The sequence below is a fragment of the Toxorhynchites rutilus genome, chromosome 1 (assembly GCF_029784135.1).
Source record: "Toxorhynchites rutilus septentrionalis strain SRP chromosome 1, ASM2978413v1, whole genome shotgun sequence".
NCBI lineage: Eukaryota > Metazoa > Arthropoda > Insecta > Diptera > Culicidae > Toxorhynchites > Toxorhynchites rutilus.
Genome location: NC_073744.1, coordinates 48635480 through 48899545, shown reverse-complemented (window position 1 = coordinate 48899545; position 264066 = coordinate 48635480). Strand labels below are relative to the sequence as shown.

At 38.6% G+C, this 264066-nt stretch overlaps 5 protein-coding genes across 11 annotated transcripts; 4 read left to right on the top strand and 1 right to left on the bottom strand.

The window, feature by feature from the left end:
* Positions 1 to 10005: 10005 nt before the first annotated feature.
* Positions 10006 to 12467, bottom strand: LOC129778641 (isochorismatase domain-containing protein 1). Its single transcript, XM_055785683.1, has 2 exons — positions 12234 to 12467; positions 10006 to 10574 (listed from the first exon to the last, which is right to left on the bottom strand). Exons 1-2 carry the CDS (start codon positions 12363 to 12365, stop codon positions 10104 to 10106), a joined length of 603 nt encoding a protein of 200 aa, XP_055641658.1. The 5' UTR covers positions 12366 to 12467; the 3' UTR covers positions 10006 to 10103.
* A 20789-nt stretch (positions 12468 to 33256) lies between these two features.
* LOC129763507 (mucin-2) lies at positions 33257 to 168516 on the top strand. 4 transcript variants are annotated; one of them, XM_055762645.1, is made up of 10 exons: positions 33257 to 33987; positions 38614 to 39222; positions 150738 to 150904; positions 150979 to 151194; positions 151249 to 151689; positions 155131 to 156030; positions 156103 to 161822; positions 161951 to 162188; positions 165655 to 167062; positions 167480 to 168516. In XM_055762645.1, the coding sequence occupies exons 2-10, from the start codon at positions 39183 to 39185 to the stop codon at positions 168019 to 168021; spliced, it is 9672 nt and encodes a 3223-aa protein (XP_055618620.1). In that variant the 5' UTR covers positions 33257 to 33987; positions 38614 to 39182; the 3' UTR covers positions 168022 to 168516. The 4 variants fall into 4 exon arrangements, with proteins under 4 accessions (XP_055618620.1, XP_055618618.1, XP_055618617.1 ...); XM_055762643.1 differs by having other exon boundaries at positions 33258 to 33987; positions 38614 to 39213; positions 155131 to 161822; XM_055762642.1 differs by having other exon boundaries at positions 33258 to 33987; positions 155131 to 161822.
* A 21013-nt stretch (positions 168517 to 189529) lies between these two features.
* LOC129762014 (uncharacterized) lies at positions 189530 to 221224 on the top strand. The gene is made up of 7 exons (XM_055759951.1): positions 189530 to 189945; positions 208532 to 208600; positions 208688 to 209331; positions 209396 to 209640; positions 220425 to 220593; positions 220763 to 220928; positions 220999 to 221224. Exons 1-7 carry the CDS (start codon positions 189745 to 189747, stop codon positions 221113 to 221115), a joined length of 1611 nt encoding a protein of 536 aa, XP_055615926.1. The 5' UTR covers positions 189530 to 189744; the 3' UTR covers positions 221116 to 221224.
* A 4993-nt stretch (positions 221225 to 226217) lies between these two features.
* LOC129763008 (uncharacterized) lies at positions 226218 to 263076 on the top strand. 4 transcript variants are annotated; one of them, XM_055761709.1, is made up of 6 exons: positions 237701 to 237842; positions 256699 to 257147; positions 257208 to 257336; positions 261929 to 262181; positions 262303 to 262746; positions 262788 to 263076. In XM_055761709.1, the coding sequence occupies exons 2-6, from the start codon at positions 256887 to 256889 to the stop codon at positions 263054 to 263056; spliced, it is 1356 nt and encodes a 451-aa protein (XP_055617684.1). In that variant the 5' UTR covers positions 237701 to 237842; positions 256699 to 256886; the 3' UTR covers positions 263057 to 263076. The 4 variants fall into 4 exon arrangements, with proteins under 4 accessions (XP_055617682.1, XP_055617684.1, XP_055617681.1 ...); XM_055761707.1 differs by lacking the exon at positions 237701 to 237842 and adding an exon at positions 226218 to 226279 and having other exon boundaries at positions 262303 to 263076; XM_055761706.1 differs by lacking the exon at positions 237701 to 237842 and adding an exon at positions 237848 to 237962 and having other exon boundaries at positions 262303 to 263076.
* LOC129780620 (uncharacterized) lies at positions 234783 to 235266 on the top strand (the record flags this gene model as incomplete). The annotated part of the gene is made up of 3 exons (XM_055789089.1): positions 234783 to 234917; positions 234984 to 235084; positions 235164 to 235266. Coding segments are annotated over 3 exons (339 nt in total), but the record flags the coding sequence as incomplete, so codon positions are not given.
* Positions 263077 to 264066: the final 990 nt, after the last annotated feature.

The window sequence follows — 264066 nt, the reverse complement described above, 5'->3', positions numbered from 1 at the left end:
AAATGTGACGTTAATTTTGTAAAGGAGTGACAGTTTTTCCATCTGGTTCTATAGTTATGAAACACTGGAATTTTGGTTTTTTGAAAGTTTCGCGCCTTAACACAACAATAAAATTCAAATGGCCAGTCTTTTAAATGAAGATTGTTATAATATCCTACACTACATAATTCAATTCTTCCGACTTCTTACATATCTCTGGAAACTCAGAAAAAATTAGTGGTTCTATAGTTGTGAAACGCAGTGTAGTACACGGTATGCCGTTATTTAGAAAAAGTCGCGGATGTCCTCAACCGACCCACAGTTTATGAATCTTGATTATTTAACACGTTCACTCTGGCGCTTGCCATCAGTGGCTCGCACAAGCCTGGCTCATCGAGCTGCGCTCACTACCGGGGGATCGCATATGATTTTTCTATCAGAAACTTTTGTTTACCTCTATGTATGCATCCGTGTACATGTGTGCGTACCTGTGCAGGGGCATTTATGTTTGCGTGTTGAAGATGAGTTTCAGGCCGCGGTGACATTGCTTGCAGCTTCCTACGAAAATGTGGCTGCACGAATCGCATGCAATCGTGAAACGGAAACAACCGAGGTATCACTCAGTGTCGCATTAGAGGCGATTGTGACCTGTAATTGAAAATTCGCGATGACAGTGGTATAGTGTCGACGTCTGGTGGCGACTTTCAATATGGGGTCATAATTTGGGTCCCAATCTGGATGTTTACAAAAATGTCCAATTAGAGGCGGAAATATCCAATTATTTGTGTCGCATTACAGGCTCATTAAGGCTCATTAGCATTTTAGTTGTTACAGAGCCGGATTTTAATCGTGTACATGTTACATGTTTCATCGAATCTATAAATGTTACATTACACAGTAGCCATATAGACGTAATGGTATATCTTCTGTTCTTCCATGATTCAATTAGACCACCGGACAGCGGAGACAGTCGATATGATCTATATGATCGATATGAAAGATCATATCGACACAGTTCGATGTTTCTTGCAGAGCAGAGCAGTTGTATAGATGAATCGATCTCCATCGCTGATGATTGTTGCGTAGACCGAGTGGTTCACCAGAAACATGTTTGCGGGCAAACCTTTTTCCATTCTCTTGGAGTTGACAAAGGACCAGAAAAGTTTCGGGTTTTTACGGAGATTTTTCTGCATACGCCTCGTATACTGTTTATACAGGAAGCGATTGTACAAACGGTACCCGTTGCTCGTCCGGTTCAGCTCTTGTTTAGCAAACGGACAGAGCAGCCTACAGAAAAGCCGTAGGGCAGAGCTTCGCAATCTTTTAAGTTCTCCCAGTCGTCTATTGCAGTCCTCCGCGCAGGTACGCAATCAGCGATGATACGGGTCATGACATCAGTAAACTTGGCAACGGCAGCATCCACATCCCCGATGATCTAGAGAAATTCCCAGTCGACTTGAGCTATTGCTTGATGTAATGCTGCGAAATCAGCTTTCTGGAAATTGAAGGAAGTCAGATCTGGTACATCTTCAAATGCAGTTGGCGTCGGCAGATTGATGTCAACTTCTAGTGCTGGATGATCGGTATCGATCGGAATAACTGGATCGACGGCCTCGGTGATCGAGCACCTTGAGAAAGCAGCATCATTTGCTAGCACTAGATCGAGCAAGCGGCCATTCCTGTTCAGCACTGGATTGATCTGCGTTAGTCCATGGAAACAGAATCCATGAAGTAAGGCCGAGGAAGCAGTCGAAAAACGTGATCGTGAGCAATCAATAGATGGTGGAGCATTCGACTGGGTGTTCCACACTAAACCAGACTGATTGTAGTCGCCGAACGCAAATGCAACATCCTGTGCTTCAGGCTGAGAAATGATGGCTCCGGTGGAATCAATATGCTTCTCAATGCAGCTGAGATCACCCCTCTTATCGGGTGGTAAATAAATAACACCGATACTAACGACCAAACCTTCCATCCGGATTTTGACCCAAAGCTGTTCGAGAGTGTCACACACTGGAGTGGGATCAATGAAACCGCCTAACATGGATGAGACGGCTATCAAAACACCACCGCAACGTGATTTGGATCTATTACGTGAATTACGATCGTTACGATAAACGGTGAACGTGTTTCCAAACAGTTACGGAGAAAAAATACGGTCGTCTAGCCAGGTCTCCGTAAGAAACGATAATGTTGTAATATGATTCTGAAACAGCTGCCCCCGAACGTTCTGATAGTAAATCAGTAGCCGGTTTGAGTAACATGTTACATGTCGGGGGACGTTGCGTTGCTGATACCCTTCGATGACGTGAGGTCTTACAGCATGATCGTAATTATCCTCCGGTGGTAGCGTGTCGTAACTGGGATAATGGGACATTTCAGGGAGCGAATAGTTGCTACTACAATGGTACTTGCCTGGAGAGGCACGGTGGAAGACCCCTTCTCCGATCCCAAACACAGGACCGGGACGACTGCTGGTTGCTGGATGGAGGGGCTCGACTGTGATGGGCAGATTAGGGGCTTCCACTGTGCGTGTGGCAAGTTTGCATCCCGGTATCTGGCCTGAAGATGTGGTGCATAGTATTCCTGAAGAATGAAGTGGTGGAAGTAGCGGTGATTTGCCGGGTAATAGGCTTCCAGCTGTACAACTGGATCTCCTTCTGATGGTTGTGGTTCCACTGGTAGAATTCGATTGATCCTGGTAATTCTGAGCTGGTTTTTTAAACGATCTTCGAATTCTCGAAATATGACGTTTTCCGGCCATGAATCTCGTGGCAACAGAACCTTAATTTTGAATTGATCCCAATCTTGAAGGACACGAAGTTCATTGCGCTGAGCTCCTTGCCCTTAGGAACCAGTTTTATAACTTTAAGCTCAGTGCAAGAGCCCAGATCCAAACATTCACGAACCAGAGATGCTATTTCAGTCGTTTATGGGTCGAAAACTAGGAGGTAAATCCAGAGAATATCGTCTTCAAGCTGCACTGTTTTGATTTTACCGCTCATTGGCTTCGTTCCACAGGTTCTGGTTGGCATCGTAGGGCTGGAAATAAGACTGCCGGTGTCACCGCGCCTGCGTTTGGGGGTGTTTGATTCCATATCAGACCGTTTCGCATTTACCCTCGCTGTCGACTTGTTAGGGGCGTGTTAGCGGCCAAACCCTCAACAACTTGGCTAAGCTGGGCAATACGTCCTTCAGCGAGGCAATTTCTTTCGGTTCAGAACAACCGCTTGTTCCATTGTCAATCATGTTCCTGAAGCTGCTGTTTTTGAATAGTTCGGCGCAACAATCGCGCACCCAAAACACATTGTTTGCATAGAGCCCCAGCTGATCCAAAAACAGGATGTCGACTTTAGCACAAATCATGTGGAATGGTTTATCGCAGTGTCCTCGACAAAAAATCCGGTCAGAGTTAGAAACAACTTTCTAGCACTGTACACAAGCCATTGTGATTGTGTTATGTTCTCTTTGCTACCATTATCGGTATGGTTTTTAGAATAACTCTTTTCTTTGAAGACCACTTGTAACAGTAATTCATTAATTTACAAACTAAAAGCAACTAAAGCCTAGACTCCGTATTAGATTGTGTAGTATCTCCAATCTGTATATTCTATGGATGACGTAGTCGGCGACAGTCTGTTTGTAAAAAATTCCCGCAGCAATTCCAATTCCAGAAGCTATTTGTTTGAGAAAATAAGAGACGAATTAACTGCAAAGTTTAAAGAACTGTATTGAGAAAGTTCCCCGACCAGAACGAAAATTGAATCCGAGCCTCAGGCATGATAGGTATGCCTAGAGATGGCGAGCGCTCACGAGCCGCTCATTTGAGCCGGTTCGTCAGAAAGAGCGTACGATCCACGGTTCTTTAAAAATGAGCAGCGGCTCTCAAATGAACGGCTCTCGAATGAACGGCTCTTGAATGAACCACGTTTCAAAAAAGACTAATGGTTCCTTTATGAGCCGTGACTCATTTTTGAATCGCGGTTCATTTAAAAGTCGTTCATTTGAGAACCACGGTTCAAAAAAAGAACTGCGCTTCATAAAAGAACCGTCTTTATTTTAAGAGCCGGCTTATTGGTAAAGAACCGTGGATCGTACGCTCTTTCTGACAACCGTGGCCTGCGGCAGTGCGGAAGAAATATATGTTCTCCATACTGCTTTTTAAGCGGTTTTATTTAGCTGTTTGTATGTTTGTGAATTTTGGCGGATTACATATTTTCTCGAACCCCCATAAATATGGGTATCTAATAAAAGGACTTGACTAGTAGAACACAGTTGTTTATGAAAAATGTAAATCCGAAATGGCGACCGTTACAAAATGGCAGACTACATTTCTTCTGGAAACCCCATTATATGGGTATCAGATGAAAGGGCTTGACTAGTAAAGCCCAGTTGTTTTATGATAAATCTAACAACAAGATAGCCAAGTACTTTTGCAACTCCCGCATATGGGTATCGAATGAAATGAATTGACTAATATAACACAGTCAATCATGAAAAAATTCCATTCGAAACATTTCAAAAATGTTTGGGATATAAAACGGGGAGAAAACTGCGTAGTTATCTGAAACTGCTATACTCTCTCGACTGATAATTCGACATGATCAACATTATATAGATTAAGAGAAATCAGCTTTGTAATGAATTGATTTCGGAGCTGGTAAAGTGATTTATAAATCTTGAGTCAGACGAATTAGTAGCCCAACCAATACTCCTATATCCTCGTTTCAAGCAGGAAAGTTTTGGGGATAACAGAAAGTACAACTATGCACACCAGTCGTTGATAAGCACGCTAAAAATGACATCCATAGAATGCACGCCTACGAAACTACCACAAATAGTTGGTGATGAAGCGCGGTCATCTGTATGGGAGGAGTTTGATGCATTGGTTGGCAATTTTCGATTCTCACATGATGCAAAAGCTGCTGCAATATCTATTGTAGATAAATATTTAGCGGAACCACATTTGCTGAAAATAAGCAACCCTTTGCTTTGGTGAAATTAAAAGAAATCTATCTCTCCGCGACTCTACCATTTTTGACGTAGAACTACGTCTTTCATTGAGGGTGACAAATCAGAAAACAGGTCACGTTTTTATGAAATAAAGTTAACGTTAATAACTATTTTTGCCGTGAACGGATTCTGGCGATGCACATACCAAACGAAGGGGAAATCGTAAGATTTAGAGTGAACGAAGGGAAAGAAGAAGAACAAAGGGAAATATTTACCTAGAGTATAAACAATGGATCTCCCTGAGGCAAACTCTAGAGGCGAATGAACTACAAAGTTTAAAGCCTCTTAAAAACAAAGAAAGAAGAAGAAGAAGAAGGCAAACTTTCATTCTTCGTGAGGAAATCGACTGAACAACATCGTTGCTGGGCGAGCTGGACAGCGAGGGATCGAATGGTTTTCTCAAGACAATGGGGGTGGAAAGGTAATATGAGGAAAGAGTAGAGTTTTCCAAGGGTCTTTTTGAAGGCTAGAGACGAATGAACTGAAGAAGTTGAAAGTCTCTTCAATTCAACAAGGAAAGGAATGAAATGCAAACTTTCAGTATAGTTCTAGATACGTTACAATGAACATCGCTTGTTTTGCGCCATGACATGTCCACGTTTCGGACTGAGCTGTGGACCCGGCCAAATTACTCACTCGCTGATCTGGCATTGCAATCATTGCATCAAACTGACGCAACTGCATTGATGTTTTGAGCTACACAATTGTGTGGGGAATCATTAAGCTAGGCTATCGTCAGCTCATCAAGAAAATAAATGCTCTGAAATGTTGTCAGTGATTTGGTTTCACATGACGGTAGGAAAACTCTCTCCACAAAAGATGACAGCTAAGCTAATCTAGACTGGCAATATTAACAGAAAGGCCTTCTGTTGAGAAGAGCGCAAAACAGAGATAAGTGTGTGTATATTTAGTTGCTTCAAGCCATCGATATATGGATATTTCTGTGCGTACGTGCGTGCTTCATAACCCGTACGTAAAAATAGTGAATCTTCGCTACGCTGAAACCCCATTTGTAATGATAAATATAAACAAGGTGGAGAGATAGCGGGAGGAAATTTGGAGAATACCAAGTTATTCAATAAGTTATAATAAGTCACTAATTTATTTTGGTTAGCGTGCAGATTGAGTTTATTTCGCTTATTTAGTCACCAAGAAAGTAAATGTCGTTCTGGAATTTTGTATGTGATTTGGTTTCGCTTGCCAGTAGCAAAACTCTCTCCACTGTGGATGACAGCTGCGATTATCTCGAGCATGTATTGTTCTGCGATCACAAGAATGAATCTTCAAACAATTATCGTCAAATGATTCTACAATAAAAGACATTTCAGGGCGACCAAACTGGTAGAATGGTTATTTCAAAATGCTCGCAGAATTATAAAATAATATCCGCAGTTATAAACAAGCGATTCGAATTAAACTACAGAATGGTTCTACGTCAACAATGCGGTCGTGTCTTGAACACAACCTCCCATAATTTTTTTCAAAATATTATTCCGGTGACTTCAGTACCATGTGAACGATTTTTTCCGAAAGCAGGACAAGCTAACAGTGAAAGATGTAGTAGATTTTCATCAGATAACATTAAAAAGATAATATTTATAAATAAAAAAAGACGGGTGGGTAATGTCGGGGACATAACCGGAGTGACGTAGGACTATACGAAGGGGACAGCTTTTGTTAAATATATATTTTAAATATATTGTTTTATTTTCTTCACCTACGTGAATACCTACCTATCTACCTGAAAAATGGATTAGTTTACTGTTTACTCTTTATGAATATGTTGATGGTTCTGAAAAGAACCTTTGGTGTTGTGTTTTTGTTATCACTCGATATTCCCATCTTGTTCGGCTAAACCTTCCTGTTTGGCGATTTGTTGTCACTCGCCACAGCTTTCACAGTTGGAAAATTTCTTCCCATCCAGCTTGTGACATATTTTACAGTAAATTACATTCAATGGCACGTCGCATTACCACCACTCAGTGCCGGATTGGAGGTAATTTTAACCTGTAATTGAACATTTGCGATGACAGTGGTACAGTGTCGACTTTCAATGTGGGGTCATAATTTGGATCTCTATGTTTACAAAAATGTCCAACTAAATAAGTCGCATTACATGTCCGTCTAATTAGCTAAATGTCGAACTAATTGTAGATTACTGTACTTTAAATCTGGAAACAATTTAAGAATTGGTGAAAATTGAATAATCAGGAAAGTCCCCAACTATCAATAAGCTCAGAACAACTGCCAAATTCACATACTCATCAAATCCTGGCAAACAAATTATGAAAACATCAATTTGTGTTTTATTATTATTTTGGATAATGTTTTAGAAAGCATTGAACTTTATTTCCTAAACTCTTTTTTGGAAGGTTTAATGGCTCTGAAAAGCGCCTTGTTTTATGGAATGGTTCCAATTTAGAAAACTTAGTACTCGTGGTTTTGAAAAAAACCATTTCGAACGCCCTCGATGCCGCCTTGTTCTGGATTTGCCACCAAAGCAGTTTGTATAAACAAACTTTTTTCTTCTGCTACCTGATGCCGTTTTGCGATTGCGTTTGCCACTCGCCATTCGCTGCAACTGCCTGTTGTCTTGATGTCCACCGAACCGAATGTGTTATGTTCCGAATGCAGGTTTTCTTATCGTCGCGAGCAGCTTTGCCAGCTAACTCGATCACTCCGGCGGCCGAAACTATATAACGCCGGCTAGATGGACTGGTACACAGGTACTAACGCGCTCGACCTAGCTACCTTTTCCGGTGCAATTGGCGGATACACCTACGGGAAATTGCAGACCACCACGGTTCGAGCGGGATTTTGCCTTTCCCTTCTCTTTTCCTCCTTTGTTGAGTACACGATGCCGATGCCGTACAACCACACGGGTTTACGGTTTAAAGGAAAATAAGATATTTTTTTGGGGTCCGCGTGTTTTATACTCTAGCGGTACACACTCACAGGATAGAGACAAATCGGCAGACTCAGCCAAAGGGGCGGGTCCAACGAGACGAACGAATGAGCGTTAAAAGGGAGCGATGGCAAAAAAATACATTCATTACGATTTGTTCGCTCGTTGGATTCACATACAGACTAAAAAGGGTCCTTTTCAGGATCACAAAAAGTCTAAAGAGTTTATTGTTTTGTTATCACTCGATATCCCCATCTTGTTCGGCTAAACCTTCCTGTTTAGCGATTTGTTGTCACTCGCCACAGCTTTCACAGTTGGAAAATTTCTTCCCATCCAGCTTGTGACATATTTTACAGTAAATTACATTCAATGACACGTCGCATTACCACTACTCAGTGTCGGATTGGAGGTAATTTTAACCTGTAATTGAACATTTGCGATGACAGTGGTACAGTGTCGACTTTCAATGTGGGATCATAATTTGGATCTCTATGTTTACAAAAATGTCCAACTAAATAAGTCACATTACATGTCCGTCCAATTAGCTAAATGTCGAACTAATTGTAGATTACTGTACTTTAAATCTGGAAACAATTTAAGAATTGGTGAAAATTGAATAATCAGGAAAGTCCCCAACTATCAATAAGCTCAGAACAACTGCCAAATTCACATACTCATCAAATCCTGGCAAACAAATTATGAAAACATCAATTTGTGTTTTATTATTATTTTGGATAATGTTTTAGAAAGCATTGAACTTTATTTCCTAAACTCTTTTTTGGAAGGTTTAATGGCCCTGAAAAGCGCCTTGTTTTATGGAATGGTTCCAATTTAGAAAACTTAGTACTCGTGGTTTTGAAAAAAACCATTTCGAACGCCCTCGATGCCGCCTTGTTCTGGATTTGCCGCCAAAGCAGTTTGTATAAAGAACAAACTTTTTTCTTCTGTTACCTGATGCCGTTTTGCGATTGCGTTTGCCACTCGCCACTCGCTGCAACTGCCTGTTGTCTTGATGTCCACCGAACCGAATGTGTTCTGTTCCGAATGCAGGTTTTCTTATCGTCGCGAGCAGCTTTGCCAGCTAACTCGATCACTTCGGCGGCCGAAGCTATATAACGCCGGCTAGGTGGACTGGTACACTGGTACTAACGCGCTCGGCCTAGCTACCCTTGCGGGGAACTCCAGATCAACACGAGCGGGAACTCCAGATCAAGGTTCGAGCGGGATTTTGCCTTTCCCTTCACTTTTCCTCCTTTGCCATATCCAACCATGGCTGCTTGTGTTGGTTTGTTGATGTGAGGTGATGCGAAACGATGTGGTGTACGGTTCGGATGAGAATGATCGTTACGGCAGCGGAGAGGGGATTTTGAAGCTGACTGGCTGGCTCGAGAATTACGCATGTGTGAGACTGCGACCAATGTTTCCCTCATTTTTTTCTTTTTCCTTTCCAATCGTGCTTTCTATTTCGCTGCTGCTCTGGTTGCCCGTTTTGGTCGGTACGATTTGAGGAGCACAAAATGGACCAATCAAAAATGGGCACATAGTGTATTTGGACAATGGTTGATATTTCACAATTATTCAATTATTTATCTCAAGAAAAATGAAATGTTATTCGTTATGATAGATGCGTAGATATATTTCCTATCAATTGATGCAAAAACCTTTGCGATCTATTGAGAAATGCTCGAGTTATAAGCGTTCCAAATCTTGCATTTTTTCCTACTTGTTCAGTGCCTAGATTTCCATTTCACCCCCTATATCTTCCGGTTAGACGTAGTCCTACGTCAAAAAGTGAAGAAGATTACTGTGATGGAGATATATCTGAGAAAACCTTCAATAAAGTAATATTTTTTTCTATTCACTGCACTGATTACTGATTTAAACCTTATTTTATACGTCCATTCTTTACATATTCTAATAAGCCAGTTATCGAAAAAAGCCGTCGAGCCGCTCAAACGAGCCGGCTCTTTTTATTGAGCACATGGCTCTGAGCCGCTCACTGAAATGAACCGTTTTGCCCATATCTAGGTATGCCGCTAACCACTCGGCAACCGAAGCGCAGGTCATTTTGAAGATAAATTGATGATGAAATTTTCAAAATAATTGACTAAAATGCAAAAATAACATATATATTTTCACTGTGATCATAATCGCATCATAACAACGTGAATTTCCGGATGTAAGCTCGTAAAAATATTTCTATGGTTCACAATTTGGACAGCTCTGTATCAACCGATGGTTCCCGGACCAAATGTCTAACCGTATCGAAGGCAGGATGTTGTTTATCCTTCATCAGTTTGAATATAATATTCTCGCTAGTCGTTACAAAGCACCCATATTGCTGCAATCTTTCCAGTGCCAATTTCCGATCGTCTTGGGTGCGAGAAACAGAACAGTCGGCCGCCACGTGAACGGTGTACCCATTCTTCAGCAAGTCCATCGCCGTCTGCTCCAAACAGATGTGTGACTCTAGTCCGAAGAGAACCACCGTCTCCAGGTTCGAACCGAACAGCTCATCGATTTTAGCCTGCACGTCTGGGATCATCATGCTGAAGAGAGTCTTCGGAAAAATGCCTTTCGCATGAGAAACATCCAAGTCCTTCACGATGTGTCCCAATTTCTCTGGATAATGCTCCGTCACGACCAGTGGAACGTTCAGAAGTTTTCCTGCCTGAAGCTGAAAATATTAAATCCATCAGTTGTTATGATGTGATTTTATTCAGTTACGTACAACAATGAACAAAGTGGAAATAAGATTATGTTATCGAATCTGAAATCTACTGAAATGTGATTTTATTTCAAATTTGAAATCTTTTGTTGTGGTCATGACTTTTACATTATTTGATGAATAATTACGACCTTAATGATGAATAATTTAATGATTTCTGTATTGATGACACATAATTTTCATGCTAAAGTATCTTTTTTCGTGTTTGCACCTAATTTCAATCCCTTACTGCGTTATCCGCGATTCTCGCGATTTTCCGCGGATAATTAGGGTTCTACTGTATATCGTATACTCAAATGTGGTTTGTGTATTAGATAAGATGGCTTTTCCATGAAGATATCGTCCTTGCTAGTGATTCCCGATTTTTGAAATTAATCGTTCATCCACTATTTGAATACTTTTCAGCAGTTTGTTATGCCGGATTTACAATCATTCACATTGAGCGCGATTTTTTTACTTCAATAACGATTTTTATTCGACAACCTATCAGAGCAAAGCGCAAAATCACCCATGACAGTGCGAAAAATCATAGAACTCTCCAAGCTTCTTCTTCTTTCTTTCGCTACGAAAATCGCGTTGCTTTGACAGAAGACGCTACATACATCACACAGGTGTATCGAAAGGATGTATCGAAATGAATGTTTAGCTTTATACATATGAACCGCTTCAATAAGTGAGAGCTAAGTCTATCACCTATTGCAAGCATATTGCTGCATAATCATAATTATGTTTACACATTTTTGTTAATATCCTATTGAATTAGTTAATTTTTCAATTATTAATTATCTGGAATACTTGCATTCACACATATAATTTTGATCCACCAATCTAGTACGACCTTGTCCAAACAAATAATGGCACTATGATTAGAGGGATGCAGGTTTGACAGACAGATTATGACAGATTATCGCGCAATATCGCGCACCATTGTAAAGAGCTGCTCTGTAAAATATCGCGCGTGAGTATATCGCATGCGATTAAAAGCCTGCATTGTAAAGGAAGCATTATTCGATACGATTAATCGCCCCAAATAATCGATTAATCGATTAATCGTCATACTGAGAGAAATAATTAGTCCAATATTTCTGATTTGTTCGAAAGCCATCTAGAATCAAAAAAGTATTCATTCCGCCTGAAAAACAATTATTATCTTTACGCTCCCCTAAACTCGTAAAGGAACCTCAATTCGCGTTGACGGCATTGAGCTTCGTTTACGAGTTTAGGGGAGCGACAATGACAATGATTGATTTTCAGGATAAAACTGCAGTGGCCGTACTTTTCTTTTTGCTCTGGGCATGGATCGATTAGTCGACGTAAATTATTCGTTCTCTTCGATTATTGGTTGTTCAGTATTCGTTCGATTAATAATCGATTTCTGTAGGAAGTATTCGATTAATCGATTAATCGCACGATTAACGGGGATCACTAGTCCTTGCAATTGGCTTATGGGAATGTTGGCCGGCTATCACTTCGAATCCGTTTAATCAACAGACTAGTATATTTTTCAATATCCAGATACCAATTAACAGATTTCACACACCAATCAACCAATCAATTTGTTACCTGAATCAAGTGTAACGATCCAACTAAATATTATTGCATATTTACCAACTTGCTAGTATTTTTGATGACCGGATCAAACATCTTCATTCCTGGTCTGAACTTCTCCTGCAGATCGCAAAGCATGAAGAGGGTCTTTTTGGCATCTAGAAAGCCCAATTTGGTCAGCTGACGAGCCATATCGTGTCTGGAAATGAGACAAAAACAACAAAACTTGAAAAACCGTCGGACTGAATCACGAATAATAAAACGTAATCAAACCGGCCAATGTTATTCGAATACGATAGAACAGTGATGCCAAATGAAACGAGACGAAATTTATACGCAGAATCCATCTCTAGATTTTAAGCAACGGTTTTTCTCGTAAAAACGCCCATTCTTTATTTCCAGTCAGAAATGCCAGGTTTGAAGACATGTCCTCATTTTAAAGACTTTTGAGTTACTGTGAAGACATTCGATTTTGTGAAGACATGATGAAATATGTGAAGATATTTCAGTATGGTAGCGTTCGTGGGTTTTTGAGAACTAGTATTCCCATGAAATTCTTACTATTGGACGGAAATAGTTGTCAAAAGAAGTAGGGCTTTTGTCTCACTTTTGACGTAGGACTACGTCTAACCAGAAGATATAGGGGGTGAAATGAAAATCTAGGCACTGAACAAGTAGGAAAAAATGCAAGATTTGGAACGCTTATAACTCGAGCATTTCTCAATAGATCGCAAAGGTTTTTGCATCAACTGATAGGAAATATATCTACGCATCTATCATAACGAATAACATTTCATTTTTCTTGAGATAAATAATTGAATAATTGTGAAATATCAAGCATTGTCCAAATGCACTATGTGCCCATTTTTGATTGGTCCATTTTGTACTCCTCAAATCGTACCGATCAAAACGGGCAACCAGAACAGCAGCGAAATACAATAAAGCGCGATTGGAAAGGAAAAAGAAAAAATATGAACGAAACATTGGTCGCAGTCTCACACATGCGTAATTCTCGAGTCAGCCAGTCAGCTTAAAAATCCCCGCTCCGCTGCCGTAACGATCGTTCTCACCCAAACTGTACACCACATCGTTTCGCATCACAACACATCAATAAACCAACACAAACAGCCATGTCTGGACATGGCAAAGGAGGAAAAGTGAAGGGAAAGGCAAAATCCCGCTCGAAACGTGTTGGTTTGCCGTTCCCCGTAGGTGTATCCGCCAATTGCTCCGCAACGGTAGCTAGGCCGAGCGCGTTAGTACCAGTGCACCAGTCCACCTAGTCGGCGTTATATAGTTTCGGCCACCGAAGTGATCGAGTTAGCTGGCAAAGCTGCTCGCGACGATAAGAAAATCCGCATTCAGAACAGACCACATTCGGTTCGGTGGACATCAAGACAACAATAGGCAGTTGCAGCGAGTGACGAGTGGCAAACGCAATCGCAAAACAGGAGCAGGTAGCAGAAGAAAACAGTTTGTTCTTTATACAAACTGCTTTGGTGGCAAATCCAGAACTATGCGATATCGATGGCGTTCGAAATGGTTTTTTTTCAAAACCACGAGTACTAAGTTTTCTAAATTGGAACCATTCCATAAAACACGGCGCTTATCAGGGCCATTAAACCTTTCAAAAAAGAGTTTACGAAATACAGTTCAATGCATTCTAAAATATTATCCAAAATAATAATAAAACACAAATTGATTTTTTCATAATTTGTTTGCCAGGATATGATGAGTATGAGAATTTGGCAGTTGTGCTGAGTTTATTGATTGTTGGGGACTTTCTCGATTATTTAATTTTCACCAATTCTTAAATTCCAGATTGAAAGTACAGTAATTTACATTTAGTTCGATAATTAGCTAATTGGACGGACCTGCAATGCGACATATTTAGTTGGACATTTTTGTAAACTCTATGGTCCAAATTATGACCCAACATGCCCCAAGCTGGATGGGAAGAAATTTTCCAACTGTGAAAGTTGTGACGAGTGGCAAACGCACTCGCTAAACAGGATGGTTTAGCCGATCAAGATGGGGATATCGAGTGATAACAAAACAATAAACTCTTTAGATTAAAGATGATTTTGTGGCCCTGAAAGGACCCTTTATAACGTTTGCTTCCTTCTCCTTCTTCTTGTTGGTTTCCGAGATATTCTTCTGCGCCGTGCCGAACTTTTTGACGGCTTTTCCACTATTCCACTAGTCTTCGGTGCCTTCGTGTTTGTTAGAAACATCTGCATGTGAATCCAACGAGCGAACAAATCGTAATAAATATATTTTTTGCCATCGCTGCCTTTTAACGCTCATTCGTTCGTCTCGTTGGACTCGCCCCTTTGGCTGAGTCTGCTGATTTGTCTCTATCCTGTGATCGTGTACCGCTAAAGTACAAAACGTGCGGACCCGATGAAAAATATATCATTCTCTTTCAAACCGTAAATCAGTGTGGTTGTATGGCATCGTTTCACATCGCATCGCATCACATCAACAAAACAACACAAGCAGCAACGTGGACGTGTGGACGTGACAAAGGAGGACAAGTTAAGTGAAAGGCAAAGTCCCACTCGAACCGTGCAGGTTTGCAGTTCCCTGTTGGTCGCATTCACTGATTGCTCCGCAAGGGTAACTAGGCCGAACGGATTAGTGCCGGAGCACCAGTATACCTAACAGCGGTTATAGAGTTTCGGTCGCCGGAGTGCTCGAGTTGGCTTGCAAAGCTGCTCACGACAATAAGAAAACCCGCCTACAGAATATACCACATTCGGTTCGGTGGCAACAACTAGTTTCAGCGAGTGGCAAACGCAATCGCGAAACGGCAGCAGGTAGAAGAAGGAAAAAGTTTGTTTATACAGACTGCTTTGGTGGCAAAACCAGCCACGGTAAAACACGGCGCTTTTCAGGGCCATTAAACCATTCAAAGAAGAGTTATTAAAAGTTATTCACAATACCAATGCATTCTAAAGTGACATAATATGACATATAATATGAACTGAATTATTTTGTTTATGCTTGTTTTTGAACTTATTGGTGGTTGAGGTCTTTTAAATTGATCATTCAGTTTTCACAAATCCATACATGGTCTCCGAATTAAAAACGGCTTCAAATTACAACACATTGTATGCAGGATGGCATTAACGAATTTTCTCGGTAGCAAGAACTGCTTTCTTTGGTTGATAACTGATGTTGAAAATTGACTGACGTTACATCTGCATTGTATAGAAACATAACTAAGGAGCAATATGATGAGCTATGCATTTCCTGCTGCTCTGTTCTTATTTTAAAGGACTTCAATCTGAAGGACATCCGTCCCTGTATTTACTGTTGGTTTTTCAGAACGCTTATAGCTTATTTCTCGACAGATCGTAGAGTTCGTCTCCAAAACCTCAGTTCTTTTTCATTTTTGACGTAAGACTACGTCTTTCATTTCTATACTGGGGTGTAAAATCAAAGTTTCGAAAACGAAAGCGTTACGCCGAAGACCGAGATTTTGAGTGTTAATAGCTCCTAAACAACTGAACGAAATGGTATGATAAACACTTCATTCGAAAGATAAAATGTCTACGCATTCTATACTTGTTACTTTCTGATCCAAAAACTTGTTTCAATAGTCTTAAATTTGCTTTCAAAATAGGCTATTGAAATCACCAATCGGTATATAAGCGAGCGCCGCTCGGAAATCCACTCAGTTCTAATTGAACAGCGATTGGAGCATGTTGTCGCTGTTGTGGTGAAGCTCTTCATTTATCATGAAAGCGCGGATGAACGGTGTCACCAAGAGCCTGTTTGTGCACCTTAGGCCAGAAGGGAATTCATCAGGAGGAGAGTGACGCTACAAACGGTTCCCCGGGAAGATCTCGAAGCAGCCGCTACACACACACACACACACATACACGCACGGAATTCTTCCCGTTTGGATCGGGAAAGATCCGGAAAATAATCTGCCAGTTCCTCTAGGAATTTAGAAATACATTCATGTGAAAGAGTTTATTTGAATGTTTTCTATCCATGTAACACTGTGACCAAATACATTAGGTTTTGTGATTTTTCAATCAATCGCAATCAACAGGATAGCTTCTGAAGATTATTCTTCCCCATCAGTAGGATATTTCCGTATCCAATATTGGATGCATAAAACCTTGTGCCTCCAACGTAACACTCTCGTTTTCGAAGTTCTCCAAATATTCATTCATTCAGAATGAATTCAGATTCAACTTCATACAAATGATCTCTAAATCAACGATAGTCCTACGTCACCCTTGTGGTTATACCATAGATATAACCCACTTCCTGTTTTATTTACTTTGTTTGCGGAGACTACAAATCTTATAATTCATTCGTCTCCGAAACCACAGCATAAGGTACGGTAATGTGCTCAATAGTAAAATATATGATAGTGAATGAGCTGATGACCACCTATGCATTCCCTATCACAGCCATCATTTTGATTGTACGATATGTGCATACGCCAAAAGATGCCCGGCGTTGAACATTTAATAAGTACAAAGCCTTCGGAAAAAAATCAAGAATCAACTATAAGACAGTGAGAAAAAAATGAGAAAGTTTGTAAAAAAAAACGCAAAAACACAACACCAAAGGTTCATTTCAGAACTCCCAACATGTTCATAAATAGTAAACAGTAAACTAATCCATATTTCAGGTAGATAGGTAGGTATTCACGTAGGAGAAGAAAATAAAACAATATATTTAAATTATATATTTAGAAAAAGCTGTCCCCTTTGTATAGTCCTACGTCACTCCGGTTATGTCCCCGACATTACCCACCCGTCTTTTTTTATTAGTGTAACTTGTCTACTTTTGTTCTTACGGTGGGTTTAGACTAGTGATATATTCGTGTGAAGAAATATGATGAGATTTATAGAAACCACCGAAGTGTGTTAGGGGCTGACCACATATCACGTGGACAGAAAAAGCATGATATTAGACACCCTCCTCCCCCTCCGTGGACAAGCGTGGACATTTCTTATACCCATCCCCCTGTTGTTCACGTGGACATTTTTCCAGTTTTAGGAAGAAAATCAAGAGAATCCCATATTTTTTGCTTAAATTTAATTTCAAGTTTGTTTCAATTTTCTATTACATGTTTTGTTAATAGAAATAATAGCCTTATTAAAAGTAACAATTTGATTTAAATTCACCGATTTTGTGATATATTCGCCGATTTTGTTATCAAATCGTCTAAATGTTGTAATGTACAGGGGAACTTCGATATAACGTACCCTCCTTATAACGTACCTTCGATATAACGTACACATTTGTTAAGTGCAAAGGATTTTTTTTTGAATATTCTTTTTCGGAAAGAACAATAAGTTATCTGTATTGTGATGCTAAAACATGTTTTGTACCTTTAATCAATCCCGAAATACAGCTGGTTTGGTGATTCCGGATTCTAAATGAATCAAGTTTTAATCAACAGTACGAAGGGAAACATCATGAGAAAGGCTGGCTACATCTTCTAATTGAATTTATTCATTAACTTTACTAAAACAGCTATACAATAATGTAGTATAGCCTGCGTTTGTGAGTTGTTTGTTATGCTTCGATATAACGTACAATTTGATACAACGTACAAATTTGAAAGTGAAATGTACGTTAGCTCGAAGTTGGATTGAACACACTTTGGAAATAAAAATTATTAATTTAATTTTTCTTCTCTGTATCAAATACCTATTCTATGTAGTTTATTATTTTAAGGAAGGTTATGTCCAATAATTATTTTATATTATAATGATCAATTTTAGCGGTAATATCATAGTACTTAAGTCGGGGTCAGGAGTACGTGTAATCAATCAAGTAATCAAATTACAAAAAGTCAAAATTTCCATTCAATTTTTTTAAACTCTTAAATGAACGTAATATGTATCAGAATCCATTCATGTACATTCATGATAGCGGATTGCGAAATATTTTCTCTTCTTACAGAAATCTTAACAGTTGATAATCTGAAGATACAATATCTGTTGAGTAATGTGCGATTCACATAGAACGTTACGGAGAAGAACGTCTACGTTCCGTCAACGTCTCCACCAATTCACACATGCAGTCAATGCTTCCATCAGCACCGTCGCGTCAAATGTCAAACGAATGATTTATGTAATGTTATTCATGGTGTCGCCACCTACAACAATTTTAAATTGCAATGCCCTCTTTCAAATCAGCATGCCTAGAATCAGTTCTAAATTTTGAAAAATTCAATGAAAATCATTGAATTCAATTATTTAACTGCTTAAACCCCGTAGTCCGACCCTTATCCAACAATAATAATAAATAGAATATTTCTCTCAGCTAGTCGCGAATGATTTTCACTCCGAAATTTGGAGCTAAGAGATATGTTGGCATAAAAAGTACAGTAAGTTACTTATCAAGCGATATGCTGAGGCACTATTCAGTGTCGCATTGGAGTCGAGTTTGACCAATAATTGGACATTCGCGACTGGTGACGACTTTCAATGTGGGGCCATAATTTGGGCTCCGAACTCAATGTTTACAAAAATGTCCAATAAGAGGTAAAAATTTCCAATTAAACGTATTGCATCACAGATCTGTTCAATTAGCTTAATTTCGAATTAGATATAAATTACTGTACAACCAAATCAAAACAAAAGCCGAGACACAAAGCCCAGACAAAAACCAAACGAGCCGTCCGTCTCCGTCAATTATTCTTTTCTACAAATCCTGCCGGTCGTTTTCGTTGAACGTATGCTGACGGGTCGTTACGTTGCCGGTGCATGTGAATGTTTCCATAACAAATGCATAATAGAATAACTGAGGTAACGTGACGTGACGGAACGTGGACGTGACGTGGATGTTGTATGTGAATCGCACTTTAGGCGGGTGGAGTCTTAGAAGCGCCCTTGAAGGTGTTCTAGATCGTTGATTTTAATACGTTCAGCTGCGAGCAGTACTTATTGAAATTCAACGAGACTAGTTGCTTGGTAGAAGCTCATAATACAGATTTCCTTCCAGTCCTACCAGACCCAGAGAACCTGCTTCGGGGTTTTGTTAATTTGTCCAATATTTTTTTAATTCAACGTTATTGTGAACGATTTGCTCTTCACAATTTGCTACAAATATGTATTTTTGTGTTCCCGTGGTCTTGTGGTCAGCGTCACACATTATCATGCTGGGGGATCGAGTTCGACTTGCACTGAGGTCACGCTAGCTTTACACTCCTGAATACATTCAAGGCGTGTTCTTCAGCATAGAAATCTCAACTAAGTACTATGTACTGATAAAAATGACGCAAGTTATTCCTACGTTGAGAAGACTGAAGTTCCAGTGGGAGCCATCCAAGTCAAGTCATGCATTTTCGTTGCGTTTATGAAACGAATCGTAGATTGAGATGCGTTCTTTCAAATGTTTTTCGATAAAATAAACCCTTTTCCGGAATCCGGTCGGATTTGTAATTAGCACAATATTGCGTTCATTCATCTGATCGAGTCAAATACAAACGGGTTGTGCAAATGTTGCAACCTTGAAACCCACTAGAAGCGTATTACGAAAATTACCAAGTATCAATAATGAAAAACATCATTGCAAGAAACAGATCTCCACAGATACGGCCCGTGCACTTATGGAAGAATTTGTTGTTTGTTTCAATTTTTGGAAAACTTTGGGAGCTCTCGGAAAATAAATACGAAGCCGCTTTGTCGTCAAGAGCAGAAGCTAAATTGAAACCTGCACATAAGTCGTGATTTTTCATACTACAAAAATTCCAACATTTTTTGTGTCTTCATTCTGACGGAATACATGGTCTTCTATTACAGATTGGAATAAATTGATCGATGCCAGTTCATGCGCGTTTCCTTCAAAATATACATCTCCGTAGAGAAGTCCAGCCATATGAAAAATATGGATGTCTGACCGGGCAGCACTCTCAGGCAACTCAGTCTTTTTATTGTTGAATACAGAGTATCCAGGGTGGGCGTATATTTAAAAATATCTTGTAAATATAGAACAGATCTCATTAAATTCTGACTATAAATGAGGGGCTCAGAATGAAAGGGGTGTAAGTGATTTGATCGATTTCTCTTCAACAACTTTCTCTTTAGTTAATAATTCAACTGCAAAAACGTTCCAATTTCAGTTTGCTATAGAATTCGATAGATGAGGGCCTGACACATTGTCAGATACAGCTGGCAATGTGTTTGCAGCTAAGTTATGACCAAAAAAGAGAGTCGATGTAGAGAAATCGATGATGTCACTTACACCCCTTTCAATATACTTTACGTGTCCACGTGGACATTATCTAAACGCCCTCCCTCTTCACCGTAGACAAGCGTGGACATTTTCGTAACCCCTACCCACCCTCTAAAGTTGTCCACGTGGTATGTGGACAGCCTCTTGCATACCGTTTCAAAAATTAGTGTTATGGATATGGTTTGATTTACAACCAAAACTTCAAAGCTGGAATAAACCAATTGAGTCATCACAGTTCCGTTTTTGTGGAAGAACTGGGACTATATTCACTCAATCCACGATTATCAAGCCAATTTATAAATTCATAAAATTTAGTTCGCAGTTGCGCAATATATTCTTTGTTCACATTTATTGAAATGAACTTCAAAACATCAAGGTAAGTTTAATGAAATATAACAATACCAATAAGTAAGAATAAACATTGAATAAGCTATTAAACTGTTTTCAAAAGCAAGTTATGAATTTCAGTTTCCTTCGATATGATTGTGAAGACACTTGAAGACATTTTTCCGAACCATGACATTAAGACATTAAAAACATCACCTGGCATCCCTGTTCCCAGTAGGTGGTCGTTCCTAACTGGGTGTTCTTTAACTGGACGTGCGTTAGCTGGATTGCAGCCCAATTGAAGTCAGTCATGTGCCAATAATACACATCGTATTCAATCTGAATTTTGTAACTGGATTTATTCGACAGTGTTTTGACAGATATTTCTAATAAATTTGAAAAATTAATTGATCAATTGATGTGCGGATTTTTTTTTTGTTCGTTCTATCTCTCTTATCCGAAACGCGTTGTCGGTGGTGCTATGAGGGCAGGGCAGGTCTGCAACGAAAAAAGAGACGGTGACACAACGTTCGCCCGTCAAACACAGAAATTTTTTGCACCTAATCGCTCCTCGCACGCTTGATGAGCTTAATGTATAGATGAACCGGCAACGATTTTGTGAACGGCCGTTTCAAAAATTTCCTTAGGGGCTGTCCACATACCACGTGGACTTTAGGGGGGGTAGGGGGTATCAGAATGTCCACGGAGAGGGGGGAGGGGGTATAGACTATGTCCACGTGGACACGAAGAATAAATATTTTTTCAAATATAATCACCGATACACTCGAAATTAAATAAAAATCGTTCCGTATTCAAGAATTTCAAAACTCCGCCCAACCTGAGTATTCCATAATTATCAATAAACTGATTGAGATGAGAGTCAGATATTTACTGAGAGTGCTCCATATATATTTACTAGATCATTGGACTTCTTTACTAAAATCCATATTCTGAAAATAACTCACGTAAACTGTGAACAACCGGGCTATGTCCTATGATCCTATGGCTTTTATAGTTACGGGCTATACATAGACGTTCATAATCAAAAATCATAAAAATTAAACAGTTCCATAATGGTTGAGTTTTCATGATATTACGCATATGGTTTATTCATCAAATATAATTTTCTATAGATTTTTTTTCTAACTCGAGAACAGTTAGTTTTAGAACGAAAATGTCTGTATAGTTTTTCATGCAAAATTACGTGTAAATCCATTTTTTTGAATTACTTTTCTTGATAAGTAACAATTTTTCAAAGTATTCCTCAGGGAACGTTAACGCCATTCAAGAAGAAGAAGATGATTCCTCGCTATGGTTGCTGAAAACAGACATACGACCGCAAAAGGTTAATGAATTGCAGAATGGTCGATAAGGATTTGAAAAATAATAAAATATTTTGATACGCTTTCAATACCCTAATTTTCCGAACTATTGCGGAAAAGGTTTCGTATTGCGCTACAGACTAAAGGTGAATCGGAAATTCAGAGTGATGATGAATCGGCATTTGCTGTGATCGATCATATACCGGAGTGGGCAAGGATCTGCACTCAATATAAAATAAAGGACCAGAATGCAACATCGAAAATGTTGAGTGGGTTTTGGAACGCTGTGACTGTCATAAAACGATGCATTTGTCAAAGCAATAACTGGGTCTTGTATAGAACATTTCAAAACTGTCCATCTATTTGCTGTGCGATCGTTATGTCATTAAATGTTTATAATCCAAAATGGAAAAATAATTTTTCCTTAGATCGAGAATATCTCTGTGAAAAAAATTCTACTTGAATTCCATTTGAATCGAATGAAAGCGAATCAACCAGGTTGTAAACTCTGTGTTCACCGTACACTACCGTACTCAATAACCGCACTCTCGCACTCGCGTCCGAACGTATCGCTCGCTCGACTGTAACTAACTTGCTTCGACCGGGTTGACATGCATGAACTCCGAGATGGAAAATGAAAGGTGGGAAGATTTTTAAATCTGTGACGTCACAGATTTTGTTTATGCATGTTACTTTTCTTATAATAGTCCACTACATAGGAAAAGTGTTGTTATTACAAGTAAAAATAAGCAGATGAAATGAACGAACAATTTTTTTTCTTAAAAACAATGTTAGCGTTCAAAATCATAAAAGCCCAACTGACAATTTAGCAGAAACTGAAATTTCAGTATTATTGAGGTATTCTAAACATAATTTCAATTCAATTTTTCTTCTCGTTCGTCGACCAAAAACGTAAATGAACAAAGTCAGAGTCACATTATCTTTTGTTCCTTTAACGGAGAAACATTCAACAGTGGATGGGAAAAAAGGTTGCAAGTTTTTTCATGTAAAATTCACTTGAAAAATAAATTCAATTGACTCCGTATGAACTAGATTGAGACGAAAAGTTTTCCGCTTGTGTCTTAGTTTTAGACGAATGAAGTGTTCAACACCCTAATTGTGAAAAAAGTAATTACAATTGCTGGCAAGAGAAAAACTTCCATGAAGTTGCTCTAAAATCCAAACGTAGTAGACATTAGAATACTATTTCTGATATAAGAAGAAATCAAAGAAAAAAATAAACATTTTAGTTTGTGACATGTTCTGTTTTTTTTATAATGCGAAAAATATATTTTGGAAATATGTAATTAGTTTCTATGTATCCTCTTTCAAATTTATTCGCTGACACACTCAATGTTGTGACTGGTATGCCTGATATGTGAAGTTCCAATCTTCCAGGCTACTAATACAATCAAAGTTTAACACAACCAAAACTCGTAAATCTTCCCACCTTCTATTCTTCATCTCGCATGAACTCCGCATCGTACACCAATACATACACCAAGCGTATCTTTACTTGTCATCTATCAATACCATCGTTCTGTCTCTCGCACACACTGTTTACCGTTCAATGAAGTAATATCGTTACACAGGTTAATTGGATTATTACTGAATTTTCAGATGGAATAAGTACACTTCTGAAATAAAGCTGTGAACTTAAATTAACATTATTGTATTTATGTATTCTATGTGATATCAACACATTTTTTAGAGAAAACCTGAACTAAAATTGTATTTGAAAATAATTTTAAATCCATTTTATTTTATTCGATTGGCGTTTGAAATCACAATTAGTAAAGCTCCAGATCAATCTTCGAAGTTGTGTAGTTTATATTCAGATGCGGATTGTTCCTTGTCAACTGTACATTACTAGTTTCCGTGTTGGCAAAATAGATAGCCTGCACATCTTCGCTGATAATGGAAAAAAAAAAGTTTACTCACAAGTATTTTAAAATTAAATGGAACATGTGCTTTGTTATGCTACCCATTTCTCTACCGTAAAACAACAATGAGCCACAGCAAAGCTGGTACAGCAGGGTACAGCTAGTAAAACCTGAAATAAAATAAACTTAAATGGAATTTAAGCGCGATTCAGACATTTCCTTAGTTATTTTAATTAAAAAGAGAAAAATGTCCACGTGGACAAAGGGGGGTAGGGGTATGAAAATGTCCACGCTTGTCCACGGAGGGGGAGGGGGGAGTCTAAAATCATGCTTTTTCTGTCCACGTGGTATGTGGACAGCCCCTTAGTCCACATACCACGTGGACAGAAAAAGCCTTGTTTATTTTTCTTGATCCTCAGACAGTGGTACCGGAGCTCGAGGCAGAAATAATATCTCTCAGTGTCGGTAGCGGTATATAGAGAAGGACAATCAGAAGGGAAGAAGATACTAATTTTAAAAAAAATGTAGTTAAAGAAGAAAATTGGTTAATGCAAGTTTCATCGGGAAACGTTGAAATATGTGATCACACAACGACAGTCAGAAATTATAGTGATACGATTGCATGGGCAGAACAAAATAGTTATATGTTATAGGTTATATTATGATGTGTCATGATTTGTTGTATTACGTGTTTCTTCTTGAATGGCACAAACATTCCCAAAGGAACTTTTGCCGTCTCAGCGTAAGCATTAACTTGCACCATTTATTAATACTTAGTTGAGATTTTTCATGCCAAATAACACACCTTAAATATATTCTGCATGACAAGCTCTAAAATACGCGTAGCACAGTGCAAGCCGGATGATTTTTCTGTAACGAAAAAACCCCCTGCCAGAACGGGAATGGAACCCGAACCCCAAGTATGATAATGTGTGACGCTAACCACTCGGACACGGGAGCACATTATGTGCTCATGTGATGAATAATTTAACCCTTTAACGGACCATGGAAACTAGGCAACGAATCGACTCCAACTTCAGAGAACATAATTCTTTCATGAGGAATAACACGTATGCAAAAATTTTAAATAGTTGAAAAAATTGGTGGCAATATAGTTGCCACGGCACGTTGACCCCAAAAACACTTCACTTTATTGGGCCTTTGGTTATGCAAAAATCAAAACAATATTTCTAGTGCAGTGATACCGATTATTTCAGCGATTTACAATATTCATAGTGCAGCGAAAAAAACAGTTTTTTCACATAGAGTTTCAAAGTAAAAAATAAAAATTAGATTTTTCCTTCAAATATAAATGGTGTTATTAAAAACCTACATGGTCTTACACAGTGGATCCTAAATAGCACGTTGAAAGTCAAAAACTTTTCAATATGTTGCATAAGATACCTTTAGAAGATTTTGGCTAAGTAAAATATTGAAATGATATTCCAAGCGCAGCGAAAAGAATATTTTTTATTGATGGTATTATAGTTGCCAGTACCCGTAAAAGGGTTAATAAATGTTTTACAATACATTTTGCTTATCGCATGGAAAATAGTGTTGAGAGCACACACATTGGAAAAGAGAAATTTATTTTTCATCTGAAGAAAAGATCTGTTTCGAATATATCACGCTTCAATTATATCACGCGAAATTTGTTTTTGAGCCTAATATAATCGAGACGTTACTGTGTTTCAGGCTTGAATTGCGTCTGTTAAGCTTTTTCACGAGTTTTTGTACAAAAGCTTCAATTTAGTCTGAATAAGCTTTTATACAACAGATAGTCCATATCGCATATCGTCGTATTAAGCACTCAGTACTATTGTTTGATCATTATTCATCTGATCATTTTAATAACAGCTGATCGTTTTTGGGAAGTGGAAAATATTCGGAAAACTTTGAAGGAAGTTCGGAAAATTCGGAAAATTGAATGCCCAAATGTTCGAAAATTACATCATGATAAGCCGATGTTTGCACTTATGAAATTGATCTTCGTTCGAAATAGAAAATGGATTTTCAGACGAAGTAACACAATCGTATATCTATCCGAGGATGCAATCGTACGTCTTTATTTTGTTGTATTCATCTTTGCCCGTATACCAATGTTATGGTGAGAAAACAGGGAGTGGGTTATATCTATGGTATAACCGCAACGGTGACGTAGGACTATCGTTGATTTAGTGTTGTTGAATCTGAATCCATTCTGAATGAATGAATAAATGAATATTTGGGGGACTTCGAAAACGAGAGCGTTACGTTGGAGGTACAAGGTTTTATGCATCCAATGTTGGATACGAAAATATCCTACTGATGGGGAAGAATAATCTTCAGAAGCTTCCCTGCTAACTACACTTGATTGAAAAATCACAGAACAAAATATATTTGGTCGCAGTGTTATATGGTTAGAAAACATTAAAATAAACTCTTTCTTTTTTTTTTTAAATGTTATTTTCAATGCCAAGGGGAACTGGCAAATTATTTTGCAGCAGCGGTATCTTACCGGATTCTTCCCGAAGTCCACCACCAGTGGGTAATGCTAACTCGATAACCACCTGTTAATTGCACTCGATTGAAAAATCACAAAACCAAATGTATTTGGTCGCAGTATTATATGGATAGAAAACGTTAAAATAAACTCTTTCGCTTGAATGTAATTTTCAATTCCAAGAGGAACTGGCAGATTATTTTGCAGCAACGATCACTTCTTTCCGGATTCTTCTTGATAACCAGCAAACGTAAAGAGTGGCGCGCGTGTATGTGTGTGGCGGTTGCTCCGATGTCTCATGCGGAACCAATTTTCGATGCTGGTATTCTCTCGGTCGTCTTCTCTTCTTCTGATGGATCGGCTTTTCTGCGCTCCGTCACAGTCCCAAACAAACTGAATGCGTTTCAGGTTAGGTCAGGCCAGGTAATGAATCCCTTGATCCCTCACCATCCAGCTCGTCCAGCTCGTTCAACTCGTTCAGTAACGATGTTGTCTTGTCGATGTCCTCACGAAAAATGAATGCGTTTCATGGATAGAATGGTTTTGTATTATAGAGACTTTAAACTTTTCAGTTCATTCGTCTCTAGCCTTGAGAAAGGCCCTTGGAACTCTACTCTAACTCCTGCATTACACCTCCACCCTCATTGCCTTGAGAAAGGCACTCGATCCCTCGCCGTCCAGCTCGTCCAGCAACGATGTTGTCCAGTCGGTGTCCACACAAAGAATGGTGCGTTTCACCACCAGAATATCGCTTAAGTATGCTTTTTGTCCGTGACTGAATCGAAAGAAGGTGTGGTTTACGATGGCAATTTGGAAGGCAAACTAGAGGGGAATGAACTCTCTGAGTTTGAAACTTTCGGCGACTGAGCAATAATCGATTGAGAATTATGTTTTTCGCGATGTGAAACATTTTCCGTTGCGCGCGAATCCAATATTGGAAACGAACATATCCTACTGATGGGGAAGAATAATGTTCAGAAGCTTTCCTGCTGATTGCATTTGATTGAAAAATCACAAAACCAAAAGTATTTGGTCGCTGCGTTATATGTTTTTTTTTTTTTTTTTATCTTCGCTTATTTTTCGTCGGCCTATTTCCGCCACTTCAGTGCCAATCACCGACATCAGGAAGGCGACTCCACCTGTTCCTACCTATCAGACTCAACAACTCATGAGCCGGGCCAACTTCTTTTACTTCCCCTCCGAAGGAAGACGTAACCAGAGATTTTTCGCCTCAGAAAATTCCAACGACGCCAGCTGGGATTGAACCCAGGCCGATCGGATTGTGAGGCTGTTACGCTAACCACACAACCACTGGCGCCGTCACGCGTTATATGTTAGAAAACATCAAAAAAAAAAAGACGGGTGGGTAATGTCGGGGACATAACCGGAGTGACGTAGGACTATACAAAGGGGACAGCTTTTGTTAAATATATATTTTAAATATATTGTTTTATTTTCTTCTCCTACGTGAATACCTACCTATCTACCTGAAAAATGGATTAGTTTACTGTTTACTTTTTATGCATATGTTGATGGTTCTGAAAAGAACCTTTGGTGTTGTGTTTTTGTTATCACTCGATATTCCCATCTTGTTCGGTTAAACCTTCCTATTTAGCTATTGCGTTTGCCACTCGCCACAGCTTTCAAAGTTGGAAAATTTCTTCCCATCCAGCATGTGACATATTGTGCAGTAAATTACATTTAATGCGACGTGCCGGAGAAACACTTTGCCACTCACTGAAACTAATTGTTGCCTTGATAAGCGCCGAACCGAAGCTGCTCTGTTCTTGATGCGGGTTTTCTGATTGTCGTGAGCAGCTTTGCAAGCCAACTCGAGCACTCCGACGACCGAAACTCTATAATCCCTGTTAGGTATACTGGTGCTCCGGCACCAATCCGTTCGGCCTAGTTACCCTTGCGGAGCAATCAGTGAATGCGACCAACAGGGAACTGGAGACCTGCACGGTTCGAGTGGGACTTTGCCTTTCCCTTAACTTGTCCTCCTTTGTTACGTCCACGATGCCGATGCCGTATAACCACACGGGTTTACGGTTTGAAAGAAAATAAGAATTTTTTTTTGGGGTCCGCGTGTTTTATACTCTAGCGGTACACACTCACAGGATAGAGACAAATCGGCAGACTCAGCCAGAGGGGCGAGTCCAACGAGACGAACGAATGAGCGTTAAAAGGGAGCGATGGCAGAAAAATACATTCATTACGATTTGTTCGCTCGTTGGATTCACATGCAGGCTAAAAAGGGTCCTTTTCAGGATCACAAAATTATCTTCAATCTAAAGAGTTTATTGTTTTGTTATCACTCGATATCCCCATCTTGTTCGGCTAAACCTTCCTGTTTAGCGATTTGTTGCCACTCGCCACAGCTTTCACAGTTGGAAAATTTCTTTCTATCCAGCTTTGTGACATGTTGTACAGTAAATTACATTCAATGCGACGTGCCGAAGCGCCACTCAGTGTCGCATTGGAGGCGATTTTAACCTGTAATTGAACATTTGCGATGACAGTGGTACAGTGTCGACTTTCAATGTGGGGTCATAATTTGGATCTCTATGTTTACAAAAATGTCCAACTAAATAAGTCGCATTACATGTCCGTCCAACTAGCTAAATGTCGAACTAATTGTAAATTACTGTACTTTCAATCTGGAAACAATTTAAGAATTAATTAATGAAAATTAAATAATCAGGAAAGTCCCCAACTATCAATAAGCTCAGAACAAATGCCAAATTCACATACTCATCAGATCCTGGCAAACAAATTATGAAAAAATCAATTTGTGTTTTATTATTATTTTGGATAATGTTTTAGAAAGCATTGAACTGTATTTCCTAAACTCTTTTTTGGAATAATGGCCCTGAAAAGCGCCTTGTTTTATGGAATGGTTCCAATTTAGAAAACTTTGTACTCGTGATTTTGAAAAAAACCATTTCGAACGCCCTCGATGCCGCCTTGTTCTGAATTTGCCACCAAAGCAGAACAAACACAAACACAAAGAACAAACTTTGTTCTTCTGCTACCTGCTGCCGTTTTGCGATTGCGTTTGCCATTCGCCACTCGCTGCAACTGCCTGTTGTTGTCTTGATGTCCACCGAACTGAATGTGTTCTGTTCTGAATGCGATTTTTCTAGGTGGACTGGTGCACTGGTACTAACGCGCTCGGTCTAGCTACCCTTGCGGGGAAATCCAGATCAACACGAGCGGGAACTCCAGATCAAGGTTCGAGCGGGATTTTGCCTTTCCCTTCACTTTTCCTCCTTTACCATGTCCAGACATGGCTGCTAGGGTTGGTTTGTTGATGTGTTGTGATGCGAACCGATGTGGTGTACGGTTTGAGTGAGAATGATCGTTAAGGCAGCGGAGCGGGGATTTTTAAGCTGACTGGCTGGCTCGAGAATTACGCATGTGTGAGACTGCGACCAATGTTTCGTTCATTTTTTTTCTTTTTCCTTTCCAATCGTGCTTCATTCTATTTCGCTGCTGCTCTGGTTGCCCGTTTTGGTCGGTACGATTTGAGGAGCACAAAATGGACCAATCAAAAATGGGCACATAGTGCATTTTGACAATGCTTGATATTTCACAATTATTCAATTATTTATCTCAAGAAAAATGAAATGTTATTCATTATGATAGATGCGTAGATATATTTCCTATCAATTGATGCAAAAACCTTTGCGATCTATTGAGAAATGCTCGAGTTATAAGCGTTCCAAATCTTGCATTTTTTCCTACTTGTTCAGTGCCTAGATTTCCATTTCACCCCCTATATCTTCCGGTTAGACGTAGTCCTACGTCAAAACTCTTTCGCATGAATGTATTTTTCAATTCCCAGGGGAACTGGCAATTATTTTTCAGCAACGATAATATCTTTGCTGATACTCTCTTGGTCACCTTCTCTTCTCCTTCTGATGGCTCGGCTTTTCTTCCCTCCCTCACAGTTCCAAACAAACTGCATGTCTTTCAGGTCAGATCAGGCTAGGTAACGAATCCCTCGATGCCTCGCCGTCCAGCTCGTCCAGCACGTTCACCTCGTTCAATTACGATGTTGTCTTGTCGATATCTTCACGAAAAATGAATGCGTTTCACCACCAGAATATCGCTTAAGTATGCTTTTTGTGCGTGATTGAATCAAGAGAAGGTGTGCTTTACGATGGCAATTTGAAAGGCAAACTAGAGGGGAATGAACTCTCTGAGTTTGAAACTTTCGGCAACTGAGCAATAATCGATTGAAAATGATATAATTTTCACGATGCGAAACATTTTCCGTTGCGCGCATACAATATTGGATACGACAATTTTCTACTGATGAGGAAGAATAATTTTCAGAAGCTTTCCTGTTAATTGCACTTGATTGAAAAATCACAAAACCAAATGTATTTGCTCGCTGTGTTATATGATTAGAAAACATTAAAATACTCTCTTTCGCATGAATGTATTTTTCAGTTCCCAGGGGAACTGGCAGATTATTTTTCAGCAACGATTGAATCTTTCCGGAATTTTCTCGATGCTGAATGGCACCCAAACGAAGAGTTCCGCGCGTGTATGTGTGTGTGTGGCGGCTGCTCCGATCTCTTCCCGGGGCACCGTTTGTGGCATCACTCTCCTCCTGATGGATTCCCTTCTGGCCTAAGGTGTACAAATAGGCTCTTGGTGACACCGTTCATCCGCGCTTTCATGATAAACGAAGAGCTTCACCACAACAGCCACAACAATTATAACTGAGTGGGTTTACGAGCGGCGCTCGCTTATATACCGATTGGTGATTTCAATAGCCTGTTTTGAAAGCAATTTTAAGGCTATTGAAACAAGTTTTTGGATGAAAAAGTAACAAGTATATAACGCGTAGACATTTTATCTTTCGAATGAAGTGTGTATCATACCATTTCGTTCAGTTGTTTAAGAGCTATTAACGCCCAAAATCTCGGTGTCCGGTGTAACGCTTTCGTTTTCGAAACTTTGATTTTACACCCCGGTATAGAAATGAAAGACGTAGTCCTACGTCAAAAAGTTATGAGATTTCTTAAATGCTTTGAGAGAAAGTTCGAAAAAATTATAATTCCACAATTACATTGTTATCATCCAGCAAACATTAAATCGCATAACAAGCGTATATATAACATCATATGCCCTAAAATTTGGTTGGCATATAATGCGCCTAACTGACATATGCATGCAAAAGTGGAGGCAATATACATACATGGCAAATGCTTCCCGAATTTGTTTGGAAGAATATGCAACTTTGACCGGCTATAATAGCGATTATGTTGGAATTGAATTGCGATCTAATATGAATATATTCATGAATTGTCAAAGCACCAAATACGACTTTTGCCATACTCATATACGATTTATTACAGACATACAAAAAAAACAAATGGCGCAGAATATTTTCGTGAAATGTTTATTATAGCCTCACGAACCGCCATTTTTATATATGAGAATTTATGTTTGTAGAAATAATAATTGTTTGATTGACTTGTGTTGGGAGTGGAATATGTATGTTTAAAATGGCACAGATTGATGTTTGGTGAAAACTGCTCCGATGTGGGTTCGAACTCCGGTCGTATTATCATCCACCAACTATCTCGCGCGGCTATCTGAAATTTAATTCAACAGCGGTTAAAACTTTCGAGTGCATCAGCATTTCATTGGCATTTCAATAAGATGTAATATGTTCTTTATTAGGATCTAATATGATTTACTGTTTCATGATTTTCTTCAGCATGCAACACGATTCACTGCAGTACTGAATCGATTTGAATTATACGCTTATATGACACACAAACTGCATCAGCGTAATATACGCATATGATGCGGATTAAATATATTTTATGACAATGTACATCATAAAACTGATGTTTATTATACCGAATTCCGATTTAATTTGATAATGATATATAAAATCGAGTTTTTACATTTTATGCGATTTCAAATATACACGATACATACTTTGATTGATATTATATGCGATTATGATTTATTCTGATTTCTTGTAAGACGTGCAAAATTATACGATTTAATGTTTGCTGGGCAGTCCGATTGGGTTTCACGTTTCTGCAATTAATCTGTATGTTCCGTTAGTGTGAAGCGAAAATGACTCTCAGATGGAAAATAAAAATTATAAATGAAAATGTACTTTTCGGTATCAAAGATGTGCTCCATGTAACGGAAAAACATGTTATTCGCAAGTGAATCAATAATCTTGAGCAAAAGTTATGTCTGATAAAAAAATGTATGCTAAAGTGGTGAGTTTTGGTAGAAGAAATAGGAACTATAAATTTCCTATATGTAAATTGTAAAGATCAATCAATGGAAAGTTCTGTGATTGAACTCACGAACGTTCGCTCGGTAAGAAAACGTGAAAGTTCCAAATAATTTATATAATAAAAATAATTTTGGGTGAAACGATGTTTGTCGGGTCAGCTAGTACCACAAAAAAAACATACAGAATCTAGGTTATTGTAGTATTTTCTATGTTTGGTTTTGATTTTAATAACATTCGGTACAGAGGCGAATGCCACATTAGGCAAAGTCTCTATAAAAAAATAACATTGGGTTGCTATGATTTTATGTTCTACAGAAATTAATGTTTCTGCAATTTTACTGGCATCACGTCCGACGTTCAATTCCTCCGAATGAAAACCCCTGAAACTAGTCCACAAGCACGTTACACAAACCGTACTGCCAACTTTCGACATAAATAGACCTCCGATTCAAAATGGCGACTGCTGCTCGTTCGCACACATACTCCCAAAGAACGCATTGCCAACCGTTGCTAATCGGCGACAGCAGTGTAGCGGTCGGAGAGAAAGCAAAAAGTGGTACTGAGCGCTTTTGACAGACTGTATGCCACATACTACCACACAGCCCCGTGTGCGATCGCTCCAGGTTGGATAGGTTCCGAGCAGCAGTCGTAGTTAAATCAGTGAATTATCCTTGTAATCTAGTGTTTCGTGTTCCGAATGTCCGTGCGGCGTGTAGTTAAGTGGCCGAAGTGTGCGATGTGCATCAAGTTGACCCGTTCAGCGTACCGGAAGCGGTCAGAAACTGCGATGCAAAAGTGAACCCGAGGCAGCTCTTTCGTCACTGTGGTAGGCATAGGCACCTCTTTTTTTTTCTCGTATATGGGAAGGGAAAAGCTGCTCCGACCGAGAAGAGGTGTGTAGAAGTGTGTACAACATCGATACGAGAAGAGGGTGAGGAAAGTGAGCCGCGAGCATAGGCTTCTTCGGAGTGATGAGTGAAAATTGCAGTGATCAGTGAGACGTGTATATCCCGTTCGTTACCCATACTGCTACCGTTGTTCGGATGGTCGATGGCGAAAAAGTGCGTCGGTGTGCGAGTGCAGCGAAAGAAGCAAATCCACAAGTTCGTGACAATAGCATTGAGAAGGTTGTTTATTGTTTTTAAATAGTTGTGTACATCATTCCGCGTAGGACATTGTAAACAGTCGGTCTCAGCTGGTGTGTTTGGACTGGAATTGGATTTCCCGTCATGTATAACACATTGTAATCCCATTTGTGTGTGGATTGAATGGAATTGTCACAAACGGAACAGCAGTGCAGCCAAAAGTAAATATTTTGTTTTGATTTTTTTGTTTGTGAAAATAAAAGATTTATATTGTCTCTAGTTCTCTGTCAACTTTCAATTCTGGAACATTAATCAATTTGAATTGCGTAACACCTTTACTAGATTCTGGTAATATTGAATGGTCAGCCGTAGAGTGCACGGAAACAAACAAAACATCAATAAATTTTATGTAGAAAACATCTACATACCAATCCTTTTTTTTGTCTTTATTATAGAGATTTTCAGCCTTAGGCTGGTTCATTTTTTATTCAATATTTTTCTTAACTTCAAGTATTTTGATGGTTATCATTACGGTGAGTAGGACCGTTAGTCCAAATTTTCTGTCGACTTATAGTTTTTTTTTTTTCGTTTATTTTTACAGGCTCAGTTACTTAAGTTTAAAGGAGCCGAATTCTTAAATATATTTTTAAAACTATATATATATATATATATATATATAAACAATTTTCTTACATCTATGGTTAGTAAGGTGGAAAACCGATTACTCGCGGTGTACTCGAGTTTAGAAGGGTGACATATTTTTAGGAGAAGGATGGGATATAAGGAAATTGTAACAATGTTGATGAACACTCAATTCTTCAATCTATTCGTATATCTATAGTTTATTTACATTTCAACTTATTCTACTATTTATAGCAAGGGGACGAATTACCCGCAAAGGAAGGAAAGGAGGGTATAAGGATGTAGGGACAATCACACACGAAGATCTATAGCTTTAAGGAAAACATATATATGGGAGACTTATAGTTGACCCTGAAGACTTATTCTCGAACTTATTTCATACTAATGCAGTAAACTGTAGATGGCACAATTTCGTCTATATAGACGTGGTAAACATGACAAACAATTATACAGTTTTGTGATCCTACAATAATTCTAGTGGTTTTCTGGTCCGATAAATATAGATTTCAGAACCAGGTTTGTTACAATTCCGTAACAGTACCAGTACAAAGAAATAAATAAAAGTCAAAGTATTAAAAATATCATCAAACAAGAAATTAAAGAATAGCTCTATGACTACTTTTGAAAACTGCCCCCTTTCATCTTCAGGAGGGTTATAGATTAGATAATCCTGTTGTCCAAATGCGGATAAAAACCATTCCTTGTGCGAAGTTTCCATCAGTGTTTTTTTTTCAAAACGCGAGGCTCTAGGAAATCTTACCTTTATTTTATTCACGGTTGTTCCGGATCTCTAATGTTTCAAAAGTTATCCAATCCGATGGTTAAAATCCATAAAAATACACTCTGCGTAGCGTAATTCTTTTACGAACAAATGGCTGCGAATCGGTTTCAACAAGTTAAATCATTTCCTTTATACAGTTTAAAAAAATGTTTTAAATAAATATATTAGATATAAAACGGATATCCCTAACAATATTTGCTATCCGGCTGGATACCGAGTTTTAGAAAAAAAAATCAATAATTACTCATTAACACAAGATTAATATATTTTTTTTTTCAAAATTAAATTAATATGCACTCATAACATTAATTCATATAACATATAACAATTGTAAGATATTAGGCCATATGAATAAAAACAAAATTCAGCTTTACTTTACTTCAATCGAGCAGTCGAGCAGTGAGATTGAGTTTTTACTACGTTTGGTATGAATAAAAGTAACAACTCAGTATTTACCTTTCGAAAATGGATGTTTAGCTGATTTCGTATGAATAAAACAGCATTTATCAAGTACTTACTTCGTAATTATCATTTGTGCTCGTGAGCATACTTGGGATCTGAAAACACTTTCATTCGTTTTGATGTCATATCCGATTTATGTTTACAGGAACACTTCGATATAACGTACCCTCGTTATAACGTACCCTCGATATAACGTACACATTTCCAAAGTGTGAAGGAAATTATTTTCCAATATTTTTTTTCTGATAGAACAATGAATTATCCGTATTGTGATGCTAAAACAAGTTTTGTGCCTTCAATCAATTCCGAAATACATCTGGTTTTGTGATTCCGGATTCTAAATGAATCAAGCTTTAATCAACAGTGCGAAGGGAAACATCATGAGAAAGGCTGGCTTCGTCGTCTGATTGATGTTGTTCATTAACTTTACTAAAACAGCAACACAATAATGTATTATAGACTACGTTTGTGAGTACTTTAGTATGCTTCGATATAACGTACAATTCGATACAACGCACAATTTTGAAAGTGAAATGTACGTTATATCGAAGTTTACCTGTAATGTTGCTATCTTGCGCTTAAAGTTAAATAAGTTAACAATCCGCATTGATGGCATTGAGCTTCGTTTACTAGTTTAGGGGAGCGTCAAAAGATTGATTGTTTTTCAGGCGGAATGAATGAAAATGAACCTTTCCGTACCAAATTAGCATTCTAGTTAATTGAAAAACAATTTTTTTGCAGGTGGTGAAAAAATCGTTTTGAAACCAAACCTGAACAATCAGTACACATATGTTTGACAAAGTAAAAACTATGTTCGAATTCGAACATGCGTTAAAATGAAATTAGTAATGTGAAATTTTAATCATACGGATCCAGGAAAGTTTACTTTATTTGGAAACGGACCGAACAAGTAATTTTTTTTTATTCATATGACCTATAGTTTCGGGAAAGAATGAACATGGTTTTGTTTTTATAGAAGGATTAGCTGACCCGGCAAACGTTGTCCCGCCATATAATTTTTTTCTAGAGAATATATTGGTTGATGAAAATAACGAATATATTTCAAAAAAGTTTGTATGTTCAGATCGTTCAGATCTGTAAAATTGATCTAAATGATTATTTTCACTGCGAAACATGCATTTGTATGGAATCGGAGAAACATTTTATTTGCAAGTGGTTGAAATATCTTGAACGAGAATTATGTCTGAAAATAAGCTGATATTATAATGATGAGTTTTGTTAGAAATACTTGGAATTTACAATAAAAGTTAAATTCAACGGGGTCGATTAGAAGATCAATCAATGAACAGTTCTGCGATTGGAACCATGAACTTGCTCATAGTAAGAAAACGTGGATGTTTGAGGTATTGATAACAAATCAAAAATTTTGGGCGGGACGAAGTTTGCCGGGTCAGCTAGTTATATATATATATAAATGGATTTCTGTCTGTCTGTCTGTCTGATTCTTATGGACTCGGAAACTACTGAACCGATCGACATGAAAATTGGTACGTAGGAGTTTTTGCGGTCGGGGAAGGTTCTTACGATAGTTAGAGACTCTCCCCCTTCTCCAAGAGGGGGGGGGGGGGGTCACAATTTCATAGTGACAAGCGTTGTTAGTCCATTTGATGTTTGCGCTAACGAAATTGATTTTTGTTCGAAAGTGGAAATGGATTTTAGTGTGATAAAACTCACTCCTATAGCATCTTTTTTCTATATAAATAAAAATGGATCGCCAAATGTGTCGATAAGAGCGAAACTTTGGAAAGGAATTGTCCGATTTAGGGCTGTCTTTATTCTATTTTCTGTATCAAACATTTATTCCATGCAACGGAGAAACATGTTATTTGCAAGTGGTTGAAAAATCTTGAACGAGAATTGTGTCTGAAAATAATCTGATATTACAATGACGAGTTTTGGTAGAAGTACTAGGAATTTTATAGTGAAAGTTAATTTTATAGCGTAGATTAGAAGATCAATCAATAAACTGTTCTGCGATTGGACCCATGAACATGCGCTTAGTAAGGAAACGTGAATGTAATAATGAAAAATAAATTTTGGGCGAGACGAAGTTTGCCGGGTCAGCTAGTATAATATAAGGACGAACAAATTCAAGTGAGCTAAACTTTCTTTACTGCTGACAACCAGGTGGAGTTGTTGGCGTTGGTTTTAGGCGTCGTCGTTGCCAATTAACAGAGCGCTCTGCGATGTCGGGTCGTTTATATGGTGTGCGTAGTAGGTGTGCGACGAAAAGTCCACAGATGACTCGAGATGGTGATGGTCGATGATGAATGGTCACTTCCTGTTGGTTAGGCGTTTGCAGCAGGATGATATTATCGATACGCAATGGTGCTGACGATGAACGCAAGTTGGTGGATCACAATGTTGGTTACGTGATGATTGTGAACTTTCCAGGTGAAGGATTTCTGGTCCTCTGAATAGACGACGAATTTCTGCAACCTTGAATACGCGACGACCCGATGAACAACCTTCGGAAGAGTCGTCCACTGACTCAGGTCAACCCTTCCGGCTGGGGCCCTTACATACGAACAAGATGAATCAGCCGGCAGCTGATTACCAAACGGTTGTGTCCACTGACTCAAGGATGATGGCTTCGAGCGTTGGTTCTTTGGAAATCGCACAGCGAAATATGTAAGCGTTTCGCACGCAAATCTATCTGGTTACACCAGAGAAAAGTAGAACAAAAAAACCTTCGTTTGAAGGTTATTGCCTCCAAACCCACCCCTAGTGGGTTAAAAAATGGAACGAATTAAGTTGCACACCCACTATTGTTTCAGAAAATGCAAAAACAACTGCGTGTACGAAAATAATCGTCATTCATTGTCGTTACGTTTTTCATGGAAATATGGTGAACTTATTCCCAATACACATGATCATGACGAAAGAAATGCAAACAACACATTTAAAAGCCATCTAATCTATTTTATTCCTTTATTTTCAGATTCGAAATGTGAGCGCGAAAAAAGTCGGATCAAAGTGAACATCTATGTGCAGTTGCAGTTTTCGATTCGCGTTGCCATTACTGGCAGCCCTGCCATGTAACTAATCTCGCAAAGCATAGTTATCGATAACAACAGAAGGCCAAACAGTGAAAAATGTGCGATTCCCATGCGTTCCTGCGATCGGCAACGTCATAATCATCATCACATTTGCTCCTTTCTTCTGGCAATGTGTACTTGTTGTGTCTGTGTTTGTGAATATAATCGAAGCAACAAAAAAAATATAGTCTATAACATCCTGTGGGGGAATACCCAAACTAATGAAAAACAACTCGGATTCTGTGCACTGACCGACTGGTTCCGGATGAAGAATCAACACACAAGTCTGGCGACGGGCAACAATTTCTGCTGAGCGCAAACAAACTGTCACCGTTACCGCGTTAGTGGTGCCAAACCAGCCCCGTAGCAGCGCGACCACTCGTGGAAGGAAACCCCGAAATTTTCCCCGGAGTCTGCCGGAGGCCGTCGCACTTTTGCGTCCGCCTTGGCCGACATCCGTCCTAGACCGCCAATGAATCGTCGGCAATCGTTGGACAAGCCAGGTGAGCAAGGTGAACATTTTCTTTTTGATTTTCTTTTGTTATGATATTTTTTTTTTTGCGTCCACACATCATCATTTCGTTTCTGAGTATAACTTATAATTCCGCTGAAAAGGGACAAAATGTTGGTTCTCTGATGTGATACAGGTATGCTGGGTCCTTTTGTGAGATGAAATGTGTATCAATGGTCGTCTCACAGAAGTGAGCAAACGAATGTCTGTGTTTTTTGACATTTCAGTTTGCGGAAAAAAAAATTGGCGAAAACCAAACTCGTGGAATTATTTTAAAGAGAGCCAAAATCAGATAATCAGTTCTGTGAAATAGTCAAAATAAATGAGAACCATGATTCTAGGGTAAACATTAGTCATATTCGTTCAGCCACATTCAAGTGAGAACCCGTTTGGAAGAAATTACACACTTCATGGAGAGGTGGTGAATGGAGTGTAGCCGAAGCAAGTGAGCATAACGGAAAAGCAAAAACATAACACATTGGAGCGTGCAGTGCTTCCAATTTAATGCGATTGGTAGTGTATGTGGAACGGTCTTTCTTTTTGTTATTGTCATCTAGAAGCCGTCCCTTTCCGAGAGTTTCTTGATTTTTAAGTAATGTTATGAGATAAATAGAAAATACAAGTCGGTTATGATACCTAAAAATGCATACTGCTTTGGAACTATGTGGTGCATCAAAATAGCAGGGACACATTACGAAATATTTGTTTGTTAGAAGCTCAGAAATGTGAAGTTCAACTTTCTTCAGTTTTACATTTAACATCACATCAATGAAAATTTATTCTCAGTGTAATATTCAACGAGAGCATTTCATTCATTCAACCAGAATAGATCGGAGAGATTTGTTTGAACTCTGGAATGTTTCATCGCTGAATCAAATTTTCAGTAAGGCACTACAGACCCAAGGATTAGGGGAAATGCAGGAAATTTGGACCCCTAAGCAAATAGCCTAATATTTCCAAACCGACACGGTCTAAATACAAAATGTCACATTGTATACTGAGCTGCACTTGTTTTTTCTCAATCAATAGTGTTTAATCATAATATCAATCTTCAAATTACCAACTATATCATAAAACAAAAGAGATGATTTTTGGACATTAAAATTTGATGCGGGGTTATTTGGTCCAGTGTGTGTTTCATCGAAAAAATACTTATGTTTATGTAAAGTATTTCGGGATGAAGTTAAAATCAGTAACAGTGTTCTGCGATCGATACCAGGTGTCTTGGTCAAATTTCAGACCAGAATAATTGGATTGAAACCATCTCGAATTCTGTATGGATCTTTCACTGTTGTTCGAGCATTTTCAAATGCTTTCGATGCTTGGTCAAAGAAAATCCGTCCTTGATGGCCTCTGTTGCCTTTTCAAGCTCCTCCTTCTTCCAATGGTGTCTGCCCATCCTCGTTTTGTAATTCAGCGGCATCTGGAATCAATTAGACCAAAGAAAAGTTTCAAACCTGTAGGACCAATTCACTCCACAGAAACGTGTCCATGTCACATACAAAAATTAAAATGCAATTTATTTCATTTATAGTTATCAAACTTACAGTTTCGCTGCATCAAATTGTTCCTCTTCTGTAAGCGAACAGAACTTCACTGCACAATACATGGAAAGTTTGTTTCATCAACGGGAAAAACCTTAAAACCACGATCGGAAAACTCACATTTTTTGACAATCAAAGTGCTTGTTGGGTTCATGTTACCGTTTCCTTCCACCTGTCGAATTTTACCAAAGTTTTTTTACGTTAGTTACATACGGTTCAACAATAAAAGGAGATGATAAAGAATAAAAAATCCAAGTTGAGCCGTACTTTTTGAGATAAAGGGGTGGTCCAAATCACACCGTATGTCCAACTCACCCCGTGTTACCCTATTGGTCTGTGTATATATCTATCAATGTTGGTATCGTCCTCTTCAAAGACTTTTCAATGGAGTATAGCATTATGGGCTATATTCTAGTACACAGACGAAAGGATCACCGCTCGTCTCTTTTGTTTTCATATTCCAGAAGCCGAGCTCGACCTAAAACAGGCAAGTAAGCCGTTTGACTCGACCGTATGGCCGCGATCGCTGATGAATCAGTCGAGTCGTTGTCTAGTTTGTTTGGATGTGTTTGTTACCTCGTTAATTTCAACTCATCGGTGTCTCTTTGTCCCGCTTTTATCTTCAGAAATTGTTTTATGACTAAACTAGGATTGCATGATGATTGTTTTCAACTACAACCAGAGATGCCCACCTTCCTGATTTTTCGGGATTTCCCAGACTTTTTAGCACATTCCCTGATATCCTGACAAACACTCAATTTTGCCTGATTTTTCAAAAATGATCCTGTTTTCGCCTGATTTTTTGTAGTTTTTACTTTATCGGAATGTAAAAATATACCAGGATCACTGTTAAAGTTTTCCTAATTGGAAATGAAAACTGTCATAATAGCACTCCGGTCTGCACATGCATTAAACTTACATTAAATTAATTTCTCCTGATCAAAGGCTGTACCTAACTTTTTCAACAATATGTATGATTGTTGCAAATCGACTGGATACATTTTTCCAGGGTGAAAAACCCGAATTATTTTCACTACGCAAGGAGTGAAATGGTGCATTCGTATTCAAAGCAGTGCTAGATAATTTCATGAAACCAGACTATCTGGCGATTTTAAGAACTAACAACGATATTAATTTTGAGGAACAAAATTACCCTATATGATGTCTATGTATGTACGAGTAGCAGCTAATTCATTGATGGAGTAATATTTCAAAGTTTCACATGGTAATATTACTCAAGAGAAAAAATTTTGATTCACAATCAATATAATAAGATTTAATATCAAATTTCAAGTAGATCCAATTTTTATGTTGATACTATGGTAAATATATCTATAATCAAATCAAATGGCAACAAAATTAGAAGCATTCAACTATTTCCTAATTTGATGAGTAAAGATTCATTTCGAAGTATGGACGATGAATTCAAAGGAATTCTGAATATCCGAATATTTTTCTGCAATTCACTTTATTGATGTTGATGGTGTTCAGGAAAAAAAAAACATAAAGGATCAAAAGATCCTCGCAAAAAGCTATCAATGGCAAAAGCTTCAACTCAATGGTCAACAAAAAATTGGAGAAAACAAACATGTTCTGGGAGGATAGAATTTTGAAGCTGCGTGGAAGATGGCGAAAGGTTGTAAAACAAAATAATAAGAAAGTAGAATGTAGAATTAAATTGAAAATATGTAACTCTGTCTATTAATATGATGCTTTTGTTTTCCCAAAAATCGGTACGAACTTTCCGGAAAACCCAATATAAGCTATCCTTATTTTCCCTGATTTTTATTTTCATTCTTCCTGATTTTTGGAAATTATAGGTGGCAACTCTGACTACATCTATAAAATTCAACCCTGAAATCAGAAAATTTCTTTTTGTGCATGTGCATTTATGCATGAAGCAAATAAAGGTTTACATTTTATGGGAAGAATTACAATTTTATGGAAAGATAAACAAAAATAATGGAGTATATAAAATATCTTGCGATGAGTATTCCCTTTGGTACTGTTTCAACAAAATGGCAAATGAAAATAATAGTCAGCGTCGCGTTCAGGTAGGCCGTATACCGGATAGATACCAGATATCCGTTACATCTGAATAATGAAATATATAATTCATTATCTTTAGGAAACCTGAAAAGGATTTACGATATATTTCGTTATTCATTGCATGCAATCTTTATCGAACTCCAACTTTCCGCCGTCGAACGTGACATTTATTTTTTACCTTTTGAATAGCGGTTTTCAATTATTTTACATATCTACTATACATAATCTACATTTATCACGAAATTAAAGAGATTTTTGTAGAGCATCAAACCTACCAAGGATTCTCTAAGTAACAGTTTCTATGTACAAACTAGCGTTAGCGTTTTTCGTGTACTGAAGGGTGAAATGAACAAATAAAAGCACATTCCTCAAATGTTTTAAAATGTTTGTATTTATGGGAGTAGACATCTCTTTCTTCCAGACTGAAGCTTGGGATTGTACCCGAAAAAACGTCCAAACGATGTCAAGCGGGGATCGAACCAAGGCCAGCTGGAATTAACACGTTCGTCGCCCAATGCGCTGTTTTTGAGTTTCTCGCGAGGCCCAAATTGCGGATGCATTATTAAATAAAGACCAAACGTAGTTTGTAGGCAACTTTCACATGATCTAGTGAGATTTATTTCTATTTGGAAACGAATTGACAACAGTAGCACATGCCAAAGTCATATTATACGGGTTTCGCAAAAAACTCCAGTACAAACCTTCTGTATTATAAATTGATAAAAAGTATAGTATGAACATTATATTAATATGATTATGATTTTATTATTTTTCTTAATATCCTATAGTTACATTTAGGTGCCTATGTTGTCAAATTCCTTTTATAAATCCTATTAAATTTGAACGAGGAAAAAGTCACCTATATCTGGGTGACGGGGCGACGAAAGGGTTAAAGGTTGTTTTACACGACTACGCTATCCACATAGCCACTGGTACTGTTGCATAAATGCGTGATAATATTTCACCACATTATAAAATGAAGTTGGAAAGTGTTTTCTAAGAGTAAAAAGGAGACCATAAACGTGATACAATACCCTCTTCGGTTTGGGCCGTGTATGTGGCAAAGTATGCGAAAAGGTTTAGTGCGTGCTTTTTTGCAATGTGTCTCTTGTTTCACTGGATCATACTGCTATGGCATATCTGTATATTTAAAAATGGATTTCTGTCTTTCTGATCCTTACGGACTTGGAAATTACTGATCTGATCGGCGTGAATATTTGTAGGAAGGGAATTTTGGGTCGGCGGAGGTTCTTATGATTTTTTTTTTTTATTTAAATCGTTTATTTTTACAGGCTCAGTTACATAGGTTTAAAGGAGCCGAACTCCTTACTGTATTGTTACTAGTATATAAACATTTTTCCTTAATTCTAATGTTAATAATATAGGAAACCGATTACTCGCGGTCGACTCGAGTTTAGAAGGGTGACATATTTTCTTCAGGAAAAGGAGGGGATATGAGGATATATTGACAATAATCACACTCACACTCTCAATCACACTCATCACACTCAATTCTTAAACCTATCTTATATTTAATATGTATTTACATTTCATCTTATTCTTAAGAAGGGATCCGATCTCTCACAAAGGAAAAGGAAAAACTAAGGGTGTAAGGATAATCACACACGAAGATCGATAGCTTTAAGGAATACATATATTTGGGACATGTAATCAAGGTCTAACCGAGCCAACACGTCTCTCACCGGCATCATGGGCTGACTTCCTCGGGCCCGAAGGGTGACTACTAAATTCGATCTGGCGACAAGATACAGCTCGCACGACCAAACAACGTGCTCGATGTCGTGGTAACCTTGGCCACAAACACAAAGATTGTTGTCGGCAAGATTAATACGAAAGAGTAGCGCATCTAACGAACAGTGATTGGACATGAGTCGGGAGAAGGTGCGAATAAAGTCCCGACTCAAGTCCAGACTTTTGAACCATGGTTTGAGGCTAACCTTAGGGATAATCGAGTGGAGCCACCGGCCCAATTCATCTTCGTTCCATTTGCGTTGCCAGTTAACTATGGTATTTTTGCGGACTAAAGAATAAAATTCATTGAAGGCGATTTGACGCTGATAAATATCGCCTTCAATTGCACCTACCTTTGCTAATGAGTCAGCCCTCTCATTACCCGGAATTGAGCAATGTGAAGGGACCCAGACAAAGGTATTGACATAACAGCGTCTGGATAAAGCACTCAAAATTTCTCGTATTCTCTCAAGGAAGTACGGCGAGTGCTTTTCCGGCCTCACTGAACGGATAGCTTCGACAGAGCTAAGACTATCCGTTACAATGTAATAGTGTTCAACAGGTCGTGAGGCGACGCTGTCCAGCGCCCAGTGTATCGCTGCCAATTCAGCAATATACACTGAGCAAGGATTCTGAAGACTGTGTGAGGTGCTAAAAAATTCGTTGAACACTCCAAATCCTGTGGACTCATTCATAGAGGACCCATCAGTAAAGTACATATTATCACAATTGATATCCCCATACTTTGCATCGAAGATCGTTGGAACGATCCTCGATCGAAGATAGTCTGATGTTCCATGGATATCCTGCTTCATGGACAGATCAAAATGCACAGAGGAATTGATGTAGTCAGGAAAACAAACACGGTTGGGAATATACGAAGAAGGATTAACCTGCATGGAGATGAATTCATGATATGAACTCATGAATCCGGAGTGAAAATTTAGCTCGATCAGCTGCTCAAAATTTCCGATCACCAATGGGTTCATAACCTTACACCGGATGAGGAACCGAAGAGATAATAAATTGAAGCGATCTTTTAGTGGGAGTAGGCCTGCCAAAACCTCGAGACTCATGGTATGCGTTGAGGGCATACATCCCAACGCGATACGGAGACAAAGATACTGAATTCGCTCGAGTTTAATGAGGTGTGTTTTGGCAGCTGATTGAAAACAGAAACTGCCATACTCCATCACTGAGAGAATAGTTGTTCGATACAACATTATAAGATCTTCGGGATGGGCTCCCCACCAGGTGCCGGTAATTGTACGGAGAAAGTTTATTCTTTGTTGACATTTTTTACTCAGATACCTAATATGGGCCCCCCAAGTACATTTAGAGTCGAACCAAACCCCAAGATACTTGAATGACATAGCATGAGTGATCGGTTTACCCAAAAGTTGAAGCTTTGGTTTTGCTGGTTTATGCTTCCTAGAAAAAACCACCATCTCTGTTTTCTCCGTGGAGAATTCGATCCCTAGCCCAATGGCCCAGGTTGAAAAATTGTTCAAAGTATCTTGTAAGGGTCCTTGCAGGTCGGATTCGTTTGATCCTACGACAGACACCACTCCATCATCTGCAAGTTGTCTTAGGCTGCAATTTTGGGTAAGGCAATTGTCAATGTCGCTTACGTAGAAGTTGTACAAAAGGGGGCTTAAACATGAGCCCTGGGGGAGTCCCATGTAAGAGACCCGACTTACTGCCGAATCTCCGTGAGAAAGGTTCAAATGTTTCTCACAAAGCAAGTTATATAACATATTATTCAATAGAGGCGGCAGACCCCGAGATTGTAATTTGTCTGACAAAACCTCTATTGAAACAGAATCAAAGGCCCCCTTTATGTCCAAGAATACTGAAGCCATTTGTTTTTTTTCGGCGTAAGCCATTTGAATTTCTGAAGAAAGCAACGCAAGACAATCATTCGTCCCCTTGCCCCTGCGGAACCCATATTGTGTATCTGAGAGTAGGCCATTCGTTTCAACCCATCGATCAAGGCGAAACAAGATCATTTTCTCCTACAATTTCCGTATACAAGACAGCATTGCTATTGGGCGGTACGAATTGAAGTCGGACGCGGGTTTTCCGGGTTTTTGAATAGCTATAACTCGTACTTGTCTCCAATCATCTGGAACAATATTATGCTCCAGAAACCGATTGAATAAGTTCAACAAGCGATGTTTCGCCACATCAGGGAGATTTTTCAGCAAGTTGAACTTAATTCTATCCGATCCCGGAGCAGAATTGTTACATGAAAGGAGAGCAAGAGAGAATTCTACCATCGAAAACTCGGAATCAAGATCACACCTATCTTGTGGTATATCTCGAATAATTCTTTGCACTGGAGCGGAATCGGGACAAACCTTTCGTGCAAAATTAAAAATCCATCGATGTGAATATTCCTAGCTTTCATTGGGTGAAGAGCGATTTCTCATGTTTCGAGCCACTTTCCATAATTTTTTCATTGACGTTTCTCGTGACAAACCTCCCACGAAATTTCGCCAATAAGCACGTTTTTTCCCTTTGATCAAGTTTTTAAATTGATTTTCAAGGTCCAAATACGTTTGAAAATTCTCAATGGTTCCACGTTTCCGAAAAGCTTTAAATGCATTCGATTTATCTCCATAAAGCTTGGAACACTGGCCATCCCACCATGGAAGGGGGGGGGTCCTTCGACGAATAGTGGAACCTGGGATGGGTTTCGTTTGAGCGCGAACCGCGCTGTCATAGATCAAACGAGAAATGAAGTTATACTCCTCCAATGGAGGCAAACCATCTCTGGAATTGATGGCTAGAGCAATCGCGTCCGCATATTTTTTCCAGTCAATGTGTCTTGTGAGGTCGTATGCCATGTTTATTTATTCAGAAGAATTCAACCCATTGGTGATAGAAATTTTGATTGGCAAGTGATCACTACCGTTGGGATCCTGGATTACATTCCACTTGCAATCTAACGATAGTGAATTCGAGCAAAGCGAGAGGTTAAGAGCACTTGGTTTAGCAGGAGGTTTAGGTACACGTGTTGTTTCCCCAGTGTTCAAACCGGTCATATTGAAGCTGTTACAAAGGTCATATATCAACGATGAACGATTATCGTCGTACGGTTCCCCCCAGGCAGTTCCGTGAGAGTTGAAGTCTCCCAAGATCATTGGGCTCAGGAAGGAGTGAGCACATGTCAACAAGTTGCTTGCGGCTAACCGCAGCTCTCGGAGGCCAATACAAGCTGACTATACAGAGGTCTTTGCCTCTGATGTTTGCATGACAAGCAACAGCTTCGATCCCTCCAATAGGTGGAAGGTCAATTCTAAAAAATGAGTGACACTTATTGATCCCCAATAGTACCCCTCCGTATCTGTCATCGCGGTCCAAGCGTATTATATTAAAATCGTGGAAAGAGAGATCATTTTGAGAAGAGAGCCAGGTTTCGGACAGAGCAAAAACATCACAATTGAGTTTATGAATTAGAAATTTGAATGTATCCAATTTAGGGATAAGACTACGACAATTCCACAGTAAAACAGTGATATCTCCGACCTCTCTATTTAAATTAGACATCAAGAGAGATAATCATTGCAAGGAGGGGCCATGTTTGCATCAATTGCTGCAAAATTGTCTTTAGTACTGGAAGCATTGCGGTGACAATGGTTCTGATGGAGTCGGAAACATTAAAACACGTGAAGATTTGATCCACAAGGTCAGACAACTTTATAAATCCCGATTGGGAAGTTGAACTTGACGGAAAAACAGGGACAGTTGGGGTTTTTGATGTCCCCTCGAGTGCTGGGTCGTTCGAAGGTGAACTATTACCACGGAGGCCAGGAGGGACCTGATTTTGCTTATCCGCTGCACTCGATTTTTTGGGCAAGCTAACAGGGGGTATCACCGGAGGGACTTGTCCTTGAACTTTGGGAGTGGTCACATTTTTGCGCCGGGGATTCCCTTGAGAAATAAACGGCGTGCCCCCGTTAGCTGTATCCGCTTCCATTTCGTCAACTGGCAACGTAGCGAAGACATTGTGTGTATTGATTGGTTGTTGTTCTTGAGCCAGTGGAGAAGCGCCCTTCAAAATTTCTGCGAAAGTGCGTTTAGAGCGTTCCCTCAAAGAGCGCTTCTGTTTCTCCCAGCGAGCCTTGTATGTTTCACAAGCTGAGAGCACGTGTGGGGATCCCTCGCAATATGGACACTTATGCTCAGTCGCACTGCAGGATTTCCCCTCATGTTGTTCTCCGCAAGTGGCACATCGTTCTTTATTGGCACAATAAGCAGCCGTGTGACCAACTGACTTGCACTTTAGACAAGTCATTGGCTTTGGAATAAAAAGTCGCACGGCTAACCTCAATTTATCTACCATCACGTAGTCAGGGAGAGCTGAACCAGCGAAGGTGACTCGAAACGAGTTGGACGGCGTAAATTTCTTTTCTTCTCCTTCATGGGAGACTGTTCCGAGCTGGCGGCAACCCAAGATCTTAACAGTCGTCGAGGGCAGTTTTTTAAAACGACCGGTACCTTCACTCGTAATGTATTCGCACGTCAAGCCCGTTTCGGTTATCACACCCTCAATTTCGACTATGTGAGAGGGAATGTAGACCCGATACTCAATTGTAAAATGCTGATCGACAACAATCTTGTTTGCGTCTTTTCGATCATTCACGACAACTCGCAATTTGTTTGGTCTAACCTTCGAAATTTCCGAAACGGAGGTATACCTTGCCAGATCTTTCCCAAAGGTTCTTATGATGATTCGTATACAAATTAAACACATTTCAACCTAACATAATTGTTGGAAATTTTCGGAAAATTTTGAAGGAAATTGGGAAAATTCTGAAATATCTTCTCATATGTTCTACAATTAGTGGAAATGGTTTTTCAGGTGAAAAAACGCACTCCAATATCTCTTATCCATATAAATAAAAATGGACCGCCAAATATCTTAGTAAGTGCAACAGTAGAGGAAGGAATTGTCTGATTTGAGTAGGCTAACCAAAGGTACCGTTTTGAACGGGAAATTTGTTTTATTGTCCCTGCTTTTTATCTGTTTGTACCGTATTTTGAGTATACAGAAAAACATATTTAATCATTTGTCATTATTCTCAACAAATTGTTTTTGAATGAACATCTACAACATCCAATCGAGTATTTGGCAATCAATATTTGAAGTCTCGTTGTGTGTATGTTTGTTTATAAATACAGTAAAACCTGTTTTTGTGCGAATTTTTTTTGTGCGATTTTCTGTTCTTGTGCGTTTTTTGTGCGACTTGTGCGGTGTATGAAAAGAAGCATATTTAACGAAGTTATCGTCCATTTGGTTTTTTTCGATGGTTTATATGCATTTCAGTACGAAACAAGCATATTTGTGTCTCCATTACACACTTCTGAAATCATTCCCCTCCTCTCATCAAATGCTCTAAGTTTTTCTAAGTTTTTGCATGACATGCTTCCTAACAGCAACACGTTTCGACATGCAACTAAAAGCACAAAACAGCCACGCGCAACCGAAAAGACAAAGTGTCCCATCGCAAAGCAAGGAAACAAAAGTAAATTGAACGGTGAATGGCGTGGCTTTGAGTTATTTTCTTAGGGGGAACTTTTTTTATGCGGTCCCTATATACCGCACAAAAAAAAGTTTGTGCACCGAACACTATTTTTTAAAGCTGCTGGTGAAGTTTTGCACGATTTTTATGCGACTTTTTTGTACGGTCCCTCTCCCCCGCACAAAGAAAGGTTTGCCTGTATTTGCATATCTACACAGTTCGTGTAGAATGTTTATTTGTATTTTCTTTGGCGAACATCATGCTAAATTGCTTGAGCATTATTTTAGTTTTGATTTTTATTGGCCCTGTTGACGATATATCTGCTACTGAAGATGCTAGTAGTGATTTGTTTTTATTATAATTCTTCAACATAAACTAGTGAGGTGCAAACTATTCTTAACCTTCCTATACTCGCGTATAAGCCTGACAGACCGAGAATCAATGAGGTGGCTGTATTAAATGATTATTAAAACTGTATGAAATTAAAAACAAAATATTTTTTACTGGAGTTTCCAAATCTTGCCAAATCTGGCCAAAACATTACCGGATCATTGTGAGTCCTAATAAACGGAAGAAGTCGTTTCTGCAGGCACTCTCCCCAATACATTTTTGAGTCCATTGTCTGCTTCGTGATGAAAACCCTTGCATACGGAATCTCCGGATGGTACATTGGTTAGAGTTGTTTTTTTTTGTAATGTCGTAGTCTGAGAGTCTCGGGTTTGCCTTCTTTATTCTCAATATCTTCAACCTAAGTCTTCCAACTGCTCGTAAGTTCCACTATGACGCATCTTCCGATCTCTTCGAACAACAGTTTTACGTTAACGGAAACGTTCCAGCATATCATAAACAATTAAGCCACTATCAGTAATTTCGCGGTTTTAGTTCCTGAACCCACTGGATATTTAATGTGGAAGCCCAAATATCTTCTCTCGGATTCCATATATCTTCCTTCGGATTCCACCGTGCACAACATTTCTGAAATAAAGCTGATCAACGTGAAATAAAGGGTGTGTCACATCAAATTGCATCACGGAAAAAACGCTGTAGAAATTTAATTTTTAGGAATTATATCTTCAGCTTTCGCTTATAATCAGATAAGAGTGTATAGATCACGTTGGGCATGCTTCACTGTCAATTTTTCGTAAATTTGGAAAAATGTCGTCGAACGAAAAAGAGCGTCGTGAATTAATCCTGTGCACTCATTTCGAGAATCCGGAGTTGTCACATCGGGACATCGGTAAGATGCTGGGAATCGTCCAATCCACGGTCAGCAGAGTACCAAAACGATACTTCGAGAACCTAACCATCGACCGGAAGGTGAAGAACGGCAAAAATGGATGCTCCGTCAGTGAAAAAGATCACAAGCGCGTAGTTAAGCAGTTTAGACGTGATCCGAGAAGTTCGGTCCGGGATGTCGCCAATAAGCTGAATTTGTCAAGTTCATTCGTCCAGCGGACCAAGCAGCGGGAGGGCCTGCGTACATACAAGGTTCAGAAGGCTCCTAACCGCGACGAAAGGCAAAACATGGTGGGGAAGACGCGAGCCCGGAAGCTGTACACCGAAATGCTGACGAAGCCGCACTGCCTGGTAATGGACGACGAAACCTACGTCAAAGCGGACTTTCGTCAGCTGCCGGGCCTGTTGTTCTTCTCCGCAGACGACAAATTCAGCGTTCCGGAGGAGATTCGCAAGCAGAAACTATCCAAGTTTGCCAAAAAGTACATGGTGTGGCAAGCGATCGGCTCTTGCGGAAAGCGGAGCGCCCCCTTCGTGATGACCGGCACGGTAAACGGGCAGGTTTACCTTAAGGAGTGCCTACAGAAGCGCTTACTACCACTATTGAAGCAGCACGAGGGCCCGTCCATCTTCTGGCCGGATCTCGCTTCGTGCCACTATTAAAAGGACGTGTTGGAGTGGTACGAAGCCAACGGGGTCACCTTCGTGCCAAAGGAAATGAACCCGCCCAACGCGCCGGAGCTTCGCCCAATAGAGAAATATTGGGCGATTATGAAGCAGGCCCTCCGGAAGAACTCAAAAGTTGTCAAATCGGAGGCGGACTTCAAGAGAAAATGGATTTCTGTTAGAAAAAAAACTACAACCTGACGTTGTACAGAACCTTATGGACGGGGTAAAGAGGAAGGTGCGAGCATACGGGCTTGGGCTCGAAGTATGAATAAAAAGAAAATGCTAAAAGTTGTTTAATAGTTTTTATTATACTGTCTAAAATTTTCAAAAGGATCGGTCTACTGGGCGAATTTCTACAGCGTTTTTTCCGTGATGCAATTTGATGTGACACACCCTTTAACGTCGAAAGATGCAGATTTTCAAAAAACAATGCCTTTCTTTGTTTTGAGTGGACAATGTTTAAAGGAATTATAATTAATGAGATATAAAGGTGGAGCGAAGAATTCGTACCAGTGTCGTTGGGTGCAAATGTTTCCAGAAATATAAAACAAATACATTGGATTATTTTTTACGCGATTCTCCTGAAATTACACGATTTACTCGAAGTCACGCGATTTGGCACTACCTACCGTCGCTTCGTTGTGAAGATAAAGATGCGTGTTCCGTTGTAATCCTGAATTATTTGGTCAGCCTTGATTTGAGCTGTCTTTATTTTATTATATTTCTTGTATCAAACATGTTTCCCATGTAACGGAGAAACAAGTTATAAGAGGTAAGAGAAGATTATAAATGGTCGAAGAGTAATCAATCAATGAAGAGTTCTGTAATTGGACCCACGAACGTTCGCTTAGTAAGAAAACGTGAATGTTTGAAGGTATTCACACAAAAAAACCATTTTGGACGGGACGAAGTTCGCCGGGTCAGCTAGGTTATTATACAAATTCTGTACCAGTATGAGAGAGTAGCACATTTTCTGTTATTTTGAAGCTCATTAATGTGGATGCCAAAACATGTGTTAACCCTCTGCGGTCGTTTGTCTGCTCTCAGCCACCACAGCAATGAATCATACTAAATACTCTATTCAACGTTGTAACAGTTTACATTTTTTTCTAAACGAATTTAAATGTCAAGTGGACTTTGTCACAAATGTATGTGGAGTTTCTAGGATTAATTGGTAATAATACTCGGTATAAACAAAATATTATTAGCGTGGAAAGATAAGAGGATCTCTTCCAAGGGAAATTAATTCCGACCGAAAAGGGTTAAAAATTTATTTTGGGTGTAGGATGTCATTGAGTAATTGCTCAAAGTTATATGGTTGCGAGAAATCTTTGTTGCGAAGAAATCTCACAAAAATCACAAAAATTCTGGACTAGACGAAGGATAGTCTAAACGTCTGGATAATCCATTAAAGTCTGGAAGATCCAGATGAATCCGAAGGGTTGGCAATGTTGACATGAATTCTGTTATCTTCTGGCCAGATTCAGAGTTTTGCCATCACGCGAAATCAACGGCAGAGTGGTATACCTCCAAGGGTTTAATATGCGTTGCAAAGGAAAATAATCCCCCTAATTGCTCGCAAATTCGATCAATTGAAGAATGTTTGCTATTGATGAAGGTACATCATAGGAAACATTTCTCTCAACCGAAACCCATCAACAATTTGAAGAGGACTGGAAAATAAGAGTCAAAATTCGTCGCTAAGAAGTGGGTGCTCGAACCTCATGAACAACGTTCGCAAGAAGGTGCTCCAGTGTGGATAAAATAGATAGATAGAAAAAAATAAAAACACTGATCTGTTGTACTCATCTTAATTTAACAGCATTTTTAATATAAGTTAAATTTCTAACAGTTTATTCTGTTTTTGATCTATGATCTGGAGCGTCCATACTTTCTGGGACAGTCTTTATATGTAGAAGCCCACCAATAATATATAATTTCAAAATTGTTACGAATAGAAAACATAACATCTGTTTTCTCTTTTTACTGTTGTGGTTTATTTAGATATATATTTTTTTCGGAACCCTCAACAATACGAATATCAAATGAAAGGGATTGACCTGTAGAACAGCATTAAAAAATGCAAATCCAAAATGGATGCCACAACAAAATGGCGGATCACATATTTTCTCAAAATCCTATCAATATGTGTATCAAATGAATGGACTTGACTAGTAGAACACAGTTATACATGAGGAATTGAATTTCTATTTTCTGGAAAATTGAAATCCAAGATGGCTGCTATAACATAATAGCCAATTTCTTTTTTAAACGGTTTCATTGAACTTGACCTGTTTGTATGCCTTTAGGGTTGTCCCACAGAATTTTGACCCCGTTCCTTTTGACTATTGATCTGAAATTTGGAACACCTTTTTCTCTGCTGTCGTTATGATACGGCGTATTCCATTATCTTGAAAATCCAATTTGGCCGCCGCTATAAAATGGCTGATTTTTTATTAGTTTAAAAAAAAGTTAATTGGGGATATGTGTATCAGAAATGTCGCCGGCACAAAATGGTCGACTATGTATTTTTTGCAATCTCATCATCATCGGTATCAAATGAAATGATTTGATGATTAGAATACAGTACATCATGAAAACATTCCGAAAAAAATTAGGCAAAAATGAAATATTCTAAAATATTGTAGAATGTAGATAAATATACTAATGATACAGATAATGTACTAAACACTAGAACATATAAAAAAGTAAAAAAAAAAATTAAGTTCAACGGTTTTATTGAAATAAAACATAATAATAATACAGATAATGTACTAATAGCTAATAAATAATTAAGCAAATAGTAGTTAGTAGTTATCACACCCCATCCTTTAATCTAGGGTATTGATGATACTGAAAAAATTATAGGAGGTTGTGTCCAAGATACGACCGCATTGTTGACGTAGAACTATACTGTTATTTTATATAAGTCGCTTGTTCATACCTTCGGATATTATTCTATAATGTTGTGAAATTTTAGAAACAACTGCTTAGTAGAATAATCTCTGAAATGAATTTTTCATTGTAGAATCAGTTGACGATAATTGATCGATGATTCATTCGTGCCCTCGCAAAACAATATACTAGCTGATCGTATGTCGCATTTTATTTCATACCTCGAACGCTGTTCCGGTGGCCTTTTTTGCAATTGAAATAGACTCGATTATGTACATGTTGCACCAGCGCCATTATTCCACATCTCATAATTACCTCAATATATCTTTGGCACCGCATGGAAACAACAACAATGACAACACTTGCAAGTATCAAATATCATGCTACATGTTATTTAGTATTGCCTCAAAGGAATCGCACCTCTAGGCATCGTTCGTACAACGTAAACCAAGCGCCAAACAAACGTTCGCCATAGCATGCATACAGAGCCATACATTGGTGGCTTGAAACTACTAGGAATATAAATACTTCTCATCATTTTACGCTATTCTCAAAAGAAACGCTTCTGTTAATATTACTGGCATCGAAAAAAGTTGCATTACTTTCTCATGCTCGAGGGTCACCCGTAGTGGAGGAAGTTTTGCTACTGGCAAGCGAAACTTAATCACATGCAAAATTCCAGAACGTCATTCACTTTCTTGGTGACTAAGCAAGTGAAATGAACTCTTTTTGTTAAAAACAACCTTTTCGAGTAGTAGCAGTGGCAATGCTTCATTATGGTCAATATTAGCGCAAATGCAATCCTAGTTGAAGGCTGTTTTGCGACTGGCACGCGAACCCAAATAACTTATAACATTCCAGTAAGACACTCAAGATGTTTGGTATTCACCAAATAATTGTTTGGCGCACAACCTTAACGCTTGCTTCGTCATAACGTCAGTTTTATGCATTGATGCATTCTCAAAGGCACCAACGAAGCCCTTATGATGACGGAAAACAAACTATGTTAACTGCTTGGAAAAAGACTGAATTATGCCACACAGTTTGTACTCTGCTGTAACACCCATCGATGCAAATTCGCTGATGAGTTTGTCAACCGCCTTCACCCCCAGCGGGGGGAGCTTGATTTTGGTTGCTGCCTGGGTAACGGCGTTTACATTTTCGACCGATGCGCCGAAATCGCCTACTCCGCTGTTATTCGATGCGGTGTCCCACTCGCGAGGGCTCGGTTCAGTGCGAGCGCTTTTCACTGCACCAACATTGCGTGCATCATTAGATGACGCTTGCCTCGTAATTTTATTGCCCTTGGCAATGGGTTCATTTTTTGCAGGGCTCGAGCCTGCATTCCTCTTCTTCTTACTCATCACACACTACGCGAAGCGTCCAATTTATTACGCAGAAAAAAAACACACGATACGAATAACGCGAAAAACAGAAAAACCAAACGACGATATCCAAGTTGGATTACCACTGGTGGGGTCCAATCTTAGATCGAAGCGCAGCGAAAGCAAAGTGAACTGGATTGCTCAACAGTCCGATGCCGAATGAAAGTTTGTCTCAGCGAGATCCACTGTTTATACTCTAGGCAAGTATTCCCCTTCATTATTCTACTTTTCCTTTGCTCACGGAGACTTTGGATCCTACGATTTCCCCTCCGTTGGTCGTCGATAGGTTGCTCGTTATTGACACCTCTGTTCGGGAAATGACACAAATGGATAGAACAAATGTATGGGAAAATGGAAACGCTTAAAGTTTTCATGAATTTTAACCATTTACAAACCAAAGGATTCTAATGTTTGGCACATTAAGCAAATCTTACGGAATTTCCGATTCCTTTAGTATGTAAATCGCCAAAATCCGTTCGTGGCAAAAATAGTTATTAACGTTAACTTTATTTCATAAAAACGTGACCTGTTTTCTGATTTGGCACCCTTAATGAAAGACGTAGTTCTACGTCAAAAAATCGTGGGGCACGTTGGATTTCCGTTATTCATAGTTGATAGTTTCATCATATGCCCCACGATTTTATTTCAGTCTCATCAATACCCTAGATTAAAGGATGGGGTGTGATAACTACTAAAAGCTATTCGCCTTATTATTTCTTAGCTTTTAGTACATTATCTGTATTATTATTATGTTTTATCACAATAAAACCGTTTAACTTAAAAAAAATAAAAGTAGTGTACAAAAGTTTGAGCGTCGCACGCGTTGTACAGATATAAAGGATAAGAATTCAATAGTTTTGTAAGAGCCGGTCTAGAAATTGTTCGTAAAAAAATTTTCTCGATTTCTCTGGATATTTAAAGTCAATCCAAAACAAGGTTTGCGGTTGGACTTGTGTCTTGGTGGACCATTTGGCTGCCAGTGCCTTGTAGGGACCGTATCGGCTCTGTGGCAGACAAGACTGAGTATTGGCTTGTCGTTTGACATTGTACTTTTTTAAACTTAGATCTGTAAATAAAATCAGTTCGTTTTTTTTTGCTAAACTGGATTCAAAGCTGAGAAAACAAAAAAAATCTCTTTTAGATAACTCGCCTTGCTCAAACATCTCTAGGGGAAGGAGGCGGAACCATGATCATCAGCATCATCTTTAAAAAAAAGTTTTTTTTTATTTTTTTTTATTTTCTTACTGATTTTGATTTACGTTCTTTGTCACTTCTCAGGAAAATAAATATTTTTTTACATTACCTCCACTTCGCCATCGGCAGCAAACATTACACGAGTTTCACAATGGGCGTTAAGGTGGCAGCACTGATTAAGATAACACGAAAAGGGAGTACAGTTATTATTCGATTCTGAAGTAATCACAACGCCAAATGAGTGTGCGCTCATGTGTGTGCGCGCGGGCCCTTTCCAAGTGTTTATGAGAGGGGTAGGCACGCACGCGGGTGAGGTCACGAGGAAGGAAGTGAATGGCAGTAATCGATGATCGCGCGATAATGTCTGTCAAATCACCCCATTCGGATGAAAACGTCAACAAACCGCAACAATGCTGCGGGATGCTGCGACAGAGAAACAAACAATCAAATCGGGGGGGAATATCTTCTTTGCCCAACGAAATCGAATTGGCAAATCTGTAAAAACCTGATTGTCTGTCTGCCTCTACTATGTAAATGCGCGAACGGAAGACAGCGTCGTGTGCGTCTATCTTTTTCCACCTCGTGTCGTGGTGTTGGTGTTTTTCTATTTCGCTTTCAGCATGCATGGTTAAATCAGATTCTGTGATGGTGCGGCTGCTGCTGCTACGTGATTGAATGAATGATGATATTTGTTTCCCTTTACCCCTAATGTTGTGTTTCGAGTGAATCAGTTAGAGCTTCACGGTGAAGGAACTAAACTAGGTCCCGATGCGCCCTTGTCACGGCGTACAATTACCATTGGGTTGCTGCTGCAATTATCATTTTACGTTCATTTTTTGTTGTTGTTGCTGTTTGTTTCAGCTGGTGGACATTTCCGATCGATTATTTTTAGAAGCACCGAGTATTTGACCATCTCGCATTGTCATGTGTCAGACAGTCGAGAATATGTATATTTTTGATTGTTTCTACTCGTGATTGTAGTGAATTTGTTTCATTCGTGTGTTTAGCCGACCTCACATCTGGCGACAGCCCTAAACTGGTTGCACCTTCATTTACTAGCAATGTTGCCAGATTGATTAATTTCTAGATGGATAAAAAACATCAATTTATATTTTAGTAGGTAAGATGAGTAATTTTTTGTTTCTTTGAAATTGAAGTTAATTTTTAGTTAAGTTCAATTTAACCCAATTCATTCCGAGGGTTGATGATGATCATAATGATCCCACCTTCTTCCGCTACAGAGGATTGAGCAAGACGAATTATCAGACGATTTATGTTTTCTCAGCATTGAAATCAGTTCGGCAAAGCTGGTTCTATTTACAGATATAATGTCTTGTGGCCAGTAATTATGCGTAGCCTGAACGGGTTTTTTTTTAAATTCTCAAAAAAAAAATTATGTGAATAGCCACAGATAGGCACTTCTACAAGGAAAAAGTTTTTCCAACAACAATTTTTTCATGTTTTCTTTGAAAAAAAAATACAACTAATTCTAATTTTGTTTAAAGTCCAGATATCGACATAGCGCATTCGAAAAAGTTTTAGATCTTATTGAAATATGAACTTTTGTCGAAGACATTAACTTTCTATCTTTCATAGTTTCTTGAATTCATGGCATTTTTAAAGCTTGTTCAGACTTACAAAAACGTATTTTCGAGAAAAAAGATTTTTAATTTTCAAAATATGTTTTTCCAATGAATTTTTGTTTTTTGTTTCGAATGTTTGATATTTTCCAAAGTAAATTTTAATAATTTTCTACATTTCATTCTCTAACCAACATGTTGTATATCTTATAGTTTTTGAGTTTAGATTTTTGAAAAAGAACTCAAAATTTAAAAAAAAACATTTTTTTTTATTTTTAGTAGAAAATGTTAAACATTAAAAAAATTAATTAAAAAAAATATTTTGAAAATCAAAATTTTATTTTTCTCATTTTTTTTTAATTCTGAACAAAATAGATATGAATTATTGGAATAGCCCTTACATTTTCCAATAATTCACCCATACATCGGGCCCTACTACAGTGGAATAGTATTATATAGTTTATTAGAAAAACTTTTTCCCTGTTAAAGTTTTTTTGAGGCAACGAAAATATCAACGCAAAAAACAGGAAGTGGGTTATATCTATGGTATAACCGCAAGGGTGACGTACGACTATCGTTGATTTAGAGATCATTTGTTTGAAGTTGAATCTGAATTCATTCTGAATGAATGAATATTTGGAGAACTTCGAAAACGAGAGCGTTACGTTGGAGGCACAAGTTTTTATGCATCCAATATTGGATACGGAAATATCCTACTGATGGGGAAGAATTATCTTCAGAAGCTATCTTGGCCATTGCGATTGATTGAAACATCACAAAACCAAATGTATTTGGTCACAGTGTTACATGGATAGAAAACATTCAAATGAACTCTTTCACATGAATGTAATTTTAAATTCCCAGAGGAACTGGCAGATTATTTTCCGGATCTTTCTCGATGCTGAACGGCATCCAAACGGAAAGAATTCCGTGCGTGTATGTGTATGTGTAGCGGCTGCTTCGATGGTCACCTTCTCTTCTCCTGAAGGATCGGCTTCTCTGTGCTCCCTCAAAGTTTCAAACAAACTGCTTGCGTTTCAGGGCAGATCTCGATCCTTCGCCGTCCAGTACCCTCAGCAACGATGTTGTCTTGTCGATGTCCTCACGAAAAATGAATGCGTCTCAGGTAAGGTAAGGTATTGTATTATAGAGACTTTAAACTTTTGCAATTCATTCGTCTCTAGCCTTGTGAAAGGCCCTTTGAAAACTCTAATCTACTCCAGCGCTACCACCTCCACCCTCTTGCCTTGAGAAAGGCACTCGATCCCCCGCCGTCCAGATCGTCCAGCAACGATGTTGTCCAGTCGGTGTCCACACAAAGAAATGAATGCGTCTCACCACCAGAATATCGCTTAAGTATGCTTTTTGTGCGTGATCGAATCGAGAGAAGGCGTGGTTTACGATGGCAATTTGGAAGGCAAACTAGAGGGGAATGAACTCTCTGAGCTCGGAACTTTCGGCGACAGAGCAATAATCGATTGCGGGCGCATACAATATTGGATACGGAAATATCCTACTGATGGAGAAGAATAATCTTCAGAAGCTATCCTGTTAATTGCGATTGATTGAAAAATCACAAAACCAAATGTATTTGGTCACAGTGTTACATGGATAGAAAACATTAAAATAAACTAAAAAGATATTTCCACATTTTCCTCGATACTAGAAGCCCACCAGTGGTTAATGCTAACTCGATAACCATCTGTTAATGGCACTTGTTTGAAAAATATTTGGTCACAGTGTTACATGGATAGAAAACATCGAAATAAACTCTTTTACATGAATGTATTTTTAAATTCCCAGAGGAACTGGCAGATTATTTTCCGGATCTTTCTCGATGCTGAACGGCATCCAAACGGAAAGAATTCCGCGCGTGTATGTGTGTGTGTGTGTGTGTGTGTGTGTGTGTGTAGCGGCTACTTCGAGATCTTCCCGGGGAACCGTTTGTGGCATCACTCTCCTCCTGATGGATTCCCTTCTGGCCAGGTGCAGAAACAATCTCTTGGTGACACTGTTCATCCGCGCTTTCATGATAAATGAAGAGCTTCACCACAACAGCGACAACATGCTCCAATCGCTGTTCAATTAGAACTGAGTGGATTTCCGAGCGGCGCTCGCTTATATACCGATTGGTGATTTCAATAGCCTGTTTTGAAAGCAAATTTAAGACTATTGAAACAAGTTTTTGGATCAAAAAGTAACAAGTATAGAACGCGTAGACATTTTATCTTTCGAATGAAGTGTTTATCATACCATTTCGTTCAGTTGTTTAGGAGCTATTAACACTCAAAATCTCGGTCTCCGGCGTAACGCTTTCGTTTTCGAAACTTTGATTTTACACCCCGGTATAGAAATGAAAGACGTAGTCCTACGTCAAAATCAGACATCTACCCACGACGGAATCAAATGTTCATACGGGAGTTCCCTCAATGCAAGTAGTGATTCCGGAATAACTTTTGACAAGTTCATAAAATTTCGAACAGAGACGGAAAACTAACCATCTGGCGTTTAGCCGAGAGGTTCTGCTTTCTGCTTTAACGGGATATCCATCGATCGCTAGGTTATTCTACACATTAGCTAACGGTTCTCCTGCATACTCAAAATGTTTCGTTTCCAGTTCCGGGTCCCTTGTTTTGAATTTTTCATCCAAGTGAAATCCCTCATGCTCATAAGGAAGTATTAAACCTCCTAACTCCCGGGAAGGAGCAACCATCCGAAATTCAACGAAATTCAACTCGGTTGAAAGCACTGCATCCTGGAGCTTACTGGAGCTGGAATAGATTTTTAGCAACGAAATATAGATTCGATTGATTATAAAAAAAATTTAAAATATCTATGACATTTTAAAAACGAGGGTTCTCGTCTGGCCCTCCATCCATATTTATTATGATGACTGGCTTGATTATTCCTTGATACCGAATAATCTAGAATTCAGGCTGCTCGCACACCCTTTCAAAATCGTACCAATGAGAAAATGCGCTGGTGTTAAGCCCGTTGCAACACGTGCTTAATTATCGTGGCTCAGGAAATACGCCTCATTCGGTCTAATAATCGAAGCTACACCCAAACTAGCGTTGGCAGAAAACATTTCATCGTTGGCAGAAATGATGCCATTTAGTGCGCTGTTGAGTCAAATGCGCAAATAATGAGCTATTTTAAAAGCTTAAAAATGGTTTGTATGTATGCGTGCAGATATCTCTTTCTGTTTTCTTTTCTCATTTCATTTGGGATTGTGCCAAAATGTGGATTGTGTATGTGGCAAAGTATGCGGAAAGCTTATTTGTCGTTTGTTTTGCTCTCTCGTATTAATCTTATATTGCTGTACCATGTATATTATTCAAATTCTTACCAGTATTTGTGAGTCATGACATTTTCTATTATGTTATATCTCATTTAATGTCATAAATCGGGATGACAAAACATGAGCTAAAAATCAATTTTGGGTGTAGCTACTCAAGCATATAGGGTCGCCTGATTTTTTTCAGGAAGAAAATGGAATTAAGTAATTTTGTCATTGTTCTCAGGAAAATCAGAATCATCGATTCAATCCCATTTTGTTGACACTTTGTTTCATATTTTCCATATTCAAGGAAACATTCTGGTCCATTACACCATCGATGGAAACCAAATTGCCCATACATGCAGCCTCATACCATCTCTCCACCACCGTGTTTAAACATTGCTTTCACATTTTTACGTTTAATTCATCGTTTGGCTCCGTCCATACAAAACGATTACCAACGGAGCCTTCTTGAACGGCGTTAACGTTTCCTGTGAAACTTTTTGCCGTCTCAACATCATTCATTAATACTAAGTTGAGATTTAATAAGTCAAATAACACGCCTTTACAAGTCGAAGGTTATTTCGGAGCCAAAGTTGTTAAATTTGGACTCGTCTACGGAACTGAATATCTTTCCAACAAGACATTTATGTGCAGGGTTGCCACATTTATATCTGTAAAATTTTCTGAAAACATCGGTGTATCTGTATTTTAAGCAAAAAAAAGTCTGTATAAAAAATCTGTATCAAAAACGTAAAGGAAAAAAAAAAGGGAAAAGAAATGTTTGTTTTCATTTTTTTTTCTTATCTACGGTTTGTTAAAGTCGTGTTAATACAACACAATACATCATAAAAAGCTTTTCTTACAACAAATTGTATGATGTTTAAACATGGTTTTGTTGAACTTTGCCTTCAAATGTTCCGTCAATTTCATCCTTGACGCTCCTCCTTGAGCCGATACATAGTTCTTCGCTTTCAAAATAGAGTCCAATCATTGTGGGAGCCAACAATTCACTCAACACACGCTGATGAATGTAAAATTATCAAATAGTGTCCCACAATCGACCTTAGCCGGAGTGGAGAGGTGAGGTGACACTTCATATGGTTCGACATTTTTATAAATCAAGGTGTCTTCATGACTCAACGAAAAAAAACAAAGTCTATTAGTAAGAAGCTATACAGAAAAAATGCACTGTAAAAGATTTAATATTTAAATTTGAATTTAAAAAAAAATGAGGGGTTGTATCCGAGACACGACCGCTTAGGACGTAGGACTACGCAATTTTTTGAAATTTGTTGGTTTATCATTTCGGATATAATTTGCGAGACGAAAGTTCATAAATAACTCTTTAGTAAAAAGTTCCAGGGACCCTGAAAAGGTTTAATGGTTTGCGTGGTTTTGTAGAATCATGTAGAATGTAGAATCAGAAGCAACGATTCTTTCTTGCCTTTGCGAGAACAATACACTAATTGGTCATATGTCGAAATTTGTTTCTTTATATCAATGCACGCATTGCATTGAGTATTTAACAAGTATTCATTATTGACAGCTCTGTTCGGGAAAGCACACAAATGGACAGAACAAATATGTGGGGAAATGGGAATGCTTCCAATTTTCATCAATTTAAACCATATACAGACTAGGGGATTGTAATGTATAGCATATCAAAAAAATCTTAGAATATTTCCGATTCGATTTGTATGCAAATCGTTAAAACCCGTTCGCAGCAAAGATAGTTCTTAACATTAACTTTATTTCATAAAAACGTGACCTGTTTTCCGATTTGGCACCCTTCATGTAAGACGTAGTCCTACGTCAAAAAAAGCTTTGAATTATGTATCTTTGCTGGAAATCTGTAATTCTGTATCTGAAATTTGGCGAAAAATGTGTAAAATGCAGAATATTCTGTACATTTGGCAACCCTGTTGATGTGTGCTGTTTGGAAAAATAAAATTGAAGTTATCGATTCTTTTTTTGCTGATAAACGGTTTTCGCTTCGCTGAATGCTCGGACATTCAAGCTATTCTTCCTTGGCCTTCCTTCCACCCTGAAGCAGAATATGAAGCAAAGTGTCAACAAAACGGGATTGAATCGAGGATTCAAGTTTTACGAAGACAATGGCCGAAAGCACAAGGCCTGTAAAGTTCGCACATGGTTACATTATAATTGCTCAAAAGTTGTTGATACTCCACTATCTCTCGACATCAATAGCAGTAAAAAACAATTGGAGTAATCTGATTCAAAAGGTTAGAAACCATCGGATTTCTAATACAGGTCGAACTCGATTATCCGGGATTCGATTATCCGGAGTATTTTATTTTTGATTTTCGGAAATTTTGAATAATTTGTATAATAATTCTATATTGAATAGCTAATATTGGTATCAAAAGAAAGGGCTTGATTAGTAGAATGCAGTTATTCATGAAAAATGCAAATCCAAGATGGCGGCCACTACAAAATGGAGGATTGTATATTTTCTCAGAACTCTATCAATATGGGTATCAAATGAAAGGGCTTGAATAGTAGAACACAGTTATTTATGAAAATTGTAAATCCAAAATGGCGGATTTCATATTTTCTCATAACCCCATCAATATGGGTATCAAATGAAAGGGCTTGACTAGTAGAACACAGTTATTTATGAAAAATGCAAATCCAAAATGGCCGCCACCGCAAGATGGCGCCATATATATTTTTTCACAACCCCATCAATATGGATATCAAATGAAAGGGCTTGACTAGTAGAATACAGTTATTTATAGGAAAAGCAAATCAAAGATGGCGGCCACTACAAAATGGCGGGTTACATATTTTATCAGAACCCCATCAATATGGGTATCAAATGAAAGGGCTTGACTAGTAGAACACAGTTACTTATGAAAAATGCCCAAAAATGCAGCAAAAGAAAGTTCTCCACTAGTAGAACATAGCAGATAGTGAAAAATCCAATTTCAAGATGGCCGCAGTTCCAAAACAACTAATTACTTTTTGAATGGTTTCATTCAGCTTGACCTGTTTCTTTGTATGTTTGAATGTTTGTTTGGTTGTCCCCCATTAATAGAAAATTTACCCCGTTCCTGTTGAATGATTGATCTCAAATTTGGAACATTCATTTAATTCTACTGTCATTATAAAACTGCGTATTCCATGATCTTGAAAAATTCAAAAAAAATGGCTGAAGTGCTTGATTTGCAGAATACACTACACTATGAACAACATAAATTGGGAAAGGTCGCCGCCACAAAATGGTCGACTATGTATTTTTTGCAATCCCTTCAATATTGGTATCAAATGAAATGATTTGACTAATAGAATACAGTACAGGTCGGACTCGATTATATACAATTTTGGACTCGATTATATTCAGTTTGTAAAAAATTTTTTTTTTATATTTCAAATATGGCTTATTTCATGAAGTAATGTAACCTTTCAACGTTAAGGTGAAGTTTAGGTGGTGTACAGTGTACAGTGGGGTAAATATCGTGATTTTTGAAGATTTTGCTTGAATTTTCGCCAGGAATTGTTTATATCGATATTGCAGCCAAATTAAGAAAGATAGAAGTTGTGCGTCAAAGAACAAATTGTGGAGCGATTGAAGAACTTCATTTGAATTGATAGTAACAATCTAGTTTACTATAAATTTTTATGATAAAATTAATAATAACACATTAAAAATTATTAACTTTTAAGTGTTTTACTTCCAAAATGTTATTAAAATTCACTAATTTAGTTGTTCCACTACTATATCCGGTACTAAATTTTCTCATCTTTCAAATGAAAGCATCAGAATCGTCTTCCGTAGCGTACTTTTTAATGGAGCGCCAGTTTGAAGCAACAGAGTCCGAAACGAAAAAAAAGATCTGTAACTTGTTGAAATTCGAACATATGCGTAGGAGGATTTTTTTCATTAAATATGATCGTCTGAAAGGTGTTTTCTGACTTTAAGGGGATGAATCAAAAATTAAATTCCTCTTTTATTCTCAAAAAACGATAAATACATGCAAAAAAACAAATAAAGAAAAAAATTTTTTTGACTCGATTATCCGGAGTGAAAAAAAAATCAATACTCCGGATAATCGAGTCCAACCTGTAATATCGATTTTAAAAACCACTTTATGAATGACTGCATGAATATTTCTTTCGGATACACATTAAAAACTCGTAGATAACGGCTAAAGAATGAAAAATAATAAATAATGAAAAATGTAAATATGAATGCATCGAATAATTATTACGGTAATCGCGATTAATGAAAAAAGGATAAAAATATAAAAAGCATTAGCATACAAATATTGTGCGTCATTTTCATCGTGTGCTCTTCTTTCAACCATCCGCAAAAAAATATGAAATGTCTCTTCATTATTAAATAAATAAATATTCGCTCGAATACCGGAAGACAATTATTCGAATTAATCGAATATTAAAAAATGGCCCAACGATCAATCGATAATCGAATAAATGAAAAATTAAGACATCCATATTTGTATCACTGTAGCTGTTTTCGGTGAAAAATGTGTCAGAACACAGTTCGATTTGACATTTGGTGTGATAATCATTTCTCAACATTCACAAATGTAAACAAATCAGTCCGCAGCTATTATTAACTCGCTGTGTCGCAAAATTTCAATGCAACCATGCACACATTCGCTACTGAAGCAAAGCTAGGTCAAGAATAGCGTTATAACAAGTCTCTTTCTCTTTATCCATCCACAAATCCGTCTGCCAAATGCTCGTAAACCCCAAGCGAACGAATGAATCGTTGGTCAATATCCGTCCACGGAAGTCGCACGGTGTTGTATTTTCCTTCTGATCGTGATATAGAAACGAAAAACACACACACATACACACACACACACGATCTGCTGCCTGTCGCTCTGCGACACACATCGATTCACACACACGCATGCATCCGATGGTATCATAACGCAGGGCAGGCAGGTTTTCTCAGGTGGAACTCACAACATAAAGCGCGATTTTTGCCTCCTTCCGTCCCGACCTCCGCTTGTCCTGCTGGTGCGTAATCTTTGCTGTTTCCACTGTACTCTACTCAACCACGGTCCTGAGCGCAAAGCTACACGCACACAGACAGCGAGGAGGCAGCGCAACATCGGGAGCAGAACTATCCACAATACACACACCAACACACACACATCCAGATGCTTTCGGGTTGAGTTTTGCTACTCCGCCGTCTGTTGTCAGCCATCACGGTACATCTTGTGCACCACAGCGACACCAACAACAATGAGAGAGTACCGTATGAAACGGTGAGACGTGAGTTGGTGGCAGCAGCTCACCATGGTCTATGTTTTGATGTTGTGTTTTCGCTTTGCCGTTTCTTGTGCACGCTTCGAGGGTTCGGCTTCCGAGGGCAACATAGTTCGATTCTGGTGATAGCCATTCGTATGACTCGTTACGGCATTCCCATACGTGAGGCAGGCAGACCTGTGATCGATCATGACAGGTCTGATTAGGTCGAGTTCGAACTTTTGTTGTATGATAAACATACATTTCATTGTTCAAATCAATAAATTACCATCACAGTTATTCGTTTGGGCATACGCATCGCCATTTTATGGATTTATTTTTGAGTGCAAATACCGAGAACCGAGCGTAAATACCGACATTGTGTTCAATCTGCAGAACACGTGCTGCAAAAGTGTCGTTTATGCCTTTCTTCGAACGCTGAACAGCAGTTGTTCGTGCGTTGTTGTCATAAAAACGAAGCACATAACAATTTGTCACTTCCCGGTGTGATTTACGGTTTTCGAAGCGAATGAGAGTATTTCTGACCAGGAATCACGATGGCCTAGTTTGTTTTTTCGTTTGTGTGTATTTTATTTTGGAATTCTTTTTCGCATTGCGTTTAGTAAACTGTTTCTGATGATCGCGAATCTCCCAGAGCCTCTTGAATATGCAACTCGTATCTGCATAATGACGCACCGCCGCTGCTGTTGTGAGTGTGTGGGGTGGATGCCGATCGTCGTTACTTTCCTCCTGGTCGACACGAGATCGACGAAAGTGATTATGTCGAAATGTCAATTCACTTTCACAAAAAACATGAAATGAGTATGCAACAGCAACGGGATTGAGTGCGGTCACTAAATATAGCGCCGGACGACGGTCATCGGAAGTTGGCATAACACTCGTTGTCAGATACTGTTATATAGTTTATACTATTCGCGACCGACATAAATATATAGGGTGATAATCTGGTTATTTAAATTTTAAGTTATTGCTCGATACATTTATTTTATAACGGCGCAAATTATGAGCTTGGAATAGCGTTAACCTTCCTATACTCGCGTATAGGTTTGACAGACCGAGCATCAATGAGGTGGCTGAATGACTATTAAAACTGAATTAAGTCAAAAAAAAATTTCTGGTGTTTTTTCGCTCAATTATATATTTTTATTTGAATAAATACACAATAGCAATAACACAGATACGCACACAGTCCAGAGTACACAAATTACGATTTCTCGCGCGAGTATAGGAGAGTTGACTAAGATGGCTAAGAAATTATCTTCACGCATCATCCTACTGATGTTCTGAATCCATCTATGATAGGATTTACGAGAGTGAACGAGGTGAACGAGAGCAACTCAAAATTTGGTAAATTTTCACTTAAAATTAACGGGTGTTAAATAAAAAATGGGAATTTTTTCAATCACATATAAAAAAAATATATTTTTTTCATCGATTTCAGTATTTTTTATTAATAACATAATGTATTTTCTTCAAAAAAATGTCAGTGAATGTTTGAGTAAGGGCCGTGGTCTGCTGTTCGACGCAACTTTATCGCGATGCTCTCACAAGAACGTTGTACGGCACTTACGTCCATTTTCCGGATACAATTCCGGATTCTTGTAGTCAGTTGCTTCGTGTCCTGGGCCCTCCAATTATTTTTATACACTAGGGCACTGAGTGAGCCATAGAAATCCTCTATTGGGCGGCACTGGGGCAAATTTGTTGGGTTACGATCTTTCGGCATGAACGGTATCTTTTTCTCCTCAAGATACGCCAGCGTCTTCTTGGCGTAATGGGAAGACGCCTTGTCCGGCCAGAAGACGTACTTCCCATCCGCGGGATGCTTGTTTAGGAACGGCAGCAGGATTTTATCGAGGCACTCTTCTCGATAGATTTGTTGGTTGATTGTCAGACCGCTCGGCTTAAACCAAGGCTTTGAAATGCCCCGGTCGGAAATGGTGATGTACAACATAACCTTTTTTTCAAACTTGTGTTTGAACTTGTATTTCACTTCAGGCGGTGTGGATGACTTGTCGTTGGAGTAGTAATTATCATTTCCTGGAATATGCGTTTTGGACAGCGGAAAATAGCTTTCGTCGTCCAGAACGAAAGACGTCCCGCGGTATTTTTTGGTCATCCACCGACACTGTGATTTAACCGTCTCAATCTGCTTCTCCGTGTACTCCGGCGACCTCGTCTTCTTCCTGCAGACGATTCCTTCCATCTTGAAGGTCCGATGGATCAATACGTGGGAGCAGCCATATTTCCGACCGGCGTCACGCAGGCTGGTTGCGTCCTTGTTGTCAAACAGCTCTTTAACGATGTCTTCCTCTGCTTCGTCATTATCGTCACCGGACGACCACTTCCGACCTTCCGCTCTACGTTCAGGGAATCGAGGACACGATTTACCGTACTGACAGGTACATTTTCTTCCTTAAAATGTGCCACCGTGAACTTTTTTCCTTGCTGGAAATGCGTTTCGTAGAACCGTACAATGCGTTCGCGGAGCACGTGCTGTTTCGACGCCATCTTTGCTTTGACTAAATTCAAACTAGCAAAACCAAACACGCCTACTGTTTCTAGGGAGCCCAAAGAGCAATTTTCTTGGAGAAAGAAAATTTTACGCTCTTTATTTGAGTTACTGAAAGGTATTGAAAAAAATCTAATTTTTTATTCAACACCCGTTACAAAAGGGGGGTTACTTAGCGCTCAAAAATTGTTTTCTTTATCTAAGAATTTTTAATGGATTGACTGAACTATCTCGTGTTTCATCGTATTTGAAACATTTATTAGTCTTACTTTAGTTTTGAACGCATTCACACTGAAGACCAGCATTTTTCACTGATCCGTTCAGTCGGAGTGGACTAATTTTATTTTTTGATATACTCCAAATGTACACATTTTACACCAACGGGTTCAAGCACATTTCGACAAGGTACCTATTAGCTTCAAGAACATGTTTTGTTGGTTTGAATTCGGCGCTTGGATATTGTTTAAATTCAATATACAAATGGTTGTCACATGGTCCACTCTGTCTGCACATGATATAGAGCCATTTCGCCATTTTTTTTAAATTTAAATCTGTTATTCCTGCTGTGTGCGTGGTTTTCCAAATCTAATAACTGTGGTATGTAGCTTACATAATGCTTGACCAAATGTAATCAATAACTCGAAGTTTTCAATTTTGCATCTTGGTCCCCTCTGACTTAACACCGACCATATCGGAATTAAATTTTCGCAAATTTTCCCATTTTCTTCAGAGTTTTCCGAAAATTTTCAATTGTCATGTTTGGTTGGAATATGTTTGATTGAAATATGTGTTTTAATTTTTTTGTAGCAAAGTATGAACAAAATGAGATTGAATTGAAGATTCAAGTTTCACCAAGACAATGAACCTAAGCATAGTTCGCACACGGTTACATTACAATAGCTCAAAAGTTATTGATACTTCCCCCAATCTCCCAGCAGCGATCCCAGTTATAAAATATGAAAGTTATCTGTGTAGGAAATTTAGAAACCAACCAATTTCTAAAAATAACGATGTTTTAAACCACTTGATCAAAAAATGGATGGATATTCTTTCTGAATACTCCAAAAGCTCGTAGATAACGGCTAAAGACGGCTAAAGATAGTTGCAGGATTGCAGGTCCGGGTCCTGTCACGGTCGCCATCTGATATTTCGATAAATACGAAACGCGTTTACTTTGGTTTTACTCAAACTTTGGTTTTATTGACAACTTTAATCTACATGCGACCGATCGCATGGAGTGTATCTCTAGAACTGACTTATAACTAATTACAAAAGTCTTAAGCTAAATTATCAAACAATTGTGTAGAGTTCTTTTTCTATTTTTCACTGGGAGGAGGAAGGTCGATAAAAAAGGTGAAAGGCCAACCAATCGAATGCAGTGTTCGATGTGACTGGGGTCAAGAAATAAAAATGCTTACTGCGCTCGTAAGCGCGCATATCGAGTTCATGGTAAATCGTAAAGTGTCACGACGACATTGTATATGGTCGCGTATATCATTAGAATAGAATTGGGTTTGTTTTGGTTTCGGGTTTATTGCCTTCAGCTGCGCGCGACATGTTGGAGGAATGCATGCTGCTAGTTTTTATAAGTGAATGTGGGGGAAATTGCGCTTGAGGAATGGTTTATAAGAATGGTAAATATTGAAGTGCTTGCGTATGAGTCAGTTTCTCATTTGTTGAGAAACAATTAACTGCTTATGGAGAGAAGGATAATTAATGGAATTTGGAATGGGATTTAAAAGTGGGATTTGGAATCATGCTACAAAATGAACAAGAGATACCATACTAACAATGGAATCCTGAAATTGATCAACGCCTTATGAATCGAATTGATTCGAGTTTCATTCAGAGTACGATTATGAGTTTGAGTCAATTTTCATACATTCGCACATAGATTCGCAATTCTTGGAGAAACCATTTTCTTTAATTATTCATTATTCTGAAAACAGATAGCAAACCTTTTAAGTAACCTCAAATGACCCTATGACTTCATCTAAATAGAATGTTCCGAAACCTTGTTTTCGACTTCCAAAAAAAGGGAAACGAAGTGGCAATTTCAACTTGGTGTTTGGCTATTTGATGTTTGGTCAAACAATTCAGTATAATCATAGTGTACATCTTCCATTCACAACACACCATGGAATCTCGGAGTGCTTCGCTGCTGCATTTGAAAATATTCGATTCCTCTTTGAAAATATCCAGCGCATTCGTATGCTTCGAATGAAGTGATTGTCACAACCCTACGGGATGCGACGCACCTTACGTCAACTTATTTGAGCAACTCCCAAATGCCACCCTGGGCTATTTATTGTCTACATGTTTGTTTATGTGTAGAGAAAACAAAAAGCATATAGAGACAAAAGTTCATTGATTAAGTGAGTTGGTGAAAAAGAATTGTTAAGAATTAGAAAAGCCATTTGCGTTGAATTTATTATTCTACTTAGATCTAACTTAAAAGTATGTAGATTTAAAATAATTTTTTATTCTATAAATTGGATTATTTATTCTACTTAAATCTAGCTTAAAAGCGTCAGGAACCGTGTCGATTTTCACTTAAAATAACAAACATAAAATTACATTATCTACAGTTGAAAACACACAGAAGGTACAATGATCTGCAAATATTGAATTATTATTATACAACCACATTTTCAGTACGAAAATAGTACGGACCGTTATTTTGCAACTAGCACGGACAAAAAATAGTACGGAGAAGAAACTAAACGTGAGTGCCAACATTTTGTATTTAAAAATCATTTTCTCCTTTTTATAAATATACGAGTTACGAAACTGGAAAACGTCTTTTCTGTTTGTCCGATTGCTAACGCAACAGTGATTATTATATCACTCTGTTCAGCCGGCAAAGAGTTATTGACGCTCAAAACTTTGTTTCTTCAATGTTACGATCTCGTTTCCGTAACTTTTAATTTAGCCCTGGTGTAGAAATTAAAGGCGTAGTCCTTCGTCCAAATCCTCCGATCAGAACGGGAACCGAACCCGGACCATCGGCATGATAATGTGTGGCGATAACCACTCGGCTACGGGAGCCCCCTGTAAATCACACATCTGTGAATAAGCTTGATATGTTTGTATTAACTATCATTCCATCGCCAAGATTAGCTATAGAGCCAATTTTCGATAAATTAATCGAAAAAATTTTCTTGTATAGAAGCTACTCAAAATTACAATTTTTATTGTCATATGACCAATTTTAATTACGACTGATTTTTATGAGAGCGTGTCCAAATCCACGGAACCTTTACTAAATAAAACGTGATTCGAAATGCAGCAGTTTGTTTAAATTTTGATGTTCTACAATTTTTTTGAGAAGTGAGAGAACATTCTAGGAAAAATAATATATCAAATGTACTGGTAAACAATTTGCCCAATAATGAATTTCATGTCAAAAACATTTTTGGTCAGCAGTTAATGCATGTCCAGCAGGGCCAGTAGGCCCAGCAAAAATTCCGTTCTCTCTTAATATAATATCCGAAGTGATAAATAGACTAATTGAACGCAATGTTTCCGTAGTCCTACGTTCATAATGCGGTCTTGTCTTAAACACCACCGCCTACGCTCTGTGTTGATCGAATTGATTGATTGTTAACAAGTAGTGATTATGGCTCGTGACTCGTGTTTTCATAGATATTCTCTCATTATATCAATAACCAAATGAAATATCTTCTTGAAGACTTTTTTTACATAACATTTAAAAATATTAATATTTTACACATTATGTAAAAAAAGCATGTGCTCAAGAACCAAAAAACCAATATATTTTCAAAAAAGACTTGCGGCGCAGTTTACAATTTGCTCTAGAAATTTCATTCAAATAAATGAGGTTGGATAGTGACCGGATAGTGACTTACTATCCGGCCGGATACCGAATATTAGGAAAAAATCAATAATTTCTCATTAACACTAGTAATCGCCCGTATACGCTTTGCTTCGTACACTAGGCCAGCTTCAGAGAACAGTCTTTCTTCGTAAACTCTACTGTAAGGAGATGAAAGATAACCTCTAACAAACTTTACCAATTGGGGTACTGCTTAGAGTTTAATGACTACCAAACGTGATTGCGATCCATTCGAAAAGTTTCCGCATAACAGTCGATTTCGTCAGCAATGGAATTTTTAACTCCTTTTCGCGAAGATGACTATCATCTTCATTTGGCACTTCGATGAAACTCAAAAGGTTTCGTGAGCCTCGTGTATCAGGTTTAGGTCAGTTTCGTCTCTTTTTCTTCGTTTAATTTTATTTGTGTCGAAGTAAGTGTACCATCTCTCAGATTATCAGCCCTGAAGACAGTTTCAAGGTTTTTTTTAAATCTTGAACAAAAATAATTGATTGTTGTTCTTTGCTTATTTGAATTTGTAGTTCTTACTCTAACTGACTATTTAGTATTAAAATTACTTCAATATATCCTCAAACATCTCATCATTATAGTAGAAAATCCATGACAGAAAAAAATGTGTTCAATATTCCTTGTAGGAAGCTTGATACTCTGTTAATGGATGTTCATTTTATACGGAACATGTAATAATAGTTCCTTATTTTTATGTAGTTATGAAGCTGATAAAAGATTACATTTTAGAGAGAAATAAACACCTCATTTCTCTCTAAAATGTAATCTTTTATCAGCTTCATACAAACATGCAGTTTCTCCCAGTTTCACCTTCGCGCATGAAGAGTCGAATATCCGGCCGCCGGATATCCGGCTATCCGGCCTCGAAGCTTGCCGGATATCCGGTATCTGGTATCCGGCCAAACTGCTATTCGTTTCATCACTAGTCGAGACATTTCGAAAACAATAAAAAAAAAACTACAAAAAAGTCGTGTTCAAAATTTCTACGAAAAAAGCGAGATTCAGTAGATTCCCTTTTCAAGGAATTGATGAATATCAATGGCGTCAAAGTATCCTGTATTTGATGAGATCTGAAGGGTGTCATTAATTATCAGCTACTGAAACTGGGTCAAAAAACTATCACGGGGGAGTTTAAAAGTCAACTATAATTGGGTCAAGAAGGAGTTTGATAAACGTTTTATGCGAGCATTGTCTGAAAAATGACCAGCAACGAAGCCGTAATTTTCTATCATGACAATGTTCGGTCTCATTTTACCACATCGGTTGAGAACCTTGAGTATTTGGATGAGAAAATTGGCTTGTTTCATCCGCGTTATACCCAGAGGCGACATGTGTCCAAGTGAGTTGTTGAACTGTGAACTGTTCAATCAAGAATGGTGTGTATGTTCTCTGTAGTTTCGGCATCGGCTTCGTTCAACAGAAATTTTTTATTCTCAAATGTCATTTTTACGGAAGATGGCGCATTAGTAGTAGTGATCGCTTCATGCATAGCTGACTGCGTTTACCCTGTCGCACTTGAAGATGCAGAAAAGTGTTTTTATTATGGCGGGTTCAAATGAAAAGTTTGAACCCGGTAGTCATTACTGCTTATTTCATAGTGTTGTGTTGTGTTGCGTGCGGATTGTGTGGTGTAGTCAAGTGTAGCCATCGGGTTACATTCTTTGTGGTAGGGAAGTTACATCCAAACAAAAAATAAAGATATTTGGGATAATATGGAAATTACAAATAAATTACCTTCAATAAATTTTCATCCGTGCTACAGATGTGAGATTATAAGAAATTTTATTTTTTTGTTTTTCTGAGATTGTCTATATGAACAGTTTGAATGAGCGAACGAGACGTCACTGGTTATACCTTGTTCCATAGGATTCACACTTGTTTCCGTCGATCACAAGCGCTCACCCAAGGTTAAAAAATGAACTTCTCAAACGCAAAAATTAACTTCTTTCTGTAGCTTGAAAAAATGGATACTCGTAGAGAATTCCTTGAGTGAGAGAAATTAGTCGAAAGCGATGGTCACTACTTTCAGTGATATTTTTTTTAAAATTATTTGTATAAATAAAGCATTTATTTTCACTGGAAATCAATTGGACAAAAAAGCCCATTTGCTCATTACTTCTTTGTTTGTCCCGAACTCGTCGGACAATTGCTATCCTCGGACACTTCCATGTGTGCCGCTAGCCGTCCACAGCTTCTGCAGCTCATTTTGCCACCAAAAGAAGTCAAAGAGTCAAAGAAGCAGTAATTTGATCGGGTTGTGTTAGCGTGTGTGCCTAAAGAAAGTGTAAGTCGTCATAACGTCACACAAATCGTTCGTTTTTCTGCTTCATGGCCACAAGTCCTCGTTTTCAGTGGCCAACCACTGCTAGTCATAGTTGACCATGCACGAACAGCGCCGCGGTCACTCCCAGGTGAAAGTGGTCTATTTTCTCGCGCGCTGGCCCATAATGCAACACACTCCGTTCGTTATGGGTTCGCATAAAAATAAACCGGTTCGTTGTACGTAACTGTGGTTGGTTGTGTGCGTTTTTTGTTGGGGAGTATACCGCTGGGAGGTCTCGGAAGCTCAAGGCCAACCTAAAGGTAGATTTTAACATCGAGATTAAGTTTTGCACAAGTCAGGCACACTCGGCGGCACGCTCGCAATAAACAAGGTGCAACCTATCGTGCCAATTTATCTGGTTTAAGTACGTACTTGGTGTAGCAACAAACCTAGAATCAACTAGTGGCAGCAGTTGTAGTTCTTTCGCCGCTCGTTTTTCCTTGTTCTACAATCCAGATATGGGTCGAACCTTTTATCGCTCTCCTCAATCGGTATGATACCGCTGGACTCAGGAAGGGCAGTCCCATTTGCCACAAGGAAGCGTCCCCGGAAAGAAAATTTCATTATCACTCTTTAATGATCTTCTCACACCCCCACTTTACTACTTACTGTGGCTGCGGCTGGCGTCTCGTAGGAGTGGAACCCAGTTTGCGTGAGTCTCGTCCAATTGAAGGAACTTTATCGTGCGGTTGTAGCCATTGTGTGTTGTCTGTGCGGCTCGTCGACCCTCGACCCTCGCCGAGCTAATTTCATGAATGAAACAAGTGAGTCAAATTCTCCGTCATTCATGGAATTACGATTTTCGGCAAATAAATTCTCACTCCGCACTCGGTTCACTGGAATAGTCACGTTTTACAACCAACTATTAAATTATAGCTTCATTCGGAAGCAGCCATTGGTGCGCGAGAGAGAGAGAGAGAGAGATAGGGCAGGAACGGTCAAAACTGATACCAAACCTTCCTAGTATCAATTGATGATTCTCGCTCCCAAAGTTTAGGAAAGTTGGCGGGGAGAAAGTTCAATTCGATGATATGTTTGTTTACAAACAGAGTGTAAACGCTTTCGCTCGGCAGGGGCAACATTTCCTGTTCAGACTATAAGGGCACAAAAACCGGCAACACGATGATGCACTTAGCAAGTGTACAGGGGAAAAAAACCCACAGCCATAACTATAAAACGTTCACTGTATGCTCGTGTTGTGCCATTGCTACGAGCGCCGTAAATTGTTGCAATCATTTCGTGGGGACGCCGGTTGGTCTATTTCAGTTATCTCGCTTGGAGTTATTGTTTTTTTTGTTGCTTTGTTTGTTTTTGTTATTGATAAACTTTGCTGCTGATTTTGAGCAAGGTTTGTAGCAGTAATTTTTGTGTGGAGCGCAGTCATCGGTTTTTGCCCTCTCACCCACGAGTTGTGTATTCGTTTGGTTCAATCGGAGGACTTCGATCAATTTGTTCTATCATGTCGATAAACCGTTTCCTGATTAAATCGTGATGCACGGTTGGCCTTTTTGTACATTTATTGTTTTTTATACACTTCTTCTTTAATGATAAAACGTTTTATATTAGGCTGTCAAAAAAGTCCTGCGGTATTTCCGCGAGGTGTCGTTGTAAGCGCGTAGTTCTAGTTGTATTCATTGTATCGAGTCATACTATAGCTTGTTGGAAAGGTATTTTATAGTCCTTGACAGTGTTTTGTATGGTTAAGTCGTTCGTGAGTTATAGTGTCGCAAATATGGAGCAAAATAAAGAGAAAATCCGACATATTTTACAGTACTACTATGACAAAGGCAAAAATGCATCTCAAGCTGCCAATAAAATTTGTGCAGTTTATGGACCCGATACAGTTTCCATTTCCACCGCACAACGATGGTTTCAAAGTTTTCGTTCTGGTGTAGAGGTCGTCGAAGATGCGCCACGCTCCGGAAGGCCTGTCGTCGAAAATTGCGACAAAATTGCTGAATTAGCCGAGAAAGACCGGCATAGTAGCAGCCGTAGCATCGGCCAAGAGCTGGGGATAAGTCATCAAACCGTTATTAACCATTTGAAGAAGCTTGGATTCACAAAGAAACTCGATGTATGGGTGCCACACACGTTGACGTAAAAAAACATCTTCGACCGTATCGACGCATGTGAATCGCTGCTGAATCGCAACAAAATCGACCCGTTTCTGAAGCGGATGGTGACTGGCGATGAAAAGTGGGTCACTTACGACAACGTGAAGCGCAAACGGTCGTGGTCGAAGCCTGCTGAAGCGGCTCAGACGGTGGCCAAGCCCTCATTAACGGCCAGGAAGGTTCTGCTGTGTGTTTGGTGGGATTGTCAAGGAATAATCTATTATGAGCTGCTTCCCTATGGCCAAACGCTCAATTCGGACCTGTACTGCCAACAACTGGACCGCTTGAAGGTAGCACTTATGAAGAAGAGGCCATCTTTGATAAACAGAGGCCGCATTGTCTTCCATCAGGACAACGCCAGGCCACACACTTCTTTGGTGACGCGCCAGAAGCTCCGGGAGCTCGGATGGTAGGTTCTTTTGCATCCGCCGTATAGTCCGGACCTTGCACCAAGTGACTACCACCTGTTTTTGTCCATGGCGAACGAGCTAGGTAGTCAGAAGTTAGCTACAAAAGAGGCCTGTGAAAATTGACTATCCGAGTTTTTTGCCAATAAGGAAGCGAGCTTCTATAACAGGGGTATTATGAAGTTGGCATCTCGTTGGGAACATGTCATCGAACAAAACGGCGCATATTTGACTTAAAACAGATGATTGTAACTAATTTTATGAACAAATGAAAATTCAAAAAAAAATACCGCAGGACTTTTTTGACAGCCTAATAATATTTAGTTGAAAATTCGATGTCAAATAATAAGCCTAATTTGCATCTTGAAATGGCGAGTTCAAAGAGACACTTTTTTTCTTCTTAGATGGCTCTAACGTTCCAACATGAACATCGCTGTCTTATCATTGTATTTGCTTTCGATATTTTTATTAACACTTGGTAGAGACATCCATGCCAAATAATACGCCTCGATCGTATTACAGGTGACAAATTCGGGAATACAAATGTTCCAGTCGGTGGAGCTTTATTTGAAAAAAAAAACCCGGCTAGAACGGGAATCAAAACCAAAACCCTCGGCATGAATGTGTGACGCTAACCACTCGATCACGGTAGTCACCGATACACTTATTCAGTGTAAATCTATGTTCTCCGAGTTATGCTATTGCACCCACCACGATGAGGAGTCATATTCATTTCATTTAGAAAAATTTCGGAAAAATATTTCGTACCATCCTAAATATGTTCTGAATATCTGAATATTCAGCTTTTTGTCGAATATATCCATTTTCAGTTTTTTTTCTTTCAATCGGCAGAACCGATTTCCAGTAATCGTCGTATTAACTTTCTACATCCAAAATTGATTTTTAGCTGATGTTTTGTCATCCCGATTTAAAAATGACAGAAAATGCCATGACTCACAAATACTGGTAAGTATTTGTATGATATATATATATATGGTACGGCAATATAAGATTAATACGAGCGAGCGAAACAAAACACACGTTTCAAATAAGCACGCATTACTTCGCCACATATGTACACGGCCCAGACCGAGATGGATATAGTTCTCCTTCATGCTGAAAACACTTTCCAACTTCAATTTGTAATGAGATGTAATATTATCACGCTCCTCTCCAACATCATCATTAGCATCATTAGCTATGTGGATAGCGTGGTCGTGTAAAACAGTATATCATTCCAGCCGGCCTTGGTTCGATCCCCGTTGACGCCGTTTGACCTTTTTTTTTTGTTGTGCAATCCCAAAAAAGATGAAAAAAGACAAAAATAAAGAGATGTCTTGCTTCCATACATACAAAGATTTTAAAGCGTTGGGGAACATATGACATTATTTGCCTATTTGACGCTTCAAGGCAGGAAATGGCATGTTTTCTGTCGAAAATGAAAGGCTTTCTGAGATCGCTAGTTTAGGTGTAATAACACGCTATTTCTGGAAAGTTGAGATGTTTGAAACCTTCAAAGTTTCTTTATACCTTTATACCATACCAGATTTCCTTGAAAAGTGGTAGGTTTGTTCTTTATCGCAAAATATTAGACCCGTATTTTTTTTTGTTAGGGTGACCATTTCCATTTTAAGGTGATCCGAAAAATATTTTTTTTCCACTTTTTTCCAAAAATGATTTTTTTTTCAGAAATTCAGAATTTTTAAACCACTGAATCGAGTTTGATGATCGACTAATCAGATTGAAGCATACGGGCATTGCTTTCATTGAGTTTGCAAAAAAATGCGTTTTATTTTCGTAATTATTGATTGTAAGGCTGTTGATTTTATACATAACATATCTCGATACCAGATATGCCATTTTTTTTTGTTTTTGAGATATAATTATTCAAAGCTAATCGGTGATCGGGAAAATCATTTTTCCCCTTCATCCAAAAATGGCTTTTTGTAAAAATTCATACCATTTGAACAGCTGAGCCGATTTAGATGATCGGCATATATAATTGGAGCCAATTAGCTAACCTTCTTTCAAAAATATCACACTTGCGTGAAGATCGGATTCCAGTCGTATATGTTTAGTCACATAGGAATATTGGACGAAGACTTAAAACATGTTAAATTTGCAAAGCAATAAATCAAAAACGAAAAATAACACTTCTCTGATTTTCGGATATATTATGTAAAAAAATCTCAGCTTTCCAGCGGAAAATCATTTTCCCCTTCATTCAAAAATGGCTTTTTGTAAAAATTCATACCATTTGAACAGCTGAGCCGATTTAGATGATCGGCATATATAATTGGAGCCAATTAGCTAACCTTCTTTCAAAAATATCACACTTGCGTGAAGATCGGATTCCAGTCGTATATGTTTAGTCACATAGGAATATTGGACGAAGACTTAAAACATGTTAAATTTGCAAAGCAATAAATCAAAAACGAAAAACAACACTTCTCTGATTTTCGGATATATTATGTAAAAAAATCTCAGCTTTCCAGCGGAAATTCATTTTCCCCTTCATTCAAAAATGGCTTTTTGTAAAAATTCATACCATTTGAACAGCTGAGCCGATTTAGATGATCGGCATATATAATTGGAGCCAATTAGCTAACCTTCTTTCAAAAATATCACACTTGCGTGAAGATCGGATTCCAGTCGTATATGTTTAGTCACATAGGAATATTGGACGAAGACTTAAAACATGTTAAATTTGCAAAGCAATAAATCAAAAACGAAAAATAACACTTCTCTGATTTTCGGATATATTATGTAAAAAAATCTCAGCTTTCCAGCGGAAAATCATTTTCCCCTTCATTCAAAAATGGCTTTTTGTAAAAATTCATACCATTTGAACAGCTGAGCCGATTTAGATGATCGGCATATATAATTGGAGCCAATTAGCTAACCTTCTTTCAAAAATATCACACTTGCGTGAAGATCGGATTCCAGTCGTATATGTTTAGTCACATAGGAATATTGGACGAAGACTTAAAACATGTTAAATTTGCAAAGCAATAAATCAAAAATGAAAAACAACACTTCTCTGATTTTAGGATATATTAAAGGGTGTGTCACATCAAATTGCATCACGGAAAAAACGCTGTAGAAATTCGCCCAGTAGACCGATCCTTTTAAAAATTTTAGACAGTAAAATAAAAACTATTAAACAACTTTTGGCATTTTCTTTTTATTCATACTTCGAGCCCAAGCCCGTATGCTCGCACCTTCCTCTTTACCCCGTCCATCAGGTTCTGTACAACGTCAGGTTGTAGTTTTTTTTTGAACAGAAATCCATTTTCTCTTGAAGTCCGCCTCCGATTTGACAACTTTTGGGTTCTTCCGGAGGGCCTGCTTCATAATCGTCCAATATTTCTCTATTCTCTATCTATTATTTTTTACACTCTTATCTGATTATAAGCGAAAGCTGAAGATATAATTCCTAAAAATTAAATTTCTACAGCGTTTTTTCCGTGATGCAATTTGATGTGACACACCCTTTATGTGAAAAAAATCTCAGCTTTCCCGAAAAAATATAAAAAATACAGCCATTCCATGCCAAACCGATATAGTGGTTCTCAGAATTTCGTGAAAAGTTGAAGTTTTGTTCTTTATCGCAAAACATTAGACCCGTATTTTTTATTTTTTAAGTAGGGTGACCATTTCCATTTTATGGTTGTCCGAAAAATCAACTTTTTCCTCTTTTTTCCAGAAATTACTTTTATCAAAAATTCATTTCAGATTAAAGCCAATCACCTGGTCTTTTTTGCAAAAATACTACACCTGCAGAAAATTCGAATTTTATTCTCGTTATTATTGATTGTATTCGTTTTTTGTTGTCTCGGAACCAGGGCGCTGTGTTTTTTTATATTTTTTCTGAAAAGCTAAAGATTTTTCATATAACATATGCCGAAACCAGAGAAGCGTTTTTTTTTAGTTTTTTAGTTATGATTTTTCAAAGTTAACCGATGGTCCAAAAAATCATTTTTCACTTTCTTTCCAAAAGTGATTTTTTTTTTCAAAAATTTATTACTTTTGAACTACTGGACCAATTCAGATGATCGATATATCAAATGAAAGCCAATTGGTTAGCCTTTTTTAGAAAAATGAACCATCCGCCAATTAATTGAATTCTAGTCGCATTGAAATATTGAACGAAGACTGAAAACATATTACCTTTGAAAAATCAAACCGTTTTTTTTTTCGCAAGTCTAAAATTTTTCCAAAAAGACTATCTGATTGGCTTTAATTCTATGTGTCGATCATCTGAATCGGCCCAGTAGGTCAAAAGTTATGATTTTTTGTGTTGAAAAAATGAGGAAAAAAATTATTTTTCGAACCGGTTAACTTTGAAAAATTATAATTCAAAAACGAAAAAAATGCCTCTCTAGTCGCGACATATGTTATGTGAAAAATCCTCAGCTTTCCAGAAAAAATATAAAAAATATAGCGCCTTTGGTTCCGAGACTATGAAAACAATAAAAAACCAATACTATCAGTAATAACGAGAGCAGAATTCGAATTTTCTGCAGGTATAGAATTTTTTTTTAAGAAAAGACCAGGTGATTGGCTTTAATTTGATATGTCGATCATCTGAATCGGTCTAGTAGTTCAATAGTGATGAATTTAAGAAAAAGTTATTTTTGGAAGAAAAACGAGGGAAAAGTTGATTTTTTGGACAACCCTAAAATGGAATACCTAGCTACCTAGCTAGCGAATAAATTAGATTCTAGTTGCATAGAGATATTGAACGAAGACTAAAAACATGTTAACTTTGAAAAATCATTGTAATGAAAAAGGACATATCTCTGATTTTCAGATATTTTTTGTAAAAAAATCCTCAGCTTTCTAGAAAAAAATATAAAAAATATAGCGCTCTTGGTCCCGAGACCATGAAAACTATGAAAAGCAAATACTATTAATAATAACGGTAACAAAGTTTAATTTTTCTGCTACTGAAGTATTTTTCCTAAAAAGATTGGCTTAAATTTGATATGTCGATCATTAGAATCGGTCCAGTAGTTAAAAAGTTATGAATTTTTGAAAAAATTCATTTTAGGAAAGTAGGGAAAAAAAGGGATTTTTTGAACCACCCTAAAACGGAAATGGTTACCCTAACGAAAAATAAAAATATACGGGTCTAATTGTTTGCGATGAAGAACAAATATACCAGTTTTTACGGAAATCTGAGAACCACTATATCGGTTTGGCATGGAATGTCTTTATTTAGATGTTTATCAGATGTTAAATTTTTATAACTATTTTTTTGTTGATTCCGAAAAATATAGTCATTTTTGAGAATTTCTATCTTTCTTAACGCTTGATCGATTTTGGTTTTTTTTATACAACATAGCGGTGGTGAACGCGTTATTAACGTAGGACTACAAAATTATAACTTCCAATTAGGCTATTTATTTCTTCTGATTAATTTCTAATATATAAATTAATAAAATTTAGTAAATAACTCTTCAGTAGAATTTGTTGGTGGCTCTGACCTTTGAAAAGCAAATTTGATAATCTTCATGTCAAGTCGTATCATCAACATATGGTGTTTTAGGCTGATCTAGACTGAAACTAGAGGAACTGGAGCAGACAAAATAAAAGGACAGATTCTGAATCAGTGAAATGCCGCTATCGCATTAACCTCGGACGAGTAAAAAACATGTTTTTTGATAAAATTTCGCCATTTGAAGAGAAAGATGCTATTTTCAACGTTTCTGTTTACGTTTCACGATAGTCAAATTTTAAAAAATATATTTTTTTTTATTGATTCATGCGACATAAATCATTTCAGTAGAACTTGAGATATCGTGTGTGAAAAAACTAATTCCGAGAAAAACGCGTTTTAAGTAAATTCTTATGGCCGTACCAGATTACATATCGCACCACTAAAATGGCTATAACTAAAAAAAAAGGCATACAACACAACATATGTCGCAATTACGCTTTGAGCGTTTGATGCGTTTGAAATAGAGGCGTGCAAACCAGCTCATCATGATGAAAAGCTCAGATCAGCTCAGCTCATTCAAAAGAGCTGTTCTTTATGAACAGCTCTTCAGCTCAGTTGTCAGTGTCGACGTCTGGTGGCGACTTTCAATTAGGGTCCCAAACTCGATAGTGTAATCTCTATCAGATTAGAAGACACGAAGGCAGTTTTAAAATGTTGAAATTTGAATGAAATTTTACACACAATGTTATTAAATTACTTGAAACACGTATTACTGACTCTTATTTAAACTTTTGTTTATGCATTTCCGACATTTTTACGGTAACTTTTCATTATAATATAAAGTTGTTTTATAAAAAACAATTTTAGTTTAAATAAACTACTTATTTGATGCACAGCAGTTAATTTTCATTCATAATTTTATTTTAAAAACGTGTTCATTCTGCCTGAAAATAATTATTATGTTTAGCGCCTCCTAAACTAGTAAACAAAGCTCAATGCCGTCAACGCGAATATAACAGTTGAAAAGACGGGGAACAAAAGTAACTGAACTGATGTCATAACACGAAGAGCGAGAGGCGCTCAGTTCATTTAAATGTTACAGCTCACACACTCTCTTCAATTCTACAGCTCTTTTCCCTCCTGCATCATTATCAAAGTAAGCTGAAGAGCTGTTCGTTTTTTTCGCGAGCTATTCCGTGTCAACTCACTTCAAAGAGTCGATTCTTCGGAACAGCTCATGGGCGGATGGCACATCTCTAGTTTGAAAGCTCTTAATGAATCGTTACATTTTTCGTAGAGTTGCCCCCCTATATAGCAATCAAAGCCATGACCCTATGTCAATTTTTTTCCAAATTGTGTACCGAACACGATTTTTTAAAGCTACTGGTGAAATTTTGTACGATTATGCGGTTTTTTTGTGCGGTCCCTATCCCATCAACATTTCGCAGCAAGTCCCGTATGAAAAATTGAGATAATTACAGACAAACCTTTTTTTATGCGGGGATAGGGATTACACAAAAAACGTATACAAAATCGTCAGAACCTCACCAGTAGCTTTAAAAAATTATGTTCGGTACACAATTTGAAAAAAAAACTTTTTTTTGCGATAGATAGGGACCGCATAAAAAAAACTTCCCCTAAAAAAAATAACTCAAATCCACGCCATTTACCGTTCGATTTCCTTTTGTTTCCCTGCTTTGCGATGGGACAGTTTGCCTTTTCGGTTGAGCGTGGCTGTGTTGTGCTTTTAGTTGCATGTCGAAACTTGTTGCTATTAGAAATCATATAGAACATCGAAAAAAAGTAAAAAGATGAAACTTCGTCAATATTCGAGAAAAACATTAGGTATTTCATCAAAACTGCATCGGAGCTCTTTTGGATGAGAGGCAAATTGAAAGTGCTGTAAATAATCAAAATTTTTGCCTATTTCAGGATACGCATCCTTTCAAAGGATACAATATTTCTAGTATTTTACCTGAAGATCATTCTATTTTTTTTAATATAACCTTCCTGTATTTTAAACGAAATACCCGAAATCTTCGAAGGTGAAAAATGAAGACCGACTCTACTCTCAGTAGCTTTGCTTCGACTAGAACTTCTTCGGCAGTCGCCGCCAACAAAAAGTGACTTGACTAGAAAATAAATTAACTAGCGTTGATTAGCGAGGATGACTGGTGAACTAGTCTAGTCAGTGGTTATTTCAACTGACGCGACTAATGAATACAAATCTGCCTCTTCATTCAACTGATTCAAATCCACACTTCTATTAGTTAGTTTTTGCTTTTTGAGGGACTTTAACCCGATGGTCATTCGTCCCTTTCCACACATCCATTTGCCCCTGACACTAATTTTATACCCGCGTACGCAATCTTATTTTACGTCCATTTAAAGAGGAACGAAAACTTGATTTCTGATGCAAAAAAGTAGTTACCCCATCAATAAACGGTTTATTGTCTACCCGTCGTGAACTCACACCAACGAACTTTGACATTCATCAAGTATGCTGTAAAGGTCCTCGCGTTAGTTTTAGTAAATAGCGTGCAAAATAGCGCACGTACACTACACGCTATTTTGTATGTGTGAATAATTTTCGTGTACGATACAAAAAAATCTAGCTCACCTGTAGCGTATGTCAAACCACGATGAACTCATACATCGATGCATGCATAAAGATACATGGGAGAGAGAGGAACGAATTCATTTCGAGGGAAGTCACTTCAAAATGCAATGAAGACAATTTCATTGGGAAGAATGAAATGATATAGTCGAGTCGGTAGAGGGAGATAGCGACTAAACACTCGACTGACTGTTTAGTCGTTTTGGCGGAAAAACTGCGAGAAGAAGCCAAAAGTCATTTCCGACTGAATACGGATATAGTCAGTCAGATAGTCAACTGACTATCCTCAGTTGACTATAACTATGCCGAGCCCTGTCAGATACTGATAATCGTTTCCAATGGTAAGAATGCCAATGCTTCAATAAATCAGCATTACTCAAATTAGCAACTACCACCTGCAGCTGTTGTTCCACTACACATCTTTTGCTCGGATTAGCATAATTGACTAGCAGAGCAAATTCTTCGAACATTTATTCGCCTGTGTCAATTTACGCACATTCTGCATGCCGCGTTCTTCTGCCTCTCATCGCTTCCATTCACAACACAACACTCAACAGGTTATACTTAAAGAGGAGTACTTTTCGCGTTCACCTTTTCGTCGCATCTCTTGTTCTCCAACTTCCCATTCATTTATCGCTTCGTATCCACTCTTCTTCAAGCCGCCGCCACCGTCTACAATTTCCATTCTCGCTCTCCTACCCTCCGTCACAATAAGGTTAATATAATAACCGACAGCCAGCAGACGCTGGAGAAATATTGGCTCCTCCGTGCGCCACTTGGGATCGCTGAGTTCTGCATCAGCCTTTTTTTCCTTCTTCATCTCCTCGATCTTCTCCCTTGCGGGGGGAGGAAGCAAACGGCATTGCTCGGCTATAATTATTGCGCGATTATGGTGTACGACTGCGTTCGTGCAAACCCCTTCAGCTGTGGTCTCTTTGCGAACTGATGTTTGGCTTGTTCGATGAGTGTTGAGGGGCTACTTGATGGAGCGGTTAACTCAGCGGTTCCCATGATAAAAGTTCTCCTGGAAGTAGTGCGTCCTCTTCTCGTGTGTACATAAAAGTTCGGGCTTCCGAGACACAAAGAGGAAAGAGGAACACAGAGGAAAGCACAAGAAAACAAACTTTTGCGGAGGTTTAACCATCATAATGAATCGCCGTCGTCGATGCTTACTACTTCATCAGCTGGCGTGGAAGAGATGCCAGGTTTTTTTTCCAATTTACGTATTTTCCATGTGTTGAGGGACAACTTGATGGAGTGGTTAACTCATTTCATCATTTCCTTTAGAAAGATTCTACGTCATTTCGTCTCGGAGTGAAGGAGAATTAATTCAAAGTATGTGAAAGGGCTAATTGGGCATCTTTGCGTAATTTTTTTCTTCTCCGTAATTAGTTTAGATCAGGGGCAGGTATGGGCAAAATCGTATCGAAATTTGATCAACAACACTCATTCACAGATAAAACTCACTTTTCTACTCTCCGTTTATGCCTCACTTTATTTGAGACAAAAAACATTCACCTATCATCTTCGCAAAGTTCATTCTCGCGTTAAACGGAAAAATACTGTCTCGATTCCGCTCATCTATTCTCAGAGAATTTTACATTCTCTCATTTGCCTCTCGGAATGACGTTAGATGGTGAAAGAATCAAATTGGAAACAGCCAGCGAGTGTCTCTGTAAAAACGTTCGTTTTCACTCAAATGACAATCATTGAAGCCTCGCTCTCGGCAGTAAAATGAAGGTAGATAGTTTAAATCGAGTTGTTTCCTGTGCACTATTGCAGTGACATATTTTTTTGTTTCTAGTATGAAACGATCTAAGCCAACGCTAAAGTACATATTAACGCAAGTTATTGGTGAGCAGGAAGGTAGATTCCTGTACATTGCCGATAACAAATGTATTTCAATGCTGGCAAGGAAGAGAGTAGAAGGGAAAATAAAATCATACATACACGCAGATTGAGTCTAATTTGACTCACTTGTTATTTTGTTTCGTGCGATCCTCCCAAAGGAGTATTCATGCAACGAATGTTCTTTTCTACTCTTTGTTTTGTTATGTTCACTCTCAGTTCCGAATGAAGATGGTGGGAGAGTGAAAAATAATTCATCGTGCAATCTCATGATTGTTTGATGCATTCTCTTCGCCATGATTATTCCATGCAGATACAAGAGCGATTTATAATTAGGTGTGGATAAATGAGCGAATGAACTTTCCATCAGAGATGGCGGTTTGGTCATAGCGGGCGATGAATTGTTGAAATGTGAGCTTGTAGTCTACCAACACTGACTGTAGTATTGAATCATTAGAAAATGAATGTAGTATTAAACGATGAAAAGAATGTTTAAACTAAAGAAAAAAAAACATACCGTTTTGTCTTAATTCCGAACACTTCAGTATTTGAAATGCAATAAAATGCTTGCATTACCAAATTCCGTAAAAACAAGAATCGTTATTTTTCAGTTTTTGTAGTTGTTTAAGGGGGTATTGTAGTATAGAGAAACGAATTTCGGGCGTTTTCTCGAGTTTCGTAAAAATAAAACAGAATATTTCTACTATCCATTATATCATAGTTTGTTCATCTATCTTTTAACAATAAAACAAAATATGAACGGAGAAAAAATATTCATAACAAGAACAGTGAGGAGCTGATGAAGTGAGAGGGTTCAAAAAAAAGTTGTGCCATGGCGTACACGATTCCAGCCCTTCTGGTTATCTGAAACAAAAAAAAATCGAACAGATTTAGGTAACGATGCCGCTATCGCATGGACTTCGGACAAGTCAAAAACATCCTTTTTTTTACAAAATGGCAGTCGATTGAAAAATGAAATGGAGGTTAAAATGTTTTTTCTTATGTTTTCCGATTTTTTAAAAATAGTAAAAGTTCAAAAATATCATTTTTCATGCGATAGAGAGATGCCTGCAGATTGTATCCATATAAATTCGACATGAATCGATTCAGTAGAACTTGAGCTATCGTGTACGCCAGTTTGAAAAAACTAGTTTCGAGAAAAACGCGTTTGAAATTCATTATTATTGCCGTACCAGGTTAGATACCGCATCACTAAAATGGCTTTCATTCGGTTTATAATAGAATTATCGATAAGTACTTTCTAGAGTATTGCCTTGAATGCCTAAACTACAGAAATATGAAAGAACTTTGAAAGGTTATATGTCACTATCAGCTTCACATGTGAAAGGACGATCACTGCTTTCAATTGAAAGTTTCATTCGATTTTATTTCCCCAAACTGTATTTTCCCGGACCGTCCTTCGAAAAAAGTGGAATTGAAAGAGACATATGAGGGCATATTAGTCTTACAACCAGCGTCGACAACCGATTACGCCTGCTGGCATACTGCACATTCGTTCACATCGTCATTTTCATCAGTTTTAGTGAATACGGCGTGAGCTCCAACGAAATTTTCATTCGGAATAAGACACTGTCATTCGATGTAAGAACGTTTCATTTTCATTTGACGGTTTGATAACTTCGCTTCAGTGTGAAGAATGAAGGAAATGAACGTGAAATGAAACGAGAGTGTGCGATGGTGAAGTGATATTCTCTTTATTAAGCGTGAAAAGAGAGTAGCGCTACATATTTTCATCCTGCAGGAGTTTGCATGAAATTGAAAGGCGATAGGCTCAAAATTGAGTGACGATGTGTAAATGGAAGCGAAATTGTAAGGTCCTGGTTGACACTGTTTAAGGATGAATAAAAAACTAAATGAAGGAGAAAAACTGCTCTTTCATCGAGATGATGTAGATCGCTACCAATGAATCACAAAAATATATCAATATTATAATTGATGTTCGAAATACTTCCCCTTGTACCGTGTTGTCCGGTTTTGACTCCAAGCGACTATTATTTATTTGAAAAACTGAAATGAATATACAATTCGAAAAACAATTTGACTTGTTATTGGAATATATAAAAAATGGGAATAAATATGCCAATTGTGAACCATAGATGATGCATGAAATCGATTATTACCTTTAGGTTGTTGTTTCATTAATCCAAATTGTTAAGTTATCTCGAATTTGTGATCGTTCCGTCATGGATAAAATTTTATATAAATATCTCCAGAGCATGTTTTAGAAATACATTGAAATTAGTATGCACTATCACTGACATACATTTGAAATATAAATTGTAAATCCAAATTCTCATTATCACTGCTGTGCTATTCATAACTATAATTCTCTTGATTGCAATACTATACAGTAATTCCACACTACTTATAAAATTTTCAAAATAAAAATAACAATGCTCCATTAAAACTTGCACATTCGCAGTTTTGAAGAAGAAATTTTCGCGGAACACATACGTTTTTGGTTGCTTACACATACGTTCCCAGAAATTTGTTATTTAAATCATATAAGTACGTAAAATCGGTACGTTATACATAATCAGATGAGCGTAAATCGGACGCTCGAAATGCAAATGCAGCATTCGTTGAACGAACAATCTGGATGGAGAAAATATAGCAATCCAAGCTTCGCCGTATTCTATTCATTGAGTATAAACAAGCCATTTGCGATTCGCGACCAGACGACAACGAGGTTTTCGAAATGACGCTTCTCAAGGCCTAGTGTTTAGTTTAGTTTTCCAAATTGGCTTTTTTCGAGGCTAGAGACGAACGCACTGATGAATTTCAAAGCCTCTATAATTTAAAGCACCATCATCATCATTCAAGTCTCTTCAACTATCAGACAGCAGTTTTTCTTGATGTTGATGTCACACACAGCGGTTTTCTAAGTCTAAGGAAGAATGAAAAATAGATATCGCACAGTATGGTTCAACAACCGAGCCGATTTGCGTGCCGTCTGGTGAAGAGTGCCTCTGTATTGTAGCATCACATAATATTTGAATCTGTACTGGGGTTTAAGTTCAATATTTCTAAAACGAGAGCGTAACGTTTGGGGTACTTCATTCAAAAGATAAAAAGTGTATGAAGAATGTTGGTTACTTGTTGATCCAAAAACTTGTTTGACTAGTTCAAAACTACTTCGAAAGCAAACTATTGGAATCACAAAAAATGTATAAATATCAGTACCAGCTTGAAAATCCATCTTAGTCAATATTTATCGATATCATTGGTTCTCAGTGAAAGTTCTTCAAATCTAGTGTTCGCCCTAGACAACCAACCATTTTCCAATATGAGCAATTCAATTATTTTAGTTCCTAAAATAGTATTTTTTTAGATATTTATTCACAAAATCAGTAACGAATTCACCTTTTCGCTAATTCCAATTTAACCAATTTTTTTTTTTCAATCTTCTATAGTTAAATCATATTCCCTATCACATTAATCCTTTAGTCCACCTTCATCCAACTGTATTCTTCAACTTCCTTCAACTTTTAGATTTCACCCTTCAATAGTTTCCTACTCAATGCTCTGTAAAGACTCTCTTCTTCTATAATTCAAATACTTTTTATCTCCCACTTCATTCGATTATTCTTCAGTTTTTCATCTGTCTCGTTCTATGTGCCATAAACAACGTTCTGTTGCTTCACGCGCAGCATCCCGGTCCATGATAAGTCCGACAACTCCGACAAGGGGATTCGGTGCATGGCGTGCTAACAATGCAAGAAGCAAGAAACACTAAAATTTTTCTAGGTGATTTTAGGAATTTCGATGCATTCTAAAAGTCTATTTTATATTTAGTTTTGGCTGAAGGGAACTGCTGTAAATTCAGAAAAATGTTTGGATTTATTGATGTAATATTATGAATTAAAGAGGCTTTAAGCTTTCGTAGTTCATTCACTTCTAGCCTTGAAAAGACCAATTCGAAAATTTTAAACAACTTGACCTTGAGTAATATCATTCGAAAAGTCTTGCTGCCGTTCGATTGCAAGCTGGATGACTGCTAATTCCTGAATAACTAATTTTGTAGTTCTATGTTATTAATGCGTCCGTGTCTTGAACACCACCCTTCTTCATTTATTTATTTTTTTGCGACCTGTGACATCATGATCTAACATGTGTTTGTGGCTCCTATGCAAAAAGGGTTAAGTACCGCTGTTTTATAATTTTTCATGTAAATCGATATAGCTCAAAAAACGGTAACTTTAGGAAATTGTCTGAAATACCATAAAAAAATGTGGAAAGTTCATTGTTCATAAGTCGTACACTGAAAAGTGTATTGTCTTTTTTTGGTTTTGAAAAGACATTTGTTGACCGTTGAATCGATTTCGAATTTTAGATTTAGATTTAAATGTATACTAAAACTTGAACAATTTCTTGTAAGTCATTCATAAGGCACATTTTTATAAATATCTGTTTTCGAGCTATATAAATTAATAAAAATAAATCTCGCTATCTCGCGTACTACTTTAGAATGCATCGATTTTTTGAAATAACTCTTTGGTAAGTGACCCCGAAGGAGGCCGATGGTTTTTACGGGGTTTTGTAGAAGCAGCTGAAGATAGGTGAAGCCTGATTCGTTTCTGTTCGCGCGAGAACAATACACAAGCTTACTATCGTCAAGCCTTGTGTCCTTATTGTCAATGTACGTGATGCGCTCAGTATGGATCTTTTTTTTTATATGAGGGGTGAAATGAAAACCTAAGCACAGAAAATGCAGGAAAAAATTAAAGATTTCGAATGCTTATAACTCGACCATTTCTTAATAGTTCGGAAATATGTTTGCATCAATTGATTGAACATATTTCTACGCATCTATCACAATGAATAAAATGTTATTTTTCATGAGATTAACAATTGAATAACTGTGAAAAGATAACACTTGAGTGTTATCTAAACGTCCAACTGTCACGTTTTGATTGCCCCGATTTATGGTTTCCCAAACACAGACTTCAAAATCAATGTGCCTGGGGGAGTCCGCTTTGCAAATACATGTAAGTTGAAGGTATTTTCGCTCCCACCGAAATGTGTTTCCCTAACACGGACTTCAAAACCGAGGTGTCTGGGGGAATTCGTTTTGAAAAAACATGCAAGTCGGGGGTTTTTTTTTGTTCACACTGCATGTCAAAATCGAAATTGAGTGCCTTAAGCTCATCAAATCAAAAATTCGCGGTTCGAGAACTACGTATTGATTCATTCAATCAATAATTTAATCAATACAAAAAAACCTTACTAAGCCAACGGTAGTCCCACGTCAACCTTGCGGTTATATCATATATATATAATCCACCCATTTTTTTACACAAACTGCACCCACAGGCGATTATGTATTCGCTCCACTTAACAACCGTTGACAATGCATAAAATCAACAATGCGTACATGTCATTCAATCATACACAAACACCTTCCTCCTCGAAAGTATGAGAACCAACGCAATTTTCATCTCGGATTTGGAAACAAAAACTAAAATAATTAGATTTTATTTTGATTCTGAAGCGAACAGAATAGAATGCACCGTAAACGAGAATCCTGATAGATCTGTATAGATTGAACTAAATTCCGCAGATTTCACCTATCGATACGTATTTCCGTATAGAATCAAACCAATCCGTGGGATTGGCATCCCTGGCTGGAGGTGAAACCAGTGTGTATGCGTGACTCTGGGAAAACAAGACGAATACGGAAAGCACGACGAAACCTGAAGAAGAGAGAAGATAACAGATTCAGGTGAAATCGCTCGCGGCACAAATGGGTTTGCGTTGTGTTTTCACTGTCCGTATTGTGTTGTTTGTGGACAATGGGAAATCGACGAAGTTATCTGGCGCTTAGGAATAATTTACCAGTTCTGTCATTCATTATTGAACCCGGGCAGTAGGATATTTATTGTTGCGTTTTTTTCTTGCATCGATGCGTAGTCGACGATGTACCGGATTTATATAATTAGTGGACCACTGGTGAGTTCAATTCCTACCACTGTGATCCACCTCGGACTACCTGTTTTTTCGTCAGACACTCACGACTTCATCGCGCGAGCCTTTTCGACGACTGTCCGAGTCTGAAACCTGTTTTGGTTTCGTAATATTACCGCTTATGAAGTTTAATTCCTCATTTCTCATGACATCAATTAATCGTGTGTTTTTGTTTTAGTATAGCCCGCGGGTGTTTTTTTCTGCCAATGTTTTGCTGCTGTCAATTACACATCCCGAAAAGTAGTGTTGAGTATTCTCTCAAAAAGCGAATCTCATTCGTTGGTTCGTATCGTGTCAGATTGGCCTCTTTCACTGTGGCGCTCAACATCTGCAATTCTACTGAACGATACACCAGATTGGTCATTAATTGCAGCGATTCACAACAAGTGGCCTCCGCAATCGGAACGGTTGCCAGGGAGAGCGTCCCACAGATCATGGTTTGGAAATAAGTAATCTATAGGCATTTTATTCCGAAGATTCAAATACCCACCTTCGGCATTATACCGAATTCACTTTTCATGCGACGATTCACTTCGTCACCAATGTGTGAGCATAGAGCGCAAGGGATGCTGAAATTTTGTTATATAAATTAAGTTAACCATTTAATCGCTTTGTCGGATCGACAGAGAGCAAGGGAATGTATGACGCCAATGGGGAGGAAATGAGCGATTGGACTGAGGGCTCGGAGAGTCGATATTTCATGTTGTGGAAAATGATTGGGTGCCGGATCGTCGCTGAATCATAGTTGAACAGAAGGATTATGACATAAATTGCTGGTCTAGTTCCTAGGGCCAGTTACGCATCTGATTGCCGATTAAATCAATTGAAAGGGCCCAATTATCATTGGCCGAAAGGCAGATTGGGTGAATGTGGATCGGGATTTAAGGATTGCAGTGCGTGTTGGTTGGATTTTCATGACATACGATTACTTTCGATTTCGAGATATACCTAAGTACAAACAAACTTGTTTTTGTGCGATTCTTTATTTGTGTGACTTTTTTTGTGCGTAAGATCTAGAATAACAAACCAATCACACAAATAATAAAATCGCACAGAAAGGGTCTCACAAATGAGGAATCTTATAAAAAAGTATCACACAAAAACAGGTTTATCTGTATATATTAATTTTTTTTTTCCCAAAATATATATTTTATTAAGGCACATGTGGCGTTAGCCTGACGGGGCCGGGAGTCCAATATTTTAACAATTTTTGTCTTACAACTATGTTAGTAATATGTAACCGATTACTCGCGGTTGGCTCGAGGTTAGTATTACAAGTGTTCTCATAATTGGTATGTTGCAGTCTTCGATGCTCTGTACGTGTGCCCGACACGTGATACTTCCTATTGGGATGCAGCTGACCATTAATCAGCAACGCCCCCCTAGTCTGTACCCCATATCTAGCGTGGTGCGTCTTTCTCGACTCGAGGAATCCAGGATAGAATGGTCACTAGCCGGCGCAATCATCAGCTCGTGTAGAGTTGTCATAAGCGGTACAACCTTTGGCTCTTGTTGAATGATCAGTGGACTGCACAACCCGTGTATCTGTAAAGAGTGTGTGTATGTATTGCCGCGACTAAGTAAAAGTTTATCGTTTGGATAGGAGGGATATGAAACGGGGGCACAACGAAGGAAACATCATTAAACGTTGATATCGGCGTTTCTGAGGACAGGTATAGATGAAGCAGAAGATCAGGATCCCGGCTACCTAAGATATCCCGGACGGGGATATCCGATTGTCTGCCTTGTGCTCTCAGTGCTCTAGAGAGCTGAGAGCGAGCAGCATGGAACCGGATACACGACCAGACAACATGCTCGATGTCGTGGTAGCCATCGCCACAATCACAAAGATTGTTTGCTGCGAGCCCAATGCGATAGAGATGCGCGTTTAGGTTGTAGTGATTGGACATAAGCCGAGATATCACGCGAATGAAATCACGACCTACATTCAATCCCTTGAACCATGCACTCGTCGAGACCTTAGGGATAATCGTGTGTAACCAACGACCGAACTCATCACCACTCCACATGCGCTGCCAACTTACGAGCGTATACTGACGAGGAATGTGGAAAAATTCATTATAAGCAATTTGCCTTTCAAAATGTGTGCCTTCTAAAGCGCCCACCTTAGCTAGCGAGTCCGCTTTCTCATTCCCCGGAATCGAGCAATGAGAGGGAACCCATGCTAAGGTAATCTTGAATAATTTTTCGACCAAAACACTCAATAGTTGTCTTATTCTTGTTAGGAAATAAGATGAGCGTTTATCAACTTTCATTGAGCGGATTGCCTCTATTGAGCTGAGACTGTCTGAAAAAATAAAATAGTGGTCGATGGGCAATGTTTCAATGATCCCTAATGCGTAATATATCGCACCCAGTTCAGCGACATACACGGAACAAGGATCTTTGAGTTTGAAAGAGGCACTGGAATTTTCATTGAAGATGCCGAAGCCAGTGGACCCGTTTATGAATGAACCGTCAGTAAAGAACATTTTATCAGATCCAACTCCCTTATTCTGCCGAAAATATCGGCGGAATAGAATCGGAGCGTAAGTGATCTGGGATTCCATGGATTTTTTGTCGCATGGACAGATCAAAAATGACAGAGGAATTGCAGAAGTATGGGAAGCAAACTTGGTTGGAGATGCCTGGTGAAGGGTGCACGTCGTGGGTAAGGTACTCATGGTATAAAGACATAAAACTTGACTGAGGAGTCAGTTGGAGTAGATTTTCGAAGTTATCAATCACCAATGGATTCATGATCTTGCAACGGATGAGAAATCTGTAGGATAACTCTGTGAACCGAAGAGTAAGCGGGGGTACTCCTGCCAAAACTTCGAGACTCATCGTATGTGTCGAATGCAAACACCCCATGGCTATACGCAAGCAACGATATTGTATTCTCTCCAGCTTGAGAATATGAATCCTGGCAGCTGATCGGAAGCAAAAACTGCCATATTCTAACACTGATAATATCGTTGTTTTGTACAACTGAATGAGGTCTCCTGGATGGGCACCCCACCATGTTCCGGTTATTGTTTGGAGAAAATTGATTCTTTGCTGGCATTTCTGTTTCAAATACGCAATGTGTCTCCTCCAGGTACACTTAGAATCAAAATATACACCCAGGTATTTGAAAAACATAGAGTGTTGGATCGTTTTGCCGGATAGGTGAAGCTGGAATTGGGCGGGTTCGTGCTTCCTAGAAAAAACGACCATTTCAGTTTTCTCCGTAGAGAATTCGATACCCAGCTTGAGGGCCCACGTGAACAGATTGTTCAGGGTATCTTGCAACGACTTTTGCAGAACGACGGGATTAGTACCCGTGATGGAAATAACTCCATCGTCTGCAAGTTGTCTCAGCGTGCAGTCTCTAGTTAGACAATCATCCATATCATTGACGTAAAAACTGTACAAGAGGGGGCTTAGGCAGGAGCCTTGTGGTAGGCCCATAAAACTGTAACGAGAAGATTTCGAGCTGCCATGAGAGAAAATCATGTGCTTTTCTGACAGTAAATTGCACAGGAAATTGTTGAGAATTGGTGAAAGTCCACGATTATGAAGCTTCTCTGAGAGAATTTCCATGGAAACTGAATCAAATGCCCCTTTGATATCGAGAAAAACGGAAGCCATTTGTTCTTTGCGAGCAAATGCGATTTGGATTTCAGAAGATAGCAGCGCGAGACAATCATTTGTCCCTTTACCTCGGCGGAAGCCAAACTGCGTATTTGACAGCAAATTGTTCGTTTCGACCCACTTGTCCAAACGAAGTAGAATCATTTTCTCTAACAATTTACGAATACAGGATAACATTGAAATCGGCCTATACGAGTTGTGATCGCTAGCCGGCTTGTTGGGTTTCCGTATGGCTATCACTCTCACTTGTCTCCAGTCATGCGGGACAATATTCAGCTCCAGAAACTTGTTGAACAAGTTCAGCAAACGCTGTTTTGCCAAGTCGGGAAGATTCTTCAACAAGTTGAATTTAATCTTGTCCGACCCTGGAGCTGAATTGTTACATGAGAGAAGGGCAATTGAGAATTCCACCATCGAAAAATTCTCATAATTGCTTTGAAGTGGAATGTCGCGTACGACGTTTTGTGCAGGAACGGTGTCGGGGCAAACCTTCCTTGCAAAGTTAAAAATCCAACGGTCAGAGTATTCCTCACTTTCGTTTGTATGGTTCCAGCCACGCATTTTCCTAGCCGTATTCCAAAGAGTGCTCATAGCGGTCTCCCTTGACAAACCATTGACGAACTTCCGCCAATATCCACGCTTTTTTGCTTTAATCAAACCTTTTAGTTTGGCTTCTAGAGCTTGGAACTTTAGAAACCATTCCACTAATCCAGTTTTCCTAAATTTTTTGAAAGCGGATGATTTTTCAAGGTAGACCTTTGAACATTCTTTGTCCCACCAAAGTGATGGAGGACGACGTCGGAAAGTGGTAGCCGGTACACGTTTCTTTTGAGCTTGAAGTGCGCTTTCGTAAATCAAACTCGATATAAAGTTATACTCTTCGAGTGGAGGAAGTTCATGCATTGAAACAATTGCTTCAGATATTATTTCCGCAAATGTTCTCCAGTCAATATTCTTCGTGAGGTCATATTAATGATCATCATGAATTTCCATTGGTGAAAATACATTAGTCTCTCTCTCACCTCTAGATAAATATTCCGACGCTTGAATTCTTGTATTCATTTTTGGATAAAGAAACAAACAAGGAAAATGAAAAAAATGGAAAGCGACATTTTATTTCCAATCATTCGCATGGGTTTTCGAAAGCGAATGTTAACCTGTATGAAAGAAAAAAAATATAGATTCGTCTAAACTTCTGGAAATAATTTCTCGATGCATTAGTTAAGAACCGTTAGGACTCTGAGATGAACAAAAAGGTAGAATTGTAAGCATTGTTGGAATAATTGGGCTCATCACCAAACTTTTCCCAATCAACTGCCTAAATGAAGAAGATTCAGAAAATCACCAAATAGAAACCATATGCGTTGAACAAGGGTTTGTGGATTTAATTTGAGAATCCTAGACGTAAAAACAATGACAATGATGTGCGAGCGAATATCTACGTAAAAGACGCGTTTCTCCTAACATATATCTTTTTTTTTATTAAATCGTTTATTTTTACAGGCCCAGTTACATAAGTTTAAAGGAGCCAAACTCTTAACTATATTTCTACTAGCATATATTAACATGTTTCCTTAATTCTATGGTTAATAAAATAGGAAACCGATTACTCGCGGTCGACTCGAGTTTAGAAGGGTGACATATTTTCATTAGGAAAAGGATGGGATGTAAGGAGATTGTAACAATGTTCACACTCATACTCACATTCTCATTCACACTCCACACTCAATTCTTAAAAACTATTATTACATCTAATATGTATTACAATTCAACTTATCCTAATGGAAGGGAACCGATAGCTCGCAAAAGACGAAAAGGAAGGGTAAAGGGTGTAAGAACAATCACACTCGAAGATCGATAGTTTTAAGGAAAACATATATTTGGACCATGTAATCAAGATCTAGCTGAGCCAACACATCTCTCACCGGCACATTGGGCTGCCTTCCTCTGGCCCGAAGAGATTTTTCTAAATTCGATCTGGCAACAACATATCCCTCGCACGACCAAACAACGTGTTCGATGTCGTGGTAATCTTGGCCACAAACACAGATATTGCTGTCGGCAAGATTAATACGAAAGAGTAGCGCATCTAACAAACAGTGATTGGACATGAGTCTAGAGAAGGTGCGAATAAAGTCCCGACTCAAGTCCAAACTTTTGAACCATGGTTTAAGGCTAACCTTAGGGATAATCGAGTGAACCACCTACCCAAATCATCTTCGTTCCACTTGCGTTGCCAGTTAGCGATTGTATTTTTACGGACTAAAGAATAAAATTCATTGAAGGCGATTTGACGCTGATAAATGTCGCCTTCGTTGCACCCGTGGCCGAGTGGTTAGCGTCTCACATTATCATGCCGGGTGTTCGGGTTTGATTCCCGTTCTGGCCGGAGAATTTTTCGTCAAAGAAATTTCCTTCGACTTGCACTGTGGTCACGCGTATTCTAGAGCTTACCCCTCGGAATACATTCATGGCGTGTTATTTGGCTTAAGAAATCTCAACTAAGTATTAATGAATGACGCTAGTTAATGCATACGTTGAGACGGCTAAAGTTCCACAGGGAACGTTAACGCCATTCAAGAAAAAGACGAATGTCGCCTTCAATCGAACCCACCTTTGCTAATGAGTCAGCCCTCTCATTACCCAGAATTGAAACATATATCTTTAACATTTTCTTTTTTTTCTTTTTTTTACAGGTAATAAATTTCGTTTCACAAGCAGTTCAATAAATGGGGATATATTGAATCAAACTACCCTTCTTATCGGAGTGATGCCACGAATTTGGCGACGTGTAGCGATAGTGTGGTGTGTCATTTAAAAAAAAATGTTGTTGGTAATTTTTAAATCATATATCTTTATATTGGATAACATTTTTCCTTTATGATAAGCGAAAATTTCATCTCCAATTCAGCGTTGCTCGATATTTACGATCGCATTTTTGATTACATTGTATGACTACGTAATTATTTAATTCAATTCCCTCAGTTATCACTTTGGACATTATTCTAGAATGCATCGAAGTTTTAATATTAACTCCGCAGTAAAACTGTTGCAGTGGTTCTGAAAAGATATATTAGGTATATGCAGTTTTATAGAAGCAACTGAAGAAGGTTGATTGATGATTCATTCTTGCCCTCGCGATCACAATACACAAGTTTACTATTTGTCGCAATTTGTTTCCAGGTTCGAATGTGAATGCTGTGGTTCTTCTCGTCCTTCATCGGCATCTTTGTATTTTAGAGTCTTCCGACTTTAATGTGTATCCCCTCTAGCCTTGAAAAAGTTTCATTAGAAGAGCAAAACTAACGTTATTGTATATTTACTCGCAATGCTAACGTGGTGGCATTCTACACAGCTGATACACTGCCATCACAGACAATTATATATTTGTTTCATCACCACCACCTTTATACCACATTTCTAATGAATACAACACAACGCATAAATACAACAACAATGTGTGCATGTGATACTAGAGGGGACCCACATCAAATTGCATCACGGAAAAAAAACGCTCTAGAAAATAACCCCGTTAACCGATCCTTTTCAAGTTTTCTGAAAATATAAAATAAGCCATTAATAAGCTTTTGGAGTCATTATTTCATTCAACTTCAATACCATAACCGTATGCTCGCACCTTACGACTTATTGCACTCATATGGTTCTGTGCAACATCTGGTTGCAGCTTCTTCTGTACGGAAACCCACCTTTTCTGCATGTCTTCCTCAGATTTGACCTCCTTAGGATGCTTCCGTAGTGCCTACTTCATTGTAGCCCAGTATTTTTCGATGGGCCTTACTGTGCGTTGAGAGGAGGAAGAGAGGATAATTTCATGTCCTTGAGTAGGAAAGTGACCCCGTCGTACCACTCCAGGACATCATTTGAATAGTGGCACGGAGCTAGATCCAGATCGCTTGACAAATCATGTATTTCTTCGCAAACTTCGAAAGTTTCTGCTTCCTTACGTTCTCCGGAACATCAAATTTGTGCTGGGCAGTGAAGAACAGTAGCCCCGGAAGCTACCGGAAGTCCGCCTTGACGTAATCGTCAATGATTACACGAGGCTTCGCCAGCATTTGGTTTCACAGTTTCCTGGTCCATGACTTCCCACCGTATTTTGCCGTTCGTCACGATTTGGAGCCTTCTGCACTTTGTATGCAGTCTCTCCCGGTTCTTTGCTCTCTGAAAGAAAGATCTGGACAGATTCAACTTTTTCGTTACATCCCTGACCGAAGCATTGCGATTCCACTTGAACGCTTTCACGACAAGCTTGTGATCCTGATCACTAATAGAACACCCATTCTGACCGCATTTCTTCTTCCGTTCCATGCTCAGACTTTTGTAGTACCGTTGAATCACACGACTCACCGTTGACTGCACAATTCCAAGTTGTTTTTCGATATCCTGATGAGAGAGTTGAGAATTTTCCAGGCGCTTGCGTAAAATCAGTTGGCGACGTTGCTTCCCGGTTGACACCATTTTTTCCAATTTTCGGAAAACTGACAGCGATAAAAATACAGTGTGAACAATACACTCTAAACTACTTCTATCTAAATTTTAAGAGAAATTATCCAATGGGTAAGTGTCTACAGCGTTTTTTTTTCGTGATGCAACTTGATTTAGGACACCCCTTAATATACACAAGCTCTCTCCACCCGACGGTGAGTATCATGCATCATTTCTTCTTGGATTCGAAGTTGCGAGCACAATCGCACATCGGTGTGCGACATCTTTTATTTCATGTTTGAAAGGTCTCAAACTTTCGTTATAAGAGCTTAATTTTTAATTTCGATGTATGAGTAGACGTGTAACCATTCGGCTACGAAGACCTACTCTCTTGGACTCAAAAAAGACTGTTGATTAAGGGGGGACCCTGGTCTGGAAATTCGAAAAAAAAAAACAATTTTTGTTTGTTGCATTTTTGGGAAGCTAATGCCCTCACAAATGTTGTCCTAAAAAGATTTTTCGATATTTGATTTCGTTGGAAAGTTACAGACGAAAGTATGAAGTCACCTCTAGGGATATAGTATTGATGTACGAATTTTGAAACGCGTTTTTGCTCGATACAATGTTTTTTTCAACTGGTGGTATCGATATCTCAGGATCTACTCGACCATTTTGGCTAAAATGTTTTATCAGCATGTAAAAATGGATTATCTAAAGCGTTACATAGTCGTTTTTTGATATCTCATTTTTTCGATTTTTTATGATCTTCTGAACATAACTCATTTTTAACAAAAATGGTCGCCACATTGGCAATTTTTCGAATTTTCAAAAACCCCTATGTAATGTTCTAGGTATTGTCCTAAAGTTTCAAAATATTCATTGAAATTTGTTCTACGCCACCCCGTTGTTTCAGAACCGATACCGCCAACAAGGTACCGATTTTCAGACAGCATCTACACATCCAGCTGTCAACAGCGCAATAATCATCATTCGTGCACTCAAAAAATGGAAAAAACATCTTCAAATATACCTTAAACAGTAACCAAAATACCTGAACATTTCACTTTATTTGTAACCTCCGAAAAAAAATCCAAGAAAATTCATTATTTTCCGACAGACAGACAGAGGTCCTTCCTTAATCACTGACTGAAGCGAGACAGCGTTAAAGGAATCGCAAACGACATCATCTATGCTTTCGCTAACCTTCTTATTCTCCTCTTATTCTCTCCTCCTCGAGCGAGCGATGTATGCGCCACTTGCAATGATACATAAATATTAGGTTGGGGAAAAAGTAATCCATTATTTTCTCGGTAGCTGTAATATCTTAATATCGATCATACAATTTCAAGTTTAGGCACGTTGTGAAGTTGACTTTTCACACTAAAAAAAATATTTTGCTGTTTCTTTTTGTTTGTTTAATTCTTTGTGAGTTACAGGGTGTTAACAATGGGAATCAATCGAGTTTATAAAGGCGAAAATCGAAAATGCAAGCCAGAGCGCTGTAATTGTGAAATGCTGTTTATAGTGCCGATACTGTAACAGTAAAATACGTACAATTTTTTTAAATTTATTTTTTAATTTTTTTTCTAATTTTCCAATTTAAAAAAATATATTTTTATTAGTGCGATACACTAAATTCAGACCTCTACTGCCAACAAATGGACCGTTTGAAGCTAGCGATTGATCAGAAACGTCCAGAAGAGGTGTTGTGTTCCATCAGGATTATGCAAGGCCACACAACTCCGGGAGATTGATTGGGATGTTTTAAAGAATCCACCATATGGTCCGGAACTGGAACCAAGCGTTCACCACCTTTTTCTCGCATTGGAGAACTTCCTGAGTGATAAGAAATTGGGATCAAGAGGAAATTGTAAAAATCTATTGCTAGAGTTGTTAGCCGATAAGGACCAAGACTTCTATGGCAGAGGCACTATGGAGCTACCTTTAGAATGGCAACAAATTTTACAACAAAACGGTGTATATCTGACCCAAATCGGACAATCCGAAGCACATTCAAAATTGCGTCACTGTGTGTTATCTATCGTCTATTCTTCTTTTGTATGGAGCAAAATAGTTGTTTCTGGCATCAGCATTGAGAAAGATTGCTGTTTGCTAGCTGGATGACTGACGAATCATGAATTTTGTGGAATCGCGAATAGCTTGTTTATACTCGATAAATTGAAAACGGGAGGAGCTTCAGTTGCAATATTTTTTTCTATCCACATGACCCGTTATTTCTATTTTATAAAAACGTTCCTTGTTTTCGGATATGGCACCATTACTGTGAGTCGTTATTCATAATAGGTCTTAAGTTTTCGTTATTGTTACAAATATAAAATAGTTTAAAATAAAGTAGCACCAGATGGTCCAACTTAAAGAATTTGTCGGACCATATGTGACCACTGGCTCGCAGGTTGATTGCGCCTGGTTCAGAGAGAATACTGCGCGTCCAAGATTTTCCAGGGACAATCTTCGCCGCCGTGTGTTGAAGTAAAAGATAGTTTAGAAGAGATATGACGTGTGGAAGCTATGGAATATATCAACATTTCGAAGGAGTTTTCTCGGAGTTATAAAGTTATAAAGAAGTTTTATCGTGTTTTGACATGCATTCTATTTTTTCAGGATTTTGTTTCGTCGAGTGATATAGACAGAATCCGAGTTATACCACATTACCACAATGAATCCCTTTTGTACTAACATATCTTTGTGATTATTATACTAACATTCTTTTCTTTTCTTTGGCAACTGAAAGGACATGTTATTGACTATTTTAAGATAAAATCGCCGGAACTGTTCAATTAGAACGGATTCTTTTTCCAGTGTGTTCTTTTTGTGAATTGATTAGGTAAATCACTGAGAGCAACTATGAAGTGTACAGTTTACCTAAGCTCAAGTCCTAATTGAATCATGTTTATGAATAGGTTTTTTTTGCCGACGTTCTCTGAACCGCAGTGCGTGGAAAGAGATAAAAATCGATGGTCTAGGACAGACATACTCAACCTACGGCCCGCGAGTTGATTTTCATTATTCAAGTCAAAGTCTCGCTCCAGCTAGCAGACAACAGTCTTTCTCAATGCTGATGTCAGACACAGCTGCTCGAAATAATGGAAGAATGGAAAAGGAATTTTGCTCAAAGTGGTAAAATTTTGTTCGGTAAATGCACCGCATCAATTTTCATGCCGTCTGGTGGAGAGCGCTTCTGCATTTTTGCATCACATAATTTATGAACTAAGTGGTATGACAAACATATTCGAAAGATAGAAGCTATATGTGTGATGTTTGTTACATACTGACCCAGAAAGTTTCTTCCATAGCTCAAAAATTGCTTCGAAAGCAATAATTTGAAATCACAAAAATCTATGAATTCTCAAAAAAAAAAATATAAATTAGCTTGAAGTCCATCAAAGTCTCTTGACTTGGTCGAGAGTTGATGAATGCATGGCCGTGAAAGCACTATACATATTGTGCTTGCCCTGGCCAACCTCAGTTTCTATTTTGCAGAGCTTGCACTGCCAGGTAGAAACAAAGCAGAAGAGAAATATTAAAAAGGACGTGTCGCGTCGTTCTTCCTACCGTTATGTGGAGATTGGTGGTGGATGATTGAATCATACGTACGAATTGCTGATTTTATGCGTTATTAAATAGATAACGGTGGTGGGGGAACAAATATGTAATCGCTCGGGTCACACGGTATCTAGCACGAGAACGATGCATGCTGAGTGCGCTACGTGCATGGGCGATAAATACACAAATCTCGTGTATTATTCTCGTGAGTACAAGAACGAATCATGAATCATCCATCTTCAATTGCTTCTACAAAACTACGCAAACCCATCGGTCCTTTTGAGGGCTACAAAACTATCGACTAAATTGTTATTTTAAAAATTTCAAAAGTTTTTTGCGGCCCGCGACACTATGACTAACACGTGTTTGTGGCCCCTATGAAAAAAAGGTTGAGTATCGCTGATCTAGAATAACCTTACCAGTTTTTGTAAACTTGATTTTGAGCTCGCTACAATGGTTAATGGCTATTCTCACCCACGGCTGTGCTGTGAGAGATCTCTTTTTAATCTATAGTTTTTTTTTGACGTGAGACTACGTCTAACCGATATATATCGGGAGTAAAATGAAAACCTAAACACAGAACATGCAGGAAAAAATGAAAGATTTCGAATGCTTTTAACTCGAATATTTCGTAATGGATCGGAAAGATGTTGGCATCAGTTGATAGGAGATATTTCTACGCATCTATCACCATTAATAAAATGTTATTTTCCCTGAGATAAGCAATTGAATAACCGTAAAACGTCAAGGTCTATCTAAGCGACCTAACTGCCAGGTTTGCCAGGTCTACCAGGCCCGATTAACGGTTTCCCCAACACAGACTTCAAAACCAAAGTGCCCGGGAAATTGGCATTGCAAATACATACAATTGGGAGATCTTTTGTTCCCACCGAAATATGTTCCCTAACCCACCCATCTAAACCAAGGTGGCTTACATTACATGGCGTTTGTTCAAATACTTACACAGCAAATATGTTGAATTCAATTGAATTCCAATGTTGTTTCATTCAATCAATAATTTATTCAATACAAACAAATGATAGATATAATCCACCATATCATATTCTTGCTGTGTTATAGTAAAATTCAGCCTTTTGACTGGTTCGTCACTCGGATACGGCATTTTTGTCATCCCGTAGGAAGAATGTCGATAGTTAGGATTGAACTCGTAACCATCAGCGTGAGAGGTACGGATGTACGATCGTTCGATGACCCTACAACGCTTCCTAATTACAAAATGAAACTAATATACAACGCTCAGCTGTTCAGAAACTGAAAACAGAAAACAGGATTCACAGCCACCAACAGGTGACACGCTTTTAGTGGGCTTATCTCTGAAATATCGATTATTTCTCATTAGGAAAGCGGACGTCAGAAAGGAGACGGACGGCGGCTACGTTTCGTAGAGAGAGCGTTTCTACCCCAAGACATTAATTGCGCATGTATGCATTTTTCGGACGCTTTCTTCCGGTCGAAATTCGCTACAGATCTAATTAGGGTACATACATCCAACATGTAAAATCAAGTCAGTTTTGGATAGAATTCCGTTTGCAGAGTGAAAATTCCTCGAATATTCACTGTTCCCTTTTCTGTGTGGAAATGTTCGAACACAATGCCTCCCACCCACAAATAATGAGCTCATTTTCACCCTTTCGTGCGTCGTCTATTCCGGTCGCATCCGAGACACGTCGTCCGCGCCGAGAGCGGAAAAAAAAACCATTCATCACGCCGTCAGCGTGACGCGCGCGTAGCTCGATGAGGAAAAACGGAACCCTGGGAAAAGTTTTCACTCACTGGTTTTCGCGGACGACCCTTCCTCACATCGACGATTCCTCGCTCGCGCAGTGCCGCATGTAGATGATTATAAAAGCAACACAACCACCCAGCACAACACACACATACAAACACAGAACACACAGAACCGCAATGGCTGGATTCCTTCGAATCGATTGATAATCTGACACGACGCGCGCGGGGTTAGGTTCAACTACTTCGTCGCTCGCAGTGTTTGCAATCCTTTGAGGGGGATGAAACACGTTTTCATGTTGCTGCTACTGCTTTGTAAAGGGCACCTGATTGACAAATCGGCGGTAAACACGCAAGGCCGAATATGGAAAAAACAAATGCGTTTTACTAGGGGTTGAAAATTCTACGAATCGATTGATGATGATTTCATGAATAATACACGCTTATTATGTAATAGTTTTATTTTCCATACACCGGGTGACGTGTTGCATTCCCTTCTGTGGCAATCGGTTCTTCCGACAAACGACAATTTATGGAAATACTTGAAATAGAAATACTTGAAATAATTCCTAAGAATTTAAAGAACGGATTGTTATGATGTGTCGAATAGGGTAATGGATCGAATGATATACGACATACGATAAATCAAGAGGGACTTGCTTCAGGTTGAACGCCTTCTAACGATCCTTACCCCTTTTTTACAGAGCTTCAACAGGGTGAGGGTCATGGAATAGACTTTATGAAAGGATTGACTCGACTTAATTTTTTGACACACACCATTTATGAATGCGTATTATCGAAACGTTTTTAATGTTAATCCCCATTGAATTATTTTAAGGGTTGAGAAGAGAATTTCAAACGAATCGACACAAAACAAATAGAATATGATTTGCCTTATGGTTTGATTTCTTTGTCAGAAAATAATGGTCATGGTACAAGGGGTCACTTGTTACAATTAGATGTTTTTTTTTATAGAGGCTTTGCATTATTTGCGATTCGCCTCTGTAGATTAAAAAGCTATGTTACGTTAAATTAGACGCCACTTTATCACTTGGAATTCGAAATCATAAAAATTATTTTCATCGAAATCAACCCCGTTGTAACGGTACCACTAAAGTACCACTTCAAAGGTCTTTGGTGCGAATTAATGTTTGGTAGAAACGCTTTCCAGGCACTCTTGTTTGAACATCCTCAAACTATGTTTGTAATGAAAAGTTCGAATTTTCGTACGAAATCGCAAATTTCTTGTTTGATCAAGGAAATTCATGCGAATTTGTCAGCGAAAATAAACTCAAGTTTGGAATATCTCCTCGAGCCGTTGCCTTATAGAGAACTACTGACTCGGTAGTTATCCACCTTCGCATCCTTTGTACTTCGGTTGAACCTTAGGAATATCCGAACGTTTGCTTTAACCACTAGATTCTGCTTCAACTTCCGATTTAGTTACTTACTGGCAGGAACAGAGTGATGAAGCTGGAAACATTTAGAACCCGGAGTCACTGTTCAGTTAATAGCATCGGTCGTAGTAGGCATATCTGAAATTTTTTGACAGCAAATAGTTTGGAGAAGCTGTATCTATCGACGGTGAAAATTTCAGGTTTTTTTTTATCCCATTTATTTATTTTAGGCTCATTAGAATTTTATCTGTAACAGAGCCGAATTTTTAATCGTGTACATGTCACATAGTTATCATATCTATAATTAGCACACTACACAGTTGTCATTTGCCAGTATTCCTTCTATACCATTGCATATGGTACATCTACACAGTAGCCATTTAGGCGTAAGAGTATTCTATCTGTTCTTCCATTATCCAGTTAGACCACCGGACAGCGGAGACAGTTGATTGATCATATTTGAGTTATTTATAGAACAGCAGCCCGATGTGTCCTGCAGAGCAGAGCAGCGTGGCCTGGTACTAAAATCGCGAAATCGATGACTTTTGGACAAAATAGCGGCTATTTAAAAAAAAGTTTTTTAAAATAATTTAATTTTTTTTTCTATAGAAAATTTTAAAAAAAACTCTAAGGTTAACGATTTTGGTTTGTCCAGTCGGAAATATGATCATGGTTTGTCCACCTTTCTGAATGCTCAAGTTCAGCGCACATGTGTCAAACCAGATGTTCAAATATGTCAAAAAATATAAATAAAATTGAAATTCATGATTTACAGTAGTTTTATAGTATACTAGCTGACCCGGCAAACTTCGTCCTGCCCAACATTGGTTTTTGTTATCAATACCTTCAAACATTCACGTTTACTTACTATGAGCAAGTTCATAAGTCCAATCGCAGAACTGTTCATTGATTGATCTTCTAATCGACCACGTTTAATTTGCCTTTTACTATAAAATTCCTAGTATTTCTAACAAAACTCCTCATTATAATATCAGATTATTATCAGACACAATTCTCGTTCACGTTTTTGCACCCACTTGCAAATAACATGTTTCTCCGTTACATGGAATAAATTTTCTATATAGGAAATATGATAGAATAAAGACAGCCCTAAATCGGACAATTCCTTCCTCGAGTTCTGCTCTTATCAACACATCCGGCGATCCTTTTTTTTTGGTATAGATAGAAGAAGATATAGGAGTGCGTTTCATCACATTAAAATCCATTTCCATTTTCGAAAAAAGATCAATTTCGCTAGCGCAAATATCAAATGGACAAACAGCACTTGTAATTGTAACTATGTAACTATGTAATTGTAGAACATATGGGAGTTAAATTTTCCGAATTTACCCTTTTTCCTTCAGAGTTTTCCAAAAATTTTCAATTGTCATGTTTTCTTTGGAATATTTTTGGTTGAAATATGTGTAATATTTTAATGGGACCCCCTATCCATTCCAGAGGAGGGAGGGGTGTCATACCATTATAGAAACATTCCTCATACCCAAAAACCCTCACAGCCCAAACTGTGCTTAAATAGTTCTCGAGTTATGCAGAAGCTTGTGTTTCGTTTGTATGGCAGCCCCCCTTAGAGAAATGGGGAGGAGTTTATTCACCATAGAAACGTTGATCGGTTCAGTAGTTTCCGAGTCCATAAGAATCAGACAGACAGACAGACAGAAATCCATTTATATATATATATATATATATATATATAGATTTGTATGGCAGCCCCCCCTTAGAGAGGGGGGTGGAGAGTCTAACTACCATAGAAATATTTATTGCGCCCTAAAACCTCAATATGCCTAATTTGGTTTCAATTGCTTCAATAATTCTCGAGTAATGCATAAATTGTGTTTCATTTGTATGGCAGCCCCTCCTTAGAGAGGGGGGTGGAGAGTCTAAACACCATAGAAACATTTATTGCATCCTAAATCATAGATATGCTTAATTTGGTTTCATTTGCTTGATTATTTCCCGAGTAATGTAGAAATTTGTGTTTAGATGCATCTACTTGAAAATTCGAATTTTTTCATTTAAAAATGGCGATTTCTAAAACCAGACAAACCATAATAATTTTTTGGACAAACCATGATCATAATTTCTTTTTGAGGAAAATCGTTGAAAAACATAAAAATTTGAATAATTTCAACACCTTATGGTAGTATTAGCAACTAGAGACTTGGGGCTTTTCAACAAACCCAAACTCGTCTTGATTATGTCCGGTTTTTCAAGAAGAGCGCTACAAAAGTTTTTTTTTTAAATGAAACAAAAACGGTTTTGGATATCAATGAAATTCTTTATTGATGTGAAAGTACATTTGATGCCATTATGTATGGAACTCGATTTCTTTTGCACAGCCCCCACGGGCACGCAAAAGAAATTCGGGTCTGATTTACACTACACATTCAGAATCACTACAGATTCCGTATCCAGATCCAGATTCAATTTCTAGATTCTGATCCCAGATTCCAGTCAGATTTCTGATTCAGATTCCGGATTAAAATTCCGAATTCAATTTCTAGAATAATTTCCAGATTCATACTGCAGAGTCACATCCCAGATACAGATTCAGATTCTGGATTCCAGATTCAGATTTCAAATTCAGATATCAGAAAAAAAGTTCCAAAATTCGATATCTAGAGCAATTTCTAGGTTCATATTCTATTGTCAGATCCCAGATACAAATTCAGATTCAGATTTCAAATCCAAATTCAGATTCCGAATTGAGATGCAAAACTCAGATTCAGGTTTAGATTCCAAGCTCAGATATAGATTAAGGTTTTTGATTCAGATCCTAGATTCAAGTTACAGATATCAGAATCAGATCTCAGAACTAGATTCAGATTCTGATCCCAGATTCAGATTCCAGATTGCTGATTCAGATGCCAAATTCAGATTCAAGATTCAGATCCAGATTCTGGATACCAGATTCAAATATCAGATTCTGGGTATCGGATTCCAAGTTCACATACCGTTTTGTGTTTAGATCTGGACTCGCATTCCAAATCCAGATTTCGAATTCAACTTCCTGATTTACACTACACATTCAGAATCACTACAGATTCCGTATCCAGATTCAGATTCAGATTTCAGATTCAGATTCAGATTCCAGATTCTAGATTCAGATTCCATATTCAGATCTCAGACTCAAATTCACACTTCATATTCAGATTCTAAAATTATCTTAGAGTGTGATAATTTGATTTTAGAATCTGATTTGAAGTGTGAACCCGGATTCTAGAATCAAAATACTGATTCAAAATTCAGATTTACATCCCATATCTCATATTCGAAATACAGATTCTAGATTCAGATCCCAGGTTCACATTTTCGATTCTCTATTACACATTCCTGTCCAAACCTTGATTTCAGATTCATATCAACATTTTTTTTTATCCAAATTCAGGAGAAGATCAGAATTTAGGATACAGAAATTTAAATTTCAGTTTATTAAGATTCCAATTTTAGTTTTTTACTGTAGATACAAATTACAAATTATATTCTCAAATTAAATATCCTGACTAAGAACTAATACACAGTTCCATGTTGCGGATTCTGGATTTATCTAATTCCAAATTTTAGATATAAGATTAGATTTCAATTTTTATATTATATTTAAATTTTAATTATTATATTTAAATTATTCGAAAAATTAGTGTTCCATTCAGTTTTCTTATTCAGATTCAGAATGAAATCTATCTGTCAAGGCTTCTAATTTTAAAATTTCCTTATCAGTTATCGTGAATACAAATTTGATCCGAATGCCATGGGTCAGTGCATATTTGTTAATGATATACAATTCAACAATTCAAGCAACCCAATAAAATAATCCTAATCCAGGCTACGTTTTCAGAATCGGGATTTCAAATTCCAGTCACAACAGAAACACTCACACTTTGGATTCTTTTTGAGAATTGCAAACAACGATAGTACTAGAACAGATGGCACTACTGTTGACATACGAGTCATAGATCACGTACAACACGATGATAATCGGTTGTTGGAGTAACACTACTTTTGTAATCTTCAAAACAATGGGGAAAATTTACAATCTACCTGCCAAAACTGGTCAGACAGAATTTTGTCTTGTCACAAATTGCAAATTTTTCCTGTCCACTCTTTTATGATTTTTCAGAAGATTTTGTATAAAGAAACACATATTTTTAATGACATAATATTGGATTCCATTACATCGTCGTCTACCCTAAACTCCAGAGCCTGCCTAACGAGCATTACGATAGATGACAGCGACGAAAGAGACAGTGACGGCTTCGAAATGTCAAATCTTACGCTCTTGCTGCTTTTGCTGCTCTCGTCGAACAAGCAGACTCTAAGAAGTCGTTTCCTTCCGGCTCTCCCTGTGAGTGCCTGTCTCAATCATTCTCTCGCGTGCTCCGCAAACCGACCACGTGCAATCCTTACAACAGGCACATTGAAATATCAGACTTGCACAACGTTTCTAACGACATATACACATCAACAACAGGCGAGCACTCTCGCTGGGCAGCGCATATCTAGATATTCTGCTGAAATGGGAAAACAAAACCAAGCGAAAAGGTTCGCAAGGGGTAGACTTGTGTCGCATGGTTGATTTTTACGCGAGAGTGCGATTTGTTGCGGGTGAGAGTTGTTGAATGACATATATTGGGTTCACATGGAGGACCTCTTTTTTCCTGCGCACGGAAGATGTTATTTTTTAAACATCGGTTCTTGGTTCAGGGAAAACAATGTAGGAATGTGATAAGCTCACTCTTTTACGAATTGAGACGACTCAACTCGTTAGTTTGAATTCGATATTATCTTCGAATATGGATGTTTTGCATCGTAGCAAAAAGGAAACGAATATGCTTTCTGTGGCGGGGCAAACATATCCATTTCCATAACGAGAGAACGTGAGAAAGCTATTGATCCTTAACGACACAAGTGTCTACTTCGCCACTTGTATCGTTAATCTGATGAAATTCAGTCAATTTTTAAGTTTTGCACCAGAAGAAAAACTCGAATCTCTACCAAGGGATGGTCATGGGAATGTCTTCTTGAGGAATGTAATATTGGTTCCAATAAATAATGACAAGATAAATGTATCATTCATTGTTCACAATTTTTAATGTATCATTACGCAATACTTTCTATTTCTTTCAAAAATTGAATACTCCGCTGCCAACAACAAAAAACTGTACCTATTTAGAGTTTTTGAAAAAAAATATGTAATCTGTACCAAAATGTAGAAGGGTCTGAGCCTAGAGGCACAGACGGAAAGTTGACGTAGAACTTTGAGAACAATTGTTTTTGAATTAAGTTTTGTAGCTGTTCAGAAATTCGTAAATTCAACTTAACCTATGCTCTAAACTGAAAGGGTTTTGGACCTAGAAAAACTTAGAACTGAACTGAACTTTAAACGAGTTAAAAGACTTGTGATATTCCAACATTAACACGAAAAACTCGACATTCTCTAATTTTCATGTATCCGATGTTCGTTAATGTACATAAAATCCTTATTATAACCGTCCCTTCAGAAATATTAATCGATCGGTCGCCTTTTTTCTTTCGTTTATATAACATAATGGAGACGTGCATTGAGTACGATATGACTAGACAACAACCTTTTTAATAAAATTTCTATCAACGTTTAATCCTTTAAACCAGGCTCTTGTCAACACTTTGAGGATATAAAGTGTCGCTAGCTTCCGAGACATCTCCTCTCCTCCGACTCAGATAAGTGCAAATGTAGATAAATTCTTTATATACATCGACTCACCTTGTCCGTCGTGAAAAACTTGTAAGAACGAATAAGGAAATCAGACCATGGATTTCAGATGGATAAAGGACTTCACCTTGATGAAAGGGTCAATCGCTAACCGATCACCTATGTGAACCAGTTCTTTTGAACTGTTCTTTCTATCTTTCGTTCAGCGGTATCAATACCTGTATCAAGAACAACATTGATTGTTAACTGGAATACAAAAAACAAAGGTAGGGGTGCCTCAAAGTGCTCAAAGTTTTGATCCTCGAAAATCTTCCAAGGAAATTTGGAAAATCGACAATTTTGTTTTCGATGCCAAATCACTTAAAAATGTATGAAACATCGAGATTTGGTGTCATCTCGAAAAAAAATTTCGTCCGAAAATCGAACTTTCGGGATTTAGCCTGAGAGGCAATGAAGGTCCCTAAAAAATTACCTGTGAAAATTTCAGCTGAATCGGACATGATTTAGGGGTGCCTCAAAACACTCAAAGTTTTGATTTTTTGGCCACTTAGTCCCAAAAATTCGATTTTCGCCAAAAAAATTTTTTACAAGATAACACCAGATCTCGGCGTTTCATGCATTTTTTGGAAGATTTTCGAGGATCAAAAAATCAAAACTTTAAGCTCTTTGAGGCACCCCTAAATCATGTCCGATTGAACTAAAACTTTGCAAAGCTAATTTTTTGGGTCAATAAACAAAATGTACATGGTCGGTTTTTGAAATTTGACATGACCATTTCCGCTGCCACCCTAACGTACACGCAATAGGTGAAACAATGAATTGAAAGCAACGAAACATGTTTTTTTTCAACTTACTTTCCCACTAGAAGATTATTTTTTTACCCAAATAATGAATCGTTTCAGCTTCTTCCGTTTTTTTCTGATAAACAGAAAGTATATAAATATCACAAATGGATTGAAAAAAAAAATGCATTGAATTGAACATTTACAGCATTGCCGAAAATACAATTTTATTGCAAAATAATATTTTTAGCATTTTGCTTATGAATGATAATATCGACGAAGAAAACTAAAAATTATCCAAGCGTTCTAGTTATATTCATCCGTTCCGTCCAGCCCCATCTGCTTTCCATTTAACTCAGCTGCACTTCATTGATCCCCAAACCGTTCGCTCGCAATCGGTTTGTTCCAAATCATGTCGTATGGCGAATTACCGTGTTCAAAAAAGAAAGATAATTCGTTCAATCTTTTTGGCGAACTAGTTCTTTCGTACCATTTGTGTTTTTAATCAAAAAACATGCTGAATAAATTTCCTACATAAATGGTATATAATATAACATATAAAATAATAACGATTTTGTGTAATATGCATTTGAAATTGCTTAGTTTTTCAAAGACGTAGTCCTACTTAAAAAAAACCGTATTTTCCAGCTATACAGCTATCTAAATCGGTTTAGTGATCCAAAAGTTATGAGTTTAAAAAAGTCATTTTTGGGAAAAAGTGGAAAATTGTTTTTTTCGGACAACCCTAAAATGGAAATAGGCACACTAATAAAAAAGTCACAGGTAGGTTGTGTCCGAGACACGACCGCATAGTTGACGTAGGATTCCGTTAGGTTATCTGTTGATTTTGGATATGTTGGAAAATTTACATCGGTAAACTCTTGATTATGATTTGGTGGCCCTGAAAAGGGCCGTTTTTTGGTTGTTCGGTATTGAAGTATGGTAAACAATTGTTGGATGGTGCGTATCAGATAAAAGATGCTGAAGTGGAACGAGATATGACGAAAACCGCCCTCTGTGATCCTAGACGAGATGCCTCCTGTGTTATGTATGGATGAAATAAAGAAAAATAAAACTCATCAATTTAATATAAGATAATTATCAATACCGAACGCAATTAGTAATTTTTCTCATCAGTATAAACTTGTTACTTTAATATAGAGAAAACATATGTGAAATGGAAAAGGTAATTTAATTTCATAATTTTTTACTTTGTGTGTGTTTATTCAACCCAATGCGATTTTTTATTGGCCCAACAACACCTATACTGCCGTTCTACGCATAGATGTCCCATGTTACTTTTTGACCATTTTCACTTTTCTCCATAAAACGATGTTTTCATGCCTTATCTTCTGGAAAAACACAAGAAAAGTTAGAGTTTGTTCCCAGCTTTTAGAAAAACAACATCAAGCTCAATTGTCCAATGCTGATATTATAACTGCCCCACCATGTATTTTTTGTAGATCCATATCAAATAAATCGATTCGAGTACAAGAATTTTATGTCACGCTTTCAGCAGGGTTGATACACTTATTTCTGGTTTGAAAGAACGAACTAATTCTCGAACAAATTAAAAAAAAGTTCAACAGAACACGTGAATACCTTGTTAGCGAATGTCTAATAACAATAAGATTTATATTCTGCAAAGTATTGTAGATCACTCCCTTCTTCATAAAACGATGTTTTTTTCTCGCCGTATAAACTTTCCTTGGGTGAAAATGAACACAACAAAACAGACAGCGTGCTTGATTTTTATTTATGAAAATTGAAATAAACCGTTTCATATATCAATTCATTTTTAACACAACTGCTACCATATACAATTTTACACTTACACTTGTGCTAAATTTTTCACAATACACGATCGGCCAAAAAAAAATTCACGCAGCAACCAACATAAAAGTTCCAAATTTGAGTTGTATTTGCTGGAATTAACCGTGTCACTCACCTTACTTGCAATATAAAAATGCCCCCGACTATATTTGCAATGCCGAGTTCACCCGGGCACCTTGGTTTTGATGCCTCTGATAGGGAACACTTTTCGGTAGGTGCAAAGCTCCTCCTACTGTCATGTATTTGCAATGTCGATTTCCTCCAGGCTGCTTGGTTTTGATGTCTCTGTTAGGAAACACATTTCGGTTGGAACAAAAGTTTCCCCTAAATCATGTATTTGCAATGCCGATTTCCCCCAGGCTGCTTGGTTTTGATGTCTCTGTTAGAGAACCGCTGCATGTGTCGTCAATTTTGACCAACCAAAAGAGGGTATTTCCGTTAGGATAGGGGTTGAGATTTTTTAATTGTTCGATAGTTAGTTTCATGACATATATTATTTTCTTCAAAAATAAAAATTGTTATGGAGTGCCGAAATCGATTGACGCAAAAATTTCATCAATCCATCATGAAATGACTGAGCAATAAGCGTTTGAAAGTGGACAATTTTCACGATGTGCTCGATTTTCGATTTTCAATTTGTATTCCAATATGTTCCCAAAGACGTAATCCTACGTCAGAAATTGAAAAGAAAACGGGACACTCTGGGACTGCCAATAAAAATAGTTATCTCGATTTTTCATTCGGAACTTGCTACCAAATGTTGATTTGCACGATAATATACCCTATGCAGACTATAAGTTCATTCGGATTTCATTTACTGGTGTCACAAACGTTAAAATTTGAGTTTTAACGTATGTGACACCAGAAAATTCATATCAATGAAAGATCGTATATTGTGGAAAATTTAGCACAAGTGTAAGTGTAAAATTGTATATGGTAGCAGTTGTGTTAAAAATGACTTCATATATAAAACGATTTATTTCAATTTTCATAAATAAGCACACCAAGTTGTGTTCCCGCTCGAGAACGGGTCGCTTAGTTTGAGCTCTCTGTTTTGTTGTGTTCATTTTCACCCAAGGAGAGTTTATACGGCGAGAAAAATTGGAAAAGTTAAGAAATATTAGAAAAAGTGATTGTTCTACATGTAGTATTAGGTGTTGTTAGTCCAATTAAAATTTGCATTTGGGTTGGATAAACACTCAGAAAGTAAAAATTATAAAATAAAATTACCTGTTCCATTTCAAATATGTTTTCTCTATGTTAAAGTAACATGTTTTTAATAATGAGAAAAGTTGATAATTGTGTTCGGTATTGGTTATTATCTTATATTACATTGGTGAGATTTTTTTTCTTTAATTCATCCATTCATAACACAGGAGGCATCTCGTCTAGGATCACAGAGGACGGTTTTCATCATATTACGTTCCACTTCGGTATCTTTTATCTGATACGCACCCTACAACGACTGTTTACCATCCTTCTGTCATCATCACTTGGTAAACACTGGTGAAGTGAACAAACAATACCCAACAACCAAACAAAACGGCCCTTTTCAGGAGGCCACCAATCATTATCAAAGAGTTTAACGATGGAAATCTTTAAATATCCAAAATCAATAGATAGCCTAACGGAATCCTACGTCAACTATGCGGTCGTGTCTCGGGCACAACCCTTCTGTGACTTTTTTTGAAAAACGACAAATCGCCGAAAATCGAATTTAAAAAAAAATTGATGCCAAATGTCTTAAAATTGCATTATTCGTCGAGATTTAAGTTATCAAGAAATTTTTTTTTGTCAAAAAATTTTTTTTCGCATAGTCGTTTTTTCGCCTGAAAATTTTTTGAGATGATTGTAAATCTCGACGTGTCTTGCAACTTTAAGACATTTGGCATCAACAACATTTTTTTAAAAATCCCGATTTCAGGTGATTTTTCTGTTTTCAAAAAAACTTAAATTTTAACGTCTGCGACAGTAAATGTAAATGAAAATGAGCTTATATTTTGTAAATGAGCTAATATTTTGCATAGGATATATTATCGTGCAAATCAACATTTCGCAATGTGGAGGCGATCTGGCGCAGTGGTAAAATCCATACCTCTCACGCAGAGATCACGAGTTCAATTCTCACTCCCGACATTCTTCCAAAAATGGAAGTAAAAGTGACGAACAACCAGCCGGAGTGTGTTGAAAGTCACTATAATAGAGAAAAAAAAAAACATTTCGCAACATGTGCCGAAAAAAAAAATCGAGATAACTATTTTTTATTGGCACCCTAAACCATACCTTTTCATTTCGTATTCCGAAAAAAAGTCCCAAAGTGCCGATTTTTAACCAAAAAAAATCCAAGGTGACACTAGATATCGATGTTTCATGCCATTTTAAGACATTTGGCATAATTTTTTTTTCGAAAACCTCGATTTCCTTTCTCCCCCCTTGGGTGGTTTTTCGACTTTCAAAAAACTCAAACTTTAACACGCTTTGCGCCACTCTCCCCTAAGTCCGATTGAGCTGAAATTTGGCATAGGGTGTTTTTTCAAGGTGGTAAACATTTCGATAGAGTGATTTTTAGAAATTTTAGAGTGGATTTTTTCTCATACATTCATTGGCACCCTACTGTATATCTGTACATGTGGCAATACTGATCGCTGGTTGGAACGAGACTGTGTAGTAGCATCTTTAATACTATGTTACAATGTTTCTCTTCTCACAATGGCTATTCAAAAATTGTACCCCGTTAAAATAATAGTTGCTCGTTATTAACGACACGGTAAGATATGCACAGAAAAAAAGTATGAGAACATGTATTCAATTTTAGTTGTAATTCACGCATTCTAAAAAAACTAGCAATTGTCCATGAGATTTTGTTCAAGTTAGTAGCACTCACGAAAAATAAATATTCGGCCTTTTGTGTTAAATGTGCAATTGGTGAAATTAAAATATCGCTGAATAACATAATAACAAATAACAAATAAATATAAAAACAATGATCAATATTCATTTAAATTTTGAGATTCGTAAAGTTTAGGTAACACAGACGATGTCAATTGTCAAATTGACAGGGCTAAGCAATCTGAAAAAGCACTCTAGCTCATGGATCCTGTGCCCACATTGCCTGGTTTGTCCCAGAAACTCCCGCTGCCACGCACCGCGCGTCCACTTTGAGTTTGACCGACGAGAAAAAGACGACCTGTTCCCGACCACCACTTCAGTGTCATCGGTGGATCGGTTGATTTTGGCTGCTTACTCTTCTCTCCCGTGCACACACATACACACAAACACTGGTGTTCCAGCCTTCCGAGAAAAAGGAAAACAAAGTGTACTGCAGGCGGGGTAGTAGAAAAAGTCCTAACCCACTTTCCCCCCATGTCCCCTCCTCAAACGCGCGCGATGTGTCAGGAGTGATTGCGAAGTTGAGAAGATGTGCCGCGCGGCGCCCCAAAGGGATGGGCAGAAGGGGAAACCCAGGTCGCACGCGGCGGTGGGGTATCGATCAATATAACTGCGCGATGCCACGAAAAACTAGATATGGAAAAAGGATATTCAGAATTACTACACACGGTCTGTCGTCTCATTCTGCCACGGAGTTTGTTGTGTTGTGTTGTTTTTTTTTCCTGTCTTTGGTGGAATCCGAGATATGCTCACTTCCGCTCGTTTGGCAGTTTAGTGGTTGGGTTGGATAGATGACGTGGGGGGGGGAGACGCAAGAAGAAGAAAATGAGCGTTGAGCACGTTCGTTCGTTCGTCGGTTCGTTTGGTCGTTTGTCTCCTCTGATGGTGGAGGTCGAACTCAGATGAAATGCTTGGTGCCGCTTTTAATCCCACGGTGGGTGATGACGAAGGAGTAGAAGTGGAAAAATTACATCGGTGAGACGCTATGCATTGTTGAAGGGTATGGAAATCGGGGTATATCTCGTTCGGTGCTGGGTACACTGGGTACCGCCGACTGGCAACATTTCTTCGCCAATGAGAGGCGTGAGAGCAAGTTTGGGGAACCAGAACGGATATGATGATGACTCGCAGGCGAGATACGCGACATTGTTGTGTAGAGTCCCAAACTCGCGCAAGTGTTTTCGATTGTTCCACGGTGGAAAATACAGTTTTATGTGAGTCGATTCTCGTGACAACAAGATGTGTCCACAGGACGATACGGTGCGACGACTCCGAGGGGTTGGTGGATTGTTTTACCAGGGGAATGAAGTTGACTATTGGGATTTTCATTATCGACCGCTGAATAAATTATTCGACGGAATCTGCATAGGACAACTTTACACGTATCGTTGGTGTTCTACGCATTGACATTCGATGTTGACATTATTCACCACTTATTTTAGACAGCTTATTTCAATTAATATGTTCATTGTTGCTGTCGGAAAACTCAGTACAACAGTGTCCATCCATTTGTCAATTTGTGTATATCTATCCATGGATAAGTGAGTCATATTTGGATCCATGTTGTTCCAACTCCATCCAAGTCTGGTCAGGGCAAACGCCAGTCAGACGATAATGGATGCCACAAATTCCGAATAAATAGAACTCGAAGTTTGCGGTTTAATTGCCGCTTAATTGGATTAATTATTTCGATACTGACTTGCGTGGTGGAACGTTTAACACCTGCTGCAAATTGTTTTCCCTTTCACCTAGAATCGAAATTGTCGCCGGGAAAATTAAAGGTCGATCATTTGTGGGATAAAAATGCCCTGCTACAGATTCAAAATTCCACGATACACTACACGTCATATCGTTGTGAAAACGAGGTCTGTAAGAGGATGTAGAGAATCGTTAATATTCTCAACCGCACTCCAAACAAGGCGCCATCGTTGTTGACGCAAGCCAGGGAAAGAGCCACCTGAACAGAATCGAGCAAATCAGCAAGTGTTGTAAAATGTTTTTTGTTGCTCCTTTGAGATGAATATTAATTTATTTGTTTGCTTGGTATGGGAAGAAAGTAACGCCTGCGGTGCGCTCGTCAGGTGGCAAATGTGCGAGAGAAGTGCAATAAAGCTCAACATGTAAGGAGTAGTTGTCTGTGTGATAAATGGGTGCATTAAAGCTTTCCTAACTGTATTCAAGATTGCAATGAATTGTGGTGGTCTAATTTATCGCCTATCTATCACGATATAAAGTGGATATAATCATTTCCAAATCCAAAGTCCACTTTGGAGTGTCCATAGTGTTGTGAGTGAACGATATCGTACAGAGCGGTGTAATTTAGTTCGGTGGAGGCACCGTGTCGATGCCGTCTGGTTGAGAGTGCTTCTATATACTTACATCACACACATTCATGCTTCTTATGGACAGTCACTCAGTCACTGCCAAAGGTAGATAGAAGAGTTTTTTGAAAAATGGAAAATAATGGATATGCTGGAACAAATATTAGGTTGGGGAGGTTCGGATCGCCCGATTTGGGTTATATATGCACCATTGTTGTATAATGTGTTACCATTTGACGAATTTCATGCCAACTGGACTGGCCGTTGGCAGTATCTTCCGATGTATGAATGACTTGTTGTAATTGTAAACATGTTTTCGAGAAAAATGAATTCTAATTTTCTAAAAAAACATTTTTTCAATCATTTTTTTCTTCAAAAATTTGTTTGATATTTTTAATGAAAATCTACATTTTTTTCAACTTTTTTTTCGAAACTAAAAAATCTACAAACAGCCATTCCATACCAAACCGATATAGTGGTTCTCATATTTTCGTAAAAATTTGTAGTTTTGTTTTTTATCGCAAAACATTTTTTTTTATTATTTTTTTTTCATTAGGATGACCATTTGCTTTTTAGGGTTGTCCGAAAAATCAACTTTTTTCTCTTTTTTTCCAAAAATGACTTTTTTCAAAAATTCATAACTTTTGAACTACTAGACCGATTCAGATGATCAGCATATCAAACCACCTTTTTTTTAAATACTATAGTAGAAAATTCTAATTCTGCTGACGTTATTATTGATTGTATTCGTTTTTTATTGTTTTCACAGTCTCGGGACCAAAGACGCTATTTTTTTTTATTTTTAATTTGATATGCCGATTATCTGAATCGGTCTAGTAGTTCAAAAGTTATGAATTTTTGAAAAAAGTCATTTTTGGAAAAAGAGGAATAAAATCATTTTTCGGACAACCCTAAAATGGAAATGAAAAAATAAAAAAAATACGGGTCAAATGTTTTACGATAAAGAGCAAAACTACCAAGTTTCACGAAAATCTGAGAACCACTATATCGGTTTGGCATGGAATGGCGGCAAAATGGTAACTAAAAAATGAAATATAGGAAATTATTTAGGTTTTCATCAAAAAATATCAAACAAATTTTTGGAAAAAAAATTTAAGGAACAAAGAAAAGTTTTGAAAATTCAAATCATTTTTCACGAAAACATTTGTTTATTAAAATTCTAAAAAAAAAGATATAAATAGACTTTACAATTTCCAACAAGTCATCCATGCATCGGAAGATTGGCACCTTTACAAGGAAAAAGTTTTTCTGTCAACAACTTTTTCATGTTGTTTTTGAAAAATTACTATTTATCTTTAACTCGTAACATTGTTATGTATAAATGATTGCGATCTACATGTTACGAAAGAAATTCAATTTAGAAACATGTCAAACGCTAGAATTTACACACAAAAATGTTGTGAGTAACACATTGTTATTTCAGGAGTCTTCATACGAAAATGCCTTATATCTTACAAACTATAAAAGATAGAAAGTTGACGTCTTCGACGAATGTTCATGTTTTAAGATCTAAAACTTTTTCGAATAAAGTATATCTTGATTTAAGCAAAATAAGGGTTAGTTGTAATTTTTCCAAAGAAAACATATAAAGAGTTGGTGACAGAAAAACTTTTCATTAGAAAACTGTAAAAGTGCTCATCTTCCGATGTATGGACGACTTGTTGGAAATTGTAAGAGCTATTCAAAACAAATTTTTGAGAATTTAAAAAAAAAAGTTTTTAGAAAAATGAGTTTTAATTTTTGAAATAATTTTTTTCCAGAAATTTTTTTTCAAAAAAATTCTTTGATATTTTTTTATAAAAATTTAAACAATTTCCTACATTTTATCCCTTAATCAAAATTTTGCAGGTATCATAGTATCGAGTTATAAATGTTCGTAAAAGATAGAAAAAAAAAATGATCATTTACAAAAAGTAGTCCAACTTTTATTTGACGATTTCAAGTATGGAAGATAGCTTAAATGACCCATGTCTTTACACCCACAACATTTCTGTACTATCTGAAATGATGCTACCAAATCCTATGTTCTTATTGGCGAAAACATTCTAGTAATTTATTTTCACAAACTTCTCTTGATCCCAATTTCCTATCACTCAGGATGTTATGCAATGCGAGAAAAAGGTGTTAATCATTTGGTACCAGGTTCGAACTATGTTGTGGATGCATTAGAACTTTCCAAAATACGGACGGCCTGATTTGCGATTTCGCCTTTGTCAATCAATAACTTATTATTCCTACGTTAACAATGCGGTTATGTCTTGTACATAGCCCCTATTTTTTCCCTCCTAATAAGATTCAACCAGGACGAGGCTTTAATGTAATACATGGATAGCATAGCAGTGACATTAGTAAAACGAAATAAATTAGACAACAGCTAGCTAGCTTATGCGTGTGTTGGCTTCGTTGTTTTATTTTTTATATATCCTTTGGATAGAATGATATGCACGGTGGATAGTTTATTTTCGCAATAGTATTGATGTATACAAAACGTACGATAAAATTCATTTTTTCATAATTCCGTTCGTAATGCAAACCTGGGCTTTCGCAACCGAATATTCCTTTTTTTTTCCAAAATATATATTTTTATCAAGGCTCATATGGCGTTAGCCTGACGGGGCCGGAGTTCAATATTTTGACAATTTTTCTTATTATCAATGTTAGTAATATTTAACCGATTACTCGCGGTCGGCTCGAGGTTAGTATTACAAGTGTTCTCGTAATTGGGATATTGCTGTCCGTGTGCCCGACACGGGATACTTCCTATTGGGATGCAGCTGACCATTAATCAGCAACGCCCCCCTAGTCTGTACCCCATATCTAGCGTGGTGCGTCTTTCTCGACTCGAGGAATCCAGGATAGAATGGTCACTAGCCGGCGCAATCATCAGCTCGTGTAGAGTTGTCATGAGCGGTACAACCTTTGGCTCTTGTTGAATCATCAGTGGACTGCACAACCTTTGGCCCGTGTATCTGTAAAGAGTGTGTGTATGTATTGCCGCGACTAAGTAAAAGTTTATAGATCGGATAGGAGGGATATGAAACTATTCCTTGCCAAATCAAGATTTTCTTAATAAATTTGTCAGTTTGCATCTAAAATAGCTTTGGTCATCTTCTCGAGCCGTTGCTTTGCAATACTTTTGGTCAGAAAGCGGTCCTTAGTCAACCTTTTTCGGCGTTCAACAGGTACGACTTTTCATAATCAAAACAGTACACAGCAGTACACTTTCAATACAAATTGATGAATTACTACTCTCAGTGTATTCTCCGAGCAAATTTGTTAGTTGAGGCCACTCATCAAATAACAAATCTCAATCATTCGAGTACGAGTAGTATGAAAGAATCCATTTTACAGTCATTCAGTGTCTTATTCTACCCTCTGAAAACCGGGTAGTGTTTTTGATAGTTTTGGAACAAAGAATTGCTATTCTTTTTCTTGGGTCAATTCTTTACATTCCTAAATTAGTATGCATCAATACTCACGCACAGTTATTGAATACTTGAATTTGATGTTGAGTTGCGAAGGTTCGTTACACCATGTTAAATGATAAAATTAAGATTCCATTGATGCTTTGCCCATTTCCTATCGTTTGGGCCATTTGTGGATCCAGTGCTCCAATCGAACCAAATCTGTTAAGTAAGCCCTAGCAGAACTTCTTGGCTGATCACTTCTAACTCGTCTTGAGTTGCCTCTTTTGATACTCTGCTCGTTTCCAAACAAATAATGGTTCAAATCGTCCAATTGTGAGTCTAGACCGTTAGGTGATTTTCTGCGCTTGGGATTCTCGAAATAAACAACTTTTCATCTATATATAAAAAAAAGGATTTCTGTCTGTCTGTCCGTCTGTTTGTCTGTCTGTCTGTCTGATTCTTATGGACTCGAAAAATACTGAACCGATTGACATGAAAATTGGTATGTAGGGGTTTTGGGTCCAGGGAAGATTTTCATGATAGTTTGAGACCCTTTCCCCCTCTCTGAGGGGGGGCTGCGATACAAATGAAACACAAATTTATACATTAATCGAGAATTAATCAAGCAAATGAAACGAAATTTGGCATGTGGAAGTTTTAGGGTGCGATTCTATGGTGGTTAAATACTCCTCCCCCTCTCTCTGGAGGAACTGCCATGCAAATGAAACACAAAAATTCCTGTATTACTCGAGAATTAATCAAACGAATGAAACCAAATTTGACATGTGGAGGTTTTAGGGTGCAATAAATGTTTCTATGGTGGTTAGACACTCCACCCCCATCTCTAAGGGGAAGCTGACATACAAACGAATCACAAATTTTTGCATTACTCGAGAATTAATCAAGCAAGTGAAACCAAATTTGGCATGTAGAGGTTTTAGGGTGCAATAAATGTTTCTATGGTGGTTAGACACTCCACTCGCCTCGCTAGGGAGGGAAACACAAATTTATGCATTACTCGAGAATCAATCAAGCAAATGAAACCAAATTAGGCATGTGGAGCTTTTAGGGTGCAATAAATGTTTTTACGGTGGTTAGACACTCCACCCCTCTCTCTAAGGGGGAACTGCCATACAAATGAAAGTCTAATTTCTGTATAATTTGAAAACTAATCAAGCAAATGGAACCAAATTTGGCATGTTTTAGGGAACACGAAACGTTTCTATGGTGAATAGACACTCATCCCCTCTCTCTCAGGGGGCCTTCCATACAAATGAAATACAAACTTTTGCATAACTCGAGAACTAATCAAGCACAATTTGGGATGTGAGGGTTTTTGGGTATGAGACATTTTTCTATGATGGTATGACACCCCTCCCTCCCCTGGAATGGAGAGGGGGTCCCATGAAAATAACACACATCCACAAATATTCCAATCAAACATGATGTTCAGTCTGGGAACAAAGACTAGGTTGCGGTGGACTGTATTTTCGGGAACTTCTGAGCTCGGGACCAATTGGCTGAACGGGTGGAGCTCTCGTCGGGGATCGTGGTCGGATGCGGGTTGATTCGCTGGATCGGAAGCCTTGAGAAAGGCTAAATACTCTTCCGGAATGATTGCAGAGAAGAAAGATGGTAGAAAACTTTTACTCTGATACGTATATTTCTTTCTATCTCTACAACTCTTGTTTCTTCGGTGTTCGGCTGCTTCTACGTTTGGTGTTGCTGCTTTTCTGTGATGTTGTCGTCGCGGTGGTCGGTGTAAAAGTGATGATTTTCGGGCAGTGCACCTCGCTTTTATAGCGAGCGCGAATTGCGTTGTTCTTAATTTTCTCTGCTGCGGTGCGTGATTTCTTCGTTGGTGGTGTGGCATACGACGGGGGTTTTTCGCTTCCGTTAGAACGGAACACATGACTATTGAAAATTTTCGGAAAACTCTGAAGAAAAAAAGGAAAATTCGGAAAATGAAATTCCCATATGTTCTACAATTACATAGTGACAAGCGTTGTTAATCCATTTGATGTTTGCGCTAACAAAACATCTTTGTCTTCTTCTATCTATAACAAAAAAATGGATTGCCGAATATGTTGATAAGAGCAAAATTCGAGGAAGAAATTGTCCGATTTAGGGCTGTCTTTATTTTATCATATTTTCTGTATCAAACATTTCTTCCATGTAACGGAGAAACATGTTATTTGCAAGTGGTTGAAAAATCTTGAACGAGAATTGTGTCTGAAAATAATCTGATATTATAATGATGAGTTTTGGTAGAAGTACTAGGATTTTTTTAGTAAAAGGTAAATTCAACGGGGTCGATTAGAAGATCAATCAATGAACAGATCTGCGATTGGACTCATGAACTTGCGCTTAGTAAGACAACGTGAATGTTTGAAGGTATTGATAACAAAAAACAAATTTTGGGCGGGACGAAGTCTTCAATAAAAATACAATACAAACCATTTTTTCCCATAACGAGCAAAACTTTTCTATGTGTGTTGGCGTCACTCAATATGTCTCTTAAGGCTGATTTAGACGATGCCAGTCAGCGCTCTAGTTGAAGTATCCAGTGAATAGAGAACAGACACTCTGTTCAAGTTAGAGGCCAATTATCTGTTCGATACTGGTAAAAGTAACTTGAACAGAGTGTCTGTTCTCTGTTCACTGGATACTTCAACTAGAGCGCTGACTGGCATCGTCTAAATCAGCCTTTATTCAACTCATGACTGGCAACAGCTTTGAATCAACTTGTTAATTTGTGTAGGTACGTGTGAATAATTTTCGTCAAATGATGCTTGCAAGTTGCAACCCAACATTTTCGTACTTTTTCAACGTTTCTTGTATACGAAACCTTCTAGACTCCTAAACTATCGCTATCCGCGAATATCAAGCGTAGAAAGAGTATAAATTTGAATCCAGGACTGTGTAAATCTTTTTTTTTAATAATAAAAAAATATATGATGAATATTTATACCCTATATCATAGACATGTACTGTGCACCACCGATACATATTCTGTTTTCTCAGATAGCATTTCATACTTATACATCTTAATCAGAGAATAGCAATAGCGAATTGTTAAGTCGGCTCGGGCCGAAATTCGAGAGTTACTTATTGTGTTTGCTTGAACTCCCACACATTTTTCTATTTTCTTTCTTTACAGGTAAATCTAAACCGACCCAGTCCCGGAAGCGAATCCAAAGCGTGAGCTGCTCTTATGTTAAGAGGTCTAAACGTTTCTACTCAAAACATTGTCACGTTTTTACCATGACAACTAAACTTATCCCAATCAATGTCCCCATTGATTTGTCTAGTGTCAACCATTCAATTAGAGTCCGCGTCTCCAAACAGCTGCAAATCACAAGCCCCTCCTAATTCCTTCCGACAGGCTATTTCCGGTTGATGATCCCCGTGTGTGAAGAGGAGAGAGAGCGAAGGTATTATACCGCTTTTTATTGCTTTTATCCGGCGGCACAAATCTCCACGCAATCCAATTGCAGCCGGCGGGCGTCGTAAACCGCGCTCGTATGTATGCCAGAACCAAAAAAAAAGGTTCTTGCGTTGAGAGTAAACAAACAAAATCATGATTGATGAAGTACACGACGGGTAATAACCGCAAAACTCCAGTGCTGAAGTTTGCCTCTTCGCACATGTTCGTGTGGGGTTCACGTGTGTATGTTTTGTTTGTTGAGAATTTCTTTTCAACACATATGCTCGCATGTGTTTTAAAGTGACGTTTTTCATGAAACAAAAATGTAAAGTTCAGCTTCGAGGTTACGTAGATTACCAACAGGTTGCAAATGAAAAAAAACTACAAAATACTGTGGAATCAAAATCTCATGCAGACATACATGCGTAGCAAGATTTGCATCCAACCAAATAAGTACTTTTATGTTCTCGTTTTCCTACGTTTCTTCGATAGCTGCAAAGGTTAACCCCATCGGTGTTGCTCGCGGCTGATTGATTGTGGTTTAAATGCACGACATTGGAACGCATGGAACGCATGGAATCCAAAGCGTTATTATGTCTCGACAACGGGGTGTTTCCCACATGAGGAGATTCAATGTATCAATGTAATACAAAGTTCTACGGATAGTCGTTTAAGCAACTAAACTTCTAAACCGAGTTACAGAGAGAACGAATGGACTTATCTGCGGATAATTGCAGGTTTTTCCCAGATTGTGACTCATGACATTATTGCTTTACGTCGGATGTTTCACAGATTTTGCTGAATTTTTATATCATCATTTCTTCAATGTGTTCTAAGATGAACATTACATAGTCACCGCGTATTGAAAAAAATCAAAACCAGAGAAAGAGGTTAGTTTTCTAATAGGTTATCTGACTCAGACAACAGTTTATCGATTCCGAATTCTTGATTCTCAAATTTGTTTAACCCATTCGCTGCCAAGCCTAAATTATATGAAGTCATTCCCATTGCCATTTATATTTTGAGAGTGAAAAACATTCGAAAGGAGACTCGATATTACTGTCCGAGCTGTCCTGATAGGCCTCCATTATGTATTGTACATTTTTTTTACATATTTATATTTATATTTGCGGCCACAAGAATTTTGCTAATTCAAAAGCCTGCATGTTACAATATATCTAAAGTAGGACGAGTACACTCTGTCCAACTTCTATAAGACCAGGTGATGATCTTGCTGCTTTGTGTCATTGTAAACAAACAATGCTTCAATTTATATTCTAGTGTGTAAGTATTGGTGACTACCATACACTGCATGATTTTCATATGTGTGTGTCCAAGCGCTGAGCGTAAACGAATGTTTGTGTATTTTTCAAGTGTCAAGTTGACCAGTCAAGACCAATTACATTTTCCGTTGTTTTTATCAATAAATCTGGAAAATGCCAAAGAAAAAGGGGCTCACGAAGAGAGAAGAAAGACAACTTGCTGCATCTTCCAAGTAAATATTGGTATCAGAGAAATTACTCGTCAGATTAGATGGTCCCATCAAGTAGTTCTCAATTATTTGGCGAATTCTCAAGGATAGAAGGTAAGAAGGAGAGAGCTCCACGTAACTCGAAGCTCTCTGACCGGGATATGCGGTAAATAACTAGAAAAGCTTCGGATACTTCAAAATCGCTTATGCAATATGTCAATTCAAATGTTACTCGGGAGACAATTATAATATATTATAATACATTTTGCTATGTAACATAACGAAAAGTTCTTCGATGTATATGTTATCTTCACTGACGAAAAAAGTTCAATTTGGTTGGTCATGATGGTTTCAACGGGTACTGTGGTGATTTACGGAAGAAGGAACAGTATTTTTCAACCAAGAATCTTGGTGGAGGCTCGTGCATAGTTTGGGCGAGATTCTGCGCAACCGGAAAGCTCAAGATAGCTTTCAAATCATTCAAGGATTATATACATGTTCTGGAATCCTCTCTCCTACCGTTTTGCGTGCATATAGTCGCGAAAAAATCACATTCCAGCAAAACAAATTCATATCAGCAAAGAAACTAAGCAATGGATTAAGGACCGAAAACCTAATTTTTTGGACTGGTCGGCTAGCTCTCCAGACCTGAATTCTGTTGAAAATCTTAGGGGGATCCTTGTACGCAGAATCTACACTGAGGGAAAACGGTACACCACGATTGAAGAGCTTAAGGTCGCAATTTTGGAAACATGGAAAAATATCGAAAAATTCGTTCAGCAGAGTTTGATAAAAAGTATTCCAACACGAATTTTTCAGGTTATTAGTCGAAATGGCAAGGTTGCCAATTATTGACATGTAAATCAGTCAATCGTTTTGAATTTTTCATTGATAATACTTATGAATTTTGAAGTGATCGTATAGAAACTGGACAACTGAAGTTATCATATTTAAGCACAATAAATAAACAAACAACTCTTTTGAACGAAATTGACGTTAAATATAATTTATTCTAAGCTTTCAACAATGTGTGATTGTTTCTTGTTGAAATTCTAACTGTTTGTTTTGCAACGAAATATAATCAGGGTGGTCTTATAGAAGTTGTACAGAGTCTATACTCGTCTTGGCAATGCGAATGGGTTAATCGAAAGTTGAAAAGAAAACAAAAAATTAGCTCTATCTCTGTATTGTTTTATTGGAATAAAAAAATCGAGGAATCAAAAGTAAGATATTTAAAAAATACAGAAAAAAATCGTTTTTTTTTTTGGGTTTTGAACAAATTGCGAATTTTTATCCGCTAAACCGCTGAACCGCTAGACTGATTTCCGATCTCTTATCTGGCAAAAAATAGTATCTAATGAATTTTCTAAGAAAAATATTGGAATGTACTTCGGATGTGTACTTTTTTTTCAAATCGATCATTTTTTCAAACTCAGTTACATAAATTTCAAGGAGCCAAACTCCTAGAATGTCTACTTTGATTTGGGCAAAATATTTGAAAAAGAATAAATTTTCTCAAATACTTTAGGTGGTTTAGGTACAATGCTTTAGTCTTCTATGCATACACGTAAGCTATAATTCATACAATAATAGGCTGCGAGTAAAAGAAGCCGATTTCCTTAGTTTGATAGTGTACCATGACGAAGTGGCAGCGTATCCGTGATTTGTCACACACGCAAATGCCACAAAAAAGACATTTCAATCGCCGTGGGAGTGTCCCGGTGGACCGTGAAAAGGGTCTTAGATCGAGAAAAGAAAAGACAACTATCCATGAAGGTGGCCACAGGTCGTAAGAGGTCAGCTCGGATTCCGAAGGTTATCATGAGGAAGATTCGGACGAATCCAGTGTGTTCAATGAGGAAAATGATGATTTTTTTCGAGATGACAGTAGATCTCGATGTTTTATGTAATTTGAAGACATTTGGCATCTATTTTTTTCGTGGGTCAAAACATTGAGCGCTTTGACGCACCCCCAAAATCATGTTCGATTTAGCTGAAATTTTGCACAGCTAGCTTTTTGGACCAATGAACAAAATGTACATGGTCGGTTCTTGGAATTTGACATGACAATTTTCACGGCCACCCTAATCTGCAATTACAGACACTACTATTAGCAATTATTTATTTTCGACGTAGAACTACGTGCCAAATCAGAAAACATGTCACGTTTTTATGAAATAAAATCAACGTTAATAAATATTTTTGCCGCGAATGAATTTTGACGATTTACATTCTAAGCGAATCGAAAAGTTCCTAAGATTTTTTTTACATTACAATGCCCTGGTGTTAAAATTCATGAAAACTATAACGAGCAACGAAGAGGAAATCGTAAGATATGAAGTCTCCATGAACCAAAGAAAAGAAGAAGAACAAAGGGAAATATTTGCCTAGAGTATAAACAGTGGATCTCGCTTCATTCTTCGTGAGGACACCGACTGGATGACATCGTTGCAGGGAGAGCTGGACGGCGAGGGATTGAATGCCTTTCTCAGGCAATGGGGATGGATACGAGGAAAAAGTAATGTTTTCCAGGGCTATTTTGAAGGCTAGAAACGGATGAACTGCAAAAGTTTGAAGTCTCTATATTTTGAAATCATCATTATCAGGCAAATTTTGTCTGTGATTTGGTTTCGCGTGCCAGTAGCAAAACATTCTCCAACAATTATGACAGCTACGCTATTCGAGACCAGCAATAATAACAGAAAGAGGTTCTGTTGAGAAGAGCGCAAAACGGAGATAAGTGTTGCTTCAAGCCATCGATATATAGATATTTGCGTGCGTATGTGCGTGCTTCATAACTCGTACGTAAAAATAGTGCATCTTCGCTACGCTGAAGCCACATCTGTATCTGCTCTCGTGTGCATTGGCCCTGTCATGATGCAACAATCGCCTAATTTGCTGATGCTATGATTGACGATTGTCTGGTAGTGCAAATTATGCAGCCGTTTGATGAATATAAACAAGGAGGGGAGATAGCGGGAGAGAAATATTTGCGCTAGGGTATTAGAAATAAATCTCTGCTGAGGTAAATATTCAGTCTTCTTCCATGCAGTTAACATTGTTTATTTTGGTCATCATAAAGGCTTCGTTGGTGCCTTTGACATTGCATAAATGCATTAAACTGACACTATGGCGAAGCAGGCGTTAAGATTGTGCGTCAAAAAAATATTTGGAGAATACCAAGCATCTTGAATGTCGTGCTGGAATGTTATAAGTTATGTGGGTTCGCGTGTCAATCGCAAAACTGCCATCAACTAGGATTGCATTTACTTTAATCTTGATCATAATGAAGCAATGCAACTCTTTTCGAGGTTATTGAGATTAACAGACAGAATTTATTTCGTTTATTTAGTTACCAAGAAATTAAATGTCGTTCTAGAATTTTGTATGTGATGGGGTTTCACTTGCCAGTAGCAAAACTTTCTCCACTAAGGATAACAGCTGCGCTTATCTCGAGCATGAGAAAGTAATGCAACTTTTTTCGAGGCCATAAATATTAACAGAAGCGTTTCTTTTGATAATAGCTTAAAATGATGGGAAGTACTCGTATTCCTAGTATTTTAAAGTCACCAATGTATGGCCTTATATGCATACTATGGCGAATGCTTGTTTGTCGCTTGGTTTACGTTGTGCGAATGATGCCTAGAGATGCGATTCCACTGAGGCAATACTAAATCGCATTATGTAAGTATTGTCATTGTTGTTGTTTCCATTTGGTGCCAAAAGTATATTAATGCAGTTATGAGATGTGGAATAATGGTGCTGGTGCAACAATAATATAAAGGGAGTGTCACATCAAATTGCATCACGGAAAAAACGCTGTAGAAATTTAATTTTTAGGAATTATATCTTCAGCTTTCGCTTATAATCAGATAAGAGTGTATAGATCACGTTGGCCATGCTTCACTGTCAATTTTTCGTAAATTTGGAAAAATGTCGTCGAACGAAAAAGAGCTTCGTGAATTAATTCTGTGCACTCATTTCGAGAATCCGGAGTTGTCACATCGGGACATCGGTAAGATGCTGGGAACCGTCCAATCCACGGTCAGCAGAGTACTAAAACGATACTTCGAGAACCTAACCATCGACCGGAAGGTGAAGAACGGCAAAAATGGATGCTCCGTCAGTGAAAAAGATCACAAGCGCGTAGTTAGGCAGTTTAGACGTGATCCGAGAAGTTCGGTCCGGGATGTCGCCAATAAGCTGAATTTGTCAAGTTCATTCGTCCAGCGGACCAAGCAGCGGGAGGGCCTGCGAACATACAAGGTTCAGAAGGCTCCTAACCGCGACGAAAGGCAAAACATGGTGGGGAAGACGCGAGCCCGGAAGCTGTACACCGAAATGCTGACGAAGCCGCATTGCCTGGTAATGGACGACGAAACCTACGTCAAAGCGGACTTTCGTCAGCTGCCGGGCCTGTTGTTCTTCTCCGCAGAGGACAAATTCAGCGTTCCGGAGGAGATTCACAAGCAGAAACCATCCAAGTTTGCCAAAAAGTACATGGTGTGGCAAGCGATCTGCTCTTGCGGAAAGCGGAGCGCCCCCTTCGTGATGACCGGCACGGTAAACGGGCAGGTTTACCTTAAGAAGTGCCTACAGAAGCGCTTACTACCACTATTGAAGCAGCACGAGGGCCCGACCATCTTCTGGCCGGATCTCGCTTCGTGCCACTATTCAAAGGACGTGTTGGAGTGGTACGAAGCCAACGGGGTCACCTTCGTGCCAAAGGAAATGAACCCGCCCAACGCGCCGGAGCTTCGCCCAATAGAGAAATATTGGGCGATTATGAAGCAGGCCCCCCGGAAGAACCCAAAAGTTGTCAAATCGGAGGCGGACTTCAAGAGAAAATGGATTTCTGTTCAAAAAAAACTACAACCTGACGTTGTACAGAACCTTATGGACGGGGTAAAGAGGAAGGTGCGAGCATACGGGCTTGGGTTCGAAGTATGAATAAAAAAGAAAATGCCAAAAGTTGTTTAATAGTTTTTATTTTACTGTCTAAAATTTTCAAAAGGATCGGTCTACTGGGCAAATTTCTACAGCGTTTTTTCCATGATGCAATTTGATGTGACACACCCTTTAATCGAATACAGCAGAGTCTATGTCAATTGCGAAAAAAGCCACCGGAATAGCGTTCGAGGTAAATTTTCAATGCATTCACATGAAACAAATTTCGACATACGACCAGCTAGTGTATTGTTCTGCGAGGGCAAGAATAAATCATCAATCAATTATCGTTTACTAATTCTACAACAACAAAAAATTCAAATTACTCTACGAAACCGTTATTTCTAAAATTTCACATTAATTATTCTATAATTAATATCCGAAGTTATAAACAAGTGACTTATTTGAAATAACAGCGTTGTTATACGTCAACAATACGGTCGTATCTTGGACACAACCTTCTATATTTTTTACATTTTAATGTATATAAATAAAATGTGGGTCTAATTCGGTAATTAGTCGTCAGAAGGGCATAATTATACTCGTTGATATAAATAATAAATCGAATATTCTAGAGAATAAATATTCTACGTTAGCTATGCAGTTGGGTCCTGGACACTGCCCTCTTTTTTTTTTATTTTGCCTAAAATCATGCGAAAAATAAATTGCTCAACGAACGTTTATTTCTATAGCTTGCAATGAGTACGGTCCATTCAGTTGTAAATTACAGTGTGTTCAAATGGAGGCAAATAAATAAATGCCGGCGAAAACCAACATTATATAAATTTAAGAGTTACTCTTTAGTATAACTATTTGGTTTGGCGTCCATGTTAACGAAACACATTTCGGTGTGTAAATGCATACTAGTACTAGTATCACTGGCTTACGTACATCGTCAATGAGCGAGATAGTCCTACGTCAAAAGAACTGAAGCGCTGCTCAGAGCAGGTGCGTGTTTCATCGATGCAAATAGTTGAAGGAGCCAAGTCTAGTGAGTAAGCTGCATGTGAAAGAACTTCCCAACCAAATGACTCAATCATTTCCTCGATCGGTGGACCGTTATCATGCAACAAAATCACTTTTTGTTGTTGTACTCTGGTCGTTTATCACCCAAAGCTCGATTCAAATTGTTCATTTGTTGTCAGTAGCGTCCAGTGTTAACGACTTCGTCAGGTTCGAGCTGCTGTTACTACCAAACACGGAGCATTGTCTTCCGTCCGTAGCGATCTGGCCGTGCAACCGATGTTGATTGCTCTCTTGGATTTACGTAAGATCCTTGACGCTTAGTATTAGAACCATTCATTTCATCGTTACACCCAAACTTAATTTTTTTTTCTTTATTATAGTGACTTTCAACACATTTCGGTTGGTTCGTCACTTTTACTTCCATTTTTTGGAAGAATGTTGGGAGTGAGAATTGAACTCGTGATCTCTGCGTGAGAGGTATGGATGTTACCACTACGCCAGATCGCCTTCCACCCAAACTTAATGTTTAGCACATGTTTTGGCATCCCAATTTATTACAGCTCATTTACTTAAAAATAACAGAAAATGTGATATTCTCCCATATAGGTGTAGCATTTGTATAATATATGTGCTATAGCAATATAAGAGAAATATGAGCGTGCGAAACAAGAGACACATTGCGAATAAGCACACATTAAATCTTTTCGCATACTTTGCCACATACACCGCCCAGATCGAAAAGGATATAGATTCACGTTTATGCTCTTCTTTTCACTCTTAGAAAACAGTTACCATCTTCATTTAATAATGAAGTGTAATATTATCACGCATTTGTGTAACAGCACCAGTGGCCATGTGGATAGCGTGGCCGTGTGAAACAGCCTTGCATTCCCGCCGGCTTTGGTTCGATCCCCGTTGACATCGTTTAGACTTTTTTTTTGGTACAATCCCAATGTGTGATGTTTTTGAAGAATTTTAACAGCGATATGCAAAAAAAATGCACCCGTGGCCGAGTGGTTAGCGTCTCACATTATCATGCCGGGTGTTCGGGTTCAATTCCCGTTCTGGCCGGGGGGATTTTTCGTCAAAGAAATTTCCTTCGACTTGCACTGTGGTCACGCATATTCAAGAGCTTGCCCCTCGGAATACATTCAAGGCGTGTTATTTGGCTCACGAAATCTCAACTAAGTATTAATAAATGACGCTAGTTAAGGCATACGTTGAGACGGCAAAAGTTCCACAGGGAACGTTAACGCCATTCAAGAAGAAGAAGAAGATGCAAAAAATATTTTTTTTGGCATTTCGAATTTTTTTTTAGACCCAGTACAGCTTTAATTTTTATTTCAACGTGTTTTTACGTGTTTTTTTTATGTTGACAGTTAGAACCATTCGTTCGCAAGTATCGGTTTTATATTTTATATGGCTTCACCCGCTTTCGATTCCGTGTTTAAAGTCGATTTGATAAAGGGTGTGTCACATCAAATTGCATCACAGAAAAAACGCTGTAGAAATTCGCTCAGTAGACCGATCCTTTTGAAAATTTTAGACAGTAAAATAAAAACTATTAAACAACTTTTGGCATTTTCTTTTTATTCATACTTCGAGCCCAAGCACGTATGCTCGCACCTTCCTCTTTACCCCGTCCATAAGGTTCTGTACAACGTCAGGTTGTAGTTTTTTTTTGAACAGAAATCCATAATCTCTTGAAGTCCGCCTCCGATTTGACAACTTTTGGGTTCTTCCGGAGGGCCTGCTTCATAATCGCCCAATATTTCTCTATTGGGCGAAGCTCCGGCGCGTTGGGCGGGTTCATTTCCTTTGGCACGAAGGTGACCCCGTTGGCTTCGTACCACTCCAACTTAACTACGCGCTTGTGATCTTTTTCACTGACGGAGCATCCATTTTTGCCGTTCTTCACCTTCCGGTCGATGGTTAGGTTCTCGAAGTATCGTTTTAGTACTCTGCTGACCGTGGATTGGACGATTCCCAGCATCTTACCGATGTCCCGATGTGACAACTCCGGATTCTCGAAATGAGTGCGCAGGATTAATTCACGACGCTCTTTTTCGTTCGACGACATTTTTCCAAATTTACGAAAAATTGACAGTGAAGCATGGCCAACGTGATCTATACACTCTTATCTGATTATAAGCGAAAGCTGAAGATATAATTCCTAAAAATTAAATTTCTACAGCGTTTTTTCCGTGATGCAATTTGATGTGACACACCCTTTATTCTCATATCAAATATGAGCTTCGTTTTTATTAATAGTCTTTTCGAAACCGTTTTTATCTGGTATTTTTTCAAACATTGATTGAGTGAAACGATGTTCTGACAGAGTGCAACCATAATTGGGTAAAACAACAGCATGAGAAGGCCACAAACATGAGTCCTCACATCAGCTGTGTTGAATGATGGAACCAAATCAAGTGTGGCCTTCACTATCTTGCAATCGTATCGCACAGTGCATCGCGAGCACAAAGGGTTCGATGGGTGGCAAATGAAGCAGACTTCCTGCGCGGGTGTACCTGCGTGATGTTCGCGGACTGTTATTATTCAATTGCAATCAAAATATATTTTCCGGCTTACCAAAGCGAACAGTTTTATGTTTCGTTCGCTTCAATTCAGAGCATCGTTTTCTTTTAACTCTTTGAAATTCGTCACTGTGAAGAAGATAAAGTAAGCGACATGAAGAATTAATGAAATTACACGGGAACCACACAAGAAGGAAACTCGTTGACCCGGTAGGTCAATACAGGAAATTGGCGTGTGCAGGTGTGTAGGAAATCTTATCGATCTTAACCGTTGTCCGCCCGCCGCCACCAGTCAGTGCCCAGAGCATGCCACTCATTATCACAAACACATGGATATTCTCCCAAATTCGTTTGCTGGTTGGTGCTCTCGTAAAACATAGAATCCTGTTGAACCCAACCAAGCGATGCAAGAGAGAATACTATAGATGATAATGGAGGGGCCCCTGAGCGCGTCACCTTTGCCTTTACACAGGAAGAGCAAATCGAATGGAAAGGGTTACTTTGCATGAAGTGTATTAATGTCATGTTTACCACCGTTGTTGTTGTTGTGAAAAGGCGAATCGGTGACAGAAAAAAGCGAATTCTAACGGATTTACACGCATTTAACATTTATATGCGTCATTCAGCCTGTGAGAAAAAAAATTAAATGAACTGCAAGTATCAGGTATCGCCAGTAGAACTGGCGCCTTTGATTCCTCGAAAATCATTACATCATAATGTTTTTCTTCACCCATGTTTGTGAACAGGTTGCGGTTTCAACAATGATCGATTCAATTCCTGCTGTTTGTCTTTCCCGACAGAAATTGATGGAAGTTTTATCGCGCGTCTATGTAAGATTCCACGGATCGGAAGCAGCTTTGCGAATTTCCAGGAAGCACAAACACGTGCAGAGAACGAACGTTTGTAGATACAAATTTCGAAAGAGTTGCCAGGTTCGAGCTGGGATTACTACGATTACTATTTTTGTGACATGCAATCATTCTTTACACGGGGAGTGAACGAGGAAATTTACTCAAATTTTACCGACCAAAAGGAGCAATCAGGGTAACAACGGAATACGAAACCACGTTTTTTTCAGCTGGGAGTATCGATGTCTGAAACTTTTTATCAGCATGCAAAAATGAATTATCTGAAGCGTTACATAGCCGTTTTTTGATATCTATTTTTTTCGATTTTTTATGAGCTTCTAAACATCGATTTTTCATAAAAAATAACCCTTTTTTAGCGAAAATGACCGCCATTTTGGCAATTTTCCTAATTTCCAAAAACCCCTTTGTAACGCTTTAGGTATTGTCCTCAAGTTTCAAAATATTAATTAGAATTCGTGTTGCGAGACCCCGTTGCTTCAGAATCGATACCACCAGCAAGGTCCCGTTTTTCAGACAGAATCTACGCATCCAGCTGTCAACAGCGTAATAATCATTATTCGTACCAGTGCTGAAAATATTCACGTTCACGACATTCAAATTCGGCGAATTTCTGCTTTCCTTGTATTGACAAACTACTGCTCAAGCGAGAGTCGATAAATATGAAACAACATTATCAATGAACCCCAGTGGAATGAACATCAACATCAGCTTGCCATGGAGTTCATTTTTCATTTGCATCTTTCTTTTCGTCATGGTATTCGTAAGGTCGAAAATGAAGATCATTGCGTGTTAGTGAAAATCAGAGCATAAAATTCAACGTCACCAATTGAGAGTGAAATCGATTAATGGTAAAGGATGGCAATTCATCACACAAAATTCTTGTTTTTGGCGACTTCGGCAATGGAATGTATAGAATAACTCTTGCTACGATTTATGAATCTACTCACGATTGCCCGGAAATGACATACACCACCATTTATATGTGCAATGGGTGACACGTTTTCAATAAAAATTCACTGTAAACGATGAAGATCAACTTAACGTTCATGATAATCACCTGAAATTATTGACAATAATGAAAGTGCCTGAATGTAGGCTTTTCGAAATTCGCTCATGCTGTTTTCGATCAATATACCAGACAAAGTTCACGCGTCCTGACTCTTGTGTTATACTCATTATGGCAGATATGGTGTTGAGTTTCAACAGAAGAGAATTCATCCGATACTGGGAAAAATCTAATTCCTCCATGCGTGAATGAATTTTGATAATTTGTGGCACTGATTCGTACACTCAAAAAATACATCTTCAAATATATTTTCAATAATAACCAAAATACCCAAATACTTCACTTTATTCTTAACATCCGGAAAAAAATGACGAAAATTTATTATTTTTCGACCTTCCAGCAGACAGGGGTTCCCCTCAAAACTTTTCGCATACTTTGCCACGTACACGGCCTAGACCGAAAAGCATATAGATTCACGTTTATGCTCTCCTTTTTACTCTTAGAAAACATTTTCCAACTTCATTTCATCATGAGGTGTAATATTATCACGCATTCATGCAAGAGCACCAGTGGCCATGTGGATAACATGGTCGTGTAAAACAATTTTGCATTCCAGTCAGCCTTGATTCGATCCCCGTTTGGGTACAATCCCAAGCTGACGTTAAGTCTGAGAGAAAGAGATGTCTGCTCTCATACATACAAACATTTTGAAGCTTTCGAAAAAGGTGCTTTTATTTGTTGATTTTACACTTCAGCACACGAAGAAGCACTGTTTTGCCGAAGATGGAATGTTTTCTGCCAACGCTAGTTTGGGCATACTATTGTACTCGTTTGCGTTTGTGCAGACCGGAATGTGTTTCCGGTGTTTGGCGATAATGAAGTTGCCTTCTAAATGGCAACAAGTTAGCGAACAAAACGGCGCATATTTGACTTAAATTGGATAATTTTAAATATGTTAAATAAAGCGTCAAATTTCGATCTGAAATACGACATTTCCTTTTCCCCAACCCTATATTTGACGAATTTTGGACGTATTAGTGTAGCTCCAGCAGACTTGGCACTGAAACTATTTTGATAGCCACAAAAGTAACAGGTTTGCTCACTATGATTCGAAGAATGAACGACTGGAGCATTTTTAGAAATGATAGGTTTACTTTTTACCAAAAATGGATTTCTGCCTCTCGTGTGGAAACTCCAACGTTGAGAGAACTTTTCCATTAAAACCGAATGTTTTTAGAAAACATTTGTGAGGAAACTGTTGTGCTATGGACAAGTTTATGATGGTATGCTAACTAAATGTTCTAGGAACTACAGCTAAAGTACTAGTAGAGAATTTGATTGCTAGTCTAATCCAGGATTTTTTCTGAAAAACTACTGGAAAATCAGGGAATATCAGAGATTTTTTTTTTTGGGTTTTGAGACGACACCCTGAAAAATGACATCCTTTTGAATCTTGCTAGCAAAATTTCAAATCAATCTATCTGGAGATTTTCTGAATCTTCTCCATCTCTTTTATTAAATTGGGAATGAAACATGGTAATGTACATGGGAATGGCGATTTCAAAATTTTTTTCATATGCCAAACACTAAATCTCGATGTTTCATGCAATTTCAGGATATTTGGCATCAATTTTTTTTTCGAAAACCCCGATTTAACCCCAAGTCCCTAGCTGATTCCAAAAAACTCAAATTTCTGTCCTTTACGACACTAGAGTTAATATTTTGCATTGGGTATTTCGTCATGAAAATCGAGATTATCATTTTCATTGGCACCCCAACCCATACGTTTTGCCGTTTTTGTATTCCCAGAGTCCCAGAGTGTGGATTTTTGACAAAAAATAATTTCCGGGATGAAAGTAGATCTCGACGTTCTATGCAATTTGGGGACATTTGGCATCGAAATTATTTTTTTGGAAAACACCATTTTCATGTACTCCCGCCTTGGGTGATTTTTCGATTTTCAAAAAACAGAAACTAAAATTTTGCATAGGGTTTCGAGGTGATGAACATTTTGTATGGGGTAACTGCTTGAAAGGGCCTGGCCGGGTAAGGGTGTAAAAAGTGCCCCAAACCAAATCACCAGCTGTATGCCAAATATTGTATAGGGTACTAAATTAAACATTTTGGCAGTACAGGTCGGACTCGATTATCCAGAGTTTTGATTAATCGAATATCGATATTCGAATCCTCCGGATAACCGAGTCATAAAAAACACAATTATCTCTAGGTAAACGTATTATAATTATGATTTGCACTTATTACTAAACGGTTTTATCTAGGTTGACCCGTTTGTATGTTTGTGACTTTTTAACTTTGTAACTTTGTATGAAGCGCTATCCCACAATCATAGAAATTTAACCCCCTTCCTGTTGATTGATCTAAAATTTGGAACTCATCTTTATATCTGGTGTCATTATAAAACTGCGCATTCGATGGTCTTGAAAATCCAAGATGGCGGCCGCTACAAAATGGCGGATTAAATATGTTCTCTAAACCCCATCAATATGGGTATTGAATAGAAGGGAGCTTGAACAGTAGAACACAGTTATTTATGAAAAATTTAAATCCAAGATGGCAGCCGCTACAAAATGGCGGATAACACATTTTCTCAGAACCGCTTCAATATGGGTATCAAATGAAAGGGCTTGACTAGTAGAATACAGTAATTTATGAAAAATGCAAATGCAAAATGGCCGCCACCACAAATATTTTTTTCAAAACCTCTTCAATATGGGTATCAAAATGAAGTTATCGACTAGTAGAACTAGCAGATCATGAAAAATCCAATTCCAAGATGGCCGCAGTCCCCAAACAACTAATTACTATTTAAATGGCTTCATTCAACTTGACCTGTTTGTATGTATGATTGAATGTTTGTAGAGTTGTGCCACATTAATAAAAAATTGAACGCGTTATTGTTGACTGATTGATTTGAAATTTGGAAGACACCTTCAATTCTACTGTCATTATCATACTACGCATTCCATGATTATGAAAAATTCAATTTGGCCATCGCTATGACTTGACATAGAGAACAGGATCCATAATAAACAACATAAATTCAAAAAGGTCGCCGCTACTAAATGGTCGACTATGTATTTCTTGCAAATCTCTCAATATCGGTATCAAATGAAATGATTCGACTAATAGAATACAGTACATCATGAAAATATTCCGAAGAAAATTAGGTAAGAAATAAACGTTGGATTTCCATTGTCCACAGTTAGTTGTTTCATCATATACCCCACGATTTTATTTAGGCTCATCATTGCCCTAGACCAATGAAGGAACGGATGTGATAACTTCTAACTGCTATTTGCCAAATTATTTTCTAGCTCTTGGTACATTAAACCGTTTATCTTAAAATGATTATTTTACTTATTTTATTTTCTAGTTTTTTAGTAAATTAACTGTATCATTAGTATACTTCTCTACATTAAAACCATTCAAAAAATTTATGTTTTTTAAATTTTTGTTTCTTACCTAACTTTCTTCGGAATATTTCGATGATTTACTGTATTCTGTTAGTCAAATCATTTCATTCGATACCAATATTGAAGGGATGGTAAAAAATACATAGCCGACCATTTTATGGCGGCGACCCTATTTATGTTGTTCATAGTGTAGTGTATTCTCCAATTCTCCAAAGTTTTCAAGAACATGGAATACGCAGTTATATAATGACAGTAGAATTAAAAGTATCAGTCAACAGAAACGGGGTCAATTTTTTTATTAAAGTGGGACAACTTTACAAACACTGGAACATACATACAAACAGGGCAAGCTGAATGAAACCATTAAAAAATAATTGTTTATTTGGGAACTGCGGTCATCTTGGATTTGGATTTTTTATGATCTACTGTGTTCTACCATTCGAGCACTTTCATTTGATACTCATATTGATGGGCTTTGAAAAAAAATGGCGCCATTTTATGATGGTGGCCATTTTTGATTTGCATTTTTCTCAATTTTTCATAAATTACTGAAAATATGTAATCCGCCATTTTGTAGTGGCCGCCATATTAGAATTTTATTTTTCATAAATAACTGTATCCTACTAGTCAAGCCCTTCATTTTATACCAATATTGATGGGATTGTGGAAAAATATATATGGTGTCATCTTGTGGTGGTGGCCATTCTGAATTTGCATTTTCCATAAATAACTGTGTTGTACTAGTCAAGTCCTTTTATTTGATACACATATTGATGGGGTTCTGAGAAAATATGTAATCCGCCATTTTGTAGTGGCCACCATATTAGAATTGCATCTGTATATATAAAAGAAGGATTTTCCCACGTACGTGTAAAATATCATCACGGGAGAACGGCTGATCAGATCTGCTACATTCATATATTTTACGAGTTTATCTTCACACAAATTACAATGAAGGATTACTTTGGAAAATATTTGAGATGATTAGAAAGATTCGAAAAAATTGACTATGCATATCTTTATATATAAAAAAAGGATTTTACGTGTAAAATATCATCACGGGAGAACGGCTGATCAGATCTGCGCCACCCATATATTTTGCGAGTTTATCTTCACACAAATTACAATGATAGATTAGTTTGGAAAATATTTGAGATGATTAGAAAAAAATCGAAAAAATTGACTATGCATATCTTTATATATAAAAAAGGATTTTCCCACGTACGTGTAAAATATCATTACGGGAGAACGGCTGATCAGATCTGCGTCATCCATATATTTTGTGAGTTTGTCTTCACCCAAATTAGAACAATAGACTTCTTTGAAAAATATTTAAGATGATTAGAAAAAAATGACTATGCGTTTCTTTATGTATAAAAGGAAGGATATTTAAAATAAAAAGGGAAAATTCGGAAATAAGAGGTACGCATATGTATGTTTCGCAATGAAAATCATCATTTGGATTAATTTTACAGATCTGAACGATTGAAATATATTCGTTATTATTTGCTAACCATAAATATTCTCCAGAAATAAATTATATGGCAGAAAAACGTTTGTCGAGTCAGCTAGTTTTTCATAAATAACTGTATTCTACTAGTCAAGCCGTTTCATTTGATATCAATATTGATGGGGTTGTGAAAAAATATATATGGTGCCATCTTGTGGTGGTGGCCATTCTGAATTTGCTTTTTTCATAAATAACTGTGTTCTACTAGTTAAGCCCTTTCATTTGATACCCATATTGATGAGGTTCTGAGAAAATATGTAATCCGCCATTTTGAATTCGCATTTTTCATAATTAACTGTATTCTACTAGTCAAGTCCTTTCATTTGATACCCATATCAGTTATTCAATATGGAATTGTAATACAAATTATTCAAAATTTCCGAAAATCAAAAATGAGAGGCTTAGAATGAAAGGGGTGTAAGTGATTTGATCGATTTTTCTACATCGACTCTCTCTTTCGGTCATAACTTAGCTGCAAACTCATTCCCAGCTGTATTTGACAATGTGGAAGATAGGTCAGAACCTCATCTATCAGATTCTATAGCAAACTCAAATTGGAACGTTTTTGCAGTTGAGTTATTAATCAAAGAAAAAGTTGACGAAGAGAAATCGATCAAGTCACTTACACCCCTTGCATTCTGAGCCCCTTAAATAAAATACTCCGGATAATCGATTGTAAAATTCCGGATAATCGAGTCCCGGATAATCGAGTCTCCGGATAATCGAGTCCGACCTGTAGTACCATATATTTGAGTCATATGTTACACCATAGGACCTGTGGTGAAAAATGCACCTTTTCTTTTTTTTTCACGCCATTCTCAATAGCTTTGAGACAAAAATAAAAAATAAAATACTTAAAGTACATCTTACTAAGGTGGGTTGATAAATATCTTCAAATTATTTTTTCATCAAAAAATGTAAAAATAAAAAAATTTAAATATGCGGTACAAAAAATTTCTGCCATTCCGAAATTTTGAAAAAAAAATATGACTTTGAGACCCAAAAATTAGAACAGTTTTATTTAAATGCGTTCGTATGTGTCTTTTTTCTACATGCGGTGCCATTTTTTCTTGAATTTTTAAGAGCATTGCGAAACACAAACATAATTTCCTGCATAGTCTGCATTATTATTTATATTTTCTTGCAATCGATTATATTTGTGGTTTTTAATTGTAAGATTAAAATTTAAAAAATAATAAAAATTTGGATTTTTTTAGGTGTTCTTCTCATTAATCCAAGTGATCTTTCCACAAGGACTTTATTTTTTCTCACAGAGCTCTATCGTACTGCTGACTCCTATGAATTTGGTAAACCATCTAAATCCAATGTAAAGATAATCTCATATATTTTAAGAAAAGAGAAAAAAATCTTTGTACAGCGCTTGACGACAGACAAAATTTAGCCATATCAAAAATAAAATTAAAATAAATATCAGAGCAGTACTGGGTCTATAAATTCAAAATAAATAAAAAATGCCCAAAGGCAAAAAAAAAAAATTCTTGCACAATCCTCTTAAAACTTCAAGAAAAAAATTACGCTACATGTGGAGAAAACAACACATACGAATGTATTTAAATAAAAATAAGAACAAAGTAATTTTTTTTCAAAATTTCGAAATGCCTGAAAAAATATATATTTTTTTGTACCGCGAAAAACACTCTAAAAATTCTGAAAAAAATCACATATACCTAAAATAGACGTTGGAAGAAATTTGAATACAAACTAGAGTTGTACTGAATCACAGAATAAAAAAAAATTAAAATTAAAATAATTAATTTAATTATTTTTTCAATATTTAATTTTTTGTTCGAAAATATTGGTTGATATATCTTAGTAAGATGTACTTTCAGTATTTTTTTCTTATTTTTGTCTCAAAGCTATTGAGAATGTCGTGAAAAAAACGAAAAGGTGCATTTTTGACCATAGATCCTATGGTGTACCATATAAGGACTCAAATATATGGTACTACTGCCAAAATGTTTTATTTAGTACCCTATACAATATTTTCCATACAGCTGGTGATTTGGTTTGGGAGCACTTTTTACTCTCTTACCCAGCCAGACCCTTTGGAAATATAAAAAAAAAATTTTTGTACCGCGCCACACTGTAAAAAATCTGAAAAAAATCACACATGTCTAGAAAAGTCGTAGGAACACATTTAAATATGAATTACAGTAGTACTGAATCTCTAAATCCCAAAAAGAAAATTTTCAAAATTTCAATTTTTTTTCAGTACTTTAATTTTTGATAAATTTTTTTTTTGATAATTTTTCTTGATACACCGTAGTAAGATCTCGAAGTTTTTGAGGATGGCGTGAAATGAACGAAAAAGTACGTTTTTCATTACAGATCCTATGTTAAACCACATAGGGGTTATAAAAAACCGCCAAAATTTCTTATTTAATATCCTATACAATATTTGCCATACAGCTGGTGATTTGGTTTGGGGGCGCTTTTTACTCCCTTCACCGTTGACGGGAAGTAATTTAAATTGCTCTGGCAATCCTGCCGTTTGTCGTTCCACGTTCCACCGCTCGTTCACTCATTCGCGCTGATGTGTACATTTCGGGATCCTGGCAAAAACCGATAACGTGAGACGGCGGACCGCACGTCATCTTCGCACCACCACCTTTGTGGGTGATGATCTTGTTTTTTATTTTTTGCTATATTTTACTTGTTTCCCTTCAGAACAGCAGCGACAGGCGAGTGAGTGCGTGCGTGCAGATTTCCGCACTCTGCGCTTCATTTTCTCGTGCCCCATCCTTACGAGGAATAAAACGAGTGACGGCGACGACGATGGCGATGAGTGTTGTCACGTAGTTGAGATAGAATTACAAAAGTGTAGTGTACTTAGCCGCGCTGTGTGGGTGTAGAATGCCGAGAATATTGCCGAATTAATTTTAAAAATAAACCTGCAAGACAAACAGTGTGTTTCGCCGTGGAAATTAGAGCACGTCTCCCACACACAATAGCAGCAGCAGCAGTGAGCCCAAAATATGAATGAGAGTGCGAGTAGGGAGAGGGAGAGCGAGAAAAACGCAGGAAACTTGCCGTAATAAATTAGCCTAGCGCGGGCGACAAACAAAGAAAAATCTGTACCATCGATAACGAGCATCGAGCATTTTCCGACTTTATGCACATTTGAAGCGGAACAAGAGAAGAAAAAAAACGATAATGTAACGAAAACATTTTCTGTACATTCAAGTGAGAGTCCTTTCCCAACAAGACGACGTTGGGTTGACCGAAATCATCACGCATTATCCCTCGTGAAAAGTCACACATTCTGTCCAGTGCAGGGTGAAAATGTGAACAAAAACAAAAACAACAAACTCGCGAACCTCGCACACTATCCTGCCGAGATGCGTGTGTATACATACACACAACACACAGCCGTCAGCCTCATCTAATCTAATCGATAAACAAAGAAAAGTCAGACAAAATGTCGTGGAATGTTGCTCGTTCCCATTGGTTCGACGCGATGGTTGTTGTATGTTGTATCGGATGGCGAATGCTGTGTGGTGGGGAACTAATATGGTGTTTTACCTGTTTCCGCTTAGCAAAAAATGAAGATGACTGAATGAGATGAAGTGCCAAAGAAAGTTCAAAATCTTGTCTTGGTCCGCCACACGAGATTACGCCGCGAGAGAGAGACTTTTCATGAATGACGCCCATGCTGTTGTGTGCTGTTTTTCTTCGCTGAAAGCTAGTGTTGATAGTGAAGTATATTTTCAGTAAAAAACGGACATTAAGAGAAGTTCGAAAAAAAAATCCTTACAAGTGACGTTTCTTATAAAACATTTTGAAACTTTGAACAGTATATGTATCCGATTTCAAGTTCAACTGCGGGCTTTGTTGTGAAACATTTGTGAGACCAATAAATGGGATGTGATTCTATCGCATTCAAGCCCTATTGTTGGTGTTCCTAATTGTTCGGTTGGGGTTTTTGATTTGTTTTGCGAAAAGGTCAGATGAAAACTAGTTCAAACAAATGTGAAGGCGGAAAGTCATGACCAAAGCATGATATTTGGTAAATTTAACTTTGATTCCACCTTTTGTTTGGTTTAAACGCGGGTAGTTAAATAATCCTAATTTGTCCGTTCTCTCTGTTCAAGGTATTCTGTCTCCTCCGGGTCCATTTTTGACGCCAAGTCCATCGCCATCGATACCAGCGAGTCCGCGTCTGCAGCCATCTCCATCGCAATCGCCATTCCAGCAGCAACAGGATGTACTGCTAGTGACGAATAGCAACGCAATAGGCAGCTTGGGCGGCCAGGATCAAGTAAGTGTGAACGATTTGATCGATGCATCCAAGATGCCCTCAGTATAACGCATTGTCTTTCCTCTTCGGACCAGGATCGCAAAGCTGGAATTAACAATCGGCGCCAATCGTTCAATCAACAGCTTCCTCAGCAACAAATTAGCAATAGTAGTCCAAATGCTGCCACGGTGGTGTACCGGCCGAGTCCTACACAATCGCCGGCCGGAGGTGCGGCCTTCAGCATAACTACCATACCTGGGAATGAGTTCAACACCACCTTGGTTGGCTCTAATAACATCTCGTTGAATAAGGTAGGGCTCTGCTTGAGAAAATAGAATATACTTTTGACCTTGCACCACTTTCAGAAGGGTCGCAAATCATCGGCGGCGACTGTGATTCACCAGCCACAGTTCATACAGGCCCATCAGTCGCATCAGCACGTGCTCAATCATTCACACGCCGGCCATGGACATGGGACAACGATTGGAGCGCCCGCATGTAGCCCGAAAGCGGCGAAAAAAGCACTGCAACAGCATATCCAACATCATCAGCAGCAGCAGCAGCAACAACAAGCCCAACAAGTTTCTTTCGTCGGGAGTCCCATTGCCAGCCCCAGTCCGATTGCGAGTCCTAACGGATCGATTCTGGTCACTACAAGCAGTCACGGTGGGCTTGGTGGCAGTATTATCGTTGGTAGCTCTGCACCCGGGACGAATAGTAGCTCTGGAGGACCTCCTGGCTCCGGTCCCTCAGCAACTGGATCGGCGCACCTAAGGCCTCCCACACCACAACCAATTATTCAGCAAGTAAGTTCGATGAAATGTGAAGTAGACGAATTTCATGCCAACTCGACTGGCCGTTGGCAGCACCATCTCAGATATGACGTGAAACGTTGTGGGTGTAAACACATGGGTCTTTTAGGCAACTTTGCATACAGTAGAACCCCGATTATCCGCGAAATAGTCTGGCTAGCTCACCGCGAATAACGAGAATCGCGGATACCAAATAAAGGACTAAAAATGAGCTTCAAACACCAAAAAACCATATTTCGTCATGAAAACTTTGTTTTATCAATACAGAAATCGATACACTATCGATCTAAAAGATCCTGTATATCAGTGATCCCAAAATGTGGAAGCCATGACCAAAGCTAAAGTACATGAGCCTATCACTCACCGACAAATTCCGATTTGCTATGAAACTCGCTGTCGCGAATAATCCGCACCACTAAACATCCGCTCGCGGATAGTTGGGGTTCCACTGTACTTGAAACATTCCATAAACAATTTTATGATTTTTTCTCAAAAATTTCTATCTCAAAAATAAAATTTTAGTTAAAGAAAGAAATGTAGGAAATCGTTTGAATTTTCATAAAAAAATACTTAAAGAATTATTATTTTTAATTTACATAAAAAAAAATTTCATTCGCATTCGACAAAGTTTTAGATCTTATTAAAATATGAACTTTCGTCGAAGACGACAACCTTCTATCTTTTTAGTGTCTGGAATGTAAGACATTTTTGTATAAAGACTCCTGAAAAAATATGTTTTACTCGTAACATTTTTGTGTGTAAATTCTCATGTTTGACATGTTCTTGATTTGTTTCTTATTAGGAAAAAAAATAGCAGAGCATTTAAATCGTGGTAATTTACACATAACAATGTAACGGATTAAACATTAATAGTCATTTTTCAAAGAAAAACCTGAGAAATTTGTTGTCAGAAAAACTTTTTCCCTGTAAAGATACCCATCTTCCGATGTATGGGTGACTTGTTGGAATTGTATTCTATATTCTATTCAGATCTATTTTTGAGAATTGAAAAAAACATAATTTCAAAAAAAAAAAATTTAAATATTTTTTTCAATTATTTTTTCTTAATTTGTTTAATTTTTTGATTGAAACATGAATAATTTCCTATATTTAATTCTTTGACTAAAATTTTGTAGGTCTGATAAATTTTGTGTGGATTATTTGTTTGAAATTTTGATTTTTTCCAACCAGAAAAAAATATGTTTTACTCGTAACATTTTTGTGTGTAAATTCTTACGTTTGACATGTTCTTGATTTGTTTCTTATTAGGAAAAAAATTGAGCATGTAAATCGTGGTAATTTACACATAACAATGTAACGGATTGAACATTAATAGTAATTTTTCAAAGAAAAACATGAGAAAGTTGTTGTCAGAAAAACTTTTTCTCTTTAAAAGTGCCCATCTTCCGATGTATGGGTGACTTGTTGGAATTGTATAGGCTATTCATATCTATTTTTCAGAATTTTTAAAAAACATAATTAAAAAAAATTGAAACATTTTTTTTCAATTATTTTTTTTAAATTTGTTTATTTTTTTATGAAAACATGAATAATTTCATTCTTTGACTAAAATTTCGTAGGTCTGATAAATTTTGACTAAAATTTCGTAGGTCTGATAAATTTTGTGTGTATTTTTTTTTCAGCTTTTTTCGAAAAATCTTAATTTAAAAACAATAAGATCTACAAAATGTTGATAAGGGGGTATTCTAGTGTAGAGACACGAATTTCGGAGGTTTTTTTCGAACTCCGTAAGAATAAAACAAAGAGTATTTTCCTGATCCATTATATCATTATTTGTTCATCTATCTTTTAACAATAAAACAAAAATTGAACGGAGAAAAAATATTCATAACAAGAATAGTTACAAGCTGATGAAGTGAGGGTGTTCAAAAAACAAGTTGTGCCATGGCGTACACGATTCCAGCTCTTTTGGTTATCTAAAACAAAAAAAATGAACAGATTCTAAATCAGTAAAGATGCCGCTATCGCAGGAACCTCGGACACGGAATAATCTTTTTTGACAAAATGGCGGCCGTTTGAAATACAATACGGTTTAAAACGTTTTTTCTTACGTTTCCCGATTTTTTAAAAATAGTAAAATTTAGAAAATATAATTTTTTAGAGGTTCATGCGATAGAGAGATGCATACAGATTGTATTCATGTATTTTCGACATGAATCGGTTCAGTAGAACTTGAGATATCATGTACGCCAGTTTGAAAAAACTTGTTTCGAGAAAAACGCGTTTGAAATTCATTGTTATGGCCGCATCAGGATATATACCGCATCACTAAAATGGCTCTAACTCGGTAAATAATGGGATTTTCGATTCCTCTCTAGGGTGTATCCTTTAATGCCTAAACGACATAAATATGAGTAAAAAAATGATTTTTTTTTTCAAATTTCGAGACTAGAATACTCCCTTAAAAAATGAATTTAGGAAATTATTTAGGCTTTCATTAAAAATATTAAACAAATTATTGGAAAAAAAAAATCATTGAAAAAAACTTGTTTAAAATTAAAATTCATTTTTCTCGGAAGCATGCGTTTTTAAAATTTTGAAAAAATAGATATAAATAGCCCTTACAATTTCCAACAAGTCACCTATGCATCGGAAGATGGGCACTTTTACAGTGAAAAAGTTTTTCTGACAACAACTTTAAAACAACAACAATTAATGTTTAACTCGCAACATTTGTATGTATAAATTATCGCGATTTACATGCTCATCTTGAACAGATATTCTTATGATAAGGATTTTCTATCACAATGATGAGATTTTTGTAGGGTGTGTCTTCAGGGATGATAATCTGAGAGACTTCACTGCAAAACAGGCTTTATGGCTTTATGGAGCAATGCATTTGGCTTCTGATTTCATTTGATGAAATAACAAGAATTATGAGTTCTAACCTCTCCTGTATATTCGAGGTAATTTATCATAAAAAGCATTTGGACTAATACGAGATTGCACATATAGTCAGCGACCGGTTCAGGAAAAATATTCAAATGCTAACGAAATCGACTGTTATGTGAAAACACTTCGAATCGATTGCAATCAGGATCCTTGCATTTGGTGGTTATTATAAGGAGTTTCGTCAATTAACAAGATTTGCTAGAGTTAATATTAATTTAATTTTGAAGAAAAATCTAAATCTAAATCAAACATTATTTTCAATTAAGTATGAATGATGTTAATGGGATATTCTGATATGGTTAATCTTGTGTTAATGAGAAATCATTTATATTTTTTAATATCCGACCGGATATCCGTTTCATCTCCAATTTCAAGTATGCAAAGTTGCTTAAATGACCAATATCTTCACACCCAAAATGTTTGGCTACAATCTGAAATAGTGATGCTAACTACTAAGACGAGTTGGCGTGAAATTTGTCAGAATCTTTGTGCAAAACTCTATAAGAATTTTTTTCTTTTTAGTACCCCATGATGGGCGCCGGCAATCAAATAGTGCAAATATTACAAGGTTCTCAATTTATCACTCAGCAACCGTCTGTTCAGCAGCAGCAGCATCACCAGCCTCACCATCAACATCATCCTATGCAAGGGCATACCCAGAGCATTCAAAATCGTCAAACGATCATATCACATTCGCCGCAACCACATCTCGGCACGCAGCAGCTGCAAACCGCACACCAACAGCAGCAGCCGCAACAATTTATCCAACAAATCATCACATCTTCTCCGTCCTCCAGTTCTTCGTCATCTTCGCCTGCCTCTGCGGTATCCGTTGCGGGAGGAACCGTAATAATAGGAGGGCACACCCAGAAACAGCAGAAAGCTCCCCAGCAAATCTTGCCGAAACCGGTCACTCCCTCGGTATCGCCATCACCAGGTTCCGCCCACCAGAGTCCTCAACAACAGTTTCAGGGATCCTTCTCGCTCGCTCTGACGGGCGCCGGTGGGAACAAGACAATTATGACACAGCCAAAAACATCCGTCGCGACAGTGATGAACCATATGCCAACACAACTCCAGGTAACGTCGACGGCAACCGGTGCCCAGTTTGTGACCCAACATCAAGCCCAACACCAGCAGTCTACTACCCCACAGTCCCAAGCGGTGGCAACACCGCAGACAACACCTACGGCCACACAGTCACCCGCGCCGGGAACGCCCCAAAACGGTGGATCGATTATCCTGCCCACGGGCAACCTGAACGCACAACCACTATTGCTCAACCAGATGCCGGTCATTGTACAACAAAATACACCCCAAGGGGTCCAGCTGATACTGAGGCCACCTGCGCCCCAAATAGCGACCCCCAGCTTGGTGATCCACAACACGAGGCCTCCACTGCAACAGCAGCAACCCCAACAAGTACTCCGAATACTTAACACCAATGGGGCGATGCAATTAGCGGCTGCGCCAACTTTTATTGTTTCTTCCCAGGGTAATTTGGTGCAGCAGAATATTCCCGGCCTGAAAACCAATCAAGGCGTTCCGTTGACCCAAATTCAGGGATTGCAGGGCCAACGGCAACCGCAGCAGATAGCGGCCGCGATCAATCAACACTTACTCAGCCAGGGAGTAGCCCAACTTCAGAATCTACAACTAAATGGGAATCTGACACAAATCCAGGTGCCAAACGGGTTAAACGGTCAGCTGCTGACATCGCTCCCGGCTCAATTTCAACAGGGTGTAGGCAGCTTTAGTCTACAGAATCAGAACATTAATCTCAACCAAATCAGCAATGCCAATTTCTCTCAGCTAGCGGCCGCGGCTGCTGCGAGTGGAGCTACATTCACATCACCGCCCCCTCCCACGGGGCAGCCTTCCTCTCAGCCGGGAGAGATCGTAGTAAGTGCTCCCAATATTCATTTCGCTCCCGCCCAACCCGGAGGAACAATAACGGTGAACGCACCCGGACAGCAACAGCAACATCACCCACAAGGGCATATTTTCACGAATTCCTCTATCGATGGTCAGTTGCAAACCACCCAAATCATAACTTCAGTGTCTTCCGAATCGATCAGGCAGCCGACGCCGATTCTTACTACCGCGGGAGGCCAACAGGTCATTGTGACCGATACCAAAGGACAGCACCAGATTCATCAGAATCAAGTTCACAACCAGCAGCAACAGCATTTTTTCGGTAATACCACTTCCTCTATTCAACAGTCACCAGTGCAAATACAGCACCAGTATTCGCAACCAAAATTTGAACCGGAGAAGCCTAAAAAGGAACGTAAAAGTAAGAAGAAAAAGACGACCCAGCCTCCGGTTGCAACAGCTGCTCCCATTATGGTGACCCCAAGTGTACCGGTAGTGAGTCAAGCGCCAATTGTTAGCACAGCCCCAGTGTTTCCCACACCGACGACAACCGAGCATTTGGCTTCTCCCCCGACGTCTCCAATCTTCGCCAATACACACACTTCGACTGGCAAGCTGGATCTGGCGAATCTGATGAAAATTTCCGGAATCGGCATCGAGGATGATGATTTCATGGACTCAGATGAGCCACAATCGGCACCGGCGCAACCACCACCTCCGCCTCCTCCTCCGTTGGTGCAGACGAGTCAAACGGTTCCAGAGTTTACGAATGCAGTGGCTCAGAACGAACCCCCAGCAGCAGCTCCGAAGGAGCAGCTGATGTCTCCACCACCGGCGCCGCCGCCTCCAGTGCCCGCAACCACCGATATTATGATAACCATCCCTGGAAGTGCAGCTGGGACGAATGTTGACTTCCCGTACACGATATCTATCCCAACGTCCGGTTTGGACGGTAATCACGAGGTGCATGTCAAAACTTCCACCGCAAATGAGGCTCCATCCAGACCACCGTCACTTCAGCAGCTCCCTCCACCTCAGCCACCCCAAATTCAGCAGCAGCCGCAGCATCAACAACAACAGCAGCAAACCCCTCCTTCTGCTCCGCCACAATCATCTATACAGGAGCCACCCCCATTCATGATCACAATCGATCCATCCACTGATCCTAACTCTGCCCAACCATACACGATCTCAATACCTCGACTCTCCAGTGGTGGTGGTGGTGGTGGTGGCACTGCAGATGACACCAAAGTAATCAGTGTAGCAACCGTGGCTCCCACACCGACGGTTTCGACTATTTCCACCACCCACCAGGCACCGGTTACCACATCCACCCAGAACACGATCTGGGTCAACAGCCTGATGAACAACGTGCTGAACACGCAGGTGACACCAACGCTACAAAGTCAAATTAACGAAATCCAGAATCAGCTCATCCAAGCGGCAGCTTCTTCGACACCCGGCAGCGCACCATCTTCGCTGGCCACAGTCTCCTCGGTGATGAATCAACATTTCCCTGCCAGCAGCCAGCCAAATTCCATCTCATCGGCGGCGGGTGTCGGTTCTTCTATTGTGACCTCCACGTTGGCTTCTCCGGTGACGACATCGATGGTCATATCGCCCAGTAAAACGACGGTCACCCTGACGAAGAAGAAATCGGGCGTTGGAAAGAAGAACGGGAAGAAAATTGTTGACAAGACGCTTGAAACGATTAATGCAACGGTTCCAACCCAGATCGGGAACATCCAAATATCGCAGATCGACGGAACGACGGCGAATAATAACAAAACCACCAAGGGAATGATTAACAATCATATCCAGATAACTCCTATTTTGGACAATAAGACGACGGGGCAGCAGTTTCAAGCGGTTGTTCCACCATCGACGCCGCTTCAGCCGCTGAATGCTTTGTCGGCTTCGGTACCACCTCAGCAAAACCAAACAACCATTCAGACACAAATCACAGCACAGCCCCAACCCCAGCAACAGCTTCAACATGTTGCCCAACCTCCGGCGCTACAAACTCAGCTTCAGCAATCCCAGCAAAGCCAACCTCCTTCGGCTCAAAATTTACTCTCTCAGCTGACCGGTGCGTTAAGCTTATCGCTGGCGGAAAACGGACATCTCATTCTCAAGCATGACGTCAACAGCCTACAGGATGGCCAATCGCGAATGATTCTGCAAGCAATTTTATCGGGTGTGTTGGGAAACGTCAGTCTGGTGAACGAACCTTCGAAGCCCGTCCCGCCACCTGTTCAGGCGGCCCCAATTGTGAGTCAACAACCGGCGCCAGTTCCACAAGCAATACAGCAACAACCCTCGAAAAGCGTAGCCACCGTCAGCGGGCAGATACAGCATCGAAACGTTATCGTTACCAGTTCTCAGTCTCAGTCGGCGCCGTCAGCCCAATACAATATGTCTCAGTCATTCAGCTCTCCATCGAACCATATCATGACATCTACCAGTTCGGGACAGATTATTCACCAGCATCAGCATCAGGCTCCACAGTTGATTCACCAACAACAGGCGGCCCATTCCCAGCCCGCTGGAGTTACCCAGAGTCTGAAGGAGGTGCGAAGACACGAATCAACGCATCTGGAAGCACCTCCGCCGGTTCCGCAGCAGCCACAACAACATCAACAACAGCAACCTATCCAGCAAACGGTAGTCATCAATTCAAATGCTCCCAAATTTGTAGAATTACCAAAGGTAGGGCCCAATCAACAGCTTTTCTCGCTGAACACATTAACGAATCAGATTACGCAAATGAATCCCGGACAAACAACGGCGGCATTGGGCCCAATGGAAAGACTGCTGATTGTTCCGACGGGAATAAATGCGCAACAGTTGGGTCAGTGCCTGCTACAGGGACAAATACACTTCAACAACATCGGGCAAGTTACCCAATCCAGTGACCCCAAAACACCTTCCCAGTCAATGCAGCCTCAGCCCCAGTCCCAGGGGGTTATGCCAACGCAACATCATCATAATCAGCAGCAGCAACAGCAGCAACAGCTAGTGACACAGAACAATAATCAAAGTTTTAAACCCGTGAACAGTGCACCCATTCCGGTGGTTCCAAACAAAACACTCAACAGTGTGAAACCGGAAAAACCGAAGCGAAGCCGGTCGAAGAAGGCGGACAAGCAACCAACTAAAACTAGCCTGGTGAAAGTGAACCCCGTCAGCAGTGGACTTCCTCCGAATGTGATACTCCAGCCGGGTCAGCACGCCCAGCCCATCCTGGCCGAGGATGGAACCAAGATTGGAACTAAAATTGTGGGAACGGTAAATCCCAACAATTTTGTGTCGAATCAGCCTCCGCCGCCGCAGCCTCCGATCGCACAGGTTCAGCCCCAACAACAGATGCACCATCAGCAACAGCAGCAGCAGATGCAAATTGGCAATACCGAGACGATGATTAACAAAACAATTCCAACCGCGATCGTTGCTGCCGGTACCGGACCAATTCAGTGCAATAATTTGATTGTGAATAACGTCGGCAACAACGCGTCTAACGGGACATCCGCTAATAGCAGCAATAGCATTAGTGTCAACAGCAGCAGCAGTAGTAATAGTAGTAGTGTAAATGTGTGTGTTCAACCGAATAACGTTCTAGGTGGTAGTAGTTTAAGTAATAGTGGTATTAAGAAAGGAAAAGTTCAACCGCAGCAGCAGATACATAATCAAATGCCTCCCTTAGTTAGCGTGAATTCGAGCAGTGCACCATCGACGGGAGCCACCCATGGGACACCGAGTGTCGTACCTCGGGTGCAAACGATTCAGCTAACACCCCAGAAACAGCAACTGCTCAAAAACGTCCAACAGCAAATTCAGCAACTTTCATCGAAACTGCAAAACAAGAATCTACTTGCTACACTGACCATTCCGGCGGACTTCGATCCGACCAATCCTATATACAATAAATCACTGCCGGTGCTGACAAACATTCAGAGCATGACGGATCCGGACATAACTCAGGCCCTGCAGCGTCTGTTCATTGAACAGCAAAAAATACTAGCAACGGGAAAAATAATCCCAACAATTCCCGCCGGACATGCCCTCGCGGTTGCTGCCGCAAACGTGCCACCTCCTCCGGCTCCAATTTCGGGAACAACAACCCCCGGAGGAGCCATCATTAGTAGCGAGCCCAAGCCTCCACAGCAAGCAATCGTGTCCCCAATTTCGGTGACACCCACATCGGCAAATGCTGCCATCTATCAAGGGGGCGCAAACATGCAAACTATCCCCTCGCCAATCCAAATCAGCTCTCCGCAAGTGGTCAAACAAGATGCGATGATGCCTGCCTCATCAACGCCAAACTATCCGACATCAATCGCAACCAGTATCAATTCTTCAATGTCGATAACGATTACCAACAGTATGCAAATCCAGCCACCGAAGGGAGCGCCATCTAAACCGAGCGGAGCGCCGGCCACTTCCATCATTCCGATCTGTTCGACGCTTCCCCCACAAACAAACGTGACAATTTCGCAGCCGGCCGTAGTGTCCGGCGGCCAATCGACGATGAAGCCTAATGTGAAACAGATGCCCCAACCGCCGCCACCGCAACATCAAATAATTCAACTCAACAACAAAAACATCACCCTAGCAAGTTCCCAACCCTGCATCCCGATGCCGTCACTGGTACCCACCCAACCCCAACCGCTGCAGTCCATGAGTGTAACGAAGGTTGAGCTCCCTCCGACACCTCCACCGCCGGTTCTGGTGTCTACCCAGCACCGATCCAATACTCCCGTTCCACCTCCGCTGGTGCCAACCTCCATGCCAATCGTTCATCAGAACAAAAACTTTCCCGGTCAATCTATTGTGATAGTGAGTGGATCACAGGCGATCCTAACCAACGCAATCGGGCAAAACGTTACCAGTACAGGAATTGGCGCGAAACCATCAGCAGTGATACCGACGTCATCCGGTGGAATAGTCGTTCAGGCGAATCCTTCCCTCCATATCCAGCTGCAACAACCCCCACAACCGATGAACATCGTCCCACCGCCACTGGTTACGATGTCATCGTTGGTTATGGCAAATCACGCTGCAGTGACCTCAACAGCACCAAGCAGTTTGATCCCATCGGTGACAAGCACGCCAACAACCACAACAGGGGCGCCGGCAATCGGCAACAGCTCCAGCAGTTCCAGTGAAACACATATTACACCCGTTACTACTAGTAGCATTCCCGTGCCGGTGTCTTCGGCCACAACAGCAGTCACGGACAGCACCACCAGCTGTCACATCGCAACGCCGCCAACAACAACCGTTGTGACCACTACCATTCCCGGCAGTACCAAGCTGGTTGTAGTACCGCGATCAAGTTTGTGAGTGTGATATTAAGTTTTTTTTATACTAATGCCTATCGCAAATCGATATGCGATTGCGTATAACTATGAGTGAATTATGAGATATAATGCGTATTACCCTTCCCCCTTCCCCCGCCGAATTGCAGGTTCGAACGACAAATCTCAGTGGATCAGGATGCATGCACCAGACCGGATACCGATACGCCCTTTGCCAACAAACAGGATGCGGTAAAACGACTTATTCGCTACCATTGTATGTACGAGGAGCGCAGCGAGGAAAACGAAGCCGAGGAGGAGTCGTTCGAAGGGATGGCACAACAGTATCCCACCATCTACCGAAATATGCTGAACAAGTATCAGAGCCTGCTGATGCAGGAGTCGATGGTGAGTTATTCTGTGCATTTTATCTGTACATTTTCATCTCATTTTGGCGATCATTAGTCCAGGGCTTGTTATTTTCGAAACTGGAAAATGAAAATGATTTTTTGCTTGTTCGTTTCACTTTAACCAGAGTCATTCTCGATTGATTCATTTTAGCATATCGCAGTGACGTAAAATCGGTATATTACGTCTTCCTAATTTGTGGTGGGATCAAGATTGTACAAATCTTTATAAAGAGAAATTGAATGCGTTCAAGGATTGGCGTAAATTTGGGTACCTGCGAACATTACGACAATTACATTTATCTGGAGCGTAAATTCAAGAACTTCGTTAAAGCCAGAAAGAGAGGCATCATTTTTTAATTGACTTTCATGAGAGATTTCTTTGAGCACTCTTTGAAGAGATGACAGACAAAAGAGCAACTCATTTAAATGAACGAGTTGAATATTCTGAAATGTAGACCTTTGACTTTGCCAAGAAGATATGTCTAGACTCAGACCCCGCTCCTCCTCCCTTCTTGGAGACAACACTTCTTCTCTTGCACTTCTGTCATGTAACAACTCGGCTCCGTGGGGGGTCTTCGTAGCCTAATTGGTTGCGCGTCCGCTACTAAGCGAACGACCATGAGCGCATAGCTCAGGGCCCCTCAACTGACCATCTTTGTGTGTTATTCATCGATAGAATAGGAATACTCTTACACCTGAAAATGGTAACAGTGTAATAAATAACAAAAGGTATCTTAAGATAAAAATGTACACGAATGAATTCTGCTCAGTTACAGCTGAATTGCTAAATGAGCCTAATAAAATAAACTGATGGGATAAAAAAAACTCGGCTCCGTGATCAGGTAGAATCAAATTCGACTTATTTAAAAGACTACCAGATAATGCGAAGAAACGTTTGTTAAAATTGGTCAGTGTTTTTCTTTAGCAGAACGTTGTTCCGCATGAGTGGCGACGGATTAAAGTTATAGCTATTCTGAAACCTGGTAAACCTGCGTCTGATTATAATTCTTATAGACCAGCAATATTCAACCCGCGGCCCGCGGGCCGCATTTGGCCCGGCAGGCTGTTCTGGTTGGCCCATCTGGTGTGTATGACGTTTGGAACTCATACACAAGATCTATAAATATTGGTGAAAGTCCGCGTCCCTCACTCAGTTAAAGCATTCATTAATTGGTCCTTGTCAGTGTTAGCAAATATTTGTACTAAAGAGTTTTCTATTTGTATTTTTTATAATATTTATTGTTCGCCGGTTGTAATTTCGTAGGTAGTACAGGCAAACCTTTTTTGGTGCGGTGGATAGGGACCGCACAAAAAATCGCACAAAAACAGGTTTTACTGTAATTATTTATATTGTACCTTTTTTTGAAAAGATGATAGGGTTTTTATGTCTTTTTAAGAAAGAACATTTGCATAGTTCTACCCACAGAGGCTTTTCCCTATTCATAAACACGGCTCATTGATGCTCAACGTTGTCGAGCCAGTTGAAAATAAATTCAGTCTAAAAACCAATCGGTATATTCTGTACACATACTGAAACATCCATTCTTCTGTGTTGTTGCCGTTTATTTTCAATTTGGAAAGCAGAAGTTTTTATTTATTTTTATTTTTTATTTGTTACCACCGGACAGCGGAGACAGTTGATATGATCATTGTTGTGTTATTTATAGCACAACAACCCGATGTTTCTAGCAGAGTAGAGCAGTTGTATGGATGAATCGGTCTTCACTCGGCCGTGGATGGATCTCCATCGCTGATGATTGTTATTCTATAACAACACAAAGATGGTCAATTGAGGGCCCTGAGTTTTGAACTAATGATCGATCGCTTAGTACGCGCTTAGAACGCGCAACCAATGTTCTAGTTTAGTAGTGCCTTAACTTAGAAAAGAGTTATAACATTCGTAAGCTTAAAATATTGTGGGGGAAAATTTTCGGCCGAATATCAGGTAATGGATAGTTTCAGCCAGGTATACAATTGCGACGAATCTAGTGTACTTTTAAAAACAATAAAACATCATATTAATTCATTAGGAGAAAAAAAGGGTAGCAGAAATCATTACTGACGAACCTGAATAATTTTCATATCGTGTTCCTATTTTTCTGATAATCCTAAACTGCCACTGATGATAATTGAAAGATTGAATAATCCTCTATGGTGGTTGAAAGATTTGTAACTTACAGTGTACTACCGAGGTTCTGTTGTTGCTTGAATGAACCGGCAACTATTTTGTGAATAGTTCCAAAACTAGGTTGTTCCGGAAGGTAATTTTTTAACAAAAAAAAAAAAAACTACACCCTAGAGCCGTTTTATGAATATGGTGGATAACTGCACAGCGACAAATTCAGAAACACTGAACAAGACACTAAAACGTTGAAAGATGTATTATTTTGGATTTTTTTAACTATTCCAGTCTTCGCACCTTGTTTTATCAACCCTAATCATCAAATCTTGAAAGCGTATATGTGGTATTTGGTCTTAGGGGGAATCTTGAATGAACACGACCCACCAGTGCCCTTCGTTTGCATAAACAGGCTCTTAGTGACACAGTTCTTCAGCGCTTTCTCGACGAACGGAGTTAGCTTCGCCATATCAATTTGTACCAGCGTGGACATGGTCTAACAACTGCACGATTATAGCTGAGTGGATTTGCGAGCTGGCACTCGTTTATATACAAATTTGTGTGATTCCAATAGTCTGTTTTCAAAGCAATTTTTATGCTATTGGGTCAATAAGTAACAAGTATATAACTCTTAGATATTTTATCCCTCGAATGAAGTGATTATCACACGACTTCGTTTCGTCGACAAAGAAATATGAACGTTCAAAACCTTCCACCTCAAACGTAACGCTCTCGTTTTCGAGACTTTGAACTTAACCCCAGTACAGAAATGAATGTGTGACCGAAACAAAATCGGACAGAAAATAACAGCAACAGAAATAACCGGACAGAAAAAAAGTGTAATGTCACAAGTTAGCTAGAAATATCACGGGTATAAATGCCTCACAGGACAAAGTGTAATTCTGATTATGATTTTTTTTCGTTTTTCGATATTTATTCTGAGGTCAATGTAATGGGGGCAAGGTCCCCATTTAACGAGGGTAAAGCATCGAAACGCCAAGATGTCACGATTCGATTGTCAGATTCGGCCGACGATCCACCGTCGGAAGCGACGGTCTCTCGCAAGCAAATCTGTGCTCCACTGAATGCCCGGTTAGTTTGAAACATAGGATTCAATTCTCTCAGTAAGGCTTTTAGTAAGGTCGACCGAGCTTCAGTGAGGGTTGCCATTATAAAATCTGTGTTTTTAGTCTCAAAAAATCTTTTTATCTTTGTTTTTTTCTCAGAAAATCTGTATTAAATTCATAAGTCCACTTCAAACTGTTACGTTACAGTTTGACAATTTTTAGAGCACAGTGCTATGACATTTTGGTATAGTAATTAATTTACCCTTTCTCTTCCACAGCACCACGTTCGCACTGCCGAGCTTATGATGGTGGATCGCATGCTCGTGTCGGATGTGAAGGAAGAAATTCTCCAGATGCAGTTGAAAATCAACGAATACCTCAATCCGTCGTCAGTCAGTGAGATGCACTACAGCATAGACTCCCAGCAGCGAACTCTGTATCATCACCATCAACAACAACAACATCCCCAGCAGCAATCTCACATTTCTGTGGAAGACAACAAAATCAAGAAAGAAGAGTTACCCTTCATGAATTCACCTTTGATGACGACACAACACCATTTGATGGACAACTCTTCCTGCACTGGGCAAACGAGTAGTTCGGATCCCATTAAGGATGAGAAAATAAAAACGGAAGAAATTTCTGCGGATTGTTTGCATGCGTATCGTCACCACAATATGCACGATACTTTTCCATCGAGATATCCACAGTCACAACACTCACAGATGTCGTCTAGGAGTAGCGGTAGTTCCGTTCGACCGTCTCCGGATATGTTTAAGAAAGAGATTGAAAGCTTCGATGATATTGAGAGTGAAATCACTCCCAGTTTCATAATGAAGAAATGTGATAGCGGGAAGACACAAATGGTGGCCACACAGGCGCAGCCTCCCCCACCTCCACCATCGTTGAACTATTTTAATCATGTAGATGAGGGCCACACCCACGGTCAATCCAATAAAATTGAAGAAGTGAAACCCAGCGAGCCTTACGACGAATGGTTGTGTATTCAAAAGGAGCTTAACTATCTAACTGACGAGCGCAGGGAACATCTGCCTAAGAACATGAAAAGTTCAGAGGAAGAGATCATCGAAAAACAACTGGACGATTTGTTCAATCCTTCCAGCTCGGAGAAGGACGATGGCGAGGTTAGTCGTGGTCAAGTTGATTCGCCGCTTACGGACTTCTTCAATGCGCAGCATCAAGGTTCCGGCGTGGGAAGTGTTGGTGGTTCGAGTGTGCCTTCGGATAAATCGGTAGAGAATCGACTGGAGGCGCTGTTTGGCGGGACACCTTTGCACAGCCGAAGCTCTGAAGATAACTCCCCACAGGCGGACGATGTGGTGAAGCAGGATGATCTGATTGAAAATCGTTTAGAAGCTTTATTTCAGGGTGGTGAGAGTGCGTTGGATAATGCAAGCTTCCTCCATAAAACGCACAACTTCGAGATGATTCAAGCCCAGATAAGCCAGAAGCGTCACTGGAGTTCTACGGAATGCGTGTGGGAGGAGGGAGAGATTTCAGGAGGAAAGAGACAGTGCTTGTCGGTAAGCAATAGAACTCAAGCTGAAGAGCATCGTTGGTTACTTGAGTGTACGCAAAGTCAGGGTCAGTCACTGTCCAATCATACGGCTGATGGAAGTCGTGGTCCACAGCAACAACAGCAGGGCATCAATGCGATCGTCACAGGTAATAATCACATTCTTGACGGTAATGGAGATGGTAATGGGCACATATCTAGCACTAACAATAGCACTAGCAGTAGTAATACTAACTCGAAACGCACTTCTTGGAATGGTGACATTCTTCTCGCTTCGACAACTGGCGATCTCGACATCCTCGACTCTAATCTCAGTCTTAGTCTGAATAATCTTAACAGCATGTGTGGGTCAGTTGGCATGATGGCCAACGAAGTTCCTTCCTCGCATCATGGATCGGTTTCGGGTCTTAAATCGTCCAAAAATTGCTTTCATTCGCCAGTTCTTGGCGGAGAAAACTGTGATGATACTAATCTAATTGGTCTCGGCACTGGTGGAGGTCTTAACAACAGTAGTCATTCTCACAGTCATGGCGGCAAGCTTAACTATCTTGATCGTGATTTTTTAGGACTGGACGGACCGAACGAAAGTTCGAAACATTCCCACCATTCGCACCAATCGTCCCAGGGGCCAAATGATTTGCAGCATCAGTTGAGCCATTTGAACTTCGAGGCTGGAGGTCCGCCCCCACTAAACTTTGAGGAAGATATCAGCCGACAGGTTCAGAATGCAATCGACTCCATTCTGAACCTTCAAAGCAATGAAGCGGACGCTGCTCTTCACTTCTCGCTGGACCAATCCTTCCTGGCGGATAGTCCACAGTCCATTCAACGACCTCCTTCGTCGAACAAACGGAAATTCCATCATATCAACCGAATCGACGACATCAGTGACTGTCTCGGTTCGACCATCGATGATACCAGTGACACTACGCTCAGCAGTCATCACCATCATAATCATCATCTGAACAACGTCCAACATAACCATCACTACCATCATCACCATCGGCACCAGTCAGACTCTGCCGGAGTAGGTTCGCCCATGACGGATGGCGGCGGGGGTGGTAGTGGTGGCGGCGATTCGCACGTCAAAACCATCATCAAATCCTGACAACTTTCGACAGTCGGAGGAGGATCACTAACGACGGCCTCCAATGGGTTGGTAGTAGTATCTGCTCCCTCGGGAGCGGCAACGGCACGCAGTGTAAGTGATAAAATAGAAAACAATCGGTACCAGCAAATAGGAGAGGTTGAGGGCAGAAACACAAATACGTCTAATATATATTTTGCTGTGCATTAATTTTAACCTATCGAAAGTGGGTTTCGAATGTCAAAAATCCGCGTTCAGAAACTGTTATATTCAATATCAAAGAATATTCCGAATTGGTTTCGTTATTGAACCAAAATACACGAGTTGATTGTTTTATGCTAAGTGTTGTTGGTATCAATGTATCAATGAACCCAGGAGCAAAAAAGCGTAACCTATAGAAATATGGTTTAAAAGGGTTAATTGGCGTGACGTTGAATTTTCTATTAGATAATTAACTTTTTAGGCATTTTGCATTTGACCTTTTTTTACCACAATAAAAAATAAATATATGAACAATTGGATAAATTTGATTTGTAACGCTTCCATTTACGTTCTTTGACCGGACGGCTAAGTCACAAAAACAATTGTGTTTATGTTGGAATTATTCACTCATTGTTTTGTTTTGGGATAATGTTTGGAACAAGACATGTTGAGAAAAATGAAAACGAAAGAACAAATTTTTGGGTGCTATCCTCAACGCTTACTTCATATTTTCTTTCCAAGCCACAACGGTTGCGCGTCCGCTTATGGCAGTTTATAGGCGAATGAACTGCAAAGTTTAAAGCTTTATAAAAAAAAGAAGTTCGCTTGCTAAGTTAACGACCGTGGTTTCAATCCCAGGTCTCTCAACTGAATGAACTTTGTACAGGGTTTTCCAACTTTAAATTCCGAAAGTAAATTGAAATAAAACACACTTAGAATGCGAATTTCGATGAAACTTTTATTTCAAATTAAAGTTTGGTTTATGCCATTATGTGTGAAATACAACATCATTCAAATGTCCACCTAGGGCTTCCTCGCACACCTTGATCCGGAACAGGTAATTTTCGATGACTTTTCGGCACATATGGGGCGGTATCTCGGTCATAACTCCACGAATGTTGTCTTTCAAATGTTCAAGAGTTTGCGGAGAGTTGGCATAGACACTGTCTTTCGCATAACCCCACAAAAAAAAGTCTAGCGGGTTCAAATCGCATGATCTGGACGGCCAATTGGCATCACCAAAACGCGAAATTATGCGTCCCTCAAATTTCGTTCGCAATATGGCCATGTTCGGTCGTGTTGTGTGGCACGTGGCGCCGTCCTGCTGAAAACACATGTTATCCGTATCCATATCTTCAATTTGTGGCAAAAAAAATCGGTTATCATGCGGCCATAGCGCTCACCATTCACAGTTACCGTCTCGCCGTCCTCATTTTCAAAGAAGTACGGCCCGATGACTCCACCGGACCATAATGCGCACCAAACAGTGACTTTTGGCGGATGCAATGGCCTCTCAACAATCACGTGTGGATTTTCTGAGCCCCATATACGGAAATTTTGAGTGTTCACATAGCCACCGAGCACGTAATGTGCCTCATCACTGAAGAAAATCTGATGCGAAAATTCAGCATTTTGCTGCTGTTGTTCGTTCACCCAATCGACGTATGCCCGACGCATTCCATGGTCACCACGCTCTAATTTTTGTACCAGTTGGACTTTATATGGATGTAGGTGCAAGTCCAAATGCAAAATTCGCCACAATGATGTGTTTGACAAGCCCAATTGCTGAGCACGCCGTGGAATCGAAACATTCGGGTCATCCTCCACACTGGCAGCAACAGCAGCAATATTTTCGGCCGAACGCACATTACGATGATGCACAGGTTTCACAATATCCGCTACGGATCCAGTTTGTTCGAATTTACGCACTACATTAGCGATTGTGTGCTCTGTAGGCCGTCCATGACGACCAAAATCCGTCCGTAATGCTCGAAAAACATTTGCCGGTTTTTCATCATTTTTATAGTATAATTTAACACACAACGTGTTAATTGTGCGATGCTAAAACGATCCATATTGTAAAATGGCAGACATTCAACTAACGATATGACGCTTTGGTTGACAGCTATGTCAAACGGTTGTCAGCGCAGGGCTGTATACTTTCGCAAGCCCGAAATGGAAAACCCTGTAGTTTAAATCCTCTATAGACTAATACAACAGTTTTGCAAAAAAAGGGGTATCTTAGGTATGACTGTCTAAACGAAAAAAAAATATAGCAAAGGATTTCAAATTAGAATATTTTTTTAGTGTATAGACACATATTTCGAACGTTTTTCCGAGCTCTGAACAAATAAAACAATGAATATTTTTTCTATCAATTATTTCATTATTTGTTTCTTTACCTTTTAACAGAACAGAAACTTATATTTAAAATCAGAAGAGTTAAAAGCTGGGGAAGAGAGGGGTCTAGAAAAAGTTATGCCATAGCGTACATGATTCCAGCCATTCTGGTTAAGGCTGGTTTGGAGCTCTAGTAAACAACGTATAAAGCAACTTTTGAGTTTTCAGTGGAAATTTCTTTCGGGTTGCTTCGTGAACAACTGTATATTCGAATGTAATACACGAATCGATCCAATTTTTGACTTCATCAAAATTGGAGAAGTGCTGGTCAATCAGGCCATGTTGCATCGATCGAAAAAAGTAGTAATCGGACGGAGCAATATCTGGAGAATACGGCGGGTGGGATAGGACCTCCCATTTCAGCGTTTCCAAGTATGTTTTGACCAGTTTCGCGACATGCGGCCGAGCATTGTCGTGCTGAAAAATAACTTTATCGTATCTTTGCTGGTATTGTGACCGTTTTTTTCTTCAGTGCACGCCTCAAACGCATCAACTGTCGTCGGAAGAGGTCCCCCGTTATGGTTTCATTCGGTTTTAGCAGCTCATAGTACACCACACCCAGCTGATCCCACCAAATAGACAGCATAACCTTCTGGCCGTGAATATTCCGCGCGGCCGTCGATGTTGACGCATGGCCGGGGTATTCATGCGTTGTCCGACGTTTAGAATTGTCGTAATGGACCCACTCTTCATCGCCAGTAACGATTCTATGCGATTCTTTGCGATTTATACCGTTGGAGCAGTTGTTCGGACGTGAAAAAACGGCGTTCGACGTCTTGTGGCTCAGACTCAATGTCCTATCTTTCGGATCATTTCCATTGCTTTTAAACGATCGGATATGGTTTGTTGACCTACTCCAAGTGTATCTGCAAGTTTTTGTTGCGTTTGTGACGGATCTTGATCGAATAAAGCCTCCAATTATTCATCTTCAAACTTTTTTGGCGGTCCGGAACGTTCTTCGTCTTCCAAGTCAATATTACCACTTTTAAACCGTGCAAACCACGTCTGACACGTTCGCTCATTTGGAGCATTGTCACCTTAAACTTCCACCTAAAAACGATGACTTTCGTCAGCTTTTTCTTTCATATTAAAGTAATAAAGTAATACTCACCGCAAAAACACTCTCGTTGGTACGAAATTCGACATATTCGAAGTGTCAAAAAACTATGTTGTTTACGCTTCAATTTTTTGACATATACAGAAAAAGACGCGCAATGACAGTAGCTTTCTAACGAATGTCTGGAAATTTGATTCACTGGAATAATAATCAAGTTACGCCATCTGTTGTAAAACCGAAGAAATTTACCGGTACACCTAATACTTGTTCTTGGTGGCGCTACTATTACAATGCAGATGGCAATTTAATGGAAGGAGGATGGAGAACAACGGGACACATGGTGTTAAAAAATTGAAAAATTGAATTCTTCTGCTCGCAGCATTTCATGCATACGGCACCCATGTAAATGTTGTTCCGTTTGAAGCCAAATGTGCTGATGCTTCAATTCCTGGGTTATTTCATCGCGTTTTTCGATGAACGAACTTATGGATCGGCTAATTAAAGAGCGGCTTCCATCAATGGATCGTCACGATCACGCATCCTTTTTTTGTCATGTATGAGTAATCACTGCTGGTAGACGCAGCGTCATTATTGTGCAGATCCGACACTGCAGATGAGCTCGGGCGAGGAATTACAATATCATAACCTCCCCATGACAGTCTGGCGTAGAGTGGAAGCAACGTTTTCTTCCAAAAACGCCACTTCACACAACTCTCCCACTTTTGGTGATTCCTCTTGTTCATCGTAACCTTCTTCTGGGACTGCATCACCACTTTTAGTCTTCGATGAATTTTTAGCTTTCTGTAGCAGGTAACGATGCGTGTCTTCAACTTTGTTCCAAACATTTTAGCGTCAGCAGCTGAAAATTAATAATTTCAATTTCAGCAGAAAGCAAATGTTTGATATTATTATGCAGACATCCCATGCCAAACCGATATACAGGGTAATCTCGATACAACGTACATTTTACTTTCAAAATTGTACGTTGTATCGAATTGTACGTTTTATCGAAGCATGATAAAGAACTTAGAAACGCAACTTATATTACTTTATTGTGTTGCTGTTTGATTAAATACAACTAGAAGACGAAGCCAAACTTTCTCATGATGTTTCCCTTTGTATTGTTGATTAAAGTCTGATTCATTTAGAATTCGAAATCACAAAACAGTTGTATTTCGGGATTGGTTTAAGATACAAAACAAGCTTTAAATACAGATAATTTATTGTTCTTTTAGAAAAAAAAAATTCAAAAATTTATTCCTTTGGACTTTGAAAATGTGTACGTTATATTATATCGAGTGACGTTATTCCGAGGGTATGTAATATCGAAGTTCCCCTGTGGTGGTTCTCAGATATTCGTGAAAAGGTGTATATTTGTTTTTTATCATAAAATATTAGATCCATATTTTTTTTAGATATTCTCATTGGAGTGCTCATTTCCATTTTAGGGTGAACCGAAAAATTCATTTTTCGTAATTTTTTTTCCAAAAATGACTTTTTGTTTTCGAAAATGACTTTTTTTTTCGAAAATTCATATTTTTCCAAGTACTGGACCGATTCAGATGATCGACATATCAATTTAAAGACAATTGATTGGTTTTTCTTAGAAAAGTATAGCACTTACAAAAATTTTGATTTTGTTATCGTAATTACTGATTGTATTTGTTTTTTGTTGTTTTCATGGCTTTGGACTAAAGAGCGTTATATTTTTCTATATTTTTTCTTGAAAGCTGATGTTTCAAGAAAAAATCTAAGGTCATATCCAAAATTCAAAGATGTAATTTTGTTCGTTTTTCAGTTATAATCTTCCAAAGTCAACCGATCATTTTCTGTCTTTTCTTCCAAAAATGCCTTTTTCAAAAAAAAAAAGACAGGTGACCGACACATAAAATTGAAGCCAATAATTGTTTTCTTCCGAAATTGGAAATTGGATTCTAATCGCATATATCTTATATAAAAAATACTCAGTTTTCAAGAAAATATATAAAAAAGCGCCATCTAGTCTAAAGCCATGAAAACAACGAACAACGAATACAATCAATATTTACGAAAACAAAATTCAAATTTTTGACAGGCGTAATATTTTTCCAAAAAATACAAAGTAAATGGCTTTGATTTGATAGATCGATCATCTGATCGGTCCAGTAGTTCAAAAGTTATGAATTTTCATAATAGTCATTTTTGGGTCAAAGGCGAAAAAATGAATTTTTCGGACCACCCTAAAATGGAAATGGGCACCCTAATAAAAAAATTTAAAAAATACGGGCCTAATATTTTGCAATAAAGAACAAATCTACCATTTTCACGAAAATTTTAGAACCACTGTATCGGTTTGATATGGAATGGCTGTATAAGAAAACATACTTGATATATTCATCGCTTTTGCGATATTTTCCCAAGCTGCATTACATTTTGATAAATTCCTGTACAATTTATCTTTTTTATCCCACAGGCAGGAATATCTTTGGACTTGTCTAGCAACTTCCTTTGTTTGTTCTTCCAGCATAATATTTTTATTGTACTTTGCTGGAGAAACCTTATATACGGAGCCGTTTTCCGTTTGGACGATTTCTTCCAATTCAATCTCCATTTCTTGGATAAAAATATCGTCACAAAAAGCATTCACAATTCACTATCAAAGTACAACAACAATAGCAGTTCACGATGAAAGAATTTTCAGAATGCCTCAAACCATTCGGACGTAAAGGCTGCTTTAGAGCTCTCGTGAATGTCAACGCGAACACACACACACACTGTTTTGTTAATAATTCATCGACCAATATATAAACGCGAGGAAAACATCTTGAAACGATAGAAAGAAACATTTTCCTGTTGGGTATTAATAAAAATGGATTAATCCAATATTAAAAAAAAAATTAGTAAAAAATTTTTTTTTTGACGCTCGGTCGTCCCGATTTTCGGTGAGTTTTCGGTTTTTAAAAAACTCTAATTTTAACGTCTGCGACACTAGTAAATGAAGTCCGATTTTGCTAATACTTTACATTGGGTATATTATCATGCAAATCAACATTACGCAGCAATTTCCGAACGAAAAATTGAGATAACTATTTTTATTGGCACCCGAAACCATACGTTTTGCTTCGTATTCCGAAGTCTAAGAATGTCGATTTTTGATACATTTTTTTTTTCGTTATAACAGTAGATCTCGACGTTTCATGCAATTTTAAGACATTTGGCATCAATTTTTTTTCAAAAACCCCGATTTTTCGATTTTCTAAAAACACAAACTTTGACCGCTTTGCACCTCTCTCTCTTAAATCCGATTGGGCTGGTATTCTGCATAGGGTGTTTTTTCGAGATAGTGAACATTTTTTATGAGGTAACTTTTTGAAATTTTAGGGTCGATTTTTCCCATACATTCATTGGCACCCTAATATGCAAATATTTCAAATTTGACATGCAGGTCGCTAATCAAGACAGTAGTCTCACTGTTTGTGGAATAATTTTTTACACCATTTCCAATAGACAAAATATGTATCACTTTCAATCAGTCTACATAAATATTGCGCTTTGTCCTTCCTCACAACACCCACTTCCCGTTTGAGAAATTGTTGAGCGAAAATCGTTTGTGCGAGAGTGGAGCGGAAAAGAATTGTCTTTCTCAAGATTCATTGTAAGTCATCATAAGTTCTCGAAAAATGTAATCTTACTTTGATCGCACTTGATCGAAAAAAAAATACACAAAAGAATGTATTTGATCGCAATATTTGATAAACTCTTTCGCTTCGAAGCAGTTTTGAGTTCTGAAAAAAAAAACCGAATTTGATTTGCTGAAAACACAACAAAATCTCTCGTGTTATGCGTGATGTGTGGTGTCAGAGAGTCAGTCAGGCGAATGACCCTAAACTCACTTTTGACGAACACCGTTCTGCGCAGATAACCGAAGCAGGCTGGCCACTCATTCGGGAAAGGTGGGAAATGCGAGAAAAAGTCGGGAATCAATCCATCGGGAAAAATGCGGAAAAAAATCGAGAACTGCTTCACTATGTCGGGATTTTTTTGCTCAGTGTTTTTTCCCGGCGCTCTAAAACGTTACTGTATGTGTTTTAGCGCGTAACGATCTTCTAAGCATCGTAAACCTTTGTTTTTCAAAAAATCGTGCTTTGTTGAAGAGAATAATTCAAAGTTCCATGGATGGCTCAGCAGTAAACAGGAAAATGTTTAAGGTTTCACAAGCGAAGTTTAAAAACTTACAATAAAGCCAATGTACGAAATTCTCAACTTCTCCAAGAAGGGGCTGAAAAAACCCGAATGGAATCTAGATGACTTTTTGAGAGCATCGTACAGTCTGTTTGAAAACAATACTCTGAGAAGGGCAGATAACATGTAATGGGTCAGACGGTTTGTCGGCGAGGTAAGGAAACTAGAGGAGAATAAGGAAAGGCATTCTAATTTTAAGCGGAGTTTTGCATCAGTTTTCCGATCAAAGGTATTCGAGATTGATGCCAAGATATTCGGCAGCATCGACAGTTCAATCGTTTTTGCATGAATATCAGAGTCACCGATGGTTCATTTTCTTTTCGATTACCTAACGGGACTTGCAAAACTGTTATGGAGAAAATTTGGAGAAGCTCGAACGACTGAAAGTTGAATCTAAATCACTTGTTGAACTTGAACTCACAGAAACCAATGTACTGCTACTTGAAAGTATTTTTTTGTGCCGTATTTTAGTGACTTTCAGCCTTTGGCTGGTTCGTCAATTGGTCCAACGGATTTATTTTGTTGGGAGAATGTTGGGAGTGAGAATTGAACTTGTGACCTTAAGCGTGAGAGGTACTGATGTTAACCACTACGCCAGATCGCCTCCCGCACCTGGAAGTATTGAAATTAGATTTGCAACGAAACCGCAAGCAAAACACCAAAGGATTCCGGCAAATTTTTCGATAAAGATGTCCTAATAGTACGAAATATTAGGACATCTTTAAATAATAAAAATAAAATATAGATAAAATAAAGAATGGGTATGGACAATTGTGTTCAACGTCTTTTGCTAAACTTATATTGTCTGCGTATTGAAGAAAAGATGAAAAATTGGACAATTTTCGGATGGAACTTATCGCTCAGTTGAAGAAGGAGCTTCCAAATTTTGACCTTGTTCGTGAAAAAAGCTCTGATTCTATCGCATTTCAATGCGTAATTGGAGAGAAGATTTTCTATCAAAGAAAAGTGCTTGAACAGACATGCGACAGAACATAACAAAATTCGTTGTTCTATTTAGCTGGTAGCATCATCAAAATAAGTCAGCGGTAAAGAACATGTCAGTAGTGTAACAAGAGATTGGTAGACAGCAAAACACAACCTGGATTGTATCAACCATCTCTTTTTTCATATTCACGAGCTAGAGCTAACAACTCTCCCATCTACATAGTTAATGACTTTCCATTTCTGCTTAGCAATGAAAATTATATTCCGAAATATGACATCGCATTAGGGACCTAACGAAGCTAAATTGATAAATGAGTGTTTTGGCGTTCACTTTATTCCATTGTGAAAAAACAAATGCAAAAACTTGTATATAATTCCATCACATTTCCTTTAAACTAAATATCGTAATATTCATTAAACTCACTCACTTCAAACAAATCCACCGCTATTTATTTTTATTGGAAACACTGAAAAATTCGACTTTGTTTACAAAATTTATCGAAGTCAGCCAATGAGCGACTTACAGAAATTTGGTCCGTAAAAGACCCCCCTATTGTCTGATCTTAGCTTAGGTTCACCGTGACTGGTTCGCGTTGACATATGAATGATTACAACAAACGTGAGCTGGCTCCTCTCTATCAGGTTCAAAGGTCTGATCCCAGATCCCGTTTTCGCCACCAAGATTATGTCTAACATAGTGTCAACGATCGACTCGTTTCATCGATCCTTTGTATGTTCTTACCGAACAACTTGACACAATTTTTTTGCCGACATGTCCAAGACCAGGGTTGTATTATTTAATTCTGTAAAATTTTCTGAAAAAAACTGTACATCTATATTTTTAGCCAAAAAATCTATTTAAAAAATCTGTATCGGAAAGTTAAGGGAAAAACATGAAAATAAAGGTTTATTTTCACTTTGAACATTTTTTCCTCATCTATGGGTTGTTAAAGTCGTTTCAATATAACACAATAAATCATAGAAAAGTTGTTCGCCTGTTAATTATATGATGTTTTACATTGTTTTGTTGAACTTTGCCTTCAAATTTTCCTTCAACTTCATCTTTGACGCACCTCCTTGAGCCGATACATAGTTCTTTGTTTTCAAAATAGAGTCCATAATTGTGGAGTCAACCGATTTCCAGACATTGTTTTGTTGGCACTGTCAACACATGCTTATGAATGTCATCAAAAAATGTCTCACAAACGACCTTAGCAATGGATACAAAAATTTACCATCACGTATTTTGACATCCAACAGCTGGGACCAAGTTATATTCGAGTCTCTCAATTTTTGCCCTATAAGATCCCACTTGAGTAGCCTGAATTCGTTATCCAAGCCTTGTCTATTACCTGTTTCAACGAATTGAGGAAATTTGCGCATCAAATCATTAAGCCTTGGTAGATTGACGAAATTTTGAGGGTTTGTCAAGGCTGCAGTTATGCTTTACCAGTTCAATATAGAAGTCACGACAAATCGATCTGAAGATCAACGTCCTAGCTGCTTTCAATCCTTTTTCAGCTTCTTTTGCATCGATACTAACGCGAATATCCTCAGGCTTCTTCAGAGAGTCTTTAAAATCTTTTACATTATGGTTAGCATCAGCGAATCGTTGTAAGTAGCTCTCCAAAAATAAGTTACTCAACATGAGCAATAATAACAATCTTCTCTCATGATAAATAGTTAGTTTAAGCTTCTCAAATTGCTCAGAATTTCGCAGAATTTTCAGAAAATAGCTGCCTCAAACGAAATCCATCTCGTTGCGTTGCGTTAATTTTCATAAATCAAGGTAATAAATTTAATATTTAAAATTGAATTTTGAAAAAATCTGTAAATTCTGCATTTTTGCTGATATATATGGCAACCCTGTCCAAGACATTGACCTGTTACCAGCACTACTCGCCTCTTGTTTTGTATTGGATTGTTTTTGAAAAAAAATGAAACATGGTTTTCCCTTTCTTTTTTTCGCTTTTACACTGATTAATTATTTAACTCATTATGGCACAAAAAAAACATGCATCAGGAGCGCAACGTTTTCGGTTTCGAGAATACTATTGCCCATTCCCGCTGGAAGATGGTTAACCATATGATGTAGCTCTGAAGTCAAATTACAAACAAGAAATTTTAAAACAACTTCAAACGAAAACATCTTTGGGAGATATTTTTTATTGTTATTCGAATTTTCGTTTTAGTTAAAATACTTAGTTCATATGGTAGTACTTCGTTCAACGTCTTTCCCATTCCAAAAACGGGGTAACTAGAGATTATCCCTGGTGCCGTAATTGGGGCAATCACAATTGCTAAAACCTACAATAAAGTATTCCTTGAACAATAAAAAGAAAATTAAATCGATTGCGATTAATTCCGACAGTTTCCATGCGCTATGACATCCAAAATAAACTTTCGTATGGGTTGAGACAAACGCGTTCATCAGTATTTTGCGGCATCTACTAACAGCCACAACCCAAAAACGTGATGCAAATCAAGTCCTTACGAAATCAAACAGGGAACGAACATGAAGAAACATTAAAACATATAACATAGAGAGAGAGAGAGTTATTATGCCCAAAAGCAAAACGAATACAACAAAAACAAACAAAGAGAAACAACCATAATCGTATCGATGCCTATAAAAAAGAGTGATTTGAGTGCTACTAAACTAGCGCAACACGCGTACTGATTGCAATTTTGTACAATTCAAAGAAGAATCTTAATCTCATGCGAGTAGAATCTAAAAAAAACAGAAGCAAAACATGAATACAGTAAATTTTATTCAGTAAACAAAGAGAAAAAAAATACGGTGGCAAACAGTGAGCAAGAAACAAATAGATTAATAAACAAAACGCAACTGTAAGTAATTCTTAGTGGTTAAAAACACATTTAGGCTATCCCCCGCTAACTTTTAAGATCAACCCGTGTCTCGTTATTCGCGTTTTGTACATAGAACATAACCTCTTGACCCCAAGATATATCAGCTGACCCAGTAGCCATAAAGTTATGAACAAATGGAAACTTGCTGGATGTTGAGATTTTAGTTACTTGTTTCTCGCTTGAAAGAAGAAAAAAACGCGCCGCGTTCTGTTGAAACAGAGAATCATTTTGAATGAAGCACCGACGGATTTCAAGTGGGAAGCGTTGAGCTGCACAGACCGTGTGTATGGGCTGTTAACATTAGGAATTTCTAGCCTCTAGGAGTGACCACAGTTGAACGAAACCTTTTAAATCTTCACACGACGCGAAAGAGATTTTAGAAGATGACGATACATTGAGCAAATGTGTCACAGATTGGGTAGGATTATCTTTAGTAGTAGCAAAGCGAGTGAAAATAAGATAAAAGAAGTTGGTTCTAGCGTCTCCTCCGTTTTGCATGAGGAAACCAACGCAGAGAAACACTTTCTGATTACGAAGACTTATTTGCTTTATTATGTTTAGATTAAAGTTAGTCGGGCACTCAGAAACAAAATAATGTAATTAAATAGATTATATCAGATTGAATTTGATACCGCATAAGTAGATAATTTACATTTTATATTGTTTTTTTAAAACAGGTTTATATTAATTTAATATTTATATTGAAATAAATCCAATTCGATAAGCACGGTTAAGATTGGAGAGGGTAATGAAACAATATCGACAATGGTGGAATCTGTTTGCTTTCGGGTTTTATTGATTCGTCCTCGGCCAAGTTTGAAGCGAATCGCTTAGAGTTGGAGCTCAGACAACTAATTTAGTGGCTGCTAAAAGCCACAGAGAGTTGTGAAAGACTAGAACAAATGTAGCTAAAATGGTCCACGATTGTCCGCTGATCGGAATGTTTGAAGAGATATTTTTTCGGTTCATATTATTTCTTTTCGTCCATATTGAATACAATGAGATCAACTAAACGATCGATGAGATGTTTTGAGATGCAGATACCTACAAAAAGCATTGATCAACTGTAAAGAGAAAACGTTTAATGAAAATTGAAAATAACTATAAAGTAATAATAAAACAGATTTTTATCCAATTGCTTGCAGTGGTAATTAGTCCGAAACTTCCTACTCCGATTTTTCTCGTTATATTCTACCAGCTGGAGAAGTTTTAATTCACTATGTAGCTCGAATTAAGAAGTATACATATTCCGATACTGAAAACAGCTTTAATGGGACACTCCGGTAAAAAAACAAGAATGCAATTGCTTTGTCGAGCTCGTGGATAGCAATATCTAGTCATCATCTGTTCAAACCTAGATATCGATTAAAGGTAAGTACTGTCATAATACATAATGGCGTATTGTGTTTTGTTTACAAACAAAACACAGTATATTTCCAAGAGTGGTTTTGACATATTGGCCCACCTTAGGATATACTTGTAGGCGCTTTGGTTTGACAGTTCGGAATAGTTCAGTTCGAAGCTTCGTGTAGTATTTATATTTAGTTCATAAAATGATGAAAATAAAACCATGAATCAATCATGTCTTTCGGGTAGAGAATGGCGTTTCACACCACTTAAACATTATTGTGAAACAATTATTCTTTCTAGTTTTATTTGGATGAAACTTGAAAAATCTCGTATTTATTGTTTCATGTCCATAAAATCGCTGATAGAAAATCGTCGACGATGTGATTAATGGAGATTCATGGGGACACGGTTTTTGATTATGACGAATTTCATCCCAACTCGACTGGCCATTGGCAGCACCATCTCAGATAGCAGCGAAACGTTGTGGGTGGAAACACTTTTAACTTTGAAAAACTTTGAAATATTTTAAACAACTTTGCATACTTGAAATATTCAAAAAAGAATTAGATTACTTTTTTAAAAGGTCCAAAAATGTTCTCCCATTTTTTTTTACAAAAAAATATAACTCAAAAACTATAATACCTACAAAATTCGGGTCAAAGGATGAAATGTAGAAAATTGTTCAAATTTTCAGAAAAAAACAACATTTTTTGGACAAAAATTTAGTTTAAAAAAAATTATTTTTAAAATTAAAATTCATTTTTCTCAAAAATGTTTTTTTTAATTCTCAAAAAAATAATATGAATAGCCCTTACAATTACCAACAAGTTGTCCATACATCGGAAGATGGGCACTTTTACAGGGGAAAAGTTTTTTAGCAATAAATTTTATATGTTTTCTTTGAAAAAATTACAACAAAAATTACGGAACTTTTTACCAAAAGTGGTCTTCTGTCTCTTGTGTTGGAATTCCAACTTTGAGAAGGTTTTTCCATTAATAGCGATTGTTTTTTTGAAAATATGTGGGAGGCTGTGTTATGCGACAAGTTTATGATGATATACTTCACTTTGGAAGAATAGCATCAATAAAAATGTTGAGCTTGTTAATTCAACTAGTTCGAAACTCACATTATGTTTATCGTCAAATGAATCAAAGTTAATGAATCGGCTACGGGAAGCAGAAGCGAAATCTCTGGAAGTAAAACGAAGAAAAAAATTTGGAAAACGCACAAAAGGGAGCCGAAGGATTGCAAGATAAAGCATTTCGTTAACAGTTTCAAAATGTCTCATTCTGTACTAGTGTTTAAAACTCTTTCATGATAAGTATGAACTGTATTAGAAATCCATTTTTACAAATCTTTTACGACACTTCTCAGTCATCGTTTAGTTCAATTAAAAATCACGAACAATTAGTTTATTGTAAAATTTTGACAGACGTTCTTGAATTTCATTGTTCAAGCTAACTAAATGTTTTAGGAACAACATCTAAAGTACTATTAGAGGATTTGATTACTAGTCTACATCTGGAATTTTTCTGAAAAATTACTGGAAAATCAGGGAACATCAGGGATTCAATTTCGGATTTTAAGTTTACACCCTGAATGTTATCTCAATGAAATTCCTGTGGATATTAAAACCAAAGAAAAAGTCTGCCATTGGATGTCTTTTGACCTTTGGAAATCGATAAAAATGAAAAATAAAATTCTGAAAAAGGTTAAGGCTCGACCAAATGACTCGCACTTGAAAGAGATGTTAACACACATAACAAACAAAGTTCTCTCTGAAAAACAAAAATGTAAAAGAGTTTATTTCCAACAAGTGTTGAACTACTCAAGTCAACCCAAAATGTAGAAGATAATCAATTGTTTGCTCGGACGCTCTACCCAGAAATCAGGAATTACACTGACCCACAATGGAGCGAAAATTTCTAACAATGAGGAAGTGTGCGAAATTTTTCCATAACAAGTTCTCGAAAATTGGGCCGACATTATCGAACAAAATTTCCAGAAATACAACCACAAACCGCTTATCTATTCTCGATATGTTCAAAATTTGATCTTCCGGCACGTCCGGCACATTTTATTTAAGAAAACTCGTCAGTTTTCGCTAGGATCTGCTCAGACATGTTCAACAGAATACGAGGGCAGTCCGATAAGTACTTAGTCTACAAAAAAAAAACAAAAATTTTGGAAAAGTGGCGATTTATTTCTCAACAAAGTCTCCTTTTAGCTCGATACACTTAACCCAGCGATGTTCCAACTTCTTTAATCCATCTAAAAAATACATTTTCACGAAGTCTGCAAAGTAGGCCTCTGTGGCGGCGATGACCTCCTCAATCGACTCAAATTCTTGACCGGCGAGTGACTTTTTCAAGTGTGGAAACAAAAAAAAACCCAAATCTGGAGAATACGGTGGATGGGGCAGCAGTTCGTAGTGCAATTCGACCTATTTGGCCGTGTTGACGGCGGAATTTCCATTTTTTCCATTTTTCTAAAATCCGCGACCAAGCACGCTTCCACACACGGTCAAAACAAAACTACGTGTCCGATTCGGCTGAAATTTTGACAGTAGCCGTATACGAGAATGTACTACACGATAAGTAATCTCTCTTGCGATACTGACACCATCGGGCGATGAGGATAAGTATTTATCGGACCGCCATCGTATGTGGGAATGTCTACAAAACTGGCCAGCTTCGTTTATCATTTGGAACCTATGATGTTTTGTCACTAGTAAAATGACAAAAATGAAAGTAAAATGTCTGTAAATTCGTGAACAAACTACCTTGATCAAAAAGTTCCCTGAATCACCATCGTGTGGCGCTCTCAGTCATCCATTTTTATTTTTATTTTTTTTGGTAGGTTATCACATCTGTCATTGACATTCTATAAAATTTGTACATTACATTTTTAAAAGTTACGCCGTATTGAGCACATCTGCTATTGTGCGTGTCTGGGCCCCTGCGGCTTTTTCCTATTCGATCGACTCGAGAAACCATGTTTCAGCACCCGAGATGCGCTGGCATAGTGTCTCCCGATAATCGTTCGACTAATCGAATACTTCCCACAGAAATCGATTATTAATCGAACGAATACTGCACAACCAATAATCGAAGCGAAAGAATAATTTACGTCGATAAATCGATCCAAACCCAGAGAAAAAAAACGGCCGCTGCAGTTTTATCCTGAAATTCAATCAGTATCTTTGACGCTCCCCTAAACTAGTGAAAACAAAGCTCAATGCAGTCAACGTGAATTGAGATTCGCTTACGAGTTTAGGGGAGCGTAAAAGATAATCACCCCTATTCTGTATTTCGATCGATTCGAAATATTTCGAACGATTTGATAAAACTCCATTCTCCATCCTCCACTCCATTCCGTTCGAGTTGTTTTTGCATTTCGTTCGTTCTGTTTCTCTTGGGGACTGTCCACATACCACGTGGACAACTTTAAGGGGGGTAGGGGTTACGAAAATGTCCACGCTTGTCCACGGGGAGGGGGGAGGAAGTTTAGATAATATCCACGTGGATACGTTAACCATTTTTTAAAGTAAAGTATTCATGTTTATACCCATAATTGAATGAGTTCTGCTTTGTATTTAAAAGATTTTTTAAACTTTGCACCTACCCTTATTACTCAAACATCCATATTTTTTCATATGGCTGAACTTCCTCCCTGAAATATATATTCTGAAAGAAATGCACATGAACTGGGATCGATCAATTTATTCCAATCCATAATAGAGGACCATGATTTTTTGTAGTATTATTAAAAATCACGACTCAAGTTCGGATTTCAATTCAGCTTTCACTCTTGATGACAAAACCGCTTTGTTTTTATTTCTCGAGAACTCCCAAAGTTTTCCGAAAATTGAAACGAATAACAAGTTCTTCCATGGGTTCACGAGCCGTAACTCCGAAGATCTATTTCAATCAATGATGTTTATTTATTGATATCTGGTAATTTTGTAATACGCTCCTATTACAAAGGAATCCCCACGTCTGGAAAGTCCAAACTGCTACTGATAACATTCAAATCGAGACACTTACCAAGATTAATCCTCGATACGCGCCACATTATTCGCTACAGCTGTCTAAACCACCGTTCTTGAGCATGGGTAAACCACCTGGTGAAGCATGAGTACAAAAAACGCTACAATATTTATATGGACTACATATCAACCCATATTCCAGAACCCGATCGAATTTGACATATCCCAATCCGAACAATCAAGATCAATTTTCACATTCTGCCATCCAAGGTTGCAACATTCGCGAAACCCGATAGGATTTGACTCGATCGGATTCTAGAATGCAACAATGTGCTAATTTAAAATCCGACATTACAACGAACAGTGCGATTAGATCAACATTGTTTTTTTTTATTTATATCACTTCTGTATTGTTTCGACGAATTTCTTTGATATATGCCAATAACTGTTCTCAAGCAAAGCGCTTCATTTCATGGTTTGATTTTGACGTAGAACTACGTCTTTCATTAAGGGTGCCAAATCAGAAAACAAGTCACGTTTTTATGAAATAAAGTAAACGTTAATAACTATTTTTGCCGCAAACGGATTTCGGTGATTGACATACCAAACGAATTGGAAATTCTCTATGATTTGTTTGATATGATATACATACAATCCTATAGTATGTATATGGTTTAAATTGATGAAAATTGGAAGCATTCTCATTTCTTCATACATTTGTTCTGTCCATTTGTGGGCTTTCCCGAACAGAGCTGTCAATAACGAGCAACTTATCGACGAGCAACGTAGGATGTAATGTCTCCGTGAACAAAGGAAAAGAAGAAGAACGATTGAACTGAAGAACTTTGAAGCCTTTTTCCAAGTAATTAACATTGTTTTTTTTTCATCAATGCATTGAACTGACGCTATTGTGAAGCAGGTGTTAAGGTTGTCACCAAAAAATTATTTGGGGAATACCAAGTTATTCAATAAGTTATGTTAAGTTATTTATTTATTTGGGCTCGCGTGCCAATCGCAAAACTGCTTTCAACTAGGATTGAATTTGCGCTAATCTTGATCATAATGAAGCAGTGTTATTTTTTTCGAGCTTCCTTTACTTTCTCCACTAAGGATGACAGCTGCGCTTATCTCGAGCATGTATTGTTCTGCGAGCGATGATTCATTGTTGTACAATTATTGTTAAATGATTCTACAAAAAAAACATTTCAGGGCGACCAAACTGGTAGAATGGTTATTACAAAATTTTCGTAGCATTATAAAATAATATCTGCAGTTAAAAACAAGCGACTTGAATTAAACCACAGCGTAGTTCTACGTCAACAATTCGGTCGTGTCTTGAACACAACTTCCTAGGATTTTTTGATACTCAAATAACCAACCAGCTTTCATGAAAATATTCGAGAGTAGGTTCACAAGTGATATTTTTATATGAATATGGAGATAATGTAAATGGAATTTGGAAGACAATAATGAGCTTCCCGGACAATCTTAAAAAAACCCGAGACTTCGGTACTATTGATAAGACTATCATTTTTATCAATAAAAACATGTAATAGGAAATAGAAACAAACTTGAAGTGAAACTTAAGCGGAAAATATAGAATTTTCTTGATTTTTTTCCAAAAACTGTCTACGTGGACAATAGTGATAGGGGTATAAGAAATGTCCACGCCTGTCCATGGTGGAGGAGGGGGGGTGTCGAAAATCATGCTTTTTCTGTCCACGTGGACAGCCCCTTGGAACATTTAATGGGAAAAACGTTCGAAATAGGGAATGCGAAATTATAACTCAAACGAAATAACAGTTTCGAACGAAATGTAAATCCGTCGGAATACAGAATAGATTAATAATTGATGTTCAGGCAGAATGAACACTTTTTTGATTCCAGATGGCTTTCTAGCAAATGAGAAATATTAATTTAACTAATTATTTATCTCAGTGTGACGATTAATCGATTGATCGATTATTTGGGAAGGTTAATCGTATCGAATAACAATCTGCTGAAAAATATTGGATTAGCCGATGAACGATTAATTTAAAAAATCAGCATAAGCAGCGCTGGCATAAGTGCGTTGCAGTCTATGGGGAGTACTTTGAAGGGGACAATATCGATATTGATGTATAATCTTGTATTTTTCATTTCCTGAATAAATTCCAGGAACTTTTTGATCGAGGTGATTTGTGCGAATGTAACATCTCTGATCTGATTTGCTAACCAGCAGAATGAACACCTTGTCACATGCAGTTCATCATCTCACATACATAAAATGAAAAATAAAGAATTGCGTGATGATGATGTGGCAATTGTCATCTCACCTCACACACCGCGTAGAATCAGGCCGACTTTACTTTTATATTCTCTTTGAACTGGTGCCGGAACAGCAACTTTTATATTTTAACAGTTTTACCCGAGAAAAAATCAGCATGCGACAGATAGCCTAACGTAATCCTATGTCAACCATGTGGTCGTGTCTCGGACACAACCTCCTGAATCTTTTTTTTCATATTTCTGAAGTTTAGGTATTCAAAAATATACGCCACTTCGGCAGAAAACATGTTTATGACCTCTCCGAGGTTCATGCGATAGCGGCATCTTTACTGATTCGAAATCTGTTAAATTTTTTTGTTCCAGGTAACCAGAAGGGCTGGAATCGTGTACGCCGTGGCACAACTTTTTTGAACTCCCCTTACTCCATTCAGCATTCTAATCATAATCAATTTTTTTACCGTTCAATTTTTGTTTTATCGTCAAAAGATAGATAAACAAATAATGATACAATGGATAGTAAAAATATCCATTGTTTTATTTTTTCGGAGCTTGTGAACACGTCCGAAATTCGTACCTCTACACTAGAATACCCCCTTAATAGCAATTTTTAAAAAGTTTATTATAATTGAATCTATAAAACAATTAGTTAGAATTAGATTATCGATGCCATGGTTCCCTGTTCACAATCGAAATAGCTTGTCGAATAACTAGAAATTTTCAACTAGGGAAGCAAAACTAGTGCGGATATTTAAATACTCCTATAATAACCCCTAGAAGAGAACGAAACCAAAATGTAATCATTAATAAGCGGGCCTGTGCGGGTATATTGTTCAGTGTGTCATTGAGGCAAGAAACATCCAATGCACAAGGTGAGCATTGAATGTAAACGCGACTAAGATGACATAAAGAAAAGCACCTTTCAACAGGGGCATTGTTGCCGTTTTCGCTGAAGTTTAAGGTCATATATTGATATTCATACGTTGATATTGCATGTAGGAGTAGCTAATTGATCCTCTAAACTTCGACCGAATCCAAAATGGTTCGATAATTGTTGTGTACACAATTAGAGGCAGCAGAAAAAATTTGATGCTCAACAAAAATTTACGAGTGGTTCACTGCAACGTTTTTTTCTGGTAGAAAGGGATGAATAAACATGCCAATCGCACGATATACTCGGATGTGGAATACACGTAGAAAGGAATTATTTCGTTCGTTCGATCCTAAAGTCGGAAATAAAGTATTTACTTGCGTTTGTATTTTAAACAGTATGATCTCGCTTCGATACATGCCGCTGCGCGTTCATTTAAGACAGGTTCCATTAGCACCTTTCAGGGGCCCGCGTGGTATGCACCAAGCGGTGTGTTCACCAACGTACACGATCCTGACACGAACCAATTATCATTGGAACAGTGGAAGGCAATCGTTTTAATGTCCAATGTTTCATTTGATTTGATGTATGTTATTAAAATAACACAGAATCTTCCAGGAGGTAATAGAGAATCGTATTTGATGAAAAAATCCTTCTACGAATATGGTCAAATCTCAATTCAATGTACACAGCGCCCAAAACAAGAAATGTTCAACAACACTGTCTTAGGTGGATGAGAGCAGTGGCGTCGACTGAGGGGTGCGGAGGGGGCAGGCCGCCCCCGCGTTCACGATTTTAGGGGTGCAGAATTAAACGAATTCATATGAAGAAATTGGATTACAGGTCGGACTCGATTATATATAGTCGACCATTTTTTTTTTTCAACAATTATTTTCAATATGCTTTAATCGAATCTCAAGAAAACATTTTTTTCATTAATGTATGAATGTCGAACATTAATAGAAAAATAGCTTTTCTGTGATTCGATTATGTATTGGATACGAAAATTAACGTTGAAAGTGAAATTACGATTATATATAATCGAGTCCGACCTGTAATATGATTTCAGACGGGAGGTGAGGGTGCAAATCGACTTTTTCGCCCCGGGTGCAAAACCCTCACTCGACGCCACTGGATGTGAGATTATGCGTAGAAGCATTTTTCATCAAATATCATTCTCTATTACCTCCTGGAAGATTTTGTGTTAGTTATATAACACCCTGTATAATACAAATAGATGTTCGAAGTATAGTAGGGCTCATGAAACAACGAATGACGTTACCATGCATTTTTAATGAATCCAACGGTACATGAAACTGAATAGTTCCTATAGAATTGTAGGTTTCAAAATCACTTATCACATTGAAAAAATTAGATTAACCAATGACCACTGCTTCCCAGACTCTCTCTCACTGTTCGTGTCGTGTGTCATAGACCGCCCGACCGGTTGATATTGAACGTAAAGTGGTTCTCGTCGCGAACCCTCTCTCCAGCGGCTCCCAGCGCGATCCATAGCTGATCGTGCAACTCAACAATGGGCGCGATCGTGTTCAATTTCGAATCGGAAACAGCACCGCAGCGCGCATGAGGAAGGAAGAGAACGGACAGCGAACTTCACGAATTTAGTCACTTCTGAAGCGCGCAATCGAACGGTTTGAAGTCACCAGTGCATGTGGATTTGGTTGTTTGGTTCAAACAGTGTTAGCGTGACGGGAAAAAGTTGAAAAATTAGTCGAAACAGCTGACGCGGAAGGACGTTGTTCCTTCGCATAGTTTGCGAGCGGAAACTGAAAATGGTGGAAACCTCGGTGAAAAAGTCAAGTTCGATGACAAAGCTGAGCGAAAATGGAATTGTGAAGATCAACGGTAGTGAGGCGAGTGCGAGTCCCGAAGATCACTACAATCCTTCCGTCAGAATCCTGCACATCCCTAAACTGCCGGATGGCTCGTGTGGCTTTCATCTGTCCCGCAGCAAGTGGGATCCATATCCATGGGTGAGTTGATGCTGCGGCGAGAGCGAATACGAGTTCGATTATGCTGGATGTAAATAGTTCAACGGTTGAAATCGCTGTTCCGATTATCTCAATCACAATTAAGCGTTACTTCTAACGATTCGTACGGTTGGAATGTTGAATGAGAGAACGGGGTAGCGTAAACTCGTAACGCAACGAAGTTATTTTAGATAATTAGGTTCATTTATTATGCGTAAGGAACGAGAGATTGTTGAATGAGAAGGGTTAGATTGAAGCGCAAACTCAAAACTAGTATGACAGGTCACGGCTAAACATAACTTTTGTAAACGGATCGGAAGTGTTAAAGACTCAGTCACATTGAAGGAAACATTCGATTTCAAGTAATTGTCAGTTTTTACTGCATATGCTTACATCATTTCACGTGCTGTCCTTGGGGTTCGACCGGATAAATCAATATATTAATATACACAGCCGTGAGTTGCAGAGCGATGATGCTGTTCGAGTATGGAGTATGAATTGCACAGAGTTGTTTACTTAGCGGATGGTTGGTGAGCATTACAATCCGGAAGGTGATGATGCTGTTTACTTTGCTTAGTTTAGGATATCACACCATCCAATATGTTTAATCTAATTCATGTTATCAAGCGAATTAAGGTTTCTAGAAAACTAAGCGGATTTAGTCCCAACAGGATTTTTTTTGTGCAAAATGGACTGCTTATTTGTTATCATAATATTGGTTCCCGGAATAAATCGCCACAGAAAACGACTGCAACAGAAACCACCGCTTATAAAATGTGTAGTAGGCTATAAATATTGTGGCGCGGTATTGTATTTCAAAACAAGAATTAACCGGGCAAACGTATCGCCCCAGGCAAACGTAACGCCCCGGGCAGACGTATACCGTCCGACGCTCGCTAGAGCTCGGTCGGACATTGCTAAAGGATCGTATCCTATGTTTCAAACTAACCGGGCAATCAGTGGATCCCAGGTTTGCGTGCGAGACACCGCCGCTTCCGACGGCGGGTCGGCGGTGGACTCGGATTGCGTCATCTTGGCGGCATGGGCCGCCTCGATTCCTTATCCTCGCCAAATGGGGACTTCGTCCCCATTACATTGTCCTCAGAATAAATTTCGAAAAACGAGAACAAGAGAATAAATTTATAATAGAAATGTGAGGCACATGATGTTTTTCCCGCGCCAAATATTTCTAGCCTACTACACTTTTTCTAAGCGGTTGTTTCTGTTGCAGTTGTTTACTGTGGCGATTTATTCCGGTCACCCATAATATTATGCACTGTTCTGATATATTAGGTTGGGTAAAAAGTAATTGATTATTAAGAAAAAATTCAAACCTTTTTAATATGCTTCTGATTGTCCGATTTGGGTCAAATTAGCAAGTTTTGCAAAGAAAAATGTTATAATCGCTTGGTGCCTGATCCGGACTATATGGTGGATGCATACAACATTTCAATCAAGCTGTGGTTGTGGGGCCTCACGTTGTCCTGATGGAACACAAAACCTCTTCTGTTGATCAATTCCGAATGTTTCTTGTCAATGGTCCATTTTGTTAACACCCTGTAGTTCACAACTGAACAGAACAAGCAAAAGACAGCAAAAGAAGTTTTTTTTTGTGTGAAATATTACCTTTTCAACGAACCTATACTAGAAACTGTATGATCGATATTACGCGAGATTTTGATTGTCAAAGCCTGCTACCGAGAAAATAATGGAATACTTTTTCCCTAACCTAATTAATAATAATTGATAATAATTGTGATAGCGATGATATGATAATTAATTATCAAAAATTACTTTCTTATCGATGAAGTTGACAGAGTGTTGTTTGCACACACGAGTTATAGTAAACAAAACACATTCATCTTATTTCCTCCACGAAAGGAATCATTATAAATTACAATTCGGTTCCAGGTTTGAAGCAAGCATTCATTTACAGAAGTATTTTAATTAATATTATAACATCTGATTCTTCGAAAGTTCATGTATTTTTCATGCCTTTCTCATCCGTACAAGTAATGCAGGGGTGATTTTTCAAAGTTCCGAGAAATTTAACCTGGATGGGCTAGATCAGCGATATTCAACTTTTTTTTCCAGAGGGGGCCACGAATACGTGTTAGTCGTGGTGTCGCGGACCGCAAAAAAATAAATAAAAAAGGGTAACGTCTAAGACACTACCGCATTTCCAACATAGAACCACGAAATTATTACCGGCGAGAACAAACATTAAAGAAATTCAATAATTAAAATAATCAAAGAGTTTATACGAATATTTGAAAGCAATGACAAGAGCCGATAAATAAATGTTTCACTGAGTGAGAGGTGCGTTTAGTTTCATAGTTTCATGTTTCGCGAAGCAATTTGAATAGGTTGACAAATTAATTCTAAGCATTAACCCCTTCCCGTATTATTTAATACGTCACACATAGGGTCCTGATTCCTGATTGTCCTGAATTAGCAGGACATGTCCTGATTTTGAGATCTATTTGGAACGGCCTGATTTATTTTTCACAATCTAGCTTTTGTCCTGATTTTCATGAGAAAATCAATTTTGTTACGGAATCAGAATTATTTTCAGTGTACACCTATCCCTCGATTTACACTGGAGATAGGTTCCCGATAAAACCGTGTAGAGTGAAATCTCCGATTTTGCTATGTAAAACCGTGTAAAACGGAATAAGCCCTCAATATATACTCAATTCAATCATTTATTTAAGTAAAACAATTATAAAAATCTACTTATGGAATTAATTATAGATTCTGGATACAAATAAACAATGAATTCTTCAAGAAGCTAAATTGTAATAAGTTTATTCGCTATCGCCACTTTCAGGAACTACCAGTATTTTTATTCTGATTAGTATAAAGTCATCCTTAAAACTTGAGCATTCCTGATGCGATTCTGTTTCAACAGTCGACGAATTCGGGAAGATCTCAGATTTGACTTCAGACTAAGTGATAGAAGATTCAATTAACAGCTGTGTAGATTTGTTTTGCTTTATTTATCATTAAGTTTAATAAAAAGATTTCCAGTCGAAAGCCGAAGATATAACTCCCCATTACTTTTCATTTTTGTCGATATTTTTGGCATTCTAAGAGCTTGAAAAATTGACACAAATTACACGTCAAGACTCCAAAAATGCTAGTAAATTGATGGCTTGCCAGCTCTGGAACATAAAATCGCACTCGTGGTCAAAACTGCAATCCTATTTTTCTTGCTTACACATGAACTACAAATATACATTTTTCGAGTTTTTCAAAATTTGTTATTTCATAAACCGTGTAAAAGCGAAATCGTGTAAAACAGGTACCGTGTAAATAGGGGGATAGGTGTATTATGTTTTCAGTAAAACCTTTTTTATTTAGAGACTAGCTGAACCGGTAAACTTCGTCCAGCCCAAATTTTTTTTTTGTTATCACATTGACGTTTTCTTACTAAGCGCACGTTCATGGGTCCAATCGCAGAACTGTTCATTGATTGATCTTCTAATCTACCCTTTGAAATTACCTTTTACTATAAACTTCCTAGTACTTCTACCATAACACGTCATTATAATATTATTATTAGGGGTGTTGTTCGTTAAAATTAAGATGTTAGTATTGGGCCATAGTGGCCCAACACGGCTTTCGGACTAAGTACTAACTCCTTCACGGTCGGTTTTAGACTGAACTGTATTTCCTTAAATTTTACATTGCTTAGGTCACTTGGGTGTTTCTTGTTTCTCCATGTCAGCACAAAATGTGCGTTTGATTATACAGCGTTCGCATTATTTTGATTATACAGCATTCACACTATCGAGTCGGATCCTCCGCTGCGCCCCTTCCAGTTCGCGCAGTCGTTTCGTGTTTCTCCTCCAATGGTAGTAAATGATGGCGATCACCATCGCCACGATGAATGCCCCGTCTATGGAATATGATGCGACGTCGTGCATCGATATGGTATTCTCGATCTTATCGCTGCCGAACATTATACTTGTTTTTAATTGTCGCGTTTTCTTGGAACTCGTAATGTTCCCTACATTGTGGCGCATTTTATTGCATCGAGGAGGGTCTTAATCGCTGACCCAAGCACTCGAGCGTGTGAAACCACTTCGTTTGGAATTTCGGGTCTCGCTATTATCAGCGGAAATTTGCATTGTCAATTTTTTCATAGGGTCGTCACCCAATCTGATTTCGTGTACTTCCATTTTCTCCCCCCTTTGGGACGAGGGCGTAGTCTACCGTCCCAAATCATTTGGGGTGCTTGGGGAGGGGGATCGTCTTCTAGTTCGATTGCTTCGGCTTGAGATTGCTGTTCGTTATCAGCTGTGTTGTCATACTCTTCTATAATGGGTTGAATGGTGTGCTCCTCGACTGGTAGAGGAGCAAGTGTTCGCACGTTGCGTTTGTAAATTCCGGTAGCGGTTCGCACTACTGCCACTCGGACTACTCCATCATCTCCAGGGTGTATTTGTGTGACAATTCCCATAGGCCACCTTGCTACGGGAAGGTGATCGTCTCCGATCAATACGATTTGGCCTACCTTAACGTTGGCTTGTTGCTTGGTCCATTTTGCATAATCACGTAACTGGTGGAGATACTCGTCTCTCCATCTTCTCCAAAATTGTTCGAGCTGCGATTGTACTCGTTTCCATCTGGTTGTGAGATTGCTTCCATCCTCACTCTGCGTAGGGATGGGCACGGCTAGCATTGGGCGTGCTATCAAAAAATGACCGGGTGTGATCGCGGTCGGTGAATCTGGCGTCGTGTAAACAGGTGTGAGTGGTCGCGAATTCATTATTGCGGCCACTTGGTAGAACAGTGTCTGCAATTCCATGATGTTTAGCTGTGCTCCTCTGGCCGCTGCACTAAAGAGCCGCTTGGCTACCTTTATGTTCGCTTCCCAAAGTCCTCCAAAGCTGGGGCTTCGGGGTGGAATGAATGAAAATCTTATGCTGTGAGTTGCCGCAATATCAACTAATTTGTTTTGAAAAACTTCATTGTTATATATTCTTCGTAAACGATTGAGTTCTCTGCTGGCCCCGACAAAGTTCCGCCCATTGTCGGAGTAAATAACCTCGGGTATTCCCCTCACTGATGTGAAACGGAGAAGTGCTGATATGAACGCTGCCGTCGACTGATCTTCGACGACTTCTAGGTGAACTGCTTTGGTCGCAAAACATATGAAGATGCAAGCATATGCTGTGGTCTTGCATTTCGATTTTTGATTGAGATATACTTCGAATGGCCCACATAAGTCCACTCCCGTGTGAGTGAACGCTACTGATTCATTTACCCTGGGCGAGGGCAGTTGTCCCATTCGTTGCTGTAAACGTCTGGGCCGCGCTTTGGCACATAAGATGCATCGTTGAATGACTCCTTGTACGGTCCTTCGGAGATCCCTCATCCAAAATCTTTGTCGAAATTCGTTTATTACCAGATCTGTTCCGGCGTGAAATCTATCCTCATGTATTTTTTGAATTATTACCCTCGAAAATGGGTGCGATTTGGGAATCAATATTGGATTCTTTTGTGAGATGGGCATTTCTGCATTGTGGAGTCTCCCTGTGACATGTATGACTCCATTTCTGACGATTGCGTTGAGATGCTGGAAAGGTCCTTTCGTAGGCACCTTCCCAGTTTTTCGTAATTCCGCTACTTCATTTGGATAAATAGTGGCTTGCATAATTCGGACTACGAGTGTTAGTCCTTCATTCAATTCAGTGGTGGTGAGTGGGCCCGATCTCTTTTCGTTTCTGATGCCTGTGTCTTTATTGACCTTCTTCATATTGTTTATGGCTCTACACAGCCATGCAAAGTGTCTTACTGTTTTGTCATGAGTGTGATGGTGCGGGTATTTTGCGATTAAGTCTTCGCATGCCTTTCCTGTTGCTGCTACCAATCGTGTTATTGGTTCTTTAATCTCTTCCTGTTCTGCAGCAGCAGTGTATTCGTAGCCGCTCTGCAGATAATATTGTCTTCTTCGTATACATTCCGGTCCGTGTAACCAAAATTCTAGTTTTGCTTCGCGTAATTTTCTGACTGGAATTCCTCTCGAAACCATATCAGCCGGATTTTCTTTCGTAGATATATATTTCCAATGCTCTGGATTCGTGGTGGAGTGTATCTTCTGCACTCTATTTCTAATGAAGGTTCCCCAACGTGTATTTGAAGATTTGATCCAACTTAGCGCTACTTGTGAATCACTGTAGTAATATTCCGACGAGATTCGACCGGCCAGAATGCTCTTTATTTTAGCAGTTAGTTCTGCTAGAAGTGCCGCCGCCAAGAGTTCCAGACGGGGCAGAGTGACCTTCTTCAAAGGCGCCACTCTCGATTTCGAACATAAGAGATTCGTACTCTCTTCTCCTTTTAAGTTGATTGCATGTAAGTAAATGACGCATCCATAAGCCTTTTCGGAGGCGTCACTGAATCCGTGTAAATCTAGTGCGATCGTATGACTCGGAGTCGACATCCGAGGTATTTCTATCTTGCTGAGCTCCACTAATGAAGCTTCGAACTTCTTCCATGAGCTTAGTGCTTGATCTGGAACATCATCGTCCCAGCTGACGTTATAAGTCCACAATTCTTGCATCAATATTTTAGCTGTAATGATTACAGGTTGTATCAATCCGATTGGGTCATACAGTCTCAAAATCTTCGAGACCATCTGTCGCTTTGTGAGCGCTTCGTATGTTTCACCTATGTTTTTCGTACTGATGAACTGGAACACGTCTGTTTTGGGGTTCCAGGCTATCCCCAATGTCTTTATGACCTCTTGGTCACCAACTTGGATCAATGGTTCCAAGTCTTTCTCTGGAATTCCTTCCAGTACGCTTGCGTTGTTTGATGCCCACTTTCGAAGTGGAAATCCATGAAGTGACAATGCATGCTCTATTTCTCGTTTCGTCTCCGTCAGTTCATCTGCGTTGGACGCTCCAATCATTAGATTGTCAACATAGAACGATCGTTGAATGGTGTCGGCAATTCTCGGATTTACCGACCGATAATCTTCAGCTGCTTCGTGTAGTGCCCTACAGGCCAAGAATGATGAAGACGCTTCACCATATGTGACAGTCGTCAGTCTATACGCTTTCAATTGATCATTGGGGCTGTCGCGCCACAAAATACATTGTAACCAAGTGTCTGTGTATGCGATGTGAATTTGTCTGTACATCTTTGCAATATCTGCTACTAGCACGTCGTTGTGCGTCTTGAAATCAATTAGCAGATCAAATAAGTCCTTTTGAATGGTTGGTCCCACGATTTGTATATCGTTCAGGGATACTCCGGTTGACGTCTTTGCACTTGCGTCGAACACCACCCTAACCTTGGTGGATGTTGAATCTGGTTTCACCACACACGAGTGAGGGATGAAATACTTTACTTTGTGAAAGTCTTCTGTGGTGACTGGTACCATATGTCCCAGTGTTTCATATTCATTCATGAATGCCCTGTACTCTTTGTACAGGTCTGCATTCCGCTTGAGCCTTTGCTCAAGCGATGTGAATCTTCTATATGCTTGTTGATAAGAGTCGCCTAACGATGACGGCTCCCCCCGTAGGGGCATTCGTGTAATGTATCTCCCGTCGGGAGCGATCTCTAACGTTGTGCGGAAGTGACTTTCCGCCTCGCATTCGTCATGTTGCTTTGGTTCCCAGTCTTGAAAGCACGCTTCTTCAAGACGCCAAAACTTCTCTATGAGTTTGGCCATTTCGTCCTGTGGGAATTCGAATTCATTTCTGCTACACCTTGTAGCAGACAATACAGTGGTTGATGGGCTGCTGTGACGTAGCGTCCCACATGCAATCCAGCCCAAGCTGGACTCTTGATACGTAAGACCGTTGGCTACGCTAAGCCGGCCTGGCATTAGAATTTTGAAAAATATTCTCGCTCCGAGGAGAATGTCGATTTCATTCGATCTGTAAAACTGGGGATCGGCAAGGTGCAATTGTTCTGGTATCCGTATACCCTTTTCATCAATAGCTGTGCTTGGTTGATCGTCCAATATCTTTGGCACTATGATCAATTCTAAACTTTCATTGTAGTTGCTTGCGTGAGAGGCTATCACAGTTTTGATACCCCTTTTAACATGTGCTTGTCCGCTAACTCCTTTAATGGTTACGTTTACCGAGTGTTGCGGAATTCCTAGGCTTCGAGCAGCCTTTTCTGTGATTGTTTCTACTTGACTCCCTGAATCAAGTAGACATCGAAGAGGGTGCCATTTCTGCTCACCCTTAACATGAATTATGGCTGTGCCCAGAAAGACGTATTCTTCCTGAGCTAGTCATTTCGTTGAACTTGCTTGTGCTTGATTGACATCCTTCTCGGGATGCAATTGTTGGATCTCGTCCCCCTTGGGAGAGTCTCCACGATGAAGTAGTGTATGATGCTTCGTGCTGCATATTTGGCATTTCCGTTGTGATTTGCACTCCTTCGTTGAGTGCCCAGGTATGAGGCAATTAAAGCAGTGCCTCCCTGCTTTGATAGTTTCCCATCGTTCTGGGATGCTCATTTTCGTGAATTTAGGACACGTAAATGCTGTGTGTCCTTCATTGTGACAAACGTAGCACCGCTGTGCTTCCCTTTTGTCTTTGGTGGTCGCAGCTTTGCCTTCGATTGCTGCTACGACTTTCGGCTGGGGTCGATGACTAGAGTGTGCCGTTTCGGCAGCCACTTTGCAAGTCATCTGGTTAGCCAGCCGCTCTAATTCTATTTTGAATTCGCTCCAAACATAAATGCGCTGGAGGTCCAACTTTTCTTCAATCTTAGAAAGTGTTGATTCATCCAATCGTTCTTTCACTAAGCATATTAGTAACCCATTGGCGATGCAATCTGGTTCGCCAGGTTGTTCATTTGCTATTTGTCGAGTGGCGGACAATAGTGTATCGACAGCGTCGATCAGTCCTAGTATCGCTCTTTGCGATGCCTTATGTATCCTTTTAATTTTCAGCAGAGTGTAAAAGTAACCTTCATATGCGATTCGTTTCTTGTAGAATCTTGCTTCCAGTTTGGCCCAGGCTTCAGTGAAAGGCACTCCTGAATTCTCGAGTGCTTCGCAGGAGTTACGAGCGGGCTCGTATTCTAAACATTTCGCCAGGAAAGCGTATTTGCTTGCATCCTCGTTTAGGGTCGCAATCCGCTTCTCAAAGCGGGCTTTAAACGATAGCCACTCGGTGGCTGACCCACGGAACTTCGGGAGCTCCAATCGGGGTAAATAATCGGCCTTGCTATTGCCGGTGATCATTGTTTGATCCAGTACTTGCCTTGAACCTTCATCCTGACTCGGTTCATTCGTCTGTGATTGCGCATGCCGTATTCTCTTTGCCAAACTGGCTCTGGACTTGATATATGCGGGGAGGAGAGCATCCCGTCTCTTGGAGGGCCCCGTTTGGCCCTCAATTTTCAGTATCACTGCACAAGCTTGATCGTACAAGCTTGTTAGTACTTCTTGTTGCACTAGTAATGTTTCGACTTCGTCGTCGTCTTCTGCTAATTTGCATGCGTCTTTGATAATCGGAGCAATGCTTTGCTCCAGTGCCGTTAGCTGCTTTTTCCAGCTTTCAACGGCATCGTCCTCGTTTGTCGTCATGTTTATTTGATTTGATAATTACTAACCGCTTTACTTGTTTGATTGACTCAAATACTTAGCTGGGTCATTGATTATGCTCCAGTCTAAATAGTCGGCTATGGCTTCGGCCGATCTATTTAGTTCAGTGGTAAATCTGCTTTCGTATCTGTTTATAACCGCGGCTCCTGCCGCCAAGTTGAACATGTGCGATATTATCAGTTTTATCGCTGCAGCTTCTTCCCGCGTACGACGCGGGTCCTGTTTCAAATTCTCCTCCGTATCCCTCATATACATGTAGCACATGGAATACAGTAGGTCGTTGGAATGTCGAGAATTCATCTTTACAAATTTTTCACATCAGTCACAATAATTCGTGTTTATCACACATCTTCCACGCAGTTGCACACCGTGCTTCGCTCACGGGCGAAGTTTACTTATTGATCACACAGTCACGCAGTGTCATGTTATGATTCCCGCGAATGGGAAATTCACGTTGTCAATTTTCAGCCACACAGTGGCGCATTGTAATAACTATGCAGTGGCGCAGCATACTTCCCGCGAGTAGGAAGTTCACTTTGTTAATTTTTAGCCACGCAGTGGCACACCATACTTCCCGCGAATGGGAGATTCATTTTCTTGGTTTCAGCCACTTAATGGCGCAACATCTTCCGTGCGCTGAGACAATGTCACTTCACTTTCCGATTATACAGCCATGCAATGGCATCACTTTTTCGCGCGCGGAGAGAATGTCACTTCACTTATCAGAATCGATTACTTTCGCGAGTCCGTGATCGCTCGAAGTGCGATCACGTCGGGGTCACCAAATGTTGTTCGTTAAAATTAAGATGTTAGTATTGGGCCATAGTGGCCCAACACGGCTTTCGGACTAAGTACTAACTCCTTCACGGTCGGTTTTAGACTGAACTGTATTTCCTTAAATTTTACATTGCTTAGGTCACTTGGGTGTTTCTTGTTTCTCCATGTCAGCACAAAATGTGCGTTTGATTATACAGCGTTCGCATTATTTTGATTATACAGCATTCACACTATCGAGTCGGATCCTCCGCTGCGCCCCTTCCAGTTCGCGCAGTCGTTTCGTGTTTCTCCTCCAATGGTAGTAAATGATGGCGATCACCATCGCCACGATGAATGCCCCGTCTATGGAATATGATGCGACGTCGTGCATCGATATGGTATTCTCGATCTTATCGCTGCCGAACATTATACTTGTTTTTAATTGTCGCGTTTTCTTGGAACTCGTAATGTTCCCTACATTGTGGCGCATTTTATTGCATCGAGGAGGGTCTTAATCGCTGACCCAAGCACTCGAGCGTGTGAAACCACTTCGTTTGGAATTTCGGGTCTCGCTATTATCAGCGGAAATTTGCATTGTCAATTTTTTCATAGGGTCGTCACCCAATCTGATTTCGTGTACTTCCAAGGGGATTATTTTCAGCCATAATTCTCGTTCAAGATTTTCTAACAACTTTTCCGTTAACATGGAATAAATGTTTGATACAGAAAATATGATAGAATAAAAACAGCCCTAAATCGGACGATTCCTTCCTCGAGTTTTGCTCTTATCATCCCACTTGTTGATTCACGTTAGAAACCTCGACATGCCAAATTTGGCTCGATTTGCTTGATTAGTTCTCGAGTTATGCAGAAATTTGTGTTTCATTTGTATGGCAGCCTCCCCTTAGAGAGGGAGGAGGAGTGTCTAACCACCATAGAATCGTTCATCGATCGTTCTTGTGTTATGCATGCAGTTTTTCTGTATCTCTTAGCAGAATTACAACTCCAACGCAGAGCGAAATATCTCAGAGGACGCAAAACGGCAACAGAAAACGAATCCATTGTGTGGCGGCGGCAGCGGCGATAGCAATAGCATCGACAAAACTTTTCATCTTAAGTTTTCCACCGATGAACACAACTCTCAACGCTGAAAAATGCTTTGGTTTTAAGCCGGAAACAATAATTGAAATCACGAAAATGAAATAATCGATTAAAAAAAATCACAAATAAGACACTAACGATTTATCAGCGAGCCGTTTGCGTTGTTTTGTAGACGTAGCTGATGATGGTTGATTCATGATTCTTTCTTGTTCTCGCGAGAACAATACACGCACTCAGTATGCATCGCGACATTCTTCTCGTACTACACACAGTGCGACTCCAGGCGATTAAATAGTTGTTCTCCCACTACCGTTATCTATTAGATATCGCATAAAATCAACAATTCGTACAATCTCCACGGTAAGAAAACCGACTACGTACGTCATCCTATTTGATATTTCTCTTCTGATTTGATTCTGCTCTACACTATGCTTGCTTCTCGCATGTTCTGAAGATGCGTTCTGTACCGAAAACAAAAGTCAACGCAGTAGCGAAAAGGGAACTGAGGTTGGCCAGAGCGAGCACACTATTTGGAGTACTTTCGATGACAACTAGCGACATACCTTGAATAAGATGGACTTTCAAGCAGGTAGCGTAGGGTGGGGCTAGTTGGTCACAGGGGTAAGTTGGTCAGTGACGATATCTTGAATTCTGAGCGTACAAAAAATCAATGATCTATGGAAGAAAAATAGTGTATTGCTGATGTAATAAAATAAGAAAATTGGAAAAACTTTTTATTAAGTAGGGTAAAAAATACGAACATGGTGTCGATTTTGCCAAAAATCATTCACTTATAAAATTTGTTCTAAAAATGGTTATAGATCATGAAATGTTCTAATGTTAAACAAAAGTTTATTGTATGCATTTGTTTTAAATGTTAATGGAAATCGATTTTTTTTAAATTAATTTTCATGAGTATTCTTTTTTATATATTGAGGAGCTAGTTGGTCACACAACAGCGGGGCTAGTTAGACATACGATTAGCACCGTTGTAGAAATGTGGACGAGACTTAAGCAACTCAATGTGTCTAAACCTGCTGGTAATCAATCAAAGATAACTTACTCTGGCGATGAAATCAACAATTTTTTCAGCGAAAACTTTACGTGTGACCTAGAGCTACCACCACTACCTCCAGAAAATCCGAATGGTTTTAGATTTCTTGCATGTAGTGAATCAGAGGTTGCAAAAGCAATTGAATCTATTACTTCGAACGCTGTTGGTCTTGACGGCATCCCTTTGAAATTCATCAAATTGATTCTACCCTACGTTATCATTCCAATTACATTCGTGTTCAACCTAGTTTTTTCGACTTCTAAATTTCCTCGAGCGTGGAAAGCGTCTAGGATAATTCCGATACCAAAAAAACCAAGAAAAACTGCATTAAACAACCTGCGTCCAATTAGCATACTTTCTTCGTTGTCCAAAGCTTTCGAAAAAATTGCCAAACACCAAATGCAGGAGTTTATCAACACATTCAACCTGTTTACTCCGTATCAATCAGGTTTTAGAGCTGGACATAGTACAGCATCAGCTTTGTTGAAGGTTCTTGGTGACATAAATGAATTTGTAGACAAAAAAGGCGTAGCCTTTCTACTTCTCATTAACTTTTCAAAAGCTTTTGATAGAGTGTCCCATGTCAAATTATTGAAAAAACTCTCAGATCAGTACAGCTTTTCCCGGGGAGCAGTTTATCTTATTGGGTCATATCTTTGTCAGCGCACCCAAGTAGTTGAATCCCAAGGAACTCTATCAAATTCGGTCAACATAATGTCAGGTGTACCACAAGGGTCAGTGATTGGGCCATTACTTTTCTCACTATTCATTAATGATTTGCCCACAATTCTCAAATATTGTATGATCCACATTTTTGCTGATGATGTTCAGCTTTATTTTTGCTCCCTCGATAGCGCGGTCGATGAAATGGCTCGGTTAATTAATTCTGATCTTGAGAATATCTGTCGGTGGTCAGAACGTAACCTACTCCCTATTAATACTTCCAAAACGAAAGTTATGTTTATAAGTAGACGGCAGAGACCACATTCATTGCCAAATATTCTTCTCAATAATGAAGTTCTAGAATATGTTGACAAAGCTTCCAACCTGGGAGTTATTGTTCAGTATGATTTGGAGTGGGATGCTAATATGAATACACAGTGCTCCAAAATCTATGCTGGCCTGCGCCACTTGAGGCTTACTGCAAGTATGTTATCTGCCACGGTTAAAATACGATTATTTAAATCTCTCCTACTACCCTACTTCACTTATGGCTTGGAATTAACATCGAATGCTTCTGTAGCTGCTATCGAGAGATTGAGGATTGCCCTAAATGGGTGTGTTAGATGGATATTCGGAATTAGTACGTTTTCTCGAGTTTCTCATCTTCACCATCAGCTATTGGGATGTTCTTTTCATAAATTTCTTAAAATGCGATACATCATCTTTCTGTTTAGAATAGTACATCATGGTCCCCTTTATCTTTCTGAAAAGCTTACTTCTTTTAGAGGCACGCGAACCCAAAATTTTGTTCTGCCACAAGTAAATACCTCTCATTTTAGAGACTCATTCTTCGTGCGAGCAATTATTCTGTGGAACCAGCTACCAGCTGAAATTAAAATCATTCGATCACGCGGACGGTTCAATCGTGAATGTATAGATTGGCTAGAAGGAAGAAATTAGAAATTAGAATAGGAAAATAGTTGTTCATTGATTTCGGATCCAAAATTTAAGATGTGGTCGTATTGAATCCAATTGCAGAATTTAAAAAGGAGAAGTCCTTACTCTGCAAGTATCTATGAATGAATAAATGAAATGAAATGAGTCGATTAAATGCTCGTTTGAGAGCAACGCACATAAAATTTTCGGGTATACTGCGTTTCATTACGCAAACTTTAAACATATATAGAAAGCATATGTCTCACTGCTATGTATTTGAATCGAGACAACCTGATACCAACCACCGCACAAACCACTTGCAAAATAATTATCATATTTGTATTTTTTGCCGTAAAATTTTCATTAAATATAATAAACGCTAACACGGAATATCAACAACTCACTAAAATGCATCGAGGAATGTTGCATACCTTGAGGTTATTTAAATATACTTTAGGGCGAACAAAATAAATGCAAGCAAGAAACCGGTTATGCGTAAAGTCGTCGGTTAACCGTTGGATAATTTTAAATAATCGAATATCTGCAATTTTGATCATATAATTTTTTATAGAATAATGAATAATCAAAATATGAATACATCGAATAATTATAACAGTAATCGCGATTAATGAAAAGGGGACCATTTCTTCAAAAAATGAAATTAGAAAAATCGAAAAAAAAAATCGACTTGATCTGGTGTCATCGCGAAAATAAATTTTTCCTTCTGGGACTTCTGAGTGGTAATGGAGGTATGAAAAAAAATAATTATCGAATTTGAAGAACCGACCATGTACATTTTGTTTATTGGCCCAAAAAAAAAATGTCCTGTGCCAAATCTTAGCTGAAGAGGTTTTCGATGCCAAATGACTTAAAAATACATAAAACGTCGAGACGAGTAGACCGCCCCTGGATACCCGATTTTGGGGGTGCAGAATGAATCGAATTTATATGGATAAATTGGAAAAATATGATTGATTCCTTTTCTGGCGGAGGTGTGGGTGCAAATCAACTTTTGCCGTATCCTCGAGTATTCGTCCAATAATTGATAGGATACTTGATGGACTTGATTTAGTTCTAGAGCATATTTACAATTTTTCTTATTCTACGGTTAATAGGATGGGGAAGGTGCCCCTTTGTACATACCCCTTTTTCGTTTCTCGGGAGAAAGGCCACGCTTTTTCAAACCCCTGTGCGAAATTTTGGAAATGATAAGAATATCTATTGGTAAATAACTAGACACAATCGAAATTAGTTTGAATGTTGCCGGTGATTGGAATGACCATTGATCGTTATTGTATCCAACATTATCGGAATAAGCTTCAATACGAATTGAATCTACCTCTTCTGTTTATACGGAATTAACGGAATAATTCACCGTAATGATCGAAAACTATTTTTTTTAATAAGGAGTGATGGCTCGAGTCACAGCATTCCCGAAGGCGAATGGTGTGACTATAGTTGTCATAAGATGCGATTTGAAGTCGAGTCCTTTTCCGTTATCGATTCGAGTATGAAATAAGAACTCGAAAGTAAAATAAATTCCACAATAAAGCGAGTGGTTTTGCTATCTCGCGTCCCTCACGGTGCAGATCAAGGGGGAATTCTTACCTTCTTGACGCAAGGTTAAGTATACCATTCGTTCTAATTTAGCAGGACAAGTCCTGATTTTGTGATCTATTTGGGGTGTCCTGGCTTGTTGCTATGCCAGTAACACCGGCTGAGTGTATCCTACGGTTTACCTTCCCTACTAACACATCCCTGAATTTCCGTGACATATATGAGAGGTCGTAGAGTTCTCTGCATCTCTCTTAACCCTCTATAGCCCAAGCCCGCCTTTAGACGCGGAATCTGTTTTCAAATTATTCAGACATTATTTTCAATGTTCACCCTCACTAGAACATCTTGTGACTATTTTCATTTATCACACATACAAATTGTTTTCATGCTGGCAGCTTTCTGCTAGGAGTATTTTATGTTGAAAATCGGAAATTCGAGATAAAAGTGGAGTAGGTTTTTTTAGATGAATAAAAAAATTGGGCGATAGAGGGTTAAGTAAATGTAGAACTAACATTCCTTCCCTTTCCTAGCAGTTGCAAGGACGTAGCCAGGACAATTCTTAACTGTTGGAGAAAACATGTCTTCATCTAAGAGATATTACTAATCATCAGCAACGGATGGAGGCTAGTTTTTAACATAACAGTTCTGAATTCGTATCACCTACGATATTGTGCAACTTGCTCAATGCTAATGCTAATGCTATTTGGGGTGTCCTGGCTTGTTTTTCATATTCTTGCATTTGTCCAGATTCCCACAAGAAATTTTCAATTTGTTGGTGAATCATTATTTTGTTCATTGTGTTTTGCTTTTGAGTAAAAACTTTTTTATTGGTGAAACTTTGTAAGCGTTTAAAGAGTATTTGTTTTACCGATGAATTGCGCCGGATATAATTGTTTCACAGAAGGACGTAATGATTATGAGACTAAATGCTGCAAGTGTGATTCATAGGGGGCCTCCGTAGCCACATTGGTTGCGCGTTCGCTTAGTAAGCGATCGATCGTGAGTTCGAAACTCAGGGCCCTCATTGACCATCTTTGTGTTGTTACAGAATAACTACGTCCACGCAACAATCATCAGTGATGGATATCGATCCACGGTCGAAATATGATCGATTCATCCATACAACTGCTCTGCTCTGCAAGACACATCGGGCTGCTGTTCTATAAATAACTCAACAATGATCAATCAACTGTCTCCGCTGTCCGGTCTAACTAGATAATGGAAGAACAGATAGAAAACTCTTACGCCTAAATGGCTGCTACTGTGTAAATGTGTACTATATGGAATGGTATAGAAGGGAATACTCTAACGCTGAAAAATGGCAACTGTGTAATGTGCTCATTATAGATATGATAAATATGTGACATGTACACGATTAAAATTCGGCTCTGTTACAGCTAAAATGCCAATGAGCCTAAAATAATAAAAGGGACAAAAAAAAGTGTGATTCATACGAGTCGGTGGCTTAAAAACGATATGTACATATTGTCATATTGTTGAAACATAAGTTTGAAATCAACAATAAATGATTACAGGTTAATCTGAGAAGCATAGAAGCATAACGCCAAATCATTGCAGGAATATTCACTTAGCTTCCATTTCAGAATTCGTGCTGATCTATGTCGTACAAAAATCAAAGCCAGCCGCTCAGAAGACTCGAGCTGCAGATACATCATAACAGCTTCAAATCTATGCATTGCATTCCGGAACTATTGCGCATGATGTTTGATGGCTCAAAAATCACAAAAAATCTCCTGTGCTCGTACAAAGATAAAGACCGTCATCTATGGTGTATTTTTACCACTTGGATCGTCCGAGGAATATGGGTGTGCATCCTGATTCGTTCCGTCTCCACAAGATGTCTCATGTTGCTAGTCTAAGGTGACAGCTGATTTTTGCTGAATCGTGAAGTGTCGACATCTGTCAACCAAGTGTTGTTTACAAGTTTTTTGCATTTTGCACAACGAGTTCAATCTTTACTGCGTTGAAATTGTCGAGTTTCGTTGCAAATAAGCACCATGTTTGGATTTTCTGTTTCCATTGGAATAAAAATGCAGATGAAGCGCATCGAATGCTCCTGGAAGTTTACGATGACTCTGTACCATTGGATAGATTTTGTAGGAAATTATTTGGAAGATTTTAAAGTGATGATTCTGGTGTTAAAGACTCGGCTTCAAACGATGAACGCTTCTTTTACAACAAAATCATTGAATTGTCAAAACGCATTAGGTTGCATACCCAATAAATAAACTAGTTTACGTATTTGAACTCTTGATGTGCAAATCACATACAACATGTTTTTAATTCATTTATATCTAAAAAAAAATGGTTTGATCATAATCCTAGCTGTGTCATGTGTCCTGATTTTTAGCTCTGAGTGATTGAAAATCATCATCTCAATTCAATTGAGTAGAAGATGGTTCGTACAAAATCCGTTCAACCATCCTTTAGTAGAATGCAAGACAGAACATCGCATTTCCAGCAAAAACTGCTGAACCCCAAACAGTTATCCAGCGAGAACTAGTTTTCATACAGGCATTGAACCCGAATGCAAGATACAAATACTCTCATCCGGTGGCATTCACATATCCTTGATCATGAATAGTCGCGTGATATCTGCGTTGAAGGTGACATGAAAGTGCAACACGCACGCAAATGGTGACACTTAACGCTGGTAACTCCCACACAATCGTTTCGTTATTCCTTCGATCGGCTTCCAGTTTCGGACATATCTTCTCTCGTAAACAATGAATAACACAGCAAGTTTATGACTCAATCGGAGTTTTCGGCACCAAACCAGATTTTGAACAAACTTTTTTTTCGTCTGTGCTTCCTTCTTTTTCTTCCATTTAAGACATAGTTTCATGTTTTTGTCGCGTTGTTTATTGAAACACTTTTTTCCTCTCTCTTCATCTCAATCCTCAATGCTACATTAGGTCAGTGGAGTAGACGAAGACTCGCCGGCCGAGGTGACCGGGTTGAAGGCCGGTGACTGTGTGTTGGAGGTATGTTTGTCGAGATGCTGCTAAATTTTGATTAATAATTTCTGCACACGAGAAAAATACCGCCATAAATTGTTACATTCGTCACAGGTTAACAATGAGGATGTCCTTGGAATGCGCATCGCCGAGGTGGCGAACGTTGTTCGGAACAAATCGGATGTTGTGACGCTGCTGCTGTGGAGTACCGGTATGGAGCCGACTTGTAATCCGGAATCGCTGTGTTGCGGCCCAATGCCCATCAACCTTGAGAGACTTTCGGCCAGCATGCAGACAATTGTGGCCGCTCTGGAGTGTCCCGTGTGTCTCGAAACCATTCCGCCGCCGGTGTTCCAGTGCCAAAATGGACATTTGGTGTGCTCGCGTTGTCGAATACGATCGGAAAAATGCGCGGTATGTCGCGAAAAGTACACTCTCGGCAGGTCTCTGCTAGCTGAGCAGGTCTTCCAATCGATTACCGAGGCTTTTAACCTTACCGAGGGCAACGATGGAAAGTTGAGGGAGAAATTGTTTGGTGCTAAATGTGCGAGAAAAAACAGATGCGGTGCCTTAGATTGTGAGGTCCAAGCCCCAGCTGCGAAACAGATTCACTCGCATACACACAAATTCCTGGCGAGAATTATGGGGAAAGCATCCTCGGTGGACAATCTAAGTAGGAAGCAAGTGTGTGATATGGGTGATGATTTGCAAGGATTGAAGGGGAAATCACTCTCGCTGTCATCCAGTGAAATATTTAAGTGAGGAAACAATTATTGACACATGTCTTTTTCTCCGCAAACCGAATTAATTCTTTCTTTTTAGGCGTGACAACACAGTATCTGTCCCTCGGTGTACATCGGCGAACAGATTGGCCCCTGAGTTGACGATATCCTGCAGTAGCCTTAACACCCGTAGACCGACATCCTCGCTTTCCTGTAACGTTTCGGCGGAGAGTTTAAGCAGTATACCGGAAAACGGTATCCATATAACGGTTCCTCCGAATGTTCATCTTCAACCGGCGACGTTCTGCTGTCCTTGCGGACAATATTGCAGCGATAGGATCAATGGTGAGTGCTTGATTTTTCCTCCATAACGCGATACAAGGACGCGAGAAGTTTCTTGTACTATTCCGTTTTTTTGATTGTTTTCATCAAAAGGAGAAACCTGCTTCCCGAAAACGAGTAGATAGCGACAGCACTGCCAAGTGCACAAAGCTGTGAGTCAGACCGCTATTATATAATTCGAGTCGATATTTTATTTTCTCGTGAGCTCTATTTTTTATATAAAAAATATCGAGCGATTTTTTATATAAAAAATATCGAGTGCATCGGTAGCATTGACCGAGTGAAAGCTGTCTGTGCAACTGTCATAATTTTTCGAGCTTTTTAGTTTGTATACATTGTATACATTTAGAGAGTTAGTTTTTTTTTGGCTCTGGGAAACAATTTTAGGAACACATACAATATGTGCAATTTGCAACGTATGATGTTCGAGCAGGAACTCGACTCGTTAAGATTCTCTCGATTCACAAAATACGAGTTGTTGCTCGTCGTGATAGTGATTGCGATGGTCGATTCGTTTAACTTGATAGGGCCTATTTTTCCGTTATATTTCATTCCTTTGTTTCAAAAGTTCTTGCCCGCAATAATCGAGTATCTCTGACACAGAGAGTACAGTCCATAGACGACTTTCGACACAGACTTTCACTATCTCTTACCCGAACGGTATGACTCGTAAAAGGCTTATCTACAGTACGGGAAAACTTCGATATATTGTACATTTCAACTTCGAAATTGTACGTGGTATCGAATTGTATATTAAAGGGTCTTCCAGATTAAATGTTCGCGCAAAAAAATCGAATAGCTACTTATAAAAAAAATTCACTCCGTCGATGGTAACACTGCGTTCCCTACTTCGGGGCGATAATATTCGGCTACTCGTTCAGTATAATGGCATGGTTTAAGTATCAAGATGTACAATTCACAAGAACATGTATTTTTAGTGAAAGCGTATTACTCGAGCAGCCGAAGCCTTAATGAAACTTTGTCCTCTTATGGTAAGAATTTTAACATTTCTCGTCGTCGATTACTTCCTCTGGGGGTACGTGAAGGACCGTTGCTATGTTTATAAGCCACAAAGATTGGAGGAACTTGAAGAAGAAATAACTCGGATTTTCAACAGCATCGAAGTCGTTATATTAGAGTTGTGTCACATCAAAAATGTCCTAAAATAAGCTTTATTTTGGTTTTTTTTAAATAAAAATCGGTTCACTTTTGTAGAAGTTATTTGTTGCGTGAGCGTTTAATCTGAAAGACCCTGTATATCGAAGTACAGGGTTTTCCAACTTTAAATTCCGAAAGTAAATTGAAATAAAACACACTTAGAATTCGAATTTCGATGAAACTTTTATTCAAATTAAAGTTTGGTTTATGCCATTATGTGTGAAATACAACATCATTCAAATGTCCACCTAGGGCTTCCTCGCACACCTTGATCTGGAACAGGTAATTTTCGATGACTTTTCGGCACATATGGGCCGGTATCTCGGTCATAACTTCACGAATGAGTTCAAGAGTTTGCGGAGAGTTGGCATAGACACGGTCTCTCGCATAACCCCACAAAAAAAGTCTAGCGGGTTCAAATCGCATGATCTGGACGGCCAATTGGCATCACCAAAACGCGAAATTATGCGTCCCTCAAATTTCGTTCGCAATATGGCCATGTTCGGTCGTGTTGTGTGGCACGTGGCGTCGTCCTGCTGAAACCACATGTCATCCGTATCCATATCTTCAATTTGTGGCAAAAAAAAATCGGTTAACATGCGGCCATAGCGCTCACCATTCACAGTTACCGTCTCGCCGTCCTCATTTTCAAAGAAATACGGCCCGATGACTCCACCAGACCATAATGCGCACCATACAGTGACTTTTGGCGGATGCAATGGCCTCTCAACAATCACGTGTGGATTTTCTGAGCCCCATATACGGAAATTTTGGGTGTTCACATAGCCACCGAGCTCGAAATGTGCCTCATCGCTGAAGAAAATTTGATGCGAAAATTCAGCATTTTGCTGCTGTTATTCGTTCACCCAATCGACGTATGCCCGACGCATTCCATGGTCACCACGCTCTAATTTTTGTACCAGTTGGACTTTATATGGATGTAGGTGCAAGTCCAAATGCAAAATTCGCCACAATGATGTGTTTGACAAGCCCAATTGCTGAGCACGCCGTGGAATCGAAACATTCGGGTCATCCTCCACACTGGCAGCAACAGCAGCAATATTTTCGGCCGAACGCACATTACGATGATGCACAGGTTTCACAATATCCGCTACGGATCCAGTTTGTTCGAATTTACGCACTACATTAGCGATTGTGTGCTCTGTAGGCCGTCCATGACGACCAAAATCCGTCCGTAATGCTCGAAAAACATTTGCCGGTTTTTCATCATTTTTATAGTATAATTTAACAAAATTAACACGTTGTGCGATTCTAAAACGATCCATATTGTAGAATGGCAGACATTCAACTAACGATATGACGCTTTGGTTGACAGCTATGTCAAACGGTTGTCAGCGCAGGGTTGTATATTTTCGGAAGTCCGAAATGGAAAACCCTGTATAAAGCAAAACTCAGAAAAATTGCATTTTGTTGTTGTTTGAGTATGGTTGATAAATGATGTAGATAAAATCCAACTAGAAGTTGAAGCTAACATTTCTCGTCGTTTTCTTCATACAGTTTATTGAGGGTAAATAGATAAATAACTAAAAATAAATTTAAAAAGCACCATTTTCGTAACATTTGAAAAGAAAAGCAAAACATTTGTCTCTGAGAATTTTTGACATCAATCAATGCATATGTTCGTAGAAATGATAAATGGAAACATAAGCTTCCCTGATAATGGAATTTGTTTCTCCGTAAGTACATTGTATAGAAGTAGTTTTTTAGAGTTCTATTGGCAAATCTGTAAAATGGGTTTGAAAAGCATGTTTGTTTATAATCATCAGGCAACCAACCAGTGGCTGATCCGATGTGAAAGATGATTGGTTCGGAATCGACCTCTTTGTTGTTATCAAGCCACTCAACAATTATTGTTCTTTTTTTACTTTTGTGGGTGGCAGCCATACAAATGAAACACAAATTTTTTCATAACTCGAGAATTAATCAAACAAACGAACCCAAATTTGGCATGTGAAGGCTTTAGGGTGCAATAAATGTTTCTATGGTGGACAGACACACTTCCCTACTCTCCAAGGGGGGAGGGCTGTCATACAAATGAAACATAAATTTCTGCATAACTCGAAAACTATTCAAGCAAATGGAGCCAAATTTGGAATGTGAAGGTTTTAGAGAGTACGTATCGTTTCTATGGTGTATAGACACTCCTCCCTCTGTAAGGGGTGGAGAAACTGCCATACAAATGAAGCATACATTTCTGCATAACTCAAGAACTAATCTAGCAAACGGAACCAAATTTGGCATGTGGAGCATTTAGGGAGCAATAATTCCTCCCCTCTCTCCGAAGGGGAGTGGGGCTGAATAACGGGAACTAATCAAGCAAATGGAATCAAACTTGGCATAAAAAATTTTTAGGGATCGATGAATGTTTCTATGGTGGTTTGACACACCTCCCTCCTCCCTCAAAGGGGATGCTGCCGAACTCGAGAATCAATGAATAATAATAATATGAGGAGCAATAAATGTTTCTATAGAGGTTTGACACTCGCATAACTCGAGAATCAATCAAGCAAACGGAACCAAATTTGGCATGTGAGGGTTTTTGGGTACGAGAAATGTGTCTATGATGGTATGAGATGTATGAGATTTATTTATTTCAGCTTTGATTTTTTGATTGTATTAAACATATTTCAACCAAACATGACAATTGAAAATTTTCGAAAAACTCTGAAGGGAAATGGGAAAATTCAATTCCCATATTTTCTATAATAACATAGCGTTGTTAGTTCATTTGATGTTTGCGCCAACGTAATTCATTTTTGTTCGAAAGTTGAAATGAATTATAATGTGATAGACGCACTCCTATATCGTCTTCTATCTATATAAATGAAAATGTATCGCCGAATGTATTGATAAGAGCAAAACTCGAGAGAGGAGTTGTACGATTTAGGGCTGTCTTTCTTCTATCATATTTTCTGTATCAAACATTTATTCGATGTAGCGGAGAAACATATTATTTGCAGGTGGTTGAATAATCTTGAACGAGAATGGTGTCTGAAATTAATCTGATATTATAATAACGAGTTTTGGTAGAAGTCATAGGAAATTTTGTATTAAAAGTAAATTGGAATTAGAAGATGAATCAATGAACAGTTCTGCGATTGGACCCATGATCGTAAATAAGAAAACGTGAATGTTTGGAGGTGTTGATAACAAAAAATAAATTTTGGGCGGGACGAATTTGTCAATTTTTTTTATAAATAACCCGATTTATTTATTTCAGCTTTGATTTTTTTAATATAACTCAAACCATATCCATAAAACTAATTACTGAAGGAGTATGTAACCAGATAACCTTCGATTTGTGAAGCGGTCGTGAAATAAGGCGAGTGAATGACACCTAGACAAAAGATTTGATTGATTACTAAGCTGCCGTTCTACGCATAGTTGTCCCATGTTCCAAAATCAGCAACTGAGAAAAACGCAATCAAAGTTTTCTCGCATAGTTGTCTACCAAAAGCTTTAAGCATTTCAATTTAGCAATACACCGGGTTTTTTATAAGCACTATACTATTGTTGAATGAAATGTGATGAGGCCCCCTCACTGAATCAATTAAGCTTGATTACGGGTTTAAAAATTCATGGTGGGACTGTTATGCCTAGAATATCAACATGGGACAATTGAACTGTGAATGTTGTTTTTTAATATACTGGTAACAAACAATCTTTTTTTGTGTTTTTTCGAAAGATTATGCATAGAAACATCGTTTTATGAAGAAATGAGTGATCTGCAACACCTTCGCAGAATATAAATCTCATTGTTATTAGGCATTCGCTAACAAGGTGTACACTGCCGTAATCTCGCAAAGTGATGCAAGCGCCAGAGGGAGAAATTTTCAGTACGAGACTTTTCGCAAAATTACATGTATAATTAGCATACGCGTACATTACGAAAATCTGATCTGTACAAATTGGGTACAATTGATGGAAAAACATTGCCATCGGCTCGATTTTTGAAAAAATGCAGTTTTATTTAAGCTATTTTACCAACGCCAGTTTGTTGTGGAAACAGCAAATTTTAATCGCTGTTTCCACAACCGATTGGCGTTCATCCATCAAAGTATGGGAAAATCTGTTTCCAAATATTTTGTACAACATGCCACCGTAGAGCGAAGCATGAGGTAGCATCAGGAAGAAGAGTTCTACACATTTTCCGTCTTTGTAGCATGTGTCGAGCGGGCTAATGTAGTTGAGAACCCGATTGTAACAACTATGGACAGCACCTTCTTTTCCAATCCTAAATGCAATTGAAAACATCCGTCTTGATTAAGATAATGCCGTCTGAAATTATCCGATGTAAAGCACATACAGTTTACGCGAGGATGTTCTGAGTTTTGTTATAAGAAGCGTTTCTATGGAGATTTTACCCTTCGATCAACCTTTTACCCTTTTACCCTTCGATCAACTCTCAGCTGCAATTCATCCGAAAAAGACATTGAGCAAGCGACGTAAGTGAACATCGTCAAGATGCTTTGTCCCTTGATTGATGTTGTTATTTGAAATTTGTTGTCCCTTCTCGTTCATTCTATGCCATCAGAACGGATTAAAAATCACATCGCATCAGTTTCAAATTACGTCACATTATAAGGGAAATGGCGCTTGCGCCACATCACAGTGGAAATGGTGCTTACGCCATTCCGTTTTCAAGCTTTTACGGGATCATTTTTCAACATTTCTATAAAACTTCGCAGTCGTTTAAAAGGATTTGGTATTCTTTATCGATCTATAACATAAAAAGTAAAATGTTAATTTTGGCGCTTGCGTCACTTTTCGAGATCACGGCAGTACACGTGTTTTGTTAAACCTTTTCTTATTTGTTTGAGAATTAGTTCGTTCTTCAAAACCAGAAAAGAGCGCATTAGGCCTGCTGAAAGTGTGACATGAAATTCTTGTACTTGAACCGACTTCTTCGATATGGATCTACAAAAAATACATGGTGGAACAGTTTTGAATAGAATATCAACATGGGACAACTGAACTTGATGTTGTTTTTTTAAAAGTAGGGAATAAACTATATGTTTTTTTGTGTTTTTCCGTAAGATTATGCATAAAAACAACGTTTTATGAAGAAAAGTGAAAATCGTCAAAATGTAACATGGGAAAACTATGCGTAGAACGGCAGTAAGGTTCCATTCCATTTGATGTTTTTAAGAAGCTTAAAACTTTGCAATTCATTCGTCTCTAATTACTAAGAACAAAATTGAGAAAGTGACCCTGATAAAAAAGCAATTCAATGACACTGAGACAAAAGCCTTTCTTTGTTTGACGATATTTTCGGTCAATAGTACGAATTTTATGAAAATAATATCTCCCAAGAATCCACATACACTGTCATACTGAAAGGTCTTCACATAGGGGAACTGGGGAGAATGCGGTCACCCTAAGGAACATGCCCATTTTCTGTGTCCACATACCACTAAAATTCCCGTTCTTCGAAGAATATTGTAGCTCAACTTTTTGTAGTTCAAGATAGTAAGCGGTGTTTATTATGAAAACTTAAAATAGTACATTTTTCATTAATAGAAAAAAGGTTGAAAAATAGAACATTTTTTTAGTGAGGAGGTAAAGTAGTGGGGGGCAAAGTGGTCACTCGCATATATCACGCTAGAAGAGATAGATTAATGCGTGTTTTTGGCCAAATTTGTTTAAATCAATATTGAAATAGTGGGTACATGTATGAAATGAGCTAGGCCTATTCACCTAGAGTCGTAGTTGAAATTTTCTCATACGTACAAAAACGTAGTAGGAAACACGTAACGTTTTTCAAAATGAGGCTTGGTTTTGGGTGGGGTGGCATATTTTTCCTGGGTCAAAACCACAAAGAGGACCCCTTTAGGAGCAGAAGGTGATAAGGTATATCAGCTTTTGAAAACAGAACATTGTCAGTAGTAATCCTCCACTGACCACTTTGCCCCCCAAACAACGAAATGCGAAATATGCGAAATAATCGCTGAAATTGAACAAAATATCTGTTTACCTCCCCTAGAATATGTGAACAGTCGTCAAAACTGTTGGTTTGTCGCAAATATCAGGTCAAATAAACTAAATTTCACTAGAAATTCCTTAAATACGCAAAACTACGGCCGAATGACTACCGAGAGAGCGTTTTTTTGTTTTACTTATATTTTGACATGCGACAGCTCCACTGTAGTACAGGGTGTCTCAAAAATCATGAAATTTTTCAAACATAAGATGACTATTAATACGGTGTCAATAGTTATTCTACCAAACAATCAGGTGACCATTTTACCCCAAGTGACCACATTACCCCCACTATCCTTACTCCATAATGACTTCGGAATGTCTTCACGGTGATCTTCAAAATGAAGACATGTCTTCAAACCTGGCATCTCTGTAAACAAATACACTGTCAACGGAAATAAGTCATTAGTTACACAAATTATCCCAATATGAAAGTTTAAATATTTTCAATTATTTTCTGCCGCATTCTGTACAAAAATTCAATCAGATTAACCAATTACTGCCTAGGTGTACAAGAACTTGATCGACAACCAATGTACTGGAAAAAAGGTAATGAAGATGGTAGAGTTTCGAGCGACATAGCATGCGCTGCCATAACTATTCCTCAAATAGTGACGTCAGTCGTTGTGTTTATCTTTGATTGCTCACCGCATCCATGTGAAAATGCTATTTTCAGGAAGTAGTTTATCAATTAAAAACGTAAATTTTATTAGTGTTTCCGCTGAATATAAGGCTAATGTGATAGCGTGCAGTGAACATTTGTGAAATCACGTCGGAAAAAAAACCGATAATAGTGATATTTCCATGTGCCATTTTCACTCCCCCACGTTCATAGAAACAAACGAATTTTCATCATTTTTACGTTATTAAGTGGATGTATCGAAGGCTCTCAGTGTCGGTGTGTATGATGTGAGATAATAATCGCCAATTATTTAAAATTTCGCCGAAAATGTTACTGCTTTCGAGAACTAAGCATACGACAGATCTCTAGACCTTTTTAACATATAAATAATCGAAATAAGCCACGATACAATTGTTATTTGTTAAAAAACCAACAGTTGAATAATTTCATGAGAATTTTGGCTCAAATTATCATGCAACCGTGAGTACTTTCAACATTGTTTTGTATCTTCCATATAAATTTCATATTGAATGCAAATAATTACGACACGATATTTTGCTTGCCAATACAGATATACTTCGCCTACTGCTCCACCTCTATATGTACCTCATTGATCGACAACCATTTTCATGGTTTATTAGCACTTTCGTGTACTGCCGTTCTACGCATAATTGTCCCACGGTTCATAGGGATTGCAGTTACAGTTAAGCGTAGAACGGCAGTGTATCGGATTTAGTATCACTGAGTATGGTGTATGAGTATGGTATTACCAGTTGGATTCGTATTAGTGAAATGATTTATTCCGTCAAACCTAACTTCCGATGACTTCGAGTGTTTATGCTTGATCTGCATGAACTCGATCCTAGCTGGATTTATGTCACTTAGAAGTCCTTCACAGATAGCTCTGACGAAATTAATCAAAGGTCCATTTCCGCGATTCTTTCTGTAGATATGTCAAAGATTGACAACCTCACCGTTCAGCACAAATCGGAAAAAGGGCCAGTATCACTTCTTATTACGGATGGTGCAGTGGTATTGCCCTCGTTGAGCGTCGAAGAGATCAACTCCACCCATTCTTTTGTTGTACATTTTGCAAAGATGGGGTTGGAATATTGATCCTTTTTTCCTCAGCCTTAATGTATCTTAACGTACAATGTTGTCGTTTTTGACATTTGTAGCCATATTGACAACATTATTGTCATTCCAACGAACAATACTGATGTTTGTTCCAGTATCACGCACAATGTCATATGATCCACGAGCTTGATTTTTCATGGATTCCAACGGCACCTTTTCAATGCGGTTGTTACGGATGGTTCCAATGATATTTATGTCCCTCTTGCCAAAATCTTCAAGAAGGGCCAAATTGGTAAAAAATTATCTATGTACACGTAACTTTCTTCAGCAACAATATCTTTGCTCAAATTGGACACAACCTTCGATCTCAATGGTTCTCCAGGGTCACGATCAGTTTTTCCTACATAGTATATCAATAAAACATTATAAAATGCATATAAATCTAAACATGTGTTCTACCTTCATACGGGATAAACTTAATGAGATATCCGTCATGAGTACAAAGGCATCAAAACTTGTAGCCAAAACGAATTGGCTTTCCTCGGATGAATTGCTTCATAGAGTTCCTGCAGTAGTAAAGCTCCCTAGCTTCGTCGGTAGAGAAATGTTTTCCCAATGGCTGTCTCATTTTCAGAAACTTGTCATTCGCATGTTCAATCAAAGGGCGACCCTTGAACAATTTGTCGGACCCATTATTAAGTAAATTGTCGTTGAAATAAAGATATTTCATGATTTCAAATTTCAAATTTATTCCTTGGCATAGCGTTGGCAATCAGCATATTGTACGTATTTTCTTTTGCTTCCCAGTAGAACCGCTTACTTGGTACTTTTACGTATCCGAAAACGAGCACAATTCCTAGAAATTTGTACATTGCCGGAACGGTCACACGAAATCTTGTATCTCCTTTTAGCAGTGCGTACTTATTTGTCTCTGTGGTGATTAGTCCGACGAAATCTGCGTCAAATAGGTAATGGATCATTTGAACGGCAGAACATTTATGTTTCGAGCAGAGATCACTAAGATCAGGTGAGTGTCCTTCAAGAACAACGGCTGCATCTGCATCCGAATTTAATGTCATTTTCTTGCTGCTGCCCGAGGAGCATTCTTGTGATTGGCCTCGTTAAATGTTGCTCTCGACATTCACTTGTTTGCTAAAACTGGAAGGACCGTCCTCCGAGTCACTATCTCCAGCATCCACATCGCTGTCTCCACCGCTTGGGAGCACGATGACAAAGTCAATATCATTTGTTGACACTAGATTTTCGAAAGCATCTTCATCCAAATCAATCAGATAATTGTACAGCTCCTCCGGATTATCGAGAAGCTAATATAGTAGTGTTGTAGTGTTGTGTCACAGATCTTAGCAATTTAGAATCCTTTAAGAGGTACAACTTTGATAAATTTATGTTTACTTTTGCGACTCCATCAAACTCGAACTTTGCAAGCTTCAATACACAACAAAATAACAAAAATGACAGATAAAATTACCCTGATACAAAAAACGCTCTTAAATTGTCATGTGGTGTCATTTGAAAGGCGCTTAACACTTTAGTTTCATCAAAAACAATTTTTCAAAAACGAACATTTTTGCGTATTAAATTTCATACGCTGGGCACTAATGGGTTAAGTGTGAAAAAAGTTTGTACTACACCAAAACAAAACCGTCAACATGAATGATTGCGTTAATAGAATCAAATAGCATGAAATTCGTTAGTTAAACCCCTTCCCATGAGGGAATATCGCTCCTAGTGACATGAAGTTATCGAGTAAAATCTGGAGCTCGATTCAATGATTACATTTCATCTTCTAATATGATTTAATACATTACACCAATTTCGTCGTAAATAATCTCGCCCGAGAGCCGTTTCACGCCAATTACGATGCCGCCCGCAAATGCAACGCTGCGCTCACATCTGCCTTGATTTACAGCTTCCGACCTGGACCGGCACGTAACCGACCATCACCGTACGCCAATCATCTCATTTGGGACTGCAACGGCAGAAATTTTGCTCCCGCCAAGGACACCTGTTGACAACGCTTGCCTGGTGTTGATTCTCGATGGTCATAAATTTTGGCTGAAATTAATCTCAGATCCGAGGTAAGCATAATAAATTAGTGGCCGGCAATCCCCTTAGCTGTGCCAGATTTGTATGTCTGATAGCAGCGAAGTGATTAGGCGTGTTTGATTTATGCGATAATTACAACTCGAAATGTACGTAACGAATCACCCATTCACCATTGTCCATTTTCTCATTGCGGCTCTGTAGCTCTGTCGGGGATATTTTCATCTCGGCACTGGGACAGGGAAGCGAGGAGGACTGCCGGAACTATGCGCTGGAAGTGGTGATACGGAAGGCTGGATTGCATCAGATACTCGGGAAGGAGCTAATTTCTCGCTCGGAGATTCACTCGATGGAAGGCAAGTCGTGGAACGTAAGCATGATTTTTTTTTTTAAACTTTCGGTCACACCTTCTCGAATGCATGATTGTCATCCGCTTTCAGGATATCAGCAACACCAGGAGTGGCGTGCTCTACTCCAACGAGTGCATTAAATCTACGTTCGAACCGGAAACGGAAGTTCTGCTGAAGGCGAGCATTAAACGGTTGTCTGATCTGTAATGAACGTTTCCTGATCTGGAGCAGGGAAAACCCTGTTATCAGGTGTAATTATGCACAGTTCGGAGGTATGATTCTATTAGCCCGGAGAATAAATTGAATGGTTTGGTTATTATTGTTATTGTACAACAAGTTTATGTTTTTATTTATCGACAGTCCTTTGATTCTTTCTTATACATGTTTAATGATGCGGTTTTACGACGGTTGTAAAATTGACGAATTGGAATCCAAACTTGAACCGCACGAACTAGTCGTTTCATGTAATCAAACAGCATAATAGAGGCCACTCGGTTAGCGAAGTACACTGTCACGGTCGTCGCATGAACCGAGTTTCGTTGTTGGGAAAAAAATTGAAAACAATAATATTTTTATTAGCGAAGCACCGGTTGTTTGGAACTTAAAAGAAAACTTATTCTGAAGATGGTCAATGCTTAGTGTTGATTGGGGGTCTTCGTAGCCACATTAGTTACGAGTTCGTTTACTAAGCGATCGATCGTGATTTCAAAACTCAGGGCCCTCAATTTGACCATCTTTGAGCGTTATTTTAGAATAACTTGGTCCACGCAACAATCATCAGTGCACCATGGTCCAGGAGTGGAAATTAGCATCTAGAGCTCGACAGTTATTATCTAGACAAAAACTGTCTTCGACAAAGTTGTTGCATATGATAAAGCGCTTATTTTGATGTTGTCATAAGTAGGTTCTTATCTTTTTAGATAGAGGTAAACATAGTTCTACAAAATATAGCCCCAGTTATTTAAGAAAACCTTTTAGAACAAAGTTTTTTTCTATCTCTTGAAATAACAGATTTTTTTTTCTAAGTTGCGTTAGGGTCAGCAAAAAAAACGTTTTTTTTGCTCTAGTTTTTATGTTGCAAATTTTACATGCAAATTGTCCTGAGAAGACTTTTAGAGCTTACTAAGACAAACATTTTTCGATGCAGAACTTGTCAATATCGTAACTCTACTTAATGTTATTGATATTTCTTCCCAAAAATACGCTCTCTTTTTTTCGCTTGTCATTCATTTTGGGGCAAACATAAAAAATGTTCGTTGACGGCATTTGAAAGAGCATACTTGACTCTAAATAATGTGGGATTCCTAAAACTATGTTATTTTTTTTCTATGAGTAAACTAAAGTTGAATAAAAGTCGTCCCAAGATAATTTTAATGTAGAGGTTGAAATATAAAAGTTAGAGCAAACAACCCATTTTTTTCATGTTGACCCTAATGCAGAATGCGCCATAAAGTACTTTTTGGAAGATCTTTATTCTCTAGACAAAAACTGTCTACGACAAAGTTGTTACATATGATAGGGCGCTCATTTTCATGTTATCAAAAATAGGGTGATCAAAATTTTCGATGAAATAAAATATCTAACTTTCTTATCTTTACAGATAGAGGCAAATATAGTTCGACAATATTGTAGCCTCAATTATTTTAAGCAGCTTTGTAGAACAAAGTTTTATTCTATCTCGTGAAATATCCGATATAGCGCTTTTTATTCTAAGTTTTATTAGAGTGACCATGAAAAAACGGGTTTTTTTGCTCTAACTTTTATAATTCAAATCCTACATCAAAATTGTTTTGGAAAGACTTTTAGAGCTTATCAAGACAAATATTTTACGATGCAGAACTAGCCAATATCTTAAACTTACTTTAAGTAATTGATGCTTTTTCACCCAAAAACTCATTATTTCAATTTTAGTTTACTCAAAAAAAAAAAAAAAAAAAATTAAATAACATAACATGTTTTGGAAACCCCACAGAGCCAAGTATGCTCTTTCAAATTCCGTCAACGAACATTTTTTATGTTTGCCCCAAAATGAATGGCAAGCGAATGAAGAGAGTGTATTTTTTGGGAAGAATTATATTAGGCTGTCAAAAAAGTCCTGCGGTATTTTTTTTTAATTTTCATTTGTTCATAAAATTAGTTACAATCATCTGTTTTAAGTCAAATATGCGTCGTTTTGTTCGATGACTTGTTCCCAACGAGATGCCAACTTCATAATACCCCTGTTATAGAAGCTCGCTTCCTTATTGGCAAAAAACTCGGATAGCCAATTTTCACAGGCCTCTTTTGTGGCTAACTTCTGACTACCGTTCGCCATGGACAAAAACAGGTGGTAGTCACTTGGTGCAAGGTCCGGACTATACGGCGGATGCAAAAGAACCTCCCATCCGAGCTCCCGGAGCTTCTGGCGCGTCACCAAAGAAGTGTGTGGCCTGGCGTTGTCCTGATGGAAGACAATGCGGCCTCTGTTTATCAAAGATGGCCTCTTCTTCATGAGTGCTACCTTCAAGCGGTCCAGTTGTTGGCAGTACAGGTCCGAATTGAGCATTTGGCCATAGGGAAGCAGCTCATAATAGATTATTCCTTGACAATCCCACCAAACACACAGCAGAACCTTCCTGGCCATTAATGAGGGCTTGGCCACCGTCTGAGCCGCTTCAGCGGGCTTCGACCACGACCGTTTGCGCTTCACGTTGTCGTAAGTGACCCACTTTTCATCGCCAGTCACCATCCGCTTCAGAAACGGGTCGATTTTGTTGCGATTCAGCAGCGATTCACATGCGTCGATACGGTCAAAGATGTTTTTTTGCGTCAACGTGTGTGGCACCCATACATCGAGCTTCTTTGTGAATCCAAGTTTCTTCAAATGGTTAATAACGGTTTGATGACTTATCCCCAGCTCTTGGCCGATGCTACGGCTGCTACTATGCCGGGCTTTCTCGGCTAATTCAGCGATTTTGTCGCAATTTTCGACGACAGGCCTTCCGGAGCGTGGCGCATCTTCGACGACCTCTACACCAGAACGAAAACTTTGAAACCATCGTTGTGCGGTGGAAATGGAAACTGTATCGGGTCCATAAACTGCACAAATTTTATTGGCTGCTTGAGATGTATTTTTGCCTTTGTCATAGTAGTACTGTAAAATATGTCGGATTTTCTCTTTATTTTGCTCCATATTTGCGACACTATAACTCACGAACGACTTAACCAAACAAAACACTGTCAAGGGCTATTTTATAGCGCCGTTCCCAACAAGCTATAGTATGACTCGATACAATGAATACAACTAGAACTACGCGCTTACAACGACACCTCGCGGAAATACCGCAGGACTTTTTTGACAGCCTAATATGATCCATCTGAATCAACACATATGTGCCAACGCTTGACCCAGTCCTCCATACATTCCTGGTAGGCCGACATTTACAAAATAAAGCCATGTTATCATATCTGGCATCCTTGTGCAGGGCTGTTTACATATAGAATGAACTGGATTGTGATATTATTGAAACGTCAAAAAAGACGGGTGGGTAATGTCGGCGACATAACCGGAGTGACGTAGGACTAAACAAAGGGGACAGCTTTTGCTAAATATATATTTCGAATATATTTTTTTATTTTCTTCTCCTACGTGAATACCTACCTATCTACCAGAAAAATGGATTAGTTTACTGTTTACTCTTCATGAACATGTTGGGGGTTCTGAAAAGAACCTTTGGTGTTGTGTTTTTGCGTTTTTTTTACAAACTTGATTCTTGTTTTTTTTCTGAAGGCTTTGTACTTATTAAATGTTCAACGCCGGTCATCTTTCGGCGTATGCACATATCGTACAATCAAAATGATGGCTGTGATAGGGAATGCATAGGTGGTTATCAGCTCATTAACTATCATATATTTCACTATTGAGCACATTACCGTACCTTAAACTGTGGTTTCGGAGACGAATGAATTGTAAGATTTGTAGTCTCCGCAAACAAAGTAAATAAAAATGAAAATGAACTGAGGTTTTGGAGACGAACTCTACGATCTGTCGAGAAATAAACGAGCTAGAAGCGTTCTGAAAAACCAACAGTAAATACAGGGACGGATGACCTTCGGATTAAAGTTCTTTAAAATAAGAACAGAGTAGCAGGAAATACATAGCTCATCATGGTGCTCCTTAGTTAATTTTCTGTACAATGCAGATGTAACGTCAGTCAATTTTCAACATCAGTTATCAACCAAAGAAAGCAGTTCTTGCTACCGAGAAAATTCGTTAATGCCATCCTGCATACAATGTGTTGTAATTTGAAGCCACTTTTAATTCTGAAACCAAGCATGGGTTTGTGAAAACTGAATGATCAATTTAAAAGACCCCAACCACCAATAAGTTCAAGAACAAGCATAAACAAAAAGATCAGTTTATATTATATGTCATATTATGTCACTTTAGAATGCATTGGCATTGTTAAAAACTTTTAATAACTCTTCTTTGAATGGTTTAATGACCCTGAAAAGCGCCGTGTTTTACGGTGGCTGGTTTTGCCACCAAAGCAGTCTGTATAAACAAACTTTTTCCTTTATCTACCTGCAGCCGTTTTGCGATTGCGTTTGCCACTCGCTGAAACTAGTTGTTGCCTCCGAACCGAATGTGCTCTGTTCTGTAGGCGGGTTTTCTTATTGTCGTGAGCAGCTTTGCAAGCCAACTCGAGCACTCCGGCGGCCGAAATTCTATAACCTAATATCCAATCGTGCTTCATTCTATTTCGCTGCTGCTCTGGTTGCCCGTTTTGGTCGGTACGATTTGAGGAGCACAAAATGAACCAATCAAAAAAGGGCACATAGTGCATTTTGACAATGCTTTATATTTCACAATTATTCAATTATTTATCTCAAGAAAATTGAAATGTTATTCTTTATGATAGATGCGTAGATATATTTCCTATCAATTGATGCAAATACCTTTGCGATCTATTGAGAAATGCTCGAGTTATAAGCGTTCCAAATCTTGCATTTTTTCCTACTTGTTCAGTGCCTAGATTTCCATTTCACCCCCTATATCCTCCGGTTAGACGTAGTCCTACGTCAAAAACGCGCGATCATAGCACGCGATGAGATCCAATTGATCGCTACGCATCGCATCGTACCCAGAGCCAGAGTGAACGCCACATGCGATGCGACGCGATACAAAGCCATTTTTTGACATATCGCACATCGCGTCGATGCTACAAGCGACCGTGCGACACAAAATCACTCTCGACGTGCATAGCTTTTCCGCGCGAACAACGTGCGACAAGTGGATGTCAATTTTATATTTTGTTTACATTATGGAGGAAAAAGTTCCTGTAGATGTGGAAGTGTTGGTAAGAACTTACGTATGAATTAGGAATCACTGGTAAGTGAATCAATAATCGCCCATCACAGAAGGTGTTTTTATGTGAAATTTGCTGTTCCTACTCATTTGTCCTATGCCTTCAGAACAAATAAAAAATCACATTGTACCACAATCAAATTATGTATTGCGTTAGGATGTATGCCCTCGACGCATACCAGGGTTCTCGAGGTTTTGGCAGGCGTACTCCCACTAAAAGATCGCTACAATTTATTATCTCTTCGGTTCCTCATCCGGTGTAAGGTTATGAATCCATTGGTGATTGGAAATTTTGAGCAGTTGATCGAGCTAAATTTTTATTCTGGATTCATGAGTTCATATCATGAATTCACCTCCATGCAGGTTGTTCCTTCTTCCTATATTCCCACAACCGTGTTTGTTTTCCTAACTACATCAATCCCTCTGTACATTTTGATCTGTTCATGAAGGAGAAAATGCATGAAATTCCAGATTATCTTAGATCAGGGGATCGTTCCTACGATCTTCAATGTAAAGTATGGGCGTATCAATTGTGATAATATGTATTTTACTGATGAGTCCTCAATGAATGAGTCCACAGGATTTTGAGTGTTCAACGAAATTTTCAGCACCTCCCACAGTCTCCAGTTTCCTTGCTCAGTGTATATTGCTGAATTGGCAGCAATTCATTGGGCATTCACTGTTACATTGTAACGAATAGTCTTGACTCTGTCGAAGCTATCCGTTCAGTGAGGCCGGAAAGCACTCGCCGTACTTCCTTGAGAGAATACGAGAAATTTTGAGTGCTTTATCCAGACGCTGTTATGTCATTACCTTTGTCTGGGTCCCTTAACATTGCTCAATTCCGGGTAATGAGAGTGCTAGCTCATTAGCAAAGGTGGGTGCGATTAAAGGCGACATTTATCTGCGTCAAATCGCCTTCAATGAATTTTATTCTTTAGTCCGTTAAAATACCATCGCTAATTGGCAACGCAAATGGGATGAAGATGAATTGGATCGGTGGTTTCACTCAATTTCTCCTAAGGTTAGCCTCAAACCGTGGTTCAAAAGTCTCGATTTGAGTCGGGACTTTATTCGCACCTTTTCCCGACTCATGTCCAATCACTGTTCGTTAGACGCGCTACTCTTTCGTGCCAGTCTTGCCAGCAGCAATCTCTGCGTTTGTGGCCAAGGTTATGGCGACATCGAGCACGTTGTTTGGTCTTGCGAGGTGTATCTTGTTGCCAGATCGAATTTAGAAAACTCCCTTCGGGCCTGAGGAAGACAGCCCAGTGTACCGGTGAGAGATGTACTGGCTCGGTTAGATCTCGATTACATGTCCCTAATATATGTTTTCCTTAAAACTATCGATCTTCGTGTGTGATTGTCCGTACACCCTTATCCTCTACTTTTTTTCCTTCGCGAGCGACTGTTTCCCTTCTGACTGACTATAGAATAATAGATTTAAGAATTGAGTTTGATGAGCGTGAGTGTGAATGTGGGTGTGAACATTGTACAAAATCCATATATCCCCTCCTTTCCCAAAAGAAAATATGTCACCCTTCTAATCCTGAGTCGGCCGCGAGTAATCGGTTTCCTACTTTATTAACCCTAGAATTAAGGAAATATGTTGATATATAATAATAAAAAATATAGTTAAGAGTTCAGCTTCTTTCAACCTATGTAACTGAGCCTGTAAAAATAAATGACTTAAATAAAAAAGTCACAGGAGGGTTGTGTCCGAGACACGACCGCATAGTTGACGTAGGATTCCGTTAGACTATCTGTTGATTTTGGATATGTTTGAAGAATTACATCGTTAAACTCTTTGATAATGATATGGTGGCCCTGAAAAGGGCCGTTTTTTTTGGTTGTTGGGTATTGTATGTTAACTCCACCAGGGTTTTCGAGTGATGATGGCAGAAGGATGGTAAACAGTCGTTGGATGGTGCGTATCAGATGAAAGATACCGAAGTGGAACGATATATGATGAAAACCGCCCTCTGTGATCCTAGACGAGATGCCTCCTGTGATATGTATGCATGAAATAAAGAAAAAAAACTCACCAATGTAACATAAGACAATTACCAATACCGAACACAATTATAGTTTTTCCTCATCAGTAAAAACATGTTACTTTAATATAGAGAAAACATATTTGAAATGGAAAAGGTAATCTTTTTTTATAATTTTAATTTCTGAGTGTTTATTCAACCCAATTCAATTTTAATTGGACTAACAACATCTAATACTATATATAGAGGATATGGGAAATCACTTTTTCGAATATTTCTTCACTTTTCCAATTTTTCTCGCCGTATAAACCTCCCTCGGGTGAAAATGAACAAAAAAACAGACAGCTTAAACTAAACGACCCGTTCTCGAACGGGAACACACCTTGGTTTTTAATTTTAGGAAATTAAAATAAATCGTTTCATATATCAAGTCATTCTTAGCACAACTGCTACCATATACAATTTTACACTTACACTTGTGCTAAATTTTTCACAATAAACGATCGGTCATTGATATGTAATTTCATGGAGCAACCTCCGACTTGCATATATTTGCAATGCCGATTTCCCCGAGCACCTTGATTTTGATGTCTCGGTTAGGGAACACATTTCGATAGGAACAAAAGATCCCCCTAATTTAATATATTTGCAATACCGATTTCCCCCAGGCAGCTTGGTTTTGATGTCTCTGTTAGGGACTCGCCGCATGTGTCGTCAATTTCGGCCAATCAGAGGTGGGTATTTCCGTTAGGATAGGGGATGAGATTATTTTCTTCAATATAAAAAATTGTTATGGAGTACCGAAATCGATTGACGCAAAAATGTCACCCATCATGAAATGACTGAGCAATAAGCGTTTGAAATTGGACATTTTTCACGATGCGATCGATTTTCGATTTTCAATTTGTACCCCAATATGTTCCCGAAAGACGTAATCCAACGTCAAAAAATCTTATATGAAAATTGCACATGAAAAAAAATGTGTTTGAATGATGTGTTTTGGTAGAAACATCAGGCAATATGCCTTCGGGCCTTCAAGTTCGATGGGAGATTAATCTGCCTCCCTAAAAGAATATTGCTTATGGCGTCGCTTGGTGCCACCGAAAGCAGACTCGTTTGCTGAGGAGTGCTGAGCGACAATGAAAATGTCTTTCTAAAGATAGGTCGAGAAAGAGTATGAACTAGTTTTCTTCGCAAGGGCCCTTCTCAGGGCTAGAGACAAATGAACGTAAAGTTTAAAGTCTCTATAATTCAAAAGAAGAAAAATATTGCTACCAGATGTCACGAGTTTCGACATTTTTTGCTACTATGGTGCTACACGCCCGTGTAGTTGGCGCAAAGGCACCGCAAAAATATTATTTTATAGAATTCCTTCATGCATTTGTCTGATACGGGCTGTGTATCGTTCGTTCTTGTTTTTGAAGGGACTTTAACCCAAAAGTCATTCGTCCCTAACGGGCTGTGTATGGCTGGAGCGTTCCGTTATATACATGCATGCATATGTCCTTCGCTTCTTTTGCCAAATCCAGTAAAAAGTGGTTGATGAAACGTATGTTTTTGACGTGATAAGTTCCATGTTAGTTGTTAGTAGAAAATGTAAAAATAAACAGTATTTTTGATCGGTTTTATATAGTTTTTGTGGTAAGTGGAAAACAGTAAAATAAACTCTTTTGTTTCAAAACAAATTGATAGTCCTGAGAAGGACTGGAATGGTTTAATGGGTTGTACGGAATCTGCTGCGTTTCAGTCGGATGTAGCAGTTTAGTTCTGGGAGCGGTAGCTTTTACGGATTCGCTGATGCTTTCCTTGACTTTGGTGCCATCGGCTTCTGTGCGTCGATTTGCGAGGGTTTGATTGGCACCACCACGACGAGCTAAACGACGGATAGTGGGTGTGGTACGATGCGATGCAATGCACTTCGCTCCTCTGCCTCCTTTGCCGCATCCAATTGTTGATGTGAAGAGGAGCGCACCAGCAATGCACAGTAGATTTAATTCGATGCTCTCCGCTGCTTCCTCTTCTTTGCTCCCTTTGCTGCACCGCATCCATCGTTGGTTGCCGATGGCTTCCTCTCCTTTGCTGCACCGTATGGTGTTGGTTGATTTGTAGAGCACTGCACACTAGAAGCCCAGATGTTTGCCGATCTGAGCGTTGAACGAGAATGAGAAATCCAAAAATGCTACCGTCCTTTTATATCAGTTGGTATGTGAGAAATAGGCGCCCCCCACTCGCTCGCCATGCAAATATTTGACTTATCGGGGAACGAAAGAAGCGAAGCAGGCGAAAAAGAAATGACGTCAATTTCGACCAATCAGTACCGTTTGGATATGGGTTGAGATTTTTCAATTGTTCGATAGTTAATAACATGATATATATTATTTTATTCAAGGTAGAAAATTGTTATAGAGTGCCGCAATGTTTTGATGTAAAAATCTCATCAATCCGTCATGAAATGACTGAGCAATAAGCGTTTGAAATTGGACATTTTTCACGATGCGATCGATATTCGTTTTTCAATTTGTACCCCAATATGTTCCCGAAAGACGTAATCCTACGTCAAAAAATAAATTTACGTCTCATGTGGACGTCACAGTGAAAATGGTGCTTACGTCATTCCGTTTTTAAGCTTCTACGAGGTCCATTTTTCATATTTCTGTAAAACATCGCAGATTTTTTTCAAGTATTTGGTATTCTTTATCGATCTTTATCAAAAAGTTGATGGGTCTGGGCCTAGGGGCACGGGGCAATGATTATTAACATATAACAATTCGAAGTTTAGAAAATTCATGAAAAATCTATGTTTCACAAAGTTCTTTAAAAATAGTTTTACAATCTTGGACTCATTTTTAAAATTTTCTACATGACTTCTATTTTATATGAAAAAATTATAAAAAAAAAATTTAAAATGTATTTTATATATTGCAAATTAAAGTTTTTTTTAAAAAAAAAAGAATACTAATTTTTTTTCTCAGTGTATATTTTTTTCACGTTTAAACCAAGACGGGTCTATGGTACTAGGTGAGGCCGTTTCGTCACTAAGTTGGTTAGGGGTGCGGTATATGAAAACAGTACGGAAGAAAGCAGAAGGGGAATTATTTCCTTGAAGCGCGAAAGAGACAGACTGATCACGAGCGAGCTTGAGCACAAGCGTTTTGTGTTTGGTTTACAAACAAAACACAGTAGACTTCCAAGATGGCTGAAGAGTGGTTTCAGCGAGTTGGCCCACCTTAGCATATACTTCTACGCGCCTTGGTTTAAACATCAATACTCTATAACTCAGTGATTTTCAACCGGTGGGGAATTTGGTCATTAAAATGGGGGAATTGTGCAAGGGAATATTGCACATTTACTTCGCTTTGATGATGACAATGATTAATAAAATAGCCATAAAAACTTTATTGGATACGCTAAAATTTACGGTCCTCGGCAAACATTTCCAAATCTGAAATGTAATGTTCCATTGAACAATTTCGCAATAAAAACTTTCGTCAGTGAATGATGATGGAACAGACGACGAAACTGTACAGAGGACTATAAAAATCGAAATTGTACAGCATTTGACAAGACTTTTTATAACAAGTTAAACTACATTTTCCTTATATCGAAGAACCTCTGGACATGGTTTGAAATCCCATTCGATTCGCAGTGACGAATGTTTCGGATCGATTTCGGAACCAACTCATCGATTTTCAAATGATCGCTTCTTGTCCTGATATGCGGAATAGGCGTTACGAGTGTTGTTGTCTTTTGCTTAATAAGAGTACCGGTAAGTTTCTTGTTTTTTTTTCAAAAATTAATGCTTTATTCTGCAAAAATGGTTACTAATTTAATATTCAAAGTATTGCTCATCGCTAGTCACAACTTTTTCCCATCTTTCTGGCAACTCACGGATCCCTTTGCGGAAACAATCGGCCGGTTTGTCGGCTAACCACGAATCGATCCAATTTTTGACTTCATCAAAATTGGAGAAGTACTGGTCAACGGCGGGTGGGATAGAACCTCCCATTTCAGCTTTTCCAAGTATGTTTTGACCGGTTTCATGACATGCGGCCAAGCATTGTCGTGCTGCAAAATAACTTTATCGAGTCTATGCTCGTATTGTGGCTGCACGCTCAAACGCATCAATTGTCGTCGGTAGAGGTCACCCGTAATGGTTTCATTCGGTTTTAGCAGCTCGTAGTACATCATACCCAGCTGGTCCCACCAAATAGACATCATAACCTTCCGGTCATGAATATTCCGCGCGACCGTCGATGTTGATGCATGGCCGTGGTATTCATGCGTTACCCGACGTTTAGGATTGTAGTAATGGACCCACTTTTCAACGCCAGTAACGATTCGATGCAAAAAACCCTTTTTTCTGTCGTTGGAGTAGTTGTTCGCACTAGGATTGGGCGATCTTTAAAAAAAGATCGGTCTTGTCGAATAGATTTTCCAAACAGCGTAGGGATCGATTCACTGATTAAATCGGTACCGAAGAATCGATCTTTTCCGAATCGATCTTAAAAGCTTTTTTCGATTTATCTGCTTATTCTCTATGAATGCCGTCTTTTCTTTAAACAGGGAATACAAATTTCATATTTCTATTCAAGCACCAAAAGCATTTTGTTTTGTTCCTCAGCATGAAGGCCAAATCCACAGGACATTCAACTTGTGCCGTCAGGCAGTCGTTTTATTAAATAAATTAATTGGAAAAGCATTATTAGAAATTCAACAACCGCCCATCTGTCAATAAGTCGAAGCCAGTTCTAAAAGCAACTTTTCGTAATTAATGTCAACATCAGGTTCAGTGATTCTTTGCACAACTGGTTACAGTACAACCCCTCAATAGCTGCCGCTAGTTCTGTCTTAGCCTTTGTACAGAAGTAAATCATAGAAGAAGCGATTTGAATGTTTCAATAATGTTTAAAAAAAACTCAGGTTGCTTTTGGTGAGATAAAAAATCGAAGAATGCTGAAAAACAAATCTACAAAAAGTTTCTCTAAGATCGAAAAGATCGAAAGCAAAAAAAAATCGATTTTCTCGATTTTCTCAAGTACAAAAGATAGATCCAAAAAATCGAAAACCGGAATGGAAAAGATCGATCTTCTAAGAATCGATCCGAGATCGTCCAATCCTAATTCGCACGTAAAAAGGGCGTTCGACGTCTCGTGGCTTCAATCCATACGGGACCCAATGTCCTATCTTTCGGATCATTCCCACTGCTTTTAAACGATCGGATATAGTTTTCTGAGCTACTCCAAGTGTATCTGCAAGTTCTTGTTTCGTTTGTGACGGATCTTGATAGAGTAAAGCCTCCAATTCTTCATCTTCAAACTTTTTTGGCGGCCCGGAACGTTGTTCGTCTTCCAAGTCAAAATTACCACTTTTAAACCGTGCAAACCAATTCTGACACGTTCGCTCAGTTGGAGCATGGTCACCATAAACTTCCTCCAAAAAGCGATGACTTTCCGCAGCTTTTTTCTTCATATTGATGTAATGAAGTAACACTCCCCGCAAAAACACTCTCGATGGTACGAAATTCGACATATTCGAAGTGGTAACAAACTATGTTGTTCATGCTTCAACTTTTTGACATATACTGAAAAAGACGCGCAATGACAGTAGCTTTCCAATGAATGTCTGGAAATTTGATTCACTGGAATAATAATCGATTCACTAATATAATAATAGTTTTTTTTTTTTTTATGCCAAATGTCTTCAAATTGCATTAAACGTCGAGATCTACTGCCATCTCGAAAAAAATTTTTTGTCAAAAATCGACACTTTGGTACTTAGTCGTTTTTTCGGAGTACGAAGCAAAACGTATGGTTTAGGGTGCCAATGAAAATCGTCATATCGATTTTTCATACGGGACTCCCTACGAAATGTTGATTTGCACGATAAAATACCCTCTGCAGGATATTAGCTCATACGGACTTCATTTACTATTGTCGCACATCTCAAAATTTTAGTTTTTTGAAAATCGAAAAACCACCCAAGGGGGAAGGAAATCGGGGTTGAAAAAAAAATTTTTTTTCCATGCGATTTTAAGACATTTGGCATAATTTTTTTTTGTTAAAAACACAGATTTCCTTTACATTGGTGATTTTTCGATTTTCAAAAAACTAAAATTTTGACCGCTGTGCGACACTAGTAAATGAAGTTCGATTGAGCCGATTTTTGTAGAGGGTATTTTATCGTGTAAATCAACATTTCACAGGGAGTCCCGTATGAGAAATCAATATGAAGATTTTTATTGGCACCCTAAACCATACGTTTGTCCCAAAGTGTCGATTAGCATCAAGATGGTGGAATTGACACTATCTAGAGAAGACGTCTGAGGTTGGTGGAACGGTAGTGTTTTGATTTGTTATTAAATAGTTCCTAACGTTGTTATGGTTATGTTTCAATTCCTCGAAGGAGGAAAACAAAAACGCGGCTGATTGCAACTCAAGCTGGACAGCAATGATCTGAAAGTTGTAGCATGTAGATAACTTGGTATATGATTTTTGTTTGGCGAAATCAGTTTAAGATTACATACAATCTAATAATTCAACGGTGGATGGAAGAACACCAAATTCGTTATACGAAAAAACCGTGCCGAGCCGGAAGTGTGCGAGGTGGAAGCTCCCGACATTCTCAACGCTGGCGAGTTCCGTGGACTCTGGATTAAGTGGCTTGATGATGTGAGTTACTTCTCACCAACAAATATAATAGCAAAATGACTTATTTGTTACCTCTCATCTTTCTAGATAATCACCGTCTGTATAGAAGGAGTTGTTTTCTATGTTACGAGAACCTTGATCCATTTCCAATCAATCGGTGTTTGCACCGGTTGGGGTGCCACTGGCTCGTGGATTATACTGAAGAACGAAGAAAAGCCAACCTTTTCTTAATTGGTCGCGCTCGCCATTAAGGCGCAGTCATTTCAGGAAAGAGCCACTGTTCGTCGGTCATGTATCGCACGAGAGAACTCAAACGGTCGGTGAAGTGCAGCCGTCATATGGCACTTGCTACGTTTCATACGGCGGATAGGAACTGGCATTCGACGATTAAGATTGTCATATTATTACAATTAGCTATTAAACACACAGAACGATTCGTCATTCGGTACAAGTCGCCACTGCAGCCTTAAAACATTCGAAAAATTACACACCAAAAGCAAGAATCTCGTGGGAAGCGAAGATCCTCTTTACCGTATGTTTTGGATGATAAGTTTTATTCGGGATAACAGAAAGCTGTAATAGAGCTAGCAGTGTGTTTTTCAATAGTACATAGTTGAGATTTATTTTTCCTTATTACACGCCTTGAACTCACTCAGAACTCACATAGCAAGCTCCAAAATACGTTTGTCCGGAGAAATTTCGTTAACGAAAAAGCTTCAAAGTGTTTTAGTGTTGCTTAGATGCGTTCTATATTTGTAAACAAATTTTGACATTACGTTTTACCTTCCACTTCACTTTCCTTGATTAGCATTAGCATTGAGCAAGTTGCACAATATCGTAGGTGGTACGAATTCAGAACTGTTAAGTCAAAAACTAGCCCACATCCGTTGCTGATGATTGGTAATATCTCTTAGATGAAGGCATGCTTTCTCCAACAGTTAAGAATTGTCCTGGCCACGTCCTTGCAACTGCTGAGGAAAGGGGAGGAATGTTAGTTCGACATTTACTTAAGAGAGATGCAGAGAACTCTACGACCTCTCATAAATGCCTCGGGAATTTAGGAATGTGTTAGTAGGGAAGGTGAGCCATAGGATACACTCAGCCGGTGTTACTGGCGCAAGTTATTATTACTATTACTATTACTATTACTATTACTATTACTATTACTATTACTATTACTATTACTATTACTATTACTATTACTATTACTATTACTATTACTATTACTATTACTATTACTATTACTATTACTATTACTATTACTATTACTATTACTATTACTATTACTATTACTATTACTATTACTATTACTATTACTATTACTATTACTATTACTATTACTATTACTATTACTATTACTATTACTATTACTATTACTATTACTATTACTATTACTATTACTATTACTATTACTATTACTATTACTATTACTATTACTATTACTATTACTATTACTATTACTATTACTATTACTATTACTATTACTATTACTATTACTATTACTATTACTATTACTATTACTATTACTATTACTATTACTATTACTATTACTATTACTATTACTATTACTATTACTATTACTATTACTATTACTATTACTATTACTATTACTATTACTATTACTATTACTATTACTATTACTATTACTATTACTATTACTATTACTATTACTATTACTATTACTATTACTATTACTATTACTATTACTATTACTATTACTATTACTATTACTATTACTATTACTATTACTATTACTATTACTATTACTATTACTATTACTATTACTATTACTATTACTATTACTATTACTATTACTATTACTATTACTATTACTATTACTATTACTATTACTACGTTTGTCCCAAAGTGTCGATTTTTGACAAAAATTTTCTTTAGAGATGACAGAAGATCTCGACGTTTCATGCAATTTGAAGACCTTTGGCATCAAAAATTTTTTTTCGAAAACCCCGATTTCCTTTACTCCCCCCTTAGGTGATTTATCGGTTTTCAAAAAACTCTAACTTTGACCGCTGTGCGACACTAGTGAATGGAGTCCGATTGAGCTGATATTTTGCACAGGGTAGTTTTTCGTGGGAATCAACATTTTTAATCAAGTTCGCTTTGAAAATTCGAGATGGCCATTTTCATTGACACTCTAATGTACAGTCTGCCCTAGCTCAAGCAGAAGTCGGAGTTTATTTTTTGCTGAGAAAAAATGCATAAAAAATAAAACTCTATTCAGAAGTAGATATTCTGAAAGAGCCTTGTTGCGAAACTTAACCATTTTATATTGTGAAAGTTTACACTCCCACTACTTTGCATACCACTGATTACACACGGAGGCGCTGTATGTGGTTTTAAGCCCACCGTGACCGCCTGCTGACTCGCCACCAGCTATCGATAAGTTATGTAAACGAGCAAACAATTGCACCGTCCACATTTAGTATCGTTTTTTTTGTTTTGTTTTGTTTCGTTGCCGACGTCCCAAATCAAGCAAGTGTGAAGAGGGTATGTTACAAAATGGCAAAATGAACAACATTTTTCGATTGGCGTCTGCTTTAACGGTCAGCATTTGGGGTGAACGCCTAGTCAGTAGGTGAGATATTGTAATTAACATGATGCATACCTATTGTGTTATCGTTATTAACGTTTGAGCCATTCGAGGCAGTATGTGGGGCTCAAAGGAATTGGGTTGTTTGCATCAATTTTCGGCATGGTGGCGATCATAATTTCCCACAGGCGCAGCGCAGAGATTGGCAAGCAGTCGGCACAAAACAGCCGCTTAATTCAGTTTACTGCGGGACTTTAAGCCGGTTGGTCGTGTGCGCGCGCGCATATGTGGTCTCTCACCGAATCCACGACCCGTTCTCCGTTGAGTTAAAGTGTTCCAGCGTTCGAAGTTTGCATTTCGTGACACCGTTCGAATCGGGTTCAACGAGTCAGCAGGTATAAAATATGTCGGGTTGTGTAATACCTGCAATTTTTGTCTTGTGAAAATGTTTCCTCCGAGAGCCGGTCGGCAGAGTTAGTGTTAAAAAAGTGGAGAGAAATTGTGCCGTATAAGAGGTTGATGTCGTGACATACTTATATGAATACTGATGAAATGGTTATCGAATTGTTGCAATGTTAGGCACTGTTTAAAAGCGCATTTACTAATCGTCGATTGGTGAGATCTAGGCTTATGTTCTAAACAATGTTGGATTGAGAATTAAAGTGGCAATATTATTCGTTTAAGTTTGAGCACGGCTTAAGCAATCCGAGTTCCTGCTCTGGATCCATACACCCTCAACAAAAATATAAGAGCCAAGCTCGACATCGTGATTTTAAAAAAAAAACGGCATCATCGTTATAAAGAATTGCATGATGTTCGCGTATACGTAATTTCAAAACAGTTTCAGTTTTTGAATCTCATACATACGTTAAACATATTTTTAGTATACACCCATACCTCGCTTTACGGCCTAGATATGTTCCACGAAACTTGGTCGCAAAGTGAAAACCCGTAGCGAAAAACCTGAAGCAATTATTATAATACAAATTCATACTAATTCAATCGGATCGGTCCCAAATTTGTTCAATATGTAACATGATTTATCATTCAAAATGCTTTTTTTTCATTTGAATCAAAAATTCATTCATTTGTACATAATATGGAACAACTTCATGTTACATTAAATATGTGTAAAAGCTCAAAAAATGAATACATTAGCGTGTCAATGGATGTATGGAGACTTTGTTAAAAATAACTACACTTTGCAAAATATCAGCTCAATCGGACTCATTTACTAGAGTCGCACAGCCATCAAAGTTTAAGTTTTTTAAAACCCGAAAAATCACACAAGTACAGGTCGGACTCGATTATCCGGAGACTCGATTATCCGGGATTCGATTATCCGGAATTTTAGGTTTTTTGTTGTATTTTAACGGTTTGATGACTTATTCCCAGCTCTCGGCTAATTCAGCGATTTTGTCGCAATTTTCGACGACAGGCCTTCCGGAGCGTGGCGCATCTTCGACGACCTCTACACCAGAACGAAAACGTTGAAACCATCGTTGTGCGGTGGAAATGGAAACTGTATCGGGTCCATAAACTGCACAAATTTTATTGGCAGCTTGAGATGCATTTTTGCCTTTGTCATAGTAGTACTGTAAAATATGTCGGATTTTCTCTTTATTTTACTCCATATTTGCAACATTATGACTCACGAACGACTTAACCAAACAAAACACTGTCAAGGACTATATTATAGCGCGCAAAAATACCTTTCCAACAAGCTATAGTATGACTCGATACAATGAATACAACTAGAACTACGCGCTTACAACGACACCTCGCGGAAATACCGCAGGACTTTTTTGACAGCCTAACATTTTTAGCTATTTAATTTTTTATTACTTTAGTAGACTCGAAAGAGTCGAGTAGATTCGAAAGCTATCTGCACTTCTCGTTTATATGGTTCAACTCGCAAGAGACTTTCTTCTCCTCACTCAGATATCGATCACAAACCATGAACCCTTTTGCTTAAGATGTGATCGAACCCCACCACATGCAACAGTAAGGTAATTCTGCTGGAATTTGAAAACATACTTTCATGAAATATACGTTTATCTGAATAAATGTAGTGCATATCTATATTCCAAAATTCTGGATACTCTTCCATATGATATCCGCTCGTTGTAACCATGTTGCTTCGATGACCACCAAACGAGAAGTGCTCATTATTGACAGCTCTGTTCGGGAATGCACACAAATCGGCAGAACAAATGTATGGGAAAATTAGAATGCTTCCAGATTTCATTAATTTAATCTGATTAGGCATTAGTGGATTGTACTGTATAGTATATCAAATGAATCTCAGAGAATTTCCGATTCCATTGGCGTGCAAAGTATCAGAATTTGTTCGCTGTGAAAATAGTTATTAACGTTAACTTTATTTCACAAAACCCTGTTTTCTGATTTGGCACCCTTCCTGAAAGACGTAGTTCTACGTCAAAATACATGCAAAAAAACAAATAAAGAAAAAAAATAGTTTTGACTCGATTATCCGGAGGTTCGATTAACCGGAGTGAAAAAAAATCAATACTCCGGATAATCGAGTTCGACCTGTACTAGTTTTTCTCAGAGTCAATTTTCGACAAAAAAAATTTGTTCGTGCAATTTGAAGACATTTGACATCAACTTTTGTTTTTGTTAACCTCGATTTCATGCCTTTATAGCGAAACATTTTAGGACGTAAATCGAAAACGTGCCCTAATTGAAGAGGGCCGTTTTAGCGAAATGCGGCTGTATAGCGAGGTATGGAAGTATAAGGAAAGGACAAAAGTATAAACTCACTCTTTACAACATACATTCTCACGATGGCATGAAAACGAAAAGCAGTAGAAGAAGGTTCTATAGGATCATTCTATCATTCTTTCTTTTCTATACTAGGGTCTAAGTTTTATGTTTCGAAAACGAGAGCGTTTCATTGGAGAAACAATATTTTGTGCATTACTACCTCTTTGCCGGTTGAAAGAAATTGTATAATAGCCGCTTCTTTCGAAAGATAAAATGTCTACACGTTATCTGTTTGTTACTTATTGATACAAAAATTTGTTTCAACTACTCAAAAATCACTTTCAACGCAAGCTATTGAAATCATAAAAATCTGTATATAAGCAGGTGTCAGCTCGGGGATTCACTTCATTGAGTTTTTGGGTGTTACGCTCGCGTTGACAACACGTGTTCTGTTTTCGCTCTCGCTTACTGTAAAAGTAAGTTTTTTGTTGTTGTTTTTATTCGTTCTTCTGCACATTGGAAATCGATTCAACATCACACGCTTTAGCGTGCTTGGTGGATATCGCCAAAAATAAAAATATGGGACGTCACCGTTCGAGTGCAGCAACCACTGGTGGCCCTCCGAAAAAGGCCCGAACGCAGTCCGCTGTCCCAGCGGAGGAAGCAGCAAATCGGCTCCTCCAGAGCAATAATTTCTCGGTGCTCCCGGAGGAGAGTGGAAGTAACGTTGTCCTCGCCAAGAAAGAGCGCGTTCCCCCGCTCTTCACATCTTGCACGGACTTAGTAAAACTAGAATCCGGACTCTCTCAACAAAACCTTCGCCCGCGATTTAAGCTGTGCAGTGTGGGCATCAAAATAGTTTGCTCCGACCTAGATGAATACAAAAAAGTCGGGGCCCACCTGACAACTGGAGGTGTGCAGTTTTACACCCATGACATGCCATCAACGAAGCCATTCAAGGTGGTTCTGCGAGGTCTGCTGCCTTTCAGCACGGATGAGGTGAAAGCTGAGTTATTGAAAAATGGATTGACAGCGCTTAATGTTTATCCAATGACTCGCCGCTCAATTGAAAACATAACCTTTAGGGATCAGTTGTTTCTAGTGCATTTCACCAAGGGCACCACAAATATCAGTGCACTCAAGAACATTAAGGATTTGTTCCGAATGATTGTGTCATGGGAACCGTATCGTCCCCAGCACCGAGACGTCACGCTGTGCACGAACTGTCAAAGGTTCGGGCACGGTACCAAAAACTGCCATATGCAGACTCGTTGTGGTAAATGTGCTGGGGATCACAGCACTGCGTCCTGTGGCTTAGTTGATGACAGCGTTTTGAAATGTGTTAACTGTGGTGGTGATCATGGCACCTCAAATCGGGCCTGCCCCAAGCGGGCTGAGTTCATTTCCATCCGTCAGAAAGCGACAACTTCTAACCAGCCCGGACGCAAGCGCAACGTTCGCACTCCACCGATCAACTCAGAAGCTGAGTATCCCACTCTCCAACATCGCCGACAGGTCCCTAATTTAGCACCACTTCCTCTCAACAATCAGCGCTCCAGTAACTTCACTCCTGCGAATTCTTCCAACCTAACGGATACTCTCCGTCGTTCAGCACAGCCCCGCCTCGCAGCTGCTGCCGCCCAGCCGATGCAAGGATACTCGTCTGTCCCAACATTAACATACGCAGATGTTGCATCTGGTATTTCCTCCGACATGTTCACAACGCAGGAACTACTAACGTTGGTATCAGAGGTTATTATAATAATGCGTACCTGCAAAACACAAACCGAACAGCTCCAAGCTGCATTATCTCTGATCAAGAAATATGTCCCGTGAAGTTATTCGCATTGCAAACTGGAACGCTTGCTCGCTAAGGAGTAAGCACGTCGAGCTACTCGATTTTCTGAACAATAAAAACATTGACGTAGCCATCATCACCGAGACGCACCTCAAACCGGAAAACAATATCTATCTTTCGGAGTTCCGGCTCTTGAGACTAGATAGAACTAATGCAGATAGAGGAGGAGTGGCTGTTGCTGTGAGGCGAAACATCAACTATCGCCTGCTGCCGAACTTTCAACTTAAAACAATCGAAGCCATCGGAGTCGAGATTTGCACATCGCTTGGGCCAATCACCATCATCGCGGCGTACTGTCCTAAGCAAGTCACCATTAGGGATGGTACGGCCGCTCAGCTACGAAACGACTTGGCCAAGCTGACGCGGCGGCGGGCGAAGTACATTGTTGCAGGTGATCTGAATGCTCGGCATGAGATGTGGGGTAATCGAAGGCGTAACCGGAACGGGATCATTCTTGCAGAGGATTTGGATATCGGCCATTATAATATCCTGGCACCAGATAGTCCAACCAGAATTTCTAAATCAGGAGTTCATTCCATTCTGGACGTCTTCCTGACAAACATGGCCATCTCTGAGGATCCGGTCGTCTTTGAGGAGTTATCATCCGATCATTACCCAGTGGTGCTGAAACTGGGAGCTTCTGCTGATACGCTGGCTAGCCTACCTCGGAGGAATTATCACCGCGCCAACTGGAGTGAATTCCAGAGAATCGTCGATAACAATATCGATATTGATCATCCTTTAGATTCCTCAGAGGAGATTGACCAGGCGCTGGAATCCCTCCAGCGGGCGATCAACATCGCTCGCAGCAATGCGGTCCCGGTGCATCAACATCAGGTGAGTACCTCTCTCGTAATAGACAGCACCACTAAACACCTCATGCGCCTGCGAAACATTTTCCGACGTCAATATCAGAGGACTGGTGACCGAGACAGAGAGATCATGTCCAACAGCCCCACTAGGGTAATCCAGGAGAGGATTCAAGATCTTCGAAATAGGGATTTTAAACAAAATATTCGTCAAATTCCCCCACACTCTAAACCATTTTGGTCCATGACGAAAATCCTAAAGAAAAAGTCCAAGCCAATCCCTCCACTTGTCTCGTCCGAAGATGCAGATGTGAGTCATCTTCTAATCACACCCATTGAAAAAGTGAACGCGCTGGGGCAACAGTTTGTGATGTCACACAATTTAGGGAGACACATTAATAGTCCACATGAACGTTCGGTTACTGAAGGAGTCGCCATTATTGATCATTCCGACAGTTTAGTTCCAGTGGAAGCAAAGGTTACAGTGGATGAGCTGATGGGTTTTGCTCTTAGATCTAAGAATATGAAGGCCCCTGGTTTTGACAGTACTTTCAACATCGAGCTCAAGCACTTGAGTCGAACCTCTTTTGCTTTTGTAGCTAAAATATACAACAGATGCTTGGAGCTTTGCTACTTCCCATCAATGTGGAAGTTAGCAAAAGTGATCCCAGTCCTTAAGCCGGGGAAAGATCCTTCTGTTCCTAAAAGTTATCGACCCATCAGCTTACTCTCTGCCCTTTCTAAGCTGTTCGAAAGATCTATACAAAGCCGAATTCTATTCTTCGCTGATGAGAATGGCGTCTTCCTGGAAGAACAGTTTGGTTTCCGCAAAGGAAGGTCCACCATCCATCAACTCTCGCGAGTTACCAACTTAATTCAGCGGAACAAGTCGGTGTCCAAGACGACAGCAATGGCGCTCTTGGACATTGAAAAAGCGTTTGACAATGTGTGGCATGATGGTCTGGTGTACAAGCTGCATCAACACAATTTTCCAATGTACCTAATAAAAATCGTCCGAAGCTACCTTTCCAACAGAGCATTCCAGGTGTCTCTGCATAACAATTTTTCTCAAACCTTCGATATCCCCGCAGGAGTGCCTCAAGGAAGCATCCTTGGGCCTATCCTGTACAATATATATACATCGGACATCCCACCTCTTCCAGGTGGTGGTGTCTTGTCTCAATTCGCGGATGATACTGCCATCATGTACGAAGGTCGTGTTATACGTGCACTCACCCGTAGGTTACAGGGAGGTCTGGATGCTTTAGCTGATTATTATCTTAGTTGGAAAATTGTTGTCAATGTGGCAAAGACTCAGGCCGTTTTGTTTCCACATTCAAAATCGCCAAAACTTATCCCGGCTGCTGATTGCAGAATTCGGCTTGGCGGCTCGATAATTCAGTGGTCCGAAGAGGTAGTTTACTTAGGACTCACGCTAGACAGACAACTGATCTTCAGGTCTCATGTTAATAAAATAATTTTGAAATGCAACATACTTGTCCGGTCTTTGTACCCGCTTATATGTAGAACTTCAAAACTGAACTTAGAAAATCAGTTGGCTGTCTACAAACAAGTAATCTATCCAGCGATAGAATATGCGGTCCCGGTATGGAAGGGATGCGCCATGACTCACAGGCTGAGACTCCAGCGTGTACAAAATAAGATCCTTAAGATGATCCTTAGTCTGCCGCCTTGGACGAGAACAAGCGAGGTACACGAGAAGGCTTTCCTGGATACCCTAGAGGTGAAATTTGCCCGTTACAATCAAAAATACAGAGAGAGGTGCTCATCTTCCGAACATATGATTATACAAAATCTGTAAACCCAAGGTTTCTGTACAGTAGGTTAAGTTAGATTAAGTAGGTAGCTTTCTTTTTATTAATAATTTTATATTCTTCATCACTAAATGTTTATACATTTATCAATCAATTTATTAGAAACATAATTAATTTCAAAATTAAATAATTGACAATTATTGAAAAAACGTTGTAACAAAGATGAAAACCATTAGGTCTCACTTAGTCTGTATGAACTTTGTAAATATCAAAAGTTAATATGAATAAAATCAAAATTAATGTAAAAAAAAAAGGGGATTCACTCAGTTATAATTGTACAGCTATTGGAACATGTTATCGCTGCTCAAGATAGATGTGGCGCAGCTAACTGCGTTCATCAAGAAAGCGCTGATGAACAGAGTCACCACCAAGAGCCTGTTTGTGCAAACGAATGGCACTTTTCCCTTCGGCATTTTAGGCGTAACCGGAACGGGATCATTCTTGCAGAGGATTTGGATATCGGCCATTATAATATCCTGGCACCAGATAGTCCAACCAGAATTTCTAAATCAGGAGTTCATTCCATTCTGGACGTCTTCCTGACAAACATGGCCATATCTGAGGATCCGGTCGTCTTTGAGGAGTTATCATCCGACAATTATTGAAAAAACGTTGTAACAAAGATGAAAACCATTATGAACTTTGTAAATATCAAAAGTTAATATGAATAAAATCAAAATTAATGTAAAAAAAGAATGGGGATTCACTCAGTTATAATTGTACAGCTATTGGAACATGTTATCGCTGCTCAAGATAGATGTGGCGCAGCTAACTGCGTTCATCAAGAAAGCGCTGATGAACAGAGTCACCACCAAGAGCCTGTTTGTGCAAACGAATGGCACTTTTCCCTTCGGCATTTTCCAGAATTATTGATCAAAACAACAAAAAACAACGGAAAATGTAACTAGTCTTACAGAAACTTGACACTCAAACTTATTGTAATTAATGTGAAATTGACGTTGGGTTTGTAAAGAAGTGAGAGTTTTTCCATCTGGTACTATAGTTATGAAATACTGGAATTTTAGCAATTTTGAATGTTTCGCGCCTGAACAATGAAGTTTAACCGGTCAGTCTTATAAATAAAGATAGTTATTGTATTCTTCAATTTAACCGATACACTTCAATTTAACCGACTTCTTACATATCTCAAGAAACCCAGAAAAATAGAATGATTCTACAGTTATGAAACGCAGTTTGAAGTTGCATCTGAATCAATTCTCAATAAATGGAATGTGTATTTTGTTTTCCTTTTGTTTTGTTTAGCGGTCTGTTCAAACATATACGAAACAATACCCTTTCGCTTGTGGTCTCTTTTTGACGTTCGACAATCAAATCATCAAGACGAGTTTATTCAATTCTTCGTACATCCGGGATATCTTTTTCGTGGTATAAAAGTTAGCTGTCCGAATGTGTGCGAAATCATATTTTACCTCTTGAGAGCATTCACAAGCATACGATTTTGCATGTCTGTTCATCACGGCAGCAAAGAAACGGATAGAGATTAGCCAGCCGACGCATTAAGTGCGATTCACATACAACATAAGTGCGATTCACATACAACATACACGTCACGTTCACGTCCCGTCACGTCACGATACGTCAATGATTCTACCATGCAATTCTCATGAAAACATTCACATACACCAGCAACGTAACGACCCGTCAGCATACGTTCAACGAAAACGACCGGCAGGGTTTGTAGAAAAGAATAATTGACGGAGACGGACGGCTCGTTTGGTTTTTGTCTGGGCTTTGTGTCTCGGCTTTTGTTTTGATTTGGTTATACAGTAATTTACATCTACATCGACATTAAGCTAATTGAACAGATCTGTGATGCAACACGTTTAATTAGACATTTTTACCTCTAGATGGACATTTTTGTAAACATTGAGTTCGGGGCCCAAATTATGGCCCCACATTGATAGTCGCCACCAGTCGCAAATGTCCAATTACTGGTCAAAACCGACTCCAATGCGACACTGAGTGGTACCTCAGCATATCGCTTTATAAGTAACTTACTGTACTTTTTATGCCAACATATCTCATAGCTCCAAATTTCGGAGTGAAAATCATTCGCGACTAGTTGAAAGAATTATTCTATTTATTATTATTATTGCATAAGGGTCGGACTACGGGGTTTAAGCATTTAAATAATTGAATTCAATGATTCTCATTGAATTTTTCAAAATTTAGAACTGATTCTAGGCATGCTGATTTGAAAGAGGACATTGCAATTTAAAATTGTTGTAGATGGCGACACCATGAATAAAATTAAATAAATCATTCGTTTGGCATTTGACGTGACGGTGCTGGTGGAAGCATTGACTGCATGTGTGAATTGGTGGAGACGTTGACGGAACGTACACGTTCTTCTCCGTAACTTGCTATGTGAATCGCACATTATGCATCATGCATCAACCGCTTCAACACAAATAACGAAATTCATTTTTTTTTTCATATTATTAATTGAAAGTAAACATCTGAATATAATTCATGAGAGTATAAAGAGCTAGAAAATAACATAAAAAGGTATTAGTCAATTGTGGTTTCATTGGTGTGAGCAGCAGAACATACCATAACTGCATGGTCGAGACAATAATATTTTTTTTTACATTTCATACAGTTTTAGCGTGTTTTTTGGGTCTTTTTTTTCGAAGAGAGGAATGTATAAAGACCTTCTAGATAGTTACTAGATGATAAAGGTTCTGGAATTTCAAGTTTTTATATTTCTAATATTTCTTATCTCTGTGTTTTTGGTTAACAAAAACTTAATGCGTGTTTTTTGATGGGACATAAAAAAATGAAGATAAAAGGACTTCTAGGAACTTCCTGCGACTTTTCTCGTCGATATTGTTCAGCTCATATATTAAAATAAATATCCCCAAAACTGTAACTGTAAAAAATAACCATAAGCCACCGATTAGTTTATAGTTTACAATTTTCAATTAATCAACAAGTGCAATTCTTTCACAAGTGTGTATATGTGTGACCATTGTGTTTAGTGAACATTTGTCAACCATAGTCAAACATTTGTATTTTACTTTTGCACGTATGAATCTAACGACGAATAATATATGAATCCGTTGAATCCGGTGACAATAACGACTAAATTCAAATAAGAATAGTCCGGTAATGATTTCATGAACAGGTGCTTCAGACTCTGGACGGATCAGCTTGTTTACGAGATCAAAACCCTATCAAGAACTTATGACGAGTGATCGTACGAATAGTAGATGCAGCTTACAAGCAGTATGAGTGGTTTGAAGAGCTTGAACGAGCAGTATCCGCTGCGAACAACGAAATACACACTACAACATGGCGCAGCTGAGTCGAAACCACCCCGAATTGGATATTTGAACTGATTGAGAACTAAAGACGACCTACAAATTAGAAACTTATTGTAATTCATGTGAAATTAACATTAAATTGGTATAGGAGTGAGAATTTTTCCATCTGGTTCTATAGTTATGAAACACTGGAGTTTTAGTTTTTTAAATGTTTCGCGACTGAACACAACAATAAAGCTCGAATGGCCAGGCTTATAAATGAAGATAGTTATTATATCCTACACCATATACTTCAACTCAACCCACTTCTTACATATCTCTGGAAACACTGAAAAATGTAGTGCTTCTATAGTTGTGAAATGCAGTGTATTCAATAAATATTCCACGCCACTGACATTAATTTCTACATTTCATGGAACATTATTCTAAAATAGGAAAAAAGTCACTTGTCCAAAAAAGTTACTCCTATACTCGCGTCGGTGTCTCAGACCGAAAGTGGTAAAAAAGTGATACACGCCCCCTTCGTACCAACTCACACGATACGCTAAACGATGACGAAGCTATAGAGAATCGCAATGTCGTAGTGTTGATGTTTTCTAAGAAATGAACGAATTATTGATTTCTCGGTCTCACAGACCTTTGCGCGAGTATAGGAGTGTTAATACTATTCGCGAAACATTGTTGCGGTCTTCAGCTGTTTTCTGGAGTTGACGTAAATGTTACATTGGTCCATTTCAAATATCATACGAGAAATCTATTACTGAGGGGGAACAAAGGGAAAGCGGCACAAATTTTACATTGAATTACTTTCCTACACACAGAAGACAGATTATAAGTTCATACCTACCAACTCGACATGCGTCATGATAGAATGAATTCAACTTCAATTAAACAAATCCCCAACGTCGCAATATTTCTCACGCCTACACATCCCGCTCCTTGCCTACCAGAAACAACGACTTATTGTGCCGCTTGGTGTCACACGATCACCGACGTTGACACGCAATAACTCGTGCGTGCATGTCATATCTGTCGGCGTATTTCAAATATCTCTGAAGCGGAGCCACTTCCCTCTCATATTTATTTTGCACATTTGTGTCAGTGGGACTCCACGATCAGCTGTTTGCCAAAACGTGTTCTCATGCACAACCATACGGTGGTGACTATGTTTATTGGCCCTTGCAGAAAAGAAATGCGAAAAGCAATTAGCCACGGTCTACTTCGTTTCTTCCCAGTATCTTGAATCAAGGCCGCGTCGCTGCCAACCTTCCCAGCAGAGTGTATTTTCAAATGTTATTATTGTCATTTAAACCGGCGATGAAACTAAATCTGCTTAAACGACGAAAGGGAAAATAAAAGAATGGATATGGGCGGATGATATATCGCAGAGGTTTTAACCCTTCCACGAATTGCATAACTACCTTTCAGTGGCATGTTTCATAAAGTATATGAACCTGCGACCGGACAACGGACCCACTCTGTATGATACGGTGCGGTTTGTGTATTGGTTATGGTTTTTTCATGCAAGCGAACTTCATTTGTTGACCAACTAGGCGGTGTCTAACAACACCACTACACGGTGGATCTATTATGAAACGATCGAAAGAGCCGGTATAATGACATATCAGGTAAATACTCTGGCGTAATTATTAGCCGTTGGTGGGTTCATTGTAAAGGGTATAATAAATTATTGTTTTTAAGTTAACGTTTCGAACAGGAGTGAATAGGATGTTGGAAATTGTTATTTAAGATATTAGAAATCAATCATTGTGTGTACGGTAAATGATGGTGGTTTGTTCGATTTAGGGTGTTTTCATGCAACTAATAGGAGTACCTTTAAGTTTCTTCTTTTTTTCAAAAATTGATGCTTATTCTGCAAAAATGGTTACAAATTTAATATTCAAAGTATAGATCAGGATCCTTTTGCGGAAATAATCGGCCGGTTTGTCGGCTAACCACGAATCGATCTCGATTTGACTTCATCAAAATTGGAGAAGTGCTGGTCAACCAGGCCATGTTGCATCGATCGAAAAAGGTAGTAATCGGTCGGAGCAATGTCTGGAAAATAAGGCGGGTGGGATAGGACCTCCTATTTCAGCGTTTCCAAGTATGTTTTGACCGGTTTCGCGACATGCGGCCGAGAATTGCCGTGCTGCAAAATAACTTTATCGTGTCTTTGCTCGTATTGTGGCCGTTTTTCTTCAGTACACGGCTCGAACGCATCAATTGTCGTCGGTAGAGGTCTACCGTTATGGTTTCATTCCCAGCTGATCCCACCAAATAGACAGCATAACCTTTTGGCCGTGAATATTCCACGCGGCCGTCGATGTTGACGCATGGCCGGAGTATCCATACGTTGCCCGACATTTAGGATTGTCGTAATGAGCCCACTTTTCATTGCCAGTAACGAATCGATGCAAAAAATCCTTTCTTTTATGCCGTTGGAGCAGTTGTTCGCACGTGAAAAAACGGCGTTCGACGTCTCGTGGCTTCAATTCATACGGTACCCAATGTCCTATCTTTCGTATCATTCCCATTGCTTTTAAACGATCGGTTATGGTTTGCTGAGCTACTCCAAGTGTATCTGCAAGTTCTTGTTATGTTTGTGACGAATCTTGATCGAGTAAAGCCTCCAATTCTTCATCTTCAAACTTTTTTCGGCGCTCCGGAACGTTCTTCGTCTTCCAAGTCAAAATTACCACTTTTAAATCGTGCAAACCACGTCTGACACGTATGCTCAGTTGGAGCATGGTCAACATAAACTTCCACTGAAATGCGACGACTTTCCGCAGCTTTTTCCTTCATATTGAAGTAATGAAGTAACACTCCCCGCAAAAACACTCTCGTTGGCACGAAATTCGACATATTCGAAGTGGCATAAAACTATGTTGTTTACGCTTCAACTTTTTAATATACACTGAAAAAGACGCGCAGTGACAGTAGCTTTCCAACGATTGTCTGGAAATTTGAATTTGAAAAAAATTCACTGGAATAATAATCAAGTTACGGTACACCTAACAGTGAATACAAATCGATTTTTCTTCATGAAAATCACGTGTAATCAAGACGAGTTTCGGTTTGTTGAGAAGCTACCGTAATGTGCTCAAATAGTTTAATTTTTTAAATGTTTTTTAACGATTTTCTTCAAAGAGAAATTATTATCATGGTTTGTCCACCTCTAATTAAGTTTTTAGGTTTTAGAAATCACTATTCTTGAATGAAAAAAATCGAATTTTCATTTAGATGTTGCATTTTTCATTGCTGGAGTTCACTGTTATCATATTGATCTATTCATAATTTAGGCTTTCTTCAGAATATTGCCTTTTCTTGGAATTTTAAAGATGAATACGCATCACAGAGAAACTTTATTTTTGATATGCGCGAAGGACAACATAAACAAACTGCAGCACGCCAAGCGGTAGCTATATTAATCATGTGGACAAACCAACATCAGCGCATCGGTCAATCCATGATCGGAATTGAGACCATCGAGATGTATTAATTACATGATTTAGTTAAAAAAAATCTGATACAAATGGTGTGCAAACATGTTGCGAACAATATCTGTAAGTGTTATAATCCGGAAAATGTCTAAATACGTGCCAAATAATCATCTGGTGATTGATTAAAAGTTAGCTCAAATGAATCATAAACCAGTAAAACGTGTGAATCCGTAAAAATATCCTATAGAACTACTGTAAATAATAAGAAAGACAATTTTATTTTTATGTTTGGAAACATGTAAATACCTGATTTGACACAGGTGCACTAAACTAGAGCATTCAAAGAAGTGGACAAACCAAGATCATATTTTCGGCTGGACAAACCAAAATCATTTACCCTACAACTAAAAAATGTATAGAAACAGTTTCGTAGCGCAAGAAATACCAAATACTACATTATATAAAGGACCTGATTCTCGAATACACTTCACGGTGGAAACGGAATAAACGGCACGCCATTGAACTACGTTTTACGAGTTAGTGAAGTGTCGAAGATAATATGAGTTTTCAGGCAAAATGAGCACTTTTCAAATAAAAAATCATTAATGAAAATTAACTTCTTCGTATCAAACTGGTATTCAATGTGAGTGGAAAACTTTGTTTTCTTCGTGTGATATAATAATCTCATACAAAAATTTAATCTGAAGATAATTTGATTCTATAATGATAAATTTAGTGGGAAACTAATCTCGCATCCAGATGTCGACACCGTACCGTTGTCATCGCGAATGCGTTTCATACCGTTTCCACCGTGAAGTGTATTCGTAGTGTATTCGAGAATCAGGCCCAAAGAATCTTGTTGTGTTTTGTCTCGATATTCCAAGTCATTTTTTTTTCAAATGTCTAAACGAAAATATCATTTCACCGACGAATTGCGCCAGAAGTACCCCTTTTTCACAAAAGAAATTAAGGCTTATGAGGCCAAAATTGCATATGTGATTCATACGTGTCGGTGGCCCATAGCGGCATTTAGATTTATCCATTTTATTGAAACAGAAGTTTGAAATCAACAATGAAACAATACAGGTAGATTTGTTTAGGAAAAGTATATACAAACACCGAATCATTGCCAGAATATTCGATTGGCATCCACTTCCAAATCCATTGCAGATTTCATACCCATGGCTTGTACTTTGGTACTATTGCACTTTGTCCCGCCCAAAATTATTTTTTGTTATCAATACCTTTAAACATTCACGTTAGAAAGGGGAAGCGTTTCGTGCCCCCTAAAACCTTTACTTTCCAAATTTGGCTCCATTTACTTGATTAGTTGTCGAGTTATGCAAAAATTTGTGTTCCGTTTGTATGGCAGTCTGGCGTCACCGGTCGGATTGGAATCATCTTCCCCCATATGATGGACTTTTGGAAGGAGAAGAGGGAAATGAGAAGTATCCAGAGTAATAAAAAACATAAAAAATAGTATATTGTATGCTACAATACTGTGAAATTCTTATCTAGTACAACTTATTGATTGTGTGACGTGTCAAAGCTTTGTGGAGACTGTTTTGACGTAGGACTACGTCTTTCATTTCTATACCGGGGTGTAAAATCAAAGTTTCGAAAACGAAAGCGTTACGCCGGAGACCGAGATTTTGAGCGTTAATAGCTCCTAAACAACTGAACGAAATGGTATGATAAACACTTCATTCGAAAGATAAAATGTCTACGCGTTCTATACTTGTTACTTTCTGATCCAAAAACTTGTTTCAATAGTCTTAAAATTGCTTTCAAAACAGGCTATTGAAATCACCAATCGGTATAAAAGCGAGCGCCGCTCGGAAATCCACTCAGTTCAAATTGAACAGCGATTGGAGCATGTTGTCGCTGTTGTGGTGAAGCTCTTCGTTTATCATGAAAGCGCGGATGAACGGTGTCGCCAAGAGACTGTTTGTGCACCTTAGGCCAGAAGGGAATCCATCAGGAGGAGAGTGATGCCACAAACGGTTCCCCGGGAAGATCTCGAAGCAGCCGCTACACACACACATACACGCGCGGAATTCTTTCCATTCGGATGCAATTCAGCATCGAGAAAGATCCAGGAAATAATCTGCCAGTTCCTCTGGGAATTTAAAAATACATTCATGTGAAAGAGTTTATTTTAATGTTTTCTATCCATGTAACACTGTGACCAAATACATTTGGTTTTGTGATTTTTCAATCAATCGCAATTAACAGGATAGCTTCTGAAGATTATTCTTCCCCATCAGTAGGATATTTCCGTATCCAATATTGTATGCGCCCACAATCGATTATTGCTCAGTCGTCGAAAGTTCCAAGCTCAGAGAGTTCATTCCCCTCTAGTTTGCCTTCCAAATTGCCATCGTAAACCACGCCTTCTCTCGATTCAATCACGCACAAAAAGCATACTTAAGCGATATTCTGGTGGTGAGACGCATTAATTTTTCGTGAGGACATCGACAAGACAACATCGTTGCTGAGGGTGCTGGTCGACGAAGGATCGAGATCTGCTCTGAAAATCAAACAGTTTGTTTGAAACTGTGAGGGAGCACAGAGAAGCCGATCCTTCAGGAGAAGAGAAGGTGACCATCGAAGTAACCGCTACACACACACATACACGCACGGAATTCTTTCCGTTTGGATGCCATTCAGTATCGAGAAAGATCCGGAAAATAATCTGCCAGTTCCTCTGGGAATTTAAAAATACATTCATGTGAAAGAGTTTATTTTAATGTTTTCTATCCATGTAACACTGTGACCAAATACATTTGGTTTTGTGATTTTTCAATCAATCGCAATTAACAGGATAGCTTCTGAAAATTATTCTTCCCCATCAGTAGGATATTTCCGTATCCAATATTGGATGCATAAAACCTTGTGCCTCCAACGTAACGCTCTCGTTTTCGAAGTCCCCCAAATATTCATTCATTCAGAATGAATTCAGATTCAACTTCAAACAAATGATCTCTAAATCAACGATAGTCCTACGTCACCCTTGCGGTTATACCATAGATATAACCCACTTCCTGTTTTTTCGCACAGAGCTTGTTGTCACATCACAAAATGCATACCGATTTTTGCAAGGCACTTGCGAGTTTTTTGAAAAACTGAATATACAGGAATCCACGTTTATCTTTTGTTGACAAACCATAGAAAAAAGTTTATTTGAATGTTTTAAAACGTATGTTTCAAATTTGTATAAGTTTCAACAAAATAGAAGAGGGTCGCGTCAAAATTTGCTGTTTTCCGGCTAATTTGGCGTGGAATTACTCTATGTGTACCTACTATTTCAAGAAACAATGTGTAAATCCATCCCATTTAGTATAATATGCGTAGACGCCCACTTTACCGCCACGCTAAAAAAAATCGATTTAACAAGGTGATGAAAATATGCTAACATATTTTTTTATATTATGTATTAGATAATTAATTAGAAAATAATTATATATTAGAAAATTTAATAATATATATAATATTTTATAATATAATATTTATTTTTTATAGTAAAACCGTTTGCAATCTTGAACAACAATAAGTTTAGCTGCAATATTCTTTCACCACACACCACTAAATTCCCCAGTGGTGTATGGACGCAGTAAATGGGCATTTTATTCAGGGTGACTACTTTACCTCTACATCCCCTACTGTAAGCGTCGTGGAAACATTTAAATCAGCAGGGCTAGGACTAGTTCTTGAATTACCACTAATGCTAGACGATGTACATAATTGAGAGCATCAAAATTTGGCTTGACAACTAGTTTTCATGAAAAGATCTGGGCTACTTTAGGTAAAAGAATCGTACAATACCTGGTAGATGAGCGAATGCTGTCGATGGAGCATACTTCGAATTAATCATTCTTCCATTTCATAGAAAAGCAAATGTGTTCTATTTTTTCAGAAGCAGTGTCGCACAGTGGTAGACATTCGTTTAGCCGCACCCTATTTCTCCTCAATATTTTAAAAAATAAGTCAGTTCTTTGTACAGTTTTGTTCATAAAAGACGATTATTGTTTATTTTCATCGAATTCATTCTTTAAAAAAAGTATAAATTCACTTTAAATTTACTTATTACTTAGAAAACATAATTCAAACATGTGGAATCAGGGTGGACATTCGTTTAGCCGCATCCTAAAATTTCAATAAAAGGAAATTTGTGCGGCAAATTTCGAGTCCAATCGGTAGCTAATATGTCCACCTCCATTTCGGATCACTTTGAAAACTCGATTTGGCATCGAGTCAGACAGCTTTTAAAGTGTTGCCATATTGATTATAGCCCAACACTCCTGAATTACTGCCTTGAGACTGGAAAAGTTGTCAAATTGTCATCCGTTTGCATAGACCATCTTGGCCAAGATTCTCCATAGGTTCTCTATGGGATTTCAATCGACTGCAAACAGGTCATTCAAGAAGTGGAATGTCCTTCTCGGCAAAGCATGCCTTCGATTGCATGGAAACGTGGAACGTATGCATAATTCTGCTGAAAAAACGACATCCTCGGTAGCGTTATTCTCAATATGGCCAATCAATCCTCCAGTAATTGAAGATACTTTTCGGAGTCAGTTTCAGCTTCCCTTGAAGTTTCTTCCACATGATGTTTGGTGACTCATTCAAGATGCGAGCAATATGCCTCTTCGTTACTGGAACAACCGATTCTGCCTTAATGTATGAGCAGGGCATCGTTTCCTGGTTGCTTCGTGACTTATTCGACCTTCATTCCCATTTGTTGATCGATTATCGTTATATTTTATTCCCATTTGTTGGCCGTTATGTCCCATATTTCATTTAAAGAAATTCCGTACCACTTTCTCAGATCGACCAATTTTTGTTACGAAACTCGATTTTTATGCCCTGCGGCTAAACGTATGTCTCGGGAAAAAACGACGTTTGAATGTTTATATCCACCGATGCCGCCTTGTGTGTGTGTGATTGTGACGCACGTCAATAAAATTGACTTAAATTACTACCACTACAGCAAATAAGTATTCCGATAAAAAGAACATTCCTAGTTGTTTTGTAAGTGTTTCAAGTTTTTTTTTCAAGTGTGGCTAAACGAATGTCTATCACTGTATTCACACATCCAATAAAATTGTAATCGTTGTTACCTTCCGCTTTTATTCGTGTCCTAAACGCTCAAGATTAATAATAAATGCAACTTTCCGTGAAAACATATTATAACACAGAAGAATTGACATTTAACTTCCGTCTGGTTATCTACATTCACTTGATAACAGAATTGCTTCTCTCAATTACATACTTTTTTTTTCTCAATTCCAGAGCAAGCGACATTGAACTCCATATGAGTTAGAGTGAAAATATGACCTATATTTAGTGTTCTAATGAAGGCCTTTGATCTATGGTAGTTCAAATTGGAGAACATGTTTGATGCGAGGGCAGAAATGATTTATTAATCTGTACATGCTAACGTTGGTGAGCATTATCGTTGGTAGTGCTGTTGATTAGCGATGATGGCAGAAATGAAAGAGGCCTGTCTGGAAAACGTCCATCCAGATGCATCGGAGATAACGGATACCAAAGATGCCAGTGACGAGGCAGATACTAACGAGCGATTTCTAAGGAACGTGTTCATTCCGGCCGGCGCTAGTGGCAGTTTAGGATTACATCTCAGTCGCACACCGTGGGATCCATACCCCTGGGTTAGTGGTGTTTTGCCCAGTTCCTGCGCGGAACAGGCAGGTATACGCGTCGGGGATTGCGTTTTGGAGGTGAGAATCGTGTGAACATTTTCGGGAGTCCGATGACCGATCTTTGTGGTTTAACTATAGGCTAATGGAGAAGACCTCTTGGGTCTGAAAATCGTTGATATTGCGAAACGCGTTCGCAATGGAAGACATGCCCGAAGCTCTAAGCCAGGTGTCAACTTGCTGCTTTGGAATTCTGGATTCGAAAAGAATGTGAGTATTAACTTTGCGCCTTAATGTATTAGAATAAAAGGGTGTCATTTAGAATTGTTTACAACGTTTCTCGTTCTATCTTAGTCATTACAGTTGTTAGTAACCGTTGAATGTTTAAATTTAATCTACCGATGTCGCGGGAAAACAAGCAGTTGTATTTCGTATTTATATATTTATCTATTTTGGGTTAATGTCATGACAACATTGTCTGATAAAAAAATGTTCATCCAATCAACTAGGTTCGTGGTTACCTCGACCCTCGACAATCGGAGCATTCGATGATAACCCTGTTGCTTTTGCGAAAAAAATGCGTTTCCAGTCGGTCCGGCGGCAGAAAAGAAATGGGATTAGGAGAGAAGAGCATACTGCTTAGCGAGCTAGCGAGACCATTCTCAAATCACTTCGCAATCACAACTAAATGGATTTCTTCCTCTTTTTTTTCTTGTTGTTGAATTATAGAGACTTTAAACGTTTGCAGCTCATGCCCTGAGAAGGGCCCTTGGGGACAATCCAATTCAAATTTTTTCTCCACCTGCTTTGACAGAGACATTTCGATGTCGCTCGACGCTCCTCAGCAAACCGTGTCCATTCCAGCAAACCTCAAAGAACATCTGTTCTTGAAATGGATTTCATTATTTTTTTTTATTATTTTGTTTTAAAATCAATTTTTAAGCTTTCGGGTCAATAGTTAATAAGCATATAACTCATAGACATTTTATCTTTTGAATAAAGTAATTAGTTTTCCACTTCGTTTAGCTGGAAAAGAATTATTAACGTTCAAAGAGAAATCGATTACTCCTCGAAAATATCCAGAACAAATAATACCCCCTCACCACCAATTAGAATCATCGATCGATTGTGGCATTCGTCAACAAATGATAATTGTGCTCTACACCATATTGAATATTTCATCTTCTACGCTATAAAATCCCGTGACCGAAATAAATCGCAGCAGAAAAAAACTAACAGAAACAACCGCTTAGAAAAAAAGTTTAGTGGGCTAGAAATATTGTGGCTATTAAAATTTCAGAAAAAAAAGTAGTTCTACTAGTTCTATTAGTTCTAACTCCCTGAAATTGGGGTTGCAAATATTAGTCTGTTTGATAAACCCCATAAGTCCATGTTTCCAATGCTGCGATAGATATACAATTTCGTTCATTGTTCACATCTGATGTCGCAAAAGCATGCGCGTAATTTACCTTGTAATACACCACATTTTGTTGTCTCCCGTAAAAGTATCTCACTATACCATCGTCGGAAAAACTACCAGAAACTACGCGAGAAAACAACTATTTCGTTGGAAAGTAGTGGCCGAAAAACCCCAGATGATCAAAAAGTCCACTTCAAGTTTTCGCAGTTCATCCTTCTCACTCGAAAAACTTCAAGAGCATGGCGGTGGAAAAGAATCACATATCTGTGGAGAACAGAACCTCTATCTTTCTGCCACAACGTATTTTTGTATTCCTTATGTAATAAGAGTAAAACAAATAATACTTATACACCCCCCCCCCTTCTCCACTCTCCTTCAATGCAGGACATAACTTCTACACAGCTCTACACACTTGGTATGAACATTATGAACATTTAAAGTACATAACATTGAATTGAATCACAACAAAACCGCTAAATACACCACTGATTTCTCATTTGTTTGAAAAACCCCCTAAGTCCACCAGCTTTTAAGCCTTATATTTTAAGCTTGAACTTTTATATTGATGAAAAAGTGGTTTTGGGTGTGATAACCGAACCTGATACCAACAAATAAGAGTACCAGGTCAAAATTTTGAGAAAAACAGTTTTTAGTTTTTTTGCTTGCAAGTGTGTCAAATGGACTTATGAGGTTTCACAAACGATTCAATTATGATCAAGGTTTATCCATCTTTGATCATAGTTTGTCCGAAAAATGATCATGGTTTGTGCGATTTTAAAAATCACAACTTTTGAATAAAAAAATTATAATTTTCAAGTAGATGTTGCATTTCTCATTGCTTGAGTTTACTGTCATCATATTGATCCATTCATAATTTAGGCTTTCTTCAGAATATTACCTTTTACTTGAGCATTTTAAAGGTGAACAACACTGAACACGGAGAAACTTTATTTCTGCTTCGCACGAAGGAAAACAAAACAAAACAAACAAACTACAGCGCGCCAAGCGGTTGCCTTAGTAATCATGTGGACAAACCAACATCAGTGAATCGGACAAACCATGATCAGAATTAAGGTCATTGACATGCATTATTTACATGATTTAGATATATAAATCTGAACGAAATGGCGTGCAAGCATGATGTTTGAAACATTTGTAAGTATTATAATCCAGAAAATGTCTGAATACGTATCAAATAATTATCTGGTTATTAATTAAAAATTGGATCAAATGGCAATGAAATTAAAAATTGGACGCATTGGCACTAATAGAAGGTGGTTTTTTATAAACCTTTAAAATATGTGAATCCGTAAAAATCTATATATATATATATATATATATATATATATATATATATATATATATATATATATATATATATATATCTTCTTCTTCTTCTTATATGGCACTTACGTTCCTAGAGGAACTCCGCCGTCTCAACGTAGTATTACTTGCGTCATTTTCATTAGTACTTAGTTGAGATTTCTATGCCAAATAACACGCCTTGAATGCATTCTGAGTGGCAAGCTCTAGAATACGCGTGACCACAGTGCAAGTCAGAGGAAATTTCTTTGAAGAAAAATTTATATATATATATATACATCTCGCTCGGTCACATACAAATGATACACAAATTTCTGCATTACTCGAAAATTAATCAAGTAAATGAAACCAAATTTGGCATCTGAAGATTTCAGAATGCAATAAATGTTTCTATAATGGTTATATTCTCCACCCCCCTCTCTAAGGGGGGCCTGCCATACAAATGAATTACAAGTTTCTCCATAACTCGAAAACTAATCAAGCACAATTTGGGATGTGAGGGTTTTTGGGTATGAGAAATGTTTCTACAATGGTACGACAACCCTCTCTCCTCTGAAAGGGGTGGAGGGGGGTTGGTCTTCCCATAAAAATATTATACATGTTTCAACCAAAAATATTCCAACCAAACAAAATTTTCGGAAAACTCTGAAGGAAAACAGGAAAATTCGGAAAATTAAATTCTCATATGTTCTACAATTACATGGTGACAAGGGCTGTTACTCCATTTGATGTTTGCGCCAGCGAAATTGATTTTTGTTCGAAGCTGGAAATGGATTTTAATGTGATGAAACGCACTCCTATATCTTCTTCTATCTATACAAAAAAAAAGATCGCCGGATGTGTTGATAAGAGCAGAACTCGAGGAAGGAATTTAACGATTTAGGGCTGTCTTTATTCTATCATATTTTCTGTATCAAACATTTATTCCATGTAACGGAGAAACATGTCATTTGTAAGTGGTTGAAAAATCTTGAACGAAAATTGTGTCTGAAAATAATCTGATATTATAATGATGAGTTTTGTTAAAAATACTAGGAATTTTATAGTAAAAGGTAAATTCAACGGGGTCGATTAGATCAGTGATTTTCAACCGGTGGGGAATTCCCCCCTAGTGGAATGAAGCAAAAAAGGTTGAAAACCACTGGATTAGAAGATCAATCAATGAACAGTTCTACGATTGGACCCATGAACATGCTCATAGTAAGAAAACGTGGATGTTTGAAGGTATTGATAACAAAACACAAATTTTGGGCGGGACGAAGTTTGCCGGGTCAGCTAGTATCCTATAAAACAACTGTAAAGCATGAAAAAGACAATTTTATTTATTTTTGATTACCTGATTTGACAGAGGTGCGCTGAACTAGACCATTCAAAAAATGGACAAACCAAGATAATATTTTCGACTGGACAAACCAACATCGGTTTTCTGAATCTACACTGCATACTTATTCATTTAAATTTTCGAGCTGCCACCACGGTGTTTGATGTTGATGTTGATCTCAAAATAGCGTTCATCGTATCGTTGCTGAGCCGATTTCGAAGCTTATTTTTGTTCTGATAATATTCAAAAAAAAAAAACGGAGTGAGGCATAGTGCGAACGTTACAAACATGGCATCGTAGCGCCGAAAATACGAGCAAAACGTCAATTCTTTTTAGGCATACAACTCTTGTCCACCAATCCTGCACATGCTCGTCTTCTGAAACTGTGATTTATTTACGGAGTAATTTTACCTTAGGATAGGGAATTCATTCTCCAGATCTTGTATGTTTCCATCGTAGAACCGTGGAAACGCCTCAAACACATTTTTTTCTGAATTACCTCGAATTCTTTTGTCCTTTTTGGGCTATTGGATATATAGGTATAAATGTCCCTCAAAAAATGCTCAAGATAGTCATGGATTTTCTTACATGCATAACTAGCACACAAAACCAATGAATGACCTTAATGTTGCTTTGTTTAAATGTAAGCAAAAAATCTGTACCAATCTGTACTTTTTGACGAAAATCTGTACTCTGTACCGTACAGAATTCTGTACGTGTGGCAACACTGATTATAACAAACACATTACAACATTAATGTATCTGAAATTTTATTCTTTGCTCGATATTCCTACATAGAACCTCAACCCACAGTCACTGTCGCGCTTCGCCAGCTGCTTACAGGGAATCGCGGGTTTGCTGGAGTGCCCTGTTTGCTTGGAAGTTATCCATCCTCCCTCGTGGCAATGCTGTCATGGACATCTGATATGTTCCGGATGTCGGGCCAAAAGTTCAAAATGTCCCATCTGCCGTGTTATGCTGGGACGAGGTCGATGCATTGTAGCGGATAAGCTGTTCGCATTCCTGGTGCAAACTCTCGGACATCACGAAGGTAAGGCTCTGCTCTACTATCGGTCAAACCACATATATCCGATGCGAGGGAAGAAATGTTTGAATCAATCAGATCTGAAGCAAAGTTAGGCTAATGGCATATCGTTCTCAACCTTCCACAGGTGAAACGCGTCCCGTCGCTCAGAAATCATCTAATTTACAATCAGTTAACGCTCGTTTGCCGCTATTCGCACGTGACCGCGCTCCGTGCAAACAATCCCCGAAATTAAAAGCAAATCCCCCGGGTGCACTCGCAATGACAACGCAGCAAATCGCTAAGGTGACATCAACGTCAGCGGCCTCATCAGTTCCGTTCCAATATTGCTGCCCTTCTGGTCAACCGTGCGGTAAAATGAAAAATCAACATGACATATTAATTCATTTGCAGAAATCACATCAAACGAGTGTCGTTCAGTACTACGCGACCGCCGGCGATACGCTTAGCATCAAATTCAACGAGTCCTGCGTCACATGTGTTGTCCTGATACCGAGCGTGCGGGATGAAAACAACAACAATTGCGACACCGATGACCGGGGGCCTCTTTCTAACGATAATTGCACAAAAAGCACCATTAAAACGGTCACCGGAGTTTCGAATGCGGCGGAGTTAGAGGTGAAGACGTATTCTTCATTGCTAAATTTCGATGCATGGAGGCCAGCAGTCAGGCGCTGTATTGGCTGTGGTATCTGGGCGGAGAGGACAGACTAAGTAGATTCACTGTGAAAATATCGGCTGAACAAGGGGGACCAGTCAGGTGGTGCGGAAGGCCAGTATCATTACAGCAGAACTGCAAGGAGGTTCTCAAAACGAAGCACTTTGTGCGAATGGATTACGGAGCGAAAGAGCTGAAGGTGACAGTTGATGTGAAGCGTTAGTAATATAGAGCAAAATTTGTTGGTGAAAACTGTTTCATTTCGATGACATTCCCCTCAAAGGCACATGCACACCAAACTCCTTTTCCATTGCAAACCCACAAGATTTTAAAACATTGCGAACGCACTGCACATTTCAGATTCAACACGGTTTCTATTGTAAGAATGATGTTATTATCGATTTTCATATTGTTACAAATAACGTGTAGATAAAACGATTGCTCAACGCAAATCCCAATGCATCCGCTTTTTAAACTCAGCTACCGGTTTTTTGAATTTCTTTTTCCCTCTACCCACTGCGATAGAGGAGAGCGTTACGAGAAACTTGCACACAAGCACACTTTCGAGTGGCATGCAAGTGACGGTTTTCCGCTGCACACCAGCTGAAGCGTTACTCGGAATTATGCTGACTGTCAAAATCATATGGTGAACTCGCCGCCAGTTCGTTTCCTACTCGTATTCACAACATAAATTGCGATGTTTTTTCTTTGCGTGATAGCTTAGTTTCGATTCCTCAAATGTTGCCATAATTAGTTAACTAAGTGTGTAATCTGTGTACCGGTGCGCTCGTGTAAATATAAATAACAAACCATTCATCGTTCTGATGTTTACCTTTGCTCGGTGTTTCCATGGTTACGTCAAGGTCAGCTTGAGAATATTTGTTTAGTCTTGTGATTGTGTTTAAAGTAAACCTTTCTATGTGTCTAGTTTTAATAACCTGTGCTTCGGATAACGAGTAAGACAACAGCTACAATGTGTGCTTCGATGTGTTAATTGGTGAGTGCGGTTGGAAGCATTTATGACATAATGGCAGTTTGTGCTAATTAAAGTTTCTGGATACTAAATTGCATGTATAGGAGAAGTGTAAAATATGCCCCCTAAGACAAAATGCATATATCATGAAGGGGGTGTTCACATACATTTTTTCTTACTATTTCAAATATGACTTGTTTTAAGCGAAAATGAAATATTTCAACGTTAGTTAAATGTGTAAGTTAATTGGCTATTATGAA

Coding starts and splice junctions, on each gene's coding strand:
- LOC129778641 (XM_055785683.1), bottom strand. CDS start 12,365: ATGGCTCGTCAGCTGACCAAATTGGGCTTTCTAGATGCCAAAAAGACC. Junction 10,575..12,233: donor TCAAAAATACTAGCAAGTTG/GTAAATATGCAA, acceptor TAATATTTTCAG/CTTCAGGCAGGAAAACTTCT.
- LOC129763507 (XM_055762642.1), top strand. CDS start 39,183: ATGAATCGTCGGCAATCGTTGGACAAGCCAGGTGAGCAAG. Junction 39,223..150,737: donor GGACAAGCCAGGTGAGCAAG/GTGAACATTTTC, acceptor TCTCTGTTCAAG/GTATTCTGTCTCCTCCGGGT. Junction 151,690..155,130: donor CACAACCAATTATTCAGCAA/GTAAGTTCGATG, acceptor TTTTCTTTTTAG/TACCCCATGATGGGCGCCGG.
- LOC129762014 (XM_055759951.1), top strand. CDS start 189,745: ATGGTGGAAACCTCGGTGAAAAAGTCAAGTTCGATGACAAAGCTGAGC. Junction 209,641..220,424: donor TTGCAGCGATAGGATCAATG/GTGAGTGCTTGA, acceptor CTTGATTTACAG/CTTCCGACCTGGACCGGCAC. Junction 220,594..220,762: donor AAATTAATCTCAGATCCGAG/GTAAGCATAATA, acceptor GCGGCTCTGTAG/CTCTGTCGGGGATATTTTCA.
- LOC129763008 (XM_055761709.1), top strand. CDS start 256,887: ATGATGGCAGAAATGAAAGAGGCCTGTCTGGAAAACGTCCATCCAGAT. Junction 257,148..257,207: donor TCGGGGATTGCGTTTTGGAG/GTGAGAATCGTG, acceptor GTTTAACTATAG/GCTAATGGAGAAGACCTCTT. Junction 257,337..261,928: donor ATTCTGGATTCGAAAAGAAT/GTGAGTATTAAC, acceptor ATTCCTACATAG/AACCTCAACCCACAGTCACT.